The following is a 285,844-nucleotide window of genomic DNA, read 5'->3' as shown; positions in this document are numbered from 1 at the left end:
GCATTGGGCTTACCACCACTCTGTAAAAGGGCCCCTACTATAATAAAAAGGTTTTGGATACTTGTTGGTTTTTAAACACACTGCAGTGAATTGGGCAAATGAATGATGCCTATATATAGGCTGGGATTTGAAATGGTTTAGGTCGTAAGAGATCCAGTGGCCCTTATACAAATATGTCTCTGATGCCCTTTCACTTTGCAAGTTTGCATTTGTTGTATATGCCATGTTGTTTCTAATTCTTTATTTGCTTATTTCCAATCTGACGAAGAAGGGCAACCTTCGAAAGCTAATCAAGAAATGTATTAAGTTATGTCCAATAAAAAAGGTATCATCTTATTTTCTTTTCCATGTTTTATTTTGTTTGATTTCTATTGATAACCTTATTGTTTTTCAAAACCCCAAGTAATACTATTCTATTTTTTTGAATTTATTTCTTACTGAAATTACTATGTCACTGAATGTGATAGGAATACAAAAAGAAAAAGCACCAAGATCCATTCAAGCATGAGATAGTCAAGCGTCCTTTATTAGACCTAACATGGGCCTTGTTTCAGCATTAAACACCTGTGTCAGGGGTCAACAGAGTCAGTCTATTTAAGAACATGAGTAAAAAGTCTATATAATCAGCAAACCAAAACAAGTTAAAAGTATCTCATCCATGGAGAATCAAAGTGCATCATAGCGCACTAGCATCCTAGAGTTGGCGCCAACTGTATGATGCCGGTGTGCTATGATGCACTTTATTCTCTGTGGATGAGATACTTTTAACTTGTTTTGGTTTGCTGATTGTAATTTATAGTTCAATTTATCAAGTTTTTAATATACTGTTAAAACAACAAAGTTGGCCAAAGTAGTTTACAAATTAGAATTCCTAAAAGGAGATAAAAAGATAGAGGAACGCCAATGTACATAAGACAGCAAACAATCACTCCAAAAGAAAAAAAGAGGGTGCCTGATTCCTTTAAAACAAGTCTTAGCACTTCAAATAGCTGTAGTGGAAATCCTAACTTCTCGCAAAGTTGAAACAGAATGGCTAAAGGCTACTGAAAAAAAAATGTGTTTTCAACAATTGCTTAAATTTTGAAAAAGAAGCCTCTGATCTGTTGAAAAGTGGAAGATCGTTCCATGATTTCGGGGCTACAAAGAAAAAAGCTGAGCAGCATGTGGATTCATAGTGGATGGAGTGGAGTGAAGTGAAGGGAGAGTCAGGTGGTTTGCGTGTAGAGACCTGAGATTTCAGTTGGGAGTGTAAGGAATAGCCAAGGAGAAGAGATGCAGAGGTAGACCTAAACAGAGGGCTTTATGGGCAAGACACAAGGCTTTGAAAATTGATCGATAAAAAAGAGGAAGCCAGTGGAGTTTAGTCAAGAGAGGCGTGGCATGATCGTATCTATGAACGCTACATAACAGTCTGGCCGCTGAATTCTGAAGAGTCTAAAGCCTTTGAGACAAGGACTTAGAAATTCTACAATAGACAACATTGCAGTAGTCTAAAAAGTCACAATGAAAACACCACAACAAAGATAGCTGCTATCATTAAAACATAAAAATACTCCCTTAAAAAAGCGCTTATTTTAATGACGGCAGCCATCTTTGTTGTGGCATTTTCATTGTGACTTTTTAAGGTGCCTAATTTATTTTTTTTTTTTAGTCTTTTTGGATGTTTGTGCCTCCACCCAGTGTATTTCTCTAATTTTTAGAATAAGAAGCAGTTTTGTTTCTAAGTTTTATGGAACAGCTTTCTTTGGGTAAGCTATGTTGCCTTCTAGGATGTCATTATGACACATAGAGAAAGAAAATCTCTCTTAAGCTGTTTTTTTAATGTTGACAACATTTTGAACCCTGCTTTTAATGGATAAAATGTATTTTATGTGCAAGATTGTTTTTTAAAGGATTCTTAAAATATTTTTATGTATAATTGTGCTGTAAACTGCTATGATGGTAAGCACCCTTGGCGATATATCAAATAAAACCTGAACCTTGTTGCAGGTTATGGAGCAGTGGCCCCCTGGTGATAGGAGGTCCTGGTAAGTGCACTGCTTTTATCAGTTGCTGCCTTGATCTTTACATTGTTTACCGAGTGGACTTCCTAACTTCTACTGAGTGCTTTTTTAGTCTTAAGTTTACGCACAGCTCTGATATTTTTTTCATTTTTTCATTATTACAGTAATACCTTGGGTGCAGTGAATGTCTAATGCTACAAGGGTAGGTAATGTGCCTTGCCTGGTCCCTATACACATCTGGATGTTTTTAAGTGTAGTACTTTTATGCTCTTACTATATGTGATTCTGAGGTTTTATATATTTGTTCTCATCTATATATTTGATCTGAGTATAGTTTTTATGTTTCCTCACATGATTTGCATTTTATGATCTAGTATGCCATTTGTGATTTATATTTTGTAATCAGTATTTATTATGCTAACGCATATTGGATTTGAGTATGGTATTTATGTCTTTTCATATGTTTCATATTTTATTGTATTCTAACTGCTTACTAAACTAGACTGTTTCATGGAAGTTTGTATTCTATTCTTGACAAGAATTTGTCATTAATGCTTTATTTTAGATAAATGGATTTTACTTTTAAATAATTGATTAAGTTTTAGTGCAGAATTATATCCAGACACGATATGCAGCATGGTAATGCTGGGATGTGACCTGGCTGGTATATCTTCTGAGGAAAGAGCTGGTGGCACAGCAGTGCAATGCCATCAAATAATAGGATGGTCACGGAGAAGCTGTCACTGTGATGGTGACATTGACTGGAACATCCTCAGGGGGGTCTGCTGCAGACGGCTCGGATGGTGCCACAGTTGTAGTTGCTGTTTCCAAAATAGCTTCTGAAAAAAATTAAGAAATGTTATGTTACTCCCAGCTGGGTTATTACATGCTAACAAAGAGCACCCACGACAGAATTCAAACAGGTTTGGGATCCAGACGTGTAAAAGAGCCAATAACTTTTAGGCAGGTGTGTTCGTATTTAACTGCATACAAACTGCATGCTGATTATCATCCACCTCTCTCTGAGGATAATAAAAGGTACAGTTTGGGGACGGGCAATTATTTTCAGCTGCCTCTAATTCTCTCATTAGCTCTAGCTCTGCCCATGTATCCTGCTGTACCTTGCCTTTTTTAAAAATCTTTTACTCTCTATCCAGCCTCCTAGTATGCCTCTTTAATCACCTTAACAGCCCCATTCCCACCCTCTCTTATTCCCTTCAGACGTATCCCTTTTCTCTCTCTTTCCTCCTTAACATCCCCATCCTTTTCCACAACTTCTCACTCTATCTGCAGTCCTCCAGGTCATTCATACCACCTCTCAATCCCTCTCTACCCTTCAGCCCCCTTTTCTAACCCCCATCTCTAACCTCCCTCTCATACTGTACCTACACTCATACTTCCAGCCCATCTAACACAACCCCACTCTAATTGCCAAGTTTCCACTTATCCCCCAAATCTCCATTCAGTTTACGTCTCATCTCCCCATCCCCAAATTCCTACTTTGCTCCCCATGCTACCTCTGAGTCCCCATTCTCCTTTCAATCCCTGAAGTCACATTTTTGCTCTTTCTTCTCCCAACTCCCTATGCCACTGCTGTCCTCTTCATATCCTTCCAATCCCTGAATCACATTGTTTTCTCTATTCTACTTCCTACCACTGAATCCTCAAGTCCCCCATCCTCCTCTGCTCTACCCCCAATCTCAGAGTTCCCACTCTTCCTTCTCTCCTCCAAATCTCCAATTTCTGAAACAATGTTCCCTCTAATCTGTGCAGGAGTCCTCCAACCACATTCCAGTCACTGGAGGCAGGAGGTATGATGCTTCACTATTGTGTTTTCCATCACTAGAGACAGGCAGTAGGCAGATCTTCTGGAGTTCTTCTGCAGAACTTGCCTGTTCCTTGCTACTAAAAATGTAATATAAATCAGTACCTTCCTCCTGGACTGTAGATGGGGGACTCCCACATAGCTTAAAGAGAGCATTGTCCTAAATGCACATTTCATCTCTCTTCTCCTGTCTACTTCCTAAGGTGCTTGCTTCAAATGATTTCTACTGTTTCTGATTATCCTCCCTCCCGTTCATGACTCAACAAGCATTTTTATTTGTTTGACCGCTAATGCTTTAAACCAGGAGAAGACTCTTTCTGCACTCTGTGGCCTATAGGGTTCAAATGTCAACTTTTTGAAATAGGTGGAAATCTATGTCTAGGGCGAACCACGTGATTCAAACAGCCAATATTTGAATCATGCAGACCATAGGAGGGAGGGGAGAGGTGGTAGCCCTCCAAAAGTGTGCATGCTACAGACCAAACAAACTTTTATCCAGGTTGAGAAGAAGCACTCCTAGGGATGCCTATTGATTTGAGTGGAGGTATTTTCATACCTTCATAGATATATTCTACCCATATATAAAGCAGAGGCAAATGACCACAGGAAGTCTACAAACAAAATTATGTGCATACTTTAACTTTGCAAAAATGGTACAAGGCCCATGATTAGTAAGCAAGTACATTAGTAGTCTTTGTCCAATATGGAAAGCTTGAAATTGCCCCCTTAAGACATAATAAATATTGCACAATTTACTATGCATATGAAATGTATTCTTTTGTGCCTTACTCAAGAATTGGAAAACTGTGTATTTTTATAAATTTTTTTGAGAAAAGGTTCATGGCATAGACACACAAAAGTACTTAACCCAGGTTACTGAATAGGAATAGGTGAATGTTGCTTTTTTTTTTTTTATATACTGCCTGCAAGCCCAAAAGCCATTAAAGTGGTGTACGTTCAGGTACGTTAGGTATTTCCCTGTCCCCGGAGGGCTCACAAACTAAGGGCTCCTTTTAAGAAGTGGCGCTACCAATTAGCGTGCGCTGAATGTGTAGATGACCATTCAATTCCCATGGGCTTCTTCACATGCAGCAGACGCTAATCAGTAGCGCCACTTTGTAAGAGGAGCCCCAAGTTTGTACCTGAAGAAATGGAGGTTTATTTATTTATTTGTTGCATTTGTATCCCACATTTCCCACCTATTTGCAGGTTCAATGTGGCATACAATTTCCGTCATGACTTACGCCATTTCAGAGTACAGATACAATTGGCAAAATGACTTGCCCAAGATCACAAGGAACCACAGTAGGATTTGAACTGGGCTTCCCTGATTCTCAGCCTGCTGCTCTAACCATAGACTATCCTATATTTATTTTCCTGGAAAGAAGAGGATGGGTGACCCTAGAGAAGGAGAAAGGAGTCAGATTCTGCAGAAGATCGGAGACCATGGAGATGGTGGACCAATCTGTGTGGAAGCTGGCAAAGAAACCAGCTTGCCTGCCTCTAACAGAGGGAGAAAAGATCTGCTTAAGTGAAGACTTTTTCTTCTTGAATGAGTTCTGAACCTTTGAACTAGTTGATATATAACTTTTCCTGTGTCTACTTTCTCTATTGCTGAGTAAATATTTGGTTTGGGGGGATTTCACCAATAAAGGAGAGGCTTAGAAGCTTAGAAAAAACACAGTGGACATGGCTTGCCTTTTGGAGTAGAAATTATAAGGGGGGGGGGGGTTCCCAATCAGTAAATGCCTTGGGGTACTAGGTTCCCTCCAACAGGACCCCAATTGTCCCTTCAAAGTAATCCCTGTGCAGTGAACAAAAATGACTACCCAAGGGACATAATTAAGAGACACTGAAGAGATGAGGGAGGAGGGAGATCAAAGCAAAACAAAAAACACAAGTGGACCTTCAGGAAAAGGACAAAGGAAATTCTTTATTGAGTGGGTCCAACATGGTCTGTGTTTTGGTGACCAAGTGCCTACGTCAGGGGTCTAATGAAAAACATTTATTAAAAAATTAAATATCTAAATACCTAAATATCTATCTATCTATATAACAATGCATTTAAAAGACATAAATAAAAATAATACAGAAATATAAAAAACCATAATGAAGCAAGATCACGTTTGGTGAATTATAAAAAAAAACCATAAAGAGGAGGGAGATCAGACAGCTGATGTTACGACAAACACCTACAGCACCCATGAATCTAGTGTCTTTCTGCAGAGAGAGCTGGATCATAGTTTTAATTACCAGGTATAGGTTGTTCAGCCGATGCTGATGTTGCATCTGTGCTTCTCAGCCCATCTTCCACATTCGCTGAAGTTTCTGCATCTTCAGGGATGCTAATACGCTCTCGAGCCTCAGCATGGGCCCTGGAAAGGAGACAACAAGAAATGCTCAAATGTTGCATTTCTCCAGACCCTCAGCACTTGTTTGTGCCCCATCAGCAAATCACATGGGTCCACCCACAAATAAAAGTTTTATGGGCAGCACTCAGATCAAGGATTAATTTTTTAAAAGAATAACTGAGAAAAATTGCATATCAAACCTTGCAGCAATGCAGGAAATTTTGAGAAAACCAATGCAACATACTAAAATATAATACTGTGGACAAAAGAAAATACACAGAGGACGATTTTCAAAGGGGTCCTATTACAAAGCTGCGGTAAAAAATGGCTTTAGCATGCCCTTATACAGGTCATGCAAAGGCCATTTTTACTGTGGCCATAAAACCACCAAATTTTATTTTTTTCATTAGGAGCCAACTTTTCAAAATTATTGGGGGTGCTAAGCCCAGTGGAAATAACCCTTCCTTGAACACATACAAGGAATTTTCTCAATATTGGGGGTGCTCAAGCACCCACAGCACCCACAGAGTCGGCTCCTATGTGGCCATGCCTTAATGTTACAGATACAAACAAAAACAAAAAGGATCTCTTATAGAATAAATTCTGAGCAATACTGAAAAATAAGGAGGAAAAAGTCTCAGGAAGCTTCCGGTTAAAAACAGCAGGAGCAGGACTGCTTCATCATCGGCGAAAAACCCTCCTTACAACATAACAGTATATAAAAAATAACAGCTTCTTCAAAATTACCTTCACTGCCCTACACACAACCCCATATTCCCTTCCACAGTCCACACACACTCCCAAATATACTCTATATCCTCAAACACACACTCCACTTCGCAATATCTGGTATCCCAACATGCTCCTGATACCCCCCTCCAAATATATTTAATTTTCATACCACCTATACCCCCTTAAACACACCTCTAAACACCAGAAACATACTTCCACTCCAGCTCACAACTACAAACATCCATGTTGGGAAGTATTTCATGCTGCGTGTTTTCCCTACTTGGTTTACTTACGGTCTGAAGAACAGATCATGCAACCCTAGGAAAACAAGAAGAATAGACATATGAGGAGGCAGTCTGATAGTGATTATCATATACCTTCACTTAATTCTCCACTTTCTCTCTGAAAGTCTTAGGAAACAGAACCATTAAAGTCCCCTAATGCTGGAAATGTAAAGGTTTACAATCCAGTAGTTTAACATACAACACTTTCCTGGTTGGCTGCCAGTTCAAATGCAGCAACAAATTATGGGGTCCTTTCACAAAGGCGCACTGAAAAATGGCTTGCGGTAGTGTAGGCATGGGTTTTAGGCGCGCGCCGATCCATTTTTTAGCACACCTGTAAAAAAAAGGCCTTTTTTGTTTTTGCCGAAAATGGACATGCGGCAAAATAAAAATTGCCACACGTCCATTTTGGGTCTGAGACCCTGCCGCCAGCCATTGACCTAGTGGCCAAGACTCACACGGTAACCGGGTGATAATGACCTATGTGCGCCAAATGCCACTTGGTGCGCGTCCGTTATGTGTGCACAAAAATAAATATTTTTCAGGCATGCGTATCGGAATGCGTGCCAAAAATGAAATTACCGCAAGAGCTACGTGGTAGTCGGGTGGTAACTCCATTTTGGCGTGCATTAGGTGCGCGCAGACACTTACGTGGCTTAGTAAAAGGGCCCCTATAATTTTAAAAATCATAATCTTCAGTAGCTGAGTGTTTCCATATTTTGTCCACCCCTCTCACTCTGAAATAAACACACAGCTGCATTCATCTATCTGACTTCTGCTCTGCAGCATCTCCTGCTATTCTATGGTTATTATTTTTGTAAGTGTCTTTCTTGAAACAAAGAATGAACACAGACCGATTTATTTGACTTGCAATTTTGCTTATACTGCTATCCTTTTATTAAGATCCTAATTCAGTGTAAGAAAGGACCTCTTTTACAGCACAGATTTCACCACACACTACTACTACAGCTAACGACATTAAAACAGCCAGTATGGTTAAAAATCCTCATTAGCTGCTTAACGCGGGAATGAGTAGCGCGTGGCTCTGGCTGGGTCAGAGCAGAGGAGTGACCTGATGTGACATCTAGTGTGTGGGTCATTACTGTTGCACTAGCTGTCACATCTGCCAATTGCACAGCTGCACTGACTGTCCAGAGATGCCAAGTTCACTAAGAGTGTGTCATAAACATTTGAAAGCTGTCTCACTCGGGCGTAGCCAGACCTCGCAGTGGGAGGGGGCCAGAGCCCAAGGTGGGGGGCACATATTAGTCTGCTGCCCCGCTGCTGCCCTGCCACTCCCCACCCACTGCCTCAGAAATACCTTGGATGGTAGGGGTCCCCAACCCCTGCCAGCTGAAGCATTGTCCGGCGCCAGTCTCCAGCGCAGCCGCATTGCCTGCCCTGCTCTGTCTTCCCCTCGCGTCCTGCACACTCCAGGGGCCCAGCTGAAATTTGGGGGGGGGGCCCCAGGCCCCATGGCCTCACGTAGCTACACCACTGGTCTCACTATCACACTCTTTGAACCCTATGTCTCCCTACCAGTGCACTGATCTTGATCACTGCTTTCAAGAGAGCCCTTAGAGAAGTAAACCAAGTGGTCCACCAGTAAGAAGAAATCGGAGCACACCTTTCTGCTTACTGCTTCCCATTGTCCTGACCCTTTCCCTTTACTGCAAGTACCTGTGCTCTGAAACCAATGTACATACTTTTAACTACAGGGTGGAAGACAATTTTCAGCTCAAAAAAATTTACCCAAACTGCTCCTCACTTTGTCTGCATTCTTTCAGAGGCTCCAAAGAAAAGCCAATATCATCTAATGCTGCCTTGATTCATTTGCATAGCGATACTACACTTAAATCATTCTAGATTTATACCCTGGATGTACTGTCTGAAAAATGTCATTCTTTGGCCTTCAATCTCACTCCTTGGCAAGGTAAATCTCACTCTTTGGGATGGTTCACCCTTGGCATCTCTATGTCACCTTAAAAGGAGTTGGTGGATGCAGCAGCTAATCTTCCTTTCCAATCCCATCCCCAAAATGACCCCTACCAGCCAATCCCATTCCCCTGAAGATCCTCCCACCCAAAATCCCAAGTTCCCCTGTAGCCCACCCATTCTGAAAACCAATCTAGCATCAAGCTGACCCTCCTACACCCCCCCCCACACACCACCACCACCAAGAATCCCCAGGGCAGAAGCAGTCCCACTCAGCTCCCTCCCTGTCGGGTTATGGCAGCAAAATTGTGCTCACTGACTTCTAGCAGTACTCTCACAATACTACATTAGGGGTCAGCCTTCAATATAAGGGCACTTTTTTATGCTGGAGTAATTTTCATAGCTTTAGTTTACTGCACCAGGAGTTAGAGTTTAATTCTAAGCTCGTGCTAAGAAATTGTGTGCTGAAATTCAGCACATAATTTTAATTCACGCCTTATTACATGGGCCCTACAATTTTCCCTGCGTGACATGAGGGGAAAAGCAGCTGCAGGGCAGGCAATGCGGCAGAGAACAGTGCTGGAGAAAGGCTTCTGCTGGCAGGGCTTGGGGACCCACGCTAGACAGGTATGTAGAATTGCAGTGGGGGGCAGGAAGGTGGGTCAAAATGTGCCCCCTTCACTTTGCCCTCCCCTAATTTTTGTAGTCTGGCTACGTTGCGGTGACTGGGGGGGGGGGCCTGGCAGCGGCAGTCCTGCCCTGGACCTGTCTCAGATTCTCGGTGGACCTGGAGACTGCACACTCTTATCCGCAGCTAAGAAAATAACAAAATGGCCAAATGAAAATGAATGCATGAAAATTCCCATATGTGACACGGGAAACCAGACAAAATGAAAATTTTCTGGCTGCCCATCCCTACTGCTGTTGACTGTAGGACTGTATGAGAGCACAGGACTGCACCTTTAAAATCTGGCATTATAGCCAACTGCCTCCACAATCTGGGCCTGATTCCAGTTCTGAATAAAACTTACAAATGCTGCTTTTGTGAGGAGAAGAAGCTGAGACCACTTGTAGTAATTCTCAATGAACTCAGGTGTTACTCCATAAGTTCCATTTAAGGCCTAATCAGTAAACAGGGGACTCACATAGCATTGGATACTGCCATATTCAGGAAGGCAGGTTCACTGTTAATGTCGCAAAATGTGAACTATTTACAACAGTTCCCATCCTTTTCAATGGAATCCATTTACTGGTAACAGATGATTTTGCATCCAAATGCAAAACACTCCTTTATGAATAGGGTCGGAGTTCATTCAACTGTTTTAACCTTGCTAACAAGATCATCTCTGACCAGATACAGTTTATCTCAGGTGGTCTTCCTCCGATATATACTGCCTTGACTGTGGTCTCAGTTTTTGATCTCTTCAACACTCACTTGGGTTGTTCTCCCGGTTCCTGACGATGTACTGAAAGCTCAGAAGACTGGCCACAGCTGCCACTAACATGCCGGCCACAGCAGCCCCAATCACAGCCGGATATGCATTAAAGGGAGGGTCCGCTGAAAACAAGAATGCTAGGAATTAGCAAGACTTGAAAAAGTGTTCATTATGTACCAAAAGCCCACCTGTTCTCCTAACAGGCAATATCAGAAAACCAATGCAAGCAGGCACAGGTTAAAGACGATGATAGCATCTTTGCAATTATTTTGGTTGTATTTCTCTTTCTTATGCAATAGGGCTGCAAGTTAATCGCCGTTAACTCTGTGATTAATACATTAATCATGATTTTTTTTTAAAATCATGTTCCAGCATCTTCTATCTCCTCCTTCTGCTTTCTTCTGCTCCCAATCCCTGTCCTCTGTGCAATCTGGCTTCTTTCGCCATTCAACATCACTCCCCCACACACACTGGTCTACCTTAAAGGTGGTCTTCTGCTAATCCTCATCAGTGGCAGCATTGTACTATGCTGCCTGTGGCCTGGTCCAATTCTTTCTGAGATTTATTTTTGTTACATTTGTATCCCACATTTTCCCACCTATTTGCAGGCTCAATGTGGCTTACATAGTACCGTAGTGGCGTTCACCAGTTCCAGAATGAACAAATTCAGGTGTTATTGTAGTAGAATAGGTTCATGTAAGGTAGGTATATTAGGGAACTTAGGAAGGAAGAGGGAAGTTGGGATGTGTCCATTACGATTTTTGGTTTTGTTGTGTTGCAGGTGCTCAGGCTTTTATTTTGGGTCAGTGGGATATGCCTTTCTGAACAGGTTTGTTTTTAGCACTTTCCGGAAATTTAGGTGGTCGTACGTTGTTTTTATTATTTTTGGCAGTACGTTCCATAGTTGTGCGCTTAAATAGGAAAAGCTGGATGCAACTTACAGAATACATTACATTGCATGTGCTGTTGCCACATTTACGTTACCACAGTTACACCAGATCTCTGGCTGATGTAAATACAGGTGCGTAAATGTCAGGTAACAGGCCAGGGAGAAAAAGGAGATAATTTCCCTACAAAAATAGTGTGAAAAAATGAGGAGGAATAGGAAAAGGACCAATGGCCAACCAATTCACGCCCAGAGATAATATGTCCTAGTTTATTGATATTTTCAAAGAGAGAAATGTAGTTAGACTGAACACAAACCCATGTTTTGCAAAATAATGCCTGCTTTAGGAGTCTATTGGATTCATTTTCGAAAGAGAAGGGTGTCCATCTTTCGACACAAATCAGGAGATGGGCGTCCTTCTCCCAGGGTCACCCAAATCAGCATAATCGAAAGCAGATTTTGGTCGCCCTCAACTGCTTTCCGTCGCGGGGATGACCAAAGTTCATGGGGAAGTGTCAGAAGCCTAGAAAAGGCGGGACTGGGGCGTGCTTAACACATGGGTGTCCTTGGCCGATAATGGAAAAAAGAAGGGCGTCCCTGACGAACACTTAGCCGACTTTACTTGGTCCTTTGTTTTTACGACCGAGCCACAAAAATGTGCCCTAAATGACCATATGACCACCAGAGGGAATCGGGGATGACCTCCCCCTACTCCCCCAGTGGTCACTAACCCCCTCCCACCCTAAAAGAAATTTTCAAATGTTTTTTCCAGCCTCTATGCCAGCCTCAAATATCATACCCAGCTCCATGACAGCAGTATGCAAGTCCCTGGAGCAGTTTTAGTGTGTACTGCAGTGCACTTCAGGCAGGCAGACCCAGGCCCATTCCCCCCCACCTGATAAACTTGTGGTGGTAAATGTGAGCCCTCCAAAACCCACCACAAACCCACTGTACCCACATGTAGGTGCCCCCCTTCATCTCTAAGGGCTATGGTAGTGGTGTACAGTTGTGGGGAGTGGGGTTGGGGGGTCAGCACACAAGGTAAGGGAGCTATGCACCTGGGAGCTTTTTCTGAAGTCCACTGCAGTGCCCCCTAGGGTGCCCAGTTGGTGTCCTGGCATGTGAGGGGGACCAGTGCACTATGAATGCTGGCTTCTCCCATGACCAAAGGGCTTGGATTTGGTCGTTTCTGAGATGGGCGTCCTCGGTTTCCATTATCACCAAAAATCGGGGGCGACCATCTCTAAGGTCGACCTAAATGTGGAGATTTGGGTGTCCCCTACCATATTATCAAAATGAAAGATGGCCGCCCCATCTTATTTCGATAATACAGGTTTCCCCGCCCCTTCGTGGGTACATCCTGCAAGGACGCCCTCAGGAAAACTTGGGCACCCCGTTCAATTATGCCCCTTCATGTGTCTGGTAAATCTTTTTTAATGAAACCTATGCAGCTTCTGACTCTTTCTGTAGTTTTAGCGCATTCTACAGCTCCATCTATGTAAGCTTTATATGTAGCCATTTAGAACATTAGATGCTGTATAGTTTTCATTAAAAATGAATTACCAGACACATATCACCCAATATTCAGTGCTATTTAACCAGTTATTCATGAGTATTCAGTGGGAGAGAGACGGTTATCTCCTGCTGAATATTCCCGGTCAGTGTTTAGCGGATAACCGGCTATATCGTGCGATACAGCTGGCTATCTGTAAATATTAAGCACATCGTCAGCTAAGTTTGGCGGACAAATTGGGACGTCAAAATAGCAGGCCTGTCTTTGGCCGGTTTAAACTTAACCAGCCAGCGCTGAATATCGACTTGGCTGGTTAAGTTGTTTAAACCCGCCAAAAATAAAATGGATATCCAATGCCGGTCACCAGAAACAGCCTGGCATTCAATATCCGGATGCAGCGCCGAACGCAGGAGGCAGCCCAGATAACTCCTGCAGTCTGAATATCGGCCCCATAGACTCCTGAAGCAAGCATTATTTTGCCGAAACACAGGTCTGTGTCAAGTCTAATTTCATTTGCCTCTTTGCATGCATCAATAAACTTAGACACTTTACTCTGGGCTCCTTTGGTGAATTGGTTGGTCTTTGGTTCTTTCCCAGTTAGGCTAAGAATCTATAAGAGAATCTGGGTGTCCAGATGCTTTATAGAATAGGCTCTCACTGTGTGACATTAGAGTACCCAGATATAGAATTGTCCCATAAATTCATCTCAGTATTCTGAAAATAACATCAGAGAAAATCTGTGAAACATTCAGAGAGTTTTACAAAATGTTACACGCAGCAGAGACATGGTAGAAACCAAGAACATTATGGACTAAATTCTATAAATATTTATAGGATGCAAAAAAAAAATATTTACAGGATGCAAAGAACAAACCTTAAAGAAACTTCAGACCACTCAAAACACGGCAGCTAAGCTTATATTTGGAAAAACGCGATTTGAAAGTGCAAAACCCCTCTGGGAAAAATTACACTGGCTCCCAATCAAAGAACACATTGCCTTCAAAATCTGCACTCTGGTTCACAAAATCATCTACGGCGAAGCCCCTGGATACATGACAGACTTAATCCACTTACCTACCAGAAACACATCTGAATTAACGCAAACGTATCTAAATCTACACTACCCAAGCTGTAAAGGACTTAAATACAAATCTAACTACGCATCCAGCTTTTCCTACATAAGCACACAACTGTGGAACGCGCTACCAAAAGCCTTGAAAACGACGTACAACCACCTAAACTTCTGGAAAATACTAAAAACCACCCTGTTTAAAAAGGCGTACCCTACCGCCGATCCAACTTAAATGCCTGATCTCGGCTACACAAGAAAACTAAAGCACGTAATGAACATAGCACAACTCTTCAGCTCTATGATTCCTAATGTGGCTCTGCCACATGAACTTTATCCTACCATAACATCAAATTGTATTTGTTCACACTGGAGTCTGCAAATGACTCTCCGGTACTATGTAAGCCACAATGAGCCTACAAATAGGTGGGAAAATGTTGGATACAAATGTAACAAATAAATAAATACATGGCACCTAAAAAATCTTAAAGTTAGGCCCCATTTATACAATAGCACTTAGCCCCGGGAACCATGACTATTTCTAGGTGCAACCATTTACAACAACAATACCTTGGTGTAATTCCCTGCACCTAAATTAGATGTTGATCCCCTTTATTCTACAACAACGCACGTAAAGTATATTTTCTTTAGATTATCTTTTACTATTATCTATTACTATTATCATGTTACCCAAGATCCTTAAGCAATACTAAATGTATATTTTCTTATAGATTTCCACTATTCACAATGTAATGTAAACCACATTGAGCCTGCAAAGAGGTGGGAAAATGTGGGGTACAAATGCAATAAATAAATAAAATAAAGTAAAGGAATGCCCCTGATCCGTCCATGACCCTCCTATGGCTATACCACCTTTTTGGACCTGTGCATAATTTTTACACGAGTCTCAGCACCTAATTTACACGCATACCCCTGGATTCTATGTAGCGTGACTTAAGTTGCACATGCAAATCCATTCATATTCTGGATTTGTGTGCGCAACTTAATCAGTTAACAAGCCAATTAGTGCCAATAATTGCTATTTAACAAGCAATTATTGATACTAATTGACATTAATTAGAATTTAAGTGCACAACTAAGTGTATTCTATAACGTGATGCACGTAGATTCTACTACTACTACTTATCATTTCTATAGTGCTACTAGATGTATGCAGCGCTTTAAATTCTAAGTCGCATAGTTGAAAAGGGAGTGTGGCCATGAACATGGAATGAACGGGATCATGAGTGTTTCTAAAAGCAAGTAATTTAGGCATCAGCTTTTACATCAAGTTTTAGTTGGCGTAACTGCCTGTGACTAAATTTAGTCACATAGGCGGACGCTCGGCATATTTCATAAACCGTGTGGAAATTTAGGCTTATTCTATAAAGTACACCTAATGGGGGGTCCCTAAATGTAGGTGTACTTTATAGAATATGCCTAGGCATATTTCATTTTGACGCCGATTACTTGGACATAATATATAGAATCTAGTCCATAATGTCTAATTGATGCCAATTAGAACTGATAATTGATTGTTAGGGCACAATTATCAGTGCTAATTGGCTTGTTATTCAAATAAATTGCGTGTGCAAATTGGGCACACACCCAACTTTGTGTGTGCAATTTTTAGCAACTTTTATAGAATTCGTGGGTATGTGAATAATCTTTGGTTACTCACATTGTCACATCTTGAGCAAAAGAAATTAAATGCTTCAATCACTACTCAGGAAATGTTAGAGGTCATCAAGGATTCCCTTAATTTTAAGACAGCATCCAGTCAGAAGTTGGCTTGCTGTAGCTGGTCTTCTACTTTATATCAAAAAGGCGGTAAATAATATATTTGCATGCACTGTCTTCTTGGTATGCAAATCTCTCTTGTGCATTATAAATGATCTGGAAATTGGAACAACGAGTGAGGTGATTAAATTTGCAGATAACACAAAACTATTTAAAGTTGCCAAAACACATGCGGATTGTGAAAAATTGCAGGAAGACCTTAGGAAACTGAAACACTGGGCATCCAAATGGCACATGAAATTTAACGTAGACAAATGCAAAGTGATGCACATTGGGAAGAATAATCCGAATCATAGCTATCTGATGCTAGGGTCCACTTTAGGAGTTAGCACTCAAGAAAAAGACCTAGGTGTCATTGTAGACAATACATTGAAATCTTCTGCCCAGTGTGCAGCGGTGGCCAAAAAAACAAACAGGATGTTAGGAATTATTAGGAGAGGGATGCAAAATAAGACCAAAAATATTATAAAGCCTCTGTATTGTGCCATGGTGTGACCTCGCCTTGAGTATTGTGTTCAGTTCTGGTCGCTATATCTCAAAAAGCATATAGCAGAATTAGAAAAGGTTTAAAGACGAGAGACCAAAATGATAGAGAGGATGAAACTGCTCCCATATGAGGAAAGGCTAAAGAGGATAGGGCTCTTCAGCTTGGAAAAGAGATGGCTGAGGGGGGCATATGATTGAAGTCTACAAAATCCTGAGTGGTGTGGAGCACGAGCAGGTGAATCAATTTTTCACTCAAAAAGTACAAAGACCAAGGGACACGCAATGAAATTGCATGGAAATATTTTTAAAACAAAAAGAAGGAAATATTTTTTCATTCGAAGAATAGTTCAGCACTGAAACTTGTTGCCTACGGAGGATTTGCCAGGGTGTGGCTTGCCCCTCCAGGGCACCAACCTTATGGGGTTGGAGCCTTAAGACTTCTCTGACACCTGACTTCAAGAGTGCTGTAGTAGGCATCAGCTACTGTCCTACACTGAATGACAGGATGTGTCTGGAGGCCTAAGATCTTGGAGGAACAAAATTAAGTGAGATCAAGGAAAGTGCTGCGTATACAGAGCTGCTTAGTAAGCTGCTATTTTGCTGAAGCCCTTCCTTTCTGCCAGAGATCCTATGAGCAAGACAATAGCAGAGGTGTGCCACTCATGGACCTCTCTTGGCTACTATGCATTTCTGTTTCCTGCCTGCAAATGGAGAAAGAACCAACCAAAGAAATAGGAACAGAGAGGATGGCCAGAAAGGCCAGCTGGACACAGACACAGAAGCTAAGAAGAAGCAGAGGCAGAGAGAGAGAGAGAGAGGGAAGCCAGAGAAAGACATGAAGCAAAGGATTAATAGAGGGAAAAGGAGGGTGAGACAGAAGACAAATAAATACAAAGAGAAACATTGACTTTACTTTCTGTTTTGTTTTATTTTAGTTGTTCTCCCTGAGGTTTAATTCTCCTACTTTGCTGTGGGCCCCCATCACTGAGTGGTTTCAGATGATGACAGCAAGAGAAGCATCTTCACTGTTACCTGCGGTGCTCACTGTATCTGTAATATGTATAGTGGGACACTGTTAATAGTTATTTTTGTTTTTATTTGTGGCCTTTACTTTCAAATGTCATCAGCAGCAGACGCATTCTTCTTCACTGCTACTCATGAGGCTGAACAGATTGCTCTTTTTGGCACACTTTAGGGTGGCTCCTTCCTTGCTATTCCCAGACATCAGGCCTTTTGGCTATTGTTCAGGTATGGTTTTTCACGCTGTCTGTTTAGAGTATCTTTGGTTATGGTTTCTTCTTGACCCCTCTCCCCCCCATTTATGGGGTTGTCATGCCTCTCTTTCATCTGAAGCATCTTTTTTGATATGAGTTTAGATTGCTGATTCATTGTTTAATTCCTACTCCTATTGAAGGGTCATTCAATCCAAGCTCTTAGCGATCTTTGATGCGGCCAAATATCCAGGTATAGCTGCAGATTCTCACTTATTGGAGTCTAAAGGGCCCCTGATTAATAATTAATATCATGTTTTCATTTAACTTAGCAATTCCTGAATATACCAAATACCATAGAACCAGTTGCAATCTTATCCATTGTTGTCCATCTGCTTGATCTTAGATCTGTATAGCGTTGTTTCTCAGTCATGGCAATCTCATATTTTCGATACTGTACCAGCAAGTTCCACCACATATGTGCATCAACAATTGTATTTTATTTGAGTGGTTCAGAACTACCTTTAATCATAACTGATAAAAAGAAATCTAGTACAGAAGCATCTGTTTTCATTAAAACTGTGGTCAGAGCTAAAGATTTCCAGATTACTATCTTTAAGGAAGATGAAATATGGCCACGAGTTTGATCCAAACTGCATTCCAATAACCTTGAATATTTTGGCAGTCATACAAAAGATGCACTTGAATTCCTAGATTACTCTGACAAAACCAACAGAGATTGTTGTTAACTTTCCCAGTCAACACTGAGTCGATGATGCTCGATGAGCTAGGAAAAAGAGAAATTGGGTCAATGAGACAAACAGAGATTGACAATAGTTATTTAGCCAAAGCCTTTCCCAGGAATTATCCAAAATAGAACCACCCAATTCAGGTTCAGAATTTGGAAGCCAATTTAGGTGAACAGGAGAATTTAATAGTCACTGTTTCTAAATCCCATTCATTCATCTATACCTCCCAAATGCACAATGCTTGCTTAAGAGAATATTGAAGCTGTAACTAAGAGAAGTATGGATTAGTTGGAAGGTCTAACTACTTGATTCAAATGCCATATGTTTTCTCCTGCCAATGCTTCCAACTGCAGGTTGCTATCATGGTGCATAATGCTGCTTGTGAGCCACCTTGCAAACAGAATTATACCAGTAGCCTGGGAACATCGGACCTCAAAGCTGTTGCTTGATGGTTTTAGGTCACATCTTAAAAGGGCCATGGTGTTGTTCCCTCACCCCCCCCCCCCCCCAATCCCTCCCAATCAGAAACTCCCCAATCCCCAGATCCACATCTCAACCCCCTGATCAGAAGCTCCACCTTCAATCCCTCAGGGCCCACCAGCACATACCTGCTGGTCTAGCGGGTCTCTGGGACAGGAGTGATCCCCATTTGCTCTTCCCCTGTCCAGCACCTTCTGCCAATATCTGTTACTAGCAATATGGGTCATGTTTCCACAGTGGAAGTGGCTGGTGCCACAGTGATAAGAGATACTTTGGGCCTGTATAGATAGACTGAATATTGTAGAGACCAAGAACCTGAGATTTATCATTATTTCAGTCAGCTAAGGGTAGGATAAGACTTTCCCCTGTGATGTGGACTGCTTTTTTTAAGTACTTGTTTATTTCTTTAATACATTATTACTTTTGTTTCTTTATAAAATTGAAAACTTTAATAAAATATAAACTAAAAAACATAAATACTACCCCCCCCCCCCCCCCAATATTCAAAACCATTTAATCATCTAGGAACAGTGCCTGGCCAGTTAAATGTCATTTAACCGGCTACCTGGAGATATTCAGCATGGGATAACTGGCTATATCCTCTGCTGAATATTTCCAATTAGCAAAATAAACTGGATATTCAGTGATGGTCACTGGAAACGGCCTGTCATTGAATATCCGGATTGACTGCTGACTACAGGAGTTAGCCAGGCTCCCTTCCACGGTCTGATTATCGGCCCCTTAATTTTTATAATTGACCTGAACACTATAGAAGAGGACCATACCATGTACAACCAGAAATTAAGCAGAAGGTTACATAATCTGACGGTGAATCCCAGACGCTATGTTGGAAGATTAGTGCAGGTTTTAAAATAGCAGAACCACTGCTATCGTTATTCAGCCAATTTAATTGAGCCATGGTGGGTAGACAACATAATAGAACTCCAATCCCTTTCGCAAAGAAAATGTGTGTTGCAGAAATGGATAGAGGAGCAGCTCTATTAATTCTATGGTATGACAAGATGTTAGAACTCATGGAGATGGAAAGAATGATGGTAGCAATGTTGGTGTCTGTGGGTGGAAACGTAAAATTTATTCTATGAAGCACTGTGACAAAGCACAAAAAGCTTACTGAGATGGTGTACTGGTACTTTAGAAGAATGGGAAGAAGAAATAGGCATAATTGAATTGTTTGACTCATATCTACTGCACTGGCTCCCAATCAAAGAACGTATTGCTTTTAAAATCTGCACCCTGGTTCATAAAATTATCTACGGCGCAGCCCCGGGATACATGACAGACCTCATAGACTTGCCAACCAGAAATGCAACAAGATTAGCACGAACATACCTAAATCTTCACTACCCAAGCAGCAAAGGTCTCAAATACAAATTAACGTATGCATCCAGCTTTTCCTATTTAAGTGCACAACTATGGAACGCACTGCCAAAAATAATAAAAACAACGTATGACCACCTAAATTTCCAGAAAGAGCTAAAAACAAACCTGTTCAGAAAGGCATATCCCACTGACCCAACATAAAAGCCTGAGCACCTGCAACACAACAAAACCAAAAATCGTAATGGACACACCCCAACTTCCCTCTTCCTTCCTAAGTTCCCTAATATACCTACCTTACATGAACCTATTCTACTACAATAACACCTGTATTTGCTCATTCCGGAACTGGTGAACGCCACTACGGTACTATGTAAGCCACATTGAGCCTGCAAATAGGTGGGAAAATGTGGGATACAAATGTAACAAATAAAAATAAATCTCAGAAAAAAATTTCAATAATATGTGACTTAGCTTTTGTTTGCAGCTATAGACAAAGGGACTGCTGGCCGACATGCGACATTATGTTCTGAAGTGTATTTCTCCTGTGTGGCCAGCAGATGTTGGGATGCTAATGCTGAATTGGTTATGTGAAGAAACAGTGTGTTTTAAGCATGTAAAATGTATTGGATATTTTCCTGCATTATGTTGTGAAGTGTATTTCTCCTGTGTGGCCAACAGATGGTGCATGCTTATGCTTAAAGCTATTACAGAGAACAGACTTCTCTTTCTTTATTTGGCACACAGATAATAGGAAGTACTTGTAGTAATGTAACCAGTTTTTATTTGAAACTTGACTGTTCTGGAATCTGATTGAACTGGAGTTTTGAAAATTACCCAGCAAATGCTGGCTGTTGGTTCAGTCTTAGCTAGGAAGAAAGAGAGACAGATCTCTTTGCTGAAGCTTGGTGAATTATATGTCCTGATCTTCCCAGGTACTGTTTAGATGGTATATAGATGTTTAGTTTGTGTTATAATTGATCCATAATTCAGTTACCTTTTATTGTTTGCCAGGTGCACATTTTTGTCCACTGTTCCAAGTTCTGAGAATAAACACAATTGTTTGTTTGTTCTGCCTGTCTGGACTGATAAAGAACCCTGGTGGTTTGTGTGTTGGGTCTGTGAGTGCTTTCTGAGAACTGTGGGGCCACTGGGAGTGTGACTCCAGTAACCTAGAAATCACTGGGGATAATTGGAGAGCAGGAGACTTGCCCAGAGGAGGTTGTGACCTAGTCGGTGGGAGAAGGGGGCCAGTGCAGAGCACAAGCGGCAGGTGCAGATGGACCTGAGTTGTGCTGGGGATAGACCCTCTAAGTGGCCACGGGGTAACCCCAGGCGGGTGGCTAGGTGTTTTGTGACAGGTACCCTATCCTCATTGCCAATATATCATCCATAGCTTTTACACCTCCCTCCCTCAGAGTAAGCAGACAAACTAAACCTATGGGGGTAAGGGAAGGAGTTTGTGCAGTATTGTTTGCATAATACGAGGGACACTCAGCAGTCACAAATGACTGTAATTTTCAAGCTTGTTTTCTCAAGTTCTAGCAGTCTTTGCTGTATGTTATGTTTGCTGAATTGATGATGTATAGAATAAAAAAGCGTTAAAAAAAATCTAGGCCTTTAAAGGTATATAAAGGGGCTTTCTGTGCTGCAAGGATGGTCTTTTTTACTTACTAAAGAAGACTCCCAGAGAAGGTAATAGAAAGAGCAAATATGTTTTCCGAAATAAAATAAAGCTCTCATTAGGAACACTTTTTCATGATCTAGCATCAAGTTTACAAGATACATTTTCACGATCCAGCATCAAGTTTACAAGATAATTTTTTCACGATTTAGTTTTGCTTTTGTAGAGGAACATTAATGTGTATAGCTTGAAACCAAGCTCTTTTTATGATGGCTACCTTTTCTGACACTGGTGTGACCTGGTAACGTGCAGTCAGGGAGGAGAGTTTCCCCCTGTAATTGTCTATAGTGAAACAGAGTCTGTGCAGTCAAGATAAAGTAATGAAGTCTTATCTTCTTAATGGCAAAGACAGCTAACAGGGTCAGTCAACACTTTAGTAAAAGACATCACAAATCAAAAACCATTCCTAACCTCTCAGGCTAAAACAGAATACAAGGGAAATAAAAAGAGGCTTAAATGAGCCATGAATCCAGATGGATTTACAGGCATGAAAGACAGGGGAATGAGCAAAGGCTGAAAGACGGTACAGGAAGCTTTTCCTGATACAACTGATAACAGTGACGCTTTCCCCATTCTATTGTACTTCCAGTGATGTGGCCTTTTAAACATTACAGCCTGCCATCTGTGAAATTCAGATAGCAACTCTAAACCAAGAGTAACTCTTTACAGAACAGAGCTAATTCACCCTGAGTTCCTTTTGTGAAGCATGAAGATAAAATATTGCCTTCAAAATCGTCCATTTATGGGACTTATAAGTGACACCATAGCATTTGTGTTGCATAGATAGCAAGCAGTCATGATCTAAGCATTACAAATGCTACTACTTCTTATCATTTCTATAGCACTACTAGACGTACGCAGTCTAGTATGCTAGTGTTAGACAATTCGTTTTAAAATGTATCAACGCAGTTCTTTAACTAGTGGTGGCTCCGAGTGAATATTAACCCGTTAGTTCTCTTTATGCTTTTTTATTTCGTCTGCTCTCTTGTTCATTCTCCGGGGACTCCTCTAGCATGTCTGAACTACACACATAAGCTCCTCACTTGTATAGCACATAGCATAAATCCTTGAGGTTCAAACTGTAAGAGAAGCACAAGTTAAGCAGCAAAATATGAAATGCTAGGACGATAACATGGGTGAAATGTCACAAACATGAAGACAAAATATTGTCAGAGAACCCAATCAGACTATTTATCTGAAACCCTATTCCCACTATGCTGAATGAGCCCTGAAGACAGACTTTCTTTTTCTTTGATAAGATCTAGTTTCCGTTCCATAACACAAAGTTTCTTTTGTTATGTGACAGGAACTAGAACTTTTCATAGAGTATTCTGAATCATGAAGACTGATTTGCTCTCGAGGACGCTGGTGAGCTCCAACAGAAAGATACAGAAATATTTTCCACCATTTTGAGTGCCACAGGCTTGATCAAAAAGAATTTCCAAACACACCTGGATAGGTTGCCTATACATGTTACGTCTTACGAATTCCAGAGGGAAGCTCTTTTTGTCACAATGCAAATTTTACAGTTAGTGTTAACAGGGGTATAGCCAGCCATATGTGTTTAGGGGGGCCCAGGGGTGGACTGGGGGAGGGCAATTCATTCCCCTCCCCCAGCATTAAAAATAACGCCTTTGCTTGCAGGGATGCTGAAGTCTCGCCAGCGAAAGAGATTTGCTGCCAAAGCTGTCCCCAACCCCTCCTCAAGTTGCTGCAGGACAGAGGAAATCAGCAGCAAGTCCTGCAACCACTGACGCTGAGACTCCTCACGCTTGTCAGTTTGCGCAAGAACTGAGCATGCACAAGGAGTCCTGGGGTTGGTGGCTGGAAGCATGCTGCCTACTTCTCAGTCCTGCAGCAATATAAGGAGGGGGCGGAGCCATTGAATGGGTGCTGCAGTTTTGGAGGGGGCCCAGGTCCCCAAGGCCCCCCATAGCTATACCACTGAGAAACTGAGATCATACTCCACATGCCCTGGCTTAGGAGTGAGATTCTTTCTTGATTTGGCATGTGCAAAACTAACCCATTTGAAAAAATTGCCCCAAGAGAGGTTGCCTATATATAATACATCCTGTGAACTCCAGAACGAAGCTCTCTTTGGCAAGCAGCAGCAGTAAATTTAAGAGATTAGGATCATACACAACATACAGAATTCTGATTTAGGAATGAGGTTCATTACTGTCATGATATGCAGGGTTGTGATAAGTATCTGCCCTGCATATACAACGCTATCTGCTGGGTCATATCATCAAGGCCTGGTACAAGCCTAAACATCAAAAATGCTGTGGTGGTGCAACCAGAGCCCCTCCGCCCAGAACAGCATTCAATAAGCCCCTGATCTGAACACACACCACCACCACCCCCCATGAAGACCTCATCAAGATCTACCTTCCACCTACAGGAACCCTCACCCACAAGAACTCCCCTGCTGAAGTCCCCCCCCCCCCCCTTATACAAAAGAATGATCCCTAGGAGTATCATGAGATTACTATTAGAGGTTATAGGTGCCATTTTGAACCTAGTGCAGCCATGGAGTGGGGGCAGAGGAGGAACAGTCTCACCCTGGCCCTCTAAACTACCAGGGTAAGGGAGGGGTCGGGTTGTGGGGGGGGGGGGGGTCAGCTGTGGGAACCCTGGTGGAGGACAAAGCTTTGAGACTTTCTTTTAGAAGGAAAGGATAATCTTGTGAGGGTTACACTGTGGGGAGGTTTGATGGAGGTTTGAATGGGGTGGGGGTTTACCAGGGGGTCTTGTGTTTGGAGGGATTGGAGAGATTTGCCCCCTGACATGGCCACAATACCAGCTTGCTGATAGTGCAGCTGCACTTTATGCTACCTCTAGAAGTGCTGTTATGTGCAACTATGCTATTGACAGTTGTGACAGTTGGCATGTGCACCCACTCAGCTTCTCTTACCCATGTTAAGCAGGTAGCAAGGGAATCTTAACATGTGGGCTGGTTTTAGCATGCAGTGACCATTAGCGTGGGTCCGCTATCAGCTACGTGATTTAGTAAACACATCAAAAGTGTTATATGATAAAAGTGAACAGCAGTCTTTTAACCTTTACACCACTGCTTTTAGACTAATTTCTAATTTCTACAATGACCTCCCTTTTTAAAGTTAAATACTACTGACGATCCAAGATGGCGCCGAGAGCAGACATGCGTGAAGCAGCTCCTGACTCTCAATAGAAATCTATCGCTTGGGAGCAACCACGGACCCATAATGGGAAAGAGGAAAGGGAAGCCCAATATGCCTACCTCCACAGGCAGGGTGAACCCTCCTCCCACGTGGCAGACGACTTTGGAGGAGTCGGGTATGCGGGCGCCAGGAACCAGAGTGGACGCTTCGAGGGGTCCGGGAGACACATTAGACCATAGCACTGAGGGAGTGTCATAAAGTCCTCCCCCGACAACTGCACCTCCAAGACCTGGAGGAGAGGCGGTAGCAGCGAGTGAACAGAACGCCGAGTTCGGAATCGGGATCCTTGCGGCTGTGGGTGGAGACCCCGTTGCCACGTCGACGCCAGTGGGAGCAACAACCCAGGCAGGTTCTGTGAAACAGATACCTGTGTTTGAGGGAATTCAAGGCGAGCCCTCCGTGAGGACTGGAGTAATGTTGAAACCTGCGGCTGTTACAATGGATATACTTTGGGAAGTGATCCAAGGACTGAACACAAGCCTACAACAATTATCAGGTATTTTGCGGGGTGAAGTGGTGGAATTAAAACAGGCTCAAAGTGACTTTTCTGGTAAGATGCAAGAGCAGAAGACCAAAATAGAGATCTTAGAAAATGATATGAAATCAGTGAAATCTTCAACATTAACATTAATAAAAGATAGCAACTTCCAAAAACGCAAGATAGAATATTTAGAGAACCAGATAAGGAGAAATAATTTACGTTTTTTGAATTTCCCCAAGTCTCCTCTTATTCCAGGGGGGACTTTTCTTCTCAAATTTCCGTGTAAATGTATTGTTTCTTTGAATTCCACACACTATCCAGCTTATTTTCGAAAGAGAAAAACGCCTATAGTGCGACCTAAATCGGGAGATAGACATTTGTCTCGCAAAGGCGCCCAAATCAGTATAATCGAAAGCCGATTTTGGGCGTTTCCAACTGCACTCCGTCGCGGAAACGAATAAAGTTGACGGGGCGTGGTGGAGGCGGAACTGGGGCATGGTTATCAGTCGAGGAAAGATGGGCATCTTTAGCTGATAATCGAAAAAAAGGCGTTTTACCGCGATTTTGGGCCACTTTTTTTGGACCCTTTTTTTCACGAACAAGTCCCAAAAAAGTGCTCCAACTGCCCAGATGACCACTGGAGGGAATCGGGGATGACCTCTCCGGACTCCCCCAGTGGTCAATAACCCCCTCCCACCAAAAAAAAACCCACTTTAAAAACTTTTTTTCCAACTTGTATGCCAGCCTCAAATGCCGTACCAACCTCCATGACAGCAGAATGTGTTTGATCCTCTCACAGCCTTTCCCTGGGTCAGATGTGGCTCTCGGGTGCAGTACAGGGTCACATCAGCATTGCATTGTGGTGGGTGTAGGGTATTGGGCTCCATGATTTCATTAGCTTGTGTTACAGTCTCACAATGTTGGTAGTTGGTAGGCTGTTCTCCCATGGTGTTTTTCCCCCTGCCTACTGGGTCAGAGTGTGCCCTGTTGTGTTTCCTGTTGTAGTCCATGCGGTAGTGGCCATTTTTGTAAGCCAGTTTTAGTTCCCTTTCCTGTGTTATCCATGTTAGAGAACTTAGTTCTTACCTTGAATGTGGCTGAAAGAGGGCATTGTACAGCATTCTGCCAGCTCTGACCTACTGCTCATCTCAGTACCAGGGAGACTCGCTGCCAGTGGGGCACAACCTCTGATCTGCAGTTAACTGTGAGTAAAGGCGGTTATTCCAATAAAGGACATTTTCGGAGAGATTAGTCTTCAGGTGTCAACTGGTGTGCCAATGTTATATAGCAGCAACCAGTCCTAGAGGCCTGCGTGTATGCAGGTCCCTGGAGCACTTTTAGAGGGTACCACAGTGCACTTCAGCCAGGTGGCCCCAGGCCCATCCCCCCCCCCCCCCCCCCCCACCTGTAACACTTGTTCTGGTAAATGGGAGGCCTCCAAAACCCACTCTACCCACATATAGGTGACCTCTTCACCCCTAAGAGCTATGGTAGTGTTGTACATTTGTGGGTAGTGGGTTTTGGGGGAGGGGGTTGGGAGCTCAGCACCCGTGGTAAGGGAGCTATGCATGTGGGAGCTTTTTCTGAAGTCCACCGCACTGACCTAGGGTGCCCAGTTGGTGTCCTGGCATATCAGGGGGGCCAGTGTACTACGAATCGTGGCCCCTCCCATGACCAAATGGCTCGGATTAGGACATTTTTGAGCTGGGCGTTTTTAGTTTCCATTATCACTAAAAAAAACAAACGCCCAGCTCAAAAACGTCCATTTTTTTCAAAAATACGGTTCAGCCCGCCCCTTCACGGACCCGTTCTCGGAGATAAACGCCCATGGAGATAGGCGTTTCCGTTTGATTATCCCCTCCACATGTTTTTTGACCCAGGGAAGTTGATAGAATTTATTTCTTCTAAAGAATAACGTTGTAGCAGTTCTAGATCACTAGTGCTAAGTCTCAGCTGCATTACGCAGTTTCCCTCTGCTCTATAGTTTGTAATTGTTTCAATTAATGTAATTGAGATTTAAAAGTCACATTTCCTAGATCTTGGATCAATTAATTGTGGACTAAAAACTATGTGTGTTATTTTCCTATTAGGATTTAATTTCCTTTTCTCTATTTCTTTATATTCAAATTTATGTTTTATTGCATAAATGTAAATGCTAAAATTCATTTTAAAAATAAATAAATAAATAAAAAATAAAGTTAAATACTACTGCAATAGTTTCTATAATTTCTTCCCTCCAATAGTTTTGTAACAACACATAATTGGACATTATTCCCCAGATTCTGTAAAGGTAACCCAAACGAGGCGTGATCCTGAGATCTGTGCGCAAACTAATTAATGAGCCATTAAAATTCAGTTATTGGCATTGCAATTTATTTGGATTACTTATGGATCGCCTACACGCTATTCTATGAACATTGCGTGCCCAAAGTGTCTCACATGCAACCCGTAAGGGGGTGTGGCTATGGGAGGGGCATGGGCAGGGCATTCCAAAAATATAGGCACAGTGTTATAGAATTCCTGTGTTGCATGCCCGACTTGCATGCCAAGTATTCTATTCTATAAAGGGCACACGGCGCAAAGCACCCTGTATAGCATACAAATTAGTGCAGATTTTTCCAGTGCCCAATTTTGGTTATCATTTACTGAATCTGGACCTATGTTCTTAAATAGCTAACTTTAAATGTTTCAATATTCTTCTTCTCTTAACTTGTTTTGCAGGTTTTCATATCTATTTGCCATTTCTTATCTCTCTTCCTGTCTTCTTTGTTTTCTCTCCTTTATCTTCCCTGTTTTTATAGCACATACCTACAGCTTCCCATTCCTTATTAACCTCTTCTTCCTCATCCTTACTCCCCAGAATTTCATGAACTCTAGTCTCTCTCTCTCCCCCCCCCCCCCTCCTCCCTATCCAGAATCTACCTTCCTTCCTTCTTTCTCTTTCTTTCTTTTTTCTTTCCCCTCCAACCAGCATAAGAACATAAGAATAGCCATACTGGGTCAGATCAATGGTCCATCTAGTCCAGTATCCTGCTTCCAACAGTGGTCAATCCAGGTCACAAGTACCTGGCAAGAACCCAAATAGTAGCAACATTCTGTGCTACCAGTGTAGCTTCCCCTATGTCTATCTCAATAGCAGACCTTGGACTTTTCCTCCAAGAACTTGTCCAAATCTTTTTTTAACCCCAGATATGCTAACCATTGTTATCATATCCTCCGGCAATGAGCTGCAGAGCTTAACTATTATTTGAGTGAAAAATATCTCCATATTCCCCCTCTCTGTCTCCCTGTCCTTCTGTGTCCCCAAGTCCAGCACTTCATCTATCTCCCTATTGTCCTCCCGATATTGTCAAAGAGACCTTTTTACTTACAGCATGCACTAAATCACAATGCAGGTTAGTAAATCTAATCCTATGATTGCTGTTGATTAAGAGTCTATTTTCTCTCCCCTCCCCTCTCCCCCCCCCCCCCCCCCCCCCCACTAGTTCTCCCTCCTCCTTGCAGGGGTGTAGCCAGACAGCAGATTTTGGGTGGGCCTAGGCAAGAAGTGGGTGGGCACCAAATGTTCTCTCCCCCACCCACACACCAAAAACATATCTCAGCTGGTGGGAAAATGCTTCTCTCCAGTCTCCACCTTGGTAGTCTGCAGCAGGCATGCGCTGAAAACTGAGCATGCGAAGGTGCCAGTATTGTGGAGAGCAGCATTTTCATTACCATGTGCTACTGTTGGATGGGCCTGAGCCCTAAGTGGGTGGGCCCCGGCCCACCCAGGCCCACCTGTGGCTACGCCACTGCCTCTAGGGCTGACCCCAGTATTCTCCTTCCCTCATAGACCACTCACAGTTCCCTGCCTTGCACTCTAGAGTGTCGTCTACCAACTTCTCTTCCTCTTCTGAAGTCCTAGGAATGATTACAGAGATTTGCGAATTGGGTTGTGTCTGACTCAGCCTCCACCCTCCTATTTCTCTCCACATGCTGCCTCTTCTTAATATGTTTGCAGAAGGCTAGTGGATGAAGCTGGAGTGGACACAGCAGAAACAATTCCCCTGCTCTCTTCTCCAATTCCTCCCCTCGTGGAGTGGAGGAGTAGCCTATGGTTAGTGCAGCAGACTGAGATCCTGGGGAACTGGGTTCAATTCTCACTGCAGCTCCTTGTGATCCTGGGCAAGTCACAACCCTCCATTGCCCTAGGTACACAAACTTAGATTGTAAACCCACTAGAGACAGAGAAAGTACCTGCATAATCCCTAGGATTCTATATATCGTGTTACGAGATACACATGGAAATGAAAGCATATTCTATAACAACATGCATAACCTAATTGATTAACAAGCTAATCAGCACTGTTAACTGGTGTTAAAAAGCAATTATCTGCAATAATTAGAATTTACACACATTCTGTCTGAAGGACAGGAGCTAGAGCAGTAAACGAGCCAGGCTTCTGCCTGGAATTTACAGTATTTTCCTGAAGACCCAGATCCTGACCCTGCAATTTATGCAAATTTCTAGTCTTCAGGTAATGTTTTCAGCCATGGTGACCATCTATTTGTATGTCTTGCCCTCAGTTAAAGAGCTGCCTCTTCAACCTAGTTTTTCATTCCTTTTTCTCAGCCTTCGTACTTCCCATTGCTTTTCCTTCCTGTTGCTACCTCATTAGTCAATGTCACTCTTATAACTTTGTAAGAGAAATACAAAAAATAAGAAACAAAACAACATTCCAAGCTTCAAAGATGATTGTGGGCTATTATTTACTAACAAGCTAGTAAATGGCCTTTCTTACTTCAGCAACTTATTTCAGCGATTACCATTCTGCAGTGAGATACAATTCTATTATCCTACAGCATGTACATTCTATATCAGAGTAAGCATAATCCTAATATACATAGAAAGATTTCATTTTCTCATAACAATAAGTACTAAAGTCAAGAGCAGAGATGGATCATTCATATTATGCTCAGTGTTATTACCAGTTACCGTTTTAGTAAACAAATTTAGAAAGAGAACCTGATTTTGCCCAAGATCACACAGGAAGTCAGCAGCAAAGGTAGAACTAAAACTGAGATCCCATGATTTCTCCCATCTAGTAGTTCCATGCTTTCACCAACAGACTCCATTGCAATATTTTCAGCACTTTCATTTTTACTTTCTAGTTTGTTTTGCTTTGCGGGGGGGGGGGGGGGGGGGGGGGGGTTCTTGGGATAGGTCTGGAAGACTAGAAGATCTGACTTCTTAATGCAGTTGATAACACAAATGTAACCACAAAAGCAATTCTGGTGCTACCTTGACATATACATCATTACCTGGGGTTTTAACCTCTGAGGGGTAGCCAGTTGTCCTGTGGTTAACAGCAAGTATTCGGAAAGCATATAGCACAGAGGGGTTCAACCCTCCTACTTTGTGGTCCCGGATCTCTGGTTGGATGTCGGCAACGATATCCCAAGAATCTACCTTCCTTGTGCTACGAGGAGAGGACCTTTTGCTCACCCGCCGCTGCACCATGAACCCAGTCAAGTTCCCTCTGCCTTGGGTCATCCATTCCACATCAACTTCAGTCCTTTGACGACTGTACATTAGTTTGCTGATTGTGACGTTGGGAGGGTTGGGGTACTCTGTGGAAAGAAATTATATAAAAGATCATAACAACCCTTTCCTTCAAAACAATTTTCATACACTTGGTAACCATCATGGACAAAAGCTGTGAAATGAAGTCTCCAATAGCAGTTCCAGAGTGAAACCTAGATATATAGAATACGGTGACAGATAAAGCCTGCAGTGATCATAATTCCAATCTACTTATTTTCTTATTTACTCCATATAACCAACCGTTCACAGGTGGTGGGATGCAAATGCCATCATTGGTTATACGGTTCTTAGAAAAGTGGTTAAGCAGATGGTGTAAAGGATTGAGCTTAAGATGAGTCAATTAACTAGATGGGGAAATGAAATCAGAACTTCCACTCTGTAGCGATGTTACCTCTATTAGATAAATGGCTTTGGGGAAACATGGAATACAATCTATAAACACTTGTATTTCTTAAACTCCAAACCCTGGGTAATGAGTTCAGTGCAGCACAAGTAGTGGTGATTCCAACTCACAAAAGGACATGGAGGTACTGCAACATTTTAAACCACAGACTCCACAGTAAAATACACAGATAGCAGCACCAAGAAAAAAAAGTCTTAGCACAGAATTCATATGCCAGCAAAACAAGCACAGTTCATCCTCAACGGCATGTTCTACTTACTATTGAGGTTGAAATGAATGTTGAGACAAGCGGAAACTTTCTTTTTTTAAATCCCCATATTCCTTATTAGGCTTTGTCAGAAAAGATAGTTATGAAGTCAATATTTAAAAGCATATATATGATCAGCAGTGGTGCCAGAAGTATAGGTGCTTTACAAAAAATCTGGGTCTGCATAGGTAATTCTGGACATAAGGTGAATGGGGAATTATCAAGGTGTGATAAAAGGCAGTACCACAGATTACTGTCTCCCTTGCTGAAGGACTTGCAAGCCACCTTGCAAGCAGTGTTACTCCATCAGCCTGGGATCATTAGGCCACCAAGATGCAGCCCTATGCTTCCATATCAATTTGTCTGTCCATTGAGGGGAAATGAGTGAATCACCATAACTGAACAATGATGGATCAATTTTCTCAGCTGGTGCCTCCTGTTGGTGGTATCTGGTAGTAATGGAATCCACTCTGTACACATGGGTTATTATCCTTGACCCTTTGAGTGAATAGATCTCTTTCTTGAATTCATTTTGCACCCAGATCTGCACTGTATTGCTCTTCAGGGCAGAGATTGGCAGAATCCCTCATTTCACTTGTAATCTACAAAGCAGGATGTCCTTTAGTAGAAGGTCTGTCATCAGTAATCGCTTCCTCATTTCCAGAGTAAGCTCTCTAAAGAAAGTAACTGATGTCACTATTCCAGGCTGCAACTTCAATGATTTGGAGCAGCATACCACTCTGGACCCAAGTCTTTCCTCAGGGTGGTGCTGTCCCACTTTCTCACAGGCCTCACTGCACCTCTGAGCCAACTGTCCAAACAAGCTGGTGTTGGTACCCACAATATGTTACTATGGTGTTGTCTCTTCCTTTTGCAATCTCTGGTACATTCTCCTGAATCCCCATGACCTTCTCAGGGAACTGTACTTCAACAAATACATAACCTTAATATGATAGCTGGTTTCACTGAGGCCCCATATGGCTAGAAGCAGATGCCTCAGGTATGCTTCATTTCAGTTAAAGATTATGGTGAGCTGGGACCCTCCATCTAGCAGTGTTTTATCTGGGTGTCCTTTCACTTTCACTGACACCACAGGTGCTAATCCAATTACTTCTTTTGGGAGATCTGGGGCTGAGTGGTTGGTTAGCATTGCCTTGGCACTGGAGCTCTTTGCTTTGCAGGACCCCAGGTGCTTCTTCACTGGGTGCCTCAAAAGTTTCCTGGTGGCTTGCGAGGCTTAGTCTCCTTTTATGCCCCCCCCCCCCCTTCCCATTACCATATTCTGTGGCTAGGGTGTAGCCCTTTGCTGGTGGCTTCCATATTCACCATTAAACACAGAGATAGGCCTCCACACCTTGTTCTTTGCATGAAGACCAGTTGCAAGTGGTGCCTGGGTTTCTTTGAACTTCTTAAAGTTCCACAACTTCATCCTTTCAGGCTCTAACTGTCCCTAGTGAAACTGCACCTCCTTCAGAGTGGCAGCCTCCTGGCAAAGCCTGGCCACTAATATCCACAAATCCTCCTCAAGGTCCCTCTCAGTTGTTGGTTTAGACACTATGCTTCCCTGTGGTTTCAGGAAAGCTATTTTCCTTTGTAGATATTTAATAGACTCTGTTGGGCAAGCTAATTCATTTACCTTTGCAGAAGTTCTAACTGGCAGTTCAGAGACCTTTGTCATCCTTATCAAGCCAGACTTGCAGCTCCTTGTTCCTTCTCATTTCTTTCAGAATCTGTAGGGACCGGGGAAGGGGGAGGAGACAGAGAGGTTCTTCCACTGCCTTAAGTTTCAGATGTGCAATCATTTGGCACCATGTGGATCATCTCATACCAGCTGCTTCAATTGGGCTAGACCATCTTTCTGAATAACTCTCCTGAGTAGTGTTTCGAGCCTCTGGAGATCATTCTGAGATTGAAACTATAGATCAGACCCCCTTTCTGTAGTGCCAAATGTACTCTCCAGTGCTTCTAGGCACTCCTCAGGTTTGGCTTAAGAGCTTTCAGTTTTGAGGGTCACAAAAAACTCTAGGTCCAATATTTAGCTGGCGGCAGTGAACATTTTGCTCACCGTCGATGGAATTATTCCCAGATATTCAAAGCCATGACTTTGTGGGCTTCGGCTTTGAATATCTGGTTATTTTTAAGCTGGATAATACATAGTCGCTTAAGTAGATATTGAGCACTTAAGCGGCCATGGGTTAGTGCATAAAATAGGACAGACTTTTATGCGACCCATTTATGTGCTAGACCCGGCTGCTTAAGGGCTGAATATGGAAGGACAGACAGATGGACAGGCAGACATTCTCAACGTCTTTTGTATAATTCTTTCCAACTTCCATTCGGTTAGAAAGAATAGAATAACTTCCCTGTTGGCTTTTGCACCTTTTCCAAACCGAGCATAGATGTTATAATACTGCCACTCAGCCAGGGCTTAACATAATGGATTCATGCTTCATTTTATTTTCTTCTAAGAGGGAAAAAAAGAAGCTTAATAGCTTTGCTGTTCATTTGGCGACACTTATTTTAGAAACATCTCCATGTGTAAGTAGCAGCATTTACACATGTAGCTTGTAAATGACATTTCAGAAAGCCAGAGTTCCACACTACAGAGGTATTTCAAAGAGGCATGGTTTGGACATGCCTTGGAAATGGCAGAAATCCCAGGTTATATTGCTCGATAAATATATACATGTGGGAAAAATTCTCCCTGTCAGGTTTTTACATCCTCTCAGAAGCACACACAGATTTTTTAAAATGCTTATTTTGGTCAGGGCTTTTCACAAGGAATTAAAGGATAAATTCTCCGTAATTCCCCATTTTTTATTTCCACCATCAAAATTACTACTACTACTTAACATTTCTTTAGTGCTACTAGACCTATGCAGTGCTGTACACTTGAACATGTAAGAGACAGTCCCTGACAGAGCTTGCAATCTAATCAAGACAGACAAACAAGACAAATAAGGAATAAGGGAATTAAGGTGGGAATGATAAAACAGACATGGGAACTGAACAAGTGAATAGGAGTTATAAGCAGCCTCAAAAAGGTGGGCTTGCCTTTAGCCTAGATTTGAAGACGAGTGGAGCTGGAGCTTGACGTACGGATTCAGGAAGTCTATTCTAGGTGTATGGTGCAGCAAAATAAAAGGAACAGAGTCTGGAGTTGGTAGTGGAGGAGAAGGGTATAGATAAGAGAGATTTACCCGATGAAAGGAGATCCTGGGGAGGAGTGTAGGGAGAGATAAGTGTGGAGAGGTACTGAGGAGCTGCAGAGTGAATGTACTTGTAGGTCAATAAGACGAGTTTGAATTGTGTGCGGAAATGAAGAGGGAGCCAACGAAGTGATTTGAGGAGAGGGCTAATATGAGCATAGTGACACTGGTGGAATATAAGACATGCAGCAGAAATTTGAACAGGTTGAAGGGGAAAGAGATGGCTTAGTGGAAGACCTGTGAGAAGCAAGTTGCAGTAGTCTAAGTGAGAGGTTATATGAGTGTGGATAAGGGTTTTGTTAGTGTCCTCTGAGCACACACATGAAGGAAAGTAAAAATAATGGCTTTACTACTTAATTAGCTGCAGCTCTATACAAGTAAAATGGAACAGCTACACATGGCTGGCTTGCAGCTATAATCTTCAGTGCATCCTCATTTTAATGTAACTTTGCAAACTGCACTCAGGAAATAAACACAATTTGGAGGAAGTTACTTTAAATTAGTGGCATATTTAAGGTAGGTGCTTCGTGGCGTACATACCCCCTGTCAGATCCGCCCCCCCCCCCCCCTTAAAATCTTCTTGATGTGTTCACCCGGCAGCGGCAGCAGCACTCATAGGCTGCCTGCAGCCTGCTCCAAGACTTCCTCCCTCAAGGAGGAAGTACCGGAGCAGGCCGCAGGCAGCTCATGAATGCTGCTGCTGCTGCTGTTGCTGGATGAAGACGCTGAAAGGAATTTGAGGTGGGGGTGGGGTGGGGTGGGGTGGCAGTGGTGGCATGGTGGAGCGGCGTGGAGAGGGCAGTGGTGCAAGGGGGAGCAGCAGCACAGGGAGGAGCAAGGGGCAGTAGCGTAAGGGGGAGTGGCAAGGGTGGTGGCGCAGGGAGAATCGGTGGGGGTGGTGGTACAGGAGGAACTGTGAAGGACAGTGGCACAGGAGGGAGTGGAAGGGGGTGGCAGCGCAGGAGGAGTGATGCACCCCCTGTAAAAAGTTCCTGGTTACACTACTGCTTGAAATGGACTTACTTTTCACCTGCAGGCTTATGGAAAGGTTGGAACGCCCCACTGCATTGAATGCTGAGCATTTGTAGATGCCACTATCATCATTCCATGTAGTATCCCAGATGGTGAGATTGGACCAGCTACTCTCTTGCAGAATGCCATACTTCTGCGAGTCAGGCACGATGACCACATTCTTGTTATTGTACCAGAACATCTCTGAAGTCGGTTGAGCACTTTTCAGGAAGCAGCTGAGTTGTGCCGTTCCACCATCAAATAGAGACACTGAGTTTCTCTCTGTTTCAAGCCTGGGTGTTTCTGCAAGGGTCAAGATGTATGAATGAAGGTTAACAGTGCAACTTCAGGAACATGTTCATTTATCAATATTGGAATATTCCCCTAACATCTTGCCAGTACATTTTGTTTTGTACTGCTCGAGAAGGAAGCATATTCCTTGGCATCGTAATATCCTTTTGTTGGACCAGAGGTGAAGGAGCAGGGCTTTTTTTGAGGGGGTACTGAGTACCAGCACCTTTTCCTTTGTCTGCTAAAATTGACCCATGGACCCCAAGTTTTAATGAAAGGGCTCAGGTTCTACACACCAATTCTACTTTGTCATAAATCCTGTGACTGGTTGCAGGGGGCTTGGTTATTGTGGGGTGGGTCCCTCAGTGATCACTCCCCCCTTGAAGGGTGGCCTGGCATTTGAGTACCGGCACCTTTTTTCTAGAAAAAACGTGCTGTGAAGGAGTAGCCAGATTCTGAACCGCAGAAGCCAGGTCTCAAATCCTGCTTCATCCTCCATTACTGAGGGCCCATTTTACTAAGTGGCCGCTCACTAAACAGGAAGTACCACTGGATTACTGCAGCAGCCCGGCGATCATATTTATATTTTTGTAGCACCGGAGTGTACCCGGTGGTAATCGGGCTGTGCCGCCTGCTGCCCGATTACCACCGGGTTAGCGCGGGAGCCCTTTCCGCTACATCAATGGGTGGTGGTAAGGTCTCCCCCCCCCCCAAAATAGCCGTGCGGCAAATGCTTTACTTGCCACACGGCCATTTCCTGCAAGAAAGAGAGACTTCCCTTGGTAAAAGGGGTCCTTAGGGACACATTTAATAACATGTTAATTTAAGTTAAGAACATGCACCCTAATTCTATGTGGTGTGCTACAAGTTAGGTGCCAATTAGATGCTCAAACAAACTGTAGGTGCCCAAAAGGGGATAAACAGCAGTTTGTCACCTAACTGTATTAGGCTCTATTCTATAAGTGAGCACCTAAGTGCTTTAGCACCTAACTACAAAGGAGGGGTGCATGTGGCAGACATGAGTGGGTCACACACTTAAGCGCCAACCTTATAGAATACTGTAAGTTCTATGCCTAGTGCTAACACTTAGATTCTAACATTTACACCTGCCAATTATATGGTGTAAGTGTTGGCACCTAAATGCCAACTTAAGCTTCTCTCTATAACAGAATTTGGGCTGTAAGAATAGGTGCATATATGTGTATATTTTATAACAGATGTACATAAGTGCAGATTCCATCCCTGCTCCACCTGTTCTCCACCTCCAGGAACATCTATGCATATATCATGTTAAAGCTGGCACTGTTCCCACGCACCTACAATACAAATGTGTATAACCCTGGGAGATTGTATGGGCCCGATATTCAGCTAGTGGCAGGCAGCGCGTTTGCTGTCTGTTGCTGCCGTTAAACCCAGATATTCAATACTGAGCTGTATCTGGTGACCGACATCGAATATCTGGATTTATTTTGGCTGCTAAAATGTTAACTGGCTAAGCTGATATTCAGCGCTAACTGGTTAACTTTTTAGCAGTCCCAAGTTAGGCCTGCTATTTAAGCGGTCTATTTTGACCACGTAACGTGATAGTCAGTTAGGCGCTGAATATCCATGCCTAACTGGCTATGTTGCATAATATATTTTAAAAAAAATCAACCAGTCCACATATTTTGGAAGTAGAGTGATATGATAAACAGAAATCACTACTGAAACAAAATGCAAAAAGTGATTTTGTGAATGTAGAGCACTGCTAGAACATACTGCAATACCCAATAATACACAATTGCACTTATCTTTTATAAAGTGGTGCTCAATGGATAGCTGCTCTAGGCTGTGCGGTCCTTCATTTCAAGCCCTGAGCCGACGATGGCCAGCGTTTCGCTGCTTCTTCAGGGTCTCGGGCCGTGAAACAGCGCTCCTATGCAGTGTTTCAGTAGTGATTTGTGTTTATCATATCACTCTATTTCCAAAATATTTTTTTGGACCGCAGACATTAAAAGAAAATTTAGATCTGTGGCACCATAAGGTTTTTTGGCCAATGATGATGAGAAGACCATTGGGTCTGTTTAAGCTCCATGAGATTGTGTTTGATCTTGGAGCTCATTGAGGCCATTTTCCTTTAAATATAGTCATTTTCTAATATGTGGACTGGTTGATTTTTTTTTAAAAATATTTTGTGCTTCCACACCACCTGATTAGTTCTTATGTTGCATAATATCACCAGTTATCTCCTGCTGAATATCCACAGTTAGGTACTTAAATACCGGGTTACTCAATTGTCATGGATTTGATATACTGCCTTTCTGTAGTACAACCAAAGCAGTTTACATTTATTATATGCGGGTACTTTGTCCCTAAGGGGCTCACAATCTAAGCTTTTGTACCCAGGGCAATGGAAGGTTAAGTGATTTGCCCAAGATCATAAAGAGCCACAGTGGGAATTGAACTCAATTCCCAGGATCTCAGCCCACCATAACAGATTCTAGGTACCTAGGTTGTGTTACAGAATATGAACATACCCTGCCGTCTTGAGAGGCCTAAATGAGGCTCCCAGTTACAAAATTACCACCTTAGTTAATACACATATAAGTGTACAGAACATATTGGCTAGGTGTTCTTGGGGTAAGGGGTTGGGATTGAGAGGGTACTTACACACACACTTTGGATTACCAAAAACATGCAGGTAGCTTTCCACAGAAAATGTATCTGTACTACATAAATAGTAGGCTCAGAAATTTTTCCCTTTGGAAATTGATGTAAAGTCCATGGGTAAAAAATACCCAAAGACTTAACAGATGCACATGCTGTTTTGAAAGTTGCCTCAAGAAAAAAAATAACTTGTGATATTCAAATACTTTAGATTGTTTTCACTATAACTTTTTTTATGTAATAAAACAAAGTAAGAGTCTTTTGTTGTGAGAAGTACGGCAAAGTAAGATTGCCAAAATATTCGAAAGAATTGCACTGGTTAGAATCTAATATTTTGCTCGACAGTGAAGAATTTCCAGCAGCATTGGACTTGCCTTTCCAGAAATACTGTCGACTACTTTATACGGTTGTGTGACATATTTCCTTGCAATAAACGAAACCCTCATGCGAAGCAACAGAAATCCTCCCTAGGCTTTTGACCACCCCTTGATGAATACTGGTGACTAATGGGGGGGGGGGGGGGGGGGGAGAGAATTCATCAAGGTACAATAACAGAGTGCCTTACTGCACCTTAATTTCCCACAGGATTCAGCAACCTGCGGGATCCAGTCCCACGGGTTCCTGAATCCCATGTTAAGAGACTAATGCTGCAGCAAACCACCTTGAAAAAGGTGTTATTCCTGTGGCCCAGGATTTGCTGCTCAATGTTCCTGGGCAGTGAAATTTTACCTTCATTTTTAGACCCTAATGTGTTAGAATATTTGCATAGTAATAAGATGCAAAACATTCAAATGCATTACTGTGTAACCTGTGGCGACTTAAATGTTGTCATGGAAAATTAAGTTGAGCCGCATTAGGGCCTTTTAAGTTGTATTAAGAGGCTTATAATGTGACTTAAAGCCCTAATGTGGCTTGATAACTTCCCCCCATATGAGATTTTAGCCACTGCACTTCTGAAATATGAAGGACATATCATCTGCTATTGATGAAAACTGAAAGCAAGAATATATTTTTTGCAAGTGAACACTAGACCCCTGGATTTCTGCCACTTATCCCTAGAGACGGGTACTTTGGCTCCTTTCACACTTACCCAGCGTGACACGACACTCTTTTGCCTTAGCATTCAGTGGGTGGAAGGCAGTGCATGAGAAGGTCTTGCCATTATATGTGGTGTTAGATTTTAAGGCGTGAATGTGGATGGATTCTTTTGGCTTCTCTAAGGTGCTGTTCTTCCAGTCTGTCCATGAAAGTGTGATGCGGGGTTTACCGCCTTCCAGTTCACAGGTCAGCATTATTAACTCGTTCTGTTTTGTGGCGATGGCAGAACAATTTGGGCCTCCTTCTGGGACCCCTGTAAGGGGGAAAGCATAGACAAGGAAATATACTAAAAAGAAGTCTTATCAGAACACTCTTGCTGCACTACTTCTGCACTCCTCAAGATACAAGCTTGCTTAGTTCTGGGTTCTATTTTCATTTATATTTCTCCTTTTTCATGCAAGTTAATATATTATTACATTAGCTAGCCGTAAAACTGAGCACTTTATTCATGAGAGCACCCTCCTCCTCCTCCTATGAGCTCACACAGACAACAAAGGGGATTACTTACATACTGTGACCTTGCAGAAAGCATGGTTTTGCAGTACTGGATGGAAGATTTTGCAGGTGTAGGTGCTGTCATTCCGAATCTCATTGCCTTTTTCTATTTTAGTAGCATTGGAGTATGACACAATATCACTCTTCTCTTGGTTGGATTTCAGCCATTGCAGTTCTGCAAGAGGAAGTCCCCCATTCCAGGCACACCACAGTGCCATGTCCTGGTAATTATTATGAGCTACTGCTGTGCAGGTGGGATTTCCATTGGGTAGATCTGTGTGTTGAGTGGGGAGCAAACATTGTAACAACAGCCACAAGAATTAGAGGATTCTCATCGCAATAAACCTGAGGAATTAACACACATAACTCTGGTTCCAATATCATCACTACCATTTATCCACTGTTCGACCTAGAGGAAGCCTCTGCTTCCTTTTGTCTTCATTTCCCCACCTAGTCAGAAATGCAAGCACTCATGCAGCCAGATCTGTCTGGCAGGCTGCACAGGGGACCTAGAAAAAAAAGATGCGCAAACAATTTTCACACTAGTATCACACTTATGACGCTATGAAACATTTTAGTTAGGCACAGAAGGCGTGGGTGATTGAGGGGTATAAGTGCAAATCTTCTACTCAGCATGTGGATTACAAAGAAGGAAGCCAAAAAGGTTATCTTGAATAGGGTGAAATCTTTGTAGGTGATCTGCTCTATGGGTGAAATCACAGAGGGGGCTAAATGAGAGATGGCAGAGCTGCAAGACAGCATGCAGGAATTTCATTTTGAAATTGTGCACATGATTTATAATGCAAACTTTGCATTTGCTCTAATTCAGATGTAAAGTCCACCGGTACTGCAGCATGAAAGAAAGGATCCAGCGTAGACAACTAAGTCAGTACAAGAGCTTTACAGGAAAAGTTATCAATATTGGCTACGATTAAGTCCTAGTTACTAATATCCTGGGTTAACAGTAAAATAAGTTGTCTTAGCAGTAGCCCACATTGATAACTTCCCCCCTTGTTGTCTTATAAAAGCAAATTGTACTGACATGGTTGTCTATGCTGGATCTTTTTTTTTTTTTTTGGTATTGGTTTATCTGGTATGAATCCCTACCTCTCTTAAGGGTCCAAGGGTACTGAAACATGGGTATCAATTGAAATCATTTCCCTTTCATTTAGCTTTTAAAAAAAATCTTCTTCAGTTTGTTGTTTATTTTGTGTCGATTATTCAAAAATGAAATTAAAACAAAAAAGAATTAGAAAAACAAAATGGGGCCCATTCCAGGGGCCTGTACTCCCAACTTGAGAAAATAAATTGTCTTCTCCAGATCTTCATCCACACACTCCTGCATCTATGGATTTCAATGGGTGAAAGAGTAATCTCCAGCTTCTATGTCCCACTGGTACCACATTCCAAAAAAGATGCCAGTTGACCTGAGGATGGTACTATTTTACAGTATGAACCAGCAGGGCAGGAGCAAATTTAGAAGGCTTATGCCCCATTTAATTCAGTTTATTTTTTTGATATGCATTTCAAAAAGCTGCAACGTGGTTTTACATTGAAACCCAATAAAACAAGTTACAGACAGCAAGAGAAAGCAAGAAAAGAAAAGGGGGTGGAGGATAGGGATAATTGGAAGGAATTACAATTGAGAAGACCATGGGAAAGTCAAGGGTCCCTGTGAAAAAGTGTATAGGAAGTTGCTATTCTCCCTTAATAACACTCTCTCACTGGATCATCTTAAGTGGTTAAAGACTGCACTGACCAACCGATATACACTCTACAGTGGTCAGTGTTATTTTTAAACACCGACTGTCATGGGCAGAATTAACCCAGATATTCAATGTCGGGTCATGTCCGGCATTGAATATCTGAATTTAATTGTTTAGGTGCTGGCTGCTGGAGGTTATGTTCACCTAGAGAATGACACCTGGACAAAGTTTGTTCCCGTCCCCACTCCGTCTCCAGGGGTTCTGTCTCTGTCCCCACCCTGTCCCCGTAGGTTCTGTCTCTGTCCCCGCCCCATCCCCATGGTCTCTGTCCTCATCTGAAGAAGCCTCGAACACATATGATTTTGTATTTAAATCTTTTTATTAAAGTATAAAAAGGAACAATGTGCTGTGCAACTGTTGTTTATAAATCACAAATAGAAAACAATAATAACAACAAGGAACTATAATAACCCCACCACCAACACCATCAACACCACCCTCTACTCTTCCAACCTCAACAATAGTTGACTTCTACTACCCCAAGGAACCCTAATCCACCCTGTTAAAATGTCCAGGGGTACAAAATGCAACCTATTCTATATGCCCTAGAGGGGAGAAATACGTCCTATGAAGCACTGTTATGATTTTTTAATCTGTGGATGAATAAGTCATCAACAATCTCAGGATTCAGTCTAGCTCTCCTGTCTTCCAGGGTCCTTCCTGCAATAGAAAATGTCTTCTCAGAAGATGTGCTGGTAGCTGGCAATTACAGGATCCCTCATGCAAATTTTGCCAGTTGTGGCCAGCACGTCTGCTTGTTTTTCCAAAAAAATAAAAACATTATCGCCTGCATCACTCGAACATAAATAACTGTCCAGTTCATTAACAGCCTTCAAAGTAGAGAATGACATGGGGGACAAAGTTTGTCCTCATCCCCACATGCTCTGCCCCCATCCTTGCCCCACTACTCAGATATAGACACTAGATTCACTCCCATATAGGACAATTGGGTTTTCAATTTGTTGTTATTCTGTATTTGGTGAGGGACTACCTAGTCTGTAATTACAGTGTGAGGATCTCTAGTAATCTAGCTTATTTGGCTGTCAGGTAAAAGATATACTAATGTATTAATATCTTTCATAGGTTTGGTAGTGGTTGTTAGAGTTCTGACAGTTAGGGACCCTTTTACAAAGGCGTGTAAGGGCCGACGCGTATCCAGTGTGTGCAAAATCAGCATTACCACCTGGCTATCATGTGCCCCAGGTGGTAATTCTGAATTTGGTGTGCACCGAAAACATGCGGTAGAAAATATTTTCTATTTTCTACCACATGGCGCTTACCCATCGGTAAACGGCAGAGTGTGCGTGCTGCATGCCTACTGCTCAGGTAGTGCGTGAGACCATACCGCTAAGTCAATGGGTGGCGGTAAGGTCTCAGACCGAAAATGGACACGCACTGGTTTTTATTTTGATCCATGTCTATTTCCGGCTCCTTATGTTTCAACTGTTTTTATTGATAATTCCATATACTAAACATTCCAACAATTTCATAGAAAGGATCGTTTAATTAAAAAAATGACTTACATATTGTGACCAAAAATGTTCTTTTGTTTCAGTGCTTGTCTTTATCATAGGACCTCAAATGACCAATGTTTAGCATCAGAATGTTAAACAGATGTGCTGATGCTTACCTGATATACGACTTCAACTGTAATATTCATTCACTTCTTTTTGACAAACAAAAAAGCACGCATAAGTAGAGAAATACAGGCAAATTTTGCTTCAGATTTTAAAACGGATTAAAATGATTGGAAATTGTGGCTTGATCTATTATGGAAAACAGAATAATAATACCAAGCAGTTGCTGCAGAAGAATTTGAACTGAGGAAACTTTGGTAAAAATCATTCTTCTGATACCAGAATTTGATAACATACTTCCCGACTATGTTGAAGAAAATACAGAATCTTCTGGAAGAGAGAAATAACACTTTAATCAAAAATAACTCTTATTCGATATTTTGAAAGCCTGGAAAAAAGTTGCTAGCGTATAGACATAGGAGCCAACTTTTCAAAATTATTGGGGGTGCTAATTCATATAACCCCATTCCAGGACATATACAAGGAATTTTGTCAATATTGGGGGTGCTCAAGTACCCACAGCACCCACAGAGTTAGCTCCTATGCGTATAGATAAACATATATGTTATTTAAATCTATCTAGTTTTGTATTGATGTTTCTTCTTTGATGGAAGATTCAATAAAAAAAATATTTGAACACAAAGAGTAGCTCTTAATCTAATAATTGTTACAAGTTCAAATTTAGGGGCCCGTTTACTAGGCTGTGGTAAGCAATAACGTCTGCTTCCCTCAGCAAAAAAGTGCTTACCACAGGTGAACTGAGGCATCCCGCAGTAATTTTCAAATCTGTACATGCTTTCCATGCACTAAAAATGCTGGGGCAGGTTGAGGCAGAGTGTAGGTGTGTTCTGTGCTAATTGGTTAGCACAGCTCCATTGCCACATTCTAACCGAGTAGCGCATGGTTAGCGTGTGAGCTCTTACCACCTACAAACTAGGGGCCCTGTTTACTAAGGTGCATTAGCGTTTTTAGCGCGCGTGCTAACCATGTAGGTGCCTATAGGGATATTGTAGGCACATACATGGTTAATGCACCTATAATGCTGCTTAGTAAACAGGGCCCTAGGAGGCCCTTTTACTAAGCCATGCAGGCGCCTACACGCACCCAACGCATGTCAATTTGGAATTACCGCCCAACTACTGCGTGGCATGGGCGGTAATTTCATTTTTTTTTTACATGGGTTCACTACGCGCGCCTGAAAATAATTTTTATTTTCTGTCGTGGAGCGCTAACCGTGCAGTAAAAGACATCACATGCACTTAGGCCATTACTGCCCAGTTAACGCGTGAGACCTTACCGCTAAGTCAATGGGTGGCGGTAAGGTCTCAGACCCAAAATGGACACGCGCCAATTTTCATTTTGCCACATGTCCATTTTCAGCCAAAATGTTAAATAAGGCATTTTTTTACAGGTGTGCTGAAAAACGGATATGTGGACATCCAAAACATGCGCCTACACTAGCGCAGGACATTTTTCAGCACGCCTTAGTAAAAGGACCCCTAGTTGTAGTTAAGGGCTCATGCACTAATAAGAACATTAGGAGGTCCTTTTATAAAGGACCTTAGCATGAACTAAATGCTAGCGATGCCCATAGAAATATATGGGTGACTATCGTCTAGCATGTGCTTATTTTTAGCGCGCGCTAAATACGCTAGCACACCTTTGTAAAAGGACCCATTAGCGCATGGCCATTAATGCTAGAAATAGAAAAATTGTCCATTTTACCCATGCGGGAAAAACAGCCTTAACACACAGGAATGACCCACGTAAGCACCTGCCAAGGCCACCTTTTACCGCATCTTAGAGGGCCCCTTAATGAAAGGGGCACATTGTTATGGAAGCTTGTAAAGCTGATATGTTTTCCATTACGATAGACACAAGAAAAGATATTCATGTTGTGGACCAGATAAGTAAAGGTATTTGGAAAATGTTAGCAGAAATGCTTGATTGCTATAACTCAGTGCACTTCTGCAATAAGCAAATCTCTGAAGGAAACAGTTTGCCAAGTTTTGCAAGATACTGGGAAAAAATGCTTGACAATGCAACAGATAATGCTGAAAATATGCAAGGTATCTACAGTGGTGCTGCTGCTTATTTATCAAAACTTGCACCTGGCCAAATTCATATTTGGTGCTAAGCCCATGTGTTCAATCTGGTCATGATTGATGCAGCAGACGCTGTTTGCTTTGGAAGGCTTTTTTACTTTTCTGAATACTAGGCTGTTTTTCATCAACTAAATAGGCATTTGGACAAAACTTACAGAAATGTGGGAGAGGTTCGCTGCCTAAACACTAGGAAAATCTTGAGCGTGGTCAAAAGATGATCAATTGACTAAGATCTTTGGTAGACTTAATGATCCATCAAACTGCTTGTTCATAACCTTGATAACGGCAATAAAACAGACTGCACAGAGAGGGAAATGGGAAGGGACAACACTCAGAAACTCCTTATGCTCATTTCAAATTATTTTAAAATCAAGAAAGAACCTCTTCAGACGTGTGCCAGAGTTTTAGCTCCAGGCTCAAATTCTTTTTAAAACTCCCCAGAAGTGTTTTGTTAAGTTTAAAGGACAAGAATATGTGTTTTCAGATCCAGGGCATCTTTAAAATGCTGGTACTTGGCCAAGAGCAGATCCTCAATAGAACTTCAGAGGAAGGATCATTGGAAAGTTCAGGCAGCTGTTGATGATTAAGGAGGTATTCACTATGGCAATGTTGATGGGCAGATTTACTGTTTCTTTGTGTTTTTTGTAATTAGGAAAGAAGCTGCTCTCTCCTACCTATGGGGCACAGGCGTAGCTAGGTGGGGCCACAGGGGCCTGCCCCCCCCAAATTTCATCCAGGCCCCTGGCTTTGCTGGCGGGAGTCCCCAACCCCCGCCAGCCGAAGCCTTCTTCAGATCCGATCTCCGGCGCGCTGCGTTTCCTGCCCTGTGCTCTTTCTTCCTCCTGATGTCCTGCACGTTCCTTTAAGTGAAACTGAGCATGCACAGGACGTCAGCAAAAAGAAAGAGCAGGGCAGCAAACGCAGCTGCGCTGGAGACCGGCACTGAAGAAGGCTTTGGCTGGCGGGGGTTGGGGACCCCCACCAGCAAATGTATTTGCTTTTTCGGGGAGAACGATGAGACGGTGCGGGGAAGTGGCGAGGCTGCAGGGGGCATGACGGCGGGGTGGCAGACTTAAAATGTGCCCCCCACCTCGGGCTCTGGCCCCCTCCCACTGCGAGGTCTGGCTATGCCCCTGCTATGGGGCCCTATTATGAAAGGGTCGCCACGCAGCAACCCCGAACGACCGCCAGCCCAACGCAGCCACTGACGGTAGGGATGTACATTTGTTAGCATGCCTTTAAAATTTTAGTGCATTTAAAATCAATTTAACTCACATTATCCTATGAATTTATTGTGCATACAATTGATTTGCCTGCATTAAAAAGTTCTAAAGCCCATTCAAAATTTTTTTTTTATTAAACTGAATGTGTTAAACAAACTGAAAAACCCCCAGAAAACAGAAAATTTCCATAAATTCTGAAAACAACAACGTTTTGGCTTCACACATCTCTAATCTGTGTTGATCCTCCTTGTCTCACTCATTCTGTCATGGCTGCCTGCTTTATTTCCTGTCATATATGCACTCTCCTGGCCGCACACATCCTCTTCTGTGTATTCAGTACCTAATGATTGTCACGCTTTCTGCTAATTTTGCAAACTTCTATTGTACTTACAGTAAACTGTGAGGCTGATGGTGATCTGGGTGCGTGTGTTGAGGTGGGTGTTCTGTGCCAGGCAGGTGTAGCTTCCTGTCTGGGTGCGGGAGATCTTGGAGATCACATACATCTGTCCTGAGAAGATCTGAGAGTTGTTGTAGAACCACATATAATGGCTAGGAGGGTTAGATGATGCCAGGCAGGTCAAGGTCACTTCCTCTTGCTCATTGGCAGCAAAGCCGTTCTCAGTGATCGCAAATGGCTGAATGCTGATCACTGGTTCATCAGGACCATCTGGAGGGGAAAAAAATTGTTAATTAAGACATATATCCAAAATTTATTTTTTAATTTTTTGTTACATTTGTACCCCGCTCTTTCCCACTCATGGCAGGCTCAATGCAGCGGGCAATGGAGGGTTAAGTGACTTGCCCAGAGTCACAAGGAGCTGCCTGTGCCGGGAATCGAACTCAGTTCCTCAGTTCCCCAGGACCAAAGTCCACCACCCTAACCACTAGGCCACTCCTCCACTAATGACTTCTGATTGGGCCAATTTTTCTATGTAATTCATTCATAGGCTAATATCTGTTACTAAAAACTTCAGGGGTGTTCTGAGTTCTGATATGCCCTCATAATTTTTTCTCACTGAAGTCTTTCTCTTTCTGCAAACATTTACTAAGACCTCAGAAAACCACTGTACCTGGTACGTCCAGGGATCTGGTAACTTTGCTATAGGTCATGCCATTCCCCCATATCAAAACTTTGATGATAATGTCAGAGATAGTGCTGATATTCAGCACTTAAGCAGCCAGGGTTAGTGCATAAATGGGAGCGCATAAATGTCTGTCCTATCTTTGGGCCCCTTTTACAAAGCAGCAGTAAGTCCAACGCAGGCTTACCACTCGCTAAAAAGGAATTACCACTGTGCTACCGCAGCAGCTTGGCGGTAGTTCCCACCCCCAGCGAAGCGTCATATCCAGCGCTACAAAAATACATTTATTTTTGAAGCACCGGTGTGAACCCCGGAGGTAATCGGTGCAGCCTCACTTGCTGCATGACCATTTCTTTAAAAAAAAAAAGAGAAAGACCTATCTTTTACCCACTGCGAAAAAAGGGGGCTTTGGTGCACGTCAAAAACACGCACCAATGCTAGCTCAGGCCCCCTTTTGCTACAGCTTGGTAAAGGGGGCCCTTTATGCGGTAACCCATGGCCACTTAAGTGATGAATATTGACTTAAGCAACTGTGCATTAGCCAGATTAAAAAATAACTGGATATTGAAAGCCAAAGCCCACACTGTCCCAGCTTTGAATATCCAGAAATAACACCGTCAGCGATGGGCAAAACATTCACCGCCAGCAGCAGAATATTGACCCCTCTGTTTATAAATTTAGGTCTGCAATTCATTTACTTTGATTCACAAGCCTAGTGCTGAAAATCAGGGCTAAACTCCTAACTTTTTTCCCCACTCTAAATCTGCCCCTGCCTGTTGCCTCTCATTTTTTATTCTCCTAAATTTAGGAGTTTAATAAAATATTCAAAGGATTTATGCTCCTAACTTTGATAGTAATGTTCATAAATTGGCCTCTTTGAAAATTTACTTATTTTATTTTTCCAATCTTCTTGATCACAGTCTCTATTTTCTGGTTTACTGTTTTCTCATAATTCTTTTTAGTTTGCCATTGCTTTGCTGTCCTCCTGTCTTAATCCATTCCTCCTTATCTTTGGCCTCGATCTTTCCCTTTCATCTCTTTCCCCACTTCTTTCTTTTCTGTGTAGCCCCCCCCCCCCCCCCCCCATGGACTTTTCCACATCATTCCACCATACCCATCATTACCCCTCTATTTCTCTCTTCTCATCCCTGCAGTCCAGCAGCTCCCTGTTCCCTTCCCCCTCCCACCCCAATAGTTTGATATCTTCCCATTCTCCCCTCTCCCTACCCCCATCCTTCTCAGTAGTCAAGTATCTTCCCTCGCCTCATCCCCCTCAAGCATCTCCCCTCTTCCCGTCCCTCCTAAAGGTTCAGCATCTTCCCATTCTCTTCCTTACCTACCCCATCAACCCTCTGAACAGTCAGACTTTGCTCCTGTCCCTACCCTCATTTTCTCAAACAGTCAAGCATCTTCCCTCTTCCTACTCTTATCCTACCAAACAACCAAGCATCTTCTGCTGTCCCGGTGGACTGGTAGACCACATCATGCAACATTAGGAATAAACAAACTAATATTTTAACACCTTGGATAGAGTAGAGAGGCCAGAATTCAAAGGGTATAGGCTCATAATCTTGACAGTAAGCAGTGACAATCCTAGGTCACCCACCCTGGTGCAATGACACCCCCCCCCCCCCCCCCAGGTGCATTCTTAGCTGCTGAGAGCAGCCGCACGGCTCTCGGCTCTACTAGCTACCTGCTCCCTCTGCCCCGGAACAGGAATATCAGCGGATAGCCAGTTACCCACTAACCCCAGATTCTATATTGTGAGACTTAAGTTACGCACACGAATCCGGTTATATTCTGGATTTGCACGCGCAACTTAATTAGTTTAACAAGCATTTATTGACACTAATTAGCATTAGAATTTACAAAAATAGCTGTCTAAGCGTATTCTATAAAGTGATGCACATAAATTCTAAGACGCAGATCTGAAAAGGGACTTGACCATGGGAGGGGTATGAGCGGGTCATGGGTGTTACATAATATGCCTGTTCCACACGTAATTTAGGCAACAGCATTTACACCAGGTATTCACTGGTGTAAATGGACCGCAATTAAACATAGTCGCAGAAAATAGGTATTGGCTATATTCTATAAACTACAGCTGGATTTAGGCGTATTCTGTAAACCATGCCTAACCTTAGACATAGTTTATCAAATACGCCTAGGCATATTTTTTTCGGCGCCGATTTTTTAGGCAAGATATATAGAATCTGGCCCTAAGTGCTGACCAGGAATATTCAGCAGGAGATAACCGGCTACCTCCTGCTGAATATTCACAGATAGCCAATTAAGCGCTATTTTAACTGTCCAGGAGCTGTTCCTGATTGGTTAAATAGCGCTGAATATCGGGGGTGGGGTCAGCTTTTTTTGAACATCAGGCCTAGTGTTGTCAATTTACCCCTTTCTGGAGGAAAAGAATCTCCTTTTGGACCTAAATATTTGCCATTTTTCTACTTTCCCCTTACTTAGAGCTCCCTTCTTTTTGTTTTAACATTTCCTGGCTCAGTCGCTTTTCTTATTTATCAATGGTTTTGGTGTAGTCAAATTTTGTTTTCATAGGGTTTCATGGGGTCATTGCATTCTGCTTATTGCTTGACCAGAATACCTTTGAATATTTGTTTTATCATGAACTCTTAGCAGTAACTTACAAATGACATCCAGATAGACTCTGTCACTGGTCACTTCATTCACCTCATTCTTGGCCTGACAGTCATACCAGCCGGCGTGTGTTCGGTTAACTGCAGTTAGAGTAAGGATGCTGCCAGTGACTTCAGCAACAGCCACAGTTCCCTCCTGATTGGTTGTTCTGTGCCAGAAATATGCAACTGGGGCTGTGCCATTCTTCACTGTACAACTCAGTGCCACCGGTGACCCTTCCACTGGAGCAGAGTTATTTATCTGAAGTAAGGGCTTTGAAATAGGGGCTATGGAAATAAAAATAAAGGACAGAGTCAAGCTTTAGAAATACAGAAATGCAAACTATGAAACGTAGAAGCATATATAGAAATCTCATCTGTTCATGAGACCTCAGATACATCGAGCCAAATTCTTGCTAAACTTTTCTTGCAAGTGTATAATGTTGATAATGCCATTAAATCTGCTTTCTTTGCATTATCACAATTGATTCATTTCTTAAGTAATAAGGCCCTGGTAGCTGCAGCTAATGCTGGGATCCCTATGCTTTCTGGGAAAGATTCTGTGTAAGGCTGCTAATTAATAATAAGATGAGCAACTGTTCTGGCTAATTTGCCTTATTAGAGTTTTTGTTTCTTCTTAGGTTTACTCTCCTTAATACCTTGCTGTGTCCCAAAATATCGAGTTGAACGTTGCTTCAAAAATTTTTGTTTTACCTATGTTTTGTTCTGATTAAATTGATTCTGTCTACAACTCGCTTTTTTCCATTTTAAGTTTCATCTTGATATAAAGCTTTCAAACTCATAAATAAAAAGGAAAAAGAAAGACTTATAGAAAGTGACAGTGGATAAAGACATGCAGCCTATCCAGTCTTCCCATCTACACCAACTACTAAGCTCTGCAATCCTTCCCTCTCTCTCAGGGATCCTCTTTGCTTGTCCCATGCTTTCTTGAATTCAGATACTCTACTTATCTCAACCATCTCTACTGAAAGGCTGTTCCACACATCCACCACCCTTTCTCTGAAGACACTAAGCCGCCTAAGCGTCTATGTGCACCCAACGTGCGCCAAAATGGAGTTACCGCCCGGTTACCATGTGTCTTTTGCAATAATTTCATTTTTGGCATGCAGCCGATATGCGTGGCCGAAAGTAATTTTTCAGTCACACATATCGGCCAGTCACCAAGTAGCATTTGACGCACGTAGGTCATTACCGCCCAGTTACCTCATGAGACTTTACCACTAGGTCAATGGCTGGTGATAAGGTCGCAGACTGAAAATGGATGCGTGGCAATTTTGATTTCGCTGCACATCCATTTTTGGCAAAAATTTTTAAAAAGGCCTTTTTTATAGGCGTGCTGAAAAATGGATTGGCGCGCACACCCAAAACCAGCACCTACACTACCGCAAGCCATTTTTCAGCACACCTTAGTAAAAGGACCCCATATTTTCTTAAATTACAGAAAGTTTGCAAAGCTCAGCTAGTCTCCCTTGACTGGGATCAGGGGCAATGTTCCCTCTAAGCGGAGTGCGTGAGCAATCGCTCATACATTGTAGGAGCGTAGCTCACAGATTTTACATGGTCGCTCACAAAATGACTCACCCTACGATATGCGTTGCTAACACTAAATTGTTGGGTTTTAAAACTTGTTGCTCACACGAAAAACGTACGCACCTGGCCACTCCTTATGGAGAGCATTGGTCTGGGGGATCTTGAATGGGGGAGAAAGAGGAGTCCATGCGGCAGCTATCAAACAATGGCCCCTTTAAGAATGCTTCCAGGGAAAAGAATAACTCAGTTTGTGAGGCTGAACTCAAGTTGCATTATTGTTTTACCATGGGAGTTATGGCAGGTTAGTGACTCCTGCAAATTAAGCTGCAGCATAATGCAAACTTTTACCACTGCTTAGTAGCAAGCGCCCTACGAGTTAAATATTGAAAGCAATTTAAACAACCAGGAGAGGCTCCTAACCATTTAAACCACTTGTCCAGGGCTAAGCAGCAATATTTAGTGCCACTTAAACAGACAGTGCCACCGAGTATTGCCTCTATAACAACCAACCTCTAACCAGTGAGTTTTTACGGAGTGGCTATCTAGCCGGTTAGTGGTGATATTCAACTTGCATAAAGTTAGCACAGGAAAAAAAAGTTGTCCTAACTTATGCGGGGAAGGTAACTGTTCGACAGTCTGAATATCGGCTGGTGCCTGGTTACTTTTTGGGTAGCAGCTCTGGCTGCCCCCACCCCTTATAATGAAAAGCAACCCCCAGCCCAATCTTCCCTCCCACCCACCTCCGAAGATACAACAAGGTAGGTCTTCTACTTCTCAGAATGATGTTTCAAGTTTATGGGTTTATGGGTAAATTGTACTGTAAATCCTGGATTATTTTTCCAGTTATCTCGATTTTGTGATCCACATAGAACTATTTCTGGTTATTGCAGAATAGAAAAGTTGTGTAACATAACATAACAACAATTAAACTCTGGAATTCAATGCCAGACAATATGGTAAAAGCAGTTAGCTTAGTAGGGTTTTAAAAAGGTTTGGATAAGTTCCTAAAAGAAAGTTCACAAACCCATTATTAAGATGGACTTGGGAAAATTCACTCCTTATTCCTGGGATAAGCAGCATAAGATCTGTTTTACTCGTTTGGAATCTTGCCAGGTACTTGTGACCTGGCTTGACCACTGTTGGAAATAGGATACTGGGTTGATGGACCTTTAGTCTATCCAAGTACAGCAATGCGTATGTAGTTAGGACAGTATCAAAATTCAAAAAAGCATGAGACAAGCACAGAGAATCTCCAAGGGAGATGACATGATTAAGCTAAGCATCTGGTGTTGATGAGCAGACTGGATAGGCTGTATTTTTTTTTTCCTACCATCATGTTTTATGTTTCTATTAAGTTTTGACTGGACATCCAGCTGTCCAGCCAAAGGTTAACAGATCAGGAAGCCCCAAATTTTAAAGCAAACTATTTATCTGGCTGACTCCCAAAGTTAACTGGATAAATTGTTTTGAATATCAACCCCATCATTTTTACTTTGGGATTATCCCTCTTGACCTGCCATTTATTAGGTGGACAAAAATCCCAGAGCAAATTTGTTTCAAATACATTTCAGGTGCTTCACTTCACTTACCTAGGACAATCAAATTAATGTAGAAAGAATTAATTATTGCTTCCCCATCTTGCTCATAGCAAATCTGACATATGAAGCTTCCTTCAGCCGTAGTCTGTAAGTGGTCAATCACCAGGGTGCTGTTAATTAAGCTGACATCACCCACCAATGCTGCAGCCTCTTTCTGCACAAAGCCAACCACACTGCTGAAAGCAATGATTTTGGTCCTGTTAGAACCTGATTTGACAAAATTCCAAATGAAAAAAATGGGAGAAGCGATCTGACCACATTCGAGTTGCACTGAATGATCAAGGACGCCTTTCAATGTCAGCTCACTGGAATTCTCTCCATGTATAATTAGCACTTGACCTAGAAGAGAGGAAAAATACATCACCACTTATAAACTGACTTGCCCAGTCTTACCACGGTCACTGTTTATTTATTTAGATTTTGCTCACATCTTTTCAGTAGTAGCTCAAGGTCAGTTACATTCAGTTACCACTCTTCACTATTTTTAACTGAAACTTTAGGTTTAAAATTCCCAAGCCCATTGTATTTGCTTCCTTTTAAAACTCCTTGGCTTGATTGCATAGTGGATTGGAAAATTTAAGATTAAGATACTGTTTAGAACTGACTTTGAGTCTTGAATCATCACTGAGGTTTTCTTTCTCTTTTAACTGAAATTCAACAGAGTTTCCTATTTGAAAGTGCAGATGCCTAGTGATACGTTTCAACTCTATCCTCTAAATCAGGGGTTCCCAAACTATTGCTTGGGAGCATAGCTGAGTTCTCTGGCGTTCTCTGGCAGAGTGACGGTAATTAATCTGAATTATGCAAATTTATATTGGTGGTCTTGACTGACCATCAGAGGGTAGCACAGTAAGGGGGGAAGTTATCAATATGGGCTACCATTAAGACGTGCTATTTCAGCAAGCCATTTCTGGGGAAGAAGGTAGAGTGTTGGCAACAAATTTGGGGATAATTTTGTAACTATGTGTTGGCAAAAACTATGAACACAGGACTAAATTCTATCAAAAATAATGAGTGCTATCCCCCTAATTCTTTAAAAGTCGCCAAAATTGTGCCCGCAAATTTGAGTGTGCGCTCAATTTGCGCATGCAATTTAATAATAAGCTGATTAGCATTAATAGCTGGCTTTTTAACAGACAGTTATCGGCACTACATAAAGTTACTTGAACTTATATGTGTAAATTTAGGCACAGGATCCATGCCAAAATTTGTGCATGATTTGAAAAAGGGAGCTCGGAAATAGGCGCGGCATAGACGGAACAGGGGCATTTTTAAAATTAACATGCGTTGTTACAGAATAACGGAGATATGTGTCTAATATAGGCACGTACATTAGCACCACATTTCAGTTGGTGCAAATGACCGCGCCTAAAGTTAAGCATGATTCCAGGGCATAATCGCTATTCTATACATCATGGCTAACTTTAAGTGCGGCTGATTAGTGCTTTTTAATGCTGGATTGTTGTGGTGTCATATATAGAATCTAGCTGTAAGCATTATTCTATAAATGGTGCTCAAAGTCGGGCACCATTTATAGAATAACGTTTAGCGCCAGGATCCACGGCCAGTTTTAGGCACGAGAATTTATACCAACTGAAAACTGGTGTAAATCCTCTTGCCTAAATTAGGCACAGATCTGCCTTCTTCTATAAACTGCGTGCAAATTCTAGGAACTCCCCTGCCCCGCCCATGCCCCTCTCATGGTCATACCCCCTTTTTGGATCCATGCGTAAAATTTACAGGCACATTTTTTAGAGTACCGACTACAAAGATGCATGTGTAAATTCAAATTGGTGCCAATTACCACTGATAATTGTCAGCGCCCAATTATTGGTGCTAATTAGTTCATTGTTCAATTAAATAAAATAAATTAAATTAAATTACATATGCAAATTGAGCAGACACCCAAATCTGTATGTACGATTTTGAGCGACATTTATAGAATTAGAGGAATATTGTTCGCTTTGGAATTTTTTTTAAAATTTGTTTATGAAATTTTGAAAATAATCCAAGTAAAACACTTGTACAGAAATTCAGCCACCACAACATACATTACAAGGAAATTAAGATTACAAAGTAAATATATATGGTAACTAAACTAGTCCTCTAAATGAAGCTAGAGAAGAGATAATCGATAAGAAATATAAGTGGAGTGGAAATTGGAGGAGTGGCCTAGTGGTTAGAGCACCAGTCTTGCCATCTAGAGATGCTCAGTTCAAATCCCTCTGCTGCTCCTTGTGATTTTGATCAAGTCACTTAGGGGCCCTTTTACAGAGCGGTGGTAAGGCTAACGCGGGCTTACCGCTCGCTCCTTCGGGTCTGCCGCCGGCCCAAAGCAGCCGCTGGCAATAGTCCCGCCCCAAGCGAGCACCATTTCCAGGGGAAAAAGGAAAACCCCCGGAAATGGCTTCCACCGCGGTAACCCGGCGGTAATCGGGCGGTCACCGCCGGGTTAGTGCAGGAGCTCTTATCGTCTTCTCAATGGGTGGCAGTAAGGGCTCCCCGTCACATGGTCATGCGGTAAGAGTTCTCTTACCGCATGGCCATGTGTGCCGAGGCCTTTTTTACCCACTGTGGGGGGGCAGACAAAAAAAATGTCAGGAAATATTTTTTCACGGAGAGAGTGGTAGATGCTTGAAATGCCCTCCCGCGGGAGGTGGTGGAGAGGAAAACGGTAACGGAATTCAAACTTGCGTGGGATAAACATAAAGGAATCCTGTTCAGAAGAAATGGATCCTCAGGAGCTTAGCCGAGATTGGGTGGCAGAGCTGGTGGTGGGAGGTGGGGATAGTGCTGGCCAGACTTATACAGTCTGTGCCAGAGCCAGTGGTGGGAGGCGGGGCTGGTGGTTGGGAGGCGGGGATAGTGCTGGCCAGACTTGTACGGTCTGTGCCCTGAAAATGACAGTTACAAATCAAGGTAAGATATACACAAAAAGTAGCACATATGAGTTTGTCTTGTTGGGCAGACTGCAGGTCTTTTTCTGCCGTCATCTACTATGTTATTATGTATGTTCTAGAAGTGCCATCTTTTAGGGTTTAATAATTTTTTATTGATGAATGCAGATATAAAACAATTCCATGTCAATCAGTATATTTTGGCAAGAAACATTTCAAACCAATACTAATACAGTTAAACAGCTATCAACTTTGCTTCGTATTTCCCCCCTCCCCCTCCTACCTTCCCCCCCCCTCCCCTCCCCCCTTTCCATTTTACTATATTAGTAACAGTGCCATCTTTTAAAGTGATTAGATTGGAAGCGTATGGCTCTTCGATTTTCAAGGTGCTTGGTCCTAAATTGTGGCACAGTCTACCATTACAGCCTCTGAACATTGAACAATTTAGCGAATGCTACATACCTGTAGAAGGTATTCTCTGAGGACAGCAGGCTGATTGTTCTCACTGATGGGTGACGTCCACGGCAGCCCCTCCAATCGGAAACCTCACTAGCAAAGGCCTTTGCTAGTCCTCGCGCGCCCATGCGCACCGCGCATGCGCGGACGTCTTCCCGCCCGAACCGGCTCGTGTTCGTCAGTCCCATATGTAGCAAGACAAAAATAAGGGAAGACACAACTCCAAAGGGGAGGCGGGCGGGTTTGTGAGAGCAATCAGCCTGCTGTCCTCGGAGAATACCTTCTACAGGTATGTAGCATTCGCTTTCTCCGAGGACAAGCAGGCTGCTTGTTCTCACTGATGGGGTATCCCTAGCCCCCAGGCTCACTCAAAACAACATGGTCAATTGGGCCTCGCAACGGCGAGGACATAACTGAGATTGACCTCACAATTTATCCAACTAACTGAGAGTGTAGCCTGGAACAGAAAAAACATGGGCCTAGGGGGGTGGAGTTGGATTCTAAACCCCGAACAGATTCTGAAGCACTGACTGCCCAAACCGACTGTCGCGTCGGGTATCCTGCTGCAGGCAGTAATGAGATGTGAATGTGTGGACAGATGACCAGGACGCAGCTTTGCAAATCTCTTCAATAGTGGCTGACTTCAAGTGGGCTACCGACGCTGCCATGGCTCTAACATTATGAACCATGACATGACCCTCAAGAGCCAACCCAGCCTGGGCGTAAGTGAAGGAAATGCAATCTGCTAACCAATTGGATATGGTGCGTTTTCCCACAGCCACTCCCCTCCTGTTGGGATCAAAAGAAACAAACAATTGGGTGGACTGTCTGTTGGGCTGTGTCCGCTCCAGATAGAAGGCCAATGCTCTTTTGCAGTCCAATGTGTGCAGCTGACGTTCAGCAGGGCAGGAATGAGGACGGGGAAAAAATGTTGGCAAGACAATTGACCGGTTCAGATGGAACTCCGACACAACCTTTGGCAAGAACTTAGGGTGAGTGCGGAGGACTACTCTGTTATGATGAAATTTGGTGTAAGGGGCCTGGGCTACCAGGGCCTGAAGCTCACTGACTCTACGAGCTGAAGTAACTGCCACCAAGAAAATGACCTTCCAGGTCAAGTACTTCAGATGGCAGGAGTTCAGTGGCTCAAAAGGAGGTTTCATCAGCTGGGTGAGAACGACATTGAGATCCCATGACACTGTAGGAGGTTTGACGGGGGGCTTTGACAAAAGCAAACCTCTCATGAAGCGAACAACTAAAGGCTGTCCTGAGATCGGCTTACCTTCCACACGGTAATGGTATGCACTGATTGCGCTAAGGTGAACCCTTACAGAGTTGGTCTTGAGACCAGACTCAGACAAGTGCAGAAGGTATTCAAGCAGGGTCTGTGTAGGACAAGAGCGAGGATCTAGGGCCTTGCTGTCACACCAGACGGCAAACCTCCTCCATAGAAAGAAGTAACTCCTCTTAGTGGAATCTTTCCTGGAAGCAAGCAAGATGCGGGAGATTCCCTCTGACAGATCCAAAGAGGCAAAGTCTATGCTCTCAACATCCAGGCCGTGAGAGCCAGAGACTGGAGGTTGGGATGCAGAAGCGCCCTTTCGTCCTGTGTGATGAGGGTCGGAAAACACTCCAATCTCCACGGTTCTTTGGAGGATAACTCCAGAAGAAGAGGGAACCAGATCTGACGCGGCCAACAGGGAGCAATCAGAATCATGGTGCCTCGGTCTTGCTTGAGTTTCAACAAAGTCTTCCCGACCAGAGGTATGGGAGGATAAGCATACAGGAGACCCTCCCCCCAGTCCACGAGGAAGGCATCCGGTGCCAGTCTGCCGTTGGCCTGAAGCCTGGAACAGAACTGAGGGACCTTGTGGTTGGCTCGAGATGCAAAGAGATCTACCAAGGGGGTGCCCCACACCTGGAAGATCTGTCGCACTACTCGGGAGTTGAGCGACCACTCGTGAGGTTGCATAATCCTGCTCAACCTGTCGGCCAGACTGTTGTTTACGCCTGCCAGATAAGTGGCTTGGAGCACCATGCCGTGACGGCGAGCCCAGAGCCACATGCTGATGGCTTCCTGACACAGGGGGTGAGATCTGGTGCCCCCCTGCTTGTTGATGTAATACATGGCAACCTGGTTGTCTGTCTGAATTTGGATAATTTGGTGGGACAGCCAATCTCTGAAAGCCTTCAGAGCGTTCCAGACCGCTCGTAACTCCAGGAGATTGATCTGCAGATCACGTTCCTGGAGGGACCAGCTTCCCTGGGTGTGAAGCCCATCGACATGAGCTCCCCACCCCAGGAGAGACGCATCCGTAATCAGCACTTTTTGTGGCTAAGGAATTTGGAAAGGACGTCCCAGAGTCAAATTGGACCAAATCGTCCACCAATACAGGGATTTGAGAAAACTCGTGGACAGGTGGATCACGTCTTCTAGATCCCCAGCAGCCTGAAACCACTGGGAAGCTAGGGTCCATTGAGCAGATCGCATGTGAAGGCGGGCCATGGGAGTCACATGAACTGTGGAGGCCATGTGGCCCAACAATCTCAGCATCTGCCGAGCTGTGATCTGCTGGGACGCTCGTACCCGCGAGACGAGGGACAACAAGTTGTTGGCTCTCGCCTCTGGGAGATAGGCACGAGCCGTCCGAGAATCCAGCAGAGCTCCTATGAATTCTAGTCTCTGTACTGGGAGAAGATGGGACTTTGGATAATTTATCACAAACCCCAGTAGCTCCAGGAGTCGAATAGTCATCTGCATGGACTGTAGAGCTCCTGCCTCGGATGTGTTCTTTGCCAGCCAATCGTCGAGATAGGGGAACAAGTGCACTCCCAGCCTGTGAAGCGCCGCTGCTACTACAGCCAAGCACTTCATGAACACTCTGGGCGCAGAGGCGAGCCCAAAGGGTAGCACACAGTACTGGAAGTGACGTGTGCCCAGCTGAAATCGCAGATACTGTCTGTGAGCTGGCAGTATCGGGATGTGCGTGTAGGCGTCCTTCAAGTCCAGAGAGCATAGCCAGTCATTTTCCTGAATCATGGGAAGAAGGGTGCCCAGGGAAAGCATCCTGAACTTTTCTTTGACCAGATATTTGTTCAGGGCCCTTAGGTCTAGGATGGGACGCATCCCCCCTGTTTTCTTTTCCACAAGGAAGTACCTGGAATAGAATCCCAGCCCCTCTTGCCCGGATGGCACGGGCTCGACCGCATTGGCACTGAGAAGGGCGGAGAGTTCCTCTGCAAGTACCTGCTTGTGCTGGAAGCTGTAGGATTGAGCTCCCGGTGGGCAATTTGGAGGTTTGGAAACCAAATTGAGGGTGTATCCTTGCTGGACTATTTGGAGAACCCACTGGTCGGAGGTTATGAGAGGCCACCTTTCAACCTCCCCCCGACCGGCAGGTCGCCCGGCACTGACACATGGATGTCAGCTATGCTCTGCTGGAGCCAGTCAAAAGCTCGTCCCTTGCTTTTGCTGGGGAGCCGAGGGGCCTTGCTGAGGCGCACGCTGCTGACGAGAGCGAGCGCGCTGGGGCTTAGCCTGGGCCGCAGGCTGTCGGGAAGGAGGATTGTACCTACGCTTACCAGAAGAGTAGGGAACAGTCTTCCTTCCCCCATAAAAACGTCTACCTGTGGAGGTAGAAGCTGAAGGCTGCCGGCGGGAGAACTTGTCGAAAGCGGTATCCCGCTGGTGGAGCTGCTCTACCACCTGCTCGACTTTTTCTCCAAAAATGTTCTCCGCACAGCAAGGCGAGTCCGCAATCCGCTGCTGGATCCTATTCTCCAGGTCGGAGGCACGCAGCCATGAGAGTCTGCGCATCACCACACCTTGAGCAGCGGCCCTGGACGCATCAAAGGTGTCATACACCCCTCTGGCCAGGAATTTTCTGCACGCCTTCAGCTGCCTGACCACCTCCTGAAATGGCTTGGCTTGCTCAGGAGGGAGCTTGTCCACCAAGCCCGCCAACTGCCGCACATTATTCCGCATGTGTATGCTCGTGTAGAGCTGGTAAGACTGGATTTTGGCCACGAGCATAGAAGAATGGTAGGCCTTCCTCCCAAAGGAGTCCAAGGTTCTAGAGTCCTTGCCCGGGGGCGCCGAAGCATGCTCCCTAGAACTCTTAGCCTTCTTTAGGGCCAAATCCACAACTCCAGAGTCGTGAGGCAACTGAGTGCGCATCAGCTCTGGGTCCCCATGGATCCGGTACTGGGACTCGATCTTCTTGGGAATGTGGGGATTACTTAAAGGCTTGGTCCAGTTCGCCAGCAGTGTCTTTTTGAGGACATGATGCATGGGTACTGTGGACGCTTCCTTAGGTGGAGAAGGATAGTCCAGGAGCTCAAACATTTCAGCCCTGGGCTCGTCCTCCACAACCACCGGGAAGGGGATGGCCGTAGACATCTCCTGGACAAAGGCCGCAAAAGACAGACCCTCGGGAGGAGAAAGCTGCCTTTCAGGGGAGGGAGTGGGATCAGAAGGCAGGCCATCAGATTCCTCGACAGAGAAATATCTGATGTCCTCCTCCTCCTCCTCCCACGAGGCCTCACCATCGGTATCAGACACAAGTTCATGAACCTGTGTCTGTAGCCGTGCCCGGCTCGACTCCGTGGAAACACGGCCACGGTGTGAGCGTCGAGAGGTAGACTCCCTCGCCCGCACCGGCGAAGCTCCCTCCACCGACGTCGTCGGGGAGCCTTCCTGGGAGGCGACCGCAGTCGGCACCGCAAGCGGCACCGATGTCGGAGACCTCACCCCGGGCAAGGGGCCAGCCGGTGCCTCACTCGATGGTACCGGAGGCGCAAGCACCCCCGGTACCGGAGGGGAAGGGCGCAACAGCTCTCCCATGATCTCTGGAAGAACGGCCCGGAGACTCTCGTGCAGGGCGGCTGTGGAAAAAGACATGGAAGCCGATGCAGGTGTCGAAGTCAGAGTCTGTTCCGGGCGTGGAGGCTGTTCCGGGCTGTCCAAGGTGGAGCGCATCGTCACCTCCTGAACAGAGGGTGAGCGGTCCTGCCGGTGCCGATGCCTACTGGGTACCGACTCCCTCGGCGACCCGGAGCTCTCGGTACCGACTCGGGAAGGAGACCAGTGTCGATGCTTCTTTGACTTTTTCAAGCGAAGCATGTCACCGGAGCTTCCCAGTACCGACGAGGAGGACGTAGAATCCAGCCGTCGCTTCCTCGGGGCCGAGGCCGAAGAAGGTCGGTCTCGGGGGGGCTGTACCGCAGGAGCCCTCAGGGTAGGGGGAGACCCACCCGAAGGCTCACCGCCACCAGCAGGAGAATGGACAGCCCTCACCTGCACTCCAGTCGAAGCACCACCGTCCGATGACATCAGCACTAGTGGAGGTCCCGGTACCACCGACGCCGACGCAGCCTTCCGATGTCTCGGCCCCGACGATGCAGAGGGATGATGCCTCGATGCAATCGATACAGTCGCGGACGAGGGCGGAGGTCTTGACGCTGTCAACATCAACGCACTCGATACTCCCGGTGCCGATGCCGACGAAGAGCCCGAGAACAACACGTTCCACTGGGCCAATCTCGCTACCTAAGTCCTTTTCTGTAAAAGGGCGCAAAGACTACAGGCCTGCGGGCGGTGCCCAGCTCCCAGACACTGAAGACACGACACGTGCCTATCAGTGAGCGAGATTACCCGGGCGCACTGGGTGCACTTCTTGAAGCCGCTGGGAGACTTCGATGACATGGGCGGAAAAATCACGCCGGCGAAATCAAAACTCGTAATTGCGGTAAGGCACCAAAAAGAGGGGGAGAAAAAACTCGATCCGAGGCCTCAAAAGGGCCTACCCCGAAAAAGAAAGAAAACTTAACGGGGCCAAAAACTGGAAATACGGGAAGGGGAAAAAGACCGAAAGGCCCTTCTCCGAAATCCTTTTTTTTTTTTTTTTTTTAAAGCGAAAAGTCAAAAGACACGCGAGGGTCAACTTAAGGGGCGCGAACGGCGCACACACGACCGTACCGAGCATGGACAAAAGAAGACTGACAAACACAAGCCGGTTCGGGCGGGAAGACGGCCGCGCATGCGCGGTGCGCATGGGCGCGCGAGGACTAGCAAAGGCCTTTGCTAGTGAAGTTTCCGATTGGAGGGGCTGCCGTGGACGTCACCCATCAGTGAGAACAAGCAGCCTGCTTGTCCTTGGAGAAAGATTGATTCAAGAGAGAACTTAAAACTGAGTTATTCAGACAAGCTTATAATATTATTTAAGGCTCTCAGGGGCCCTTTTACTAAGCTATGGTATAAAGGGCCTGTGCTAGCGGCGAGGGCCGTTTTTACCACAAGCTGAGGCACTTTTTACCACAGCAGGTAAAAAGGCCAAAAAAAGACATAGCCACATGGTAAGATTGCTCTTACCATATCGCCATGCAGGGGGAGCACTTAGTGCCACCCATTAAGGTGGCGATAAGAGGTCCCACGCTAACCCGGTCGTAACCAGGTAGCTTGCAGTTAGGCCCGATTACCTCCGGGTAACCCCCTGTGGAAATATTGTTTTAATATTTCTGCTGCCACCGGTGCCCACATTGGGCCGGCGGTAGCTCCAGATTGGCGCATGGTAAGCCCGCGGTGGGCTTACCGCCGCTTAGCAAAAGAGCACCTCAAACATTTTGGAGCAAGTTAGTAGATTATAAGCCTACTATTGAAGAATTTAAACAGTTGGTTTAGAATTTTTATCAGAGCAACTGACAACTGTTTTACATTTTATGTTTTTATTTTGTAATTTTAATAGTGGATGCTATTTTGTAAGCCGCCTAGAACTTTGTGATTGTGTGGGCTAAAAATGTTATAAATAAATGTTGTAGCACCGGACGTGATGTCGCGCTAGGGGTGGGAAGTACCGCCGGGCTACTGCGGTAGCCCGGTGGTACTTCCTGTTTAGAAGCGGTAAGCCCGCGTTGGGCTTACTGCCAGTTAGTAAAAGGGGCCCTTAGTGCATAAATGGGACCGCATAAATGGGACCGCATTTTTATCCAGTAACCCTTGGCCACTTAAGTGGCACAGTTCTGGCTTTAACTATCTGGGAATAACGCCATCGACAGTGAGCAAAACACTCACTCCCGATGGCTGAATATTGGCCCCCGTAATGTTTTTCCCATCCATGCTCACAGACCCCTGAAATCTAGAGGTTCATGGAGCCCAGGTTAAGAACCCCTAACTTATACCATCTCTGGGATTTAAAAATGTCCTTCATTAGAGGTGCTGTTAAAGGACTTCCAGAGAGGGAGGGAACTTCATTGGTAAGAATTTGCTGGGACATTGCTTTTAAACTTGAGGAAAGGTAAACAGAGTTAAATAGGTAATTTCAGGGGCTTTATTTTAAGTTACTCTGCTCACTTAGGGACCCTTTTACAGAGTAGTGGTAAGCCCAATGAGGGCTTACCGCTCACTCTTTCGGGATTGCCGCCAGCCCAATGTGGCTGCCGAAGGTAGTTCCACGCTGAGCGTGTGCCATTTTGGGGGGGGGGGGGGAGGGAGAAAACCATGGAAATGGCTTGCACGGCAGTAACCTGGTGGTAATCAGGCATCGCTGCACGTTACACAGTTACTGCTGGGTTAGCACAAGAGTCCTTATCGCCACCTCAATGGTAAGGGCGCCTTGTCGCATGGCCATGCGGTAAGAGTTCTTTTACAGCACGGCCATGTGTGCTGGGGACTTTTTTTTACCACTGTGGTAAAAAGGGCCCTAGCGTGCGGGAAAAACGGCCCCCACTGCCATTGCAGGGCCCTTTTCCCACAGCTTGGTAAAAAAGCCCCTTAGCAAAGGAGTTTAAGGAATAGGTTTTTTGTTAAGCATATAAAGTCTCTGTGAAGGGTCCATAGGCTAGCATTTAAAGGAACTATTTTAAAGTTACCATAGTATCAGTATAAAGAACAGCTAGTAGTCAAAGGAAACCTCAGTTTAGACTTTAATTCCCTCCCTACCACCCCAACTCCCACCAACCTGGCCTGATCTCTGATTTATAGGTTCTTGAACCAATTAGGAGGCTACAAATTTAATTAGGGCCTCTCTATCAGCCAGAAATTAGCTCTTAGAAATACAGTCTACTTAGATCCATAAAAGAGTATCTACTAATAACATTAAAAAATAATAATAAAAACTAAATATTAGCATAGCCAAGCATATAACTAGCAATCTTATGGAGACTGTAGTTTACATATTCCCACTCCATTAGCAAATTAATTAAAAAATCATCAATAATAAGATGCATGCAGCAGTCCAGCAGGGAGAAAGGGGTTATCCAGTCTTTTGCACTGTCACAGTTGGTGAGACGTCATATGTGTGTACTCGGTGCAAAGAGCTCCTAGCACTCAGGGAATACTATAACTTACGTGCTAAAGTGCTGCATTTAGGTGTGCACATTTTCACCTGCTATCAACGTACCATAAGTGGGCTAACCTATATATAAGCACATAGATGCCAATTTACACTAGTATTCTTTAACAGATTCTTGGCACCTGGATACTGTTATAGAATTAGCACTCAGTGCACTGCATCTAGGTGTCTAATTACTGATGCCTAGTTTTAGAATTACCCCTTAATCCTATATTGCCTTAGAAACAAAATTAAATTATAAGTCATCCAGGATTATGAAAATGCCTATTATACCCAAATTAAACTTGCTTTGACCTACTGAGAAAGGCATGAGCTAAATCTAAATCCTTTGCAACACCATAGTCCTTAAAGGGCTCAACCTGTCCCAAAGTAATCCTAGAGCATCTTATTACCTCTCCCATATGACCCATCATCATGTAACTTCACCATAGAAAACAAACCTCAACCCCTCACTCTAGTAAATAGACTCCACTGTGCGATAACATCTTAAGTCAAGTAGTCCACTGCCTGTTGCCTGGTAGAAAAATATATATATATGCAGAGCATCAGAATGCATTTTCTCTGGAGTAAATGGAGGGATTAACAAAGAACTGGTAGTTAATAAAATTGAGCAGATCAGACTTGGAAATCTCAGTATAGTGTCATGTAGACCAAGGCCCTGATTTGTATTTTCATCATGTTTCATAATCAAAACAACACTTTTTATTTCACTTTGTTTAGATCCATTTCAAGAGTAAGGGACCCTTTTACTAAAGAGCAGTGAAATCTGGGCATAGCACTTTCTAACATGGAACATTCCCATGCACTAAGCCCAAATTTAGGGGCCCTTTTACAAAGGCCTGCCAAAAACTGGCCTACAGCCCACACCGGACCATTATTGTACTGTGTCTGGGAAAAAAAAAAGAGATTATTTTAATGGGTCGGAAAATAAAATGAAAACCAGCATGCATCCATTTTCGGCCTGAGACCTCACTGCCACCCATTGACTTAGAAGTAAGGTCTCATGCACTAACCTGGGCAGTAAGCATGCAGCGTACGCCAACTGCCGTTTACTGATGGGTAGGCACCCCACGGTAGAAAATAGAAATTATTTTCTACTGCTTGTTTTTGGCACATGCCAAATTCAGAAGTACCACCCGGGGCATTCGGTAGCTGGGCAGTAATACCAATTTGGCACACACTTGACATGCATTGGCCCTTACTCACCTTTGTAAAAGGGCATCTTACTGCAGCATACAAGTCGAGCATTTCTTTTTGCAGATTATGCACTAATGCTCACATTAGCATGCAGCACCTGCAAAAACATAATACGAGAGCTCCCACATTAACCCTGTGTTAACCAATTAGTGTGCATTAATCCTAATGCACTAGCTGGATAACATTTCCATGCCCACTCATCACCCATGGTACATCCCCTCAAAATATATTTTTTCAAAAATAGTTAATGCATGCTTAGCGCGTGTAAGCATGCAAAATGCCACAAAACACTGTACTACGTTTTGCAGTAGCCTGTTTTTCCCACACAAATACGCGTTAGGGCTTAACACTCTTTAGTAATAGGGCCCCTAGGTGAAGTAGCAGGGTCATGTTTGGGGAGGGGGTGTCTGGACTTACATCACATGTTAACTCTTTCCCTTCTTTTAAAACAATTTGCTCTGTGCATATCACTCACCATACACCAGCACTAGAAGGAGGCAGGGAATTCTTAAAAGACATTTGAGGTGTAAGGTCCTTATCAACCCATTATCCATTTCTCCATGACGCTGAAAAGAGTTGTCTGTTTTAGCCACCTGCTCCGTGGTGCTGCGTGGCACTTTGCTTCAGGATCTCTCTGTACCCAATACCTGTGCTCTTCACAGTGCTTTGCTAAGCTCTGTTTAAACTGAGAGTTGTGGGGTGACTTAAGTCTTTCATCCCATGAGATCTCATCACCAGGAATCCATCCTTCTGATCCTAAATTATTGATTCCTCTTTTTCAATCATGTTTCCTGTTACAGGCATCCTCTATCTATAATGCAGGAGCCTGTGAGATGGTCCTGTCAGGTCTCAGCTCATTTCTATGGCTAAAGCTGGCTATCATCTCATTTCTATTCTCTTCTGAATTTGAGGATATGCAAAAATTAGTCTTTCAATCAGCCATGTCTTCTTAGAAAACTGTACAGAAGAGGGTGGGGTTTGTTTGGATGGCGGGAGGTCATGGAGGATGAAAATATAAGAAAGTCAATAGAAGGGAAAACATGCCATCACAGTTGAATGACGATATTGCATAACAAAGTGACGCATATTTTCACTGATCAATTTTCACGGGTCTATTGCTGTATACAGTGTATTTACCTGTCCACCCATCTGTCAATATATTTTGAGCCTGGAAGAAATTGGTGAACTGAAAGAAAAAGAAAATCAATACATAAACAGAACCAATTCTAAGTTTCTGAAAAAAAGGGAGGAAAAACCTTATTCAGCTGGTGCAACTAACTCAATGAAGCAAACATTAAGAGCAGCTCATATGCCACTCTTATGCCATGTTTTCAGAAACTGAGCATAGGTTCTGTTTATTTACTGATTTTTTGATTCTTTTGAGTTTTTTTTCGGTTCACCAATTCCTTTCAGGTTATACCTATTTGCAATTTGGTGATTCAGATCTGGTTTGAGTTTGTCTTTGAATATATTTTGAGCTACAGAACCCCTCTCTGTAGCTAGTTTTTTTTACTTCATGCTAGCTGAAACTTTCTAGCTGTGCTGGATTAATGACACAAGCACATTCACATAAGTGACAGTCATTTTCAAAAATTTTAGTTTTACTAAAAGCAAAGTGGGTTGAATTGTAGAGCAATAAAGTTGTTGGGTAAAAATGTTAACAGTTGCATTCATTGTAGTTGCGAGTATTTTTACTTTTTACTCAAAAAGTATTATATTAGGCAATAACGTTTTTACTTTTACTGAAGTAAATTTTTTAATGTGTTCCTCACTGTACTTTTTACTTTAGTATTAAAATATACATTTATTTTTACTTTTACTTAAGTATTTTGGCCTAGTACTTCGAACAACACTGGTGGTAAAAGCAGTTGATGGCTGGGTTTAAAAAAGGTTTGAACACATTCCTGGAGGAAAAGTCTATAAACCATTATTAAAGTAGACCTGAGGACAGCCACTGCTTATCCTTGGGATTATTTAGGATGGAATCTGGCCACATTTTGGGATTCTGACAGGTACTTGTAACTTGACTAGCTCCCTGTTGGAAATAGGATACTGGGCTAGATGGTCTGACCCAGTAGGGTAACTTATGTTCTTAATGCTTGGTACTTCCACGTGAGGAAGAAGCATGTTAACAGGTTGGATTTCTCTCCCTTCCTCCCAGGAAAGCCAAAAACAAGTGTGACTGGGAGCAAGTCTAGCTGGTAGATTTATAGAAGGTACTAAGGGCCTCTTTTACAAAGCGGCTGTAAGCTCAACGCAGGCTTACTGCCCTTGCTAAAAAGGAAGTACCGCAGGGCTACTGCAGCAGTCTTGCGGTACTTCACACCCCCAGCACACCATCATATTCGGTGCTACAAAAATATATTTTTGTAGTGCTGGTGTGTACCCAGCGGTAATCGGACAGTGCTGTGCTGTGCGCTGCCTGATTACCACTGAGTAAGCACAGCCCTTACCACCACCTCTGTCTTCCTGAATTCCATCATCCAACCTTAGAGTGTGTATGGAGAGCACATTTGGAAGGTGGAGGGAGACAGGAAGGAGGTAAAGAAGAGGTTCTGTGAATGTAACAGAAACTTGTTGGATGTATTAGTATGTGTGAAAGAAGCTGAGTGTTCAATGGTTGTGTGTGTGAGAAGGAGCTGGGAGTATGAAAAACACTTTGTATATGTTTTATATTGAGTTTGTGATATGGAGTTGATGAGAGAGGGAGTGTGTAGGGATGGTTTTAACAATTTATAACTTTTTATAAACAAAAGTATGTGGGTTATGGCCTCAAAACCCAAGCAATATAAGACTGAAAATTGGCCAGGGGGTCAGGCCAGCCCTAGATTTGGGCGACTGTTGCTTGTGGATTGCAGTTAATTTTTCATGCAGGCAGCACATTATAGAACAACTTTGGCTGACAAGTTTATTTTATTGCCCTCCAATCCATGTCTTGGGGGGGGATGATGTCATGTGATTGTTCACTTCTGGAGCCACAACTTTAGGTGCCTGACTCTCGGCTCTCTCTTTGAACAATGCAGCAAGACATGGTGCATGTGTTTTCACTTTGTTATTTTTCACACACTTTTCCCCAATGATGTACTCTTGCTTGCCAAAAAACAGCTACATTATGATATTGGGTTCATTTCTTTTCCAATTATATCACACTTTGCAATGCTAATATTGAAAACTTTTGGGAGCAAATTCTACTTTCCATAGCTTGTTTGGAAATGATTAATAAATAATGATCTTGGAAATTGTTTGCAAATGTGAGTAAAACTCGCAGAGAATACTTCATAGGCATGTCTCTGGAAGAGTGGAGGGAAATTCTATAAGAAAGTACCTTTTGACATCTTTTCTATTTAAAAAAAGTAGTTGCCTACTTTTATTTATCCAATATTAGCTTAAGCCACCATAGAGCTGTTGTAAATAATGGCATACCTACCTTGGTTGCCACCCGGGGCAGAGCACCCTCTCCTCCGAGCAAGGGGGTATGCTGAGCAGGCACGTCAGTGGGTAGCCACAGGTGGGCCTGGGCCCACCCACTTAGGGTTCAAGCCCACTCAACAGTAGCACATGTTTAGTGGTAGCTGGTAGGGATCCCAAGCTCTGCCAGCTGAAGACTTCTCCCTGATGGTAACGAAAACGCTACTTTCCAAGGTACCGGCACCTGCGCATTCTCAGTTTTCAGCGCATGCCTGCTGCAGACTACTAAGATAGAGAGAAGCATTTTCTCACCAGCTGAGATATTTTTTTGGTGCCCATCCACTTCTTGCCTAGGCCCACCCAAAATCTGCTGTCTGGCTACGCCCTTGAGGCACGTACCTGCTAGCTCTACCAGTCCCCTACCCCTTCTGATGTCAACTTCCTGTTCTGGGGCAGGGGACCAACATAGCCACCAGCCACGTGACTGCTCAGCTCACCCCCTTGCTGTCTGTACCCAGGGCAGCCCACCCCCCACCACCCTGCCCTTGGTACGCTAGAGGGTATAAATGCCCATGCCTAGATTACTAAAGAACATGCACAGATTATAACATTTTATAATCCATGCATATAACTTTGCATTCCACCATTCCGCCCAAATTCCACCAATGTTAAAGCCCACCTCCAAAGTGCACGCTAGTGCATTTTGGCATGTACCTACAGAATGGCATTAACATGTGCACGAGACCACATACAGACATTTTACAACTCAGGGGGCCTGCGTTGGTGTAGGGGCGTGTATTAGATGCACGCAAGTCCATTTTCTAGCACACCTGGAAAAAAGGCCCTTTTTGCGGAAAATGGATGTGCGGCAAAATAAAAATCAGCATGCGTCCATTTTGGGCCTGAGACCTTACCACCACCCATTCACTTAGCGGTAAGGTCTCACGCATTAACTGGGTGGTAATAGTCAGTGCACGCACACTGCTGATTACTTCCCAGTTAGCACCACGCGGTAGAAAATACAAATTATTTTCTGCCACGCATTTTGGACGTGCATCAAAATTAAAACTACTGTCCGGGGCTGGGTGGTAGTTCTAATTTGATGTGCATTGTACACACATTGGCACCTATGTGTCTTAGTAAAGGGGCCCCTCAATGTCTAAACCATCAACAGGGGTAATAAGAGCTCCTTTTACTAAGCTGCACTAAAAAGTAGCCTTAACGCACCCCTGTGCGGGTCTCTCTCATGTGCTAAGGCCATTTTTAGTGCAGCAGGAAAATGGGCCAATTTTTATTTTCCGAATTAAAGGCCATGCGCCAATGTTGCCATTAGCGTGCAGCCACTAACAAATATATGTGCGTGAGCACTTACTGGCACCTATTTTGTAGGCAGTAAGGGCTCACATACTAATCCTGCACTAATTAGCACACTGTAATGCAGACATGCTAACCGATTAGCTCAGAAATGTCCCCTCTATGCCCCCTCTGTGAAAAAAAATACATTTTATGTTTTAGCGTATGGTTTGTGAGCATACATTGCAAAACTACAATGTGATGCCTCAGTGTGTCCCATAATAAACCCTTTTATGCTGCGCTAAGCAAGCGCTAGTAAATGGACCTCTAAGTGCAGGGGTTTGTTGGTATTTCAGAACATATGTAGATGTGTAAGTACTGATAAATAGATGTGTATGTCAGCAAATTTGGAAACTTGTTCATTTACATTTCCTCAATTAGGTAAAGAGCCTGCAATTATTCAGCACAATCTATTTGGGGGATTAAGGGGGTGGCCTTTTTTAATCCATCCAGGGGCAGACTGAGAATACTCTGGGCCCCCAGGCACTAAGAGTGTTCTGGGCCCCTCCCCCAGCCACCGTGTCCCCTGCCCCCCCACACCACCGCCGCCCCTACAGCCCTTACCCTCCTCCATGTCCAGCATGTTCTCCGATCTCCCCCTCTACCTTCCTCATGCCCAGCATGTCACTCCAACTCCCTTTCCCACCTTCTTCCATGCTGCTGCTGAGTGCACTACTGCTGCCTGCGGCAGCTTCACAGTTTAAAATGGCAACTACGACCTCTCATGATAGTCTCACGAGAGTTCATGGCCACCATTTTGTTCATGGCCACCATTTTAAACCTCAGAGCCGGCCCAGGACACAGGCAGCGGCGGGAAGAATCATCACTTCGTCATGGTGGCTGTAGTGTGCGGCAGCAGCAGCGGTAGGCAAGGGCAAGCGGGCAGAGCCTCTGGACCCCCCAAAGCCCCTGGGCCCTCAGTCACTAACCGGTAGCCCAAATGGTCAGTCCGTCCCTGTATCCAGTAGTGCACTACCCAAAATGAGCATTTTCCCATAACCTAGATGTGCCTGGGGAGCAGCTGTGGATCCCAAAGTTCATCTTAGCACGCACAGATGTGCATGCCTCCTCCAAAATGGGGAATACCTGTGTATTTTTGGCTCTGCCCAAAATGCACCAAAACTATAGCCCCTTGCCATTTGCACGTATTCGTGATTTACTTGTTGAAATCTGGCTTTCTAAAATTGAGCTTTGTATATGTATGCGAGATGCATGAGTAAATACCAGTATTTGCATATATAAATTGTGAATAGGATTTCTAAAATAACTGTCTAAACATAATCCGGCTGATATTCAAAGCTATTTAACCAGTTAGACATGGCCGCTGACCAGTTAAACAGCTTGTTTGCAACTAACTACCAATATTCTGTGGGATTTTTAACTAGTTATCTCTGCTGAACATTTGCAGTTAGAGCCTACCATGATACTGGCTAATTTGAGGGACTTACGAGGTTAGGCACTTATATTCAGTGCCTGACCACATAAGGTAGCTGGTTAAATCGGGCCGTATAAATAGCAGTCCTATCTTTGTCCGGTTCAACTTAACCGGTCAGGCATTGAATAATGCCTTAACCGGTTAAGTTTTAGCGGCCAGAAATAAAACTGGATATTCAATGCTGATGGCCAGATATAGCCTGGCACTCAATATCCAGGTTTAATGCCGGTGGCAAACGTTAAGGGGGTCTTTTACAAAGCAGCGGTATTCCCAACCAAGGGCGTAGCCAGACTTCGGCGGGAGGGGAGGTCCAAGGCCCGAGGTGAGGAGGTCCAGAGCCCGAGGTGAGGGGGTACATTTTAGCCCCCCCAGCCATTATCGACCCCCCCCCGCCACCTTTGATGACCCTCTCGACCCCCCCCCCCGTCCCGCCGCCAACCCTCCCCCACCATCGCCTACCTGTGCTGGCGGGGGACCTCAATCCCCGCCAGCTGAGGAGGTCCTCTTCTTCCTGCGAAGACTTCGTTCTGTTTCTGACGTCCTGCACGTTGTACGTGCAGAACTTCAGACTCACAGAAACAGAACGAAGCCTTGCAGATCAGCCAGGCTTCGTTCTGTTTCTGTGAGTCTGACATCCTGCACGTACAACATGCAGGACATCAGAAACAGAACGAAGCCTTCGCGGGAAGAGGACCTCCTCGGCTGGCGGGGATTAGGGTCCCCCACCAGCAAAGGTAGCCCACGGCAGGGGAGGGTTTGCGGCGGGAGGGGGGTCAAGAGGGTCATCGGCAGGGGGGTCCAGGGCCAAATCTACGGGGGCCCAGGCCCCAAGTAGCTACACCACTGTTCCCAATCCTCAAGGGGATAATGGTGAGACATGTACCTGGGAACCTTTATATGAAGTCCACTGCAGTGCCCCCTAGGGTGTCCCACTGCTCTGCTGGGATGTCTGTGTGGTCAGTCTACTAAGAATGCTGGTTCCCCCTACATCCCAATGACTTGATTTTGTGCCTTTTTTCACTTGGTCTTTTTTCTTTTCAAAAATGGACCAAAAAAATTAATGCACAGAGCACAAAAACATCTAGCAAGTGGCCATTTTGGGAAAAAAAGACATTTTGCTGTTTTGAAAATTGCTATATTCGCTATTCGGATTCTGGATGTTTTGATCAAAATGTCAAATGTCATAAAGAAAATGCCCCTCCGGTCATCCACTTTTCAAGTCATTGGTCCAAAATTATGGAATTCACTACCTTTGGAATTGCCCAAAATTGATTCACTTATGTTATTAGGAAACAGCTTAACACATTTGTTTCAAAAAGCCTACTTAGTTTATTTACTGTAGCGCAGAAGAATTTTATGTGATCTTGGTTGTGATGACTGGATCAAACTCTCACGTTGTCTTTTGTTTTTATGCTGTATTTTATTTTGTTTATTTGAACTATGTATGTTTTACTTGTAATCCGTCATGAACTGCAGAATGAGCAGAATATAATTTATTTTAATAAATATACAATTTTTGAAATTAGCCCCCAGTATCTTTAGCTTACTATAAAAACAGTGGGATCATCTATAATAAATAAAGCTTAATGAGAGTTAATCTACAGAAGTGTGGGTGAGGTAAGAAAACCATGTGCAAGAATGATAGATTCTGGTTTTACATGCAGGCTCAAATATGTACATCTGTTTTTAAGATAGATTTTCATCTGCAAAAAAGGGGAGGGGGCTAGGGTATGAGTAAGAGCAACTTACCTACAAAGCGAAGGCTGGAAAGAGGGTGTGTGGGAAAATTAGAAAGAAGAACTAGTTAGATACCACAGAGTTTCATATCTTAATACAGGTGAGCCCAAGACCTCACTTGTAACCTGTTGTGGGGTTTTTTTTGGTTGGTTTGGTTGGTTTTTTACTTTTATCTCTATGTAATGCTTATGTTTATGTCTATTACAACAATTTAATATACTGCCATTTCTGGGTACAAGCAATGGCAGTTTACAATTAAAAAGGAAAACAAATAACAGAAAAGAAATCCAATTAAAATAGGAGATAATACAATCACACACTCAAATTGAAGAAAAGTTAAAACATCAGCCACAGCTCAAGGATGCATTAGTCCGCAGGCCAACCAAACCCTACTGTTCAAAAACTCCGAAAGCAGACTGAAAAAAGTGGGATTTAAAAAAATATTTTTAACTTGGAGAAAGAGAGTTTTGAATGGATGCGAGAAGGCAAATTATTCCAAAGGAATGGGGATAACAAGAAAAAAAGCCGAATTACATGATTAGAAGTACACTGGTCGATATGTAAAGTGTTGGAACTTTGCATACAAATAAGAAGAAAACTGACACTCACTGATCCTTATTTTTTTTCACTGTGCGTAAGCCGATCTCTCCATAATACATAAGTTAGAGAGGTCAGCCCCTAAAGGCACAGCGTCATGTCATAAAACCTCCAGGAATAGTCAAGCAGGAGCAGTCAACCTTATTAATGCTCATTTCTACATCCAAAATATTTCACCAAATATTGTAGTTATAATGGACTGCATCCCTTTCTCTATTGTGTGAAATTAGGTTTCAGTAGGCTGTGATTCAGAGTTAATCTTCCAAAACAAGCATGGCAGCTTTGGACACAGTGAGAAGAAAGATTAAGTGTACACTGCTTAATTTATGAATGACTTGTATCATTTGCAAGGTTTAACTTTCACCCAGATGAATGTGTAATAGAAAATTACCAGCCGAAACAAGTCACATTGAAACAGGAACATCAAGTTGGTGTTGCTGTATTTTCTAAAGCTCCTAGAAAACAAACGTATAACCAAAAAACTTGCAGGATTTTAACTGAAAACTCAGATGCAACAAGACTAAAGAGCACCCTGCCAATCACAAAAAGTCTTGTGAACCAACTTCATGCAATGAGCTATTCAGCCAAATACTTTTTTTCAGAGGAAAGGGTCTCAGTAACCATCATGACACTATCAAATGCGTACGAAGGCGATGAAACAGTGTGACAAGGCGGTGGCCATAGCTCAAAGGTTGCTAGGCTGTATAGAGAGAGGTGTGACCAGCAGAAGAAAAGAGGTTTTAATGCCCCTGTATAAGTCGTTGGTGAGGCCCCACCTGAAGTAGTGTGTTTAGTTTTGGAGGCCGTATCTTGCTAAGGATGTAAAAAGAATTGAAGCGGTGCAAAGAAAAGCTACGAGAATGGTATGGGATTTGTGTTACAAGACGTATGAGAAGAGACTTGCTGACCTGAACATGTATACCCTGGAGGAAACAAGAAACAGGGGTGATATGATACAGACATTCAAATATTTGAAAGGTATTAATCCGCAAATGAACCTTTTCCGTAGATGGGAAGGTGGTAGAACTAGACATGAAATGAGATTGAAGGGGGGCAGACTCAAGTAAAATGTCAGGAAGTATTTTTTTCACAGAGAGGGTGGTGGATACTTGGAATGCCCTCCCGCGGGAGGTGGTGGAGGTGGAGATGAAAACTGTAACGGAATTCAAACATGGGATAAACATAAAGGAATCCTGTTCAGAAGGAATGGATCCTCAGAAGCTTAGCCGAGATTGGGTGGCAGAGCCAATGGTGGGAGGCGGGGCTGGTGGTTGGGCGGCAGGGCTAGTGCTGGGCAGACTTATACGGTCTGTGCCCTGAAAATGGCAGATACAAATTAAGGTAAGGTATACACAAAAAGTAGCACATATGAGTTTATCTTGTTGGGCAGACTGGATGGACTGTGCAGGTCTTTTTCTGCCGTCAAACTACTATGTTACTATGTATAACTGCACATCTAAACTTGGGTGCCATTTATAGAATTGAGGAGGTTAATGTACAACTTCTTAATGTTGGCATAACATTACAGTTTTGCTCTCCAATGAAGTAACCAAATAGTATGAATAAGCCTGATGCAAAAGATGTGTGCTAGCTTGGAAGACCTCAGCGGATGCATGTGCACACGTCTCCGTGCTAGGAGTGTGTATATCTCATCCCCAGATCAGCACTCAAGAGTTGCTCACACATCCTCCTGCACATGTGCTGAATTGCTACTTTATGTATAACGTTATCAATATTTATGCACGGAATAGCATTTCAGAAGGTTCAAAGGTTCAAACTGACTTGATATACCACCTATAAAAGAATATCAACATGGTTTACAATAAAATAAAAGATGAGTAAAGGGCAAAGGGGATATGAATACAAATCTTATAATAGTATTAAAGGGCAAGGGCTAATACTGCCACAGGAAAGAGAAGGCTCTTGCGCTAACCACGCGCTAATCAGTTACCACGCAGCGATGTAGCTGCACTAACTGATTAGCACTGGGCACGCCTACCCTCCACCCCCAAATATGCCCCCAGCACTAATTGCTAATTCTAGACTAATTGTTAATTCTAGCACTAATATGCTAATTCTAGACTCCGTTCCTTTTACCTCGCTGCACCTCACGCCTGGAATAGACTTCCCGAACCTGTGTGTCTGGCCCCATCTTTGCCCGTTTTCAAATCCAGTCTAAAAGCCCACCTCTTTAATGTTGCTTTTGACTCCTAATCACTGCTCACTACCTGTACCTTTTATCCCCAACTCGTTAATTCCCTTACCTCTTAATTGTCCTATTTAGATTGTAAGCTCTTTGAGCAGGGACTGTCTTTTTTCATGTATGCTGTACAGCGTTGCGTATGCCTTGTAGCGCTATAGAAGTGTTAAGTAGTAGTAGTAGTAGATAGTGAACACACAAGAGGAAGGAGGAAGTGAAGCAGCAAAACAGAAAAAGTGTGAGGGTCTCTCCTAGAACTACAGCCACTAATTTCTAATAATTAAAAGCAGTGACATAGCCACAGAGGGCCTGCCTCCCTCCCCCACTTTGAGCTGAGGACCCCTCCAAAATTGTGGCACCCAATGTATCGCTGATGGAGATGCTCAAGCCCTGCCAGTCAAGAAGATTTGCTGCTGGAGCCCCCTGCCTGTGCTGCCTGAGCAGCAGGAAGTCAGCGGGGTGCTCCAGTCACCCATGCCTGCACTTCCACACATGCTCGGTTCATGCAGTTAAACTGAGCGTTCGTGTAAATGCTGGCATCGGAGGCTGATTTGATTTTGATTTTAATATTTATAACCCGTCTTTGTCCAAGTCAGGTAACAAAATAACATACATAATTAAAAAGCAAGATGCCACACAGCATACAGACAAAGACAAATGCAGTGGAGCGAAAAGAAAAGTATATGCAACTCATGACAGTCCAGTCGTCAGGCACAACAGATAATTCCGCAGCATCAATTTAAAAGATGCTGGCATCGGAGGCTGGAGCAGCCTGCTTGCTTCCTTGCTCCTCAGGCAGCAAGGGCCCCGGTTTCCAGCAGAAAAGGTCTTCAGCTGACGGGGCTTGAGCATGCCCACCAGCAAAGGTATGATGGGTGGGGGGGGGGGGCAATAATAGCAGCAGGGGAGGGGGGATGGAGTCTGAGAGGAAATGCTGTACTGCAGAGCCAGATTAAGATCAACTGATGCCCTAAGCACAGCCCAACAATGGTGCCCCTCGACCCTTCCATTGCTTTAACTGTTATTAATACTCAGTAAGTGTTGAGAAAAATATCATTATTGTATGAAACAAAACATCATATATATTTATAATGAATAGAAAAACGCTGAAATTCATGTTGGATAATAGGTGTGGCAAGTGGCAGTGAAAGAGTTAAGGGCACGATAACTAGGGGATAAAACCTCTGTGGTGCCCCCCCCCCCCTTCCCTTGGTGCCCTAAGCACATGCTTATTTTGCTTAATGGTTAATCCAGGGCTGGGGTAGTGTGTGTGTGAGAGAGAGTGAAGCTAGCATCGACATCGTTGTGTTGTACCTGCTCTGTGGATAAATAAAGAACTTTCTGTTTCCAGTGTTCAAAGGTACTTTTCTCCAGTACTAACATTACTTTTAAATGATTAATGAAAGCAAATGATTGAAGGTTGAATACCTGCCTGTGTTCTATCTTCTGAGCACTGCAGCTCTGAGGCCTTTGATACCAAGCCGTCTGACAGATGACTGTTTCTGGGGAATGTTATTCCTTCATGACTTTCAAACTCCTTACAAAGCTTTAATAAGATGCTGGCTAGTGGCCATCCTGGCACAGCCACTGTTCCAATTAGGTGCCCAAACATGTGCTGAACTGTTTATTAACAGACCAACCTCTATCTAGCAGTGCAACACTCAGGCAGATTCAAGACAGCAGCATTCAAACGTTTTTGCACGGGTCAACATACAGTTTGAATTTTATCCCCCCTTATAAAAGGTAAAAGCACACACTGTTGAGAAACACAAAAAGAAGATGGAGGGCCTGTGTCTTTATTATGCAAGATGAGGACATTTTGCCATGACACATCTTCACAAACATAAGCTGGGCTCTGAGATTGTACAAGGCCATCCTCTTAATTTGATCACCGTTCCTCTGAACCATATGGCTCAATGCTTTTCTGTCTCAGTCAGCCTCTGTTATGCTGATGACCATGTGGAGAGATTAGAACTCATTGCTTTGGAAGCTGCCGGAAACTTCACTACTTGCGACTTTGGATACTGCTGAAGTCAAACCCATTATCAATTCCCATCATATTCCCAGATAACCAGGGAGAGATGGGACAGAGAGCATTTCATTATGGGTCATCAATGAATTGTCCTGCATTGTCCTGTTGGGGATACCTTCGCTTCAGGAAAATATTCTCCTTATTGATTGATGATAGGAGAATGTTTCTGTTCGCCTTCCTGTTTTTCCTTCTGTTGTAGCCTCCACCACTGAGATGCTTCTGGGCCTCTAGGCAGAACACCACTCGTTTGCTGATGTTTTCAGCTGCAAACAAGCCATGACTCTACCTTAGCATCACGAATACGACTGTGCTACTGAACTATCCCTGGGATGATGCCACCTTGTTGTTACAGTGGTGGAAATAAGTATTTGATCCCTTGCTGATTTTGTAAGTTTGCCCACTGACAAAGACCTGAGCAGCCCATAATTGAAGGGTAGGTTATTGGTAACAGTGAGAGATAGCACATCACAAATTAAATCCGGAAAATCACATTGTGGAAAGTATATGAATTTATTTGCATTCTGCAGAGGGAAATAAGTATTTAATCCCTCTGGCAAACAAGACCTAATACTTGGTGGCAAAACCCTTGTTGGCAAGCACAGCGGTCAGACGTCTTCTGTAGTTGATGATGAGGTTTGCACACATGTCAGGAGGAATTTTGGTCCACTCCTCTTTGCAGATCATCTCTAAATCATTAAGAGTTCTGGGCTGTCGCTTGGCAACTCCCAGCTTCAGCTCCCTCCATAAGTTTTCAATGGGATTAAGGTCTGGTGACTGGCTAGGCCACTCCATGACCCTAATGTGCTTCTTCCTGAGCCACTCCTTTGTTGCCTTGGCTGTATGTTTTGGGTCATTGTCGTGCTGGAAGACCCAGCCACGACCCATTTTTAAGGCCCTGGCGGAGGGAAGGAGGTTGTCACTCAGAATTGTATGGTACATGGCCCCATCCATTCTCCCATTGATGCGGTGAAGTAGTCCTGTGCCCTTAGCAGAGAAACACCCCCAAAACATAACATTTCCACCTCCATGCTTGACAGTGGGGACGGTGTTCTTTGGGTCATAGGCAGCATTTCTCTTCCTCCAAACACGGCGAGTTGAGTTCATGCCAAAGAGCTCAATTTTTGTCTCATCTGACCACAGCACCTTCTCCCAATCACTCTCGGCATCATCCAGGTGTTCACTGGCAAACTTCAGACGGGCCGTCACATGTGCCTTCCGGAGCAGGGGGACCTTGCGGGCACTGCAGGATTGCAATCCGTTATGTCGTAATGTGTTACCAATGGTTTTCGTGGTGACAGTGGTCCCAGCTGCCTTGAGATCATTGACAAGTTCCCCCCTTGTAGTTGTAGGCTGATTTCTAACCTTCCTCATGATCAAGGATACCCCACGAGGTGAGATTTTGCGTGGAGCCCCAGATCTTTGTCGATTGACAGTCATTTTGTACTTCTTCCATTTTCTTACTATGGCACCAACAGTTGTCTCCTTCTCGCCCAGCGTCTTACTGATGGTTTTGTAGCCCATTCCAGCCTTGTGCAGGTGTATGATCTTGTCCCTGACATCCTTAGACAGCTCCTTGCTCTTGGCCATTTTGTAGAGGTTAGAGTCTGACTGATTCACTGAGTCTGTGGACAGGTGTCTTTCATACAGGTGACCATTGCCGACAGCTGTCTGTCATGCAGGTAACGAGTTGATTTGGAGCATCTACCTGGTCTGTAGGGGCCAGATCTCTTACTGGTTGGTGGGGGATCAAATACTTATTTCCCTCTGCAGAATGCAAATAAATTCATATACTTTCCACAATGTGATTTTCCGGATTTAATTTGTGATGTGCTATCTCTCACTGTTACCAATAACCTACCCTTCAATTATGGGCTGCTCATGTCTTTGTCAGTGGGCAAACTTACAAAATCAGCAAGGGATCAAATACTTATTTCCACCACTGTATATGTATCCACCGCCTAAAGCTGAAAGCAAGGTCATGTGTGGCTTTATCCATCCTTCCAAATCCCCAGCTGGCAAAATTCTTTTTTGTAAAAAAGAAATATGGCTCCCTCAGGTCCTGCATCAATTATTGAGGCCTTAATAAAATTACTATTAATGGAAGGTATCCCCTGCCATTGATCTCTGAACTGTTTGACAAGGTCCAAGATGCCAAGATTTTTTTTGCAACTTCATGTGGATCAGACAGGGTGACGAGTGGAAGACTGCCATTAAAATTCAAGGACAGCCAATATGAGTATTGCCCTGGTCCTCTTCCAAGCCTTTGCCAATGATTTTTTCCAGGAATTTCTTTCACTCTATGAGGTTGGCTACGTCAAAAATATCTTGTTCTTCTTTTCTGACCTGACCACCCATAGGCAGCATGTCGGGGTAGTCCTCTCCTGTCTATGCCAGCACCAGCTGTTTGCCAAACTTGAGAAATGTGTTTAAGCATGTCTGTTTAGTAGGATACATGAAGGCAGATTTTAGAAAGAACATACAAATTTTAACAGAGCCATCCATGTCGGGAAGTGTCCATTTTCGCTAGTAATTTAGAAAAGGCTCTGCCAACATAGAGCCTTAAGTACATGCAGAAATCAATGGATGTGTATGTGCCAGCTACATGCAGTGGCCGCACCCATTTTGCAATCATTAATATCTAATATACCAACAGGTTGAACACAACAACATGCATGTGTATATGCCAGTACATACAAGTATGTGTTGGTATTTCAAAACATATATGTATATGTACCAGCACATTCATGTGTATGTCTGCCATTCTAGAAACATACACATACATCTATGTTTTTCTAAGCTGTCACAGAACCTGATATCATTTGCCAGTATTGCTTTTGGGTGAAACAAAAACATTGCGGGATTATGGGAGAGACCAGTAATCACCAGATAATGATGTTCAATATTAAGACACAAAGGGAGAGGGTTTATTCAAAAGTAAAGGTTCTAGACTTCAAAAAAACTAACTTTGACAAGATGGGGGAATACCTCAAGGAGGAGTTAGTTGGATGGGAACAGCTGAGCATAGTAGAAAAGCAATGGGCAAAACTGAAATTAACTATAAGGACAATTAACTTTTTTGTTAGGAAAGTAAACAGTTTACAGTTTATATTCTGCCTACTAACTGGGCAGATTCAACAAAAACATGCAAACTCATAAAAACAACATACATAAACATCATTAAAAAAATAAAACCAAAGTAAACATACAAATCACATAATAAAAACAAACAACAAAGGAAAAGGTGGCAAATTTGGTTCTCCAAAGTAGTAGGAAAAAGAGATTAGCCTTCATAAACTACAAGAGATCACAGAAAGAGGAAGACAGGAAGCAAGATCTGGAGAAGCTAAGAGAAGTTGGTAAAATAGTCAGGAAAACAAAGATGCAAATGAAAGAAAAAATAGCCAATATGGTTAAAGGGGGGGGGGGGGGGTCAAAATATTTTTTTAGATATGTTAGTGATAGGAGGAAGTGCAAAAGTGGTATTCTGATGCTCAAGGATGAAGGAGAGAAATATGTAGAAAATTGATAAAGATAAAGTAGAATTGCTTAACAAATATTTCTGTTCTGTGAAGGGCCGGGAGTAGGACCACAGAAGACAAGCATAAATTGAAATGAAAGTATGGAACACTTTGATCGATATTCAGAAGACTGATCTCAAAGAACTTGCTAACCTATAGGATCCATTTGAGGTTACTGAAGGAACTTAGGGAAGTTTTGGTGGTTTCACTGACTGACCTTTTCAATGCTTTAGAGTCAGGCGTGGTCCCCAGCGGACTGGAGAAAGGCAGATGTGGTCCCTCTCCACAAACGTGGAAGTAAGGAAGAGGTTGGTAACATTAGGCCAGTTAGTCTCACCTCTGTGATGAATAAATTAATGGAAACACTTCTAAAACAGATGATAGTGAGGTTTCTGGAATCCAGTGGTTTGCAGGGTCTGAGGCAGTATGGTTTTAATAGTGGTAGGTCTTGTCACACAAATCTGATTAATTTCTTTGACTGGGTGACCAGACAGTTGGATCAACTGATAACACTGAATGTGCTGTACATAATTTTAGCAAAGCCTTTGACACAGTTCTGAATAAGTGATTTATAAATAAGCTGAATACTCAGTATGGACTTCAAAAGTGGCTGACTAGGTTAGAATGTGGATGAGTGGATGGCAACAAAGGGTAGTGGCAACTGGAGTTCATTCAGAGGAAAAGGATGTTAGTTCATTTGAATTGAATAATGTTATATCTTTAAATAGATGAAGGTGTCCACGATTAATCATTACTGAGCTATTATTGATGCCGGGTATGATTGATGAATACTTTGGATGAAGAGCAGGACAGGAGAGATATGACAGAGACATTTAGGGGTCCTCTTACTAAGACACATTAACAGACTTAGCACACGCTAATGATTAGCATGTGCTAAATAATAAGACAACCTTTATATTCCAATGGGCATGCTTGCTATAATGGAAGTACCACCAGGCTACCTCAGCAGCCTGGCAATACTTCCCACCCCTACTGCACCATCATTTCCAGCGCTACAAAAATGTATTTTTTTTGTAGTGCCGGACTATACCCAGCGGTAAGGGCTCCCCCGGCCATTTCCTAAACATTAACATGTGTAATTAGTATGCAAATGTCAGCATCTAGTTTATAGAATTACTTTTAAATATATAAATGCCTTCTGAACATATATAGTGTAATGCACTTTTGGGCTCATTTTTGAAAGAGAAAAACGTCCAAAAAGTGGAATAAGTCTGCTTAATGTGGAAAAAAGTGGGGGTATAAATGTTCATAAATAAATAAATAAAGTCTGCATTTGGACGTTTTTCTTACAAAAATATCCAAATTGATATTTCAAAACCAGTTTTTAGACGTTTTTCTCTGAAGTCCGTCAGAAGTGCATTCAAATCACAAGGGGGCATGTCCGGGCGTGTTAAGGGTGGAATTTGGACATTCTTCAGGTGTAATGGAACAGAACAAAACTGTCCAAGACTAACACTAAGATGTTTTGAGCCAGGCCTGTTTTTATAACGAATAAGGCACAAAAAGGTGTCCTAAATAACCAGATGACCACTGGAGGGAATCAGGGGTGACTTCCCCTTACTCTACCAGTGGTCACTAACTCCCTCCCACCCCTCAAAAATGTGATTAAAAACATTACTTGCCAGCTTCTATGCCAACCTCAGATGTTATATGCAGGTCCCTGGAATAGTCCAGTGGTGGGTGCAGTGCACTTCAGACAGGTGGACCCAGGCCCATGCCTCTCCCAACCTTTTACACTTGTGGAGGAAACTGTGAGCCCTCTAAAACTCACCAGAAACCCACTGTACCCATATATAGGTGCCCCCTTCACCCATAAGGGCTATGGTAGTGGTGTAAAGTTGGGGGTAATGGGTTTTGGGGGGTCTCAGCAGACAAGATAAGGCAGAAATGATGAGATGTGTACCTGGGTGCAATTTTATGAAGTCCACTGCACTGCCCCCTAGAGTGCCCTATTGCTTTCTTAAAATGTCTGGAAGACCAGTCTACTAAAAATGCTGGCTCCTCCTATATCCCAATGGCTTGATTTTGTGCATTTTGCACTTGGACGTTTTTTGTTTGAAAATGGACCAAAAAACAAAACGTCCAAATCACAAAACCTTGTTCAAAATAGTATTTTTGTAAACAAAAAATAGACATTTTTCTTTTTTGAAAATAACCTTCTTCCCTATTCAGATTTTGGACGTTTTAAAGTCGGACTTAGACGTCATTTCAAAAATGCCCCTCTTTCTGTTCTATTCCAGGGTCCCAGGTGTGAAAGAGCTCATCATGATGTCCTGAGATGGGAATAATTGGACGAAACAAAACAATTCTAATTCAGTTAACCACAAATCAGAAATCGGAGGTGAACAGAATTATTTTAGGTTTAGGAGACTGGTGAAGACATGGTGATGTACAAGACATTTTTACTAAAACTATTATGTCTGGTTGATTTATATATGATTATTTGAATTTATTTTTTGGCAGTTAGTGAACATGTAGTTTTTTCTAAAATCAAAATGACGTAATTAGGTTTCATAATGGCTTAAATTGTCCATTCTTTTCTTAATTAATTGTAAACCATCCTGAGCCATTGGTAGTAGATGTGGTATATAAAAATCTTGTTGTTTTGTATTGTATGGCACTGCCTCTTTAAATGCTGTTAGTCTTAAACCCCCAATGTATTTCCTTTAGTAACAGATGGAGCCCATTTCTGCTCGTTCTCTCTTCTGAGCTATGACTGTAATTTCCAAAGCAAATCTATAACATTCTTTTGTTGTTTTATTAATTTCATTGCAAGGAGTTCAGGGAGCAAAGTCCCAGCTCATTGTCTTAACTGAAATCAGCACTTGACTGGTCCTTATTATCTGGGGCCCATTACCGTGTTTCAGCTAGCTTTCCAATTCAGCCCACACACGCTTCTTACTCTGCTTTTAATTAATAAGTTTACCAACCTCAGATATGCCGAATTATGAGACAAATACCATGGAAAACCTCCCGTACACAATGGGACAGAAGCCCTATTGCTGACTTCCTGCTGAGCTGTTTTGTTTGGTGCTGTTTCATTTTTTTCTGATGTGATGTCTTTCCATTCTGCAAAGATCTGCCTTTTCCTTTAGGTTATAATAAAGTATCTGGAGGTCAAAAGAAACCTGCAATTGGTGTCATCTTAATAACAACTATATAAACCTCTTCCTCTACCGGGCATTCTGTGTAATTAAAAAAAAAAATTTTAAGCAAAAAACCAAAATTCGTTCAAATCTGCACTACCAAAGCAGAACTAACACCCAGAACTCAAAAAGGGTTCTAGGGGTAATCCGGAAATTATAGCCCAGTAAGCCTGACATTGGTGCCGGGCAAAATAGTGGAAACTATTATAAAGAATAAAATTACAGAACATGTAGATAGACATGGTTTAATGAGACAGAATCAGCATGGGTTCAGCCGAGGGAAGTCTTGCCTCACTAATTTGCTTCATTTCTTTGAAGGCATGAATAAACATCCGGATAAAGGTGAGCTGGATGATGCAGTATATCTAGATTTTCAGAAAGCTTTTGATAAAGTTCCTCATGAGAGACTCCTGAGAAAATTAAAGTCATGGGATAGGAGGCAATGTTCTGTTGTGAATTTGGAATTGGTTATTGGACAGAAAACAGAGGGTAGGGTTAAATGGCCATTTCTCTCAATGGAGGAGGGTAAATAGTGGAGTGCCAAAGGGATTTGTACTGGGACCAGTGCTATTTAACATATTTATAAATGATCTGGAAATTGGAATGACAAGCGAGCTGATTAAATTTGCAGATGACACAAAACTATTCAAGGTTGTTAAAACACATGCGGTCTGTGAAATATTAAAGGAAGACATTAGGAAACTGGAAGACTGGACATCCAAATGATAGATGAAATTTAATGTGGACAAATGCAAGGTAATGTACATTGGAAAGAATAATCCGAATCACAGTTACCTGATGCTAAGGTCCACCTTGGGGGTCAGCGTTCAAGAAAAAGATCTAGGTGTCGTTGTAGATAATACGTTGAAATCTGCTCAGTGTGTGGCAGCAGCCAAAAAAACAAACAGGATGCTAGGAATTATTAGGAAAGGGATGGTGAATAAGACCGAAAATACTATAATGCCTTTGTTTTGCTCCATGGTGCATTCGCACCTTGAATTGTGTGTTCAGTTCTGGTCGCTGTATCTCAAAAAAGATATAGCGGAATTAGAAAAGGTTAAAAAGAAGAGTGACCAAAATGATAAAGAAGATGGAACTCCTCTCATATGAGGAAAGGCTAAAGAGGTTAGGGCTCTTCAGCTTGGAAAAGAGACAGATGAGGGGAGATATAATTGAGGTCTACAAAATCCTGTGTGGTGTAGAACGAGTAGAAGTAAATCAATATTTTACTCATTCCAAAAGTACAAAGACTAGGGGGTCACTCAAGGAAGTTGCATGGAAATATTTTTAAAACAAATAGGATATATTTTTTCACTCAACAAATAGTTAAGCTCTGGAACTCTTTGCCGGAGGATGTGGTAACAGCGGTTAGCATATCTGGGTTTAGAAAAGGTTTGGACAAATTCCTGGAGAAAAAGTCCACAGTCTGCTATTGAGACAGACATGGGAAGCAACTGCCTGCCCTGGGATTTGTAGCATGGAATGTTGCCACAATTTGGGTTTCTGCCAGGTACTTGTGACCTGGCTTGGCCACTGTTTAGAAAACAGGATACTGGGCTAGATGGACCATTGGTCTGACCAAGTATTTATTTATTTATTTGTTTGTTACATTTGTATCCCACATTTTCTTATGTAGCTGCAATCTGGTTTATGAAAAGAAGACAATGCAATTACTATAATGTGACCTAGAACACCAATATACCTTATACTGATATAGCCCCGGTCTCACCTAGATCTAGCTCTGGTCCCAGGCCCCATAAAACAGTCACTGCTCATTCACGCTTAGCACACTTGAGCCTTCCATCAAACTCCAGGTGAGCTGGGAGTGGGTCAATGGTCCGGAATAGTGATCCAGGGGTTTGGGAGACACTTTACCAGGCAGGATTACACCCAGCTCTTCAGTCCAGGAACCACTCTGTACTTCGGGAGTTTTTATAAACAAACACACCAGACATCACTGCGGAAACTCAGGCCAAAGTATCGGCCTGCTTATCCGACATTGCTGCCTGGATGTCCAACCGCCACCTGAAACTGAACATGGCCAAGACCGAGCTTATCGTCTTCCCACCAAAACCCACTTCTCCTCTTCCTCCACTCTCTATCTCAGTCGATAACACCCTCATCCTCCCCGTCTCATCTGCCTGCAACCTCGGAGTCATCTTCGACTCCTCCCTCTCCTTCTCTGCGCATATCCAGCAGATAGCCAAGACCTGTCGCTTCTTTCTCTTTAACATCAGCAAAATTCGCCCTTTCCTCTCTGAGCACACCACCCGAACTCTCGTCCACTCTCTCATTACCTCTCGCCTTGACTACTGCAACCTACTCCTCACTGGCCTCCCACTTAACCATCTATCCCCCCCTTCAATCCATTCAGAACTCTGCGGCACGTCTTATATTCCGCCAAGACCGATATGCTCATATCACCCCTCTCCTCAAGACACTTCACTGGCTTCCGATCAGGAACCGCATACAGTTCAAGCTTCTCCTTCTAACCTACAAATGCACTCAGTCTGCAGCCCCTCATTACCTCTCTACCCTCATCTCCCCTTACGTTCCCGCCCGTAACCTCCGCTCACAGGACAAATCCCTCCTCTCAGTACCCTTCTCCACCACCGCCAACTCCAGGCTCCGCCCTTTCTGCCTCGCCTCACCCTATGCTTGGAATAAACTTCCTGATCTTCTTACGCCAAGCCCCCTCCCTGCCCATCTTCAAATCCTTGCTCAAAGCCCACCTCTTCAATGTCGCCTTCGGCACCTAACCTATTCAGGAAATCTAGACTGCCCCTATTTGACTGACTGTACATTTGTCCTTTAGATTGTAAGCTCCTTGAGCAGGGACTGTCCTTCTATGTTAAACTGTACAGCGCTGCATAACCCTAGTAGCGCTTTAGAAATGTTAAGTAGTAGTAACTAACGTTTATTGAACTTGGCTGCAACAGGCACTTAACCACCTGAACTTTCCTTCAATACAATCCAAATGTTTCAACTCTCAAACAGTTTAAGTGCGAAGACTATTGATGTTTGCAGGAACCCGTATTCAGGTTCTCTCCTCCTTAGGGTGTATGTACAGGGAATCATTTTAAATCGGGGCCATTTACAAACACTTGCTCCTGTCCATGTTTATCCTGGTAGCCAGATATCAGTTTACAAGGGCTATATTTCTCCTGCTCCCAATCTCTCCTCTTCCATCAGGCACAGACCCCTTTAGGGCTGTCCTCCTTCTGCAAGTGCACCTCACTGGGTCACACCCCTGTCTTGAGCAGATGCTTTTCTGCTCTAAGTCCCGCTCCTGGATAGGACTCCCCAATCCTACCAGGGTTCTTATTCCTTCTCCAGTAATTGTGAGAATGGCAATAACTGCTCCTTAATTTCTGCCCAATTGTAAGTGGTGTTCCAGACTCTCCTTTCTCCTTCCTGGTCACTTGGCAGGGACTTGCAGACAATCAGAGTTCACTAGGTACCCTTAGTCAGAGGCAAAACCAAGGACATCTTTCCACTCAAAATCTCCTGTTTTATTATTCCTTAACTCCACCTCCTCTATCACTCTTTTCTCCAGGGGCACTTTTCCTCTGCATTATGTTTCATAAACACTCCCATGGTCTGTGCCACCTCCCATCCAGGGACTCTACACAGGGACTCACTCTCTTAGTAATCTAACACTGGGAATTTCTAACTGAAAACAGAACAATTTGAACTGCTACAGATCCCTACATAAACTTACATGCTAGCAGAAAATTTCACCACAATCACAAAAGTGAAATACAGACAGGCCCCCATCAATATAGCATAAGTGACCACAATCTAGAAATAGACAAAATGTAGACAAAATGTAGACAAAACTGGACCCCCCCCCCCAGAGAAGTCAAACTCTGCATGCAATGCAAACCCAAAGAATAGTAGCACAGCTAGGACTGAATGGGCCCTGGGCGGAAAAATTAAGATGGACATGGGAAGGAAGGGGGAGGGTGAACCAGAGATCACTAATAGAAATCTGAAGGCAAAAATGAACTGGAAACATCAAAAAGTCAACTGTCAACTCTACATATACAGCAAAACTAGAGAAATAGAAACAGAAATGCAAGATATCAGAGGTGCACATTTCTTCCACTGTGTCCAGAATTGCCTCTCTGTGCCCCTGTCCCTATGCCCCTTCCATGCCCAGGATTTGTTCTCTGCATCCCTGTTCCTCCCCAAATCCAATTTGTCCCCTCCCTCTTCCTAACACCCTCCTTGAGCCAGCCTCTTTTTCACTAACTACCCCCCCCCCCCCCACTACCCCTGGCCTCCACCTTGAACCCAGCATCTCTTCCTCCCCCTTGAAGTTCAGCATCTCCTTCTCCCCCCTCCCCCATCACAAGGCTAGCATCTCTTCCTCCTCAACCCCACTGTGGGTCTGGCATCTCTCCTCCCCCCTCCCTACCATGATTCTGGTATTTCTCCCTCCTTCTTCTCCCCACTGTGGGTCCAGCATCTCTCCCTTTCCCCTGCTCCCCCCCCCCCCTTGGTCATTTAAACCTAGGGTAGGTTGCTGGCATCAGAAGCACTACAGACAGGCCTCTTCCAGCCAACCCTGGTGTCTTCCCTCTGCCACATCCCGCCTCTTCTGATACAACTTGCTGTATGTGGGAAATGGCAGTGGGAAGACACCAGGGTTGGCTGGAAGAGGCCTGTCTGTAGTGCTTCTGATGCCAGCAACCTACCGTAGGTTTAAATGACCATGGGGGGGGGGGGGGGGGAATGCAGAGAAAAATTCTGGATCCAGTGAGGAGGGAAGAGAGAGAGAGAGAGAGAGAGAAAGAGATACTGGACCGTGAAGGAGAAAAGCAGGAAGCCAGGTGGCTATATATAAGAATAGGTGCAGCAGGAGGTGGCCTCTACTGGTGAGCAGACCTGGACTTTTTGCTGGATTTGCTCAATGGTAGCTACGCCTACACCCCTGCCAAAGAAATAGAAAATGCATTTCCTATTGCACTGTGCAAAATACAAAGACATCAGAAATGCACATTTTCCTAAGCTGACAGAGAAAATCAAAGGCTTCCCACAAAAGAATAAGCAGGAAAACTTTGTATAATTTTGGGGGGAATGATAACAGCAAAATACATTGTAGCCTGTCACCAGGTAAGAAATATATTCTAATACAAACCAGAATCAAAATGTGAAAATTGTCCTCGTTATTTTTCTCGCTGTACCCGGTAATTGTATTTTACTGTTACTACTACAGCTGTACTGAATAGTATATTTTACTATTTGGCCGAATACAAATAATGAAAAATATTATTTGGCCAAATAATGAATACGAATGATGGATACTCAATGGGCATTGAGCTTTAACATAACAAATAATAAAAGAAGCAATGTGAAATCAGAGATCAGGTATTTGTTTCAGTAGGGTTCAGCACAGTAGAGCCCTAGATTATTCGTATTTGAATTTAAATCATAGTAACATAGTAGATGACAGCAGAAAAAGACCTGCATGGTCGATCCAGTCTGCCCAACAAGATAAACTCATATGTGCCACTTTTTGTGTATACCTTACCTTGATTTGTACCTGTCTTTTTCAGGGCACAGACCGTATAAGTCTGCCCAGCACTATCCCCGCCCCTCAACCACCAGCCCCACCTCCCACCACCGGCTCTGGCACAGACCGTATAAGTCTGCCCAGCACTATCCCCGCCTCCCCCTACCAGCTCTGCCACCCAATCTCGGTTAAGCTCCAAATCACTATTTGGTTGAATACAAAAAATGTATATTCGGGGCCGAATTGAATAGAATACAAATATTCGGTACAGCCCAAGTTATTACTATTTTATAAATTGTTTGGTTTTGCTTGTTACAGAAATAGGAAATATTAACATAATTCTTATTTTAACAAAAACGAAAGAAGATACACCTTATCTATACTCCTATTTTTAGTCCACAATTTGAAGGGGAGCAAGCACAATACTCTAAGAAATATAACAATTTACAATTTTGAATTAGTAGCATGAAAGGAAACTTACAGGAATCATTTAGTCCGATTATGGTGTAGATGTTGTTAACACTTCTGAAATTGGGGATGGTGTCATTACGTTTTTGAATCTAAAAAAGATCTCAAATGATCGGGGTAAAAAAAAAACATATTTAACAGAAGACAACTTCACCACACATTTACATGGAAAATTAAGCCAAAACAGGCCTCCTAACTGGACTACCAACGAACGCAGTCCAAGAAAAGTTTTTGGCCTCTTTTGGGTCATTTTAGAGACATCAGGAAACATCCCAATCTTATAACCCAGAAAGGTCTCTTCTCTATGTCGAAAAAAATGTTTTAAGTATCCAGTCTCTGTCTGGTTTCAAAACAAAAGTCACAATAAGTGTTGCTAATTTTATACCATATCAATTATTGTCCCAATAATATTGTTTGGGACAATAATTGATATTGTATTTAAGTTCCCACACTATTATTGCAAGGTCTCTTTAAGTTGATTGAGCTAATTTTATACCAGCATTATCTTCAAGTATTTTGTGTAAGATTTAAATTTTCAAAAACAGCTTCATTTCCATCAATCACAAGCTGGTCAGTTGGATCCTTTTTATAAGGCTGGAGGTAATAAATTTTTGCAATTGGAGGAAAAGCTTGTTCTGGTATTTTTAATATTTCAAGAAAATATTTTTTAAAGGTTATTAAAGGTGCTATCGACTCCTGTCTTGGAAAATTTATTAAACATAAAGTTTTTGATCTTTGCTGATTCTCTAGAAGTTCAATTTTACTCTGTAACCATTTATTTTCTTTAATAATGTTTATTTGAATTTGTTGAAAATTTTGTATATCCTTACTATGAATTTCAATTTTTTCTTCAAAAACGGAAGTTTTCTTTTCCAAAACAGAGATCCTCTCTTGAGGTATTTGAACTTGTTTTACAAATGAGACCAATTTTTTTTTAAAAAGAAGTCTCTAGTCCCAAATAAGGCTTCCCATATCACTTCCAATGCTATAACTGAGGGTTTAGTTGGTAGAAAGGACTTACTCAGTAAAGATAGTTCAGTCGAGGAAAATCCAAAAGGTTCAGACTCCTTCCTCTCTGTTGTTAAACCAGAAGCACCGCTGCCTTGCTTTATCACACCCATGTCTACTGGGGTGATCGGCAATCTTCTGCTCAGGTCTCACCCTGCATTAGGGTGGACCAAGGCCTGTTTGGACCATGGGAAACCCTGTGCATTCCTTGCTGAGTTGCTGGCATCGGCGGTGGCCTCCTAATCTCTGGGCTGAGTGAGATGTCTACCTCAGGCTGTGGGAGCGTTTCACCTTCCACCGCTCCCGACAGCAATGAAGCTTCACAGCGTCCAGCAAGTCCTGAAGTAGTGAAATGATCCATGGGCCCCGCTTTTGGCTGAACCGGTGTTGCGGGGATTACACGCTGTCTGCCTCTTCGTTTAGGCATCTGGTAAGGAGGGAATTCTTTCAAATTATTCAAAATTAGCATCCAGGAGCAGCCTCACTGAGTTCCTTTCATGCCGCCATCTTGGTTTTGCTTTTTAACCACTACAAGCAGGTAATTTCATGAAGGCAATTTCACATGTATAAAGTCTCATATAAAATTATTCCATACACAAAAGTACATGCAATGACAAGATGAGCTGTAATTGTACATGTGTTTGGTGTAGGTATGTTCTAACACAGAGTTTGGGTGTAGGGTGAGCAGAGGCACAGTTTATGCACATACTTTATAAAAATACATGTGATACACCTGCTCTCAAACAGCTGTAAATGTACATGGATGTGTTTTACCAATGATTTCTATATAAAGACTCAAACGCTTATGTGTCTTTATCAAATAGGCTGCATATAGGTGCCTCTCCTCCTCCAAATACTTTGGCAACACATGTAAAAATGTCATGCCAACAAAGTTATTTTGAATATGAGCAGTGTGCAGTAGACATGTTTATGTTTTAACTTGATATAACACCCAATCAAAACCAGATCAAAGCAGTTTGCAGGCAATATGGTCAAACACAACAACCAGGAAAGAAACTGGGGCAATATTCAAAGCGATTTAACCACTCAGAAATGTCTCCTGGCCAGTTAAATTGCTTATTTGGGGCTAACCACTCATATGCAGCACTTAACCAGTTAGTGCTGGTGAAAATGTCCAGTAAGCACCCAACTCAAAACCAGCTATTTTTGGAGCATTCTGGCAGGCAGAGCCAGCGCTTGGCATAAACTCAAGTAGTTCCCTGGAAATTCCAGCCACTTCCAGAACAAATATATGACCTTTTTGATGTTTAGGAGTCACCACAACTGTAAAAAAGATAGATCCTTCATTGTTTGTGAAAGCTCAGGTCAGCTTCCTCTAATATAAATCTCCCAGCAGATACAAATAATTAAAACAAACTTTACTTTTTGAAATATATTCTGACAACAATAAGTGAGTGATTGAATAGAGTTAGGAGCTCTATAAATTAACATTATGTCCTGCGATTTCATATCATGTGCAGAGCACAAAATGCCTTTACAACTTGGTGTATTAAGGTTACTCAAACAAAACAAAAAGAGGTATTCTCTGCACGAGCATTAAAGTGTAACAAACCAAAAACAGGGGATAAACAGCCATAAAATTTGAAACATAAAACGTAAACCAACAAAAACCTTTTATTATACATGGAACCACAATAATCACCATTAAAGCATAGCTAATATTTTAAAAGTCAGTTTAAAAAATACATTTTTTAAACTGATTTTTAAAACTATTTTTTTTAGTTATGATTTAGCGGGTGAGGTGAATTGCTTTGTATCCCCAAAGGAGAGAAAACAAATTGCTTGTCAAGTCTTGCTCAGTATCTTTACGTGGTGATGCTACTGTATAAAATCTATATCAGATCTCAGTAAGACAATCACTACAATTCAAGTATGGCAGGAAGGAAAACAAAGCAATATTGATAATGGCAGCATGTCACTCAGGATAAAAGGGCTACGGTTGGTGATAGCGATAGTGCAGATACTGCATTAAAAGATAATATCCCTTCTGCAGATATATAGTGAACTTGATCATTGCTCCACTGTAGCAGAAGACACATTACAAAAGTTAATGAAGACGTTAAGAGGACCAACTGTGGACCCCTGCAGAGAAAGAGGAGATAATGCACTGCTACCTTTATGCCACAAACCCTATATTTAAATCAAGAGGGCACACAAAGAGACAGTTCGGTGAATATTGCTGCAAAAAAAAAAAAAAAACAACAACTGATGCAAATTTAAGATCCCTCCTTTTAAAGAGCAAAACATTATGCACATGATAACACTGTAAACCAACTGAGAGCTTCTGTAGAACACATGATCCTCTTAGTTCAAGGTCTCAACAAGAGTTATGTTATCATGAGAAGACTCCAAATGTTCAGAAAGATCTAAACTATCATCTGAAATAATGGCATCCATCCTGCCCTTCTCCTCCTCCTTCTTATTCTGTACTGGTAAATAATACATTTTAGACACTGATATATCTGGTTTAGAGAACTTCAAAACGTCCTTCACAAACATAGTCCACAAGCTATTGGTGTCATTAGCCTAGTTTTGGGGAACTTGGGCAACCTCATGTTCTTATGCCGTGTTGTGTTCTCCAAGGTCTTTACTTTGAGATCTAGCACAAGGCTAAATTTAATAAAAACCACTCAACACTTCAGTTGTTCTACTCTTTTTAAATCTATTCTCTTGCTCTTCTAACTTAAGCACAGTCTGCTGAGAGAACTCAGAAGTCTGAGAAACAAATATCTTAAGAAATTCTTCAATTCTTGATAAAGATTGCCAGAGATCTTCATGGTAATCTTCTTCCTCCCAAGGACCATAGCTCAGTCACCTGTAAGTTGGGTAACGCCTTTGGAAATGGAACTGACCCTTTAAAATTAAAGTCCAAACCTGTGCCACCTGTTCAACCACAGCGATCTTCCCAGAATCCTTTTATGCCCTCACTGACAATAGAACTCCCTGTAAAGCACTCAAAAGCAAAGGATCCAGATTTTGATGCTCATAGCCTGTCAGAGGCATAACCCTCCCTCTGCAACACTTCTGGGCAATTTCTCCAAGCAGGCCTTTGTTTGTAGCAGGGGTGAAAGGCCACCAGAACTCAGCATTACATCAAACTGACTCAGGGAAGCTACTTCTGTGCTCCTACTCATGACATTAATGGGACATCAAGGGGACCACATGAGAATCAACAGCCTCCCATTTTTCTGAGAAGAAGAACCTGCTTTAGCTTTCTCCTACCCATGTCAAAAGAGAGGGAGAAAGAAAGATCAGCCATTTTTCAAAGAAACTTTCTGTGCTGGGGCAAGTTGTTAAGCCTTTGATATGGTTATGAATGGTTATGTATATGCTGAGAGGGCTGAAGCTAGGACTCAAGTGGTTAACTGAATTGGAAATTGGTTGACTGACAGACAACAGAGGATGGTGGTAATGGAGTGCCTCAGAGATCATTTTTGGGACTGATTCTATTTAAATATCTTTGTGAGCAATTGTGTGGTGCAGAATCACAGTCACAGGGATAGCTACAACTTTCAGAGACTCTTAAAGGGTCACTCTTTTCAGTACAAACAAAACTTTTCTTGATTTTAATATACTAGCATTTTTAACCCAAGCTTACAGCAACCTCAGAGGCTTCCAAGGGAAATGGTGCATTTTAAAAATGTCCTTCTTCTGCTGGTTTGTATTACAATAGTCTTGTAAAGTAACTAGACTAATTGTTTTCAGAATGGGGCTTGTTGCACAACTTCTTCCACTACAGTAAAAAAAAAAGACTCGTCAGCCCTTTCTTGTGACAAAAGATATTTGATGTATTAATGCTCTAACTCCAAACTCTTTGCTTTCATTTATCATCTCTGAATGCACAAAAGGGGTCTGTTCAAGAATCCTTCTGCATAACCCGACAGTGATGTTTCACAGTACTCATGCATGCAATGCCAATTTAGCTGAAAAAGTGAAAGCTTTACATATCATTAAACTATTGCATGGAAAAATGAACCTTTTTGTAACTTTCCCCCTTTTATCCCTTGCCGTCTACTCAAACCACCCATATGGCATAACTACATGGCTCTGGAAACCTTCACTAGTCTAAGAGCTTGATGTGCACCTTCTCCAAGGTGCAATCTCAGTGCTGCTCGTCAGTCAGTTTGAGCCTCCACAGTCATGTCGGCCATTGTCCTTTCATCTCCCCAGGCTTAAATGCATCAGCTTTATAGCATGTACAGGTCCAGTTCACCCAGTGGATGGAGGGTCTGAGTCCAGATCTTGTGAACCATAGTGCTGTTCCCGAGTCTCAGAACCCAGAAAATGTAGTTATACTTTCTCTTTGTTCCTCTTCTTTAGATTGAAATATTAAAGAAATTCTAAAACAAACCTTCGATTTTAGAATTTTTAAAGGCAGTAATAATCCACATAATTGTCTTCCCTCCTTATGTATGTGCTCCATAATTGCTTTTATATTATAAACCGCATAGTCTCTGTATGGACAATTTGTGGTATATCAAGTGCCAAAAATATATAAAATAAAATAAATAAGAAAGGTCATTTCAGGGAAGGATCATTTCAGGATTTAATACTCATGAATGGAGAGAGTATGTCTAACAGCTGGATTATGCCCACTTGGGTGGTAGTGATCACTGCACAGTATAGTTTGATACAAGAGCTAAAATGGAATCTGGTTACACCAAACTCAAAAGTATTGGATTTCAAACATGCAGACTTAGGCAAAATGGAGATAGGCTTGAAGGAGGAGCTGGCACGGAAGGAGGGGTAAAAGGAATAGGAAGGACAGTGGGTAAACTGAAAGATGCTATAAAAAGGGTTGTGGATCTTTATGTGATGAGAGTAAGTAAAAGCAAGAAGAAAAGAAAACCAATATGCTTCTTTAAAAAGATGGCTGCAAAAATAAAGCAAAAATGTATCATTCACAAAATACAGAATACAAAAAGAGGAAAAGAAAAAAAAAAGAATATAAAACAGAGAGATGAAGAAAAAAATCAGGATAGCAAAAGCACAGGCAAAAGAAAAATGCAAGAGCTACAAAGCGTGGAGCCAAGATTGTTTTTCAGGTATATTAGTGAAAGGAGAAAGGCCAGAGGTGAAATTACAAGACTCAAGCATACTGATGGTCAATGTGTAGATAGTGAAAAGGGGAAAAGCAGAATTACTCAACAGTTCTGTTGACAAAGATACGTATGGGAATGGTATAGATACTACACCATTCACAGAAGAAAGTGCAAGGGGACAGATAACATACATCCCAGCATATTGAGGAAGCTTCAAGAGGTTTTTTGCAGGTCCTCTAAAGGATGTGCTTAACAGATTCCTGAAGACTGGAGATTTACTACAGAATTAGAAAAAGGCTGATACGATTCCTTTTCACAAAGGTAGTAGAGAAGAAGTGTGAAACTACAGACCTGAGAGCCTTACCTAGGTGGTGGAAAAAGTACTGGAGACACTCCTGGATTAGTTATCTAATCCAATGAGTTACAAGATCCAAGGCAACATGGCTTTACTAAATGTAAATTGTGCAAATGAATCTGATTGATTTCTTTGAATGCGTGGCAAAGGAACTGGATACTGTTCCTCATAGGATGCTCACTGCAGGAACCCACTAAAACTTTAGCCTGCTGCATCAGTTCAGACCCATGCCATCTACTGGAGAAATATGAGATGCTTCTTGGCAGTACTAACCTCATAGATGGACTCAATGAAGTCTTGTTCTTTGTCTCCATCTGCTGGTGAATAACACATACCCACACATCTGGATTAATCTGAGAGGATGCTATGGAACTGCAGTTTCATTCCTTCCCCCAAACACTCACATACACACACATTGTACCACCGCAAAACAGAACCAGCCAGCAACAGCAATGCAAGCTACCCTCTATCACACACACACAGGAGGGCATTCTATATATGGCACAGAGAGCTCAGTGCCTGAAAAATTGGCATGGAGTGCTATTCTACAAATAGCACCCTAGGTTGAGCGCCTTTTAGAGACTAGTGCTTAGAGCCCATTTCTGTGCCAAAAGTTGGGTGTTATTATTTATGCCAACCGAAGCCTGGTGTAAATGCTTATAATCCCAAGGGCAACTTTTAGGAACTCCCCTGCCACACCCCTTTTGAGTTACACGCTAGGGGATTTAGGTATGCGGAGTTATAGAATAAGTTGCACAAATTTCAATTATTGCCAATTAACTGCAATTAACATCAATTAATTGTGTGTGGACCTTTGATTGACGCACAATTTTGGCACTGAAATCCCAAGCCATATATAGAATCTGGGGTACACTGTCCCACCACAGAACTGACAGCAAAGGCAGCATCAATACAAGCTTCTCCCATTTTGCCATCTCTAAGGGGAGAGGTGAGCTGTTTCTGCCACTTGAACCCTAAAAGCCATTGAGCCTGTCAATCCTGTGTATCTACTAAGTCAATGTCAATATAGCTCTTATTGACTGCTAATGTCCCTATGAGGGTTCAATGCAATGTACAATTTTATTACATTATATTAGACACATCCCGTTAATACCATAAATAGTTCACAGCAGGTTACATATTAAGCATGAGTGAACCAAATGTTTAGATGTTACATATCAGTTAATAAAAAAATAATAATGCAATCAGTCACAAATTTACAATATGAAGTAATAGAATAAAAACCAGCTTCATTAGTGCTCTTATCATGATTACATCTCATGATCGATCAAACAAAAAGGTACGAAGGACTTACTTGTTAAACACCTGGATGCTTTCCCCTCCTTTTTTCTCTTCTTTCCTTTCCCACCTGTTGTGTTTCTTGCTTCCTATGTTTTTCCATCATTGTTTTCCTGTTATTTGTATTCTTGGAAATTAATAAAATATTTGGAGGAAAAAGGTTTTAACCTTTTTCTGAAACAAAAAGTAATTTTGTTCTATTCTGATACAGAGAGAAAATGAATTCCAAAAGGATACTCCCGTAACTGAAAAACTAGTGTCAGCAACTTTATAGAAAAGCACATTTCAGAAAGGAGGGCACAGTATCAATTGATTATATAAACAAAGTGAAAATTTGGACAGAGACACAGAAGCAATATTTATCAATAATTCAGAAGTACAACCATTCAAAATCTGAAAAAGCAGGCAATATGTTTTAAATAAAATTTGTTCATGGATCGGAAGCCAATAAAGTTTGGCAATATAAGAAGATATACTACTAAACTTGCTAAGTTTAAAAGACAATCTGACAGAGGTATTCTGTATTCGTTGTAATTTCCTCAAGAATTTAGAGAGTAAACCAAGGTAAAGTACATTACAATAATCTAAATATGCAAAATGAACATTTGGACCAATAAAGCAAATGCTCCTTGGTCAATATAAGATCTTAGATCTTAATAATTGTAAGTATCTCAACCCGAGTTTAGGGGCCAAATATGGCCGCTTGAAAACATAGGATATCTTTGGCCCATTTCAAGATAACTGGCTAAGTCTAAATATCTACTTAGCCAGTTATGTTGAAAAACCAGCTAAAAATAAACTGGATACTCAATGCTGGTCACTGGAAATGATCCAACATTGAATATCCGGTTTCACCACGGACTGTGGGAGTTAGCCATGCTGGATAAGGAGACGTTCATTTGTCAGTCCAGAGCAGCATTTTGTTTGAGTATTATGAAGTACATTTTGGCGGTTTCTTCTTTTTCCTGCCAAAGAAGAGTATTTTGCATAGTGGTCCCACCATACCAGTTCATACACTGGTTTTCATCTTTTATACTGAAAGGAACACTGACCTTTCTGTCTAGATGTCTTTGAGAGACTGCAGAGATTCCAGAGGCAGACCAGACGGCCGTGTTGAGTCTATAAAGTTGTACAATAAACTTCGAAAAACTAAGCATTATTTCGCTGTTTCCTGGGTGCCTACTTTTACTCATGACCTGCCCATTTAAGCATTTATTCTATAAACCACACCAAACTTTAGGTGCAGCTTATAGAAAACTGCTTATGTAGGGGGGGGGGGGGGGTTCCGCACTGATTGTTTTAGGTGCCATATATAGAGTCTAGCCCTTAGTGCTAAGCAGCCTCTATAGAATAGCGCTTAGCATGGATTCCCGCACTCAACTTTAGGAGCGAGGATTTATGCCTGCTGAAACCTGGTGTAAATGCTGGTGAGCAACCAAAGGCAGTTGGGCACATAAACTACCCTATTCTATAACACTGTGTCTAAATTTTCAGAATACCCTTGACCCTCCCATGCCCCTCCCTGGCCATGCCCCCTTTTGAGTTGCACACAAAACAATTTAGATGTGCAGTGTTATAGAATAGTGCATACGCAAATCTGCAGGTAAGTCCTAATGAGTGCCGATTAATATCAATAATTGTTAATGGCTCATTAACTAATTAGTTTGCATGCAGATCTGGAATCTGCGCCCAGATTTGGGTGACCTTTAGAGAACCCGGGGTGTACAAGTGCTTTTTCAGCCATTTGTGCTAATAGTATTCTATAAAGAAAGGCAAGTGTCTGTTTTTCTTTATAGAATAGGGTTACAATAAGTACCTTAACCAGTGCCTTTATTAGGTGCCCTATATTTATTAGATTTAATGTCTTTATGTGAAAAAAGTGCTTCACAATTAAAAAATAAAAAGTCCCAGAGTGGTAGGATGGACAGCAAACTGGGCAGGAATCAGCCTAATCTGGAAAGAAAATGGCCTTATTTTAATTCCTGATGTTTACTTGGGGTTCTGAATTGTGACTCATAAAATCCTACTGCTACCTAGATAAGACCCCAGGGCCTCTGGCTCTTCCTCCCCCAACTTCCAGTCCTTGTACAGACTGTTTTCCAAGAATGCCTGCAGATGATAAGATGGAGCTTGCTACAGAGATAGTGAACACTAAATTATGAAGATAAAGGAGATGAAACTTCCATTAGAAAATGTGCAGAAAAATATGTCAGAAATTTCAGACATAAAACAGGTGGTCTTCTCCTTTTGCAACAGAGCCCAACGTCCTTTCCTCACCCAGAGAGAAAAGCTAGCATTAATTCCATCCAGACTCTGCTTTTTGTATCCTGACTGGCATGTTGCCATGCCAGAGACATCAAATAGTCCAGCAGAGTGTTTGTTCACTGCCCATCTATTGCCAGCTATTCTGAAGGTTTGCATTCAACACTGGTGGTTAAAGAAACACAGTAGCAAAGGGAAATGTTGAAGTCCAGATCATGCCTTTGCTTGGGGTACAAGAGAAGAGCAATGAGGAAGAGCTGAATGGATGAAGGTTCTCCAGAAGGTTTTACTTAGGTGTCAGTATATGACAACTCAACTGAAATGAATCAGGGGAAGGGAGAAATGGGTTTATTTTCTCACTGACATCCATGTGGGAATCACTTTTTAACTATAGTAAGATCTTGAGACTCATAAATAAAAAAAAAAAAAAGATCATAAAAGTGTTTGAAAAAATGTATTGCTTTAGGGCTGGCCCCATTGCTTGACTACAGTCAGGTCAATATATAAGCGTCAGCAAGCGGCAAACATATCACATATACATTTTCATAAACTGTATAGATGGTATTAGGCCCTTTAAATTGCTTTATGACTGAGGCCAGGTATTCTACTAGTATGGGTTTTTCCCCCCATTGTGCTTCTCCTCTATGCTTTGGAATTCCTCTCTTCTGTTTCTCAAAATTTTTTTTTTTTGGGGGGTGGGGGGGTACAAGCTTTAACACCAGCACTTGATTACAGCAGCTCATTGTATGTGGACCTTCCAGGATATGCTTTTTGCACACTTCAATTAGTGCAGATTGCAGCAGCCCTAATTGATTTTGGTGGTGGAAAGAGGGATCACATAACTCCAATGTTGTAAACTGGTGTCAAAATAATTTCCACATATTCTATAAACTGCGCCTAAGTCTAGGTCTGGCTTATAGAATATGCCTAAGGGGTTTATAGAATACGCCTAGCGGCCATGATGGCGCCTAACACTAGGCGCTTTGTCCTGTTTGTCTCCCTCCCTCCCCTTCCCCTCTGAACTGGAGGGAAAGGGGGGAAGGGAAAGAGGTTAAAGGGCTACTGTCATTTAAAATCTTCTAATGTATGATTTTCTCATTTAGCCGTTATATATCTGTGCAGGCTGCATGCAAGGAATCTAGGTAATAAGCAGGTCAAAAGCTTGTTGGAAAAAGTGAATTTTTAATAATACTTTAATTTTGGGCAGTGAGAGCTCAGATCTAATAACAGGGGGAAGGGAATTCCATAAGCTTGGGGCCAGGAAAAATGCCGTTCACCTAGTGGTCTCATAAGGGTCCTTTTACAAAGGTGTGTAAGGGCCTACTCGCGTTCAGCATGCACCACATTACCACCAGGCTACCACGTGCCCTGGGTGGTAATTCTGAATTTGGCACATGCCAAAAACTCATAGTAGAAAATATTTCTATTTTATACTGCATGGCACTTGCCTAGTGATAAACAGCAGTGAGTGCGTGCTGCATGCCTACCGCCCGGGTAGTGTGTGAGACCTTACCGCCAAAGTCAATGGGTGGCGGTAAGGTCTGAGGCTGAAAATGGATGCTTGCTGGTTTTTATTTTGCCACACATCCATTTTCCAAACCCTTAAAAAGGCCCTTTTTCTAGGACATGGTAAAAACTAGCCTGGCGTACACCCAAAAGACACGCTCGCACTGCCTCAGGCCACTTTTTGCCACGGCTTAGTAAAAGGGCCCCATATTGAGGTGACTTTAAAGAAGGGTAAACCAAACAGTGTGCGTCAAGTGAGCGAAGGCATGCGGCTAGGAGGGTATGGAGTGGTCACAGAGGATAGGTAAGGAGAGGAGCCTTTGTGTAATACTTTTTGGTTGATGACTAGAGTCTTAAACAAGATTCTGTATTTTACAGGAAGTCAATGCACTTGCAAATAAAGGGGAGTGATATGATCATACTTCTTAGCCTAAAATAATAGATGAATTCCTCAACTTTGGAGTGTTTGCAAGCGCTTAAGTTGTGACCGAGGAAGACCAGCATAAGCAGGGTTACCATAGTCCGATCTAGTGAGAATGAAGGTGTGTAATACAGTGTGAACTGAGGAAAAATCAAGGAACTCATGAGCTGAACGGATACATCGAAGCCAGAAAAACTTTTACACACTACCTATGAAATCTGTTCTTCAAAGGAAAGGGCAAAATCTATGATAATGAAGGCAAAAAAGATAGTATTAACAAAACAGGATCATGAAAGGCGCCTAAGTTGTTCTTGCCACTTTTGGTACAGCTGTTGACCCTCTCTGTGTTTTCCACATTTGGATTTTTAAAAAAATATATCTATGTTTTTATAGTTTTAACTAGATTGTTTGCTATGTGGAGTCCCTCTCCTGTTTTAAAAATGGCATTCTTTTCCATTACATGTTTTGTGTTTTTAGATTTGTATACCGCTTTGATCTGCCAGCCAGAAAGGTAGTTTTAGAAATACTTAAACTGTTTCAGTGCCCTGTCCCCTCTTCTGGTGCAGCTCATGCCACTCTTCTTGCAGCATTTATCATCATTTATTCAGGTTTAATATACCACAATTTAATGTAGTTAATAATAGGTAAAATCAAATTAAAAGAATGAGAAATAACTCCTTAAAATGACAGGAAAGGCAGCAAACATACTGAGAACTCACAGTCAAGAACTCACAGTCAATTCATCAATCAATTCGTTATTCTGGGTTCAAAACTTCTGGACTCACTCAGACCAACAGAACAGTCATCTGCGATGGGGTGGGGCAAATCACAAGGATCACTTATTTCTCACCAACTTAATCAGCTGGAGAATGCAATCTGAAAGAAATGGCTTTTTTTTTTTTTTGCAATCATCTTTACTGGTTCACAACACAAAACAATCAAAATATTGTAAATGACAAAAACAGAAACGCAATCTTTTCAAATGCAAGGCCCACAAAGAAATGGCTTTTAAGAGCTGATCTAAATGATTCCACATGGATAGAGAGAGGTAGGGAATTCCAGAGTGATGGTACTATGAAAAAAAAAAAAGCACTGTGCTTAGTAGATTCCCAGTAAGCTTGAGAAACACCAACCTATAATCATTTATAGAGCAAAGAAAATGAGTAGGGACATAATAGGTGATGAGAGAAGATAAGTAGGTGGGAATGCCAGTATGTAATGCTCTGTGAGTAATCGCCAATATTGTGAACTTGACTCTGAATTCAACAGATAACCAATGTAAACAGAGGCATGGCATGGTCATGTCACTTGGCATGGTATAAAACATGAGCTGCCATATTTTGCAATCTCTTCAATTCGCATTTAGTGATCCCTACGTAAACCAAATTACAGTAGTCGAGGCGAGAAGTAATAAATGCATGAAGCAAAGCCTCCTTGAGGTTGTTGCCAGGCTGTAAACCACTACATATCAAATCCCACTGACATTCTTTGTGATCTTGGGCATGTCAGTTAATCTTCCATTGTCTCAGGAATAACTTAGGCCCCCTTTTATCAAGCCATATGACAATGCTGACAGATTCCATTCAAATTGAATGGGCTTTGTCTGCATTACTGCGCCATCAGCCGCTAGCGTGACTTGAACATAGGGGACCTCAGATTGTAAGCCCCCTGGGAACCAAGAAACACCTACTATACCCAACTATAACTCACCTTGAACTATGTTTGTTCACAAACTTGATATACCACTAAACAAAATCTGATTAAAGTTTACAATATTAAAAAATTCTTAAAGAGAATGGAAAAGAGTGCCACTTAATGACAGCAAAGAGTTTATAAGCAAACCCTAAAAGGAACAAAAAGAACTCGGGTAAGGTAAGGAGAGAGTAGAGCAGAGATAGGTTAGACTGCTCCCTCACAGGCTCACCAATGCAAAGGAAAGGACGGAAAATTACATTTTGGAAGGACCATAAGTCAATTCAAAAAATATGTTTTAAGATAGGACTCACCACTGGATAGGTGTGAATTAAATACTGTATTCAGTTACCCCCTAAAAATGAACTGTATCTAATACAAAACTAAACTCTTGAATTAAAGCACTACCTCTAAATGAGTTCATAGAAAAAGGAAATTTCATTTGCAGAATGAGGCCCACTACATTGAATTTGGTAAAGTGCTGCCTCAGATCATTTTCAGAGGTTGCTGGAAAGAAAGATAAGATTTCTACCATGGATGAAAATATTGGGCCATGTCCCAACACATCAACTCCTTGCCTTGAGGGTACTTGGCACTGGATAGTTGGAGGAGGCTGGAGATGGGTCAGACATGGGCTCTGTTCAAGATTTCAGTGCAAACTTTGGCATCTCCTACTGCAATCACCATGGTAACCATTAACTAACTTCTAAATAATGGCAATTAGCCCCCATTACTAGAAAAACCAAAGAAGAGTAAATAGCAACAAATGACTTGTAACTTACCGGCCATAAAATGGACATATTTTTTCTTCATTTGGTTTAAACATGTGTATATATATATATATATATATATATATATATATATACACGTGTAGATTATACTGTAATTATGACAGTCTGTAATTCACATTTGCTTTATAGTGAATACAGAGTTTCTGAAGTCTTTCCTCAAAGATAACACTCAGCATACTCTTTCTTGCCTATTTTTGTATAGTAGTGTACCTTAGGGGCAAGTATCAGCAATTGGGTTAAATAACTAATGCTAAGCAATGTAGTGCAAGGTTTCCAGCTTTCCAGAGCAGAATTCACTACCTAATCCCTGAAGAGCCTCTTGGACACTTGACTGAACAACAATCACATCACATTTGGGTTTTTTCTTTTTCACTGCCTTTTCTTTACAGCTGTCTAATAAATATTTCCTGGAGAAATTATAGACAAAAAGAAGTGATTAACTGCATTGCAGTGTATAAGGTCAGTGAAGGGAGGAATTAGATTCCATCACAGTATGTGAGGTCAACAATGAGAAGAAAACTCTATAGCAGTGTATGATGTCAATGATGTCAGTGTAGCCCCCTAGGATCTGTGATCCATTCCTGGGTACAGATTACTCTGTGGGAAGACCTGAGGTACCTGCTTCATGGGTGGCAGCACCGTCTATTTGGGTCTATCACCTGTGGTATCAAGGTTCTAGGATGGGACCAGCTAGGACTGGGAAGCTGTTGGCTCCTGGGATATCTCATACCACCACTTACTCCCACTTCTGAAAATCCACCGTTCAGTCCAGGGCTTGTTCTCAACCAAGAAAGCTTACTGAAAGTCTTCAAGCGGTCAAAATCAATATGCAGCAACAAATATGAAAAGAATAAAAACTGCAAACAGCTAGATAACCATGCTCTTTTGCCCAAGGCAGAGTATAGCAAGAATAAGCTAGATATAGGCAATAGACAATTACAGCATTAAAAATAATCAGTACACATTATAGCATAGTATATGCTACTTACAAGATCAATACACATTAAAACATCTTAATAGGCAAATAAGGTGTAAGCGAGGTGGCTCATATAGACATATAAGATAGAGTAACAGGAGTTTGATAAAAAAATAAGGGTAACTAATTTAAGGAAACATTGCATTTGAAATCAGAAAAGGTGCAGTAAAATGATTTCAGCTGGTGTAGGAGTGGATAAGCAAGTCTTGCTATAGTACATGTAGCTGGTATTAGTCCTTGGGTGTGAGATTAACTAATTAGTTGCTTCTTCCATTAAAGGCTTGAGTCCTCATGGGTAGACCACGGATGCATGATTATCAGGTCTTTTCCTACTATTTTGAGTTAAAGTCTCTTTTTATCCCACAGATAGGCAGTTACTTCCTTTTGTACAACTCCTCCTCTGCAGCTCCTCTACAGAGACCTCTTTGATTTTCTCTTCTGCAGTTCAAGACTGGCTGGCTTGGTGGAGAGGGAGTACAAGACTGACTGGTTTGATTGGGGGGGGGGGGGGGTACGGGACTGCCATCCTGGGTTTAGTAGTCAGGTGGCTCACTTATGCAGCAGCGCCCATGCTGCGCTCCAACTGTTGGGCACCGTTAGCCTCTCCTTTACTTCCTTTACCTCTGTGAAGGATGAAAACTGTTACTGGCCTCCAAAATGTGAAACTGGCTCCTCCTCTCTCTTGACTGACAGAGGACACCACTCCCCATTCCAGCACAGTCTATTTGGAGCAGGAACTCCAGAATGTTCCTTGTTTGTATTATAGAGGGCACATAATGGAGACCTGCTACATATATATTTGTGGGCCACTCATCAGTTCTTTTCTCTTTATCTGCTGATCAACCTTCACTCTTTCCGTCCCCTCAAGAGGCTTCCATTCAAACCCTTATGCCCTAGGCTGCCCATTCTACACCCCCACACTCCTCCTGAATTGGCTTAGAGCAGATGACTAACCTACTGGTTAAGCAACAGGCTAAAAAAGGCTAAAAGCCAGAGTTTGAATCCTACGTCTCCCAGTGATGCTTCTTGGGCAAATCATTTCACCATCCATTGCCTCAGGTACAAATTTAAGTCTTCTTTTACATAGGAATTGAATGGGCTTCCTCTCATTTACCAAGCAGTTTTGGAAAAAGAAGCCCTTAGAGTCTGATTTACTAATGTATTAACAGGTTTCTTTTGGTGGGGGGGGGGGGGGGAATTTTGCTCACACCTTTTTCAGTAATAACTCAAGCTATGTTACATTTAGGTATACTTGGCAATTCCCTCTCCCTGAAAGGCTCACATAATTCTTTTCATGCTACCTATTATTCATATATCACTTCTAATCTGCCCACATTAAAGCGAATGCTACATACCTGTAGAAGGTATTCTCCGAGGACAGCAGGCTGATTGTTCTCACTGATGGGTGACGTCCACGGCAGCCCCTCCAATCGGAAACTTCACTAGCAAAGTCCTTTGCTAGCCCTCGCGCGCCCGCGCGCACCGCGCATGCGCGGCCGTCTTCCCGCCCGAAACCGGCTCGAGCCGGCCAGTCCAGTATGTAGCAAGACAATACACTTCAAGGGAAGACACAACTCCAAAGGGGAGGCGGGCGGGTTTGTGAGAACAATCAGCCTGCTGTCCTCGGAGAATACCTTCTACAGGTATGTAGCATTCGCTTTCTCCGAGGACAAGCAGGCTGCTTGTTCTCACTGATGGGGTATCCCTAGCCCCCAGGCTCACTCAAAACAACAACATTGGTCAATTGGGCCTCGCAACGGCGAGGACATAACTGAGATTGACCTAAAAAATTTACCAACTAACTGAGAGTGTAGCCTGGAACAGAACAAACAGGGCCCTCGGGGGGTGGAGTTGGATCCTAAAGCCCAAACAGGTTCTGAAGAACTGACTGCCCGAACCGACTGTCACGTCGGGTATCCTGCTGCAGGCAGTAATGAGATGTGAATGTGTGGACAGATGACCACGTCGCAGCTTTGCAAATTTCCTCCATGGTGGCTGACTTCAAGTGGGCTACCGACGCTGCCATGGCTCTAACATTATGAGCCGTGACATGACCCTCAAGAGCCAGCCCAGCCTGGGCGTAAGTGAAGGAAATGCAATCTGCTAGCCAATTGGATATGGTGCGTTTCCCTACAGCCACTCCCCTCTTGTTGGGATCAAAAGAAACAAACAATTGGGCGGACTGTCTGTGGGGCTGTGTCCGCTCCAGATAGAAGGCCAATGCTCTCTTGCAGTCCAATGTGTGCAGCTGACGTTCAGCAGGGCAGGAATGAGGACGGGGAAAGAATGTTGGCAAGACAATTGACTGGTTCAGATGGAACTCCGACACAACCTTCGGCAGAAACTTAGGGTGAGTGCGGAGGACTACTCTGTTGTGATGAAATTTGGTGTAAGGGGCCTGGGCTACCAGGGCCTGAAGCTCACTGACTCTACGAGCCGAGGTAACTGCCACCAAGAAAATGACCTTCCAGGTCAAGTACTTCGGATGGCAGGAATTCAGTGGCTCGAAAGGAGGTTTCATCAGCTGGGTGAGAACGACATTGAGATCCCATGACACTGTAGGAGGCTTGACAGGGGGCTTTGACAAAAGCAAACCTCTCATGAAGCGAACAACTAAAGGCTGTCCTGAGATCGGCTTACCTTCCACTTGGTAATGGTATGCACTGATTGCACTAAGGTGAACCCTTACGGAGTTGGTCTTCAGACCAGACTCAGACAAGTGGAGAAGGTATTCAAGCAGGGTCTGTGTAGGACAAGAGCGAGGATCTAGGGCCTTGCTGTCACACCAGACGGCAAACCTCCTCCAATGAAAGAAGTAACTTCTCTTAGTGGAGTCTTTCCTGGAAGCAAGCAAGATGCGGGAGACACCCTCTGGCAGACCCAAAGAGGCAAAGTCTACGCCCTCAACATCCAGGCCGTGAGAGCCAGGGACTGGAGGTTGGGATGCAGCAGAGCCCCTTCGTCCTGCGTGATGAGGGTCGGAAAACACTCCAATCTCCACGGTTCTTCGGAGGATAACTCCAGAAGAAGAGGGAACCAGATCTGACGCGGCCAAAAGGGAGCAATCAGAATCATGGTGCCTCGGTCTTGCTTGAGTTTCAACAAAGTCTTCCCCACCAGAGGAATGGGAGGATAAGCATACAGCAGACCTTCCCCCCAATCCAGGAGGAAGGCATCCGACGCCAGTCTGCCGTGGGCCTGAAGCCTGGAACAGAACTGAGGGACCTTGTGGTTCACTTGAGATGCGAAGAGATCCACCAGGGGGGTGCCCCACGCCTGGAAGATCTGTCGCACCACACGGGAATTGAGCGACCACTCGTGAGGTTGCATAATCCTGCTCAACCTGTCGGCCAGACTGTTGTTTACGCCTGCCAGATATGTGGCTTGGAGCACCATGCCTTGACGGCGAGCCCAGAGCCACATGCTGACGGCTTCCTGACACAGGGGGCGAGATCCGGTGCCCCCCTGCTTGTTGACATAGTACATGGCAACCTGATTGTCTGTCTGAATTTGGATAATTTGGTGGGACAGCCGATCTCTGAAAGCCTTCAGAGCGTTCCAGATCGCTCGCAACTCCAGAAGATTGATCTGTAGATCGCTTTCTTGGAGGGACCACCTTCCTTGGGTGTGAAGCCCATCGACATGAGCTCCCCATCCCAGGAGAGACGCATCCGTGGTCAGCACTTTTTGAGGCTGAGGAATTTGGAAGGGACGTCCCAGAGTCAAATTGGAGCAAATCGTCCACCAATACAGGGATTCGAGAAAACTCGTGGACAGGTGGATCACGTCCTCTAGACCCCCGGCGGCCTGATACCACTGGGAGGCTAGGGTCCATTGAGCAGATCTCATGTGAAGGCGGGCCATGGGAGTCACATGAACTGTGGAAGCCATGTGGCCCAGCAATCTCAACATCTGCCGAGCTGTGATCTGCTGGGACGCTCGCACCCGCGAGACGAGGGACAACAAGTTGTTGGCCCTCGCCTCTGGGAGATAGGCGCGAGCCGTCCGAGAATCCAGCAGGGCTCCGATGAATTCGAGTTTCTGCACTGGGAGAAGATGGGACTTTGGGTAATTTATCACAAACCCCAGTAGCTCCAGGAGGCGAATAGTCATCTGCATGGACTGCAGGGCTCCTGCCTCGGATGTGTTCTTCACCAGCCAATCGTCGAGATATGGGAACACGTGCACCCCCAGCCTGCGAAGCGCCGCTGCTACCACAGCTAGGCACTTTGTGAACACCCTGGGCGCAGAGGCGAGCCCAAAGGGTAGCACACAGTACTGGAAGTGGCGTGCGCCCAGCTGAAATCGCAGATACTGTCTGTGAGCTGGCAGTATCGGGATGTGTGTGTAGGCATCCTTCAAGTCCAGAGAGCATAGCCAATCGTTTTGCTGAATCATGGGGAGAAGGGTGCCCAGGGAAAGCATCCTGAACTTTTCTTTTACGAGACATTTGTTCAGGGCCCTTAGGTCTAGGATGGGACGCATCCCCCCTGTTTTCTTTTCCACAAGGAAGTACCTGGAATAGAACCCCAGCCCTTCTTGCCCGGATGGCACGGGCTCGACCGCATTGGCGCTGAGAAGGGCGGAGAGTTCCTCTGCAAGTACCTGCTTGTGCTGGAAGCTGTAGGACTGAGCTCCCGGTGGACAATTTGGAGGTTGAGAGGCCAAATTGAGGGTGTATCCTTGCCGGACTATTTGGAGAACCCACTGATCGGAGGTTATAAGAGGCCACCTTTGGTGAAAAGCTTTCAACCTCCCTCCGACAGGCAGGTCGCCCGGCACTGACACTTGGATGTCGGCTATGCTCTGCTGGAGCCAGTCAAAAGCTCGCCCCTTGCTTTTGCTGGGGAGCCGCGGGGCCTTGCTGATTCGCACGCTGCTGACGAGAGCGAGCGCGCTGGGGCTTGGCCTGGGCCGCAGGCTGTCGGGAAGGAGGATTGTACCTACGCTTGCCAGAAGTATAGGGAACAGTCTTCCTTCCCCCGAAAAATCGTCTACCTGTAGAGGTAGAAGCTGAAGGCTGCCGGCGGGCGAACTTGTCGAATGCGGTGTCCCGCTGGTGGAGAGACTCTACCACCTGCTCGACTTTTTCGCCAAAAATGTTATCCGCACGGCAAGGCAAGTCCGTAATCCGCTGCTGGATTCTATTCTCCAGGTCGGCGGCACGCAGCCATGAGAGCCTGCGCATCACCACACCTTGAGCAGCGGCCCTGGACGCAACATCAAAAGTGTCATAAACTCCTCTGGCCAGGAATTTTCTGCACGCCTTCAGCTGCCTGACCACCTCCTGAAAAGGCTTGGCTTGCTCAGGGGGAAGAGCATCAACCAAGCCCGCCAACTGCCGCACATTATTCCGCATGTGTATGCTCGTGTAGAGCTGGTAAGACTGGATCTTGGACACGAGCATAGAGGAATGGTAGGCCTTCCTCCCAAAGGAGTCTAAGGTTCTAGCGTCCTTGCCCGGGGGCGCCGAAGCATGTTCCCTAGAACTCTTAGCCTTCTTTAGGGCCAAATCCACAACTCCAGAGTCATGAGGCAACTGAGTGCGCATCAGCTCTGGGTCCCCATGGATCCGGTACTGGGACTCGATCTTCTTGGGAATGTGGGGATTAGTTAATGGCTTGGTCCAGTTCGCAAGCAATGTCTTCTTCAGGACATGGTGCAAGGGAACAGTGGACGCTTCCTTAGGTGGAGAAGGATAGTCCAGGAGCTCAAACATTTCAGCCCTGGGCTCGTCCTCCACAACCACCGGGAAGGGGATGGCCGTAGACATCTCCCGGACAAAGGAGGCAAAAGACAGACTCTCGGGAGGAGAAAGCTGTCTCTCAGGAGAGGGAGTGGGATCAGACGGAAGACCCCCAGACTCCTCGTCAGAGAAATATCTGGGATCTTCCTCTTCCTCCCACGAGGCCTCACCCTCGGTGTCAGACACAAGTTCACGGACCTGTGTCTGCAACCTCGCCCTGCTCGACTCCGTGGAACCCCGTCCACGATGGGGGCGTCGAGAGGTAGACTCCCTCGCCCGCATCGGCGAAGCTCCCTCCGCCGACGTAGTCGGGGAGCCTTCCTGGGAGGTGGCCGCGGTCGGTACCGCACGCGGTACCGACGTCGGGGACCTCAACCTGGGCGATGGGCCAGCCGGCGCCACGCTCGACGGTACCGGTGGCGCAAGCACCGCCGGTACCGGAGGGGTAGGGCGCAACAGCTCTCCCAGAATCTCTGGGAGAACGGCCCGGAGGCTCTCGTTTAGAGCGGCTGCAGAGAAAGGCTGAGAGGTCGATGCAGGCGTCGACGTCAGTACCTGTTCCGGGCGTGGAGGCTGTTCCGGGCTGTCCAGAGCGGAGCGCATCGACACCTCCTGAACAGAGGGTGAGCGGTCCTCTCGGTGCCGATGCCTGCTGGGTGCCGAATCCCTCGGCGACCCAGAGCTCTCGGTGCCGACACGGGGAGGAGACCGGTGTCGATGCTTCTTCGATTTCTTCCGAAGCATGTCACCGGAGCTCCCCGGCACCGACGAGGAGGACGTCGAATCCATCCGTCGCTTCCTCGGGGCCGAGACTGAAGAAGGTCGATCTCGGGGGGGCTGTACCGCAGGAGCCCTCAGGGTAGGCGGAGACCCACCCGAGGGCTCACCGCCACCAGCAGGGGAATGGACAGCCCTCACCTGCACTCCACCCGATGCACCACCGTCCGACGACATCAGCAGACGAGGTCCTGGTACCACCGACGTCGATGCAGCTATCCGATGTCTCGGCGCCGATGCAGAGGCCCGATGCCTCGATGCACTCGATGCAGGGGCGGCCGAGGAAGATGGTCTGGACGCTGACGACGTCGATGCACTCGAAGATCCCGGTGCCGATGCCGACGAAGAGCCCGAGAACAACACGTTCCACTGGGCTAGTCTCGCTACCTGAGTCCGCCTTTGAAGCAGGGAACACAGACTGCAGTTCTGAGGGCGGTGCTCGGCCCCCAGACACTGAAGACACGACGAGTGTCGATCAGTGAGCGAGATAACCCGGGCGCACTGGGTGCACTTCTTGAAGCCGCTGGAAGGCTTCGATGTCATGGGCGGAAAAATCACGCCGGCGAAATCAAAAGCCGAAATGGCGAAATTTGAAGCACCAAATTTAGAGGGAGAAAAAATCTCGACCGAGGCCGAAAAGAGGCCTACCCCGACGACGAAAGAAAACTTACCGGGGCAAAAAAGCTGGAAGTACGGGGAGGATTTACACGAAACCCGGCGGGGGGTTTCCGGAGCACTTCCCGACTAGGACAAAGCTTTCCCGAAGGAAAAAAACACGTTCAAAACAAATTGGACGCGCGAGGTCGACTTTCCGGGGCTCGACACGGCGAAAACACGACCGTACCGAGTGCGGACAAAAGAAGACTGGCCGGCTCGAGCCGGTTTCGGGCGGGAAGACGGCCGCGCATGCGCGGTGCGCGCGGGCGCGCGAGGGCTAGCAAAGGACTTTGCTAGTGAAGTTTCCGATTGGAGGGGCTGCCGTGGACGTCACCCATCAGTGAGAACAAGCAGCCTGCTTGTCCTCGGAGAATAATATTTCTATTATATGGCTAGTTATGTTAAATGTTTATATTTGTTATAGTGTATCATGTTAGTCCTATTGCTAAGATTCAATGCATGGAAACAAACACAGAAAATACAAATATGCAATAAGACAAACCAAAAGGTCCTATTACAAAACTAAAATAGGACTGGATTACAAAGATCTGAAGAAACTATTTCAACTCGTAAATAAGTTATTAGACACCACCCCTATCACCACAACCAACACAGACATCCCACCCGCAGACAAACTCGCTAACTACTTTAACGAAAAATAATAAAATTACGCAGTACACTTCCTCAGCACAACACTGACATCGAAAACTTCTTCAACGACCTGGACCTAATCCCTGGTGGATGCCCAGTGGGCCATATCTGGTCATCATCTACTCTCCTCACTACTGAATCAGTTACAAAAGCGACTCATAGGTTTGCTAACGCCCACTGCAAACTGGATATATATCCCAGTCACCTACTCAAATCCGCCTCCGACCGCTTCATAGCAGACCTCACATCCCACCTAAACTTCATGCTACAACAAGGTCTCTTCCCCGAGGAATATGGTAACATCCTACTCACCCCAATACCTAAAGACACTAAGAAAAACACAAACGATCTACACAACTACCGTCCAGTTGCGTCTATCCCACTAGCAGTCAAACTGATGGAGAGCCTGGTGACCAAATAGCTTACGGAATACATGGACAAGTTCTCAATATTACACGACTCACAGTCAGAGTTCCGCCCCCACCATAGTACTGAAACTGTCCTAGTCACTCTCCTGGCCAAATTCAAGCAAGAAATAGCCACAGGTAAAAGTATACTTCTCCTCCAATTCGACATGTCGAGCGCATTAGACATGGTCAACTAAAATATACTACTAAGACTTCTTGGCCACTTCGGGATTGATGGAAATGTACTTAACTGGATAAAGGGTTTTCCTACCACCAGAACTTACCAAGTAAACTCAAACTCCACCATGGAAAGCTACCTGTGGAGTACCCCAAGGATCACCATTATCACCAATCCTCTTCAACATGATGATGATCCCACTGGCAAAGTCCCTATCTAACCAAGGCCTCAACCCGTTCATCTACGCAGATGACGTCACAATCTACATTCCCTTCAGTCATGACTTGACAGAAATAACCAATGAAATCAATGATGGCCTTAACATCATGGACTCCTGGGCAAATTCATTCCAACTGAAACTGAACACTGAAAAAACACACTGCCTCATCCTTTCATCTCAACATAACAAGTACAAACCTGCAACCACAAGCACCTCAGAACACACCCTCCCTACCTCAGACAGCCTAAAAATACTCAGCGTCACAATTGACCGCAACCTTACCCTTGAGAGCCAAGTAAACTCCGTAATAAAGAAAATGTTCTATTCAATGTGGAAACTTAAACGAATAAAACCCTTTCTTCCCGAGGGAAATTTTTTGAAACCTAATACAATCAATGGTCCTAAGCCATGCAGATTACTGCAATGGAATCTATGCAGGGTGTAAAGAACAACTCGCAAAAAAACTCCAGACGCCCAAAACACAGCTGCCAGGCTGATATTTGGTAAAACACGCTTCGAAAGTGAAAACCCCACTGAGAAAAGCTACACTGGCTCCCAATCAAAGAACGGATCATCTTCAAAATTTGCACCTTGGTCCACAAAATTATCTACAGCGTAGTCCCAGGATACATGACAGACCTCATAGATCTACCAACCAGAAACAGAATCGGATCATCACGATCATACCTAAACTTACATTACCCAACTTGCAAAAGACTTAAATACAAAACAACTTACGCATCCAGCTTCTCCTACATAAGCACACAACTATGAAATGGACTCCCAAAAGTTGTGAAAATACTCCATGACCATCTAAACTTCAGGAAATCACTAAAAACCACCCTCTTCAAAAAGGCTTACCCCACCGATCCAACATAAATCCCCACACCCAGCAACACAATATAACCAATGATCGTACAGGACAATATACAATCTTAATTCCCTTTGATCCTCATGGTGCCTTATACACACCTACCTCACTCAACCACAATATAACCTTGTATTTGTTATCAACCGACTGGCGAATGCCTTACGGTACTATGTAAGCCACATTAAGCCTGCAAATAGGTGGGAAAATGTGGGGTACAAATAAATAAGATTCAATTTGCCTTTTCAAAGTTTACCTCATTGATTGTATTTATTCTTATGTTTGAACATGTTACCATTATGTTAACAAAATTGTAAGTTTTACACCAAGCTGTACTTGCTGTATACCACTTTGGGTGAATCTCTTCAAAAATGCTGTTAATAAATAACATACTTTAGTAAATCTAGATTTTAGACTGTCAGACTTCTGAGTCATAAACCTACCAGCTATACTTAAATGTGTAACATGCCTTGAACTCAGATTTGAAAATATGAGTAATTAAGCAAAATGCCAAATATGCATAGGCCTTGGTTCCTATACAGAACCCAGCAGCAGCAGAGGCCATTATCAGCCATGAGGACATATTGATTTAATCCATAAGTTCCCAACCCTATAAAGAGGATCCTCGGTTAGGTTTTCAGAACATCCACAATGAAGATTTGCATGCACTGTCTTCATTGCATGCACATTCCCCTTATGTGTATTCATTGTGGATATCCTGAAGCCCAGCTTGGCTGAGGGTCCCCCTAGGGCAATTTTGGGAGCCACTGATCTAGTCCTTATTGGACTAACCTCTGCCTTTTCCCTGGGCTACTTTGGAGACATGAGTTTGGGAGCGAGAGGTAGGGGCTGAGGAATTAAAGGAGGGAAATGAAGAAGAGGCAGGAGGAAAGGGAACACAGTCTATAGGGGGACAGAAACCATAGAGGGAAAGTTAGATAGAAGTAGAGCATGTCTACTGCTAAGGATGCAGACGATTGGCACATTAATGTAAAGATCCTGCCAATCCCTTTAAAACTGCTGATTGCAGCTCTTTTACTTAAAACACTTGTCATAACATTTCTCAGGTATTTACCATTCTCAATTGGTAGAGTTAGCAAGTCTACAGGCCCCCTCCTGACTGTGGACCCTAAGAAGGTGCCCAATTTATCAATGCATTACTTCCTTTTTCAGATTTTTTTTTTAATTTATACATATGTTTCCTCTTTTATAACAGATAACCTATACACTTTCCTGTTATTTCCCTTGCTAGTGTCTATTCAGTACACTATCCTATATTTTTCTTGCTAGGTAAGGTGGGACTTGAACCCACAAACCCAGGCTTAAGTGCCTTACTTATTAGAGCTTTCTTTATCTATGCATACCTTTATGGACAGTGAAGTTTTCTGGCAGGAGCACATCAGTCAGGTCAAGCCTATCAAGTCAGTGGCAGGAGGAAGTCAACGACCCTTCTTCCAGCAAAATGGTGCCTGATGACCCTCCCTCATGTACTGAACCACATGGTTCAAAGCTCCACATACCATCCTAGTAGGTTACACACATTAACCTACCTTTCTTGCCCAGCCTAGTAGTACATAGACTCCAAAGTGACCGACAGCATACTCTACCCTGATCTCCTCATGCTGACCCTCATTACATTTAACACAGGAGAGGCCTTCAGTATCAGAATGTTATAAAATCTGAGATCCAGCAAGCTCAGGCATGTGTTGGATAAATTTATAATATAAGGCTGCCACCTGGTGGTAGCCTAGTATATTTCTACCGAGTGGTGTAAAACAAGTAGAAGTGAATCAATTTTTTTTTTACTCTTTCATAAAGTAGAAAGACTAAGGGACACAATGACATTACATGGAAATACTTTTAAAACAAATAGGAGGAAATATTTTTTTCACTCAATGAATAGGAAGCTCTGGAACTCTTTGCTGGAAGATGTAATAACAGCAGTTAGTGTATCTGGGTTAAAAAAAAAAGTTTAAACAAATTCCTGGAGGAAAAGTCCATAGAATGGAATGTTGCTACTATTTGGGTTTTGCTAGGTACTTGTGACCTGGATTGACCACTGTTGAAAACAAAGATACTGGACTAGAGGACCGTTGGTCTGACCTAGTATGGTTATTCTTATGTTCCAGCATGCTTCTTTTAGGACCATGGAAGACATTTTGGATTTAGTTCATGCCTTCAGTTGTAGCTCACATGCTAATACAGTAGATATTTTCCTATCCTTGAAGGGCTCACAATCTAGGTATGTACCTGGGGCAATAGAGATTTGCTCAATCACAAGGAGCTGGAGTGGGATTTGAACTTGGCTTCTCAGGCTGCTGCTCCAATTAAGCAGTTAATTCATTCCACATTATTCCTTACGGCTTGTGTGCAGGTCTCGCACAAATGAATCAGTGTAACCCTGACTTATTAATCTATGTTTGTCTATGTGTTCCATAATTTTATTCTTTATAATAGTTTCCACTATTTTGCTCGGCCCTGAAGTCAGGGCTTACCAGTCTGTAATTTCCCAGATCAGCCCAGGAACCCTTTTCAAAAATTGGCTTTTTAATGACAGGATATCACCAACAGCAGATCAGCAAATTCATGTTTGAATTTTTTCAATACCCTGGGGTGTATACCATCCCATCCAGGTGATTTATCACTCTTTAACTTGGCAATTTGGCTCAGTACATTTTCCAGGTTCACCAAGCTTTCAGTTCCTCCGCATCTTCACTCTTGAAAAATATTTCAGGTACAGACAGATCTCTTACAGCTTCTTACGTAAAGACCAAAGCAAAGAATTTATTTAATCTCTCCACTAAGGGCTTGTCCTCCCTGAGTTCCCCTTTTGCTGTTTCCTGATCTAAAAATCCAATGGATTCCCTCAAAGGCTTGCTGGTTCTGATGTATTTGAAAAAGGTGTTACACAGAGTTTTTGTCTCTACTGCAAGTTTTGCTTCAGATTCTCATTTATTTTGTTAGTCTACCTTTGTTAATACATGGAAGACACCTGCTGTGGGCTTCCACGGTGGTATTTTTAAACAACATTCATACTTGATTTAAAGTCCTAACCTTTGCAGCCATTCCTTGCATGCCACTAAGGACTAGATCTACAATAGCTCACCCTCTTGTCAGTTCTTGGACCAGCTTGAAGATGCATTTATCACATTTAGGAATTTTACCTCCCTGATGTAATATTTATCCAGTCAATTTTGGGGTAATTGGAATCACCCATTGTTATAACGTTGTCCAATTTGCCAGCTTTCCTAATTTCTGTAAACATTTTTATCTGTCCTGGCAGATGGCAGTACAACCCTACCAGTATACTCATTCCCTTGTCAGACCTGTGAGTTCTTGTACCAAGTAGAGTGCTGCTGAGCCCGGTACTCAGACCAGGTTCTGCTTGGTGGCCAAACCCCAGGTTTCACCTGCGCTGACCGCGTTCCCCAGCGGTTGAACCCCTAGGTGCAGGCGGCCTGCAGGGCTTACGAGATGGAGCAGGAAGCGGGGTGATGAACGTGATGGCCAGACAGCAGGCAAGAGAGTAATCCAGGTACAGGCAAGGTCAGGAGGCAGGCAGCAGACACAAGAGTAATCCAGGTACAGGCAAGGTCAGGAGGCAGGCAGCAGACACGAGAGTAATCCAGGTACAGGCTAAGTCAGCAACGAAGAACAAAGTAGAGGAGAAGCACATTACTGAGCAAGTAACACCTACCAAAGTAGAAGCCGAAGCTAAGGAGAGCTCAGCTGATAAAGTGCTGGCGTCTAACATCAGCAGGGAGAAGGACACAGCCATAGGACAAGAACAGGGGAAGGAGGAACCAGAAGACCAATAGGAGAGGAGCAAGGGAAGCCAGGCAGAGGAACAGCAGACCCAGGTGGGTGGAAGCAATGGCGTAGGAAGGGGGGGGCGGTGGGGCGGTCCGCCCCGGGTGCACGCCGCTGGGGGGTGTCAGCACCTCGCTGGTTCCTTGCTCTCTCTGCCCCGGAACAGGTTACTTCCTGTTCCGGGGCAGAGAGAGCAAGGAACCAGTGAGGCACCGACACCCCCCAGCGGCGTGCACTCGACGGATTGGCCCTCCCACCCCTCACCGCCTTCCAGGTATTTTCTTGCCGGGGGGGGGGGGGGGGGGGGTTGCACTGCACCCGGGGTGGGGGGTGCGCAGTGGCGACCTGCCCCGGGTGTCAGCTGCCCTCGCGACGCCACTGGGTGGAAGCAAAGCAATCAAGGAGCCTGGAAGCCACGCAGACAGACAGCAGAGCCAGGTGGATGGAAGCAAAGCAATCAAAGAGCCTGCAGCCAGAGAAGAACTACACACACTTGGGTCAGGGCTGTGCCAGTCAAGTGTGCATGTCGACGGGACACTGCGCAGCCCGAGGACACTGCTTGCGTTGAGGTAGAGGATACTACACCTTCATACATGGAATTTCTATCCACAAGAATTCCACATTGCTGTTTCATTTAGAATGTTTATTTTGTTTGACTCAATTCCCTCTAACATATAGCACAACTCCACCCCTTCAATTTGATCCACTATCATTGCAATATAATTTGTACCCTAACACAGTGTCTCATTGACTGTCCTCCTTCCACCAGATCTCTATGATGCCTATATCTACATCTTCATTTAGTGCTATATACTCCAACTCTTCAATCTTATAAGGCTTCTAAGCATTTGTATAGACAGCTTGCTGCTTTGAAGTTGACAGGAATAATCTGCCTCCTTTACTCTGTTCTCCCATTAAACACTCCTGGCTTTCTTTCACCATTATTGAAAACTCTGTTTCGGGATGCCCTAAAGATCCTGTTTCAAAGGCATCCTTCAAGGATCCGCCACCCCTCCCCAGTCTCCCATTTTAGTTTAAAAGCTGCTCTATATCCTTTTTCAATGTTAGCACCAGTAGCCTGGTTCCATCCCAATTAAGGTGGAGTTCATCCTTTTAACAGGCTCCCCTGTTCCCAGAATATAGACCAGTTCCTAACAAATCCAAATCGCTCATCCCTGCACCAATGTCTCAACTAAGCATTGAGATTTTGGCGCTCTGCCTGCCTCTTGGGTCTTGAACAAGGAGCATTTCTGAAAATGCTAATCTGGAGGATCTGGGTTTCAGCTATCTACTTAAGAGCCTAAATTTGGCTAACAGAACCTCCCAACCACATTTTCCTACGTCACTGGTACCCCCATGTACCAAGACAGCAGGTTCTGACCCAGCACTAACTAAAATTCTATCTAGGCAACACATGAGGTCCGCCACCTTCATACCAAGTGATCACGCAATCCTCATGTCCACCATCCACTCATCTATCTACATGCCTAATGATCGAATCACCAACTACAACAGCTGTCCTCACCCTTCCCCTCCTGGGCAGAAGCTCCTGGAGACACATCCTCAGTGCAGGATATTGCATCCCTGGTGGGCATGTCCTGGCTACAGGATTACTTACTACTTCACAGTGATGTTCTCCTTTTAGGAGACCTCCCTCCTCCAAGGCAGCAAAGGGGATGCCAGAGTGGAGGTGGGACTTCTCTCCAATATCACTGTAGCCCTTCTCTATGTACCTCTCTGTCTCCTTTAGCTCCTCCAAGTCTGCTACTCTAGCCTCAAGAGAAAGTGAATGATACATACCTGTAGCAGGTGTTCTCCGAGGACAGCAGGCTGATTGTTCTCACGACTGGGTGACGTCCGCGGCAGCCCCCACCAACCGGAAAAAAGCTTCGCGGGACGGTCGGCACGCAGGGCACGCCCACCGCGCATGCGCGGCCGTCTTCCCGCCCGTGCGCGACCGCTCCCGCCAGTTGAATGACTAGCAAAAGATGAAACACACAACTCCAAAGGGGAGGAGGGAGGGTAGGTGAGAACAATCAGCCTGCTGTCCTCGGAGAACACCTGCTACAGGTATGTATCATTCACTTTCTCCGAGGACAAGCAGGCTGCTTGTTCTCACGACTGGGGTATCCCTAGCTCTCAGGCTCACTCAAAACAAGAACCCAGCTCAATTGAACCTCGCAACGGCGAGGGTACAACAGAAATTGACCTACGAAGAACAACTAACTGAGAGTGCAGCCTGACCAGAATAAATTCGGGTCCTGGAGGGTGGAGTTGGATTTACACCCCAAACAGATTCTGCAGCACCGACTGCCCGAACCGACTGTCGCGTCGGGTATCCTGCTGGAGGCAGTAATGTGATGTGAATGTGTGGACAGATGACCACGTCGCAGCCTTGCAGATCTCTTCAATAGTGGCTGACTTCAAGTGGGCCACCGACGCTGCCATGGCTCTGACACTATGAGCCGTGAAATGACCCTCAAGAGTCAGCCCAGCCTGGGCGTAAGTGAAGGAAATGCAATCTGCTAGCCAATTGGAGATGGTGCGTTTCCCGACAGCGACCCCTAGCCTGTTAGGGTCGAAAGAAATAAACAATTGGGCGGATTGTCTGTTGGGCTGTGTCCGCTCCAAGTAGAAGGCCAATGCTCTCTTGCAGTCCAATGTGTGCAACTGACGTTCAGCAGGGCGGGTATGCGGCCTGGGGAAGAATGTTGGCAAGACAATTGACAGGTTAAGATGGAACTCCGACACCACCTTCGGCAGGAACTTTGGGTGGGTGCGGAGCACTACTCTGTTGTGATGAAATTTGGTATATGGAGCATGAGCTACTAGGGCTTGAAGCTCACTGACCCTACGAGCGGAAGTAACTGCCACCAAGAAAATGACCTTCCAGGTCAAGTACTTCAGATGGCAGGTATTCAGTGGCTCAAAAGGAGGTTTCATCAGCTGGGTGAGGACGACGTTGAGATCCCATGACACAGTAGGAGGCTTGATAGGGGGCTTTGACAAAAGCAAGCCTCTCATGAATCGAACGACTAAAGGCTCTCCAGAGATGGCTTTACCTTCCACACGATAATGGTAAGCACTAATCGCACTAAGGTGATTCCTTACTGAGTTGGTCTTGAGGCCAGACTCTGATAAGTGCAGAAGGTATTCAAGCAGGTTCTGTGCAGGGCAAGAACGAGGTTCTAGGGCCTTGCTCTCACACCACACGACAAACCTCCTCCACTTGAAAAAGTAACTCTTTTTAGTGGAATCCTTCCTAGAGGCAAGCAAGACCCGGGAGACACCCTCAGACAGACCCAACGCAGTGAAGTCTACGCCCTCAACATCCAGACCGTGAGAGCCAGAGACTGAAGGTTGGGGTGCAGCAACGCTCCGTCGTTCTGCGAAATGAGAGTCGGAAAACACTCCAATCTCCACGGTTCTTCTGAGGACAACTCCAGAAGAAGAGGGAACCAGATCTGACGGGGCCAAAAGGGCGCTATCAGAATCATGGTGCCGCGGTCTTGCTTGAGCTTCAGTAAGGTCTTCCCCACCAAAGGTATGGGAGGATAAGCATACAGGAGGCCGGTCCCCCAATGGAGGAGAAAGGCATCCGACGCTAGCCTGCCGTGTGCCTGAAGTCTGGAACAGAACAGAGGCAGCTTGTGGTTGGTCTGAGAGGCGAAAAGGTCCACCGAGGGGGTGCCCCACGCTCGGAAGATCTTGCGTACCACTCTGGCATGGAGCGACCACTCGTGCGGTTGCATGACTCTGCTCAGTCTGTCGGCCAGACTGTTGTTTACGCCTGCCAGGTACGTGGCTTGGAGGAGCATGCCGAACCGGCACGCCCAACGCCACATCCCGACGGCTTCCTGACACAGGGGGCGAGATCCGGTGCCCCCCTGCTTGTTGACGTAATACATTGCAACCTGATTGTCTGTCCGAATTTGGATAATTTGGCAGGACAGCCGATCTCTGAAAGCCTTCAGTGCGTTCCAGATCGCTCGGAGCTCCAGGAGGTTGATCTGCAGATCCTTTTCCTGGAGGGACCACAGACCCTGGGTGTGGAGCCCATCGACATGAGCTCCCCACCCCAGGCGAGATGCATCCGTCGTCAGCACTTTCGTGGGCTGTGGAATTTGGAATGGACGTCCCAGGGTCAAATTGGTCCGGATGGTCCACCAGAGCAGTGAAGTGCGGCAACTGGTGAAGAGGCGGATGACATCTTCTAGATTCCCGGTGGCTTGGAACCACTGGGAAGCTAGGGTCCATTGAGCAGATCTCATGTGAAGACGAGCCATGGGAGTCACATGAACTGTGGAGGCCATATGACCCAGAAGTCTCAACATCTGCCGAGCTGTGATCTGCTGAGACGCTCTGGTCTGCGAAGCCAGGGCCAAGAGATTGGTGGCCCTCGTTTCGGGAAGGTAGGCCTGAGCCGTCTGGGTATTCAGCAGCGCTCCTATGAATTCCAGAGACTGAGTTGGCTGGAGATGGGACTTTGGGTAATTTATCACAAACCCCAGCAGCTCCAGAAGTTGAATAGTGCACTGCATGGACCGGAGGGCTCCTGCCTCCGAGGTGTTCTTGACCAGCCAATAAAAAAAAAAAAAAAATACCCCTGGACAGGAACTTTCTGCACGCCTTCAGCTGCCTGACCACCTCCTGATAAGGCCTGGACTGCTCCGGCGGGAGCTTATCGACCAGGTCCGCCAGCTGTTGCACATTGGTCCGCATGTGGATGCTCATATAGAGCAGGTATGACTGGATGCGGGTCACGAGCATGGAGGATTGGTAGGCCTTCCTCCCAAACGAGTCCAGAGTGCGAGACTCCCGCCCCGGGGGCGCCGAGGCAGTATCCCTCGAACTCCGTGCTCTCTTGAGAGCAGAATCCACGACCGCAGAGTCATGGGGCAATTGGGGCCGCATTAACTCTGGGTCGGAGTGGATCCTGTACTGGGACTCTGCTTCCTTGGGAATGGTGGGGTTAGTTAACGGTCGCACCCAGTTCCGAAGCAGTGTCTCCTTGAGGACATTGTGCAGCGGCACCGTGGAGGACTCTCTAGGTGGTGATGGATAGTCGAGGACCTCGAGCATCTCGGCCCTCGGCTCTTCCACAGAGACCACGGGAAAGGGAATGCTGATAGACATATCCCGCACAAAGGAGGCAAAGGAGAGACTCTCGGGAGGTGAGAGTTTCCTCTCAGGTGAAGGCGTGGGGTCCGAGGGAAGGCCCGTAGACTCCTCTGAGGAGAAATATCTAGGGTCCTCCTCTTCCCCCCACGAGTCCTCATCCTCGGTGTCGGACATAAGCTCATGTAGCTGAGTCCTGAACCGGGCCCGGCTCGACATCGAGGCACCAGGGTCTCGGTGTCGTCGAGCGGTGGACTCCCGCGCCGGCGGGGACGGAGCTCCCTCCATCGACGTCGACGGGGACTCCACTTGCGTGGCTGTCGAGACCGGCACCGCAAGCGGCGGCGGTGTTGACTGCCCCGGCGCCGGGCTAGAGCTCGCCGGCGCCACAGTCATCGGCGCCGAGGGCGCAAGCACCCCCGGCGCCGGCACAGCCTGGCGCATCAGCCCTTCCAGGATCCCCGGAAGGATGGCTCTGAGGCACTCGTCCAGGCCCGCTGCCGGGAAAGGCGGTGGGGCCGGTAGGGGTGTCGGTGCCAGAATCTGGTGGGAGCCAGGAGACGACACCGAGGTGCCGGGACCCTGTTGCGTCGGCACCTCTATCACCGACGGGGATCTCTCCTCTCGATGGAGACGCTTCGGCGTCGACTCCTCTCCGACGTGCATCGAGGGCGACCGGTGACGGCGCTTCTTATCCTTCTTCCGATGCCCGTCACCGGCGCCGGGAGGCATGGAGGAGGAGGACGAAGATCCCCCTCGGTCTCGAGGAACCGGGTCAGACAGGGTTCGGTCCCGTGGGCCATGGGCTGAGGGAGTGACCGGGGCCGACTGCCCACGCGGCCTCTCACCTCTACCCTCACCGGCGGACCGGCGGGCCGACGGGACCTGTTCTCCTGGGGTCGATGCCATCGGTGCCGATGTCTCGGGCATCGATACCGGTACCGAAGGACCGGGCGTCGATACCGATGCCGTCGAGGTCGACGTCGAGGGGCCGGCGCAAGTTCCAAAAATACGGTCCCGTTGAACTTGCCTCGCAACCTGAGTCCGTTTCCGGAGACCGAGACACAGGGGACACGACTTGAAATTGTGCTCCGGCCCGAGGCACTGGAGGCACCAAGCGTGGGTGTCGGTCTGCGAGATGGGCCGGCCGCACCGACCACATTTTTTAAATCCACTCGGGACCTTCGAGGACATCGACGGAAAAATCGCGTCGGCGAAATTAAAGTCGTCGATGGTGGCGGAAATCACACCTCGAAAATGAAAAACGACCGAGCGGCCACCAGGCCGCAATGCAACGTCCCCGCTGGAAGCGAGGGAAAATGGGAGCGCGTGCTCCTTTTTTTTTTTTTTCGAAAAAGAAAAGAGGAGCGCGCGGCAATTAAACAAAAGAAATAAAAGAAGAAGATCGCGTAAACGCGACGGTTTTTCCGGGGCTGAAACAGAGAGAGCGGCACAGGCACGACTCTCTCCAGGCGCGGAAAAAAAGGAACTGGCGGGAGCGGTCGTGCACGGGCGGGAAGACGGCCGCGCATGCGCGGTGGGCGTGCCCTGCGTGCCGACCGTCCCGCGAAGCTTTTTTCCGGTTGGTGGGGGCTGCCGCGGACGTCACCCAGTCGTGAGAACAAGCAGCCTGCTTGTCCTCGGAGAATGTGTTCGTTCTCTAATATCTAGGAGCTCTTTGCATCGAGCACACCCATATAATCTCTCACCAACTGGGAGATAATATGTGTGACACTCAATGCAAAAGACTGAATAGCGCCCCTCTTGCTGCTAGACTGCTGTCTGCATCTTAGTATTATTAAGTTGTTTAATTAAAACTTGCTAAGGTACTAGGGATATTAGACTAATATAAAGAGCCTTAAGATTATATGGTGTATTGTGTGATTTAGTGCTTCTAAGAAAATGAAATGTAATTAAAACCCTGTAATAAAAACTCCCCTCTTGTTATCCCAATTTGAATAACTTGACTATAACATAAGACTATAAATGAAGAGATGTGATAGATGTGGGTGGGTGGAAATGACGACTGAACTGGATCCTACTGTACCTGGTAGAAGCTATCTGTTAATGCTGTAGGCTGTGCCAGAAAGTTGAAGTTTTATAACTATGGGGAAAAAGGTATGAAGACTAGTTAATAATAAAGTTTGCTTTTTTAAATTCTGTCCTTATCAATAAACCTAAAATTCCTCTTTTAAAACCCAATTTTTAAGTCACCAAAGCACAGAACAAAAGAACGTTCACTTACCCAGAGAATATCCTCTTCTCAGAACTTCTTGGAAAGAAAGTTACCCGAAACCTTTTCTCTATATATAGCTTGAGTCTAGGGGGACTGTGTCCCCTAAATACAATAGATCAGATTCTTGTCACAATTTTTTTTTGTTATCTGTTCTGTCTTTATAATAAAGTCAAGTTTACTAAGCAACTTGGGTAGACAACAGGTGGCTCCGGCAATTAACCCCTAATTACCACCACTCTACCACAAGTCTCATAACATAGCCCATGATGGCTAATATTAGATCATGGTTTTTCTACTGCATGATAATACTCTTGATAACGCGTTTACAAGCTGCCTCAAACGAATGGAACATAATCCCTATACTTATTACAGCAAGACAACACCCCTGTCACCAACTGAAGAGACCAAACTATAAAAAACAAATCAGAGAAACACCCTAACCAATACCAAAAAGATAAGCACAAATAATCGCAATGGCCACAAAATCAAAAAAGATAGAATGCACAGACCTTTACAGACTATTAAGTACACCAACATCAACACTGATACATATGTACCCATTCCTATAGAATACATAAATGCGAGATCAGCGGTTAACAAGTCATCAACTGGATTTCAGGGCTCTGTTCTTTCCTGGTTTTCTTCTTATCTCTCCCAGCGTACCTTTAGTGTATACTCTAGTGGATCCTCCTCTACTTCTATCCCACTGTCAGTTGGTGTACCTCAGGGATCCGTCCTGGGACCTCTTCTTTTCTCCATCTATACTTCTTCCCTTGGTACTCTGATCTCATCCCATGGTTTTCAGTATCATCTTTACGCTGATGACTCCCAGATCTACCTCTCCACACCAGAAATCTCAGCCAAAATCCAGGCCAAAATATCAGCCTGCCTGTCTGACATTGCTGCCTGGATGTCTCAGCGCCATCTGAAACTAAACATGACCGAGCTTCTCATCTTTCCCCCTAAACCAACCTCTCCTCCTCCCCCATTCTCTATTTCTGTGGATAACACTCTCATCCTTCCTGTCTCATCAGCTCGTAACCTTGGGGTCATTTTCGACTCCGCCTTCTCTGCACATATTCAGCAGACTGCTAAAACCTGTCGTTTCTCTCTATAATATCACCAAAGTTCGCTCTTTCCTTTCTGAGCACACTACCAGAACCCTCATCCACACTCTTATCACCTCTCGCTTAGACTATTGCAACTTGCTTCTCACAGGTCTCCCACTTAGCCATCTCTCTCCTGTTCAATCTGTTCAAAATTCTGCTGCACGACTAATATTCCGCCAGTGTCGTTATGCTCATATTAGCCCTCTCCTCAAGTCATTTCACTGGCTTCCTCTCCGTTTCCGCATACAGTTCAAACTCCTCTTATTGACCTATTCACTCTGCAGCTCCTCAGTACCTCTCCACTCATCTCTTCCTACATTCCTCCCAGGGAACTCAGTTCACTGGGTAAATCTCTTATCTGCACCCTTCTCCTCCACCGCTAACTCCAGACTCCGTTCCTTTTATCTTGCTGCACCATATGCCTGGAATAGACTTCCTGAGCCGGTACGTCAAGCTCCATCTCTGGCCGTCTTCAAAATCTAAGCTAAAAGCCCACCTTTTTGATGCAGTTTTTAACTCCTAACCCTTATTCACTTGTTCAGAACCCTTATTTTATCATCCTCACTTTAATATTCCCTTATTTCTTGTTTGTCCTGTTTGTCTGTCCTAATTAGATTGTAAGCTCTGTCGAGCAGGGACTGTCTCTTCATGTTCAAGTGTACAGCGCTGCGTATGTCTAGTAGCGCTTTAGAAATGATAAGTAGGTAGTAGTAAGTAGTAATCTATAATTAGAGACTGGATTGAAACCGAGCAATTAGGTATACTATTAATAACAGAAACGTGGCTGCAAATACAAGACAACCCAGCACTGCTTGACTTATGCCCGCTGGGCTATAAAATAACACACATCAACAGAACTAAAAAGAAAGGAGGCGGAGTCATTTTAATATACAAATCCTTCTTTACAATAGAAATCACAGCTGAACATACATCCCCTGTGATTGAAATCATGGCATGCAAAATCACAGACTCAACATTAACTGATCAATTATGAAGTATACTTTTTTACCGCCCACCTGGAAGATGGTCAATGCCCAAGATGACTTCATATCAAACATTTGCACTAACTTCTTGAATGTACCTCTTGGTGATATCAATCTACACCTAGACAAGCAATATGACGCTGACACCATGCTTCTAACAAACTTCCTAAACCAATGGAACTTCAAAATAGCACCAGTCACCTTAAGGTCACCAATTAGACATACTAGTTACAGACTCTTAACCAATAATAACCATATAATAGTGAATCATAACTGGGCAGAGGTGCCATGGTCAGACCATAACAAACTCACCTTCACACTTCAATGGAAAGAACGGCAAAAACAGAGAACCGAGGACAACACACAGTGCCCTAATCAGAGGAAAAGTGGAAGACCATAGCTTCTGGTCAACAGCAATGAATGACCAAACATAATACACAGTAACATTCACTTCATGAGAAACTGGGATAAACTAAGTGGAAACACACTAAACGAAATAGCACCACTCCAAATTAAAACTAAGAGGAAACAACAACTGCGCCCCTGGTTCAACGAGGAACAACTATTAGAGATGAAAACACTGTGCAGGAAATTGGAAAGAAAATGGTCCAAAAACAAATCAGACATTAACAAAACCACATGGAGGAAAACCCTAAGCAAGTACAAACACACCATAAAACAAGCAAATGTGGAATACTATAGTACATACATGCGTCCAGAAGAGATAAATACGAAAAATAATGAAAAATGTACTGAACACACAAGCTCTGCTAACGTCAAACAAAAAACCACCAACAGCAGACGAGCTCACACAATATTTTGAAAATAAAAAATAAAATCAAACCTAGCTGCAACATAAACACTCTCAGATTTCCTACACAAATGTGAAATCAATGACAACCACATCAAGGCAGACAGAATCTGGTCCTCCTTTAAGATACCAACAACCAGCTCAGTTAAAGTACTACTGACAAAATATGCACACGTCAACTGCCTATTAGACTGATGAACCAATCTGGTAGGTTTTCCATCATAACGCTTAACTGAAAACATAGAATACATGTTCGCGAAAGGCCATTTCCTTCTGACAAGGTTGTAACATACTCACTCCAATCCCTAAAGATGCAACCAGAAAGATCAATGAACTCATTAATTACAGGCCAGTGGCATTAATACCACTGCTGCTACTAGTTCCTCCAATGACAAAAACAATGGAGGGACTAGCAGCATGACAATTAACGGAATACTTAATGCACTACTTGGTCCTTCACAGCTCTCAATCAGGCTTCAGACCATGTTATAGCACTGACATAGTCATAACCACCCCATCACAAAATTCAGAAGAATAATAAGCCAAGGCCAGTCAATACTACTACTACAACTCAATATGTTGAGTGCCTTTGACTTAGTAGATCACACAATACTAATGACCCTGCTCGACAACAAAGGAATAACTGGAGCAGTAGCAGCCTGGTTCAACAGTTTTCTAAGAACTAGATCCTACCTTTTCAAGATGTCCAATGAATTTTAAGCCCCTTGGATCCCTGAATGTGGGGACCCTCAGGGTTCCCCAATATCACCAATATTATTCAATTGTCCTGATGGCTCCACTTGGCAAGAAACTGGAAAAAATGGGTTTAAACCCATTCATATATGCCAACGATGTCACCATCTACATATCTTTCAACAGCAGCGTCACAGAGATACTGGATAAGGCCGAAAAAAGGACATGACCTCATGGAAAACTGGGCCACAACTGTCAAACTGAACTGAGAAAAAAAAAACCTCCTGGTTTTATCCAGCCAGCACAATTCCACTATTTGACAAAACCTCATAATAGATCAACTATCATACACAATCAAAACACAATACTAGAAATCATCCTCAACAAACATCTGAACCTTGAAGATCAAGTTGCTATAATCACGTCAAAAAGCTTCAAAACACTATGGTAACTGAGAAGTATCAGAGAATATTTCCCCAGTCATTCCATCTTATAGTACAGATGCTGCTATTGTTCCAACAAGACTACTGTAATGCAGCATATGTAGGCTGCAAAGAAAACCTACTATGATCATTGCAGACCGTCCAAAACACAACAGCGAGAAAATCAAAGTATGATAGAGCAACTCAACTACTCATAATGCTACACTGGATCCAGATCAAGGCAAGACTATTTTTCAAAACCAGCACAATCATCTTCAAAATACTGTTTGGCATGTCACCGGACTACATGCTAGACATGATCAAACTATCACCAAGAAATGCAAACCTAGGAAGCAGAGGTTACCTACTTCTTCGCCTGCCCAACTGCAAGAATGTACTTTACAAGTCCACCTACATAGCAGGATTTAGCTACCTGGGCTCAAAATGGTGGAACTCAATTCCCAAAGTCATAAGAAGCATCACAAACTCCAGTTCTTGATTAGATTGTAAGCTCTGTCGAGCACGGACTGTCTCTCATATGTTCAGTGTTGCATACGTCTAGTAGTGCTATAAAATGATTAGTAGTAGTATTAGATTGGAGGAGTAGCCTTGTAGGTTAGTGCAGTGGACTTTGATCCTGGAGTACTGAGTTCGATTCCCACTGCAGCTCCTTGTGACTCTGGGCAAGTCACTTAACCCTCCATTGCCCCTGGTACAAAATAAGTACCTGAATATATATGTAAATCGCTTTGAATGTAGTTGCAAAAAAAAAAAAAAAAAAAAAAAAAAACTCAGAAAGGCGGTATATCAAGTCCCATTTCCCTTTCCCCATTATTATTTTTGTATGTTTTATTTTGTACACCACAAATATTTTAAATTTAAAAAAAAAAACACAATGTACAAGCACTATTTCCTAATAGCAAAAACACACACTGCTGGGAACTCTTCCCCTAAAACATGGTTAAAAGGATGTGCACTTGAAAAACACTTATTTTTAGTCATATTAAGAGCAATTCTATAAGTGTGCGCCAGCAGTTAGGCACCACAGGTGGGCGTATATGAATGGTACCTGAATTGCCACATGTGCATGAACTTGCCCTAAGCAATAATCTATAAGGGCACATGTTTTAAGTGGCACTATGCATATCTAAGGGAGGTGTACATGTCAACAGAGCATGGGCGTTTCTCCCACTAATAGGTACACCTTATAGAATACTGCTATAAGTGGGTGCACACACATGACAACTAGTACTCTGTAATGGAATCTGGACAGAAGGACAAAAAAGCAGATCAATCAAAAATATATAGTTTATTAAATGACAACCAAATAAACAAATCAGCTGATTTATTTGGTTGTCATTTAATAAACTATATTTTTTTGATTGCTCAGCTTTTTTTGTCCTTCCATCTTTGAGTTTGCAGATCGTTTGCCTTGCTGTTTTCATGGAATCTGGACGTCCAGATGCCATGATAGAATTGGCACTAACCGTGCTATATTTCAGAGCCAAAACTGAGTGCCAATTTATAGAACTGCCACCAGAGGGGTTAATTCTATAGCAGGGTACCTCAGTTAAATGAGCTGAGCAGGAAGGCATCTGTTTTGCTGTTATGTATAAAGACAGAAAGGGGCCCTTTCACCAAACAGCGGTAAAAAGTGGTCTTAGTGCACCTTTATGTAGGTCTTTCCTGTGCATTAAGGCCATTTATATACCTCTGGGGTAAAATGATTTCCTATTTTTTTCTATTAATGGCCATGTGCAAATTTTGCCATTAGCCCATGGCCATTAAAACAGATTAGTGCATGAGCTTTTCCTGCTACCCATTTATAGGTAATAAGGACTCACACACTAAACTGCGCTTACTAAAGTCTCCAATGACCTATTACTGGCTAAATCCAGAGGTCAATATTCCATCCTTATTCTTCTTGATCTTTCCCCTGCTTTTGACACTGTCGATCACAGCATACTCCTCGATATCCTGTCCTCACTTGGATTCCAGGGCTCTGTCCTTTCCTGGTTCTCTTCCTACCTCTCCCTCCGCACCTTTAGTGTTCACTCTGGTGGATCTTCTTCTACTTCTATCCCTCTGCCTGTCGGCGTACCTCAGGGTTCTGTTCTTGGTCCTCTCCTCTTTTCTATCTACACTTCTTCCCTTGGTTCATTAATCTCATCCCATGGCTTTTCCACCATCTCTATGCTGACGACTCCCAAATCTACCTTTCTGCCCCTGATATCTCACCTTGCATCCAAACCAAAGCTTCAGCGTGCTTGTCTGACATTGCTGTCTAGATGTCTCAACGCCACCTGAAATTAAATATGACCAAAGCCGAGCTTCTCATTCCCCCCCCCCCAAACCCACCTCCCTGCTCCCCCCATTTTCTATTTCTGTTGATGGCTCTCTCATTCTCCCCGTCTCCTCAGCTCAAAACCTTGGGGTTATCTTTGACTCTTCTCTCTCCTTCTATGCTCATATCCAGCAGATCGCCAAGACCTGTCGTTTCTTTCTTTACAACATCCGTAAAATCTGCCCCTTTCTTTCTGAGCACTCTACCAAAACCCTCATCCACACCCTTGTCACCTCTCGTTTGGACTACTGCAATCTGCTTCTTGCTGGCCTCCCACTTAGTCACCTCTCCCCTCTCCAGTCGGTTCAAAACTCTGCTGCCCGTCTCGTCTTCCGCCAGGGTCGCTTTACTCATACTACCCCTCTCCTCAAGTCGCTTCACTGCTCCCTATCCATTTTCGCATCCTGTTCAAACTTCTTCTACTAACCTATAAATGTACTCACTCTGCTGCTCCCCAGTATCTCTCCACACTTGTCCTTCCCTACACCCCTTCCCGTGCACTCCGTTCCCTGGATAAATCCTTCTTATCTGTTCCCTTCTCCGCTACTGCCAACTCCAGACTTCGCTCCTTCTGTCTTGCTGCGCCCTATGCCTGGAATAGACTTCCTGAGCCCCTATGTCTTGCCCCACCCTTGACCATCTTTAAATCTAGATTGAAAGCCCACCTCTTTAGCATTGCTTTTGACTCATAACCACTTGTATCGCCTCCACCTACCCTCCTCTCCTCTACACATTAATTGATGTTTGCTTTATTTTTTGTCTACTAGATTGTAAGCTCTTTGAGCAGGGTCTGTCTTTCTTCTATGTTTGTGCAGCACTGTGTACACTCTGTAGCGCTATAGAAATGCGAAATAGTAGTAGTAGTAGTAGTGGTTAGCACGCAGCAATTTAGCTGTGCTAACCAATTAGCATAGAACATGTCCACTCACCATCGTGAAACAATAAATATTATTCTTTAGTGCATGGGTAGCACACATATTCTGAAATTACCACAGGATGCCTCAGCGCATCCCATGGTACATTTTTTGCTGCGATGAGCACACATTATTTACTGCGGCTTTGTAAAAGGGCCCCAAAGTGTTTTATAATGTCGCAAAGGTGTCAAACACAAGTACAGCAGGAACAGCAACTACACCTGTTCAACAGCAGGTGTAAATGTTACCACATACTTTATGTATGTAAACCAAGACTCTCATAATAGCTGTGGCACAGAGCTTTTTTCTTTTTTTGATTACTTGGTAGTATTGCTCTCTCTCTCTCTGCCATAACACCTCAGGCCTGAGAATGCCTCCTGTAAAAGTATGCACTGGCCTGCACTGCCCACTTGCGTGCCTAAAACACTTTTAGGTGCAAAAACGGTTTATAAAATTACCCTCATTGAGGGAAGCCAATTTTCAGCCAGCCAATTTAATCTATAAAAGGCTCTGGAAACTGTTCTCTAGAAGGACAATTTTCAAAAGTCCTTTATCTATACAAACATACATAGTAACATAGTAGATGACGGCAGAAAAAGACCTGCATGGTTCATCTAGTCTGCCCAACAAGATAAACTCATATGTGCTACTTTTTGTGTATACTTTACCTTGATTTGTACCTGTCCTTTTCTGGGCACAGACCGTGTAAGTCTGCCCAGCACTATCCCCGCCTCCCAACCACCAGCCCCCCTTCCCACCACCGGATCTGGCACAGACCGTATAAGTCTGCCCAGCACTATCCCCGCCTCCGGCTCTGCCACCCAATATCGGCTAAGCTCCTTAGGATCCATTCCTTCTGAACAGGATTCCTTTATGTTTATCCCACGTGTGCTTGAATTCTGTTACCATTTTCATTTCCACCACCTCCCGCGGGAGGGCATTCCAAGCATCCACTACTCTCTCCGTGAAAAAATACTTCCTGACATTTTTCTTGAGTCTGCCCCCCTTCAATCTCATTTCATGTCCTCTCGTTCTACCTCCTTTGCATCCGATTATTGTATTAACCCAGATAAATGGGCTTTTTCTAAATTGTCCACTCTATAAGTGGGTAAAAGTATGTTAATTACCTAAATTTTCATGGAAACATTCTCCAAGTGGAGTTAAACTGGGGAGAAGCAACACCACACAGTTTTACTTTTTTAAAACAATGCATAATGGGGGTAATTCTGAAAAGATTACTGAAATTTAGGCGCTAAGATGCAACACACCAAGTGTGAATTCTGTATCAATAATTACATGCTAATCATCATTATAGAATATTAGCTTAAGTGGATATTTACGTGCCAACATTTAGGTGCAGCTTCTTATACCATGTCAATGGCTGGTGTAAATGACTGCAAAAAACAAAAATGGGTTCACAGTTTCAACAAAATAATACAACAACACAGAAAAAAAAGTGGAAACGGAACTTCAAGAGATCAATCCAAACACCAGGGTAAGATGCTCCCAAAACTTTATTTGGACCCTGTTTGTTTTGGGAGCATCTTACCCTGGTGTTTGAATTGATCTCTTGAAGTTCCTGTTCCACTTTTTTTCTGTGTTGGTGTAAATGACTGCAAGTAAATGTTGCAATTGCGTGAGTAACTGGCAGTATTCTAGAATCTTAGTACATAAGTGCTGGACATGCTCCTGAGCTGCCAATGCCCCTCCCACATCCATGTCCTCATGCAATTATGCCCTATAGATTTTCTGTGCTAAGTTACTAAGTAGCGTTACATGCAAAATTGCAAATCAGTGCCGATCAGCACCAATAAACTATCAGCAATTACTGGTTGTCAGTGCCAATAGCTAATTTGCCAATTAACTTATGCGCATAACTGTACTATTCTGTAACCTACACATGCAATTTTACATGCCAAGCATGAACATATGCGTGCAAGATTAAAGAATAAGGGGAATAGTATCCATAGAATAAAAAATGCGAAAATCTCTGCAGGCAAAGCGAATGCTACATACCTGTAGAAGGTATTCTCCGAGGACAGCAGGCTGATTGTTCTCACTGATGGGTGACGTCCACGGCAGCCCCTCCAATCGGAAACTTCACTAGCAAAGTCCTTTGCTAGTCCTCGCGCGCCCGCGCGCACCGCGCATGCGCGGCCGTCTTCCCGCCCGAAACCGGCTCGAGCCGGCCAGTCCAGTATGTAGCAAGACAATACTCTTAAGGGAAGACACAACTCCAAAGGGGAGGCGGGCGGGTTTGTGAGAACAATCAGCCTGCTGTCCTCGGAGAATACCTTCTACAGGTATGTAGCATTCGCTTTCTCCGAGGACAAGCAGGCTGCTTGTTCTCACTGATGGGGTATCCCTAGCCCCCAGGCTCACTCAAAACAACAACCATGGTCAATTGGGCCTCGCAACGGCGAGGACATAACAGAGATTGACCTAAAAAAATTTACAAACTAACTGAGAGTGTAGCCTGGAACAGAACAAACAGGGCCCTCGGGGGGTGGAGTTGGATCCTAAAGCCCAAACAGGTTCTGAAGAACTGACTGCCCGAACAGACTGTCGCGTCGGGTATCCTGCTGCAGGCAGTAATGGGATGTGAATGTGTGGACAGAAGCCCACGTCGCAGCTTTGCAAATTTCTTCAATGGAGGCTGACTTCAAGTGGGCTACCGACGCAGCCATGGCTCTAACATTATGAGCCGTGACATGACCCTCAAGAGCCAGCCCCGCCTGGGCGTAAGTGAAGGAAATGCAATCTGCTAGCCAATTGGATATGGTGCGTTTCCCTACAGCCACTCCCCTCCTATTGGGATCAAAAGAAACAAACAATTGGGCGGACTGTCTGTGGGGCTGCGTCCGCTCCAAGTAGAAGGCCAATGCTCTCTTGCAGTCCAATGTGTGCAGCTGACGTTCAGCAGGGCAGGAATGAGGACGGGGAAAGAATGTTGGCAAGACAATTGACTGGTTCAGATGGAACTCCGACACGACCTTTGGCAAGAACTTAGGGTGAGTGCGGAGGACTACTCTGTTATGATGAAATTTGGTGTAAGGGGCCTGGGCTACCAGGGCCTGAAGCTCACTGACTCTACGAGCTGAAGTAACTGCCACCAAGAAAATGACCTTCCAGGTCAAGTACTTCGGATGGCAGGAATTCAGTGGCTCAAACGGAGGTTTCATCAGCTGGGTGAGAACGACATTGAGATCCCATGACACTGTAGGAGGCTTGACAGGGGGCTTTGACAAAAGCAAACCTCTCATGAAGCGAACAACTAAAGGCTGTCCTGAGATCGGCTTACCTTCCACATGGTAATGGTATGCACTGATTGCACTAAGATGAACTCTTACAGAGTTGGTCTTGAGACCAGACTCAGACAAGTGCAGAAGGTATTCAAGCAGGGTCTGTGTAGGACAAGAGCGAGGATCTAGGGCCTTGCTGTCACACCAGACGGCAAACCTCCGCCAATGAAAGAAGTAACTTCTCTTAGTGGAGTCTTTCCTGGAAGCAAGCAAGATGCGGGAGACACCCTCTGGCAGACCCAAAGAGGCAAAATCTACGCCCTCAACATCCAGGCCGTGAGAGCCAGAGACTGGAGGTTGGGATGCAGAAGAGCCCCTTCGTCCTGCGTGATGAGGGTCGGAAAACACTCCAATCTCCACGGTTCTTCGGAGGATAACTCCAGAAGAAGAGGGAACCAGATCTGACGCGGCCAAAAGGGAGCAATCAGGATCATGGTGCCTCGGTCTTGCTTGAGTTTCAACAAAGTCTTCCCCACCAGGGGAATGGGAGGATAAGCATACAGCAGACCCTCCCCCCAGTCCAGGAGGAAGGCATCCGATGCCAGTCTGCCGTGGGCCTGAAGCCTGGAACAGAACTGAGGGACTTTGTGGTTCACTCGAGATGCGAAGAGATCCACCAAGGGGGTGCCCCACGCTTGGAAGATCTGGCGCACCACTTTGGAATTGAGCGACCACTCGTGAGGTTGCATAATCCTGCTCAGTCTGTCGGCCAGACTGTTGTTTACGCCTGCCAGATATGTGGCTTGGAGCACCATGCCGTTCCGGCGAGCCCAGGTCCACATGCTGACGGCTTCCTGACACAGGGGGCGAGATCCGGTGCCCCCCTGCTTGTTCACATAATACATGGCAACCTGGTTGTCTGTCTGAATTTGGATAATTTGGTGGGACAGCCGATCTCTGAAAGCCTTCAGAGCGTTCCAGATCGCTCGTAACTCCAGAAGATTGATCTGTAGATCGCGTTCTTGGAGGGACCAGCTTCCTTGGGTGTGAAGCCCATCGACATGAGCTCCCCATCCCAGGAGAGACGCATCCGTGGTCAGCACTTTTTGTGGCTGAGGAATTTGGAAGGGACGTCCCAGAGTCAAATTGGTCCAAATCGTCCACCAATACAGGGATTCGAGAAAACTCGTGGACAGGTGGATCACGTCCTCTAGTCCCCCAGCGGCCTGATACCACTGGGAGGCTAGGGTCCATTGAGCAGATCTCATGTGAAGGCGGGCCATGGGAGTCACATGAACTGTGGAGGCCATGTGGCCCAGCAATCTCAACATCTGCCGAGCTGTGATCTGCTGGGACGCCCGCACCCGGGAGACGAGGGACAACAAGTTGTTGGCCCTCGTCTCTGGGAGATAGGCGCGAGCCGTCCGAGAATCCAGCAGGGCTCCTATGAATTCGAGGTTCTGCACTGGAAGAAGATGGGACTTTGGCTAATTTATCACAAACCCCAGTAGCTCCAGAAGGCGAATAGTCATCTGCATGGACTGCAGGGCTCCTGCCTCGGATGTGTTCTTCACCAGCCAATCGTCGAGATATGGGAACACGTGCACTCCCAGCCTGCGAAGTGCCGCTGCTACCACAGCTAGGCACTTTGTGAACACCCTGGGCGCAGAGGCGAGCCCAAAGGGTAGCACACAGTACTGGAAGTGGCGGGTGCCCAACTGAAATCGCAGATACTGTCTGTGAGCTGGCAGTATCGGGATGTGTGTATAGGCATCCTTCAAGTCCAGAGAGCATAGCCAATCGTTTTGCTGAATCATGGGAAGAAGGGTGCCCAGGGAAAGCATCCTGAACTTTTCTTTTACGAGATATTTGTTCAGGGCCCTTAGGTCTAGGATGGGACGCATCCCCCCTGTTTTCTTTTCCACAAGGAAGTACCTGGAATAGAATCCCAGCCCTTCTTGCCCGGATGGCACGGGCTCGACCGCATTGGCGCTGAGAAGGGCGGAGAGTTCCTCTGCAAGTACCCTCTTGTGCTGGAAGCTGTAAGACTGAGCTCCCGGTGGACAATTTGGAGGGTTTGATGCCAAATTGAGGGTGTATCCTTGCCGGACTATTTGCAGAACCCACTGATCGGAGGTTATGAGAGGCCACCTTTGGTGAAAAGCTTTCAACCTCCCTCCGACTGGCAGGTCGCCCGGCACGGACACTTGGATGTCGGCTATGCTCTGCTGGAGCCAGTCAAAAGCTCGCCCCTTGCTTTTGCTGGGGAGCCGCGGGGCCTTGCTGAGTCGCACGCTGCTGACGAGAGCGAGCGCGCTGGGGCTTAGCCTGGGCCGCAGGCTGTCGGGAAGGAGGATTGTACCTACGCCTGCCAGAAGAGTAGGGAACAGTCTTCCTTCCCCCGAAAAATCGTCTACCTGTAGAGGTAGAAGCTGAAGGCTGCCGGCGGGCGAATTTGTCGAATGCGGTGTCCCGCTGGTGGAGAGACTCTACCACTTGTTCGACTTTTTCGCCAAAAATGTTGTCCGCACGGCAAGGCGAGTCCGCAATCCGCTGCTGGATTCTATTCTCCAGGTCGGCGGCGCGCAGCCATGAGAGCCTGCGCATCACCACACCTTGAGCAGCGGCCCTGGACGCAACATCAAAAGTGTCATAAACTCCTCTGGCCAGGAATTTTCTGCACGCCTTCAGCTGCCTGACCACCTCCTGAAAAGGCTTGGCTTGCTCAGGGGGAAGAGCATCAACCAAGCCCGCCAACTGCCGCACATTGTTCCGCATGTGCATGCTCGTGTAGAGCTGGTAAGACTGGATCTTGGACACGAGCATAGAGGAATGGTAGGCCTTCCTCCCAAAGGAGTCTAAGGTTCTAGCGTCCTTGCCCGGGGGCGCCGAAGCATGTTCCCTAGAACTCTTAGCCTTCTTTAGGGCCAAATCCACAACTCCAGAGTCGTGAGGCAACTGAGTGCGCATCAGCTCTGGGTCCCCATGGATCCGGTACTGGGACTCGATCTTCTTGGGGATGTGGGGATTACTTAATGGCTTGGTCCAGTTCGCAAGCAATGTCTTTTTCAGGACATGGTGCAAGGGAACAGTGGACGCTTCCTTAGGTGGAGAAGGATAGTCCAGGAGCTCAAACATTTCAGCCCTGGGCTCGTCCTCCACAACCACCGGGAAGGGGATGGCCGTAGACATCTCCCGGACAAAGGAAGCAAAAGACAGACTCTCGGGAGGAGAAAGCTGTCTTTCAGGAGAGGGAGTGGGATCAGAAGGAAGACCCTCCGACTCCTCGTCAGAGAAATATCGAGGATCTTCCTCTTCCTCCCACGAGGCCTCACCCTCGGTGTCAGACACAAGTTCACGAACCTGTGTCTGCAACCTCGCCCTGCTCGACTCAGTGGAGCCACGTCCACGATGGGGGCGTCGAGAGGTAGACTCCCTCGCCCGCATCGGCGAAGCTCCCTCCGCCGACGTAGTCGGGGAGCCTTCCTGGGAGGTGGCCGCGGTCGGTACCACACGCGGTACCGACGTCGGGGACCTCAACCTGGGCGATGGACCAGCCGGCGCCACGCTCGACGGTACCGGAGGCGCAAGCACCGCCGGTACCGGAGGGGTAGGGCGCAACAGCTCTCCCAGAATCTCTGGGAGAACGGCCCGGAGGCTCTCGTTTAGAGCGGCTGTAGAGAAAGGCTGTGAGGTCGATGCAGGCGTCGACGTCAGTACCTGTTCCGGGCGTGGAGGCTGTACCGGGCTGTCCAGAGCGGAGCGCATCGACACCTCCTGAACAGAGGGTGAGCGGTCCTCTCGGTGCCGATGCCTGCTGGGTGCCGAATCCCTCGGCGACCCAGAGCTCTCGGTGCCGACATGGGGAGGAGACCGGTGTCGATGCTTCTTCGATTTCTTCCGAAGCATGTCACCGGAGCTCCCCGGCACCGACGAGGAGGACGTCGAATCCATCCGTCGCTTCCTCGGGGCCGAGACTGAAGAAGGTCGATCTCGGGGGGGCTGTACCGCAGGAGCCCTCAGGGTAGGAGGAGACCCACCCGAGGGCTCACCGCCACCAGCAGGGGAATGGACAGCCCTCACCTGCACTCCACCCGATGCACCACCGTCCGACGACATCAGCAGACGAGGTCCTGGTACCACCGACGTCGATGCAGCTATCCGATGTCTCGGCACCGATGCAGAGGCCCGATGCCTCGATGCACTCGATGCAGGGGCGGCCGAGGAAGATGGTCTGGACGCTGACGACGTCGATGCACTCGAAGATCCCGGTGCCGATGCCGACGAAGAGCCCGAGAACAACACGTTCCACTGGGCTAGTCTCGCTACCTGAGTCCGCCTTTGAAGAAGGGAACACAGACTACAGTTCTGAGGGCGGTGCTCGGCCCCCAGACACTGAAGACACGACGAGTGTCGATCAGTGAGCGAGATAACCCGGACGCACTGGGTGCACTTCTTGAAGCCGCTGGAAGGCTTCGATGTCATGGGCGGAAAAATCACGCCGGCGAAATCAAAAGCCGAAATGGCGAAATTTGAAGCACCAAAATTTAGAGGGAGAAAAATTCTCGACCGAGGCCGAAAAGAGGCCTACCCCGACGACGAAAGAAAACTTACCGGGGCAAAAAGCTGGAAGTACGGGGAGGATTGACACGAAACCCAGCGGAGGGTTTCCGGAGCACTTCCCGACTTAGGCAAAGCTTTCCCGAAGGAAAAAACACGCTCAAAAATAATTTGGACGCGCGAGGTCGACTTTCCGGGGCTCGACACGGCGAAAACACGACCGTACCGAGTGCGGACAAAAGAAGACTGGCCGGCTCGAGCCGGTTTCGGGCGGGAAGACGGCCGCGCATGCGCGGTGCGCGCGGGCGCGCGAGGACTAGCAAAGGACTTTGCTAGTGAAGTTTCCGATTGGAGGGGCTGCCGTGGACGTCACCCATCAGTGAGAACAAGCAGCCTGCTTGTCCTCGGAGAATTTATTTTACCTTTCAAAATTGGTGCAAAATCTATGGATGAAAGCAGTTTTGAAAATTGCCCCCTACATGGTACAAACATACAACCTCCTGTAAAGAATGCCATTCAGATTTAGCCTGTTACGTGGAATGATAAAACCTCAAAAATTATGTCATGTTTAGAATACCCTGCTGATTATTATTAAGAAAGCTACAACATTCCAAATGACAAACTAAATATTTGTACGTGGAGCACACAAACGTTTCCAAAGTCAAATAAGATTTATTTTTGTATAAAACTTTCTCTTTCAAATGACATGAAAACCACAAGTTTAGAACTAACCTTTACAACAGGCAATTGTTATTAACCAATTCAACTTGTACACACAGTACAAAAAGAGAAAAACAAGAGAGAAGAGTTAGGAAATTAGTCCTAAAAATAGCATTACCTGATTTACCAGCTTCCAGGGCTGAATGCACTATTTCAATGATTGTTTTCATAGATTAGGTTTAACTAAATCCTTTTGCTTAGTATTTTGCTTTATTTACAAACAAATAAAGAATAAATTTATAATGAACTAATAACTAGGCAATAGATATATGTAATCAAAACTGAATACTGGCTGTTTTATTTTTCACATGATACTGATGTATCCTTTTGCACATTTCCAACATGTTCCCATTTTTTTTAAAGAAAAATAATACAGAAACATAGCTCTCTCATATCTTTGGGTTTATTGATGTTCCACCTTTCTGGATCTCTCAGTATTCAATTTTCTCAAGCTCATCAATGTCATCTGTATTCAACTGTTTAATTTTAGTATCTGGAGGAAAGAGATTAAATTTTAAATGCAATACAGTCATTAAACTACAGTACAGATGTACAAGTCAGCAAATTATACCTAAAAACCTCAGTTTCCTCAAGACTATTCTTATCTACTTACTTCCATCAGAAACAAAACAAAGAAGAGGTAGACACATGGAACACTGTTCCACTGTAGGTGCTGATTGCAAACAGAAGGGCCAATGCAAACATACTGCATTAGAGTCATGCACCAATGGCTATGCACATGACTTCTAAAGCAAATGTAATACCTACTTTTTAATTCACCATTCCAGTAAAACAAACTACATGCAAATAAGGCCTACACAAAACTTAATGTGTTATTCAGGGAAAGCTCACTAGAAGCATGTTCACAACGTTCTGCGAGTATGTCTGAGCAGAAAAGCCTATAGGCACACTTCTGCACATATGCTGAAGTGCTATTCTAGCCATAAAGGTTTTTGTAATGCCAATATTCATGTGCAGAATACCATTCCAGTACATGCACAAATGTGTGCCGATGCAATTTTTTCTGCTCAGACCAGTGCACAGAACCATCACCTCATCTTTTTTTTCCCCACTCATGCTCTTCTATATCCTTGTCCCTTTATTACAGAACTCAGTCTTCAAATAGCTTTGTCTAGAGTTTAAGGTGTCCATTAAAACTAATCCATTCTGGTCAGGCTTTTAGAGAGGGCTGATCTGTTGTCTTGAAGTGAACCAAGTACATGGCATACAGTCATGCTCCTTCTTGCTTCTTTTCTCCTTGTTTGTTTTTTTGAATACTATAACCTGCTTCGATATGACATTTGACTCCAACTGAGTCACTCTTGCAATCTCCCTAGACATTTCACAGTCTTCAACTTGATAGATCATTGCCTTCTGCTCTGCTGATTAGAAGAAATCAGTCTTCAAAAAGGTCCACTCTGAGCTGGTTTTGTTCCTTTCTTCAAGGCCATCATTTCAGAGTATCTATTACATCCACTGTATCTGCCTCGTACACCTTAGAACGTGGGGTTCCTTAAGGCTCAATTCTTTCTACTTTACTGTTCAACATATTCTTAAGTCCCTTAGCTACCTTTGTTCAATACATTTTATTATATTATGCGATGACATATTGTTACTGTTGACATTTCTCCTGTCAATCCTGACCTAGGCACTCTGCATCTGTGCCTTGATGCAATAGCCTCTTGGTGACATTCTCACCATCTGGTTCTTAATCCAGAGAAACAGTGGTGTGTTGACTCTCAGGCCAGTCTGTCCATCCCTCAATTGACATTACCCTTTTTGGGCATCCAGTAAAGCTGTAGCCTATTTCAGGTATTTAGGAGTTATCAACTCATCTAGGGGGGGGGAAAGGGGGGCTTCACAATTTTGAATCAGCTTTGTTCACCTCATAGTTACTTACTGATGCTACCATGCATACCCTTCTCCGTGCATTTTTGATTTCCCATCTGGAATATTGCAATGTGGTCTAATGCTGGTACTATCCAATTGAATCCGAAATGCTTATAGACCCTCCAAAACTCCACAATTCAGCTCCCTGGCCACGTCAGAACTTCTGGTACATAAACACTGGATTTCCTATTCAATTTCTCATTCAGTTCAGAATTTTGATCCTCACCTTTAAGGCAGTTGGGGGCCCTTTTACGAAGCGATGGTAAGCCCAACACAGGCTTACCACATGCTATTCCAGGACTAACCACCTGCCCAATGCAGCCGCCGGCAGTAGTTCCAGGTTAAGTGAGTGCCATTTCCAGGGAAAAAATAAAAACCCTGGAAATGGTTAATGTGGTGGTAACCCAGCGGTAATTGGGCTCAATGGATGGCAGTAAGTGCTCCCCACCTCATGGCCACGTGCTAAGAGTTATCTTATCGCGTGGCCTTTTTTTAGGGGGGCTTTTTACCTGCAGCTTGGTAAAAGGACCCCTATATAATGCTGCCCATCTTACCTTGCTTCTTCATTCTCAATCCTTATCTGGTGCTCCCTTCAACATCAAAAACCTGACTTGAGTCAACTAGACATAGTCCACCTAATATTTAAAACCATTTAACAGGCCAGGAACAGCTCCTGGCCCGTTAAATGGCACCTAAGTAGCTATCTGGCAACATTCCATAGGATAGCTACAAATTGAGCAATTTGGTGAAGTATTGCTTAAATTTAGGGACAATTATCTTTGAGAGTTTAGGATATGGAAGTAAAATTTATACTGATTTTGCTCTGTTAATTAGAATTTGGCACAAGAAAATGAATTTTAAAATAAACAGCAGTGACTTTGGAACACATTTGCTCGATACTGATGGCAACTAGTATTTTCATGGCTGAGAAGGATAGTTAGTTTGATTCAGAATCTGTTCTTACACTTAACGCTTAGAAATTAGCTGATTTTGGGAACATGGCTAGTACCCAAACGTTTTTTTAACTCCTGTACTGTTTGAAAGTTTGTTACATTCAGTTCAACATGAGAAATGATTTAGTCTGTATAGTAGAATTTAATCGAAGGTAAAGTTATACAATGTAGGGTGTCTTTTTAAAAATTTTCATATTTGAATAAGATTTATATATCTTTTGTTTTAGGGCTCTTTTTTTTTTTTTTTTTTAATTAACAAGAAGTCAATATTTCTTCAGGAAAAGCGTTGTTATATTGAGGCAATTTTAAAACTAATTATTTTATAATTACAATAGCATTTTTTTATTAATTATTTTTATATACCACAGTGCATTAGTGCTGGCTATCTTGAAATTAGAATACGTTTTAAACTAATTGGGCCAATGCCTTTATGATGAAACTGAACAAAGAGAAAACACAATGCCTAATCCTCTCAGCCCAACACTCTTCACTCCTCCCAACTACTTTTAGTATCCCTGAGGTCACAATCCCCATATCCAACAACCTGAAAATTCTTGAAGTGACACTAGACAAGCATCTATCACTTGAAACTCACGCAAAATCCACTACAAAGAAAATATTTAATATGATGTGGATACTGAAACGCGTTAAACCGTATCTCCCCCTGAAAACATTCTGCAGCTTGGCACAATCCACCGTATTTACCCATGTGGACTACTGAAACAGCATTTTCATAGGCTGTAAGGCCCAAATCCTGAAAAATCTCCAGACTGCCCAAAACACAGCAGCCAGACTCATTTTTGGTAAATCACAATTTACTACTACTTAACATTTCTAAAGCGCTACTAGGGTTACGTAGCACTGTACATTTTAACATGGAAGGACAGTCCCTGCTCAAGGAGCTTACAATCTAAAAGACAGGTGTACAATCTAAAGACAATCTAAACAATCTAAGGACAAGTGTACAGTCAAAAGACAAGTGTAGAGTCCATCTGATAGGGCATACTATATTTCACGAAAGGTTAGGTGCCGAAAACAGCCTTGAAGAGGTGAGTTTTAAGCAGAGACTTGAAGATGGGTAGGGAGGGGGCTTGGCATAGGGGTTGAGGAAGATTGTTCCAAGCATAGGGTGAGGCAAGGCAGAATGAGCGGAGCCTGGAGTTGGCAGTGGTGGAGAAGGGAACTGAAAGGAGGGATTTGTCCTGTGAGCGGAGGTTACGGGCGGGAACATAGGGGGAGATGAGGGTAGAGAGGTAGTGAGGAGCCGCAGACCGGGTGCATTTGTAGGTAAGGAGGAGAATCTTGAATTGTATGCGGTATCTGATCTGAAGCCAGTGAAGTGACTTGAGGAGAGGGGTGATATGAGTATATCGGTTCTGGCGGAATATAAGACGTGCGGCAGCGTTCTGAACGGATTGAAGGGGGGATAGATGGCTAAGTGGGAGGCCGGTGAGGAGTAAGTTGCAATAGTCAAGGCGAGAGGTAATGAGAGCGTGGACGAGAGTTCGTGTGGTGTGCTCAGATAGGAAAGGGCGAATTTTGCTGATGTTGAAGAGGAAGAAGCGACAGGTCTTGGCAGTCTGTTGGATATGCGCAGAGGAGAGGGAGGAATCGAAGATGACTCCGAGGTTGCGGGCAGATGGGACGGGGTGGATGAGGGTGTTATCAACTGAGATAGAGAGTGGAGGAAGAGGAGAGGTGGATTTAGGTGGAAAGACGAGGAGCTCGGTTTTGGACATGTTCAGCTTCAGGTGGCGGTTGGACATCCAGGCAGCAATGTCGGATAAGCAGGCCGATACCTTGGCCTGGGTCTCCGCGGTGATGTCTGGTGTGGAGAGATATAGCTGGGTGTCATCAGCATAAAGATAATTTGAGAGTGCATCACCCCTTCGTGAAAAGCTCCATCGGCTCCCTATTAAAGAACTAATAAACTTCAAGGTCCACCCACAAGATTATCCATGGAGAATCTCCGAGCTATGTGACCAACTTGATCGACCTACCCTCCAGTAACACTTCTGAATCCTCTCAAAATTACCTCAACCTGCACTACCCCAACTGCAAAGGACAAGTATAAATCCTTGTAGGATTCCAACTTCTCCTTCAAAGGCAGTCAACTCTGGAACACCTTACCCAGAACCATTCATTCTATTAAAGATTACCTACCCTTCAGAAAATCGCTGAAAACCCATCTATTTAAGAAAGCTCATCTTAACGACACAACCTAACCCTACGAATCCACCTATTCATCACCTAATTCTGTGACAACATCAATGACTCAGACCACGTCTCCCCCAACTTTTCCCTTTACTTACATTGACCTTTTCCCCCGATTATCTCAATCTAGCCTAAAACCAGCACCTCCTCCTACCTCCTTAACCCCCTCTTCCTTATAATATTACCTATCTACACATCCCCATTACTCTGCTACGCTTAGCCTGCTTTCTCTACATTATACTTTGTAATCCTACTACTGTGTAAGCCGCATTGAACCTGCTATGAGTGGGGAAGTGCGGGGTACAAATGTAATAAATAAATAAGATACAGGGGCTCTTTTACTAAGGACATGTTAAAATCTGGGCTTAACACATTTTAATGCAGAACGCTCCCCCATGCTAAGCCCCGATTTAACGCAGCAGCAGGTCTCTCATTAAAGTTTCCATTAGCGTAAGGAATGTGCAAAAAATTAATGCAAGAGCACTTCTATTTAGGAAACACTCCATATTAAGTCCACATTATCCAGTTAGTAGCCGCTGATCAGAACATGCTAGTTGGGCGCATCCACTCCCGTTCCCTGTCCCCTCCCATAAAAGTTTTTTAAAAGGTCTTTTATAGCAGCCTTTATCTCATGTGCTAGTTGTGCAACAGGGGGATGGGATTTGATACACTGCTTTTAAGTAGTTTACATATTATATTACTTATTTTGTACCTGGGGCAAGGCTTATCGTCCTTTAATAAAGGGGTCCTGTAGTGTTGTTACACAAGTGGATCCACACAGACTGGTTAGCTACTATTCCTTTTTATGAAATATATATACTGTATAACATTAAACATTTTTATGATATAGCTTAAACATATGTTTATTATGGTTTATATTTGTAATGTCTTAGTGGATATAAACATATAGAAGAATTAGAACAAAACCATCATTTATTTACTATAAAGCAGGGGTGGGCAACTACGGTCCTCAAAGACCACAGCCCAATCGTGTTTTCAATATTTCCACAATGAATACACATTAGATCTATTTGCATACAATTGAAGTATTATATATGAATCAATCTCATCCATATTCATTGAGGGAATCTTGAAAATCCAACTGGGCTATGCCCTTCAAGGACTGTGGATGCCCATCCCTGATATAAAGTATATGAATACTGTTTACAATGTTTGTGAGACATTATTTTGGTATATCAATGGTATATTTTTGTGATATTTATGTGTTTGATATTTTTGTTCCATTATATGATTTGTTTTTAATTTTGTATTTTAACTTTGTTTTTTTAGAATTTGTCAACCTGGATGCAGCCATCCTAGGAGAAACATGGCCATCATATTTTTTTGCTTTTAGATATAACTATTTATTTATTGCATTTGTATCCCACATTTTTCCACCTATTTGCAGGCCTTGTTTTTCTGTTTTTTTTGCCCCCTCCCCCGTCAAATGTCTCCAAGACAAATGAAGCTCCAGCCTGAGCTCCCATCCCCTCCTAGACTCAATCCCTACTTGCTCCTGCCTGTTGTGGGTCCAACTTCAAAATGGCTGCTGTATCTTCCATGGCTTCATCTGTCTTGGGGGGGGGGGGCGGGGCAGGAAGGGGGAGATCATGCAAGGACCCAGAATCCCCAATCCCCCTATCCATAGGTTACCCAGGCACCAGCCAATATTCAGACTGGTGCCCAGATAACCTATTTGGTGTCAACTTTAGCTGTTTACTTAACTGTATATCAACGGTTAGGCAGCCACAGGCGGTTTAACTGGGCAGGAGCCTCTCCTATCTGGTTAAATCGCTCTGAATATTAGGCTGTACAAGTTTACATAGTTCTGTACTTACTAAAGTGTTTTTCAATTTCACACAATAAATTCAAGCTGTGCTTCTCCACCAGGTTAACAGCAAGTCCCTTCTTTCCAAATCGTCCTGTTCTGCCAATGCGATGCAAGTAAGTCTCACAGTCTATTTTACCATCTCTGTCTACAGGAAGGTCAAAGTTGATAACAATGGAGACCTGCTCTATATCAATACCTAGGAAAAGGGAACAACCGTTAAGACTTTACACTTTTTACATTTAAAATTCATTTTCTATGAAACAGGAAGTAATACAATGTAAAAATAAGATTTGAACAGTTCAGAAGTCCCAGAAAGTTGCCTTAAGGCAATGCAGAAAGGGATGTCACGTCCTTCTATGTAGTGAATGATACATACCTGTAGCAGGTGTTCTCCGAGGACAGCAGGCTGATTGTTCTCACGACTGGGTGACGTCCGCGGCAGCCCCCACCAACCGGAAAAAGCTTCGCGGGACGGTCGGCACGCAGGGCACGCCCACCGCGCATGCGCGGCCGTCTTCCCGCCCGTGCGCGACCGCTCCCGCCAGTTGAATGACAAGCAATAAAATATGAAACACAACTCCAAAGGGGAGGAGGGAGGGTAGGTGAGAACAATCAGCCTGCTGTCCTCGGAGAACACCTGCTACAGGTATGTATCATTCACTTTCTCCGAGGACAAGCAGGCTGCTTGTTCTCACGACTGGGGTATCCCTAGCTCTCAGGCTCACTCAAAACAAGAACCCAGCTCAATTGAACCTCGCAACGGCGAGGGTACAACAGAAATTGACCTACGAAGAACAACTAACTGAGAGTGCAGCCTGACCAGAATAAATTCGGGTCCTGGAGGGTGGAGTTGGATTTACACCCCAAACAGATTCTGCAGCACCGACTGCCCGAACCGACTGTCGCGTCGGGTATCCTGCTGGAGGCAGTAATGTGATGTGAATGTGTGGACAGATGACCACGTCGCAGCCTTGCAAATCTCTTCAATAGTGGCTGACTTCAAGTGGGCCACTGACGCTGCCATGGCTCTAACACTATGAGCCGTGACATGACCCTCAAGAGCCAGCCCAGCCTGGGCGTAAGTGAAGGAAATGCAATCTGCTAGCCAATTGGAGATGGTGCGTTTCCCGACAGCGACCCCTAGCCTGTTAGGGTCGAAAGAAACAAACAATTGGGCGGACTGTCTGTGGGGCTGTGTCCGCTCCAAGTAGAAGGCCAATGCTCTCTTGCAGTCCAATGTGTGCAACTGACGTTCAGCAGGGCGGGTATGCGGCCTGGGGAAGAATGTTGGCAAGACAATTGACTGGTTAAGATGGAACTCCGATACCACCTTCGGCAGGAACTTTGGGTGGGTGCGGAGCACTACTCTGTTGTGATGAAATTTGGTATACGGAGCATGAGCTACTAGGGCTTGAAGCTCACTGACCCTACGAGCTGAAGTAACTGCCACCAAGAAAATGACCTTCCAGGTCAAGTACTTCAGATGGCAGGTATTCAGTGGCTCAAAAGGAGGTTTCATCAGCTGGGTGAGGACGACGTTGAGATCCCATGACACTGTAGGAGGCTTGATAGGGGGCTTTGACAAAAGCAAGCCTCTCATGAATCGAACGACTAAAGGCTCTCCAGAGATGGCTTTACCTTCCACACGATAATGGTAAGCACTAATCGCACTAAGGTGATTCCTTACTGAGTTGGTCTTGAGGCCAGACTCTGATAAGTGCAGAAGGTATTCAAGCAGGATCTGTGCAGGGCAAGAACGAGGTTCTAGGGCCTTGCTCTCACACCACACGACAAACCTCCTCCACTTGAAAAAGTAACTCTTTTTAGTGGAATCCTTCCTAGAGGCAAGCAAGACACGGGAGACACCCTCAGACAGACCCAACGCAGCGAAGTCTACGCCCTCAACATCCAGGCCGTGAGAGCCAGGGATTGAAGGTTGGGGTGCAGCAACGCTCCATCGTTCTGCGAGATGAGAGTCGGAAAACACTCCAATCTCCACGGTTCCTCGGAGGACAACTCCAGAAGAAGAGGGAACCAGATCTGACGGGGCCAAAAGGGCGCTATCAGAATCATGGTGCCGCGGTCTTGCTTGAGCTTCAGTAAGGTCTTCCCCACCAAAGGTATGGGAGGATAAGCATACAGGAGGCCGGTCCCCCAATGGAGGAGAAAGGCATCCGACGCTAGCCTGCCGTGTGCCTGAAGTCTGGAACAGAACAGAGGCAGCTTGTGGTTGGTCTGAGGGGCGAAAAGGTCCACCGAGGGGGTGCCCCACTCTCGGAAGATCTTGCGTACCACTCTGGCATGGAGCGACCACTCGTGCGGTTGCATGACTCTGCTCAGTCTGTCGGCCAGACTGTTGTTTACGCCTGCCAGGTACGTGGCTTGGAGGAGCATGCCGAACCGGCACGCCCAACGCCACATCCCGACGGCTTCCTGACACAGGGGGCGAGATCCGGTGCCCCCCTGTTTGTTGACGTAATACATTGCAACCTGATTGTCTGTCCGAATTTGGATAATTTGGCAGGACAGCCGATCTCTGAAAGCCTTCAGTGCGTTCCAGATCGCTCGGAGCTCCAGGAGGTTGATCTGCAGATCCTTTTCCTGGAGGGACCACAGACCCTGGGTGTGGAGCCCATCGACATGAGCTCCCCACCCCAGGCGAGATGCATCCGTCGTCAGCACTTTCGTGGGCTGTGGAATTTGGAATGGACGTCCCAGGGTCAAACTGGTCCGGATGGTCCACCAGAGCAGTGAAGTGCGGCAACTGGTGGAGAGGCGGATGACATCTTCTAGATTCCCGGTGGCTTGGAACCACTGGGAAGCTAGGGTCCATTGAGCAGATCTCATGTGAAGACGATCCATGGGAGTCACATGAACTGTGGAGGCCATATGACCCAGAAGTCTCAACATCTGCCGAGCTGTGACCTGCTGAGACGCTCTGGTCTGTGAAGCCAGGGCCAGGAGATTGGTGGCCCTCGCTTCGGGAAGGTAGGCCTGAGCCGTCTGGGTATTCAGCAGAGCTCCTATGAATTCCAGAGACTGCGTTGGCTGGAGATGGGACTTTGGGTAATTTATCACAAACCCCAGCAGCTCCAGAAGTCGAGTAGTGCACTGCATAGACCGGAGGGCTCCCGCCTCCGAGGTGCTCTTGACCAGCCAATCGTCGAGATATGGGAACACGTGCACTCCCAGCTTGCGTAGGTAGGCCGCTACCACCACGAGGCACTTGGTGAACACTCGTGGGGCAGAGGCGAGCCCAAAGGGCAGCACACAATACTGAAAATGCCGTGCGCCCAGGCGGAATCTGAGATACTGTCTGTGAGCTGGCAGTATCGGTATGTGAGTATATGCGTCCTTTAAATCCAGGGAACATAGCCAATCGTTTTTCTGAATCATGGGCAGAAGGGTGCCCAAGGAAAGCATCCTGAACTTTTCTTTTACCAGGAATTTGTTCAGGCCCCTCAGGTCTAGGATGGGGCGCATCCCCCCTGTTTTCTTTTCCACAAGGAAGTACCTGGAATAGAATCCCTGCCCTTCCTGCCCGGGTGGTACGGGCTCGACCGCATTGGCGCTGAGAAGGGCGGAGAGTTCCTCTGCAAGTACCTGCTTGTGATGGGAGCTGAAAGACTGAGCTCCCGGAGGACAATTTGGAGGCAGGGAGGCCAAATTCAGGGCGTATCCGCACCGCACTATTTGGAGAACCCACTGGTCGGAGGTTATGAGAGGCCACCTTTGGTGAAAAAATTTTAACCTCCCCCCGACCGGCAGATCGTCCGGTACGGACACTTTTAGGGCGGCTATGTTCCCGTGGATCCAGTCAAAAGCCCGTCCCCGGCTTTTGCTGTGGAGGCGCAGGGGGCTGCTTAGGCGCACGCTGTTGACGAGAACGAGCGCGCTGGGGCTGTCCCTGTGCCTGACGAGGCCTTCGGGCCGGCTGGTTGTACCTACGCTTTGCAAAAGAATAGGGTGCAGCCTGCCGGGCCCGGGAAAAACGTCCACCTGTGGAGGTGGATGCTGAAGGCGCCCGGTGGGAGAGCTTGTCGAGAGCGGTTTCCCGCTGATGCAGTTGGTCCACCATCTGCTCGACCTTCTCACCAAAAATGTTATCTCCCCGGCAAGGGACGTCGGCCAGTCTCTGCTGGGTGCGGTTGTCCAGGTCAGAGGCACGCAGCCATGAGAGCCTGCGCATCACTATACCTTGGGCCGCAGCACAAGATGCCACGTCACAGGTGTCATAGATACCCCTGGACAGGAACTTTCTGCACGCCTTCAGCTGCCTGACCACCTCCTGATAAGGCCTGGACTGCTCCGGCGGGAGCTTCTCGACCAGGTCCGCCAGTTGTTGCACATAGGTCCGCATGTGAATGCTCATATAGAGCAGGTATGACTGGATGGGGGTCACGAGCATGGAGGCTTGGTAGGCCTTCCTCCCAAACGAGTCCAGAGTGCGAGACTCCCGCCCCGGGGGCGCCGAGGCGGTATCCCTCGAACTCCGTGCCCTCTTGAGAGCAGAATCCACGACCGCTGAGTCATGGGGCAATTGTGGCCGCATTAACTCTGGGTTGGAGTGGATCCTGTACTGGGACTCTGCTTTCTTGGGAATGGTGGGGTTAGTTAATGGTCGCACCCAGTTCCGAAGCAGTGTCTCCTTGAGGACATTGTGCAGCGGCACCGTGGAGGACTCTCTAGGTGGTGATGGATAGTCGAGGACCTCGAGCATCTCGGCCCTCGGCTCTTCCACAGAGACCACGGGGAAGGGAATGCTAATAGACATATCCCGCACAAAGGAGGCAAAGGAGAGACTCTCGGGAGGTGAGAGTTTCCTCTCCGGTGAAGGCGTGGGGTCCGAGGGAAGGCCCGTAGACTCCTCTGAGGAGAAATATCTAGGGTCCTCCTCTTCCCCCCACGAGTCCTCATCCTCGGTATCGGACATAAGCTCATGTAGCTGAGTCCTGAACCGGGCCCGGCTCGACGTCGAGGCACCGAGGTCTCGGTGTCGTCGAGCGGTGGACTCCCGCGCTGGCGGGGACGGAGCTCCCTCCATCGACGTCGACGGGGACTCCACCTGCATGGCGGTCGAGACCGGCGCCGCAAGCGGCGGCGGTGTCGACGGCCCCGGCGCCGGGCTAGAGCTCACCGGCGCAACAGTCATCGGCGCCGAGGGGCACAGCCTGGCGCATCAGCTCTTCCAGGATCCCCGGAAAGATGGCTCTGAGGCACTCGTCCAGGCCCGCTGCCGGGAAAGGCGGTGGGGCCGGTAGGGGCGTCGGCGGCAGAAGCTGATGGGGGCCAGGAGACGGCACCGAGATGCCGGAACCCCGACGCGTCGGTACCTCCACCACCGACGGAGACCTCTCCTCTCGACGATGACGCTTCGGCGTCGCCTCCTCTCCGATATCCGGATGCACCGAGGGCGACCGGTGACGACGCTTCTTATCCTTCTTGCGATGCCCGTCACCGGCGCCGGAAGGCATGGAGGAGGAGGAGGTCGATCCCCCTCGGTCTCGAGGTACCGGGTCAGACAGGGTTCGGTCCCGCGGCCTACGAGCTGAGGGAGTGACCGGGGCCGATTGCCCACGCGGCCTCTCACCTCCACTCTCACCGGAGGACCGGCGGGCCGACGGGACCTGTTCTCCTGGGGTCGCTGCCATCGGTGCCGATGTCTCGGGCATCGATACCGGTACCGAAGGGCCGGGCGTCGATACCGATGCCTTCGAGGTCGACGTCGAGGGGCCGGCGCAAGTTCCAAAAAGACGGTCCCGCAGAACTTGCCTCGCAACCTGAGTCCGTTTCCGGAGACCGAGACACAGAGAACACGACTTGATATTGTGCTCCGGCCCGAGGCACTGGAGGCACCAAGCGTGGGTATCGGTCTGCGAGATCGGCCGGCCGCAGCGACCACACTTTTTAAATCCACTCGGGACCTTCGAGGACATCGACGGAAAAATCGCGTCGGCGAAGTCAAAGTCGTCAATGGTGGCTGGAATCACACCTCGAAAAAGAAACGACCGAGCGACCACTAGGCTGCAACGTGGCGTCCCCGCTAGAAGCGAGGGAAAAGGGGAGCGCGTGCTCCACACGCTCAGGTTTTTTTTTTTTTTTTGAAAAAGGAAACCGGCGGTAACCAAAAAACAAGAAGTTTTAGAAAGAAAAGCGACGATCCGCGTAAACGCGATCGAAATCCGGCGGCTGAAAACAGAGAGAGCGGCAAAGCACAACTCTCTCCAGTCGCGGAAAAAAAGGAACTGGCGGGAGCGGTCGCGCACGGGCGGGAAGACGGCCGCGCATGCGCGGTGGGCGTGCCCTGCGTGCCGACCGTCCCGCGAAGCTTTTTCCGGTTGGTGGGGGCTGCCGCGGACGTCACCCAGCCTGCTTGTCCTCGGAGAATAAATTGTACAGCGCTGCGTAACCCTAGTAGCACTTTAGAAATGTTAAGTAGTAGTAGTAGTATGTCTCAACATTCTGTATGAACACTGTCATAACACCTGTGTCTTTTTGGCAAATACCATGGCTTCTAAGTGCACAGAGAAAATACTAGTTAATTGCTTATAACAGAACTATACTCTTTGCTCTCTATTATCAGCCAAAAGTACATGTAAATACAGTAAAGTGAAAATGCTTACCTGTAAAAGATGTTCTATGAAGGCAACTAGGCATACCTATGGGTGACATACAAAACCATTTCCACTCTACAAAAATTTCTAGTCCTTTCTAGGAATTCCTAAATCTCTAGTGAGCATGTGCAACAGGTTCCAGTCAACCAGTGTCATATATTGTGACTCATTTCATATAATGAGCTCAACTCAGGGACAGAGAGATTGTGACGGGAAAGCAAATTTGTTCCCATGTAAGTTTTTTCTGAAGACAGTGAAGTTACTTACCTGCATCAGGTGTTCTCTGAAGGCAGCACTTAACCCTCCCATTGCCCCTGGTACAAAAACTTAGATAATGAGCCCACTAGGGACACAGAAAGTACCTGAATATAATGCACACAGTAGCTTTGACTGAACCACAAAAAAGGTAGTATTTCCTACTGGCCATTCCTCTCCTTCTAGCTTTCACCACTGCCTTTTCTACCTGTTTGGCCACCTTAAGATCATCACATACAATCACCCCCAAGTCCCATTCCTCTTTCGTGCACAAAAGTTCTTCACCCTCTAAACTGTACTGTTCCCTCAGGTTTCTGCAGCCCAAATGCATGATCCTGGATCTTTTAGCATTAAATGTAAGTTGCCAAATTCCAGACCATTCCTCTAGCTTCACCAAAGTCATTTCTCATGTTATCCACATCAGGGGTGTCTACCCTATTGCAGATTTTAGTAGCATCTGCAAAGAGGCAAACCTTACCAGATAGCCCTTCAGCAATATTGCTTACAAAAAGAACCGGCCCAAGTACCAAATCTTGTGGCACACCACTGGTAACATCCTTTTCTTCAGAATGAACTCCATTTACCACTACCCTCCGTCGTCTTCCACGCAACCAGTTCCTAACCCAATCACTTTAGGGCCCATACCAAGGGTACTCAGTTTATTGGTCACCTATGTCAAAGCTTTGCTAAAATCTAAATACGCCGCATCTAGCGTTCTCCTTCGATCCAACTCTTTGGTCATCCAGACAAAGAATTTAATCAGATTTGTCTGACAAGACTTCTAGTGAAACCATGTTGCCTTGGGTCCTGTAATCCATTGGCTTCCAAAAAAACTTTACCATTCTCTGTTTTAAAAGTGTTTCCATTAATTTACTTTCCACAGATGTCACTTACCGGCCTGTAGTTCCCATCCTCTTCCTTACTTCTGCTTTTGTGGAGAGGGACCACATCTACTCTTCTCCAGTCCTCAAGGACCACTCTGCTGAACCCAGTAAAAACCTTGCCCTTGGTTTTGACCGGGGAGCTGGTTGGGACTTCTGGACTCTCTGCTGTGTTGAACAAGAATGAGGTCCCTGAGTTTTCTGAGAAGACCATGAGGGTGAATGTTATCTATACCTTTGAAAGTAGTAGGATCTCTGCTGCCCTTCACTGCAATTGCTTCAAAATACAGCTACATGATTACTATGTAATGTTCACAAATTTGATCATTGCATCATACTTTTGAAAACCCTTCACTGGTTGCCAATTTAGTTTCACTCCAAATTTAAGATTCTGTGCTTATCAAATAAGGCTTAACATTCAGGTGACCCCCCCCCCCCCTTGCCTATGACATATCTAGACTGATTATTCCATACACTCCAACTAGAATTCTCCAGTCTTTAGACTTTCAACTTGTTCACCCTTCACCAACAAAAGCCCACTATGAGTCTACTAGGCACTCTGCTTTTTTTCTTTTTGTCACTGGATATTTGTAACTCTCTTCCCTCTGATATACAAAATGAACTTGCTTTTAAGAAGTTCAAATCATTGTGTAAAGCCGCGCTCTGCGGGTCTTCTTCCTCCTCAGACGAGGAGGAAGAAGATGTAGATGACTCTGAACTACTCTCACTGCTGGAATCTCTCCTTCTACTCTTTTTCTTTCCCTTCCGTTTCTTTTTCTTCCTATCTTTCTTTTCTATCACGGGGTTCGTATTACTGATAGGTGTGCTCCTGCTCCCAGTGTCATCCTCTCTTTCAGTGTGTGGGCCCTGCCACCCCGTGTTCGCTGCGCTATAATCCTCTGTACAGTCCTCCCCCTCCCCACCATTCACATAGACATTAGTATCGTATTGTGTGAGTGTACCGCTGGACGTTCCTGCAGGTTCAAAGTTCAGAGGATAATTCCAGTGATTGTTTCCTGGCATGCCTCGTAGCTCTCCCGCGCTTTTGCGCTTTGATTCTGGCTTAAGAGTGTCTGCGGACTGGCTGCCTTGGCATAGATACGGGGCATCTTGGCTGACAAGGGGGGGGGGGGGGGGGGGACCGTACCTTGGCAATGCTCCGCAACAATTGTGTTGTTGCGGGTATCCTCAGCCTGGGCCGTTTGTCGATGTTGCTGCTGTCTGATGCTGGCAGTGTCCTCCCGATGGGCCGGGGCATGTTGCCGCCTGTGCTGCGTTGCTTTGCATTTTCGGGTGTGGTGGTGTCCATCTCTGGCATTGTGGGGGGTTCGGCCAAAGCCCGGGTGAGGTAGGCCTCGATATGTCTTTAGTTTTGCTGGGCGCCTCGGCTGCTCCTGGTCTCGACTGTGCTGGCGGGATGGATATTCGGGCGTTTGCCTGGCTGCCCATCCATCGGGGAACCAGCTATGCGGCAAAAGGAGCCAAGCCGGAAGGGGAGATGGAGCGCCATATAAAAGACAGGAGAGGGCCATGCGCTTGCCTTCGCCTCCCCGAGCCCCGCTCCACAAACGATCCCCTCTCTACATAACACGGCACCTCCGAATCATGATGCTCCCTTCGTAGGCCCGACACTCGATCACTCACCGAGTCACCGCTCGCTGCTTCAAAGGACGCACGGGCGGGATCCCGCTCGCGATGTCGCCGACAAGGCCGGGTCCGTGGAGGCGCGCCACAGAGACAAGTTGCTGGCTGGTGCCGGACGCCGAAGAGGCCGTCCGAGCTCAGCCTAGGGGTTTTAAACCCCCCTTTGACACAGCCCCTCTCAGCGGGAAGCACCTGCGAGGCGGGGTCCTGACAGCGCCCCCTCGGTTGCTCCCCGCTGCTTCGGGGCAGGCAGGCCCTTCGGTGCACGGCATCATATTAAATGTCGGCTCCGTGCACCAAGGGCACCGCGCTTCACTTTTCCATGAAAAAATACTTCCCAACATTACTCCTGAGTCTAACCCCCTTCAACCTCAATTCATGTCCTCTACTTCTAGCGCCTTCCTGTCTCCAGAAAAGGTTTGTTTGCAGATTAATACCTTTCAAATACTTGAACGTCTGTATCATGTCACCCGTTTGTCCTTTCCTCCAAGGTATACATGTTCAGGTCCGCAAGTCTCTCCTCATCGGTTTGCAACGCAAATACCATACCATTTTTGTAGCTTTTCTTTTCAAGGCCTCCAAAACTGAATACAATACTCCAACTGGGGCGTGAACAACGACTTATAGAGGGGCATCAACACCTCCTTTCTTCTGCTGGTTATACCCCTCTCTATGCTGCCTAGCATCCTTCTGAACACAGCTGTCGCCTTGCCGCCTTGTTTCTTAACCTTCAGATCCTCGGACACCAACACCCCAAGGTCTCTCTCCTGAGTCAAGCTTACTAATCTCTCCCCTCCTATTCAGTATTTCTTTCGGGTTTCTGCACCCCCAGTACATCACTCTGCACTTCTTGGCATTAAATTTTAAGAAGAGTTAAGAAGATTTTGCATTTAATTTTTATCACGAGCACATGCACCTTTCAACTGGGCTCAGCTGGTCCACAGCACGGCAGCAGACAGCAGTTTCACTGTAGTGAATCCAGCCCCAAGCTAAGTACCGGTCTTTACCATCTGACATATATTTTCTATTTTCGTCTTAGTGTTATGAGAAGTGTACTACTGAACAAGACGTAGGGATGGTAGGTAGGGCTGAGTGCAATGATGTTGGGTTCTGCCTGTTCTGTAGACCAGCCTGAGCAACTGGCATTTTACTGAGCACTCATCTGTCAATATATATATATATATATATTTTAAAAAAGGTTTATAAGTTTTTTTATTTTTCAACTCACTGACACAGCATATTAAAAATCAAAAACATTTTGTGACATTCTCATAACGGTTTCTCATTTGTGAGGTTTGTTCAACATCGAAACCAGGCCTTTGAGTTACACCAGAGTTAGAGTAATTAAATTTTAACTTTCAGACCCTCAACCATTCTTCAAATGTTTGGAGATCCCTTCTTACTGTTTCTACTCCCTCCAGGGTATCCACTCTATTGGCTATCTTCGTGTCACCAAAAAGGCAAACCTTTCCTTCCAACCCTTCAGCAATCTCTCTCACAAATATATTAATCAGAATCATTCCCAGCACTGACCCCCTGAGGAACTCCACTGCTCACCTTCTTTTCCTCCAAGCGGATTCCATTTACCACCACCCTCTGCCACCTGTCGATCAACCAGTTTCCTATTCAGTTCATTACTGTTGGTCCTAAGTTCAGCCCTTTCAGCTTATTCACGAGTCTTCTGTGAGGGGCACCATATCAAAGGCTTTGCTGAAATCCAAGCAGATTATATCTATCACATGTTCTTCATCCAGTTCTTTGGTCACCCAGTCAAAGAAGTCAAGAAAATTCATTTGGCAGGATTTTCCTTTGGTAAAGCCATGTTGCCCAGGTCCTGTAACCCGTTTGTTTCTAGAAAGTTAACTATCCTTTCTTTCAGCAGCAAATCCATTATTTTTCCTACCGCCGACATGAGACCTACCGGTCTGTAGTTTCCCACTTCTGCCCTGTCTCTACTTTTGTGAAGAGAGACCACATCCGCTCATCTCCAATCTCACGGAACCTCTCCCGTCTCTAAAGATCTATTAAATAAATCTTTTAAGAGGTCCTGCCAGGACCTCTCTGAGCTCCTTCAGTATCCTGGGATGTATCCCATCTGGCCCCATAGCTTTGTCCACCTTCAGATTCTCAAGCTATTTATAAATTCTTTCTTCCATAAAAGGCGCAGTATCCACTCCATTCCCAGATACTCCCTCAGCAGCCAACTGCGGTCCTTCTCCAAGATTTTCCTCCGTGAACACCAAAGTAATTGTTTAGCACGTTCGCTTTATCCTCATCACTTTCCACATAGCCACTCTCATTATCTTTCTGACTTGCAATTCTATTCCTATCTTTTCTCCTTTTTCCAATATATCTGAAAAAGGTCGTCACCTCTTTACATCTTCAGCCATTTTTCTTCCGCTTGCGCTAGCCGTATTTCCCTCTTACCTTTTTTGCGTTAATTGATGATCTTTTCTATTATCCCCTCGTTGCGTTTCTCCCAGAGAAATAAAGAGAGTGCATAACACTGAAGAGGAGAGAAAGCAGACCAACAAAAGAGGCTGTCTACCATACACTTTGATCCAAAGATCCCTTGCGATGGTTCATGTAAATCAGTCTACCGGAACTTTTTCTATTTCCGCCACATTAGAGGCTCTTAGGGGTCAAATCTATAAGTGCACATATATTTATGTGGCACCTACTTTCCTTTATAGAATTGTGACATAACTGGGTACATACACGCATAGATATGAACACTTACAAAAGTCACAGATCTGGTGTAAATGTGTACACCTAATTTCTGGTGATAAACACAATTTCCCTTTTATGCCTTGAGGATCTAACTGTCTCGTTGACTCCTCTCATGGGCTTTCTACATCTAATATACCTGAATAAACTACTATAAGTTATTGCCTCTACAGCAAGTTTCTTTTAAAATATTTTTAGTCATCCTTATCAATGCTTTGTATCTAATTTGCCAGTGCTTATGCTGCTTCCTTTTTTCAGATCCTTTTTCCAGAAAGATATTCTTTTGGCCCTAATAGCCTCTTTCAGGTCACCTTTTAAACGTCTGTCGTATGCCCTTCTTTCCACATGGATACATTCTGGTGTGGGCTTCCAAGATGGTATTTTTAAACAACATCCATTACATTAAGGTCTTATAGCCTGCTACAAACAACACCTAACATTTGTGGCTGATCCTGTTAGCTTTTATTTTATTATTTTTTAAAATAATTTTCCTCATTTTATCAGTTACCCTTTTTGAAAGTTAAATGTTGCCAATGTACATTTCCTTTTTGTCTTCACTCCAGCGTAACTCAAATTGATGTGATCACTTTTGCCCAGCGGACCCAACACCATTACCTCTCACATCAAGTCCTGCATTCCACTAAGGACTATAGCTTAAAAACCTCCTTGTTGGTTCCTATACCATTTGCTCCAAGCAGCAGTCCTTTATTTTATCTAGGAACTAATTTCTGTTAACATTTCATCATCTATCCATTAATTCTAGCCTGGCAGAAGGTAGTATATAGCCCTATCAGTAAACAAAGTTACTCACCTATAGCTGGTGTTCTCTGCACCAGGGTTCCACTGATGACATCACTCTGCTGTCTTCAGGAAGGTTCCCCAGCATTCCTTTCCCGAAACATTTGGAAGCACCTCTGTGAGAATGCATGCATTTTCCTACCTGCTGTTGTCATGGGGGACCAAGCCTAATACTCAAGCTAATAGAATGCAACTCCAAGGGGAGGTCAGTGAGGTAGTGTGGATTGTCATTCTGCTGTCCTCAGAGAATATCTACTACTGGTGAGTAATTTCGCTTTTGCCGAGGACAAGCAGGATGCCATACACACACTGATGGGAATCCCTAACTACCAGGCTGTAAGAAAAAAAAAAGGGGGGAGTGAAGGTCTGCAGCAAGCAAGGTGTAAGAAATTGGGAGGTGTGGAGTTGGATTCTAGATCCAAATAAATTGTGAAAGACTGACCAAACCAGCTGGGTACCTGACAGGGCAGTGCATTATCCCCTTTGTTGTTTGCTTTGGCTATGGAACCCTTCGCCACAATGATCCAAAATAGGGCTGATATAAGGGGCATTCAGGGGGGAGGAATTTGGAGGGTCATGGGACAGGAGGAAAAGTCCTATTGTGGATTAAAAACTGGTTGAAGGATAGGAAACAGAGAGTGGGGTTAAATGGGCAGTATTCACAATGGAGAAGGGTAGTTAGTGGGGTTCCTCAGGGGTCTGTGCTAGGACCGCTGCTTTTTAATATATTTATAAATGATTTAGAGATGGGAGTAACTAGCGAGGTAATTAAATTTGCTGATGACACAAAGTTATTCAAAGTCGTTAACTCGCAACAGGATTGTGAACAATTACAGAAGGACCTTACGAGACTGGGAGACTGGGCGGCTAAATGGCAGATGACGTTTAATGTGAGCAAATGCAAGGTGATGCATGTGGGAAAAAAGAACCCAAATTATAGCTACGTCATGCAAGGTTCCGCGTTAGGAGTTACAGACCAAGAAAGGGATCTGGGTGTCGTCGTCGATAATACACTGAAACCTTCTGCTCAGTGTGCTGCTGCGGCTCGGAAAGCGAATAGAATGTTGGGTATTAGGAAAGGTATGGAAAACAGGTGTGAGGATGTTATAATGCCGTTATATCGCTCCATGGTGCGACCGCACCTTGAGTAGTGTGTTCAATTCTGGTCACCGCACCTCAAGAAAGATATAGTGGAATTGGAAACGGTGTAGCGAAGGGCGACTAAAATGATAGCGGGGATGGGACGACTTCCCTATGAAGAAAGACTAAGGAGGCTAGGGCTTTTCAGTTTGGAGAAGAGACAGCTGAGGGGAGACATGATAGAGGTATATAAAATAATGAGTGGAGTGGAACAGGTGGATGTGAAGGTAAAATTATGTATCATACCTGATAATTTTCTTTCCATTAATCATAGCTGATCAATCCATAGACTGGTGGGTTGTGTCCATCTACCAGCAGGTGGAGATAGAGAGCAAACTTTTGCCTCCCTATATGTGGTCATGTGCTGCCGGAAACTCCTCAGTATGTCGATATCAAAGCTCCATCCGCAGGACTCAGCACTTAGAGAATTACACCCACGAAGGGACACTCTGCCCAGCTCACCACCGCCGAAACGGGGGAGGGGAATTAACCCAGCTCATCCCCACACAAGTGGGGGAGGGGAATCCGTCCAGCTCATCCCCGCGGAGCGGGGGAGGGACACCACACCCGCCGATGCGGGGGGATCTGGCTTATCCTGCAACCGCAACCGCGGGAGGAGCTGACTGACCCTAACACCGCCGAAGCGGGAGGGGTACAAAGCTGCCCTACAGCCGCACGAAGCGGGAGGGAGTGCCGGCAGAATTTAAATCTCAATCCAGCCCCGTAAAACGGAGGGGAGAGGAATGCAGCAGCTCACTGTAACACAAACTCGTCTCAACTCTTGAAGAATCCAAGTGAAAAAACTTGAACACGAAGTCTTTCTGAAGTAACTGAAGACTAAACTTGAACCTGAAATGCAACCAAAATAAAAACAGTACAGATATCTGGGAGGGGCTATGGATTGATCAGCTATGATTAATGGAAAGAAAATTATCAGGTATGATACATAATTTTACCTTCCATATCATCAAGCTGATCAATCCATAGACTGGTGGGATGTACCGAAGCAGTACTCACCCAGGGCGGGACATTGAAATCCCTGACCTCAACACTGAAGCTCCAAACCGGGCCTCCGCCCGTGCAGCCACAGTCAAGCGGTAATGCTTGGAGAATGTATGAGCCGAAGCCCAAGTTGCCGCCTTGCATATCTCTTCCAAGGAGACGGACCCGGCCTCTGCCATCGAGGCCGCCTGAGCTCTAGTGGAGTGAGCCTTCAGCTGGATAGGCGGCACCTTCCCCGCGGCCACATAAGCCGCTGCAATGGCTTCCTTGACCCATCTTGCCACTGTAGGCTTAGCAGCCTGCAGACCCTTACGAGGACCTGCAAACAGGACAAACAGATGATCCGATTTCCGGAACTCATTGGTCACTTCCAAGTATCTGATGATGACTCGTCTCACATCCAGATATTTAAGAGCAGAGTACTCCTCTGGGTAGTCCTCCCTACGAAAGGAAGGGAGACAGAGCTGCTGATTCACATGGAAGCGAGAAACAATCTTGGGCAGGAAGGAAGGCACTGTGCGAATAGTCACTCCTGCCTCAGTGAACTGCAGAAAGGGCTCTCGACATGAGAGCGCCTGGAGCTCGGAAACTCTTCTGGCTGAAGTGATAGCCACCAAAAAGACTGCTTTCAACGTCAGGTCTTTCAGAGATGCCCTCGACAAGGGTTCAAAAGGCGGCTTCTGCAATGCTCTTAGCACCAGGTTGAGATTCCACGCAGGCACCACTGAGTGCAGAGGAGGGCGCAGGTGATTAACTCCCTTGAGAAAGCGCACCACATCTGGCTGCGAAGCCAGGGAAGCACCCTTCAGGCGGCCCCTGAAGCAAGCCAGAGCCGCTACCTGGACTTTAAGGGAACTGAGCGACAGGCCTTTCTCCAGACCTTCCTGCAGGAACGCCAACACTGAAGAAATTGGAGCAGTGAAGGGAGAAAGTGAGCCTGCTTCACACCACGCTGCAAATATACGCCAAACCCTGGCGTAAGCAGTAGAAGTAGAGCGCTTCCTCGCTCTCAGCATAGTGGCGATGACCTTGTCTGAGAAGCCCTTCTTTCTCAGACGCTGCCGCTCAATAGCCAGGCCGTAAGACCAAAGGAGGAGGGATCCTCCATCACCACGGGACCCTGATGTAACAGGCCCTGTTCCACTGGCAGCCGCAGAGGATCGTCGACTGAGAGCCTGATCAAGTCCGCATACCAGGGACGTCTGGGCCAATCCGGACCCACCAGGATTACCCTGCCGGGATGCTTTGCCACCCGGTCTAGCACCCTGCCCAACATGGGCCAGGGCGGGAACACATAGAGAAGCTCTTGAGTCGGCCACTGTTGGAGAAGAGCATCTACTCCCAGGGATCGAGGGTCCCGTCCTCTGCTGAAAAAGCGCGGCACTTGGCAATTGGCCGATGACGCCATCAGATCTAGGCTCGGCTGGCCCCAGCGCTTCGTGATGTCCAAGAACGCCTGAGCAGATAGCTGCCACTCTCCGGGCTCCAAGGTATGGCGACTGAGAAAGTCCGCCTTGACATTCATGACTCCGGCAATGTGGGCCGCTGACAGCTGCTCCAGGTTCGCTTCTGCCCACTGGCATAGATTCATAGCCTCCTTGGCTAGAGGGGCGCTCTTGGTACCTCCCTGGCGGTTGACATAGGCCACAGCCGTGGCATTGTCCGACAGGACCCGTACCGGCTTCAACACCAGTACCGGGATGAACTCCAAAAGCGCCAACCGAATGGCTCTGAGTTCCAGGAGGTTGATAGACCACTTTGCCTCTGCAGGAGACCAGAGCCCCTGCGCTGTCCTTCCCAAGCAGTGGGCTCCCCAGCCCGACAAAGAGGCATCCGTCGTGACGACAATCCACTCCGGGGTCACCAGAGGCATTCCCGCAGACAACTTGTCTGTCTACATCCACCAGCTCAGCGCCTTGCGCACTGCTGGGTCCAAGGGAAGGCGCACAGCATAATCCTCCGACATCGGAGTCCAGCGCTGCAGCAGAGATTGTTGTAGTGGTCTCATATGAGCCCTGGCCCAGGGCACTACTTCCATCGTGGCCGTCATAGAGCCCAACAGCTGCACATAGTCCCAAGCCCGAAGAGGAGAGGCTACTAGGAACTGGTCCACCTGAGCCTGAAGCTTGACAATCCGATTGTCTGGCAGGAACACTCTGCCCACTTGGGTGTCGAATCGAACTCCCAGATACTCCAGGGACTGAGTCGGGCGCAGCTGGCTTTTCTCCCAGTTGATGATCCATCCCAGGGAGCTCAAAAGAGCAACTACCCGGTCCACAGCTTTGCCGCACTCTGCATAAGAGGGGGCTCGGATCAACCAGTCGTCCAGATAAGGATGGACTTGTACTCCTTCCTTTCGCAGGAAGGCCGCGATGACCACCATTACTTTGGAAAAGGTCCGCGGAGCAGTAGCCAACCCGAACGGGAGGGCTCTGAACTGGAAGTGTCGGCCCAGGACTGCAAAACGCAGAAAGCGTTGATGAGGCCAGATGGGAATATGCAAGTACGCTTCCTTGATGTCCAAGGATGCCAGGTACTCCCCTGCCTTCACTGCCGCTATAACAGAGCGGAGAGTCTCCATGCGAAAGTGCCGCACTTTCAAGGCCCGATTGACCCCTTTGAGGTCGAGGATAGGCCGGACAGAACCTCCTTTCTTTGGTACCACAAAGTAAATGGAGTAACGCCCCTTGCCAAGCTGACTTTCTGGCACCGGAACGACCGCACCCAGGCGGATCAGATTGTCCAAAGTCTGCTGCACTGCCACAGCTTTGACCGGAGACTTGCAGGGAGAGAGTACAAACCCGTCTCTTAAGGGTCGGCAGAACTCTAGCTTGTAGCCGTCTCTGATGACTTCCAGCACCCAAGCGTCTGAAGTTATTGTGGTCCACTCGCCCAGAAACGAGGACAGCCGTCCTCCAATCTGCACTGGGGCGTGGACCAAGGCCCCGTCATTGGGTACGAGACCCTGGGGGAGGACCGGAGGGAGCACCTCCGGGACGGCGGTCTCTGCGAAAGGAATGCTGCTTGGGGGAGAAATTCCTCTTAAAGGAAGAGGGGGCAGAGGAACCCGACCTGCCCGGGCGGTACCGACGGGCTTCCTGAAACCGTCCTCTGGAGGTACCGGGACGAGTACTAGCCCGAGCCCTGACCTCTGGTAACTTCTTGCCCTTAGACGTGCCGAAATCGGTCACGATTTTGTCCAGCTCGACCCCAAAGAGCAGCTTGCCTTTAAAAGGCAATCTAGCCAGGCGGGATTTAGAGGCGTGGTCAGCAGACCAATGTTTCAGCCAAAGCCACCGCTGCGCAGAGATTGTCTGAGCCATGCCTTTAGCTGAGGCCCTCAAGACATCATACAGCAAGTCTGCCAAATAGGCTAAGCCCGATTCCAGGGCCGGCCAATCAGCCCTCAAGGAATGATCCGAGGGGGAAGCCCGCTGCACCATAGTCAGGCACGCTCTGGCCACATAGGAGCCGCAAACTGAGGCCTGCAAACTTAAAGCAGCCGCCTCAAAGGACGACCTTAAGGCCGCCTCCAATCTTCTGTCTTGGGCGTCCTTTAGGGCCGTGCCACCTTCCACCGGCAACGCCGTTTTCTTAGTCACCGCAGTGATTAAAGAATCCACGGTAGGCCACAGATAGGCCTCACGTTCACTTTCAGTCAAAGGATAGAGGCGGGACATAGCCCTAGCCACTTTAAGGCTCGCTTCAGGGACATCCCATTGAGCCGAAATTAAGGTGTGCATGGCATCATGCACGTGGAAGGTTCTAGGCGGGCGCTTCGTCCCCAGCATAATGGCAGAGCCAACAGGGGCTGAGGGAGAGACGTCCTCCGGAGAGGAAATCTTCAAAGTGTCCATGGCCTGTATCAACAGGTTGGGCAAATCCTCTGAGCTAAAAAGCCGCGCTGCAGAGGGGTCATCCGCTCCATCCGAGCGGGGATCCGTCTCCTCCAAGGAATCCGCAAAGGACCGTTGGGAGAACTCAGATACGCTGCCCTCATCTACATCGGAGGAGACAAAGTCCTCCAAGGCCTGGGAATCAACCCGAGGGCGTTTACCTCTGGGAACCTCAACCTCTTTACCAGACGAGGGAGCAGGGGCAGCGTTTTGCATAAGGAAGGCCTGATGCAGCAGCAAAACAAACTCGGGGGAGAAACCCCCCAGACTGTGCACTTCCGCAGCCTGGGCTACAGCCCTAGACGCACCCTCAACCGGCGCTCGCAAGAGCGGGGGAGAGACATGCTGCGCATCCAAAATGGCGTCCGGCGCGACACTCCGCGAAGGAGCCGCGCGGGAAGAACGGCGCTTAACTTTAGCCGCTTTTGTGCCGTCGCCCAAATTAAGGGCGTTCATGGCATTAATGTCTCCAACCTCAAGGGCGGCCCAAGAAGAAGCCGTCCGAGCCGCGTGGCCGGCCAAGATGGCGGAGGCGAGGAGCGGGAGATGGGCGTTTATGGCGGGAAAAACCGCCACGCCGGAGGAAGGACCGGGACATTCATCGGTCACGAAACTGTCACCCAACAAGGGCGAATCAGGCTTTAAGACCCCCGCATCCCCTCTAGAAGCGCTCAAGCGATCCGGGGAGCGACTCTTTGCGTCCTCGCCCTCCGACGCCATATGCCACGAGGAGAAGAATCGGGGAACCCCCTGCCCGCTATAAAAAGGTAAAAATTACCTGCTTGCCGCTCCGAGCTGTAACGACCTGGTGTCCCAGTGAGTAGCTGCAATAAACGTTTAAATAAACGTCGAAATAAACGCCTTTAAGGACGTTCAAAATTGTTTTTTGTTTTTTTTTTTTAACGGAGCCAGCGGGAGGGGGGAGAAAAGGAGGGACCTGGCACCACCAGGTTTGCACTTGCTCAAAAGAGCCCTCAACCCCAGGCACTCAACAAAACCTAAGAATTAGGCTTGGAGGCCTAGCCAGAGCTGCTGCTGTGTGTGACCACCACCTGCTGAGATAGAGAACATACTGAGGAGTTTCCGGCAGCACATGACCACATATAGGGAGGCAAAAGTTTGCTCTCTATCTCCACCTGCTGGTAGATGGACACAACCCACCAGTCTATGGATTGATCAGCTTGATGATATGGAAGTGTCTGTTCACACTTTCCAAAAATACTAGGACTAGGGGGCATGCGATGAAACTAGTGTAGTAAATTTAAAACAAAACGGAGAAAATTTTTCTTCACCCAACGTGTAATTAAACTCTGGAATTCATTGCTGGAGAACGTGGTGAAGGCGGTTAGCTTGGCAGAGTTTAAAAAGGGGTTAGACGGTTTCCTAAAGGACAAGTCCATAAGCCGCTACTAAATGGACTTAGGAAAAATCCACAATTCCAGGAATAACATGTATAGAATGTTTGTACGTTTGGGAAGCTTGCCAGGTGCCCTTGGCCTGGATTGGCCGCTGTCGTGGACAGGATGCGGGGCTCGATGGACCCTTGGTCTTTTCCCAGTGAGGCATTACTTATGTACTTATGCCTTATGACAAAGCTATTTGCTGATGATGTGCTGCTCACTTTAGGGAATCCACAGACGTTGCTGCAGGAGTGATGCGCATTCTGAAGGATTATGGGAGGGTTTCAGGATTTAAAATTAAATTGGCAAAGTCTGAACTTTTAAATTTATCTTTGGGGAGGGAAGATATTACTTGGATATAAGCCCACTATACATTTCACTAGGCTTCTGTCCTTTCATTGGGCTTCTGGGTCTAGCTGACAGCCAAGAGGGAGGAATGCTAAATAGTAGTAGTAGTAATCTTTATAGGGCTAATTACCCATCTTTGCTGTGTGTGCTTTGTGCAGATTTAGATAAGTGGGAGCACCTTCGTATTTCTTGGCTGGGTAAGGTTCATGTGGTTAAAATGATAGATATACAGTGGGGGAAATAAGTATTTGATCCCTTGCTGATTTTGTAAGTTTGCCCACTGACAAAGACATGAGCAGCCCATAATTGAAGGGTAGGTTATTGGTAACAGTGAGAGATAGCACATCACAAATTAAATCCAGAAAATCACATTGTGGAAAGTATATGAATTTATTTGCATTCTGCAGAGGGAAATAAGTATTTAATCCCTCTGGCAAACAAGACCTAATACTTGGTGGCAAAACCCTTGTTGGCAAGCACAGCGGTCAGACGTCTTCTGTAGTTGATGATAAGGTTTGCACACATGTCAGGAGGAATTTTGGTCCACTCCTCTTTGCAGATCATCTCTAAATCATTAAGAGTTCTGGGCTGTCGCTTGGCAACTCGCAGCTTCAGCTCCCTCCATAAGTTTTCAATGGGATTAAGGTCTGGTGACTGGCTAGGCCACTCCATGACCCTAATGTGCTTCTTCCTGAGCCACTCCTTTGTTGCCTTGGCTGTATGTTTTGGGTCATTGTCGTGCTGGAAGACCCAGCCACGACCCATTTTTAAGGCCCTGGCGGAGGGAAGGAGGTTGTCACTCAGAATTGTACGGTACATGGCCCCATCCATTCTCCCATTGATGCGGTGAAGTAGTCCTGTGCACTTAGCAGAGAAACACCCCCAAAACATAACATTTCCACCTCCATGCTTGACAGTGGGGACGGTGTTCTTTGGGTCATAGGCAGCATTTCTCTTCCTCCAAACACGGCGAGTTGAGTTCATGCCAAAGAGCTCAATTTTTGTCTCATCTGACCACAGCACCTTCTCCCAATCACTCTCGGCATCATCCAGGTGTTCACTGGCAAACTTCAGACGGGCCGTCACATGTGCCTTCCGGAGCAGGGGGACCTTGCGGGCACTGCAGGATTGCAATCCGTTATGTCGTAATGTGTTACCAATGGTTTTCGTGGTGACAGTGGTCCCAGCTGCCTTGAGATCATTGACAAGTTCCCCCCTTGTAGTTGTAGGCTGATTTCTAACCTTCCTCATGATCAAGGATACCCCACGAGGTGAGATTTTGCGTGGAGCCCCAGATCTTTGTCGATTGACAGTCATTTTGTACTTCTTCCATTTTCTTACTATGGCACCAACAGTTGTCTCCTTCTCGCCCAGCGTCTTACTGATGGTTTTGTAGCCCATTCCAGCCTTGTGCAGGTGTATGATCTTGTCCCTGACATCCTTAGACAGCTCCTTGCTCTTGGCCATTTTGTAGAGGTTAGAGTCTGACTGATTCACTGAGTCTGTGGACAGGTGTCTTTCATACAGGTGACCATTGCCGACAGCTGTCTGTCATGCAGGTAACGAGTTGATTTGGAGCATCTACCTGGTCTGTAGGGGCCAGATCTCTTACTGGTTGGTGGGGGATCAAATACTTATTTCCCTCTGCAGAATGCAAATAAATTCATATACTTTCCACAATGTGATTTTCCGGATTTAATTTGTGATGTGCTATCTCTCACTGTTACCAATAACCTACCCTTCAATTATGGGCTGCTCATGTCTTTGTCAGTGGGCAAACTTACAAAATCAGCAAGGGATCAAATACTTATTTCCCCCACTGTAATAGCTTGGGTAGTACTCCCTATAGTCTTAAAAGATACATTCTTCAGGCCTGTACATCATAGAGTTATTTCAATATACCTGGAGAAATAAACCACCAATGGTTCCAAGAACAGTGATGTTTCAATTTAAGGGGCAGGGTGGCATGGCAGTCCCAAATTTTAATTATTTAGCGGCTCAACTGAAATTTTTGGTAGCCTGGCAGAAAGACGTACATAAAAAGAGTTAGGTACAGATGGATCAGCAATTAATATGCTAAGGTGAATCTGTATTTATTGCTTTGTCATCCATAAAAACCGTTGAAACATAAGAGTTGGGTACAGATGGAACAGCATATGCTGGGAGCAAGGCCTTTAAGCTTGGATTCCTTGGTTATCCAAGGGAGACATACAGGCGATATATGCAAGTGGGTTAGTCCCATTATGGCCTTACCTTTAGGAATCTGGGTGTGTACTAGGAAGCGCTTTTTCCAAGCTACTCCCATTAGGGTTGTGGAGGAATCTGCATCGGGTCAGTCTGATGCACGTTATGTCACATGGACTGGTTTAGACTTGACACAGTTGGAACATTTAGTTGACGAAGGAGGGGTGGTTCCGCTCTCTGAGCAGGAAGAGGAATATGGCTTGACCATGGATGTTTTGTATCACTATAGGCAAGTGTCTGATTTTATACGCCTAAGTGTCTGATTTTATAGGCGGACGAGATGTTAGGGCTCTCACCCAGGACACTACTTTACTGGAAGGAGCTACGCAAGGGGGGGGGGGGGGGGGTGGAGGTAGAGGATGCATATCCAGATTTTACAAGCCTTACTCCAAACAGGATACACCACCTATCAAATATGTTCGGGGACAGGAGCAGGTGCTAGGGCACAATTATACTACACAGGAGTGTGAGAGAATATTTAAAAAGGTTAAAGTTTTGATAGCGAATAATATGATGAAAATGGTTATAAAGTGTTATATATGTGGTACCTCACTCCAGATCACTTGCATTCCATTTATCCATCTTCCTCTGCCCTGTGCTGGTGCAATTGTGGACTTGGGGGTACTTTTATCCATATTTAGTGGGACTGCCCCCAAGCACAGCACTACTGGATCATGTTTTTGGGTTACTTCAGGAAATTTTGGAAATACTGCTGCAGGCATACATGGGTTGTAACCTATTGAATATTAAATCTCCAGAGCTGCCGAGCAAGTATTAGAAATTTACTTTTAATATGACTGACGTCTTGCCCTGGCAGCAGTCTGGAAACAACCATAGCTTCCCTGTGTGTCAACATCTGGTCTCTAAAGTAGACTTCGTATGCTGTGTGAATAAGTTAACAGCGCTACGCAGGAATAGACTGCATTCATTTGCCAAGATTTGGTATCCACTCATTCAGTGGAGAACTGACATGACACACTTAATGCCAGGTGACTGGGATTTCCCTTGGAACTGCTGGGTGCTTTACGCGGGGTGGGGAGGGGTTGGAGCTGGGGAAGTAGTTCTTGGAAGAAGTAGCTGGGTCTTGCCTTGGGATTTGGTTGGTATTGTACGACTTTAGAAGGTATTCGCTAGCTGGTTTGTATTATGCTGTGTTATTTCCTCTGTTGTGTTTTTTTTTAGTTCAATAAAATCTTTATATAAATAAAATAAAATTTTAAAAAAGGGTTTGAACAAGTTCCTGGAAGAAAAATTCATAGTCTGTTGTCCAGGCAGATATGGGGAAGCCACTGCTTGCCCTAAGATTGGTAGCATGGAATGTCGCTACTATTTGGGTTTGTCAGGTACTTGTGAACTGGATTGGCCACTATTGAAAACAAGATGCAGGGCTAGATGGACCACTGGTCTGATCCAGTATGGCTATTCTTATGTTCATTAGTCACACACTTTTTCTTTTGTAGAACACTACAGTAGGCTAATATACAAACAATACCACAGGTACCAAAACGTTAAAATCAATAATGTACATTTAATAAGTTCACACCTCTAGCACAAACGTTTGTGGTGATCAGGACCTTCTCTTTCCCATCACGAAATCTCTGAATTACAGCGGCACGCTGTTCAACATCAAGTTCACCGCTCAATAAGGCCACCTGGTGCCCATCCTTCGCCATCTCTTGAGATAGCCATTTTGCAATTCTGCGGGTCTGGAAAAAAAATGAAAAAGCAGTTGCAAAGATGGCACCCAAATGAAACTGCTGCTCCTATTTATCTAACACTTGGAGCATGGAAGCTTCAACTTTCTGCCAGTTGTGTTTGGCTTTTACACCTACCCTTCCACAAATACTTTAAAAAAAAAATCATTAAACTTCTCCTTTGCATCAAATTGACAAAACTACACCATATTCATGTGAACATGAGGATTTGGCTTCAAGGGAAAGAAAAAAAAATTCTTGCCACAGCAAGGTCACAGAAGTGAGCAACATCAGATGATGTCAATATGAACTAGCTCTTAGAGCTCAGTAAAAACCAAGGTGAAATTTCTAGGCATAAGTGAGACCCTCCCATACAACTATTTCTGCTTAGACATCTCCTCAATCAACTGCATCTCTCTGGGAAGGTGGGTGAATTGTGCTACTGATTTATCTTGCTGTCTATGAAGAACGTCCACTACAGGTGAACAATTTCACTTTCTTGGCTAACAAGATGAGTCAGTCACACAAATGGAGAATTTCACAGCTGACGATTTACCTAATTGTGATTTGTATGATTGATCTGGTAGGGTAAGCCAGTAGATAGTTAAGTAAGCTTATAGAACTGCTTCTCCACATATACTGTGTCTCTTATATTGTTACCTAACTTTTTCAAGCCCAAAGATCACCTACATTTTCAAAACTGTTGTGCAAAATTCCATCCTCCCTGAAGCAGGATATATGGGAAAGGACTCACAGTCCAAAAGAGATGCTAGGGAAGCAATGAAAGCCCTACCACAGGCTTAAAGGACTCAAAGGAGGTGCTCAGGAGGGGAAAGAAAAGGAAATATTACGTGCAGTGTGAGAGATGCATAAAGCATGGCCTGGGACTGCAAGCCCCCTGTGAGATTTAGGTATTGCTCTCACTGTTTAGCAGTCCATTACAAATAAAAATACACTGGGGCCAATATTCAGACCACGGGAAACAGTCCAGCTAATTCCCGCCGGGCCATTTAAGGTGACCGGTGTTGAATATCTGATTTATTTATGATAAAGGGGATAGAACTCCTCTCATTTGATGAAATGCTAAAGAGGTTAGGGCTCTTCAGCTTCGAAAAGCGACAGATTAGGGGTGATATGACCGAGTCTACAAAATCCTGAGTGGTGTAGAATGAGCAGAAGCAAACTGACTTTTTACTCTTTCAAAAGTACAAAGACTACAGGACACTCAAGGAAGTTACGTGGAAACACTTAAATAGTAGGAAATATTTTTTTAACTCAACGAATAATTAAGCTCTGGAACTCTTTGCCAGAAGATGTAGTAACAGCAGTTAGTGTATCTGGGTTTAAAAAAGGTTTGTACAAGTTCCTGGAGGAAAACTCCATAGTCTGCTATTAAAAGACATGAGGAAGCCACTGCTTGCCCTGGGATTGGTAGCATCGAATGTTGCTACTATTTGGGTTTCTGCCAAGTACTTGGGACCTGGATCAGCCACTGTTGGAAACAGGATAGTAGGCTAGATGGACCATTGGTCTGACCAGTATGGCTATTCTTATGTTCTCTTAAGCCAATATTCAGCACTAGCCAGTTAAGTTTAAACTGGACTTAGACAGGCCTGCTATTTCGGTGGCCCAATTTATCCACCAAACTTAGCCGGTGTTGCACTGAATATTAGAAGATACCTGGTTATATCACACGATGAAACCAGTTAGCTGCTAAGCGCTGACCGGGAATATTCAGCAAGAGATAACCGGCTATCTCCTGCTGAGTATTTGCAGATAGCCGGTTAAGTGCTATTTAACTGGCTAGGATCTGTTCCTGGCCGGTTAAATAGCACTGAAGATCGGTGTGGTGGGGGGGTATACAGAGAAAGCTAGATAGGATAATGCCCCTAGAAAATAGTTCTATACACTTTGCCCACTGTTACTAAACTGATTATGTGGGATTTAAAGGGGGGGGGGGGTTAACTCAGCTTGAAGTAGCTTACCTGACAAAAAATTATAGCCTGAGCAATGGTAATGGTACCATATATGTTGCACAGGGCTCGATACTTCTGCTCTTTGTTCTCACATGGGTCAAAAAACTGCCTTATATTATCCAGAGTTAGCTCTTCTTTGCGTAATTTTATTATGTTAGCATCAGAGATAAGCCGATTGGCAAAAACCCAAACAGAGTCCTCAAATGTTGCTGAGAATAGGAGCATCTGACAATCCTTTGGCAGACTTCTGCAAGATAAAAAAGCAAGCACAGGAATCAGCAAAAGCTCCAACCTCACCACTACACTTACGGATATTTAAGCACTTATATTGTAACTTCTGGGGAAAGAATCTTCCATCTATTGGAAGGTTCCATACACACCAACACTGAATATTTAAAGAAGACTTACTCTCTATGCAACAGTAATCTAAGCAAACAAAATTCCATTTTTTAAAGTTTAACAGTAGAAAGTACCCTGAAATAACCATTATGCTTGCCAAGGATACCATACATTTTACTATTTTACACTTCTAACAAGATATTTGGAATTAAAACAAGTAAAATGCTGCTAATAGCATATTGCTGAAGGAAGAAGCCACATACCGACGTCTTTAATTGCCTAAACTATCTTAACTCTATATACATAAGTATATAAGTAATGCCACACTGGGAAAAGACCAAGGGTCCATCGAGCCCAGCATCCTGTCCACGACAGCGGCCAATCCAGGTCAAGGGCACCTGGCAAGCTTCCCAAACATACAAACATTCTATACATGTTATTCCTGGAATTGTGGATTTTTCCTAAGTCCATTTAGTAGTGGTTTATGGACTTGTCCTTTAGGAAACCGTCTAACCCCTTTTTAAACTCTGCCAAGCTAACCAACTTCACCACGTTCTCCGGCAACGAATTCCAGAGTTTAATTACGCGTTGGGTGAAGAAAATTTTTCTCTGATTTGTTTTAAATTTACTACACTGTAGTTTCATTGCATGCCCCCTAGTCCTAGTATTTTTTGAAAGCGTGAACAGACGCTTCACATCCACCTGTTCCACTCCACTCATTATTTTAAATACCTCTATTATGTCTCCCCTCAGCCGTCTCTTCTCCAAGCTGAAAAGCCCTAGCCTCCTTTAGTCTTTCTTCATAGGGAAGTCGTCCCACCCCCGCTATCATTTTAGTCGCCCTTTGCTGCACCTTTTCCAATTCCACTATATCTTTCTTGAGATGCGGTGACCAGAACTGAACATAATACTCAAGGTGCGGTCGCACCATGGAGCGATATAACAGCATTAGTTTCAGTGTATTATCGACGACACCCAGATCCCTTTCTTGGTCCGTTGCTCCTAACGTGGAACCTTGCATGACATAGCTATAATTCGGGTTCTTTTTTCCCATATGCATCACCTTGCACTTGCTCACATTAAACGCCATCTGCCATTTAACCGCCCAGTCTCGTAAGGTCCTTCTGTAATTTTTCACAATCCCGTCGCGAGTTAAAGACTTTGAATAACTTTGTGTCATCAGCAACTTTGTGTTTGTTTACTCCTTCAAAGAATTGAAGTAAATTGGTCAGGCAAGATTTCCCCATAGAAAAGCCGTTCAATCATACACCAAATAAAGCCTACATTTCTTCTCAATGTGTGGGAAGTCAATGTATCCGAATAAAAGGTATGGGAATATTATGGTGATACCATAAACACAGCATGATCTTACATCCATTCACCAGATCCATTATTATAAAGTAAGTAAATTGGTAGCCTTTTTTTGTTTTTTTGTTAACAGCTAACTCCCATTCTACTAACTGATGAAATGAATTGTGCTGCTTGTTCTGTCCCCCGACAGCCTTGCACTAGTTCATAACGTGATCCTGAAATGTGTGTAATGCCTTTACTGTTATTCTCATTTCTAAGGACTTTAGCTGCCACAGTCTCTCATTGCAAAGATACAGTGAATGATACATACCCGTAGCAGGTGTTCTCCGAGGACAGCAGGCTGATTGTTCTCACGACTGGGTGACGTCCGTGGCAGCCCCCACCAACCGGAAGAAGCTTCGCGGGCTGTCCGCACGCAGGGCACGCCCACCGCGCATGCGCGGCCGTCTTCCCGCCCGTGCGTGACCATTCCCGCCAGTTGAATGACAAGCAAAAATGATGAAACGCAACTCCAAAGGGGAGGAGGGAGGGTAGGTGAGAACAATCAGCCTGCTGTCCTCGGAGAACACCTGCTACAGGTATGTATCATTCACTTTCTCCGAGGACAAGCAGGCTGCTTGTTCTCACGACTGGGGTATCCCTAGCTCTCAGGCTCACTCAAAACAAGAACCCAGGTCAATTGAACCTCGCAACGGCGAGGGTACAACAGAAAATTGACCTACAAAGAACAACTAACAGTGTAGCCTGACCAGAATAAATTCGGGTCCTGGAGGGTGGAGTTGGATTTACACCCCAAACAGATTCTGCAGCATCGACTGCCCGAACCGACTGTCGCGTCGGGTATCCTGCTGGAGGCAGTAATGTGATGTGAATGTGTGGACAGATGACCACATCGCAGCCTTGCAAATCTCTTCAATCGTGGCTGACTTCAAGTGAGCCACCGACGCTGCCATGGCTCTGACACTATGAGCCGTGACATGACCCTCTAGAGTCAGCCCAGCCTGGGCATAAGTGAAGGAAATGCAATCTGCTAGCCAATTGGAGATGGTGCGTTTCCCGACAGCGACCCCTAGCCTGTTAGGGTCGAAAGAAACAAACAATTGGGCGGACTGTCTGTGGGGCTGTGTCCGCTCCAAGTAGAAGGCCAATGCTCTCTTGCAGTCCAATGTGTGCAACTGACGTTCAGCAGGGCGGGTATGCGGCCTGGGGAAGAATGTTGGCAAGACAATTGACTGGTTAAGATGGAACTCCGACACCACCTTCGGCAGGAACTTTGGGTGGGTGCGGAGCACTACTCTGTTGTGATGAAATTTAGTATAAAGGAGCATGAGCTACCAGGGCTTGAAGCTCACTGACCCTACGAGCTGAAGTAACTGCCACCAAGAAAATGACCTTCCAGGTCAAGTACTTCAGATGGCAGGTATTCAGTGGCTCAAAAGGAGGTTTCATCAGCTGGGTGAGGACGACGTTGAGATCCCATGACACTGTAGGAGGCTTGATCGGGGGCTTTGACAAAAGCAAGCCTCTCATGAATCGAACGACTAAAGGCTCTCCAGAGATGGCTTTACCTTCCACACGATAATGGTAAGCACTAATCGCACTAAGGTGATTCCTTACTGAGTTGGTCTTGAGGCCAGACTCTGATAAGTGCAGAAGGTATTCAAGCAGGTTCTGTGCAGGGCAAGAACGAGGTTCTAGGGCCTTGCTCTCACACCAGACGACAAACCTCCTCCACTTGAAAAAGTAACTCTTTTTAGTGGAATCCTTCCTAGAGGCAAGCAAGACACGGGAGACACCCTCAGACAGACCCAACGCAGTGAAGTCTACGCCCTCAACATCCAGGCCATGAGAGCCAGGGACTGAAGGTTGGGGTGCAGCAACGCTCCGTCGTTCTGCGAAATGAGAGTCGGAAAACACTCCAATCTCCACGGTTCTTCGGAGGACAACTCCAGAAGAAGAGGGAACCAGATCTGACGGGGCCAAAAGGGCGCTATCAGAATCATGGTGCCGCGGTCTTGCTTGAGCTTCAGTAAGGTCTTCCCCACCAAAGGTATGGGAGGATAAGTATACAGGAGGCCGGTCCCCCAATGGAGGAGAAAGGCATCAGACGCTAGCCTGCCGTGTGCCTGTAGTCTGGAACAGAACAGAGGCAGCTTGTGGTTGGCCTGAGAGGCGAAAAGGTCCACCGAGGGGGTGCCCCACTCTCGGAAGATCTTGCGTACCACTCTGGCATGGAGCGACCACTTGTGCGGTTGCATGACTCTGCTCAGTCTGTCGGCCAGACTGTTGTTTACGCCTGCCAGGTATGTGGCTTGGAGGAGCATGCCGAACTGGCAAGCCCAACTCCACATCCCGACGGCTTCCTGACACAAGGGGCGAGATCCGGTGCCCCCCTGCTTGTTGGTGTAATACATTGCAACCTGATTGTCTGTCCGAATTTGGATAATTTGGCAGGACAGCCGATCTCTGAAAGCCTTCAGTGCGTTCCAGATCGCTCGGAGCTCCAGGAGGTTGATCTGCAGATCCTTTTCCTGGAGGGACCACAGACCCTGGGTGTGAAGCCCATCGACATGAGCTCCCCATCCCAGGCGAGATGCATCCGTCGTCAGCACTTTCGTGGGCTGCGGAATTTGGAATGGACGTCCCAGGGTCAAATTGGTCCGAATGGTCCACCAGAGCAGTGAAGTGCGGCAACAGGTGGAGAGGCGGATGACATCTTCTAGATTCCTGGTGGCTTGAAACCACTGGGAAGCTAGGGTCCATTGAGCAGATCTCATGTGAAGACGGGCCATGGGAGTCACATGGACTGTGGAGGCCATATGACCCAGAAGTCTCAACATCTGCCGAGCTGTGACCTGCTGAGACGCTCTGGTCTGCGAAGCCAGGGACAGGAGGTTGTTGGCCCTCGCTTCGGGAAGGAAGGCCCGAGCCGTCTGGGTATTCAGCAGGGCTCCTATGAATTCCAGAGACTGTGTTAGCTGGAGATGGGACTTTGGGTAATTTATCACAAACCCCAGCAGCTCCAGGAGTTGAATAGTGCATTGCATAGACCGGAGGGCTCCCGCCTCCGAGGTGTTCTTGACCAGCCAATCGTCGAGATATGGGAACACGTGCACTCCCAGCTTGCGTAGATATGCCGCTACCACCACGAGGCACTTGGTGAACACTCGTGGGGCAGAGGCGAGCCCAAAGGGCAGCACACAATACTGAAAGTGCCGTGCGCCCAGGCGGAATCTGAGATACTGTCTGTGAGCTGGCAGTATCGGGATGCGAGTGTATGCGTCCTTTAAATCCAGGGAACATAGCCAATCGTTTTTCTGAATCATTGGCAGAAGGGTGCCCAAGGAAAGCATCCTGAACTTCTCTTTGACCAGGAATTTGTTCAGGCCTCTCATGTCTAGGATGGGACGCATCCCCTCTGTTTTCTTTTCCACAAGGAAGTACCTGGAATAGAATCCCTGCCCTTCTTGCCCGGGTGGTACGGGCTCGACCGCATTGGCGCTGAGAAGGGCGGAGAGTTCCTCTGCAAGTACCTGCTTGTGATGGGAGCTGAAGGATTGAGCTCCCGGTGGGCAATTTGGAGGCAGGGAGGCCAAATTCAGGGCGTATCCGCACCACACTATTTGGAGAACCCACTGGTCGGAGGTTATGAGAGGCCACCTTTGGTGAAAAAATTTTAACCTCCCTCCGACCGGCAGATCGTCCGGTACGGACACTTTGAGGGCGGCTATGTTCCCGTGGATCCAGTCAAAAGCCCGTCCCCGGCTTTTGCTGTGGAGGCGCAGGGGGCTGCTTAGGCGCACGCTGTTGACGAGAACGAGCGCGCTGGGGCTGTCCCTGTGCCTGACGAGGCCTTCGGGCCGGCTGTGTGTACCTACGCTTTGCAAAAGAATAGGGCACAGCCTGCCGGGCCCGGGAAAAACGTCCACCTGCTGAGGTGGATGCTGAAGGCGCCCGGTGGGAGAGCTTGTCGAGGGCGGTTTCCCGCTGATGCAGTTGGTCCACCAGCTGCTCGACCTTCTCACCAAAAATATTATCCCCCCGGCAAGGGACGTCGGCCAGTCTCTGCTGGGTGCGGTTGTCCAGGTCAGAGGCACGCAGCCATGAGAGCCTGCGCATCACTATACCTTGGGCCGCAGCACGAGATGCCACATCACAGGTGTCATAGATACCCCTGGACAGGAACTTTCTGCACGCCTTCAGCTGCCTGACCACCTCCTGATAAGGCCTGGACTGCTCCGGCGGGAGCTTGTCAACCAGGTCCGCCAGTTGCTTCACATTGTTCCGCATGTGGATGCTCGTGTAGAGCTGGTAAGATTGGATGCGGGTCACGAGCATGGAAGATTGGTAGGCCTTCCTCCCAAATGAGTCCAGAGTGCGAGACTCCCGCCCCGGGGGCGCCGAGGCGGTATCCCTCGAACTCCGTGCCCTCTTGAGAGCAGAATCCACGACCGCCGAGTCATGAGGCAATTGGGGCTGCATTAACTCTGGGTCCGAGTGAATTCTGTACTGGGACTCTGCTTTCTTGGGGATGGTGGGATTAGATAATGGTCGCATCCAGTTCCGAAGCAGTGTCTCCTTAAGGACATTGTGCAACGGCACCGTGGAGGACTCTCTAGGTGGTAATGGATAGTCGAGGACCTCGAGCATCTCAGCCCTCGGCTCATCCACAGAGACCACGGGGAAGGGAATGCAAATAGACATGTCCCTGACAAAGGAGGCAAAGGAGAGGCTCTCAGGAGGCGAGAGCTTCCTCTTTGGTGAAGGCGTGGGGTCAGAGGGAAGGCCCACAGACTCCTCTGAGGAGAAATATCTGGGGTCATCCTCTTCCCCCCACGAGGCCTCTTCCTCGGTATCGGACATAAGCTCATGCAGCTGAGTCCGCAACCGGGCCCGGCTCGACGTCGAGGCACCGAGGCCTCGGTGTCGTCGAGCGGTGGACTCCCGCGCCGGCGGGGACGAAGCTCCCTCCATCGACGTCGACGGGGACTCCACCTGCGTGGCGGTCGAGACCGGCGCCGCAAGCGGCGGCGGTGTCGAAGGCCTCGGCACCGGGCTACAGCTCGCCGGCGCCACAGTCAACGGCGCCGAGGGCGCAAGCACCCCCGGCGCCGGCACAGCCTGGCGCATCAGCCCTTCCAGGATCCCCAGAAGGATGGCTCGGAGGCACTCGTCCAGGCCCGCTGTCGGGAAAGACGGGGGGGCCGGTAGAGGCGTCGGTGCTGGAAGCTGCTCGGGTCCAGGAGACTGCACCGAAGTGCTGGGACCCTGACGCGTCGGTACCTCCACTACCGAGGGGGACCTTTCCTCTCGACGTTGACGCTTCGGCGTAGACTCCTCTCCGGCACCGAGGGCCGGGCGCACCGATGGGGACCGATGACGGTGCTTCTTCTGTTTTTTGCGGTGCCCGTCATCGGCGCCAGGTGGAACGGAGGAGGAGGTCGATCCCCCTCGATCTCGAGGAGCCGGATCAGACAGGGTTCGGTCCCGAGGGCCATGAGCAGAGGGAGTGACCGGGGCTGATTGCCCACGCGGCCTCTCACCCCTACCGTCACCGGAGGACCGGCGGGCCGACGGGACCTGTACTCCTGGGGTCGATGCCATCGGTGCCGATTTTGCGGACATCGATACCGGTACCAAGAACCGGCCGTCGATACCGATGCCGTCGAGGTCGACGTCGAGGGGCCGGCGCAAGTTCCAAAAAGACGGTCCCGAAGAACTTGCCTCGCAACCTGAGTCCGTTTCCGGAGACCAAGACACAAAGAACATGACTTGATATCGTGCTCCGGCCCGAGGCACTGGAGGCACCAAGCGTGGGTGTCGGTCTGCGAGATAGGCCGGCCGCACCGACCACACTTCTTAAATCCACTCGGGACCTTCGAGGACATCAACGGAAAAATCGCGTCGGCGAAGTTAAAGTCGTCGATGGTGGCGGTAAATCACACCTCGAAAAATAAATCGACCGCGCGGCCACAAGGCCGCAACGCGACGCCCCCGCTAGAAAACGAGGGAAAATTCAGCGCGTTCTCTTCTTTTTTTTTTTTTTTTTTTAAGAAAAAAAAAAAGATTTGAAGGCGCGCGACAACCAAACACAGAAAATAAGCGAAAATTCACGGACAACGCGACGGTTTTCCGGGGCTGACTAAGAGAGAGCGGCGACGCACGACTCTCTCCAGCGCGGAAAAGAAAAGACTGGCGGGAACGGTCGCGCACGGGCGGGAAGACGGCCGCGCATGCGCGGTGGGCGTGCCCTGCGTGCAGACCGCCCGCGAAGCTTCTTCCAGTTGGTGGGGGCTGCCGCGGACGTCACCCAGTCGTGAGAACAAGCAGCCTGCTTGTCCTCGGAGAAATGAGAAAGACAGTGTGGGTAATGTAGTTCACAGGCAGTGCAACCACACTTGCTTGGTTGTGCAAGAACTGTTACCACTGGTTGTGAGGCTGCCCAGACCTCCTTTCTCTCTGCCGAGCTTGGCTCTTTTGTCTTCCTGCTATCACTTCCTGTTCAGTCTTACTATCTCTGTCCTGAGAGGTCAGCCAGGTATGACCTTTCCCTCCTATCTCTAGGACCACCCCTTGCTACCCAATGGCAGGCTCTGTTCCCATTGGCCTCTATCTGCTCCTCCCTGAGCCTGTGTAAAGCCCCAACACCTCTTTGTCCTTTGCCACGAGGCTTTCTAATACCATCTAGCCAGAGACATAGAGCATGCATCATCCTATGCCAGATAGCTCTGTCCTGCTGAAACTCCCTGTAACGAACCTGGATTTTTACCCTGAAAATATCTCCTCCCAAATGAGATATTGCACATTCCAGTCACCCAGCTTTGGACTATTTCTACCTGTTCAACTACCTTCCCCCCCCCCCCCCTACAATACAACTGCCTCCCCTCAGATCTCCACCTCCCACAGCCTCCAGATTAAGAAGTCTCTGTATCCTGAAGCAGCATCTCTGAACATCTATCTGTGAGTAAATTATCTGTGATTTATTCAATAAAAGAGACTTCATAAAAATAACAGAGACTTTAGGTGATTGGTGTGCCAGGGTTATACTCCATGATATTGGGGCTTCTAGTTACCAACCCCCAAGAGTCATGACACTGCTCACAGCAATCTGTTAAATTAGCAGAAAATTGAAGGTTTCTAGAGGAGATTTCCTTACGTTCATTGGATTACCACAAATGCAAAACTGCCTATAGTGTTCCCTGAAGATAGTTCACACACATCAAATGAGTCTGCCACTTTCCTGGAAGAGGCCTAAAGCTGTTTCACTGCTCATGTTCCCTTGATATTGCCCCAGAGCTCCTCTTGGTTTAATGTAACAGCCATGAATGAGAGGTGTATAGCAGAATTTTGCAGGTTCTGATGGAGGCTGTCCCTCAGAAAGGAAGTGTTCAAGGTAATATATTGATTTTGACCCTCTAAAGTAAGGCGAGTAGGAAGAAACTGTGCAACAAGTATACTGCTGTCTTCAGAGAACAGCTGTTACAGATAAGCAACTTTTTTTTTTCTAAAGAACAGCAAGTTCACTGGGTGACATGCATGGAACTCTGTCTTCAACAAAGGGGAACAAGAGCTGCTAATGAGTGAAAAATAATTTGTTGGGAAAAATGTTTATTTTAGGCAAAACAGAAAAATTAACAGGAACGATAGCACAAAAATAAATCACAAAGGCTGAGGAAGGATGATGTTGAACTATCCCTAAAAAAAGGGGCTGTGGAAAATGGACAAACTGCAGTCTACAATTCCACTAAGAGACCATATCTAGACAGACAGTAGTGAATTCACATCACAGCTTTTCAAATCTTCAATAAAAGACCAGATTAGGGAAGCAACTGAATCACTGTCCACCTAAGAACAAAACCTGCACGCACATAAAATTCTATAACTGGGTGCCCACATTTTTTTTTTATATTTCAACATTTTTATTGATGATTGACAAAAATAACTACAACCAATATCAAGCAGAAACATAAATGCCACCATCAAACTTGCAAAATATAAATACAACAATAAAGTCCATCATCAATCTTTTTAACAATTTCTCCCATCCCCCCTAACCCACCCTCCTTCCCCTCTACTGTTATGTTTCAACATTTTTATTGATAACAATTCAAGAAGATTACATCTGCTTATTTAGGTGTACACAGTTCCAAGCTAAACATCTACTCCTTGAAATCAAACTAAGCTAGTCTGACAAGAGTCTTTGAACCTTAATCCTCCCCCCCCCCCCCCCCCCCCATTTATAGTGGACTGTTGTTTAAACTGATTGTTTTTTGTGTATAGTCAAGCAAAATAATACACTTATTTCCCTCAACTGTTTACCAAATTATAAACGTCATCAATACCTACTGAAACATATTCACTCTTTCAAATACATTTGTCAACCAAGAACCCCCTCTGTTCCCCCTCCCCACTATCCCCTCACTACTTCCTTCGTATGTGGCTTCTTGCCGCTGAGATGCCCCCTCACTCTCTGGATCCAGAATACTTGCTAACTCTGTCCATTCTTTTGCTTGCGGGTTATATCGCCCAAGCCTTCGGTCAGTCAGTTGTTCCAACTCCATCAGTATCTTAAGCTCGATAACCAGTTCTTCAGCGATAGACCGACAGATTGTTTCCAGTGCGCAGCTATCACAGTCTTTGCTGCCGCAATACCCATTCTCTTAATCCTGCACTCCCATTTCTGGCCCGTTTTATTGCCCCATCCCAATAGACACCATTTTGGATCTAAAGGGAATGCCTTGGTTAAAGCGAAATTTAGTTTTTAATTATGTCCTCCCAAAAAGCCCTAAGAGGAGTACCGCCCCACCATATGTGAAAATAGCTCCCTCTTTCCAACTTACACCTCCAGCACTCAGAGAGAGTAGGATACATACGCTTTATCCTATCTGGTGTATAATACCATCTGCTTAACACCTTGTAAGCAATCTCTTTGATAAGTACACAAACTGATGCTTTTTTCACCTTTATACACAGCATTTCCCATTTTGTCGTATTTATTTCCTCTTGCAAATCCCCTTCCCAGGCCCTCATAAAGGATAATTTGCCTTTCAGTTCTCCTCTCAAATATTTATAAAGTCGAGAAATGCCCCACCTCCCAGTGACCAACGTTTCCCATAAAGTCACTCCTCAAGTCTTTTCAGCTTCTTCTCTCTGGTCTCGCTCAGCTCTCAGATGGCTGGTCTTCCGGGCTTGTCTCACTTTAATCCATCCACTGCCTCTCTTGCTGGAGCCTTCTGCCGATTGGGATGCTTGTACTTGAGTCCTCAGTGGAAGGTCTGAGCATCCCAGACCCTCCAAAACTTTCCAAGCATCCTCCACCTGTTGTAGCCTCTGGGTTTTATTACCCACCGTCACCAGCAAGCCTGTTGGAAACAGCCATCGATATCTCAGGCCCTGCCTCTGCAGGTAGGATGTTACATCCTTAAACTCATGCCTCTTCTGGAGGGTCCGCTTTGCCAAATCTTGATATACCAGCACCTTTGCATTTTCCCACTTGATCTAGCCCATTGCTCAGGCTTTACGCCATATTGATTCCTTCACCTGAAAGTCATGAAAACATACTACTATGTCCCTGGGAGCCTCTTCCCTTTGTGGTCCTAGACTCCTATGTGCTCTATCAATTTGTATCTTTATTTTGTCAGGCTGTTCTTGTGTCTCTGGACCTTGTTGCAAGACAAAATTGCTGAACTCTTGCACTGTGGAAACTGCATCCTTATACTGATCTTCTTCAGGTATTCCCTTTATGCGGAGATTACAGCGCCGCGACCTGTTTTCCAGGTCTTCTATTTGCTGCTCAAAATCCACTCTCAATCTCCTGTCCGACTCACATTTTTTGTGCAATCCTCGCACCTCCGCCTTCAAGGTGTCCACACGCTCCTCCGTCTCCACCATTCTGGCGCCAATTTCCTGCACCTCTTTCCGGAGCTCCGCTACCGATGATTGTATGCCTTTCATGGTGGCTATCAGTTCATTCTTTAATTCCTTGAACCACCGCGTGAAATTGCTCTTCCCCACCTCCTCTTCGGTCCTCGGGGTCATTCTCCGACTCTGATTCCTCCAGCGCCATCTTAGCTCCTCGTGCAGATTTACCCGAGCTTGTGGGTGTCACGGATTCCTCCGGGACCGCCGCGAATCTGTATTTCGCCAGCTTCTTCTTCGCCGCCATTCTTCTTACGGAGTGTAGCGCTATGTTTAAAGAGAGTTCCTCTCACTTCTCCGGGGCTAATCTCGTACTTTTAGCTTTGCTCCCGCAGAGCTCAGCATTTAGTCCGCCATCTCTCTCCGGTGATGTCACTTCCTCCACATTTTTTTTTAATGTTTAATAATTTTTTTATTGATGATTCTGCATATAACCACAAGATTCAAAATATAACCATTAAATCTCGCAACACGTTGACAACCCTACAACTTCCAACTCAAACAGTTTGTGTTTTATACTTTTCGCCCACCCCCCTCCCATGCCTATAGTCTAATCTTATCCCATTTGAACCAATCTGCTATATTACCGCATTTGCACCTATCCCCTCCCCCCCTTTTATTCCCCTACCCCTCCCGAACTTCTTCCATACTTCTAGGATCCCCTTTACCCGAATCCCTCTCCATCTTCTACTCATCAAACTTTAACAATTACCATTTTAACTTAAGTTCGATGACTAATAGCATTGCCCTTTCAGGTGAACCCCTTCTCTCCCTATCTTTCCACCCAGACCTCTCCAGTGAAGAAGTCTACGGCCATTCCCTTCGCAGTGGTCACTGAGGATGAGCCCAGGGCAGAGATGTTCGAGGTCCTGGACTATCCTTCGCCACCTGAGTCGTCCACTGTTCCCCTTCATAATGTCCTGAAGCAGACATTGTTGGTGAACTGGACGAAACCCTTAAGTAATCCCACTATTCCCAAAAAGATTGAGTCCCAGTATCAGATCCATGGGGACCCAGAGTTAATGAAGACCCAGTTGCATCATGACTCTGGAGTTGTGGATCTGGCTCTCAAAAAAAGTCAAGAGTACTAGGGATTACGCCTCGGTGCCCCCAGGGCGGGAAGTCTAGGACTCTGGACTCTTTTGGGAGGAAGGCCTACCATTCTGCTATGCTCGTGTTCAAGATCCAGTCGTACCAGCTCTACACGAGCATCCACTTGCGGAACAATGTGAGGCAGCTGACGGACTTGGTCGATAAGCTCCCGTTGGAGCAGGCCAAGCCTTTTCAGGAGGTGGTCAGGCAGCTGAAGGCGTGTAGAAAATTCCTGTCCAGGGGTGTTTGACACTTTTGATGTGTCCAGGGCCGCTGCTCAAGGTATAGTGATGCGCAGACTCTCATGGCTACGTGCCTCTGACCTGGAGAATAGAGTCCAGCAGCGGAATGCGGATGCTTCTTGCCAGGGGGATAGCAAGTTTTGGTGAGCGGGTCGAACAGGTGGTAGAACAGCTCCACCAGTGGGACACCGCATTCGACAAACTCTCCCACCGGACGCCTTCAGCATCTACCTCTTCAGGTAGACATTTTTATGGGGGGAGGAGGAATGCTCCCTACGCTTATAATAAGCGTAGGTACAATCCACCTTCCCGCTAGCCTGCTCAGGCTAAGCCCCAGCGCACTCGTTCACATCAACAGCGTGCGCCTCAACAGGCCCCTGCAGCTCCCCAGCAAAAGCAAGGGACGGGCTTTTGACTGGCTCCAGGCGAGCATAGCCGATATAAAAATGTCCATGCCAGACAATCTGCCGGTAGGAGGGAGGTTAAAGTTTTTTCACCTAAGGTGGCCTCTTGTAACCTCCGACCGGTGGGTTCTCCAAATAGTCCGGCTAGGATACTCCCTCAATTTGATCTCCAAACCTCCAAATTGCCCACCAGGAGCTCAGTCCTTCAGCTTCCAGCACAAGCAGGTACTTGCAGAGGAACTCTCCGTCCTTCTCAGCACCAATGCGATCGAGCCCGTGCCACCGGGGCAGGGATTCTATTCCGGGTACTTCCTTGTGGAAAAGAAAACAGGGGGGATGCGTCCCATCCTAGATCTAAGGGCCATGAACAAATATCTGGTCCGAGAAAAGTTCAGGATGCTTTCCCTGGGCACCCTTCTTCCCATGATTCAGAAAAACGATAAGGATGCTTATACTCGCATCCCGATACTGCCAGCTCACAGACAGTATCTTCGATTCCGTCTGGGAACACAGCATTTTCAGTACTGTGTGCTACCATTTGGTCTCGCCTCTGCGCCCAGGGGGTTCACAAAATGCCTGGCAGTCGTGGCAGCGTCTCTACGCAGGCTGGGAGTGCATGTGTTCCCTTATCGCGACGATTGGCTGGTAAAGAACACCTCAGAGGCAGGAGCTCTACAGTCCATGCAGATGACTATTCAACTCCTGCAGCTACTAGGATTTGTGATAAATTATCCAAAGTCCCATCTTCTTCCAGTACAAAGACTCGAATTTATAGGAGCTCTGCTAGACTCCCAGACTGCTCATGCCTACCTTCCCGAGACGAGGACAGACAATCTTCTGTCACTTGTTTCCTGGGTACGAGCATCTCAGCAGATCACAGCTCAGCAGATGTTGAGATTGCTCGGCCACATGGCCTCCACAGTTCATGTGACTCCATGGCCCATCTTCACATGTGATCAGCTCAATGGACCCTAGCTTCCCAGTGGTTTCAAGCTGCGGGAAATCTAGAGGACGTGATCCAACTGTCCACGAGTTTTCTCACCTCCCCACATTGGTGGACAATTCGCTCCAACTTGACCCTGGGACGTCCCTTTCAAATTCCTCAGCCGCAAAAAGTGCCGACGACAGATGCGTCTCTCCTGGGGTGGGGAGCTCATGTCGATGGGCTTCACACTCAAGGGAGTTGGTCCCTCCAGGAAACAGGTTTTCAGATCAATCTCCTGGAGTTGCGAGCGGTCTGGAACGCGCTAAAGGCTTTCAGAGATCGGTTGTCTCATCAAATTATTCAAATTCAGAGAGACAATCAGGTTGCTATGTACTACATCAACAAGCAGGGGGCACCGGATCTCGCCCCCTGTGTCAGGAAGCCGTCAGGATGTGGCTTTGAGCTCGCCAGCACAATACATTTCTCCAAGCCACGTATCTGGCAGGCGTAAACAACAGTCTGCCCGACAGGTTGAGCAGGATAATGCAACCTCATGAGTAGTCTCTCAACTCGAGAGTAGTACGCAAGATCTTTCAAGCGTGGGGTACCCCCTTGGTAGATCTTTTTGCCACTCAGGTCAACCACAAGGTCCCTCAGTTCTGTTCCAGACTTCAGGCCCACAGCAGACTAGCGTCGGATGCCTTTCTCCTTCATTGGAGGAAGGGCCTCCTGTACGCATATCCTCCCATACCCTTGGTAGGGAAGACTTTGCTGAAACTCAAGCAGGATCGTGGAACCATGATTCTGATCGCTCCCTACTGGCCGCATCAGATCTGGTTCCCTCTTCTTCTGGAGTTGTCCTCCGAAGAACCGTGGAGATTGGAGTGTTTTCCAACCCTCATCACTCAGAACGAGGGGGCGCTTCTGCATACCAACCTCCAGTCCCTGGCTCTCAAGCCTGGACATTGACAGCGTAGACTTTGCCTCCTTGGGTCTTTCTGAGGGTGTCTCCCGAGTCTTGCTTGCTTCCAGAAAAGATTCCACGAAGAGGTTTGCCGTCTGGTGTGACAGCAAGGCCCTAAGATCCTCGTTCTTGTCCTACATAGACCCTGCTTGAATACCTTCTGCACTTATCTGAATCTGGTTCAAGACCAACTCTGTAAGGGCTCACCTTAGCGCAATTAGTGCTTTTCATTATCGTGTAGAGGGTAAGCCTATCTCGGGACAGCCTTTAGTTGTTCGCTTCATGAGAGGTTTGCTTTTGTCAAAGCCCCCTATCAAGCCTCCTACAGTGTCATGGGATCTCTGTCATTCTCACCCACCTGATAAACCTCCTTTTGAGCCACTGAATTCCTGCCATCTGAAGTACTTGACCTGGAAGGTCATTTTCTTGGTGGCAGTTACTTCAGCTCGTAGAGTCAGTGAGCTTCAAGCCTTGGTAGCTCATGCTCCTTATACTAAATTTCATCATAACATAGTCCTCCGCACTCACCTTAAGTTCTTGCCAAAGGTGGTGTCGGAGTTCCATCTGAACCAGTCAATTGTCTTGCCAACGTTCTTTCCCTGTCCTCATACCCGCCCTGCTGAACGTCAGTTGCAAAGCGAGCATTGGCCTTCTATCTGGAGCGGACAAGCCCATTCAGACAGTCCGCCCAAATGTTTGTTTCTTTTGATCCCAACAGAAGGGGAGTGTCTGTCGGGGAAACGCACCATCTCAAATTGGCTAGCAGATTGCATATCCTTCACTTACGCCCAAGCTGGGCTGACTCTGAGGGTCATGTCACGGCTCATAGTGTTAGAGCCATGGCAGCGTCAGTGGCACACTTGAAGTCAGCCACTATTGAAGAGATTTGCAACGCTGTAACGTGGTCATCTGTCCACACATTCACATCTCATTACTGCCTACAGCAGGATACCAGACGCGACTGTCGGTTCGGGCAGTCGGTGCTGCAGAATCTGTTTGGGGTTTAGAATCCAACTCCACCCCCCTAGGCCCAGTTTTATTCTGTTCCAGGCTGCACTCTCAGTTTGTTGGTTCTATTTAGGTCAATCTCAGTTATGTCCTCGCCGTTGCGAGGCCCAATTGACCACTGTTTGTTGTTTTGAGTGAGCCTGGGTGCTAGGAATACCCCAATCGTGAGAAAAGCAGCCTGCTTGTCCTCGGAGAAAGCGAAGTTACTTACCTGTAGCAGGTATTCTCCGAGGACAGCAGGCTGATTGTTCTCACAAACCTGCCCTCCTCCCCTTTGAAGTTGTGTCTTCCCTTGTCTTTTGCTTTCTACTGGACTGAGTCCGGGATTCCCTTAAACCTCAGATTATTACGGCACGAACTATTCGCCAGATCCTCCACCTGCTCCTTAAGCTGTTGTAAGTCCTGCGTATCTTCATTCACCACTTTTTGAAGTTTTTCCACATCCTACTTGCAAGTCTCCACCCCCTCCTCGACCTCTCCAACACACGTTCCCAAATCACGAATTTCAGCCCGGATCTCTCTCAGGGCATTTTGTATATCCTGTCTGACTCCTGCAAAATCAGCCTTCAGGTCCTGAAACCATTCTCCCATCTCCCGTTTCTCATTTTCACCGGATGCATGGCCCTCCTCCGCCAGCTCATCTCTAGCCCTCGCGGGACTCGCCACCACCTTTGTTCCGTTCAGCCCCTGCTGCCGCTACCAAAGTCTTTTTCCCTTGCTCTGTTGTATAACGAAACTTCTCCAACCCTCTCTTGGGTGGCATTCTTCAGGGATCCTTCCCCCTCAAGATATCTTTCCAGACCCCACTGGAGTCTCTAGGCTTCACCTGCTCGGGCCCAAGCTCCTTTAAATTTCTGCACTTAATCTGCCCTTCCAGTCCACAACCCCCCAAGTCACACAGGTCTCTTTCTGTCCGTTCCAAATCTTTTTCTCTATCTGTAGACACTTTTCTTCAGAAACTCAGTCTTTTCTACAGCAAAGAGGCCAAGAACAGCTCCATCCAATCAAACTCTCATCTGCCAACAGGCTTATTTAAGCCTCCTCGGTATCGATGCTAAAGTCCAGATAACAAACTGTGCTTCTCTCTAAATGACTGTAATTCACAGCCCCACTCACCAGCAGTGCTCCAGCCGATTGCTTCTTCCGTTCACCGGTTTTCCTCCACTCTCCGCCGGTCGCTCAAATGGGGTCCCTGCCTCCGCCCCGTACCAGGGCAAACTCCGCCAGGCCCCAACTCTCCAGCAGCACCTGACAACGGCCCCACTATGCTTCCATGGCTCACAAGTTTCTCTGCCACTACCCTCCTCTTCTCCGGTCCGCCGCACTCACCTGCCTGCAGTGACCGCTCCTTGTTGCCAAACTCGCCAGCCCCACACGCCAACCACGTGGTGGCCAGGATGCACACTCCTTCTCTTCTCCACTCCTCGATGTGGTCACCTCAATTCCTTTTTTTTAGCTGCCGATATCGCTGCCCTTAATCCCCGAAACTCTCAGCCCTCATTTCAAGTAGGCACGGGTCTCCTCCTTTTACTGCTTGGGTGAAACGCAACGGAGGGATTCTGGACACGTCCGACTACTCCGCCGCCATCTTGGATTCTCCAGTTCAGCCTTTTAATACTATCCCCAAAATCTCTCTCTGCTAGCATCCACCTCCAATTACTTTTTAAAGCTCTGAATTCATTCTTATCTTGCCTTCTCTCAAGTTGTGCTGCAAGAACTACACTCAATACAGCTGTATTCTTTCTACACGAAGTGGCTCTCAGGGTGAACCACTGTGCCCAAACTCCCATGCTGCTCTCAAAGTCTCATAACAATAGTGCAGAAGTTAATAGGAACACAGGGAACTAGAAGGGGGATGGGGAGGATAAGGTGTTAGGAGGAAGTAAAGGGGGAGGGTGCTGGTAGTAGGTAGTTATTTGAAGTAGGATGCCTGATGCACAGAACGAACAGTGCATTAGGGGGCTTGTTACCTGTTGGGTTTATAACATGAACAGAAAATATTAAGGATAATGTGGCATGTAACCATTTGTAATATGTATGTCGAAACCTTAAAACTCAAACATTAAATTAAAAATAAAAGGGACTGGAAGGAGGAAGTGACGTCATGGTGCTTGACGGCCGCTTGAGTTCTTAGCTCCTCACTCTACCCCCAGAATTTAGCTATTTTCGGCCGCTTTCAAGCGAGAAAAAGTGAGTTCCCGATAGCGGAATAGCGGTGGGAGCCATGAGTAAATCGGAGGCTGCCTCCAGAAAAGATGGTGAGTGCCATTCCACACGACAACAGGGAAAGTGCTCGCAGCGCCACGTGTCGCCGGCTGGGCCTTCGGGGTCCGACTCGGAATCGGCACTTTCCCATGCAGAACAGCTGGAACAGAGTTCCAAACATCGCGCTTCCCTCAGCCTGCCGAAAAGCTTGGAAGCGATCAGGGCAGAAATAAAATCTTCTAAAGAAGAGATCCTGGAAAGGATTGATGTCATGAGTGCCGATATCCGCGAGCTGGGAGGCAGAGTAGAAGATTTGGAGGCTCACATGGATGACCAGGGGGAGCAGCTTAATACGGCGGAGACAAGGCTTACCCAGGTGCTTGCAGCTTGCGATGATCTTCAGTATAAGATCGATGACCTGGAGAATCGCAGCCGTCGTAAGAATCTCCGTTTCAAAGGAGTTCCGGAGGCGCGAGATGGTGAAGACATTCCCGCCATTGTAAGACTTTTGTGTGGCAAGCTGGCGGGAGCTGAGCTGGATCCTAACGAAAGTACTATAGAACGAGCACATAGGGCCTTGAAAAAACAATTGGACCATCACCCTCGCGATATAATTGCCCGGTTTGCTTCATTTCCATTTAAAGAAAAAGTTTTGCAATGTGCTCGCCAGTCGGGCACAGTGGAGTATCATGATGCTCGTGTGGGGGTTTTCCAAGACCTCTCGCTTTTCACATTGGCGCAGAGACGAGTCATGAAACCAGCACTCGATATTCTAATCAAAGAGAAGATCTCATACCTTTGAGCTTTCCCCTTTGCGCTCTGCTTTACAGTTAAAGGGGCAGCATGCTGGGTGAGACATCTGGCAGAGGCCTGGAAGAAGCTACATGAAGCAGGTTTGACGCAGCTTGCTTCGCCTCCCGTGGAAATCGCATCGGACACCAGGGAGAAATTGCAACGATGGAAACATGTTTCTCGCAAAGGGAAGTGAACATTACTATCAATCTGATGTTCTTTGTTTGGTGACTTTCCTGCTAGCGAGGCTCTTTGGGTGCTCCAACACTTGGACTATTCCTATGTTTTTTTTCTTTTTTGCTTGATGCTCTCATAATATGTCTTAGAGAATATGCTTGTTGACCCTCAGGGGGAGGAATGCTGGCTTCGGCCTAACCCCTGGTAAGCCTTTTCTTGGTTGAGAGGTGCCCAGCTCTCCCACCGGTTGCCTTCTCAGGTGCCGTGGAGGACTTGCAGCTCATCTGCATATCCTCGGAGCCTTCGCCGGAGTGACTCCCAGGTCCGTTCCGATCCACTCGGGGCCTCTGCTCAAGTTCTGGGAGAAGAGGATATTTCTCTGGTGGGTGAACAAATTTTGCTTGTGCTTTCGGAGCTTGAAGATTGGGGTTTGGAGAAGGAACTGTGAGTTAGTGATAGGCTGATATCCTTAATACTTTAGCAAGTTTTAAATTACGGAAAAACTCAAAAAACACTAAGATGGAGTCAGCAGTCCAGCAGCGAGAGGGGTGCTATCCAGTCTTTTGCATTGAGTGTCACATGTATGATTATCTCCCAATTGGTGAGGTGTCATATGTGTGTGCCCGATGCAAAGAGCTCCTAGCTCTCAGAGAACGTGTCCGTTCTCTTGAGGCTAGAGTAGCAGACTTGATGGAGCTGAGGGAGACAGAGAGGTACATAGAGGAGACCTACAGGGATGTTGTAGAGAAGTCCCACCTCCAGTCAGGTAGCCCCTGTGCTACCTTGGAGGAGGGAGGTCTCCTAGAAGGAGAGCATCACCCTGGTGAAGTAGGAAGTACTCCTGTAGCCAGGACCTGCCCACCAGGGGATGTATTATCCTTTCGCACCGAGGATATATCTCCAAATGTTGCCCGGGAGGGAAAGGTTAGGACAGCTGTTGTACTTGGTGATTCGATCATTAGGCATATAGATAGCTGGGTGGCTGGTGGACGTGAGGATCGCCTGGTGACTTGCCTGCCTGGTGCGAAGGTGGCGGACCTCACGCGTCACCTAGCTAGGATTCTAGATAGTGCTGGGGAGGAGTCCGCTGTCTTGGTACATGTGGGTACCAATGACATAGGAAAATGTGGGAGAGAGGTTCTGGAAGCAAAATTTAGGCTCTTAGGTAGAAAGCTGAAATCCAGATCCTCCAGGGTAGCATTTTCTGAAATGCTACCTGTGCCACGCGCAGGGCCCAAGAGACAGGCAGAGCTCCAGAGTCTCAATGCGTGGATGAGACGATGGTGCAGGGAGGAGGGCTTTAGATTTGTTAGGAACTGGGCAACATTCTGGGGAAGGGGGAGCCTATTCCGAAAGGATGGGCTCCATCTTAACCAGAGTGGGACCAGGCTGCTGGCATCGGCGTTTAAGAAGGAGATAGAGCAGCTTTTAAACTAGAAATGGGGGGAAGGCCGACAGTCGCTCAAAAGAGCATGGTTCGGGCTAAGGTATCTTTCAAAGATATCACCATAACAGGGAAGATAGAGTATCCTGATAGTGAGGTTGCAAAAGAGATTGTAGTAGATCGGGTATCTTTAAATAACAATAAAAATCAGACAAAAGATTGCCAATTAATACTGCCAAGTACTAAGCATGATGTACTTAGGAACAACAAACATAGTTTGAAATGTCTATATGCGAATGCCAGGAGCCTAAGAAATAAGATGGGGGAGTTAGAATATATTGCACTAAATGAAAAATTAGATATAATAGGCATCTCTGAGACCTGGTGGAAGGAGGATAACCAGTGGGACACTGTCATACCGGGGTACAAATTATATCGTAGTGATAGGGTGAATCGGATTGGTGGAGGGGTAGCATTGTATATTAACGAGAGCCTTGAATCAAATAGATTGAAAATTCTGCAGGAAACAAAACACTCCTTGGAATCACTGTGGATTGAAATTCCATGTGCAAAGGGGAAAAGGATAGTGATAGGAGTGTACTACCGTCCGCCTGGCCAGGACGAACAGACGGATGCGGAAATGTTAAAGGAAATCAGGGACGCAAACAAACTGGGCAACACAATAATAATGGGGGATTTCAATTACCCGCATATAGACTGGGTTAATGTAACATCTGTACACGCAAGGGACATAAGATTTCTTGATGAAATCAAGGACAGCTTCATGGAACAGCTAGTTCAGGAGCCGACAAGAGAAGGAAAAATACTAGACTTAGTCCTTAGTGGTGCTCATGATCTAGTGCAGGGGGTAACGATACGAGGGCCGCTCGATAACAGTGATCATAATATGATCGGTTTTGATATTGGCATTGAAGGAAGTGAAACTAGGAAATCAAGTACGCTAGCGTTTAACTATAGAAAAGGTGATTACGACAAAATGAGAAAAATGGTGAAAAAAAGACTGAAAGGAGCAACTCGCAGAGTAAAAAACTTGCATCAGGCGTGGATGCTGTTTAAAAACACCATCCTGGAGGTTCAGGACAAGTATATTCCACGTATTAGAAAAAAAGGGAAAAAAGACTAAACGTCAGCCGGCGTGGCTAAACAGTAAGATAAAGGAAATCATTAGAGCCAAAAAACAATCCTTCAGAAAGTGGAGAAGAGAACCAACTGAAAGTAACAGGATAGATCATAAGGAATGCCAAGCCAAATGCAAAGCGGAGATAAGGAGGGCAAAAAAGGACTTTGAGAAGAAATTAGCGTTGGAAGCAAAAATACATAGTAAAAATTTTTTTAGATACATTAAAAGCAGGAAACCAGCCAAAGAGTCGGTTGGGCCGCTGGACGAAAATGGTGTTAAAGGGGCGATCAAGGAGGACAAAGCCGTAGCGGAGAAATTAAATGAATTCTTTGCTTCGGTCTTCACCGAGGAGGATTTGGGGGGGACACCGGTGCCGGAAAGAATATTTGAAGCGGGGGAGTCGGAGAAACTAAACAAATTCTCTGTAACCTTGGAGGATGTAATGGGTCAGTTCAGCAAGCTGAAGAGTAGTAAATCACCGAGACCTGATGGTATTCATCCCAGAGTATTAATAGAACTAAAAAATGAACTTGCGGAGCTACTGTTAGAAATATGCAATCTGTCCCTAAAATCGAGTGTAGTACCGGAAGACTGGAGGGTAGCCAATGTTACTCCGATTTTTAAGAAGGGTTCCAGAGGAGATCCGGGAAATTATAGACCGGTGAGTCTGACGTCGGTGCCGGGCAAGATGGTGGAGGCTATTATTAAGAATAAAATTGCAGAGCATATACAAAAACATGGACTGATGAGACAAAGTCAGCACGGATTTAGTGAAGGGAAGTCTTGCCTCACCAATCTAATGCATTTTTTTGAGGGGGTAAGCAAACATGTGGACAATGGGGAGCCGGTTGATATTGTATATCTGGATTTTCAGAAGGCGTTTGACAAAGTGCCGCACGAAAGACTCCTGAAGAAATTGCAGAGTCATGGAATCGGAGGTAGGGTATTATTATGGATTAAGAACTGGTTGAAAGATAGGAAGCAGAGAGTAGGATTGCGTGGCCAGTATTCTCAGTGGAGGAGGGTAGTTAGTGGGGTCCCGCAGGGGTCTGTGCTGGGTCCGTTGCTTTTTAATGTATTTATAAATGACCTAGAGATGGGAATAACTAGTGAGGTAATTAAATTCGCCGATGACACAAAATTATTCAGGGTCGTCAAGTCGCAGGAGGAATGTGAACGATTACAGGAGGACCTTGCGAGACTGGGAGAATGGGCGTGCAAGTGGCAGATGAAGTTCAATGTTGACAAGTGCAAAGTGATGCATGTGGGTAAGAGGAACCCGAATTATAGCTACGTCTTGCAAGGTTCCACGTTAGGAGTTACGGATCAAGAAAGGGATCTGGGTGTCGTCGTCGATGATACGCTGAAACCTTCTGCTCAGTGTGCTGCTGCGGCTAGGAAAGCGAATAGAATGTTGGGTGTTATTAGGAAGGGTATGGAGTCCAGGTGTGCGGATGTTATAATGCCGTTGTATCGCTCCATGGTGCGACCGCACCTGGAGTATTGTGTTCAGTACTGGTCTCCGTATCTCAAAAAAGATATAGTAGAATTGGAAAAGGTACAGCGAAGGGCGACGAAAATGATAGTGGGGATGGGACGACTTTCCTATGAAGAGAGGCTGAGAAGGCTAGGGCTTTTCAGCTTGGAGAAGAGACGGCTGAGGGGAGATATGATAGAAGTGTATAAAATAATGAGTGGAATGGATCGGGTGGATGTGAAGCGACTGTTCACGCTATCCAAAAATACTAGGACTAGAGGGCATGAGTTGAAGCTACAGTGTGGTAAATTTAAAACGAATCGGAGAAAATTTTTCTTCACCCAACGTGTAATTAGACTCTGGAATTCATTGCCGGAGAACGTGGTACGGGCGGTTAGCTTGACGGAGTTTAAAAAGGGGTTAGATAGATTCCTAAAGGACAAGTCCATAGACCGCTATTAAATGGACTTGGAAAAATTCCGCATTTTTAGGTATAACTTGTCTGGAATGTTTTTACGTTTGGGGAGCGTGCCAGGTGCCCTTGACCTGGATTGGCCACTGTCGGTGACAGGATGCTGGGCTAGATGGACCTTTGGTCTTTCCCAGTATGGCACTACTTATATACTTATGTACTTATGGGGTGAGGCGGGTTTGGGAGGGTAGACAGTAGGGGGAATGGGAGAGTGTATGTTTGGATAGTCTGTTAGGTAGGAGGGGGTTAGTGTGGAGTGAGTGGTTTTAGCATCTCGCTTGATTTTTGTGGTAGTGTGGGCCTGATGCATGGGTAATGGGGAAGATGCTGAGATTCTACGGATGTCTTAGCTTAAATGTTAGGGTTGGGGTGTGCGAGGCGGTTTGAGTGTAACGATATGCAGGGGGGAGTGGGGGGAGATTTGAGTGTGTTGTGGGGTACTGTGGCTCCTAGTTCCATTTTCCTAGGTAGGAGGACTTGCTGGGTTCTCAGCCTAGTGGTTGTGGTTAGGGGGGGTTGGGGGGGGGAGGGGAAGGGGAAGGGGGTATGGCAGAATGTGGGGAGAAGGTGGGGGGGGGGGGGGGACTCCTTTTTGCCTGAGGTTTTGTTCTGGTTGGGTCAGGGGGCTCCCACTTCTCCAGTTCCAGATGTGCCTTGCCTGGTAATGATTAGACTATACCTATGAGTAAAGCTTTAAAGTTCTTGTCTTATAATGTCAAAGGCCTTAACTCGCCCCAAAGGCGCCAAAACTTTTTTAAGGAACTGGTGCATTTGAGACCTCATGTGGTGTTCCTCCAAGAGATTCACCTGCGAAGGGACCACGAACTGTACTTGACCTCTCCTCATTACCCAACTGTTTTTTGCGCCTCTGCCTCTGATGGCTCAAAAAAAAGGGGTGTTGCGATATTGCTACATTCATCTCTGCAGGTTCAAGTGGGTAAGGTGCAGAGGGATACAGAGGGGTGATTTTTGCTTTTACCTCTTACAATCGACAATGAGGCTCTTAATTTGGTTTCTTTATATGCTCCAAACGAGGGACAGGCTGGAATTTTTCAGAAGGTAGTGGGCCGAATCACTTCTTGTCCTTCGGGCAAATTGATTGTTTTTGGGGGGGGGGGGGGGGGACGGGGGACTTTAACGCTACTTTACATCCGGACTTGGATAGATCAGGTCAGCTCTCTGTAGTAGATAGCCAAATATCCAGAGCCTTTAACCAGTTTGTGAGAGACATCGGAGTAGTTGATGTATGGCGGATCGTACACCCACGAGTTCGGGATTACTCGTTTATTTCTCATTCCCACGATACTTATTCGCGAATCAATTACTTGTTGCTGGACATTTCGTTAACTCATGCTGGATGGGAGGCGGACATTGGTATTTGTACTCTTTCGGATCACGCCCCTGTTTGGACCTGCTTGCCCTCCCTTGGGCAGGAGGACAGGGATAGGAGGTGGACCTTAAATACCACATTACTGAGGGATGAAGAGATACTTGGGGGCTATAGGCAACTTTTTAAGGAGTACATAGAGTTTAACACTAATTCAGGCCCTGCCCTGGGAGTGGTCTGGGATGCCTTGAAGGCTGTCTCCCGGGGATTTTTCCTTCAGAAGGCTAGCTCTAGGGCTAGGAAACAACAGGCTGAGGTGGCGGGGTTTTTGTCCCGTTTATCGACTCTTACTGAACAGCACAAGACATCACACTCGGTGGATACTTTATGAGAGATTCAGGGTCTTCGCTTAAAATTAGACCACATTTATTCCACCCAAATGCAATTTGTTAATGCCAAGTACCAGTGCTCACAATATGTTCAGGCCAACAAACCTAGTAGGGCTTTAGCGATCAAGTTGGCGCAGCGAAAAATTGATTGTACTATTTTGAAAGTGGGGGATGGCAGGGGTGGATATGTTACCTCCTCGGGAAAGATATGCCAGCGCTTTCAGGAGTTCTACCAAGAGCTTTACTCATCCGATATTAGTCCGTCTACGGAGGAGATGAATAACTTTCTTTCGGCCTATTCTCTTCCGCAATTATCTGTGGCTCAGCAGGAAGGTCTGGACGGTCAGGTCACTGTGGAGGAAGTATCGCGGGTTATTAAAGCTTTGCCATCAGGGAAATCACCGGGTCTCGATGGCCTGCCTAACGAATTTTATAAAACCTTTCGTGGGGAGTTGGCTCCATTGCTGACCGAGCTTCTTAATGCGGTTCTAACGGGAGAAGACTTTCCTCCTTCTATGCGGGAAGCTTGGATTGCAGTACTCCCAAAGCCTGGTAAGGACAAGACGGAATGTGCATCCTACTGCCCAATTTCTATATTAAATTCGGATGTAAAGATCTTAGCAAAGGTGCTAGCAAACCGACTAGCGAGGGTTTTGCCTTATTCAATACATCCTGACCAGGCTGGCTTTATCCCTAATACAAGCCATGGATAATGTTCGCCGTATGCTCCACCTGATCCACGTATCAAAGAAGAATAAATTGTCAGTCTGTCTGTTGGGTCTGGATGCAGAAAAGGCCTTCGACCGCGTTCATTGGCCTTTCATGCTCCAGGTTTTAGACAGGTTTGGGGTGGAGCCGGGGTTTCGAAGGTGGGTGGAGGCTCTTTATTATCTCCCGAGTGCGTGTGTTCATATAAATGGTGGCAATTCCCAGGGGTTCTCACTTTATCACGGTACTCGACAGGGGTGCCCATTGTCCCCGTTGTTGTTTGCCTTTGTTATGGAACCTCTGGCGGTTTTTATCCGTCTGGATCTCAACATAACGGGAACCGTGGTGGGACACCAGGAGTATAAACTAGCCCTTTTCGCGGACGTCGTCTTGCTCTCTTTGACGAGGCCCTTGCTTTCCCTCCCGAACCTTATGCAGAAGTTGTGTGCCTCCTCTAAGGTCTCTGGGTTTAAATTAAATCTGAGTAAATCCGAGGCCTTGGCTATTGGAATTTCGTCCCCGGTTTTAGACTCTCTAAAATCCACATTCTCTTTTCGTTGGGTTACAAAAGGACTCACATATTTGGGGGTTACCATTACTCCGATGTTAGAGGGTTTGTTTTCGGCCAATTACCCTCCTTTGTTGAAATCTATTTATAAGGATCTGGATAGGTGGGAGAATATAGATTTATCCTGGCTAGGCAGGATTGCTATGTTAAAGATGAACGTCTTGCCTAGATTATTATACATCTTTCAGGTATTACCACTGCAGATTTCTAGAGGCTATTTATCAAAGTTGCAGGATCGTTTGATTCAGTTTGTTTGGTCTAACAAACGTTCACGCTTGCATCGGGCGTTGCTGTATCGGGCTCGGAAGAAGGGAGGTTTGGGAGTCCCTAACATCCTGTGGTACTACAAGGCTGCTCAGGCGTGATCGGCCTTTGAGTGGTTTCAGGCCCACCCTCAAACGTTGTGGGTACATATGGAGCAGGTCGAGATGGGGCCTCGCTCTTTCCGCTCTTTGCTATGGCTTACCAACAGGTTTAGAGGCCTGGGTGGCGATCTGAATCCTTCAATCATGTCCACTTTCCATTATTGGGATGGACTTTTCACTAAGCCCGAGGGGATGCTTTCTCGATTCTCGCCCATAGCCAATAACCCTCTCTTTTCTCCTGGGCTTCAGTCAGGGCCTTACACACGGTGGGCTTCCCTGGGGCTGGTGTCTTGGGGTCAGCTCTTTGAGGATTGCTTGATTTCATTCGATTCTCTCAAGGACCAGTTTTCGCTTCTGCCCCAAGATATGTTTGCTTTTATACAGCTACGACATTTTCTGTCTTCTCAAGATGTCCGCTCGAAAATATTGCGAGAAGATTCTTTTCTTGAAGATCTTTGCGAAGATTCCCGGACCACCAGAGGTCTCATTACTTGTCTTCATTCTTACTTGAGTCAGCAACTTCGTCCTAGCCTACTTCATAGAGAGTGTTGGCATCAAGAGCTAGGGGTTACCTTTGACGAGGCTGATTGGTCGGCTTGGGAGAATGGTTGGGCGAGGGTGTCGATAGCTGGTCCCTTCCAGGAAAATGTGCTGAAAGTGCTTTATAGATGGTACTTGACACCTGCGAGGCTGTGCCACATGTTTTCAGATGTATCTCCCTTGTGTTGGCATGGATGTGGCCTGAAAGGAACTATGGGTCACATTTGGTGGTCCTGCCCAAAAGCTAGGGCACATTGGAAATCTATTCAATACAGACTACAACATTGGTTTTGGAGGCCTGCTAAATGGTCTCCGGAATATTTTCTTTTTCCCAAAAAACCACCGGGGCTTACCAAATCTCAGGGGTTATTGACCAGGAAGGCCATGTTGGCAGCGAGAGTGGTACTAGCAGCATATTGAAAGTCCCCAAAAGTTCCTTCAAAAGCGCGTTGGTTGAACAAGCTGTGGTACATTTGCGAGCGGGAGAGACTTCGTTCTGAGCAAAGTCGTACTGTGGCGAAGTGGGAGATCTTGTGGGAGCCCTTCCTGAAGAACTGTTCTTGTTAATAGGCATGGTGGGGAGGAGTCGGTGGGGCAGGGGACATTCCTAAAACTGTTGAAAAAGTTGAAGATACTGTTTGTTATATGGATCTTGTTGACATTTGTCACCGACCATTTTCTTCGGGCTGAGGAGAAATGTTGATGGGTTTTATGCACCGATTTTGTCCTGTGGCCTTTGCTGATGTTTGTACATTTGTCAATGTTCAATAAATTCTTCCAAAAATTAAAAAATAGAAAGGGGCTGTGGAGAAGTTTGCACACAGTACATACAGCTCATGCTCAACCAGATGGTATAACAAGCGAATGCTACATACCTGTAGAAGGTATTCTCCGAGGACAGCAGGCTGATTGTTCTCACTGATGGGGTGACGTCCACGGCAGCCCCTCCAATCGGAAACTTCACTAGCAAAGTCCTTTGCTAGCCCTCGCGCACCCGCGCGCACCGCGCATGCGCGGCCGTCTTCCCGCCCGAAACCGGCTCGAGCCGGCCAGTCCAGTATGTAGCAAGACAATACACTTCAAGGGAAGACACAACTCCAAAGGGGAGGCGGGCGGGTTTGTGAGAACAATCAGCCTGCTGTCCTCGGAGAATACCTTCTACAGGTATGTAGCATTCGCTTTCTCCGAGGACAAGCAGGCTGCTTGTTCTCACTGATGGGGTATCCCTAGCCCCCAGGCTCACTCAAAACAACAACATTGGTCAATTGGGCCTCGCAACGGCGAGGACATAACTGAGATTGACCTAAAAAATTTACCAACTAACTGAGAGTGTAGCCTGGAACAGAACAAACAGGGCCCTCGGGGGGTGGAGTTGGATCCTAAAGCCCAAACAGGTTCTGAAGAACTGACTGCCCGAACCGACTGTCACGTCGGGTATCCTGCTGCAGGCAGTAATGAGATGTGAATGTGTGGACAGATGACCACGTCGCAGCTTTGCAAATTTCCTCCATGGTGGCTGACTTCAAGTGGGCTACCGACGCTGCCATGGCTCTAACATTATGAGCCGTGACATGACCCTCAAGAGCCAGCCCAGCCTGGGCGTAAGTGAAGGAAATGCAATCTGCTAGCCAATTGGATATGGTGCGTTTCCCTACAGCCACTCCCCTCTTGTTGGGATCAAAAGAAACAAACAATTGGGCGGACTGTCTGTGGGGCTGTGTCCGCTCCAGATAGAAGGCCAATGCTCTCTTGCAGTCCAATGTGTGCAGCTGACGTTCAGCAGGGCAGGAATGAGGACGGGGAAAGAATGTTGGCAAGACAATTGACTGGTTCAGATGGAACTCCGACACAACCTTTGGCAGAAACTTAGGGTGAGTGCGGAGGACTACTCTGTTGTGATGAAATTTGGTGTAAGGGGCCTGGGCTACCAGGGCCTGAAGCTCACTGACTCTACGAGCCGAGGTAACTGCCACCAAGAAAATGACCTTCCAGGTCAAGTACTTCGGATGGCAGGAATTCAGTGGCTCGAAAGGAGGTTTCATCAGCTGGGTGAGAACGACATTGAGATCCCATGACACTGTAGGAGGCTTGACAGGGGGCTTTGACAAAAGCAAACCTCTCATGAAGCGAACAACTAAAGGCTGTCCTGAGATCGGCTTACCTTCCACTTGGTAATGGTATGCACTGATTGCACTAAGGTGAACCCTTACGGAGTTGGTCTTCAGACCAGACTCAGACAAGTGGAGAAGGTATTCAAGCAGGGTCTGTGTAGGACAAGAGCGAGGATCTAGGGCCTTGCTGTCACACCAGACGGCAAACCTCCTCCAATGAAAGAAGTAACTTCTCTTAGTGGAGTCTTTCCTGGAAGCAAGCAAGATGCGGGAGACACCCTCTGGCAGACCCAAAGAGGCAAAGTCTACGCCCTCAACATCCAGGCCGTGAGAGCCAGGGACTGGAGGTTGGGATGCAGAAGAGCCCCTTCGTCCTGCGTGATGAGGGTCGGAAAACACTCCAATCTCCACGGTTCTTCGGAGGATAACTCCAGAAGAAGAGGGAACCAGATCTGACGCGGCCAAAAGGGAGCAATCAGAATCATGGTGCCTCGGTCTTGCTTGAGTTTCAACAAAGTCTTCCCCACCAGAGGAATGGGAGGATAAGCATACAGCAGACCTTCCCCCCAATCCAGGAGGAAGGCATCCGACGCCAGTCTGCCGTGGGCCTGAAGCCTGGAACAGAACTGAGGGACCTTGTGGTTCACTTGAGATGCGAAGAGATCCACCAGGGGGGTGCCCCACGCCTGGAAGATCTGTCGCACCACACGGGAATTGAGCGACCACTCGTGAGGTTGCATAATCCTGCTCAACCTGTCGGCCAGACTGTTGTTTACGCCTGCCAGATATGTGGCTTGGAGCACCATGCCTTGACGGCGAGCCCAGAGCCACATGCTGACGGCTTCCTGACACAGGGGGCGAGATCCGGTGCCCCCCTGCTTGTTGACATAGTACATGGCAACCTGATTGTCTGTCTGAATTTGGATAATTTGGTGGGACAGCCGATCTCTGAAAGCCTTCAGAGCGTTCCAGATCGCTCGCAACTCCAGAAGATTGATCTGTAGATCGCTTTCTTGGAGGGACCACCTTCCTTGGGTGTGAAGCCCATCGACATGAGCTCCCCATCCCAGGAGAGACGCATCCGTGGTCAGCACTTTTTGAGGCTGAGGAATTTGGAAGGGACGTCCCAGAGTCAAATTGGAGCAAATCGTCCACCAATACAGGGATTCGAGAAAACTCGTGGACAGGTGGATCACGTCCTCTAGACCCCCGGCGGCCTGATACCACTGGGAGGCTAGGGTCCATTGAGCAGATCTCATGTGAAGGCGGGCCATGGGAGTCACATGAACTGTGGAAGCCATGTGGCCCAGCAATCTCAACATCTGCCGAGCTGTGATCTGCTGGGACGCTCGCACCCGCGAGACGAGGGACAACAAGTTGTTGGCCCTCGCCTCTGGGAGATAGGCGCGAGCCGTCCGAGAATCCAGCAGGGCTCCGATGAATTCGAGTTTCTGCACTGGGAGAAGATGGGACTTTGGGTAATTTATCACAAACCCCAGTAGCTCCAGGAGGCGAATAGTCATCTGCATGGACTGCAGGGCTCCTGCCTCGGATGTGTTCTTCACCAGCCAATCGTCGAGATATGGGAACACGTGCACCCCCAGCCTGCGAAGCGCCGCTGCTACCACAACTAGGCACTTTGTGAACACCCTGGGCGCAGAGGCGAGCCCAAAGGGTAGCACACAGTACTGGAAGTGGCGTGCGCCCAGCTGAAATCGCAGATACTGTCTGTGAGCTGGCAGTATCGGGATGTGTGTGTAGGCATCCTTCAAGTCCAGAGAGCATAGCCAATCGTTTTGCTGAATCATGGGGAGAAGGGTGCCCAGGGAAAGCATCCTGAACTTTTCTTTTACGAGATATTTGTTCAGGGCCCTTAGGTCTAGGATGGGACGCATCCCCCCTGTTTTCTTTTCCACAAGGAAGTACCTGGAATAGAACCCCAGCCCTTCTTGCCCGGATGGCACGGGCTCGACCGCATTGGCGCTGAGAAGGGCGGAGAGTTCCTCTGCAAGTACCTGCTTGTGCTGGAAGCTGTAGGACTGAGCTCCCGGTGGACAATTTGGAGGTTGTGAGGCCAAATTGAGGGTGTATCCTTGCCGGACTATTTGGAGAACCCACTGATCGGAGGTTATGAGAGGCCACCTTTGGTGAAAAGCTTTCAACCTCCCTCCGACAGGCAGGTCGCCCGGCACTGACACTTGGATGTCGGCTATGCTCTGCTGGAGCCAGTCAAAAGCTCGCCCCTTGCTTTTGCTGGGGAGCCGCGGGGCCTTGCTGATTCGCACGCTGCTGACGAGAGCGAGCGCGCTGGGGCTTAGCCTGGGCCGCAGGCTGTCGGGAAGGAGGATTGTACCTACGCTTGCCAGAAGTATAGGGAACAGTCTTCCTTCCCCCGAAAAATCGTCTACCTGTAGAGGTAGAAGCTGAAGGCTGCCGGCGGGCGAACTTGTCGAATGCGGTGTCCCGCTGGTGGAGAGACTCTACCACCTGCTCGACTTTTTCGCCAAAAATGTTATCCGCACGGCAAGGCGAGTCCGCAATCCGCTGCTGGATTCTATTCTCCAGGTCGGCGGCACGCAGCCATGAGAGCCTGCGCATCACCACACCTTGAGCAGCGGCCCTGGACGCAACATCAAAAGTGTCATAAACTCCTCTGGCCAGGAATTTTCTGCACGCCTTCAGCTGCCTGACCACCTCCTGAAAAGGCTTGGCTTGCTCAGGGGGAAGAGCATCAACCAAGCCCGCCAACTGCCGCACATTATTCCGCATGTGTATGCTCGTGTAGAGCTGGTAAGACTGGATCTTGGACACGAGCATAGAGGAATGGTAGGCCTTCCTCCCAAAGGAGTCTAAGGTTCTAGCGTCCTTGCCCGGGGGCGCCGAAGCATGTTCCCTAGAACTCTTAGCCTTCTTTAGGGCCAAATCCACAACTCCAGAGTCATGAGGCAACTGAGTGCGCATCAGCTCTGGGTCCCCATGGATCCGGTACTGGGACTCGATCTTCTTGGGAATGTGGGGATTAGTTAATGGCTTGGTCCAGTTCGCAAGCAATGTCTTCTTCAGGACATGGTGCAAGGGAACAGTGGACGCTTCCTTAGGTGGAGAAGGATAGTCCAGGAGCTCAAACATTTCAGCCCTGGGCTCGTCCTCCACAACCACCGGGAAGGGGATGGCCGTAGACATCTCCCGGACAAAGGAGGCAAAAGACAGACTCTCGGGAGGAGAAAGCTGTCTCTCAGGAGAGGGAGTGGGATCAGACGGAAGACCCTCAGACTCCTCGTCAGAGAAATATCTGGGATCTTCCTCTTCCTCCCACGAGGCCTCACCCTCGGTGTCAGACACAAGTTCACGGACCTGTGTCTGCAACCTCGCCCTGCTCGACTCCGTGGAACCCCGTCCACGATGGGGGCGTCGAGAGGTAGACTCCCTCGCCCGCATCGGCGAAGCTCCCTCCGCCGACGTAGTCGGGGAGCCTTCCTGGGAGGTGGCCGCGGTCGGTACCGCACGCGGTACCGACGTCGGGGACCTCAACCTGGGCGATGGGCCAGCCGGCGCCACGCTCGACGGTACCGGTGGCGCAAGCACCGCCGGTACCGGAGGGGTAGGGCGCAACAGCTCTCCCAGAATCTCTGGGAGAACGGCCCGGAGGCTCTCGTTTAGAGCGGCTGCAGAGAAAGGCTGAGAGGTCGATGCAGGCGTCGACGTCAGTACCTGTTCCGGGCGTGGAGGCTGTTCCGGGCTGTCCAGAGCGGAGCGCATCGACACCTCCTGAACAGAGGGTGAGCGGTCCTCTCGGTGCCGATGCCTGCTGGGTGCCGAATCCCTCGGCGACCCAGAGCTCTCGGTGCCGATACGGGGAGGAGACCGGTGTCGATGCTTCTTCGATTTCTTCCGAAGCATGTCACCAGAGCTCCCCGGCACCGACGAGGAGGACGTCGAATCCATCCGTCGCTTCCTCGGGGCCGAGACTGAAGAAGGTCGATCTCGGGGGGGCTGTACCGCAGGAGCCCTCAGGGTAGGAGGAGACCCACCCGAGGGCTCACCGCCACCAGCGGGGGAATGGACAGCCCTCACCTGCACTCCACCCGATGCACCACCGTCCGACGACATCAGCAGACGAGGTCCTGGTACCACCGACGTCGATGCAGCTATCCGATGTCTCGGCGCCGATGCAGAGGCCCGATGCCTCGATGCACTCGATGCAGGGGCGGCCGAGGAAGATGGTCTGGACGCTGACGACGTCGATGCACTCGAAGATCCCGGTGCCGATGCCGACGAAGAGCCCGAGAACAACACGTTCCACTGGGCTAGTCTCGCTACCTGAGTCCGCCTTTGAAGCAGGGAACACAGACTGCAGTTCTGAGGGCGGTGCTCGGCCCCCAGACACTGAAGACACGACGAGTGTCGATCAGTGAGCGAGATAACCCGGGCGCACTGGGTGCACTTCTTGAAGCCGCTGGAAGGCTTCGATGTCATGGGCGGAAAAATCACGCCGGCGAAATCAAAAGCCGAAATGGCGAAATTTGAAGCACCAAATTTAGAGGGAGAAAAAATCTCGACCGAGGCCGAAAAGAGGCCTACCCCGACGACGAAAGAAAACTTACCGGGGCAAAAAAGCTGGAAGTACGGGGAGGATTTACACGAAACCCGGCGGGGGGTTTCCGGAGCACTTCCCGACTAGGACAAAGCTTTCCCGAAGGAAAAAACACGTTCAAAACAAATTGGACGCGCGAGGTCGACTTTCCGGGGCTCGACACGGCGAAAACACGACCGTACCGAGTGCGGACAAAAGAAGACTGGCCGGCTCGAGCCGGTTTCGGGCGGGAAGACGGCCGCGCATGCGCGGTGCGCGCGGGCGCGCGAGGGCTAGCAAAGGACTTTGCTAGTGAAGTTTCCGATTGGAGGGGCTGCCCTGGACGTCACCCCATCAGTGAGAACAAGCAGCCTGCTTGTCCTCGGAGAAATATAGCTACCCCATGGTTACATTGGGGGAAGTGAAAAGGAGGGAAGACTCCACTGGTTTCTTCTGAGCTGCCTTGCTTCCTATATTCTGCAGAATGCAGGAGAAGCTCTTAATTCCATAGAGTAAATAATCTATGCAAATACTGCATTGAACAGAGTATCACCATAAATGTACTATGAAAGAGAATAATATCTTCAGACATTACCTTGTGATACGTACACTCTGGTCTGCATAACCTTGGGTGCTAATCATAACATCTGCTTCATCCAGAACGAACACTGAGATTTTCTTCAGGTCAATCAGTTGCCGTTTGAAACACCAGTCTAACATGGTCCCCGGAGTTCCAATAATAATTTGGGCCTCAAGAACAGAACCTTTAGAAACTAAGAGAAAGCTACCTGTTACTAACATGTAGCCAGAACAATAGAACCAATATGTTCTAAGTATAAACGCATTTCTACCTCTTCCCCTCTGAATGTGTTCATACAGGTTAAGTCCAGAATTGTTGCTAAATTTCCACACTATCAGCTGCTTTACTGTCATGTCCAGTCAGGGATATAAAACAATTACACTAGCTCTCATAAGGAGTGTTCAACAAGACTTTCATGTTTAAAACAAAAAAAACAAAACTTATTTACAGCTATGAAATAAAAACCAGATGAAAATGCAATATGAAAGGTGTGTGATTCACATATAAAATTAAAAACCTTTTTTGATCTATTGTTCCTTCTTAAGGTTTTATTACCAAGCTATACAAACAGAGGGCAAAACAGCATACAACCAAAGTATCCAGAAAAAAAGCAACACTGGGCCTTCAAGACTAGGACAACAGGAGTACTTTATTAACAGGTGGACCAGACACGGGCCATGTTTCGGCACCAAAAGGACACCTGCCTCAGGGGTCTGACAACAAAAACATTTTCCAGCCCTTGGCCTGGATTGGCCGCTGTCGTGGACAGGATGCTGGGCTCGATGGACCCTTGGTCTTTTCCCAGTATGGCATTACTTATGTACTTATATTGATACATATATAAACAACAATATTCAAAACAATTAGATAACCACAATGTTAAAATGGCAGCATCCTATCATATTAAAACATGGATAATTGTATAAATAAAAACATACAAAACAATTAGATAACCACAGTGTTAATATAGCAACATCCTACTATATAAATGAAGAGTGACCGACATGCCGCACATGCGCAGAACAGCGCATCACAGGTCTCTCCCAACGACGCCCCCTCCAGCGAGCCTCCCGACCACATCGCTCACAACTGCGCGAGTCAGCCGAAGGAGGGAAGACGTGATGATCGGCTTCTTTTTAAACCAGTTTTCCCCAGTTGCAGTACTAGAAGTTTAAATTGCTCACTTACTGTGTCCCCTCCTCCGAAATATCCTGTTTTCCCTCCGCTCTTTCTAACCCCCCTCGCACACCTGGCAGGCCGCCTCCTTTCCCTGGGGGCAGGGAGTGCTGCTCTTAGCACTTTTGTTCTTTTTCTTTTTTTCACGGTGTGACTCGCTCATTAACTGCTCTTCCCACCTTCCCGCACAACCGCCGCTCACTTTCACACAGACTATCAGAGTCAGACATTTCGCCTCAGTCTCTCCGGTGAGTCTTCCCACTGCATTCCCCAATCGGTCGTTTACTCCTGGGAACCGCTTTCAATCACCATCATTTGTCAGTGAGGGGTTAGTGTGGTGGTGGAGAGGGGGTGAGCTGGTGTCATCAGCGAGGAAGAGGGATAAGGGGATTCAGGTACTTAAGGTCGTACGGTTTAGATCCACGGGGTCCACTCTCTCTCTCATAGTAACATAGTAGATGACAGCAGGAAAAGACCTGCATGGTCCATCCAGTCTACCCAACAAGACAAACTCATATGTGCCACTTTTTGTGTATTGATTTGTACCTGTCTTTTTCAGGGCACAGACCGTATAAGTCTGCCCAGCACTATCCCCGCCTCCCAACCACCAGCCCCGCCTCCCACCACTGGCTCTGGCACAGACCGTATAAGTCTGCCCAGCACTATCCCCGCCTCCCACTACCGGCTCTACCACCCAATCTCAGCTAAGCTTCTGAGGATCCATTCCTTCTGAACAGGATTTCTTTATGTTTATCCCACGCATGCTTGAATTCCGTTACCGTTTTCATCTCCATCACCTTCCGCGGGAGGGCATTCCAAGCATCCACTACTCTCTCTGTGAAAAAATACTTCCTGACATTTTTTCTTGAGTCTGCCCCCCTTCAATCTCATTTCATGTCCTCTCGTTCTAGTGCCTTCGCATCTCCGGAAAATGTTCGTTTGCGGATTAATACCTTTCAAATACTTGAACATCTGTATATCACCCCCGTTTCTCCTTTCCTCCAGAGTATACATGTTCAGGTCCGCAAGTCTCTCTCCTCATACGTTTTGTAACGCAAATCCCATACCATTCTCGTAGCTTTTCTTTGCACCACTTCAATTCTTTTTACATCCTTAACAAGATACGGCCTCCAAAACTGAACACAATACTCTAGGTGGGGCCTCACCAACAACTTATACAGAGGCATCAACACCCCCTTTCTTCTGGTGGTCACACCTCTCTCTATACAACCTAACAACCTTCTAGCTATGGCCACCGCCTTGTCACACTGTTTTGTCGCCTTCAAATCCTCAGATACTATCACCCCAAGATCCCTCTCACCGCCTAACACATACGTCTCCCCATTGGATTTCTCTTCCCTAAGTGCATCACTTTGCATTTCTTCGCATTGAATTTTAAGTGCCAAACCTTCTAGCTTCCTCAGATCCTTTTTCATGTTTTCCACTCCCTCCGGGGTGTCCACTCCGTTACAGATCTTAGTATCATCCGCAAATAGGCAAATTTTACCTTCTAACCCTTCAGCAATGTCACTCACAAATATATTGAACAGAATCGGCCCCAGCACCGATCCTTAATGCACTCCACTATTCACCTTTCCCTCCTCCGAGCGAATTCCATTAACCACCACCTTCTGGCGTCTGTCAACCAGTTCCTAATCTAGTTCACCACTTCGGGTCCTATCATCAGCCCATCCAGTTTATTTAAAAACCTCCTGTGGGGAACAGTGTCAAAAGCTTTGCTGAAATCTAAGTAGATTACGTCTATAGCTCGTCCCTGATTCAAATCTCCTGTCACCCAATGAGATTCGTTTGGCACGATTTCCCTTTGGTAAAACCATGTTGTCTCGGATCTTACAACTTATTGGCTTCCAGGAAATTCACTATCCTTTCCTTCAGCATCGCTTCCATTATTTTTCCAATAACCGAAGTGAGGCTTACCAGCCTGTAGTTTCCAGATTCTTCCCTATCACCACTTTTGTGAAGAGGGACCACATCCGCCGTTCTCTCAGAAACACCCTCGCTCTCTCTCTCACACAGATGCTGACAGACGTTCTCTCTGTCTCAGAAACAGCCTCTCTCTCTCAGAGGCTCGCTCTCTCTCACACAGATGCTGACAGACGCTCTCTCTCTCTCTCTCTCAGACAGAGGCTCTGTCTCTCTGAACAATAAGTCAAACAATAACAAGGTTCAAATTCTGAAGGATCTAATGCTGTTTACACAAAGAACATAGTACATAAACCTGTACTATACACATCAACCAACATTAAGTTCAACTTTTAAATTACATTTCACAAATAAAAAATCTTTCCCGTTTTGCTATTTCATTACATACAACAGAAATTTCGCCCATTGTAACGGGCTTTACGTATCATATTAAAACATAGATAAAAAATCCATTTATCTATGTTTTAATATGATATGATGCTGCCATTTTAACACTGTGGTTATCTAATTGTTTTGTATATTGTTATTTATACATGTATCTATATGTTTTTGTCGTCAGACCCCTGAGGCAGGCGTCCTTTTGGCGCCGAAACACGGCCCGTGTCGGGTCACCTGTTAATAAAGTACTACTGTTGTCCTAGTCTTGAAGGCCCAGTGTTGCTTTTTTTCTGATTACCGAGCTAGTCATATTATTCCTTATTTTTGCACAAAGTATTGAAATTTGAAAAAAAACAAAACATGCACCTTATGCATATATCCCATTTTCAAAAATCTTTTGAAATCCATGCTTTAGTTCTACAGGCTATATTCATGCTATGTTGTCTATGCTAAAGTTTGATAATGAAGAACACCGCATTACACCTATACTTAAGATTCATAATAAAAGAAATGGCCAGAACTGGCTTTGAGAAAGTACCATTTCCTCAAGAATTAAATTTAAGAGCACAAACACTGAGTTCATAAAGTAAACAAAATCATTAACTGCCAGCTGACTTGGTTAAAAACACTTGCTAGTTCTCCTTCTTGGAATAAAGTGCTCACATCAAAAGAATCAATTAATCTACAAACATACGTCTGTTTCCTCGGACAGCATATTCCACTTTAATATTGGTGCAAAATTGTCCCATTTGTTCAACTACTTGTCCAGTCTGCAAAGCCAACTCAAATGTCGGAGACAGACAGATGCACTGTTGGAGAAAGAAAGAGTGTGACAACAAAACATATTAGGCTGACTTTTATAAAAAAAAAAAAAGAGAAAAAAAACAATACTTTAAATATGTTTTACTAATATAAATGACCATAAAAATTACACCCCATCCCACCCAGACACCGTCTCCCTGTCTGTGCCACAAGTCTGGTCCTGGAGTACCCCTTGCCTGTCAGGTTTTCAGGATATCCACAATGAATATGCATGAAAGATTTGCATATAATGGAGACAGTATATACAAATCATGTTCATGCATATTCATTGTAGATATCTAGAAAACCTGATTGGCAAGGGGTACTCCAGGACTGGACTTGGGAAACACTGCCCTAAACAAAAGAATGCTAAATGCTGCCTCTACCCCCTCCCCTACTGACTTTACAAAATTTAAGCCCTCCAGGTACTTCCCTTACTTAGGGCAAGGCAAGGTAAAGTGAAGAAACAGAAGCAATGCCAAATGGTTCCTGTATCACCAGCAACAAAATTCAAAATGATGAAGCTCAGCCATAGTTCTCGTTACCATCTTGAAATTTCTGCCAAGCACGCAAGCACAAGTCCCTCAGTCAGGTAATACGGCTAAAGAAATACCACTCTTACGGCAGGTGGGAGGGTATGTGAGAATACCTGGCCTGCTGTCCTCTGAACTTCTGCTACAGGTTAGTAACCGCTTTTTCTGAGGACAAGCAGGTCCAGTTGTATTCTCACATGTGGGAATCCCTAGCTACCAGGCTCACTGAAAACAAAAGCTTGGGACTTGAAACATCAAGGCCTCTAGTGAAACAGGGGATTTTCCTGCTGCATTATTATTTATTTGTTACATTTATACCCCACATTTTCCCAACCTATTTGCAGGCTCAATGTGGCTTACATAGTACCATAAAGGTGTTCGCCAGTCGGTTGATAACAAATACAAGGTTATGTTGTGGTCGAATGAGGTAGTTGTGTATCAGGTACCATAAAGGTCGGAGGGAGTGAAGATGGTGTGTTGTCCAGTACGATCATTGGTTATGTTGCGTTGCTCGGTGTGGGGATTTACGCTGGATCGGTGGGGTAAGCCTTTTTGAATAGGTTAGTTTTTAGTGATTTCCTGAAGTTTAGATGGTCATGGATTATTTTCACAGTTTTTGGGAGTCCATTCCATAGTTGTGCGCTTATGTATGAAAAGCTGGATGCGTTTAAGTTGTTTTGTATTTGAGTCCTTTGCAATTTGGGTAATGTTTAGTATGATCGTGATGATCCAAATCTGTTTCTGGTTGGTAGATCTATGAGGTCTATCATGTATCCTGGGACTACGCCGTAGATGATTTTGTGAACCAAGGTGCAGATTTTGAAGATGATCCGTTCTTTAATTGGGAGCCAGTGCAGCTTTTCTCGGAGGGGTTTAGCACTTTCGAAGCGTGTTTTACCAAATATCAGCCTGGCAGCTGTGTTTTGGGCGATCTGGAGTCTTTTTGTGAGTTTTTCTTTACATCCCGCATAGATTCCATTGCAGTAATCTGCGTGGCTTAAGACCATTGATTGTACAAGGTTTCCAAAAATTTCCCTCAGGAAGAAAGGTTTTATTCGTTTAAGTTTCCACATTGAATAGAACATTTTCTTTATTACGGAGTTTACTTGGCTCTCAAGGGTAAGGTTGCGGTCAATTGTGACGCTGAGTATTTTTAGGCTGTCTGAGGTAGGGAGGGTGTGTTCTGAGGTGCTTATGGTTGCAGGTTTGTACTTATGTTGAGATGAAAGGATGAGGCAGTGTGTTTTTTCAGTGTTCAGTTGGAATGAATTTGCCCAGGAGTCCACGATATTCAGGCCGTCATTGATTTCATTAGTTATTTCTGACAAGTCATGCGTGAAGGGAATGTATATTGTGACGTCATCTGCATAGATGAACGGGTTGAGGCCTCAGTTGGATAAGGACTTAGCCAGTGGGATCATCATCACGTTGAAGAGTATAGGTGATAGTGGTGATCCTTGAGGTACTCTGCAGGTGGCATTCCAAGGTGGAGATACGTTTGAGTTTGATTTTACTTGGTAAGTTCTGGTGGTTAGGAAACCCTTTATCTAGTTAAGTACATTTCCAACAATCCCGAAGTGGCTAAGGAGCCTTAGTAGTATGTTGTGGTTTACCATGTCGAATGCACTCAACATGTGGAATTGGAGGAGAAGTATACTTTTGCCTGTGGCTATTTCTTGCTTGAATTTGGCCAGGAGAGTGACTAGGACAGTTTCAGTGCTGTGGTGGGAGCGGAATCCTGCCTGTGAATTGTGTAATATTGAGAACTTGCCCATGTATTCTGTAGGCTGTTTGGTCACCAAACTCTCCATCAGTTTGACTACTAGCTGGATAAACGCCCTCATGGCTCTTCCAACGTCCAGGCATCAGACTGCAAGTCCAGCAGCGAGGCCGACGGTGCCCAAAAGCAGCTAGCCAATCCTACCTTGGAGAAGAAGGAGCGAGCATCAACAGGTACGATTCGGAAGCAAAATCCGCGACCGTAAGATAGTAGTTTAGTGGCTCCGAAGCCGCCACCTCTTTAGTTCCTCCAATAAGTTTAGGTACGGGCGCGCCGGGCTGGACGTACAGGCACGTCGGGTGCACTTGGGTGCATGTAGAGACGGAAGCGAGGCACTTAGCAAGGCCCTCCATTTTAATAGCACGAGGAGTTTCGTCGTGCGGAAGGCCGCATGGTTTGGCAGGTCTGTGCGTGCTGGGAGTAATGACATAGGAATTTAAAAAAAAAATAAGCATCATCACACCAGCACGGGCCTATCGCGGCCCGCAGAAGAAAAGGGCAGACATTGCGAGTTTGCACGAATGACTCTTGAGACGCATGCAATACAGTTAGTTCGGGTTGCTCTTTTATACTCGCGTACAGGAAAGGATAGAGGGCCGGTTACTCGAAAGCATGGGGTATTCGCGCCATCACTTTCTCTTCCGGAAGTCGATGAGAGACAGGACGTGATGACGTCGTGGGCCTGGAGGGGCGGTACTTGAACTTTAAGACCGAATATTAATAATCTCTCTCTTTCATTAAAGGGAAAATACGGTCCAGCAACGGAGACATGTAACATAAGTAAACGGATAAATGAACTTATACTCGTATAAATATAGACTGAAGAAATGAATAACAAATATTGATAATTCTTTTGTTTTCATAATATTTAGATCCCTTATCTTCGGCCTTACTACTATCCCCCCCCCCCCCCCCCCCCCCCTCACGTGCAGAATGGAAGGAGCAACTCACACGGAGCGCGCCTAAGAGAGCGAACGCATAATCAAAGTAGAACAAGAAGAACAGACCGCAGCACAACAACAGCGGGACGCACCAGCAACGAGCATAGCAAACACCAGCAATGCAGCACCAATGCCGCCGCATCTGGCGGCACCTAGCAAAGGAAAAAAGTCTAAAAAAGAAGACAAAAAAATAAGACAACCAGCCAAGCCATACATGCGACGCTTGAAGCGGGAGCAAAGAGAAAGAAGGGTCAGAAGAAGAAAACCATTGAACGAGTACCCAGACCAGCAACGGCAGGCACAGATCCCATAGAAATCGAAAAATAACAGCATGGACAATGCGATAAGTTCACCGTACCCAGTAGGGCCTGGCATGCCAGGGCAATGGCAGAATCCCACTCCAGGCCCTGGATGGACATTTCCTCACCTGTGGATGCAGAACTCTGCAGAGCAGGCAATGGAATACCAGGGGCCATCAGGACAGCAGCAGCACCTGTACCCACCTCCTTTCCCCTATCCCCAGCAGCAGCAATTATATGGGGCACGGCCGGGCTACGGGGCTGCCCCTTACCAATCACGACAGCCAGCATTCGTTAAGGGCGATACTTCACTGACACCGCCCACGATGGCCCCGGGTACCTCAGAACCTAGCTACCTGCGCCACAAACCAGCTACGGTGGGGAACGAACCAGCAACCTCCAGCGAGCAAAACAGTAGCTTCGCAGGCCACAACCAAACCCAAATGAACAAAGTGGAACTGCGAACCCTAGCGGAGAACCCAGAGTGGAGATACCCTCCACAGATAGTGACCACAGGTATGTCCAATGAGGCTCTGACACAATACAGTGCAAATGTTAATATAAACACTGGGGGGGGGGGGGGGGGGAGCGGGGTGGCCAGAAGGAGGTGGTGCAGCGAGATCAGGTGCTCGAGACTCACACACTGGAGGTGATAGTTACAGTGGGGGTCAGCTCTTGCCTGATAACATTAATGGGTCAGTGAAGGACAACGGAGAAGAGGAAAAAGAAAAGAAAAGGAAAGAAAAAAAGAGGAGTCGGAGAGAATCGAGCTCTGACAGTAGCTCCGAGTCCTCATCCTTGTCTTCCTCTTCCTCATCTGACAAGGAGGAGGAAGCACAGGGCGAAGGCAGGGCGGCTCCTCAAGCACAGGAGGAAGGCTCCCAGCCACTGGCCGTTCTGCCTCGCCTGTGGAGGATGGTCCCCAAATCCACCAGGAAAAAGATAGAGAGGAGGAAGTTTTTCGACATGTTTCAGGTACTAGAAGGAAGGAAGAGGGGCAAGAGAAGGAATAAGGGCAAGAAGGAGCAAGTAGCTGCACGGGAGAAAGGGGCGCCTAGAACCTTGTTTAATTGGTTGTGGGCGTTCCTTAGGGTGATTGACATAGCAGGCCATGCCGACCACACACAATACAGCCCTATGCTGGCTTACGCCCACAGCATAATGCAGGCGTACAGAGATTACGAGGGTTACAGACGGCTAAAATATGACGAGGAATACAGGGACAGAATGGAAGAGGACGCCACACTAGGGTGGGGGTCAAAAGACGTAGACTTGTGGCTTTCCACCATGACCAATAGGGGGACAATGATCGGCGCACAGCATAGGCCCTTTCAACAAGGAGGGTTCAACAGTGGGGGGAGATCAACAGGCTCCCAAGAGGGGATTTGTTGGCACTTCAACAGATCCGCCTGCTCCTTACCGAACTGCAAATGTAAGCATGTGTGTACCACTTGTGGAGCCCCACATCCAGCAAACAAGTGCGCCAAGAAACTCCCCAACAGGCCACCCCCCATCCCTCACAAATGTAACGCGTACAAAGCCCCCTCCCCGGTCAACCTAGACGCTATGCGGCCGTGGTTGGCACTTTACCCCCGTAGAAAAGATGCCCACACACTCGAACAAGGATTTTCCCAAGGTTTCAGAATTCCCTATTATGGCACGAGGCACAGAAGAGCAGCTAAAAACTCATCTGTGACGCAGCTGCGTGGCGAGGGTAGCGGGCCCATAAGCTAATCAACCGTTTGAAGGATTCATTGTGTCCCAGCTAGCAATCATCCCCAAGAAGGACCCAGGCAAATACAGGCTCATACATAACCTATCTTATCCGGCAGAGTATTCAGTGAATGATTTTCTCCCCACCCCCCCAAGGCGAGCGCAGTACAATACGCATCGTTCGACATGGCAGTGCAATTACTGAGGCGCGCAGGACAAGGAGCCCTCATGGCCAAGGCAGACATCGAGTCTGCTTTCCGGCTTCTACCGGTACACCCAGACAACTTCCCCATACTGGGATTTGAGTTTGAGGGTCAATACTATTACAACAAGTGCATGCCCATGGGTTGTTCAGTGTCCTGCGCCATGTTCGAATGCTTCAGCACATTCTTACACTAGGTCGTAGAGCAGGCCTCGGGGAGCAAGAATATCATTCACTACTTAGATTTCCTATTCGTGAGATCGGCGGCAACTGACGCATGCCAGTTCACATTCAACCATTTTCACATGATAGCCGAATCATTCGGTGTTCCATTAGTGAAAGAAAAAACCTGGGGGCCATGCACACGACTGCAATTCTTAGGCATAGAGCTGGATTCCCTCGACATGGTCTCTAGACTTCCCAGCGACAAAATTATTAAGCTAAAAACTCTCATAGCGGGTGCTTTGGAAAGAGAAAAAGTCACGCTGCGTGAAATGCAATCACTAGTGGGTAATCTTAACTTTGCATGCAGGGTTATCATAATGGGTAGGACATTCCTGCGCAGGTTATCCAGCTCAATGGCAGGTGTGCAAAAGCCGTTCCACCGCATTAGGATAACAAGGTCCATGAAGGACGACCTCAGGGTTTGGGAGGTGTTCTTAAGCAACTTCAACGGTAGTGTGGCTTGACGCCCCGATATCTAGCATCAACTTGCAGCTATACACGGATGCAGTGGGAGGCATCGGATTCGGGATTTACTTCCAGGGAGCCTGGTGCGCGCAAACATGGCCGCTGAGCTGGAAGGGAAGCCCCATTACGAGAAACATTACATTCTTAGAGCTATTCCCGATAATAGTGGCGGTGGCCATATGGAAAGAAAGGTTAAGCAACAGGCGAGTAGTCTTTTGGTCAGACAACAGGGCAGTAGTGGACATAACAAACAGGCAATCTGCGCGCTGCCCCTGAGTGGGCAATTTGATGCGCGAGCTAGTACTGTTGTGTTTATTCAACAATATTTTGTTACACGCAAAGCATGTCCCTGGCGCAAGTAAACCAATTGCTGACGCTCTCTCTCGTTCCAAGTGGGAAGTGTTCCGGAAATTGGCCTCGCATGCAGAGGCAGAAGGAGAGACTGTCCCCGAATACCTCTGGAGTTTCGCAACCCCGAAGCCTGGAAACTACTGAGACACTCCCTTGCGCCACGGACATGGATGACCTACAGCACTGGATACCAGAGTGTCTGCTCCTTCCTGTGCACCCAAGGGTGGAGCGGAGGTCCAGTGCCCTGTAACGCGATAGTAGAGTACATCACACACGCGAAGAACGAAGGAACATCACATGCCACAGTAGCCAGAAACTTAACAGCATTCTCATTTTTCACCTTTCACCAAGACAGCGGGGTGGGGAGACCCAAAGAATAAGTTCACAGTCAGAAAGTTACTAGAAGGGTGGCGACGAGAGTGCGGCGCTAGGCCAGATAGGAGACTGCCTATAACACACGACATGCTGTTGGGAATTTGGCACGCTTTAGCGTTCGTGTGCAAATCTCAGTCTGAAACCCGATTATTCAGGGCTGCATTCACACTGGCCTTCTTTGGGGCGATGAGGATATGTGAACTAGTAGTCCCCTCCAAGAAAGCCACAAAGAGCTACGGTCTCCTGCCTAGCAGGGTCTCCTTGTCAGGAAATACCCTCAGACTCATCATACACAGATCTAAGACAGACCAGTTGGGCAAGGGGCAGACCATCACTCTAAGTCAGGTAGAAGCGCGCCAAACTTGTCCGGTAGCAAACATCAAAGACTACCTAGCATAGAGGCCCACGGGCAGCGAAACGCTATTAGTGCACCAGGACAACTCCCCTCTGACCCTATTCCAATTCACGGCAGTACTACGCAAATGCTTACTGAAGGCAGGGCATGACCCAGGGAATTTCAGAACGCATTCGTTCCGTATCGGAGCCGCCACATGTGCAGCGTCGTTAGGCTTCCCACCAACAGCCATTAAAAAATTGGGCAGATGGAAGTCAGAGGCATACAAGGTGTACATCAGGGAAAGGCTTCCTGACCACCAGGATACCATGTAACCATATCAACCGCTATTTTCTATTCGCAGGGGGCGACCCAGGGATGAAAAGTGTATGGATTGTCGGACACTCGTTTATCAAATGGGCCACTCGCAGGGCCCGAGCGAGACCGTATGGCTCCCATTTGGGCCTGGCGCCAAGAGGCGGGCAAATACATTGGCTGGGAGTAGGAGGTATGAAATGGACTCAGTTGGTCCCATTGTTCCAGTGCCAAGCAGGTAGCATGGCCGCCCCGGCAGCCATGGTAATACATCTAGGCGGGAACGACATCGGTACTTCCCCATGCAGCGAAATGGTCCGCACTGCTAGGCGAGACCTGTCCATAATCGCCAACATGTTCCCGCATACCACCTTAATTTGGTCCGACATAATCCCTAGATAGAGCCACAAACACTGGAAGCTATGGGGCAGGCCTAGAAAAAAAGTGAATAGACAAATCGCAACATGTGTCATGGCACTGGGCAGAAAGCAGGTGACTCACGAGTGGGCTGATGAGATGTGCGAAGGGCTCTATCCGATATAGGAAATTATTTATTTAATAACAACTTACAGAACGCAATAGAAACTGTCTTTTAAGCACAACAGGCCGCAGCTTTGGGTTGGGGGTAGCCCGGGGCAAGCTTCGCTACCCCGGGCTGGTGGCGGGGTACCCAAGCCTGAAGGAGTAAGCTAAGCAGCCGGGATAGCTGTGCTTACGGTTGAGCTCCCCTGCTGTGCAGCAGGGAGCTCTGTATTTAGTCGATCAGTCTTGCTAATAGCAGCGGACTAGGTTGGCAAGTAAGCCTGAAGGTTGATTCGCTTGGGTATACCCAGGGTTATGATGTTTGTAATTAAAATAAAGCTGCGGCCAAGTTATGCCATTTAAGAAAATACTTGACTTGTGTTGTTATTTGCTATCACATACACCATTAAGCCCGAGGGATCTCGGCTGCCTATGTTAAGATGCTCAGTCATCCTCCAAAACACTGTGTCAAATCAAAGGCCAGGGTAGAAAGTAGAGAGGTTCTTGCTGTAACCAGGGGTACACTAAGACACTGAGACTAACCAAGCTGAACTTTCTCCTGCAGCTAAACATTAGAGGATACTTCAAATTCCAATGCGACATCTGGTCACAGCATGGTGGGCCCCAGCACTCCACCAGAAGCCAAAAAGCAGGGGAGCTCAGGTCCCACATCCCCAGATCTAAGACATTCCAGTTCAGGGAATCCTTTGCAAATTCTCCATCACTATAATATGTACCACTGAGATCAGGTGTGCCCCCATTCAGCTCCACAGCCAACCTGCTTCCACCGCTGCACTTCAGATTCTTCCCGTCTGTTGATATGGCATTGTTGGACATCACAAGGACTACTTTCCCCCTCTTCTGGGACTGCAGTTTGCGCATCTGTTCCACTGGCAGAAATAGAGCCACCAGCTTGGTATCAAAGACACAAACCAAGGTACTCCACGTCTTGGGAGCATTAGCTGGCTCTTGGTATAACTCATCACTCAGCCAAGGTGCTTCACCAAAAAAAAAGTCAACTTCCAAAAGGCAATTTACTTAGGTGATCTTGGAGACTGCATTGACAGCCCAATTGTTGCTGAAGCAGCAGCAGCAACCACAGCCACCATCACCAAAGATAATGAATGTGAACAGATGAGGAGGAGGTTGTAAAGTATGCCTGCTAGAAAGGCCACAAACAATTCCAGGCAGGCCCTCTCTGGGGACTCATGCACTGCTGAGTCCACCGCAAAAGGGTCTGAGACATAGCCCCCACACATGGAGGCCTGCATGCTAAGGACCAAAGAGGCAAAGGCTTGCTTGAGCAGCTGCTCTATCTGTCGTGGGCATCCTTCAACTGAACAATAGTCTTCTTGGTCACTGCCATGACCAGCGCATCAATCTTAGGGAGAAAGAACACCCTGTCCACCTCCTCTCAGGGAGAAAAATAAATCTGCAAAAAAGCTTTGTACCAAGGAGAATACCCTCTGGAACATTCCACTCAGCTAAAATCATCTGGGAAAGAACGCAATGAAGTGGAAAGGCCTTAGAAAATCCCCAGAGATCCTTTAGTATCCCCATCCAAGGCCTCTGCTTGGATGGTGCCAACATATACAGAGCTGAGGGAACAGAGTCAATAAGATGAAAAAGTTCCTTCACATGAACAGCCAGACCACCAGGGAGTCCTCCTTACTCCTCTGGAGAGAGCCTCCTTGTCCCCCCAGCCTCCCTCAGTGATCCCTCAAACTCCTCCTCATCTGAACATAGGGGATCCTCCAGTGGGAATGCAGACAGGAATAGGACCAAATCCAGGTCTGCTGATTTACTTTGGTGCCTGGGTCTCCTGACTGGGGTAGCAACTCCCACCCCACCCCATCCCACGTACTCGACTCCGCAAGGCCTTCTGGAACCATCTGAGGTAGCCTAAAACAACTGCCCCCCCCCCCCCCCCAACAGCTGCATTCTTTAGGAGGCTGGTACGGGCCCCATCTTATCTGCCCCCCCCCCCCCCGTCTTCAAGGTAGTGTGCTCTCAGTGGGCCGCATGGGACAGGCGACCTAGCAGCAAAATGGTTGTCATTCCCGCAGAAGTTGGGGAAACCATGCCAACGTGGCCAGATTAGGAAGAACCAACCTCTCGAAGGCACCCCAGGCTCAGAGTTGAAACTCACTCTGTCCCATCACAAATGGGCAAAATGAGCCAACAATACCTCAGCAACCAATTCCCCACAAATTTCAAATCACCACCTACCCAGTATCCCTGCCATGGGCAGACATGGCTGCAGCCACCTCCTCATCCAGCCTCAGTGCCTGTTGGGGAAACTGGGTTTCTCTGCTCAGACTCTGGTCCCTTACAACCCTGCTCTGCTTTTACTTTCAGCCTTTGCTTTTCTTGTTGTTTTGTTAAAATCAAATTTATTCCTCCGGCTTACAGCCAGGGAAAAAAAGTACAACTGCCCAAAATATATTTTTTTACGCATTCCTGCAGGGATGCACCAGGAAGGGAGGGGTACACCTCAAACCCCTATCCATTCACCCCTGCTTGCAGAGGTCCCCACAGGGACACCAGCCAGCACACCTTGCTCAGTGAAAAACCAGTAAAAGAATCAAACACCTCTAGGCTCAACTGGGGTAATAACTATAGATTCAACACCATAAGCTACACTAGCCAAGGAGCTTATTCCACAACTTGTCTCTTGTGTGGTCGTCTCTCAAGGAGTCAAGCCTACAAAAAGCAAACCTGCTGCACCAATCATAAGAACATTAAGAAAATAAGAATTATTGCAGTTGTCCAGGTCTTGCTGTGTCTGAATAAGTGGAGAGCTCCACAGGAAACAGGGGAGAGAAGGAAGGAATGAAGTAAATTCACAGGGCACCGGAGACAAGTATCTGAAAACGTCCAGATATTACTCTGCAGACTCATACCACCCGCAAAGCTCAACTGGGGAACAGCTGACTAACTGGACCAGGAGCAAAGCACTCAGAACCAGAGGCTGAAAAGTGAGACAATCCCACTTGCTGGAGACAGAAAATACTGAGGAGCTGGACTGGATGCCAAGAGAGAGATGTCTATCAACCAGCAGGTGGAGATAAAGAACTGAAAACTGAGATGAGACAACTATTCACTGGTTCTGGAATAGTGGAAAGCTATGTAATTACTCAGATGCAGAATATTTTGAAATTTTAGCATGAATTCTGTCATAAGTACTGACCTTGTTATGCTGGTTCCACTATTCTATCTTTATTGTTCTCTTGATCTCCCCCTACTACATACATATGCACACAAACGTACATCCAAGCACACAGCTCAGCCCCTACCTATTGCTCAAAAGCCCCTATACCAGCTCTCTCTCCTATCAACTTCCCAACAAGACCATCAGCTCTCTCAGCATTCAACTGTACCCCCACCCAGCCATGAACCCTTAGCCCCAGTTTTCTTGTCCTGCAGCCCCCAGCAAGACTCAGCTTGCTCCTCAGCCTGGCTACTTCTCTAGCTCTTGTTGTTTTATACTCCCCCCCCCCCCCCCCCCACACACACACACACACTTTCCTCTCCTAGCCAGCTACCAGTTTGTTTTTCAGGTTAGACCTTTATCAAGGCTCAATAGGAAAACTGCACCTCGGTGTTAAGCAGTCACAGAAGGAAAACTATCAGCCTGCTCCACTTTAAAGCCAGAAAGGAGCAAGGTCACTGTTAAGCTTGAGTGGAACAAACCAATTCAGTCTCCAGGGGCTCCTTAAAAGGATGTTCAGCTCTCTCACCAACTATGGAACCTCTAGAACAGTCAAATAGCAAAACGATTATACACCCACACATGTTCTGGACTGCCTCACTCTCTTCCCCCTTCAGCTCCATGGATTGATAAACTGACACTGCTAGAGCCTCCTTGTTTTGCAGCCATATATTCAACACTGCTACTCCTTCATTTCTTTTGAATTTGTGACTCACCTGGCCAGATACTAACAGTGCTGCTGCTTCTTTGCAGCTATGCTGTGAAGTTACTTCCTGATTCCAAATGCAAAATTCCCTCAGGACTAATCCCAAGATTTGGTTTAGATCCTTTGTACAGGTCAACTAGAAATAATCACCTCTCCTGCAAACTCTCATTCCATAGTGATATTCAAATCCCTCAGAACTGACTATAAAACAGAAATTAAAGAATGCTGACCACTAACAGCTCAAATCACAGCTGTCATTGAAAGATGAGTGAAAAGAAAATGTTTAAGAAATGACAAACTAGAAACTGTTATTGAAGATGTGTTATCAGAAAATGGAAGAAGGAACCGACTGAAAACAACAAGAAGCAGCATAAGGAGTGTCAAAGCAAATGCAAGGCGCAGATAAAGAAGGCCAAGAGGGATTACGAAAAAAAGATAGCATTAGAGGCAAAAAAAATATAGCAAAAAAAATTTTTCGGTATATTAAAAGCAGGAAGCCGGCAAAAGAATCAGTTGGGCTGCTGGATGACAGAGGGGCGATCAAGGAAGATAAAAGACATAGCGGAGAAATTGAATGAATTCTTTGCTTCGGTCTTCACCGAGGAAGATTTGGGTGAGATACCGGTGTCGGAAATGGTATTTCAAGCGGACGAGTCAGAGAAACTTACTAACTTCACGGTAAACCTGGAGAACGTAATGGGGCAGTTCAGCAAACCTCCTGGACCAGATGGTATTCATCCTAGAGTACTGATAGAACTGAAAAATGAGCTTGCGGAGCTACTGTTAGTGATATGCAATTTATCCTTAAAATCGAGCATGGTACCAGAAGATTGGAGGGTGGCCAATGTAACGCCGATTTTCAAAAAAAGGTTCCAGGGGAGATCCGGGAAATTATAGACTGGTGAGTCTGACGTCAGTGCCAGGGAAAATGATAATAGCCTCTATCAAAAACAAAATTACAGAGCACATCCAAGGACATGGATTACTGAGACCAAGTCAGCACGGCTTTTGTGTGGGGAAATCTTGCCTGACCAATTTGCTTTAATTCTTTGAAGGAGTAAACAAACATGTGGACAAAGGGGAGCTGGTTGATATCGTGTATCTGGATTTTCATAAGGCGTTTGACAAGGTACCTCATGAAAGGCTAAAGAGGAAATTGGAGGGTCATGGGATAGGAGGAAATGTCCTATTGTGGATTAAAAACTGGTTGAAGGATAGGAAACGGAGAGTGGAGTTAAATGGGCAGTATTCACAATGGAGAAGGGTAGTTAGTGGGGTTCCTCAGGGGTCTGTGCTAGGACCGCTTTTTAATATATTTATAAATGATTTAGAGATGGGAGTAACAAGTGAGGTAATTAAATTGGCTGATGACACAAAGTTATTCAAAGTCGTTAACTCGCGACAGGATTGTGAAAAATTACAGAAGGACCTTACGAGACTAGGCGGCTAAATGGCAGATGACGTTTAATGTGAGCAAGTGCAATGTGATGCATGTGGGAAAAAAGAACCCGAATTATAGCTACGTCATGCAAGGTAAAATTATGTCTTACCTGATAATTTTCTTTCCATTAGTCCCAACAGATCAATCCAGAGACGAGTGGGTTGTGTCCCTCTACCAGCAGGTGGAGATAGAGAGAACAGGTGGAGATAGAGAGAACTTCAGAGTTTACTATATATAGACACGTGCAGCCATCTTACTCTCAGTATTGTCGATACCAAAGCAAGTGAAAAGCCAAGCAATCCACCATCACAGTTCACTCCTGTCTCAAGAACACCTTTGCAGGCTCCTCCTCCACCGCACCAGTGGGAGAGAAAACACCTAAGTGTCAAATTGTCAACATGAGAGTAGTCCATGCTTCGTAGTTGTCCATCAGTATCCAACAATCCCTTAAGAAAGAGAGAACCTAGTGGAACAAAACAGGAACAAACACCCCTCTGGTGACTATGTACCTTAAGCCACCACACACACAATAAAGGGCGGGCCTCTGGATTGATCTGTTGGGACTAATGGAAAGAAAATCATCAGGTAAGACAATTTTACCTTCCACAGCGTTCCACAGATCAATCCAGAGACGAGTGGGATGTACAAAAGCAGTCCCCAAAGTAGGGTGGGTTCCCCAAACCGGTAAAGACTCCCAGTAAAACTTAACCGAACCCTCAAGGCGGAGAACGGGCATACCCCAACCCCCAAGAGGGCTAACGAACATCAGATGCTAATCACGATATGCCCCAGAACGTCGAACCAGAAACCACCAACGCTAGAGCAGAGCATGGTACCAGGTTCCGAAAACAGCGAAAGCCGGACATCCAAAATCTGAGGAAAGGCGGTATGCAACAAGAAGAGAGAATTTCTCCACGTCGAACCTACATAAACATCTGCAAGCCTGAACACACAGTGAAGCAGCGCAATTCAACGTAAAACTGTATACCTGTGCCCAGAAAGGAATCCAGAAGCCAAGTCACCTGAGGAACGGTGCGAGTGTCCAGGAGAAGAAAGCTGCGCTCAACTTGCAGCGATAGAGCAGCATTCAACATGCTGCAAAGAACTGCGCTGAAAAGCAGAGATGGAACAGCGCACAAATGCAGCGATGGGGCTGCGATCAACCTACAGCAAAGAAGTCGCGTACAGGGATGGAGCCGCGCTCCGCTTCCCAGACTGAAGTCGCGCTAAACATCCAGCACAGGATCCGCGCCCAACCTACAGAAATGGAGATGTGTTCAACGGAACACGCTGGTGCCGAAATCTAAATGACGCGATGGAGCCGTGCTCAACAGAGAATAGAGTCGATCCCAACCTCTATCAATAGAACGGTGCCCAACATGTGGCCAAGGAACTGCGTACAACTTACCGCAAAGAACATTGAGAAACTGCTCAACATGCCCTAAAGCAACCGTGCTCAAGATGCCGCAACGGCGGTGAACTCAACATGCAGCAACAAAGCTATGCTCAACATGTAGGAACGAAGCTGTGCTCAACCTGCATGAAAAGAGCCAAGCTCAACATGCCACAAGGAAGCTGTGCTGTGATGAACATAGAACAAAGAACACAGATGGAGATCCGGAAAACAGTCATAAAGGCACTGCCAGGTGAGACTTGGGGTTTATCCCAAGCTCCAGAGGAATATGAAAGTAACACTGAACTAACCTCCTCAAATTAAAGGAAGCAACACACAGCCACAAGGCAGAAAGGAAGAAACAACTTGCCAGGCCAAAACACAAAATGAAGCCGGCCTCTAAAAGGAAAGTGATTAAAACCAGCTAATGGAGAGAAGCCAAGCAAATCAGAACCTCCCTACGTCAAGGAGAAAAATACTGTTAAAAAAAAAAGAAGAAACAAATAGCAGGGGCTTCACCAGCAAATGCCAGGAGCACCAAAGACCCGACTCCTGAAAGGGAACTGCCCAGCAGCCGTAAAAGACTGACAGTCAAGAAACATAGACCGAGCCTGCAGCCTACACGCAGCCAGCGAGAGACCCCTTCAGTTCGAACTGACAGGAGAAGACCTCCAAATCGCAAAGGTATCGATCCCAGAAGGACTCAAGACCAGAATTAGACGCCAGAAGCGAAAATGAAAGAAACTTCGCAAGCGCTCCCTTAGACAATCTTACCTCAAGCAGACCAAGCTGGACGGCCTGAGCCAGAGCAACTGCGTCAGCTGAAGCAAGGCTCACCGGTCTGATCAGAGCAAGGCTCGACGTTCCGATCCGAGCAAAGCTAGACATTGAGATCCGTAGGCCGACCTGACAGCCTGAGTTGTAGCCAGGCCCTGGGCCGAAGAAATCTTAACAGCCTGAGCCCGTTCACCGGTCGAAGCCAGAGCAAGGACGCCAGCCTGAGCCGGGATAATATGAATTGCTTCAACCGAAGCAAGGCTCGAAGGCCCGATCCGAAACAAGACTCGGCGGCTTGAGCCGAACTCAGGCTCCACGTCCGGAGCTAAGGCCAGATTCGACGGCCTGAGCCAGAGCAAAGCTCGACAGCCTGAGCAAAGTCAGCAAACCTTGACGGCCAGAGCCACGAGCCACGGTCTAAACCATGTACCGTGCTCAGTTTTCCATGAAAATAAGTTCCCTCATCGGAAAAACTGAGCCGGAGCAAGGCTCAACGATTAGATCAAAGGAGAGGCTCGATGGCCTGCCCCCAATAGAGGCTTCACAGCCTGAGCATGATCAGTGGTTGATGATCTGCGCCAGAGTAAAGCTTAACAGCCTGAGCCGTAGCAAAGCTGAAGCAAAAACCTACTGCCGCAGCAGGAGCAAGGCCCGACGGCCTCAGCCAGAACAAAGCCCGACGGCCTCAGCTGGAGCTAGGCCTCAGCCGGCGCCAGGCCCGACGGCCTCAGTCGGAGCCAGGCCCAATGGCCTCAGCTGGGGTAAGGCCCAGCGGCCTGAGCAAGGCCCAACGGCCTGAGTCTGAGCAAGGCCCTCCATCCACATCTGGAGCAAGGCCCGACGGCCTCAGTCTGAAGAATCCTCAACAGCCTCAGACTGACAAAGACCCGGCGGCCTCAGCCGGCACAACACCCGACAGTCTCTGCCGGAAAAAGGCCCTACGGCTTCCACTGGAAACTAACAATTTCAGCTGCAACAAGGCCCAGATGGATCAAATCTATCCGCTCTCCTGCACCACTAGCATCCCCTGAAGTCGCCAACCGCACACGCTGTCCATGATGGCGGGGATGGGACGACTTCCCTATGAAGAAAGACTAAGGCTAGGGCTATACAGCTTGGAGAAGAGACGGCTGAGGGGAGACATGATAGAGGTATATAAAATAATGAGTGGAGTGGAACAGGTGGATGTGAAGTGTCTGTTCACGCTTTCCAAAAATACTAGGACTAGGGGGCATGCGATGAAACTACAGTGTAGTAAATTTAAAACAAATCGGAGAAAAGTTTTCACCACCCAACGTGTAATTAAACTCTGGAATTCGTTGCCGGAGAAAGTGGTGAAGGCGGTTAGCTTAGCAGAGTTTAAAAAGGGGTTGGACGGTTTCCTAAAGGACAAGTCCATAAACCGCTACTAAACGGACTTGGAAAACTCCAAAATTCCAGGAATAACATGTATAGAATGTTTGTACGTTTGGGAAGCTTGCCAGGTGCCCTTGGCCTGGATTGGCCGCTGTCGTGGACAGGATGCTGGGCTCGATGGACCCTTGGTCTTTTCCCAGTATGGCATTACTTATGTACTTATCAACAAGGGAGACTACAGTAGACAGGAGCAGCTCCTGAGTCCTTCAAATAGGATGACCCAATACCTCAGAATGGGAAGAAACCAAAGCCACTTGTTAACCAATGAATATAGACACAATGACACACAGACCGACAGGTCCCTTGTGCAGCCTTTCAACCCACCCCTAAGGATGGTGACGAAGAAAGCTAGCACGCACCAGAGACCTAGAATGCAGCTTGTGGAAAAATCCAGCCGCCTGAAACAGAAGAGCCCACATAGCCAGAAGGGAATTAACCAAGGACTAGAGAATCTAAGACTCATTCTCAAACACCCAGAGCCTGTGCTGAAGGAAGCCAGGAAACACATGTAAAATTATAAAGTCTACTGAAGCTGTGCTGAATCCACCTGCTGAGATAGAGAGAATACTGAGAGTAAGATGGCTGCACGTGTCTATATATAGTAAACTCTGAAGTTCTCTCTATCTCCACCTGCTGGTAGAGGGGCACAACCCACTCGTCTCTGGACTGATCTGTGGGACGCTATGGAAGGTTCCACGTTAGGAGTTACAGACCTAGAAAGGGATCTGGGTGTCATCGATAATACACTGAAACCTTCTGCTCAGTGTAGCGCTATAGAAATGCTAAATAGTAGTAGTAGTAGTAGTAGTGTGCTGCTGCGGCTAGGAAAGCGAATAGAATGTTGGGTATTATTAGGAAAGGTATGGAAAACAGGTGTGAGGATGTTATAATGCCGTTGTATCGCTCCATGGTGCGACCGCACCTTGAGTATTGTGTTCAAATCTGGTCGCCGCATCTCAAGAAAGATATAGTAGAATTGGAAAAGGTGCAGTGAAGGGCAACTAAAATGATAGCGGGGTTGGGACGACTTCCCTATGAAGAAAGGAGGCTAGGGCTTTTCAGCTTGGAGAAGAGACGGGTGAGGGGAGACATGATAGAGGTACATAAAATAATGAGTGGAATGGAACAGGTGGATGTGAAGCATCTGTTCACGCTTTCCAAAAATACTAGGACTAGGGGGCATGCGATGAAACTACAGTGTAGTAAATTTAAAACAAATTGGAGAAAATGTTTCTTCACCCAACGCATAATTAAACTCTGGAATTAGTTGCCAGAGAATGTGGTGAAGGCGGTTAGCTTTGCAGAGTTTAAAAAGGGGTTAGACGGTTTCCTAAAGGACAAGTCCATAAACCACTACTAAATGGACTTGGGAAAAATCCACAATTCCAGGAATAACATGTATAGAATGTACGTTTGGGAAGCTCGCCAGGTGCCCTTGGCATGGATTGGCCGCTGTCGTGGACAGGATGCTGGGCTCGACGGACCCTTGGTCTTTTCCCAGTGTGGCATTACTTATGTACTTTTGTACTTATATATCAGTAGCTATAGATAAAGTCTTCATGAACACTCTTTGTGAGCAATAACGCAAAAGTGTTAATTTAGTTATTTTTCTGTCTACACAAAATGGAAACATGTATTGGACTTAATTATCAGATGATAATTAACAGACCAGATGATGGTAAATAAAGACCAAATGACCCAGCCAGTCTGCTCATTATTCTGTTCTACACTTACAAAGAAAATCCCAGCTGCCAAGTGTAGAAACTTAACTGCTTTGTAAACAACTCCTTATCCAAATTAGCGCGTGTCATTTTCATCTGATTCTCTACCATCTTTTGTAGATGAATATACAAGTGCCCATAGATAATCCAGCCATCACCAAATTCTGTAACAGTCATGACCCTTCTGGATGTTGCTAGCTACCAATCTGAGTTATCAATCCATTTGTTTTCTGAGGAGCTAAGCCTGAGAAACTTAAGGAAAAATGAAAAGTCTCCAACACACTCTCTACCTGTGGAAACGTTTGGTCTGCTTTCACACGACTCAGCATTGCCAAAACAAATGCTGCTGTTTTTCCTGTCCCCGACTGGCTCTGAGCAATAAGATCTTGAGGGCTGAAAAAGAAGTTTGGAGCAAGAAGTGAGTCATCTACTGTCAGTTCAATTTGGTTTAAAAGTCAAATTGCTTCAGCTACACATTTTTACTTACGGATCTGCAAGCATCATTGGAAGGGCTTTCTCCTGAATCTTTGATGGTCTGTTAAAACCCATCTGGTAGACTCCTTGCAATAATTTGGGCTGCCTATTCAATCAAGAAATACAAATCATAACAGTATTAATTTAATTAAAGAAGAGGATTAGATCTAGTTGTGAATTCTGTGTTTGTTTTGAATTAAATTCTTTAAGTTGTTGGCGCAACTAAATTAGATGATTTGAATAAAGCACTGGAAAGTGAAATTTTGTTGATTTCCAAAGCCCGATGCAGTCTTCACAGTTATTAACCCTGGAATGAGATAATACCATGCACCAAAGGTACAACTAGGCAACAACATACTCACTGTTAGCTTTCTGAATTTGTCGACTGAGAGCCCTTGATCACCATGGCTTCCACAGGTGGGTTCTGAACTTGAGAGTTTCCCCATTCTCAATGAAATCTAACCCATACCCACTAAGATTCATTCCATTCCCACCCGTACCCACAGGAGTCAACTCTATTATTTACTTGCTCACAGCCCTATGTTTCCTCCCAACTTCAACTGCCTCCCATGGTTTTTTGGATCGTATTCACTTTTTCAACCAATAAGTGTTCCAGCTGCACCTTTGGGCATTCCAATCCTCATTCTGGTGCTCCAATTGCCTCTCAGTGCATTCCAAGCCTCTTTCTGGTCACCAGAGATTTTGACTACACTCCCGTGGAAATCCCAAGGCAACGTCTTCCATATCCATGGGAATCCCCATTCCCGTGCAGCTCTCTATTCTGAACTGGTCTGGGGAACTAAGGAAAGGAAATTAATAGATTAAATTTAAATTTCACCTCTCTCATCATCCATGCCAGACCAGCCCAGACAAATGGAATGTACCCAAGATCTACCTAGAACAGGTAAGAGAAGCCACAATAGCTCTCAAGACTCCTGTATCTAAGGTGTAGTCCCCTCCAGACCTGCATAATCATCCTTAGGCACCTAGATAAAGGGTGCAGGGGCGGCAAGGGCCCTGCCATTATCTTTTGCAAAGACAGATTCTAACTCTAATCAAGTGGGCTCACCAGCCCTCTAGCACTTGCCAACTCTTGACAGTGTGGTCTGAGGTAATCACCTCCTTAACTCCTCCTGAAATAGATGTGTTAGTGACCACAGACCCTTATCAGAGAACACATCAAAAGACCAAAGGCATATTGGAAACTCAGAAGGAACTGGGCACTAACAAGCATATCAAAGGTGACCAATAACTTTCTTTTCTACGGCTCCTTTCCTTTTGGAACCCTCTACCTCTCCCACTTCGGACTGAGCTATCCTTTAAGAAGTTTAAGATAGCACTAAAAACTTGGCTTTTAAAACAGGCTTATTCCCTGGAATAACTGTTCGGAACACCATGTGGGTTGTCACCATTCCCCTGCCTGTTCCTTCACCCCCCCCTTCCCCCAACCTCCACTCCCTACCTGACCCCCACCCCTCCTCTTTCCCCTCCTTTTTGTCTTTTTTACTAGCTTAGTTTGCTGTGAATGTCTTGATATGTCTGTTACTACTTTCTTTCCTATCAGAATTTTGTAGTTCCTTTCTATACTCTTTCTTTCAATGATTTTACTGATTGTAAGCCGCCCAGTTCTGCAAGTCAGCATGGGTGGTATAGCAAGTTTTAATAAACTACTCAGTGTTACCCTTGAGCAACAACCGTAACGCCCTTTTAAACAGTGAATGCTACTGAAACATAGCCAGTATTTCTAGAGGAAAAATAAAAAAGCGGGACGTCACTTTTTCCACAAGAACGGTACTCACAGACCCTTTTTACCACAAGAACGGTGTACTTACAGACCATTTTTAATCAAACTTGATAAATAATATAATGAAACCTACAAGGCTAGCAACCATCTAGGATACACTAGCTAGGAATATATAAACAATGTTCAAAATACTCACAGACGAAGCTGCTCAAAAGATTTCACTGAATAGAGTGGAGAGGTAGGGTCCTTCTGCAAAATTTCAACATTGTAACTGGATTCTACCAGGGACTTCCGAATCAGTTTATTCAAAAGAGAATTGGTGGCCAAATCTAGTAAGAAAGTGTAACAAGAGAATATTACTTATCCTATAAGTTAACAGTGTTCTAAAGAGCTACATATAGTCACAAAATAAGAGTCAAAAGAGTCTGCAGCGTTTCAACACAAGTAACCTTCTCTCTCATTTCAAACATCTTGCAAAGAGTGATAAGACATCCTACTTTGAACAAGGACAGTGAAGCAGGATGTAAAAGCCTTGAATATGTATCCTGGACCTAATTTACATCTATGGGAAAGGCAATTTTTAAGAGTCATTTATGCTTGGGGGGAGGGGGGGGTCTAGGGATAAAAGAAGAAAATGAGTTGAAGTATGCGGAAGGATCACAAGTGTCCGTGGTATCAGAAAGGCCATCTGTCGAACATTAAGTAACAGGTTTCATACAATGAGACAATGAATAGATGAAACTTAATGACTTTCAAAGGAGACAAGATATGTGATCGTATATAACATGTTTATTGAGAATTCAACATTTGTAGCATATATTGTGTTTTCAAATGTCATTGGTTCTTTGTTGTATTCTTTATACACTTCAATAAAAAAGATTTAAAATAAAATAAGAGTCATTTATGCTGGTAGTAATGATATCCATTTTAACCAAGTATGTCTGAAAACTGCCCACCCTTAACCCAAAAGTATATGCAAGGTTCCAAAACATGGGTAGCTTTACCCACATAAAAAATAGTGTTCCCAAAAAAGTGTGTTCAGATTGGAGAAGGAAAAATAGGGGTAAAGCCTGCTTTTTCAGATCTACAGTATATAGCTATTTCTCTATGGACAGCAGAGATTCATCCAGCCACATAGCTGATGGGATCACATGACAGCGCTGGTCAGAAATGGTTCCTTGGCTTACAAAGTTTCAACGCTTTGCATATGTGCAGGAATCCCCATTCTGTCACTTGTAACCATAACACTAGTCTCATCCGCAATAAGGAACAGTTGGAGCTTGTATTTCCTTTTTTTATTCAGTTGCTAAAACTGTTTGAACAATTTTTTCTTATTTACAGAGTTTAACTTCACTGAAAATATTTTTTACATGGTCACTATGAAGTCAGGCTTTAAGAGATGCCCAGAATAATGTCTAATCATTGACAATCACAACCACTGCATTTGATAAATAGTTTGAGAACATCAGGTGGAAACTTTCCCTCATTGTACCTGTATGTCACCTAGGGCCAGGTAAATAAGTGTACAAATTAAAAGAATATTTTGACAGAGAGCAAAATTCCCCGTTGGCCAAGCAAAAGGTTCATGACAGTGCTTTTAGCCATTTGAATGGAACTCACAAGTAAGCTATCGAGCTCTAAACATGACAAAAATAAAAATTCCAAGTCATCTAACAGAGTGGCTACAGCAGATAACACCTCCAAGCATCACTCAAGAATACAGGTTCCTGTTCCACTGTCTCAGCTTAAGAGGGTTTGATGATCACACCCCAGAGGTGAAGCAGTTACCTAACAAAAGGTAGGGATTTCTCAGCGCAGAGAAACAGCAGGGAACACCCAACAAATTGCACTGCTCCAATGACCGCACTAAGGAGGCAGGTGCAATGGAAAAGTTTGTGCTCGACATTGAGTTCTGCCTAGGTATCATCATATTTAATGTTTCCTTGAAAGTACATAATGAGTTCTGCCTATCATATTTAATGTTTCTTGAAAGTACATAAGTAATGATATCATAGTTAATGTTCTCTTGAAAGTACATAATAGACTCCCATAAGGATATTTAATGCTCTCTTGAAAGTACATAATGGACGCAGGACAGGAATTTATAGCATTATCAAATTATGAAGTAATTTGTACTAAATGGAATGACAACATGCTTAGGGCTAAGGATGATGTTTCACATGAATCTCTGGAAACCTGGCTAGCTCCTGGGGATGCATTAAGAAACTGTCACATCCTTTAACTACATGTCAGCCTTATTCACTTAAATGAGATCATGTTTATTGGTCAGTATAAAAGCTGAGAGTTAAAAGGTGGACAAACAGAGGTTTCAGCCAGGAGCAGACGTGTTGCCTAGGCCCCTTGTGCCCACTGAGACTCTCTGTTTGGCTGAATAGGAACCTCCCAGCCACTGACAGGAGATGTCTGCAACTCAAGCAGTGATGTATGATTTATGATTTACTTACTTGAATAAAGTTTATGTAATAACCTTTGACTGCCTCTATAGTCTATGTCTGACAGAGATATACTCGAAAGAACCTAAAGCAGAACTGCAGGGCTCAGCACCAATAATTATGCTGCATCCCCTTAACATAAATGCACACAATCTTTAATTAGGGTACTTTCTGCAACCAAACAAATGAAACTGCAGGAAACTGCAAAAAAGCTAAGCAAGAGAACTTCTTACAGCCCCTCTCCAATATCTTTACTACCTCAGTCTAGACCAGCATCTAGATCCCCATCACAGCCACATTCAATTATTACTGAACTGTGGCAGGAATTCCTTAGAGGAAAATGTGGAGCTAACATCAAGAATTCCTTCACCAGTGACATAGACTTCTCCAAGGAAGCATAGGAGACTATATTTTCCTCTAATATTGTCAGATCTCCTCCAGCATCACTTCCATCAGGAGAGATTACATTGAATTCAGATATTGAAAACCACATAGGATTCTGATATAACCAACAGCTCCCTAAGAGAAGATTTGGCCAACACCATTCTCTACTACACCAGAATCAAAAAGATTAGAAACAAAATACAAAGTACTACCTTTCAGGGTTACCAAAAATTAAAACCATCTTATTCAGTGGTGGTGGAGCAAGCACATCAGTTGGAGAAACTATTCCAACAGATCACTAGAAAAGTATCTTTAAGGAATTTCTTTTTCCAAAATACAGCATTAAATTCCAGAACAATACCCATCAGTTCCAAATGACCCAGTATTTACAAGACTGTATCAGAAAAAAAATGCAAGACTCTATGCCTTCCAACTCCAAAGGGGAATCAATCTCAGTTTCACCAGTTCTGCAGGATCTGGAAGAGTGCACAGAGTTTCTGATTAGATCAGCATATCATACCTACAGCACAGAGTGAAGGGGAATGGTCACAATAACATCTAGAATAATGGACTTGGTGATATTATCTGGTTCAGGGAAGACATACACAAATGGATGCAGAAGTTCCATGTAGAGGTGAAAATCTCTTTGATGACAAAAGTACAGGAAACAGTGTCTCTAAGGATGATCATTCTAGTGTTCAATCTTTGGTGGCAGATAACATCCACCATGGAAGGCCTTCTTTGCAAAGGCACCAATTCGACATTTATAGAACACCTTACTATTAATAAAAATGATTTCAACTGTATAACTATTATCAAACAACCAGGTCACAAAGGTCCCCTCAACAGTATTAACAGTATCAAAGGCAAAGGGACAAGAAGTCATAAAAGTCGCCTATCCAGCAACAGTCTAAACCAGGTCTTAGTTTTTGACTATATCCAGTTATCAGAGATACCAATAGGAGGGCAGCTCTCCCTGTTTATAAACAAGCAGAACAACATTACCACAGACAAGGAAAAATTAGATCTTACCTGAAAATTTCTTTCCATTAGTGCTTCCCACTATTCCAGAACCTGTGAGATAGCTGTGTCCATAAACCAGCAGGTGGAGAAAACCGAGCTGGCACATCTCTCTTGGCATCCAGTCCAGCTATATTATACTATAGAGGCTTTGTATACCACTTGAATCCCAAACCTTCGCTGCAGTTAACAAACCAAGAGTCTCAATAATAGATGAATAAACAAACATTTATTTATTACATTTGTATCCCACATTTTCCCCGCATAGCAGTAGGCTCAATGTGGCTTACAGGTTCCGAGAGGAGAGTACCAACTCCGGGATTATATGCAGAGTGGAAAATAGAGTAACAGTAGGTGCAAGGAAGCTGATAAGGTTCCGGAAAAGAGAATACAACTCTGGGACGAATATATAGTAGCATATAGAGAAAAGTAATCCCAATGAGGCTAAGTCTCCAGGGATGGGACTACAGTTTCTAGTGAGCAATACAGAGTAGGATAAAGGTAGAATTATAACTGGAGTGGTAAAATTCGTACAGTTTGAAGTAATAGGATTATGTGGAAGGGGTATTGTTCATTTCTTAGATCAAAAGATGTGATGCATTGTTCATGAATTAGTTCGGGTCTGCTGGGTAGGCTTTCCGGAAGAGGTGAGTCTTGAGGTCTTTTCGAAATTTTAGATGGGTGTTCGCAGTTCTAATGTTTCTAGGTAAAGCGTTTCAGAGCTGGGTGCAAATGTAGGAAAAGCTGGATGCATATGTTGATTTGTATTTTAGTCCTTTACAGTTTGGGTAATGCAGGTTTAGAAATGTTCTTGATGATTCGATGATGTTTCTAGTTGGTAAGTCGATAAGTCCGGTCATGTAGGTTGGGGCCAGACCATGGATTATTTTGTGGACCAGAGTGCAAATTTTGAAGGCTATTCGTTCCTTGATTGGTAGCCAGTGCAGTATTTCGCGTAGGGGTTTAGCACTTTTGAATCTTGTCTTTCCGAAAATGAGTCTAGCTGCCGTGTTCTGTGCGGTCTGGAGTTTCCTTAAGATCTGTTCTCTGCATCCCGCATATATGGCGTTACAGTAGTCAACATGTGATAGTACCACTGTTTGAATTATGTTACGGAAAGTTTCCCTTGGGAAGAATTGTTTGATCCGTTTGAGTTTCCACATTGCATGGAACATTTTCTTCGTGGTGGCAGAGGCTTGGCTCTCCAGGGTTAGGTTGGTGTCAATAGTAATTCCAAGGATCTTCAGTTTGTCCGATATTGGGAGAGTATGTTCTGGATTTTTTATGGATGAAGGGAGGTTTGTTTTGTGGTGAGAATAAGGCAGTGAGGTTTCTCCTTGTTGAGTTTGAATGCCGATGCCCAGGCATCCATTAAGCTTAAACTAGTCTTTATTGCAACAGTGATTTCTGTTGGATTAGAGTTGAACGGTATGTAAATGGCGACATCATCCGCATACAGAAAGGATTAAGATTATGCTTGTATAGGGCATGAGCAAGGGGGATCATCATCAGATTAAATAATATAGGTGAGAGGTGAACCCTGGGGTACTCCGCAATCGGTACTCCATGATGGTGATATGTTTGAGTTTGTTTTTACTTGATAAGATCTCATGGTTAGGAAACCATTGATCCATTTGAGTATATTCCCTCCTATGCCATCATACCAACAACTCAGTTGCTTTTAAACATCAACATTTAAGATCTAATTCAAATAGGTACGTTTTCAGAGTTTTCCTGAAGCAATAAGATAAAATGTTCATCTCCCATGGAAATCCATTTCAAACTCTTGCTCCTTGAAATGGGAAAGAACATTCATAAACATATTTAAAAACCAATATTCTAAAGGGAAGGAAAGCCAACTTGTAGGGTAAGAGAGAAATATAATGTCCCTATGAAGGAATCAAAAGCAGCACTGTAAGACTCTCTGAAGTCAGACCAAACAATGACTTAAAAACTAAACAAGTTAATTTATATAGACAAGCAGTAAGGAGAAACTCAGAACACAACCTTAAACAACTCATTAACCTAACACTAACCAAACGAGCAAACATGTGTGGACCTCTCATCTATGGACAACTTGTAGAGAACAAGAAATATGCAGGAAGAACAATGCAAGTTGACAGTTGTAAAATGACCCATTACCTCGCACCAACATTGCAGTGTGTGTCCAAGTCAACATCTAAACCTTGGATGGTCCTCTGGAATAGTGGGAGTGACCTAATTTCTCCTTCCATTAAGAAGCTTCCCACTATTCCAAAACTTGTGGAATGTTCAAAAGCAATCCCAAGAGTAAGTGGGATCCTGGCGCCACCGCTGTGAGGACCAAAGCCCAAAACTGGCCACCAAGGGTGCCGCAATGTCCACCTGTAGTGCTTGGTGCCGCCTTGCAAATATTGCCGGAGACAGTAATCTCCACACAGGATGTCGCTGTATGCCTCACAGAATGAGCCCACAAGGCGTGAGGAGCCTGTTTCCCCGCTAGCAAATAAGTTGACACGATAGACTTCAGCCATTTAGCAATTATGGGTTTGGAAGCCATGAGGTGAAGCCTCTGTTTACCAAAAAAGCATAGTGTCTGATTTGTGAAACTCATTTGTGACGTCCAGATATCTAATGAAGCGTAGAGTCCTCAAGGAAGAATACCAAGCCCCTTTGTCCTTTCTGCGAAAGGACGGACGCACCACAGACTCATCGAGATCAAATGTCAATATAACTTTCGGAATAAAGGCGGGAACCATGCACAGGGAGACCCCACCTCCAAAAAGCGAAGACAGGTATCCCAACATGAGAGCATGAAGCTCCAAAATCCTAAGAGCCAATGCAACAGCCACCAAGAACGCAGTCTTTAACATAAGAGCTTTCAAGGAGGCCTACCAAAGTGGCTCAAAAGGAGGTTTTTGAAAAGCTCAAAGGACTAAATGCCATTCTGGAAACAGCGCACGAAAGGGAGACCATAAGCACCCAGTAAGAATCAAATGATATCCAGATAAGCCGCAAGAAACAGGCCAAAGCTGCAACCTGAACTTTTAAAGAACCCAATGTCAATCCTTACTGAAAACCTGCCTTGAGAAATGTTAGGATATGTGCAATCTGAGCAGAGAAGGGAGAAACACTGTGCTAACACCAGCCCTCAAACATGCTCCACACCCTCACATATGCTATGTAAAATGGCACCTATACTCTGTGCGTGATCAGACAGATGCAGCTCCTCACTGCTAGTTGGCCCCAACAAAATGGCATCCGTTCCTGTGTTCTTGTGCATCAAACTACATACACCAGCCCTGCCGAAGAGCCAGAAGACCCTGGCATATTCAGAGGCTGAGCCAAATCCGGAGATATGCTGCTGTCGACCATTTCCTCGTTGTCCTGTGAGATTCCCAGCTTGCACACTCTGCAATGCCCAGACACTGGCTTGCGGGTCTCACAGCCGTAACACTGCCTCCCTGGGAATCAACATTCACCTCGTCACCAGTGCAGCTCAACATGTCTCAAGCAATGAGTCAGGATATCTCCCCTGCACCAAGTAGAACTTGCAGCCTTCCAAGCAGTCCCAAATCAAACTTTAGTCGGACTTACCACTACCAGCTGCTCCCCCCAAGCTCAGAGTCTCCACAAGTCTTACCACAGATGAGAGACTCAGGACTAATACTCTATCCCACGGTCTCCAGTAAACCTCTTTCCTTCTCTAAAGCCTGATGTTCTAAAAAAAAAGAGAGCTCCACAGGAAACAACGGAGAGATGAAGGGAAGGAAGCAGTGAATTCACAGGGCACCACAGACAAGGGATCTGAAGAACTCCAGATACGACTATGCAGATTCAGAGGACTCAGACTCAACTAGACCAGGAGCATATCACTCAGAAAAAAAGAGGCTGAAAAATGCGTTTGTTCATCCACCTGCTGGAGGTAGAAAACTGAGCCGAGACATGTCTCTCTTGGCATCCAGTCTAGCTTCTCAGTATTTTCTATCTCCACTCGCTTGTTGGACACACCTATTACATTAGGGCTTATATCCAACTAATACCTTTACAGTTCTTAAGCGGTTTACAAACTTTTTGTAGGGATAAAGATCGAATACTCCTCTGTGAATTACAGTAGTTGCTTTGAAGATAAGAAGAAATCTAACTACAATACATATTTTAAAGTTTTTAACTTTTTCCGGAACATGAAATAGAATTGTGTTGTGTAGGAAAATACATTCTGGTGGCTTGATTGGCAAGAGGTTTCTCGAAGAACACTAATCTCTTCTTGCCCTTGGATGAGGAGAAAATGAAGAATTTGACGGCTTCTTGTCTGCTTGATCTGGTTGAAGTAACAGAAATGTGCTAGTAGGTAGCTGGGGATCAGTTCTTCCGGTGTTTTAAAGAGGAAGCAGGCCAATTTGAAGAATACTCTCACCTCAACGGGGAGCCAGTGTAGTTTGATGTAAGAAGAGGAGACCAGGTCAAATTTTGATAGCCTGAAGATTAGTCCAATTGATGTATTTTGAATGGTTTGAAGTCTCGAGTTTTCGTGCAGCCTAGGTATATTAGATTGCAGTAGTCAAGAGATGACAGTACCAGTGCATATACCAGTCGTTCATACCAGTTGGTTTCAAAGTACTTCCAGATGGTACGGAGCTCTCTCATTAAGTAGAAACATTTTTTGGCCAGGGCGTTGACTTGCGCTTCCAGAGAAAGAGTGAAATTGATTTGAACACCTAGGAGTTTAAATGGTGGAAGAGAGACTGAAGTTCATTTGGTTGACGGCAATTGGCTTAGGGATTTAGGCTGGTTTTATGTTGCATAGAAATTTGTTTTTTCAGTATTAAGTTTTAGCCTGTGAACATGCGCCCATTTGTCTAACAAGTTGATGCACTGTTGGACCCTAGATACAGTGGTGGAAATAAGTATTTGATCCCTTGCTGATTTTGTAAGTTTGCCCACTGACAAAGACATGAGCAGCCCATAATTGAAGGGTAGGTTATTGGTAACAGTGAGAGATAGCACATCACAAATTAAATCCGGAAAATCACATTGTGGAAAGTATATGAATTTATTTGCATTCTGCAGAGGGAAATAAGTATTTAATCCCTCTGGCAAACAAGACCTAATACTTGGTGGCAAAACCCTTGTTGGCAAGCACAGCGGTCAGACGTCTTCTGTAGTTGATGATGAGGTTTGCACACATGTCAGGAGGAATTTTGGTCCACTCCTCTTTGCAGATCATCTCTAAATCATTAAGAGTTCTGGGCTGTCGCTTGGCAACTCGCAGCTTCAGCTCCCTCCATAAGTTTTCAGTGGGATTAAGGTCTGGTGACTGGCTAGGCCACTCCATGACCCTAATGTGCTTCTTCCTGAGCCACTCCTTTGTTGCCTTGGCTGTATGTTTTGGGTCATTGTCGTGCTGGAAGACCCAGCCACGACCCATTTTTAAGGCCCTGGCGGAGGGAAGGAGGTTGTCACTCAGAATTGTACGGTACATGGCCCCATCCATTCTCCCATTGATGCGGTGAAGTAGTCCTGTGCCCTTAGCAGAGAAACACCCCCAAAACATAACATTTCCACCTCCATGCTTGACAGTGGGGACGGTGTTCTTTGGGTCATAGGCAGCATTTCTCTTCCTCCAAACACGGCGAGTTGAGTTCATGCCAAAGAGCTCAATTTTTGTCTCATCTGACCACAGCACCTTCTCCCAATCACTCTCGGCATCATCCAGGTGTTCACTGGCAAACTTCAGACGGGCCGTCACATGTGCCTTCCGGAGCAGGGGGACCTTGCGGGCACTGCAGGATTGCAATCCGTTATGTCGTAATGTGTTACCAATGGTTTTCGTGGTGACAGTGGTCCCAGCTGCCTTGAGATCATTGACAAGTTCCCCCCCTTGTAGTTGTAGGCTGATTTCTAACCTTCCTCATGATCAAGGATACCCCACGAGGTGAGATTTTGCGTGGAGCCCCAGATCTTTGTCGATTGACAGTCATTTTGTACTTCTTCCATTTTCTTACTATGGCACCAACAGTTGTCTCCTTCTCGCCCAGCGTCTTACTGATGGTTTTGTAGCCCATTCCAGCCTTGTGCAGGTGTATGATCTTGTCCCTGACATCCTTAGACAGCTCCTTGCTCTTGGCCATATTGTAGAGGTTAGAGTCTGACTGATTCACTGAGTCTGTGGACAGGTGTCTTTCATACAGGTGACCATTGCCGACAGCTGTCTGTCATGCAGGTAACGAGTTGATTTGGAGCATCTACCTGGTCTGTAGGGGCCAGATCTCTTACTGGTTGGTGGGGGATCAAATACTTATTTCCCTCTGCAGAATGCAAATAAATTCATATACTTTCCACAATGTGATTTTCCGGATTTAATTTGTGATGTGCTATCTCTCACTGTTACCAATAACCTACCCTTCAATTATGGGCTGCTCATGTCTTTGTCAGTGGGCAAACTTACAAAATCAGCAAGGGATCAAATACTTATTTCCACCACTGTACGTCTATTTTGAGAATCGATTGTATGCAGATTAAATACTGAGATATCATCAGAATAGATGTAGTGGAGAAAGCCATTTTTATCTAGTAGTGAACTTAAGGATTGGAAGAGAACACTGAACAGTATTAGGGATAGGAGGGAGCCTTGGGGGACCCCCCCCCCCCCATCTGTTGCTCCAGTTTAGGGATAAGTCTGAATTTACTTTGACCCTGTATGATCTCAGCCGTTCAGGAGCAAACAAAACATACTTACTCCTAAATAACAGCTCTGACATTTACATGAGTAGGTTAAAAGATATGAAGCCCCTATTGACAAACTCTTTCCACCTTTCCTGTGTTGACCTTGTTACAACCAGAAAGATACAGATCCTTTGACCACAAAAGTAAACTTGACAATTACAAAAATAAAGTCTCATTATTGCATTTGTGACTACCTACAATGCGCCCTAAATGACTTCCTTAAGCCAACGGGCTATAGTGGCCTTAGACGCTGGACACCCGTGTCGAGGACCTGACAACAATACAAAAAGGTGATCCAAGGTCCCAAAGTCATTGACATCTGTAAATACTGCAACAGAGCCCTGTGGACATCCAAAAGATGTAACTGCCCAAAGGAATCCGGAAAATCTTCCCTAGAAAAGGAAGGAAGAAAAATGGGCTGGTTCAGGTGAAACGTTGAAACCACTTTAGGCAGGAAGGAGGGCACTGTACGTACCGTTACTCCGGGCAAGGCGACCGCACTGGAGGGTGGAGCCGCAGCATCCCTCTGAGAAATCTGGCAATGTCCGGATGAGCAGCAAGGGATAAGCCACAGACTTTCCCTCGAAAGCATGCCAATGCTGCCACTTGAACCCGCAGGGAATTGTAAGCCACGCTTTTTTGTAAGCCATCCTGCAAAAAGTCCAGCACCGGTGCGACTGTAGCCCGCGTGGGTGTGATCGCCTTTGAAACACACCACACCTCAAAACTTGCGCCAGATCTGACCATAAGCTTGCGGGCCTGCAAGAGAGTGGAAATGACCTTGTTAGAGTAGCCCTTGTCTCTCAATTGCACCCTCTCAAGAGCCAGGCCGTTAAGACCAAATCGGCAGGGATCCTCCATAGACACCGGACCTTGAACCTCGGCACCAGAGGCAAATGAATTGGAGCCTCCACCATCATCCGGCGGAGATCCGCATACCACAGACGCCTTGGCCAGTCCGGAGCGATAAGAATCACCAGTCCCTGGTATAGTCGAATCCGAAGGAGGACTCGCCCTATCAAGGGCCAAGGAGGGAACACATACAGGAGGCCTGAGGGCCAGGGTTGAGCCAGTGCATCCAACCCCGCCGAGTGAGGATCTCTCCTTCTGCTGAAAAAGCGAGGGACTTTGGCATTTGCACTTGACGCCATTAGATCCATTCCGGGTGTCCCCCATTTGGCACAAATCTGAAGAAAAACTTCTGCCAGTTCCTATTCCGCCGGGTCAATTTGATGCCTGCTGAGAAAATCGGCTTGCACGTTGCTCTGACCTGCTATGTGAGCTTCTGACAGAAGCTGAATGTGGAGCTCGGCCCAGTGGCAAATCTGAGCGGCCTCCACAGCCAGGGCCCTGCACTGAGTGCCGCCCTGACGATTTATATAGGCCACCGCTGTCGTGTTGTCTGACAGACCCTGGACAGCAAGCCCCTTCAGAGTCTTGTGGAAGGCCAAAAGAGCCTGGAATATCGCTCTCAGTTCCAAGCGATTGATGGACTACCACACAGGGTGTCCTCCGACCCTGAGCATAGCTTCCCTGGCAATGCGCTCCCCAGCCCAAAAGGCTGGCATCCGTTATCACCAGGCACCAAGAAAGAAGTACAAGCGGCATTCCTTGGCGTAGCATCCTGTCGGAGAGCCACCACTCCATACTGAGCCGAGCAGCAGGGAGCCAAGTTAGTCTGTGTTGATATTCCTGGGAAATCAGAGACCATTGTTGAAGCAGGACAATCTGCAGAGGCCTCATATGCGCTCTTGCCCATGGAACAACCTCCAAGGTGGCAGTCATCGACCCCAGCAGCTGGACAAAGTCCCAAACTCAAGAGCGAGGCATCTGCAGGAGCAGACGGACCTGATTCTGAAGCTTGCACTGCCTTTGGTCGGGGAGAAAAACAAACCCCGAGGCAGTGTCGAACCTGACCCCCAAATACTCGAGACAGAGGGGGTCAGGTGACTTTTGGGTATATTGACCAATATACCCAATATTGACCAATAGCCTAGAGTCTGCAGGACTAACCACTCTGGCTGTGATAAGATGACTTGTCTGCCGAATCCGCTCTGATGAGCCAGTTGTCGAGATAAGGGTGAACTCCGATTCCCCCTCTCGCCTGAGACAGGCAGCTACCACCACCATTACCTTGGAAAAGGTACAGGGAGCTGTGGCTAGGCAGAAAGGCAAGGCCCAAAACTGGAAATGTTGTCCTAACACTGCAAACCGGAGAAACCGCTGTTGTGGGGGCCAAATACGCTTCCTTTAGGTCCAGAGACATAAGAAACTCTCCTGGCTGCACCACCGCAATGACGGAGCGCAGGGTTTCCATGTGAAAGTGTCGCACTCTTAGGGCCTCATTGACTCTTCGTAAGTCGAGGATCGGTCTGAAAGACCCGCCTTTGAGGCACCACAAAATAAATGGAATAGCGACCGCAGCAGCGTTCGGCGGGAGGCACCGGGATCACCGATCCGAGGTACAGCAAGACTTGCAAGGTCTCCTCTACCGCTGCCCGTTTGGCAGCAGTGCCGCATCGGGACTCCACAAACAAGTCTCTCACCAGGGCACCGAATTCCAATCGGTAACCTTCTCTGATCAGGTCCAGGACCCACTGATCCGAGGTAATCTTGGTCCACTCCTCGAGAAAGAGGAAAAGCCGTCCTCCTACTGCAGGAATCAAGGAGTGGACCGGCGTCCCATCATTGTGGAGGACGCCCCTGAACTCCTGGCCGAAGTCCGGCCACTACGGAGCGTTTGTCCGAGCAAAAGGAGTTCTTCTGCTGAAAACGGCCATGAGAAAACCCAGCAGAGCACCAAGGGCGATACCTGCGAGCTTCATGGAAGCGAGGTCTGAAGAGGAGGGAAACACAGGACCCTTGGAAGGCAGCCTCGGCCTATCCTCAGGTAACTGCTGGGGCTTAAGAGTCCCCCAGGTTTTTAACAATCTTCTCTAATTCCTCTCCAAATAACAGGAGGCCCCGAAAGGGTAACCTCAACAGCCTTTGCTTAGAGGCCATGTCAGCCGCTGAAACCGCCACAGACATCTGCTTAGCCAAAGCTCTGACCAGATCATAAAGGGCTTCAGCCAAAAATGACAGGGCCGAATCCATCTGCGGGGCAACCTCAGAGAGGGGCCCCGCACCATCCGCGGACTGTTCCACTGCCTGTTGTAACCAGGAAAGACAGGCCCGGGCTGCATAGGAACTGCAAATAGACGCCCTTAAAGGCAAGGCCCGATATTTCAAAGGACCGCTTCAGCGCAGATTCAAGCCCCCGGTCCTGCATGTCTTTCAAATCGGCCCCTCCCTCTACTGGGAGAGTGGTCTTTTTAGTCACCGCCGTGACCAACGTATCCACTTTAGGCATCCTCAAAGGGGCCAAGTGCTCCTCACTCAGAGGGTAAAGCTGACCCATAGCCCTGGCCACTTTCAAAGGCCCATCGGGGTCAGACCATTGAGCTGAGATAAGCTCTTGGATGGAGTCATGCACAGGAAAGGCCCGAGTAGGCTTCTTAGTACTCGCCATCCTAAGGATTAACAGAGGAGGCATTGCCCTCAGCAGGATCATCAATCGAGAGGGCCTGCAAGGCGTCAACAATGAGAGCTGGCAGCTTGTCGTGGTGGAAAATCCGAACCGCACTGGGATCATACGAATCCAGTGGCAAACAGGCACCCTTCCTCTGGATCATCCGTCCATGAGGGCCTGCCAGATCCCTCAGACTCCCCACAGCCTGACCACGGGGAGGTGCGCCACTTTCAGACGGGGAATTTACCCATCTACGTTTAGCGTTCTTCCAACGCTCGGGGGAAGAAATAACCTCTGTAGCCAGCCCCGGGCCATCGACACCCGGAGGGGATCCAGAATGCAACGCAGTGTCAGACACTTGAGGCAGAGCTCTTTTCAGAATAAAGGCTTTATGCATTAAAAGCACAAACTCAGGGGAGAAAAACTCACCCTGACCCTCCGCCTCCGAATTAGTTGAAACGGATGTTGGAGCTCCTCTGGCAGCCTCTAAACGAGACGCTCCCCTACACTCAGACTCCTCCGCAACCGCGATGGTCAAGACATGCGGCGCTTCCAAAATGGCGCCTGCTGCCAGCTCCATCGAGCAGGAAGAATCATCGCTCGGCATGCTCGTACTAGCACGCGCGTCTAAGGAGCACGTTTTGCACAGTCCCGCTGCTGATCTCCACTTACCACAACAGGAGCAGTGCTTAACTCCCTCAGCAGCCATCGCCCGACTGGACAGAAATATAGCAATAAAATGGCAGCTTCGCACCAAAACTTACCCCGTTTGGAACGAGCTCCAGTCAAGCTGCACAGAACCAGAATCTCTGGAAAAAGCCTCAGAAATAGCAACGCTGTATAATCGCGCACTTTCTTTTCTTTTTAACGCTGTGAGGAAAGTAGGAGGCAGGCAGCAACAGAGGGACTCCGGGAGGAGGGGGGAATGGGTAAGGCAGGGGAAGGGCGAACCTATATGCCTTTAAAGTGGGCACCACCAGCCACAACACCCCTGCTCAACTGGCAAAGCACAGGAGCCACCCCAGGCAGAAATCCAGGAGCTGATCAAGCTACATCCACACCTGCTGGGAGATAGAGAAATACTGAAGGCAGTTGGGGCTAGCCATCCAAGGGTCACTGTGTTCTGTCACAGTGTTCTGTATCTCCACCTGCTGATAGGCGGATACAACTCATCAGTTAATGGATTCACCTGAAGCTGATGACAAGGAATGGCATTAAACAGAGCATGCGCTTATCCGACGTGCACTTAAATGGAGTGCACTGTACCGCTTTTCTGTGGTTTACATATTATATACAAGTACTTATTTGTACCTAGAGAAATGGAGGCTTAAGTGACTTGCCCGGAGTCACAAGGAATCGAACCCAGTTCCCCAGGTTCAAAGTCCACTGCACTAACCACTAGACTACTCCTCAAGTTCTCTGCAATGGGGATAATTATACATGTGTCAATCGTACAAAATACTAGCCCCCATCCCACTGGATTGCAATATGCACCTTTATATTGTTCATTTGTTAACAATTTAAAGTTGCTGATGAGTACAGTTGCTTAATCTAATGAAAAATACTTCGCATTTGGTGATTATTATATTAGTTTGTTAATGATCTATAAACAGACACAAGCTATTTACAAATGCATTAGGTTCAATAAAGTTTTATCTCCTATGACTTGTTTTAAATATAATTCTAAATTTTCAACAAAATACCTCTATAGAAATAAATTCCAAACACAGAAAGCAGAAATACAGATTTAAAAAAAAAAAAAAAAAAAAAAGGATTTAGGGGTGCTTTTACTAAGCTGTGTAAAGAGTGGCCTTAGTGCACCTTTATGCGAGTTTCCCCCATGCTAAGGCCATTTTTACCGTAGCAGTAAAACAGCCAAATTTGTATTTTTTCTATTAATGCCCATGTGCTAATGTTGCCATCAGCGCAAGGCCATTAAAAAAGAATTACCAAAAAGCACTTAGTTACCAACGTGTATTTTGTTGGCGGTAAGGGCTCATGTAATCTTGCACTGATTAGTGCAGAATACCTACTCTCCACCCCAATGTGGCGATGTATGTAATTTGGAACTTACCACAGGACACCTAAATGCATCCTGCAGTAAGCCATTTTAAGTTGCAGTAATCACTCGTTAGCACTTGCTGCAACTTAGTAAAAGGGCCCCTTAAATCTGAAGGTGCCAGGCTCTGCTCTTGAATCAGAAGAAAGGTGCAAACATGAAGGAACACCTATTAAAGTAAAAAAAAAAAACAAACACAATTTTACATTTGTACATCTACGGATAGTATCCGTAAGAGACGGCTGCCATGGGAACAGCAGTATGCTGTCTAATCAAAATACCATACTCATGTTTCAGCACACAGTCTATTATAAAGATGGGACTATTACATATAAAGTTTAGAGCTACCTGTCTCCTCTTCACCATCCTCACAGTCATGATAGCTGATATTTGCATCTTTAAAAAAAAGAAAAAGAAAATTAGTGCACAAGTTAGGAACACATCAATTTTTTCTTTTCCATATATAGTATTGTAATTCCTGTGACTAAGGAACAGCTACAGCTTTATGACAGAAAAAATATGTATAAATGAAATGAAATTCTTACCTGCCTTTCCTAAAGATTCACTCTTGAAGCTCTTCTGAGAATGCGAATGATCACAGAGCTGTTTAAATAACAAATGCTATCATTTGTAACCTTTTCTTATTGAAGTACTTACAATTGAAGAACTTGTAAAGAACTTGTAATACTAATAGTGTTAGGAATGCAAGACATACTTCAGTAGAAAATAGCAAAACAAACCTTTTCTTCTGGAAAACGTCAGTATACTAAGAATCCTGTTGTATCTACAGCACAGTAGTTTTTCCACTAAACAGAAGGAATGATGGGAGGGGGGCGGGAGAGATGATAAAAGTACACAATATCAAAGGAGAGGCCAAGAGGTATGGAGAAATTTAGTTATCATCTGATCATTTCCTTTCGTCCTGCTACACCGGTCCAGACATATAGGTTATGCCTCCCACCCCACTCCACCACAGCAGATTTGCCTCTGCAAAACACAAAGTACTTCCAGTGACATTATCACTGCTATAAGGAGTGGTGCAGCCTCATAACTTGCCAGTAAATACAAAGAGATCAATATTCAGCCATCGGCAATGAGTATTTCTCTCACCGCCAACAACTTTATTCCCAGATATTCAAGGCTGGGATCTGTGTGGGCTTCAGCTTTAAATATCTGGTGATTTTTAAGCCAGCTAACACATAGACACTTAGGTCAATATACATCACTTAAGCAGCCATAGGTTACTGCATACAAAAAGGACTTATGCAGTCCCATTTATGCGCTAAACCTGGCTGCTTAAGGGCTGAATATCAGCACATAAGCAACCAATTACTGACTCCATCCTTGGAACATCCCCAACATAACTGGCTTTGTTTTCAGTGCTAACCACAATATTCAGTGGCACTTAGCTGGTTAAATGCCACTGAATATTAGCAGCTAGCTCTGACCAAGTGATTTAACTGGTCAGAAGTCAGATACATCACTTTGAATATCAGGCCCAATGTCAAAGCAGAAAAATATAAGATCAAAAATGAATCCCTATAAAAGCAACAGCCTAGATTTCCACCCTGCTCGCCCCTCTTGCAAGGGCTCTAGTGTCTACAAAACGCTATCTTAAAGGAAAGCACCAATACCAGAGGAGAACGCCTCTTCCAGGCAAGGAATTCCTGGGCAGGAATCAGACTCAGTCTAGCAGGACTCTGATAGGAAATTAATAATCACATTTCTACTTCCTTATCTTACCAGACCAGTCCAAATGTACGGTAAGTACCAAACTTCACAGACCAAGGTGAAAAGAAGCCACAGCCAACCTAAGCACAGCCTCCCCAAAGGCAAAATCCTCTTGAGTCTGTATATCCAACCTGTAATGCTCAACAAAGGAATGCAGAGATGAGCATGAAGCAGCTGCCAGAGCTCTACTGTAATCTACTGAATGGCTTACAGGTCTCAGATACGAAAAGACTGCAAACATTCAAAATACGGCTATCAAACTGCTCACTAATTCTAAGAAATTTGACCACACGCCTCCCTTGTTAGGGGAGGGGCACTGGTTACCCATTAATCAGAATAACATTTAAAATTCTAACCCTCATCCACAAAGTTCACAACTCTGAATCTCCATTATATTTGCCAAGGCTGCTACCGTCCTCCCAGTAGAATCTTCTTGCTGTTCTTTAATTTCATATAAATTGGTCTTGATACCATCAGAACAAGAACTTTTAGTGTCACTGCTCCTTCCCTCTGGAATGCTCTAACTTTAGCTCTTCAGAAAGAGCATTCGTTGTAGACATTTAAAGTTGGCTTAAGAACATTCCTGTTTAACAATGTCTTTGGCTATAGTTAAACAGTATATTACTGGCCTCTTAATCTCGTGTTCTGATATTCTCTTGGTTGGGACAGGGGAAGCCTGCTGCCATTTAATCTGCGTATTTTACTTATTTTCTTTCCTGACATTGTAGTTCCTTTTCTCCCCTCTTTTCATAATTAATGTATTGTGAACCGCCCAGAAAGCCTACTGATTGCTTCATCATATGTTTAGCCTTGATATATCACCCAATCACCAACTGACCAGCAACTTATGTGTCACTTCCTTCTTTCAATGCCCATTGGTTGAGACAAGGGGAGTTTGCTGTCGCTTAATCTGCGTGTTTTACTTCTTTTCTTTCCTATTGACACTGTAGTTCCTTTTATCCCCTCTTTTTGTAATTAGTGTATTGTGAACCACCCAGAAAGCCTACTGATTGGGTGAAATATCAAAGCTAAACATGTGATGAAGCAATCACCTCCTTGATTCACCAACTGGCCAGCAACTTAGCTGCCACTTCCCTCTTTCAATTACCATTAAGCAGAACAGCTTATTTGACTTCTAGAAGGCATTAGTCACCTCCACGTACCTGACTAGACACCTAAGATTATTCAATAACCACAGAAGTTTTTTCTTCCTCCTATACGCCTTCATTGAAAAGGACGAGAAGCAGATCATCTGTTCAGATATTCAATAACCACAGAAGAAGTTTGTTCTTCCTCCCATATGCCTCTATTGAACAAGGACGAGAGGCAGATTGTCTGTTCAGACGGAGAGACCATCTTGGCAAGAAGGCGGGAACAAGATACAAGGAGAGTGACTCAGAAACAAAACAGACAGGAGTCCCTGCAATAAAGTCTGCAACTCAGAGATTTAATGAGCAGAACAAAAGCCATCAGGAAGACTACTTTCAAGGGGAGATCCTTCAATGTAGCATGCTTCAGTGGTTCAAAAGGAATGCCTGCTAAGGACCAAAGTTTCCACTGAGGAACCACCTGCCTAAGAGGGGATCAAAGATGCTCGACACCTCAAAAGGAAAAAAAATGTCTGAATACGCCAATCTGATCATGACTGTAGGCCAGAACTGTCACCTGAACTCTCAGGGAATTCAGGACCAACCTTTCTCCAAAGCATGCTGTAGAATAGCTAGAGTATTAGTTCTCCCGCATCATGTCCAGCACTGGAAGGCCCCAGTGATCCACAAAAATCTGAAATGGCTCAGGACTCTGCTCCCATTCGCCTGGTTCCAGCAACATCCTGCTGTGGAAGCTGGCCTGAGTGTCCTCACAAGAAAACAACAGGGTAATCAATCTGCAAACTCCAAGATGGAAAACAGACAAAGCAGATACGTATGTGAAAAAGTACAATATTTAATGAATAAAAATCAAAATAAAATTAACAAGCCCGACACAGGCCGTGTTTCTCCCAACTGGGCTGCATCAGGGGCTACAAAACAAACAGTTATATAACAATTAGAACAGATTTAAACAATTAGAGATAAAACAATAATTGAGTTCTCACCCCAGCTATATGGGCTGCCAAAAATCACCTGCAGGCGACTCTCCAACCATCAGAACAGGTTCATCTCTCAGCTACTTAGTATGCTTCTCATGCCCCCCTATTTATTGATATAAGCCACCACAGTCACGTTGCCCAAAAAGTCATGAACTACCACACCTTGTTAGAGGGAGAAAACTGACCGGAACCACCTGAATGGCCCCAGTTTTCAAGTTTGTTGATGATCACAGGCCTTGTGCTTCCTGTCCAAAACAATGTGCTCCGCAGATCCTCAGGATTGTATCTAGCTGCTCCAAGAATGCCTAGCCACCCGCCTGAGGCTACCCCACAGCCACTTAGAGGATCTATCCCCAGCACAGGTCTGGTCTGCCTGCACCTGCTGCTTGTGCTCTACACTAGCACCCTCCTCCCACCAACTAGGTCCCAACCGTCTCTGGGCGAGTCTCCCGCTCTCAAATTATTCCACAGTGATTTCTCGGTTACTGGGGCCACACTCCGAGTGGTCCCCCAGTTCCTAGAAAGCACCCACAGATCCAACACAGAAACCACAAGGATTCTTAGTCAGTCCAGACAAGTACGCAATAAACTAAAAATGTTTATGAAAAATTAGAATAATGAACAGAAAAGGTACAAACAGTTACAGGTAACCAAATATGTATCAATTATAAAACTAACATTTGTTTACCACCTAACTAGTACCTGGGGAGTTCAGGACACGTTATCAAATATAACTGTTCACAGGGCCTCAGCAAAGAGATTTTTCTCTCTTTTTTCCCTGGCTAAGACTGGGGAAGAAAGTCGGTACCTCTTAGATGAACTAAGCTCCTGGTCCAATCAACGCCCAGAACAACAAGTTTTCAAAAGTATACTGCATCTTACTTTCTATCTGTGTTAGACCAAAGATGAAAACAGTCATTTCTCTGTAACAGCTGTAAATATAAACATGCATCATCTGCTGGCCAAACTAGAGAAATACACTTCAAGAAATAATACAGTTTACAGGCTTAAAACCCACTGTTTCGTCACATCCCCTTTCTGAAGGTTCTCGGGGGGGGGGGGGGGGAGGACTCCCCTGTGCTAGTTCTGTCCAATACTAGGAGGAGGAAATGAACATCAAAATCCTGGGACTTAAGCAACAGCGAGATAGATGCTCTTCTCAAAAGGGGTCATGTGCACTCTCACCCAGAGCACCAGCTTTAGGATCATCATCAGAGAACCTAAAAGCTGAAGATAATACCATATTTGAGGGCTTTTCTGTGACCAAATGCTTCAAAACTGCCAAAAGCAGCTTGAAAATTCTGCCATGAGTCAGCCAGGTGTTGAAGTGTGCTCCCAAATACTCCAGCGACTATGAGACAAGAGCTTGCTTTTGGCATAATGCAATACCCATCCCAGACTCTCAAGCACTTCAAACAACCCTGTGTCCACCTTTGTCCTCCTCCGACTTGGCCTAAATGAGGAAGCCATCCAGCTCAGATGGACCAGAACGCCCTCCTTGCAAAGGAAGACCACCACCCACCATCACCTTAGAGAAATAAGGAGACCAAACTAAAGCCCAGAATTTAAAATACTTTCCCACAAAAGTAACATCAGGGTGACTACTCTATAATGGGCTATTCTATACTGGCACACATTAAGTGTAGTAATCCATATTTGTTAGGTGGCATATACATGGACAGAGCTCCCACTTACGTGTCTCCCTGCTACATTTGTATGACAGTAGTTATGCCAGATCTATAGTTGGTGTAGCTGCAAGCGTGTTAATGTTAATTATACTTGATGACCGTCCCTGGAGGAACACTCACTGGGAGAAAACGGCGATCAGGCGTCTCTCTACATCATATCTGGTCGTCATTTTCTCCCAGTCCCAGTGAGAGTTCCTCCAGGGACGGTCATCAAGTATAATCAAAATATAGAAAAGGGAAAATTAGGTTCTTACCTTGGTAATTTTCTTTCCTTTAGTCATAGCAGATGAAGCCATTACGTATGGGTTATGTCCATCAACCAGCAGGGGAGATAGAGAGCACTCAAACTTTCACAGTGCCCTCTTGGCCAGCTAGCTCCACTGCCTCTTCAGTATTTGAAGCTTCCAAAGTAGTATGGCAAACCGCAATGGGAATCACAAGAGCTTTCCTCACAGCGAACGATGGCCCATCACAAGGGCATGAACTCATAAAGGAGGGAATGCACATCCTCCTGGAGGAAATAAACTCATCCTCCTTATTGTATAAGTGGAGGGGAACACACGCGCCTCCTGGAGGGAATCACACATCCTCCCAACACACTGGAGGGAATGAACTCATCCTCCTATTCATAGAACTGGAGGGGAACACACGCGCCTCCTGGAGAGAATCAACACATCCTCCAAAAAAAACATGCTGGAGGGAATGAACACATCCTCCTAAATTTAAATTGAACATGAATCCTGAAGATTGTTTTCCAACTTTCTCCCAAGGAAGGAACTTCAGGAAATTAGAACAGAACCTGAAAAAACAGATTCACAGCATACAGACAATCATACAGGGAGGGCTCATGGCTTCATCTGCTATGACTAAAGGAAAGAAAATTACCAAGGTAAGAACCTAATTTTCCCTTCCTTGTCATCAAGCAGATGAAGCCATTACGTATGGGATGTAACAAAGCAATCCCTAGATAGGGTGGGAACAAGCCACACCACGCGCTAGCACTTGTGCACCAAAACGCGCATCCCTCCTGGCAGCCACATCCAGCCTGTAATGTCAGGCAAAGGAGAGCTTAGAAGCCCATGTTGCTGCACTGCATATCTCTTGAAGAGAGAGTGCTCCAGTTTCAGCCCAAGAGGAAGAAATCGCTCTAGTTGAATGTGCCTTAAAGGCTACAGGCGGAACCCTGCCGGCCAGCAGATAAGCTGAAAAGATAGTTTCTTTGAGCCAACGGGCAATAGTGGCTTTAGACGCTGGAGACCCTCTGCGAGAACCGGATAGCAAAACAAACAGATGATCAGAAGTCCTGAAAGAGTTAGTAACTCGCAGATACTGCAGCAGAGTCCTGCGCACATCCAAAAGGTGCAGCTGCCCAAAAGATTCTGGAAACTCTTCCTCTGAAAAAGAGGGCAAGTGAAAGGCTGAAACCACCTTAGGCATAAAGGAAGGCACGGTCCGAACCGTGACTCCGGACTCTGAAAATGGCAGAAATGGGTCTCTACAGGACAGCATCTGGAGCTCTGACACCCGTCTCGCCGAGGTAATGGCCACCAGAAAAACGGCCTTCAGTGTAAAGTCTTTCTCCGATGCTCGCCGAAGCGGCTCAAAAGGAGACGCCTGCAGGGTTTTCAAAACTAGCCCCAGGTTCCAAGCTGGACAGGGTGCTCGCACTGGAGGTCGGAGCCGAAGCACCCCTCTAAGAAACCGTGCCACATCTGGGTGAGCAGCCTTCCACCTTACCACGAAGGGAGGCCAACACTGCCACCTGCACCCGCAGGGAATTATAGGCCAAGCCTTTTTGTACACCTTCCTGCAAAAAGTCCAGAATCGGCGAGACAGGAGCCCGCATTGGAACAATGGCTCTGGAAGCACACCAAGACTCAAACAGGCCCCAAATCCTGGCTTGCGGGCTTGCAGGAGAGTGGAAATAACTTTATTGGAATAACCTTTATCCCTCAATTGCGCCCTCTCAATAGCCATGCCGTAAGACCAAAGCGGCCGGATTCCTCCATGGCTACAGGTCCGAGTCAACAGGTTCGGTACCAGAGGTAACGGCAGAGGAGCCTCCAGGAACATCTGTCGGAGGTCTGCATACCAAGGTCTCCTTGGCCAATCCGGGGCGATGAGGACCACTTCTCCTGGGTGCAGCCGAATCCGCAAGAGCAGGCGCCCTATCAAGGGCCATGGGGGAAACACATAAAGTAGACCCGGAGGCCAGGGTTGAGCCAAGGCATCCAACCCCGCCGAGCGAGGATCTCTCCGTCTGCTGAAGAAGCACGGGACTTTGGTATTGGCACTTGTCGCCATTAGATCCATCACGGGCTTGCCCCATTTGGCACAGATCTGCAGGAATACTTCGTCTGCCAGATTCCATTCTGCTGGATCGATCTGATGCCTGCTCAGATAATCGGCCTGCACATTGCTCTGACCTGCAATATGAGCTGCCGACAGACACTGAAGATGCAGCTCAGCCCAGTGGCAAATCAGTTCGGCCTGCGCGGCTAGTGCTCTGCACCTTGTTCCGCCTTGTCGATTTATATAGGCCACCGTTGTCGTGTTGTCCGACATCACTCTGACAGCCAATCCTTCCAGGGTCACTTGAAAGGCCAGAAGCGCCTGAAACACCGCTTTCAACTCTAGGCGGTTGATGGACCACTCCGACTCCTCAGGTGTCCATAGACCCTGGGCATGCTTCCCCTTGCAGTGTGAGCCCCAGCCCTTCAGGCTGGCATCTGTTACCACTAGGCACCAAACGGGGAGCGTCAGCGACATTACTCGCCGCAGCATGCTGTCCGAGAGCCACCACTCCATGCTGAGTCAGGCCGCAGGAAGCCAAGTAAGTCTGCATTGGTAATCCTGAGAAATAGGAGACCACCTCCGGAGTAGGGAATACTGTAGAGGTCTCAGGTGCGCTCTCGCCCAGGGAACCACTTCCATCGTGGCTGTCATCGATCCCAGCAGCTGGACAATGTCCCCAAGCTCGCGGGCGGGGCATCCTCAGGAGCAGACGGACCTGATTCTGAAGCTTGCACCGCCTTAGCTCGGGTAGGAACACATAGCCCGAGACTGTGTCGAACCTGGCCCCCAAAAACTCTAGAGATTGTGAAGGGGACAGGTGACTTTTGGCCATATTGACGACCCAGCCTAGAGATTGCAGTACTGAGACCACTCTGGCTGTAGCTTGTAAGCTCTCTGTTGCAGAGTCTGCTCTGATGAGCCAGTCGTCTAGGTACGGGTGAACCCTGATACCTTCTCACCTGAGAAAAGCAGCTACTACCACCATTACCTTCGAAAAGGTTCGGGGAGCTGTTTTCCCAACACCGCAAACCTCAGAACCTTCTGGTGCGGGGGCCAAATCGGTATGTGCAAGTAAGCTTCTTTCAGGTCTAGAGACATGAGAAACTCTCCTGGCTGAACCGCCGCAATGACGGAGCGCAGGGATTCCATGTGGAAATGCCGCACTCTCAGGGACTTGTTCACTTCTTTTAAGTCCAGAATAGGGCGAAAGGACCCACCTTTTCGCGGCACCACAAAGTAGATGGAGTATCGGCAGCAGCCTTGCTCAGCGGGAGGCACCGGGGTCACTGCCCCTAACTGAATCAGACCTTGTAAAGTCTCCTCCACCGCCACCCGTTTGACGGCAGAACCGCATCGGGACTCCACAAACACGTCTCTTACTGGGGCGTTGAATTCTATTCTGTATCCATCTCTGATCAGGTCCAGAACCCACTGATCTGAGGAAATCTTGGCCCACTCCTCGACAAAGAGGGAAAGCCGTCCTCCGATGACAGGCATCGAGGAGAGGGCCGGCGCACCATCAATGAGAGGGTCGCCCCTGAACTCCTGGTCTTGAGCCACCGGCTGCGGAACGCTTGTCCGAGCGAAAGGAGTTCCTCTGCTGACCACGGGCACGTGAAGTGAACCCAGCAGAACGCCCCGGGCGGTACCTTCTAGCTTCACGGAAGCGAGGTCTGTACGAGGAGTGGACCGCCTGGCCCTTAGAGGAAGGCCTCTGCCTATCTTCGGGCAAGCGCTGGGGTTTTGGATCACCCAGGCCTTTCACAATTTTCTCTAACTCCTCACCAAATAGGAGAAGTCCTTGAAAAGGCAACTTCACCAACCTTTGCTTAGAGGCCATGTCTGCTGCCCAGTGTCGTAGCCACAGACGACAGCGAGCCGCCACTGCTACTGCCATTTGTTTAGCCGAAGCTCTGACAAGGTCATAAAGGGCATCAGCCAGAAAGGACAAGGCCAACTCCATCCGCGGAGCCACATCCAAGAAGGGCTCCGCTCCATCTCCGGGCTGAGCCACTGCCTGTTGCAGCCAAGCTAGGCAGGCTCTCACAGCATAACAGCTGCATGCAGACGCCCGAACAGTGAGACCTGCAATTTCAAAGGACCGTTTCAACGCTGTTTCCAGCCTACGGTCTTGAACGTCCTTCAGGGCAACACCTCCTTCAACAGGGAGGGTAGTTCTCTTTGTCACCGCAGTGACTAGGGCATCCACTGTAGGCATTTGAAAACGAGCCATATGTCCCTCACGCAGAGGGTATAACTGCCCCATAGCCCTAGAAACTCTCAAAGGTCCCTCGGGGTCAGCCCACTGAGCCGAAACAAGCTCTAGGATGGAGTCATGCAAAGGGAAGGCCCGAGCAGCTTTCTTGGTACTAGCCATCCTGGGATTACCCGAGGAGGCCATGCCACTGTCGGGATCTTCAATCGAGAGGGCCTGTAGGGTATCTGAAATAAGCGCTGGCAGCTCATAACGGTGGAAAATCCTCACCGCGGAGGGATCATCCAGATCCTGTGGTAAATCCGCACCTGACTCTGGTTCCTCAGACCAAGAACGTCTGTCAGAGTTCTCCGAATCCTCACACCCCGACCACGGAGGGGAAAAAGGTGCACCACAATCTGAAGGGGAATTAACCCTTCTGCGCTTATCTTTAGGCCAAGCATCCGGGAAAAAAGCCTCACTGGGCAGTCCCAGGCTAGAATCCATCGGGGGGGGGCAATCAGAGGAGCCTCAGGCGACCCTTGAGGAAGGGCTCTTTTCATCATGTATGCTTTATGCAGCAAAAGCACAAAATCCGGGGAGAAAATCTCACCCTGGGCACCCAAATCCTGTCCGGTGCTAGCCACTCCTGAAATAACCTCATCTCGAGGTGCCCCACCCGGCTCAGGTCTCTCCGTGTCCATGGAGGCCGCGCCATGCGGTGTAAGCAAAATGGCGCCCGCTGCCAGCTCAGAGCGGGAAGAAACATCACTCGCCATGCTCGGGCCGGCTCCTACGCCAATACAGCACGATTTACAGAGCCCTGCTGCTGATATGCGCTTGCCACAAGTGGAACAGCGCTTTACATTGTCCGCAGCCATCGCCGAAAAACGGCGGTAAAATCCAAAATGGCGGTTCGCGCCAAAATCGCCCCGATCGCGGGCCCACCCCAGAGGAGTTGGAAAACACTCTTACCTCAAAGGATCTAGTGTACAACTACGACCCTGCTGAAAATCAGGTCAAAAACCTCTGTTCCAGCGTCTCTGCGTTTAAAAACGCGACTGGTTTTTTTTTTTTTTTTAAGCTGTGAGGAAAGCAGAGGTATTGAAGACTCCGGAGGCTCAGATGAGTGGGAAAGGCAGGGAAAGGGCAAACCTATATGCCTGCATCCACTGTTGGTGGGTAAGGACAGGGAAAGCAAGGCAATATGTCCACATCCACAGAGGTATGGGTAAGGCAGGGAAAGGGCTAACCTATGTGCCTTTAAAGTGAAGCTGCTATAGCCTCCAACACCCCGGTTAACAACTGGCAAGCCAGGAACCACCTCCCGGCAGATTTTTCTGGAGCTCGAACAAGCTGCAGCCACCCTGCTAAGGGAGATAGAGAATACTGAAGAGGCAGTGGAGCTAGCTGGCCAAGAGGGCACTGTGAAAGTTTGAGTGCTCTCTATCTCCCCTGCTGGTTGATGGACATAACCCATACGTAATGGCTTAATCTGCTTGATGACAAGGAATGACAAGTTAAAGTCACTACCCCTGAAAATGCACAACAGCGAAACACAAGTGTAGGGTGTGGCAGGAGCTTGGATATATACCTCAAGTGAGAGGAGAGAAGTAATGTGAAGGAGAGGTGACTCGAGGAGTATAATTGGAAGATAAGAAAAAAAACCCAGATAAGATATAAAAGTTAATGCATTCCTATGGAAGAAGAAACTAATATCACGTTGGAAAAGTTGTGACTTGAATTGAATGTTCATATCAAACGTAATCATAGTCGCTTGCAGTTATAACTGACAAGAGGAACAACAGAACTTAAGTAGTTGAAGATATTCAAAGCCCTTAATATCTAAAGGGAAAATAACAAAATTGCAAAGAAGTTGTTATTTAACTGATATGTTATAATCTCATCAAAATGTATATGACCAGGAAAAAAGGCCCGTTTCTGACACCAATGAAACGGGCGCAAGCAAGGTTTTCCTCGGAGTGTGTGTGTGTTTTACAGAGTGTGTGTGAGTGAGTGTGTGATACAGAAAGAGTGAATGTGTGAGTGTGTGTGACAGAGCGAGAGTGATTGTGTGCGCCAGGGGCCCCCTCCCTCCCAGTTTCAGGGTCCGCGCCCCCTCCCTCTCACCCACCCAGTTCCAGGGTCTTTCCCCCCCCCCCTCCCTCCCAGTTTCTGGGTCACCCCCCCTTCCTCCATCCATCCCAGTTTATCTGGGTGCGCCTGGCCCCCCTCCAAGTTCCAGGGTCCGGCCGCCCACCCTCCAAGTTGCAGGGGCCGCCCACCCTCCCACCCAGTTCCAGGATCGTTGCCCCCCTCTCTCCCTCCCTCCCAGTTCCAGGGTAGTTGCCCCCTCTCTTTCCCTCCCCTCCAACCACCCACCTGCAACGTTGTGAAGGTGACTCCGTGGCTTCATTGAAGTGAAGGGTTCGTAATTTTCGTCAGGTTCGTCACTCTGTAACCATCTCTGTCGGCCCCACCCTCACGCCTCTGACAGGCCCGCCGCCCTCGACGTCAAAACGTGATGATGTCGAGGGCGGGGCCGAGAGAGATGGTTACAGAGCGAAGAACCTAACGATCCTTACGAACCCTTCACTTGAAGCCACGGAGTCAGCTTCAGAACATTGAAGGTGCCTTTTATTATAGTAGAGATGATGTTGTAAGCAGAATTATTGTTGTAAGCATATAGAAGTGAGACAACAAAGTACAACGTGGTTAAGTAGTAAGGAGAGCGAGTGAGAATTGAATGAATGAGGTAAGGTTTGGAACATAGAATTTCAGAAATGTGAACAATGTAAAAAGTATTATTTTAAATATATGTTCAATAAAGCAAAACATATTATATATATAGGAAATAGTGATTACTTTGGGTAGCATACAAATATTTGTAATCAGATTGAAATTAGAGAACTCAGGAAGAATACAGAACCAAATGAGAGATAAAAGACACTAAGGGTGGTGTCAAAACTCCTGTCAACCAAAACAAAACAGCAAAGAATGTGGAAAAAAAGACCCTAAGACAGGGGACCAGGACTAAAGCAGCAGCAGCAGCAAGACTAGCCAGAAGGCCCCAAAACACTGGGTAAGCATGAACATAGTAACATTGTAGATGACAGCAGAAAAAGACCTGCACGGTCCATCTAGTCTGCCCAACAAGATCAACTCATATGTGCTACTTTTTGTGTATACCATACCTTGATTTGTACCTGTCCTCTTCAGGGCACAGACCGTATAAGTCTGCCCAGCACTATCCCCACCTCCCAACCACCCGCCCCGCCTCCCACCACCAGCTCTGCCACCCAATCTCGGCTAAGCTCCTGAGGATCCGTTCCTTCTGAACAGGATTCCAGCGGCCTTGATATCTGTTCCACAGACAAAGAAACATATTGAGATTTTTGTCTGTTCCCATACGATTTATGATGAAGACCACTGACCATTTTAGTAGAAAGCAATTCTAACAGGGTACCTCCACGCTGTATAGGCATGACTATTCTATTTATTACATTTGTATCCCACCTTTTCCCACTTATTAGTAGGCTCAAAGCGGCTTACATAGCTTCAGAGAGGTGGTTGCAGACTCCAGTGTGAACACTGTATAGGGGTACTATTACAGTGACAAATACAGTAAAGAAGTATCAGTAAATAGGTTGGGGTGATACAGGCAAAGTTTTAGGGTGTGATCATGCGTCGGGGTTGAAAACTGTCAGTTTCTTGATTAAAATGTCATATTTCATTATTCAGTATTTTTTTATGTCAGATACTGTGGGGTCTGCCTTCTTGAACAGGTGAGTTTTTAGGGGGTTTTTTTCTGAATTCTAGATGATTATTCGTAGATTTCAGGCGGTTTGGTAGAGGATTCCAGAGCTTTGTGCATATGGAAGAGAAACTTGATGCGTATGTTGATTTATACTTCAAGCTTTTACAACTTGGGAAGTGAAGAGCTAAGTACGTTCTGGCTGATTCAATTGTGTTTCTAATTGGCAAGTCGATTAGTTCAGACATATAGCTCAGAGCTAGACCATGTATTATTCTGTGAACAAAGGTACAAATCTTGAAAGCAATACATTCCTTGATTGGTCACTAATGTAGTTTTTCCCAGAGAGGTTTTGCGCTTTCAAATTTAGATTTTCTATAGATAAGCCTGGCTGCCGTATTCTGAGCAGTCTGTAGTTTCCTTAGAATTTGTTCCCTGCAACCCACATATACTCCATTGCAGTAATCGGCATATGTTAATACCATTGTTTAAATCATGTTGCAAAAAGTTACCTTCGAGAAGAACTGTTTTACCCGTTTGAGTTTCCACATTGTGTGGAACATTTTCTTTGTAATGGCTATGGCTTGGTTCTTTAGCGTTAGGTTGCTGTCAATAATAATGCCGAGGATTTTCAGGTTATCTTGAGATTGGAAGTGTGTGCTTCAGGGTATGTATGGCTGTGGGGCAGTTTGTAAAATGTTGAGATGAACGAACAAGGCAGTGTGTTTTTTCTTTATTGAGTTTTAATTTGAATATCATAGCCCAGGTATCCATTAGGCTTAGGCTGTTTTTTTTTTATTATTATATTGGTGATTTCTGAAAGGTTCGATTTGAAAGGTATGTATATTGTGACATCATCCGCATATAGAAAAGGGTTAAGGCCTTGATTGAAAAGACTTGGCTAAGGGGGTCATTATTAGGTTGAAAAGGATGGGTAAGAGAGGTGATCCCTGAGGTACTTCACAGTCGGTTTCCCAGGGTGGAGAGAGGTTGGAGTTTGGACTTTACTTGATATGACCTTGTGGTTAGGAACCCCTTGATCCATTTGAGTATATTCCCTCCAATTCCTATCCTGTCGAATATACTTAGTAGTATATTGTGGTCTACCATATTGAATGTGCTAGACATGTCGAATTGAAGTTGGAGAATGTTTTTACCTAGTGCAATTTCTTGCTTGAATTTGGCAAGGAGAGATACCAGTACAGTTTCTGTACTATGGAGGGCTCTCAAACTGGATTGTGATTCATGAAGTATTGAGAATTTGACGACATACTCCGTTGAGATGTTTGGCTATGATACTTTCCATCAATTTGGCTGTCAGTGGGATGGATGCCATAGGACAATAGTTGGTGATATCATTTGATTTCTTCTTGGTGTCTTTTGGTAATGGTGTTAAGTAAAATGTTGCTTTTGTCCTTGGGGAATAAGCCCTGTAGGAACATGTAGTTTAGATGGGATGCAAGATCTGCAATGAATTGGTCAGGTGGTGATTTCATTAAATAGTTGGGACATGCGTCGAGTTGACAATGAGCAGATGTGAGTTTTCTGGTTACCTGTGCAACTATTTCATCTGTAGTCTGGGTGAAGTGACATCTGGGTGCCCCAATTCTGTAACAGAATTTCTAACATAACTTCCAAAAACTTAAAGAAAAACCTCCTTTTCCCCACCTCTCTCCACTGGTGCTCTGCCACTTAATCTGCCACATATGTCAGTGCATGCCCCTTTGTTGCTGTTCTGTATTGTTCCTATTGCTAGTGCCACTCTATTTGCTGCTAAACAGCATAATATGCTGTCCTGTCATTTTCTTAGTTCCACTGGGCCGCAAAAAGGAAAACAAAGGAATATAAAGAAAAAAATATATGTTCTCCTTCATAGTAACATAGTAGATGACGGCAGAAAAAGACCTGCACGGTCCATCCAGTCTGCCCAACAAGATAAATTCATATGTGCTACTTTTTATTTGTACCTGTCCTCTTCAGGGCACAGACCATATAAGTCTGCCCCGCACTATCCCCGCCTCCCAACTACCAGTCCCGCCTCCCACCACCAGATCTGGCACAGACCGTATAATTCTGCCCAGCACTATCCCCACCTAAACTCGGCTAAGCTCCCAAGGATACATTCTTTCTGAACAGGATTCCTTTAAGTTTATCCCACGCATGTTTGAATTCTATTACTGTTTTCATCTCCACCACCTCCCACGGGAGGGCATTCCAAGTATCCACCACTCTCTCCGTGAAAAAGTACTTCCCGACATTTTTCCTGAGTCTGCCCCCCTTCACTTATTTCATGTCCTCTCATTCTACCGCCTTCGCATCTCCGGAAAAGATTCGTTTGCGGATTAATATCTTTCAAATATCTGAACATCTGTATCATATCACCCGTTTCTCCTTTCTTCCAGAGTATACATGTTCAGGTCCGCAAGTCTCCCCTCATACGTCTTGTAACGCAAATCCCATACCATTCTCGTAGCTTTCCTTTGCACCACTTCAATTCTTTTTACATCCTTCGCAAGATACGGCTTCCAAAACTGAACACAATACTCCATGTGGGGCCTCACCAATGACTTGTACAGGGGCATCAACACCTCCTTTCTTCTGCTGGTCACATCTCTCTCTATTCAGCCTAGCAACCTTCTCGCTACGGCCACCGCCTTGTCACACTGTTTCGTTACCTTCAGATCCTCCGATACTACCACCCCAAGATCCCTCTCCCCATCCGTACCTATCAGGCTCTCACCGCTTAACACAAAGTCTCCTGTGGATTTCTCTTCCCTAAGTGCATCACTTTGCATTTTAATTGCCAAACCTTAGACCATTCTTCAAGCTTCCGCAGATCCTTTTTCATGTTTTCCACTCCCTCCCGGGTGTCCACTCTGTTACAAATCTTAGTATCGTCTGCAAATGGGCAAACTTTACCTTCTAACCCTTCGGCAATGTCACTTACAAATATAATGAACAGAATCGGCCCCAGCACTGATCCTTGAGGCACTCCACTACTCACTTTTCCCTCCGAGCGAATTCCATTCACCACCACCTTCTGGCGTCTGTCCGTCAACCAGGTCTTAATCCAGTTCACCACTTCGGGTCCTATCTTCAGCCCATCCAGTTTATTTAAGAGCCTCCTGTGGGGAACCGTGTCAAAAGCTTTGCTGAAATCTAAGTAGATTACGTCTATAGCTCGTCCCTGATTCAATTCTCCTGACACCCAATCAAAGAATTCAATGAGATTCGTTTGGCACGATTTCCCTTTGGTAAAACCATGTTGTCTCTGATCTTGCAACTTATTGGCTTCTAGTAAATTCACTATCCTTTCCTTCAGCATCGCTTCCATTACCTTTCCAATAACCGAAGTGTTATTGGTGTTACTTTGTACCCTTTCTGTGATGCCTCAGGATCTGCTCATAAGAACAAAAGAATTACCATACTGGGACAGACCAAAGGTCCATTAAGCCCAGTATCCTGCTTCCAACAGTGGCTGATCCAGGTCACAAGTACCTGGCAAGATCTCAGAACAAAAACACATTTTATGTCACTTATCCTAGAAATAAGCAGTGGATTTTTCCAAGTCCATCTTAATAATGGCTTGTGGACTTTATTTTTTTTTTTTTAAGGAAATTATCCAAATCTAAGCTTTTACCACATTCTCCAGCAATGAATTCCATTATACGAGTGACAAAATATCTTCTCCAGTTTGTTTGCATTCCTCCTAGACCTAGTATTTTTAAGAGTAAACAAGTGATTCACGTCTACCTGTTCTACTCCACTCAGTACTACACAGATCGCCATCATATCTCCCCTCAGTCGTCTTCTCCAAGCTGAAGAGCCCTAGCCACTTTAGCCTTTCCTCATAGGGAAGTAATCCCATCTCCTTTACCATTTTTGTTGCTCTTCTCTGTACCTTTTCTTCTAGATCTTTTTTGAGATGTGGTGACCAGAATTGCACACAATACTCAGGATGTGGTCACACCATGGAGTGATATGGGAAAATTAGGTTCTTACCTTGGTAATTTTCTTTCCTTTAGTCATAGCAGATGAAGCCATTACGTATGGGTTGTGTCCATCAACCAGCAGGGGGAGATAGAGAGCACTCAACTTTTCACAGTGCCTCATGGCCAGCCAGCTCCACTGCCTCTTCAGTATTTGAAGCTTCCAAAGCAGTATGGCAAACCGCAATGGGAATAACATGAACTTTCCTCACAGCGAACGATGGCCCCTTAACAAGGGCATGAACTCAAAAGGAGGGAATGAACACATCCTCCTGGAGGGAATAAACTCGTCCTCCTTATTGTATAACTGGAGGGGATACACGCAACATCCTGGAGGGAATAAACTCATCCTCATCCTCCAAAACAAACTGGAGGGAATGAACTCATCCTCCTATAAGTGAACATGAATCCTGAAGACTGTTTTCCAACTTTCTCCCAAGGAAGGAACTTCAGGAAACAAGAACAGAATCTGAAACAAGATTCACAGCATACAGACAATCATACAGGGAGGGCTCATGGCTTCATCTGCTATGACTAAAGGAAAGAAAATTACCAAGGTAAGAACCTAATTTTCCCTTCCTTGTCATCAAGCAGATGAAGCCATTACGTATGGGATGTAACAAAGCAATCCCTATTGTATAATTATACTACAGCAAAAGGCCCTCACTGGTGTCCCTCATACGGAATACACCCCACTTTCAGCTGTTGAATTAAATAGCCTCATACTACAGCTCCCGGATATTGCACAGGGAGGTAACCGATGGTTGAAGACATTACAGGACATTACTCTGGGGACTACTCTATCAGTTGGCGATATGAAAGCGCTCCTGGGCAGAACCCCACACGCTAGTGTCACTGACATATTCACTCAATCGGGATATGCAAAGTTTGTAACAGATACCCAGTATGACGGCAACCCTTTGACAGAAATTCAGACCAAAGTATTTCAGGAAATCCGGACCATGTATCCGACCCTTAAAGACTTTTCAGTTATCACTTCCCAAAGATGGGAAATGGATTCAGAACCTATTGAGGCTTATTTACTGAGACTCCAAGACCTATATAAAGAAGAGACAGAGGAAAAATTCGACTCTGATAATGCCCTCCCAGTATTTTACCATTTACTTAAGGGTACCTTACCTACAGAGATTAGAAATAAGCTGGAAAACACAGTGGGTCTCCAATTAGAAAAATGGCCTAAAATTCGTGAACATATCCTACATCATTGTAGGAGGCTTATTAAAAGCAAACAAGATGAAGAGCAAAATCGCAAAACAATACGTACTAATCTAGACGTATTGCAGACTGAAGACCTTAAAGATAAAAAAACCTCTAAGAACTCTGACCCTAATAGCAATACTCCTGAGACCTCTCCCCCTGTTATTGTTATGTATGCTGATCAACGCTATGACAATAACGGCCGAAATCAAGGCCCACGGCCCTACCACCCAGACCGTAGAACTGATTACCCAGAAGAACGGGGTCGACGCTCTCTACCCCAGCGAGGTCCCCCAAGGGGCCCTCTTGGGGATACTAGGCGACAACGAGACTATCGTTCCCAGCCTAGCCCTGATCGCTATCCTGATGTGCTCTGTTATCGCTGCCAACAATACGGTCATTATGCTGCTGAATGTCTTCAGACACAGCCATATAGATTTAGAAAACCGCAGGTCCGTCAAAATCCCCCAGAATGCCAGTCATTCCCTTTGTGGAACCCGGATCAACGCCGTCCGCAGTGACCACTGATCTAGGGATCAATATTACCCACCCCATAATGACTAGGCGTTACCCCGAACCCGATTTGATTTTGTTGCTCTCAGTTACTTATACTACTCAGCTCCTCATATAGTATCCAGAAGCCATTTCTCTGTATATGTATTGGTGTGATGTTTCTATTTCTATTACAGGTGACATGTTTTTATTTTATATTTCTCCTGGTTTAATTTCAAGTGTATATTTATGGTACCATACAAATGACCTAACTGAGTCAGCAAGTTAATTATTTGCTTTTATGCATACCTTCCCTGGGGAGTTCTTATCAACTGCAGGGATGAGCGATCCCCAGAGGATGTTCATTTTATGTTTTTTATATGTATACCTGAACTGACTTATTTATGCCATTTTACTTTATACGGGATCCCTTTTTAATAAAAGCTGTGTATTGCACATTTTTAAAATGTTTTCTGCTTTAACTGTTATGCTGTTTAAATTGATGTGACATTCACTTCTTTAGTTTTTTTCATGAATATAAAGCCTTCATTTTTGAAATCTCTCTATGGTATGTGTGATATCTGAAGGCTTTTCATTATTTCCTTGTCTAAGAAAGAAGAAATATTTAATAACCATTATCCGTTATATGGAATAAATGCGGAGAAATGTTCCCTTGAACTGGCCATTTGGGGGATCATTTTGCGCTGATCATACAATTTGTAGTATTCTTGAACAGAGAATTGGTGAAGCTTTCGGACATGAATAAGGAAAATTATGCACTCCACTTTCTGATTCCTTTCTATTCGAAACAGGAATGGCAACTATTGCTCTTTTTGTCTCTCTGTCTTTCACTGTGAGTGATTGTGAGAAAAACTGATGTAGATTGTTTGTGTGTAATTCATGCTTTGTGTATTTAACTAACACCTTGCTTCAACTAACTCTTGCCGCATGGTGGATTTGTCTTGAAGCGATATGCTTCTTCCTACTTCTTTGTCTGATTGAAAAGGGTTACTTAAACTCTATGTGAAGGTCAATCACTAATCAAGTAACTGCACTTTTTAATGTTTTTTCTTCCATTTGTCTTTTTTGAGGAACCTTTTTCTTGCATTGCTATTTGAATATGCCTTGTTGCAATTCAGATGTATCATATTTTGTTTTATTTTTTTTTAAGCCTATTTTTGTCTTACACCCTTCAAGGTGCTTTTTTTTTAAATATTTTAATTTTTTTTTAATTTTTTCACTCTCGATGCTTTGTTTCTTACCAAGCCTCTTTCCTGGCCCCCATTTATACCCACGACCCGCCTCCTAGCATTCTGACTTCTTTCAATAACTTAACCACATAAATTGCACTACTGGTCTGTTTAAGTTTTGCCTTTCCCCAGATGGAGGAGACGACTGCTAGCAAAGAAGAGCTACCCGATAATGTATCTGATCTGAAGGCTATGTTGCAGCAAAGAATCGCTAAATTAAAAGACAGATGCACAGACCCCAACATTACCTGGTGTGAGAAACGAGACATTATTGAGCGTGAGTTTCGACAGATGCATCAATTGGTCCATGAACAAAAGAGACAGGCTCTCCACTTACTGAAGTTGCAAGAAAATTTGGCCTCTACCCTTCTTTTTGAATCATCTAACTCGTAAGTCCTGCTGGCCTCCTGCAGCTGAGGGCTCAACCCTTGGTGAATGGTAGTCATCGTAGGTGAAGATTCCATATCTATTGGCGATAAATGGCGACGCATTGCCCTCCATACATCAATAATTGAACATTTACCATCATCTCTAAATTTTAATTGTTTTTCTCTTTTGTTCCATATACTTTACCATTGTTATTTGATCATGTCTTTCTAAAAATTACCAATCTGTCTCGCACATTATGCAAGCCAGAAGTGGGGATATATTATGCAAATCCCAATTCCAAATCCCAATTCCAATTTTTTTTTATTTAATTTTAAGTTGATGGTAGAATAAAGACATGGAAAGATCCCTAATTTTAAGTTGATGGTAGAATAAAGACATGGAAAGATCCCAATTTGTACACCATAAGTACGTCTTTAAGGTCCAAATGATGTTAGATCCCCCAAGGTTGTGGCAATGACCTTTACACCTTGCAAACTACTGGACCACAAGTCTTGGGTCCATGTGAAAGATATACGTGTTTACTCAGCCATAGAACCAGATGTTACCAGCCTAACCATCTCAAGACCGGCCACTTCCCAGCCCTGTTGGATCTTCCAGAACTCCGTCCAGATTCTTCAACGCTTCCACCGCCTCAACCATGATCGATGAAAGAGAATTTAGAACTGATACTTAATTTGAGAATTACTGTTGCTGTTTATGGACATTATAGATTCATATTATGTTTTATTTTCAGTTTAGCAGCAATCCTGTCTAGATATTGAAAAGGTTTTATTTTTATTTTCCTATTCTTTCCTTTAATTGTTCTAATTGTTTTTCCACGAGTTTCCCCGTCATTTCTGTTTATGTAATTTAAATTGAAGTTGATATTGTTCAGATACAAGGGTAACATCAAACCCTAATACTGGCTAAGATATCATAATGTAGGTGTAAACTCTGTTAGTATCAACCTGTTATGCAATTGTTTAACTTTGGTGTAGGCTTACTTGAGCTGCATGTCTTTCTGTAGGTTTGACTAAGCTCCAAGTGGGGTAACGGATATATACAATGCTTCCCATACTTCCAGGTCATTATGCATATGTCAAGATCCATGCATGACCTTGGTTAATATAAATTTTCCTAGGATTGACCATTTTTGCTGTATGAGGCAACCTCATACTTGCTATCCACTTATTAGTGCTCATGATTGGATGCCAATGATGAGTACTAGTAAGGTCCAGGAATCCCGACCTGTTTAAGGATTCTGAATACCTACAACAGCCTGCAATCTGAATACTAATCACATATTTGTTGAGCCCATAACAATGCTTAATCAAAACCACTGTTCCTTCCGAGGACCACTGAGATAGATACATTAGATTATCTCCCCATGTACTATGCAACAGATACAATAGAAGTCATAGCAAGACCTGAAAGTGTTTATTAGTATGATCCACCTGAAATTGCTATTACCCGCATACCTATACTTCATGGGATTTTGTAGATGAACTCATGGTTTTGTTCCAATCATAAAACCTCTCTCACTACAGGTTTGAGTACGCCTCAAGAGGGGTAACATCAAGATTAAGCCCAAGGGTTTGGGTAATATAAAGGAAATTCCATATGCCCAAAAATATACCACCTACGAATGAAGTTTTCTGTCTGGCATAATATCTGCTAGCAATGCATAAGAGCAAAACTCCCCCTCTCGTTTGATAGCTTGCCACCTTCTGGAATGGATGATGACGAGCTTGACGAGCTTTGTGTCACCCCTCTCCAGAGGGGGTGACAAGTGGGGAATGTATAATTATACTACAGCAAAAGGCCCTCACTGGATGCCCACCGGAAGGGTGGAAGGCCAGATTTTAGGACTCAGGCTGTAAAAATACCAGCTAGGTTTAAAAATCTATGACTGGCTGAGCAAGGACTTGCATTTCCTGTAAGTTAATATGTGTCCCCGCTTGGGATCCATCCACTGGAATAGTGGTGGGTCAATTTACATACCTTAAACAGCCTAAACTGCTAAAAAGTACTGAAATGATTTAATATTTGAGAATCTGCAAAAAGCAGGTCTGAACAATGAGTCCTGATACAAACTTGGTACAATTTTTAAATCAAATATAGCATCTGTAATGAAAGATCAGATGAATAAAATGGAGCTTATTAGTTTTGGTATACAATGATACAGAGGTAATACAGAGTTCATGAGAAAGGTATGAAAAGTATTGCAGCCGGAAGATGTGAAACTGTTATCTCAACGCTTCCCAAAACATGTTGATAATTAGCAGTAGCTGAGAACGGAAGGAGGTGGGCACATCAGACAGCAGATCGCATGGGAAAGTATGATCTCAGAAAGTGAGAAAGATTAGGAGCAAGGTTTCTCACCATTCACTTCTATGGAGAGGGTTGTGTATAAAAGAGGGGAGATTTTGGCTTAGTTTGAGAGTCCTCTCCAAAGCTTCTGTCAGACGGCGAAGCCCTGTGCGGCTGAAACCAGAATCTGATGTCTGTATTTGTATCAACTTGAAGACTTGTGTTTGGGTAAGAAATAAAATGTACCTATCTATTTACACTATCTAAACCTATCTCTGTCTCTATTTTTATTGATTCTATCTTCTCTTTACCTTACATTTAGCCTACAAGGTAGATCATATACAAGTGACACTCAGTCTTTGCAGAAACTTAGACAGATGTTTAATAAGATTTATGTGGGAACATAAATGGCCCAGAGTATATCTAGATCCAGAAAAAAAACAGAAAGCAGTAGTTATGGGAATTAGTTTTCAATTACGGCTCCTAATGCCACCCCAGAATAGACCTTGTGATTGGGTGACAATGGAGGTTAGAGAAACTATACAGAACCTGATATATGAAATAAGTACCTTTAGTCCCCCGTGTGACGGAGTCAGAAAGAGGTCTATAAGAGGAGGGAATTAAAAACACTATATAAGGTGGGAACAGGTCACACCACGCGCTAGCACTTGTGCTCCAAAACGCGCATCCCTCCTAGCAGCCACATCCAGCCTGTAATGTCGGGCAAAAGAGAGCTTAGAAGCCCATGTTGCTGCACTGCATATCGCTTGATGAGAGAGTGCTCCAGTTTCAGCCCAAGAGGAAGAAATCGCTCTGGTAGAATGCGCCTTAAAGGCTACAGGCGGAGACCGGCCGGCAAGCAGATAAGCTGAAAAGATAGTTTCTTTGAGCCAGCAGGCAATAGTGGCTTTAGACGCTGGAGACCCTCTGCGAGGACCTGATAGCAAAACAAACAGATGATCATAGATCCTGAAAGAGATAGTAACTCGCAGATACTGCAGCAGAGTCCTGCGCACATCCAACAGGTGCAACTTCCCAAAAGGTTCTGGAAACTCCTCCATATCAAAGGAGGGCAAGAAAATAGGCTGGTTTAGGTGAAACGCTGAAACCACCTTAGGCATAAAGGAAGGCATGGTCCGAACCGTGACCCCTGACTGAGAATTGTAGAAAAGGGTCTCTACAGGACAGCGCCTGGAGCTCTGACACCCATCTCGCCGAGGAAATGACCACTAAAAAGACGGCCTTCAGTGTCAAATCTTTCTCTGACGCACGCCGAAGCAGTTCAAAGGGAGCCCCCTGAAGGGCCTTCAATACTAGCCCCAGGTTCCAAGCTGGACAGGGTGCTCGCACGGAAGGCCGGAAACGAAGCACCCCACTAAGAAACCGTGCCACATCTGGATGAGCAGCTAAAGACACGCCTTCAACCTTACCACGAAGGGAGGCCAACGCTGCCACTTGCACCCGCAGGGAATTATAGGCCAAGCCTATTTGTACACCATCCTGCAAAAAGTCCAGAATCGGCAAGACAGGAGCCCGCATGGGTGTGATTGCTTTTGAAGCGCACCAAGACTCAAACTGGCGCCAAATCCTGGCATAAGCCACTGAAGTGGAACGCTTGCGGGCCTGCAGGAGAGTGGAAATGACTATTTGAATAGCCTTTGTCCCTCAATTGCGCCCTCTCAATCGCCATGCCATAAGACCAAAGCGGCAGGCGTCCTCCATGGCTACCGGGCCCTGTGACAACAGGTTCGGTACCAGAGGTAAAGGAAGGGGAGCCTCCACTAGCATCTGTCGGAGGTCCGCATACCAAGGCCTCCTGGGCCAATCCGGGGCGATGAGGACCACTTCTCCTGGGTGCAGCCGAATCCACAGGAGCACGCGTCCTATCAAGAGCCACGGAGGGAACACATATAGTAGGCCCGGAGGCCAGGGCTGAGTCAAGGCATCCAACCCTGCCGAGCGAGGATCTCTCCGTCTGCTGAAGAAGCACGGGACTTTGGCATTTGAACTTGTCACCATAAGATCCATCACGGGCTTGCCCCATTTTGGCACATATTTGCAGGAATACTTTGTCTGCTAGTTCCCATTCTGCTGGATCGATCTCACACCTGCTTAGATAATCGGCTTGCACGTTGCTCTGACCTGCAATGTGAGCTGCCGACAGAAACTGAAGATGCAGCTCGGTCCAGTGGCAAATCTGTTCGGCCTGCGCGGCCAGTGCTCTGCACTGAGTGCCGCCTTGTCGATTTATGTAGGCCACCGTTGTCGTGTTGTCCGACATCACTCTGACAGCCAATCCTTCCAGGGTCACTTGAAAGGCTAGAAGCACCTGAAACACCGCTTTCAACTCCAGGCGGTTGATGGACCACTCCGACTCCTCGGGTGTCCATAGACCCTGGGCATGCTTCCCCTTGCAATGTGCGCCCCAGCCCTTCAGGCTGGCATCTGTCACTACTAGACACCAATCGGGGAGCGCCAGCGGCATTCCTCGCCGCAGCATGCTGTCTGAGAGCCACCACTCCATGCTGAGTCAGGCCGCAGGGAGCCAAGAAAGTCTGCATTGATAATCCTGAGAAACTGGAGACCATCTTTGAAGTAGGGAATACTGTAGAGGTCTCAGGTGCGCTCTTGCCCAGGGCACCACTTGAATGTGGCTGTCATCGATCCCAGCAGCTGGACAATGACCCAAGCTCGCGAGTGGGGCATCCTCAGGAGCAGACGGACCTGACTCTGAAGCTTGCACCGCCTTAGCTCGATATACATAGCCCGAGTCTGTGTCGAACCTGGCCCCCAAATATTCTAGAGATTGCGAGGGGGTCAGGTGACTTTTGGCCATATTGACGACCCAGCCTAGAGATTTAAGTACTGAGACCACTCTGGCTGTAGCTTGATAGCACTCTGTTACAGAGTCTGCTCTGATGAGCCAGTCGTCTAGGTACGGGTGAACCCTGATACCTTCTCGCCTAAGCAAAGCAGCTACTACCACCATTACCTTCGAAAAGGTTCGGGGAGCTGTGGCGAGGCCAAAAGGCAAGGCCCGAAACTGGAAATGTTTTCCCAACATCGCAAACCTCAGAAACTTCTGGTGCGGGGGCCAAATTGGTATGTGCAAGTAAGCTTCTTTCAAGTCTAGAGACGCGAGAAACTCTCCTGGCTGTACCGCAGCAATGACGGAGCGTAGGGTTTCCATGTGGAAATGCCGGAATCTCAGGGACTTGTTTAATTCTTTTAAGTCCAGAATAGGGCAAAAAGACCCACCTTTTCGCGGCACCACAAAGTAGATGGCGTATTGGCCGTAGCCGTGTTCGGCGGGAGGTACCGGGGACACGGCCCCTAACTGAATCAGACCTTCCAAAGTCTCCTCTACCGCCGCCCGTTTGGCGGCAGAACCGCATCGGGACTCCACAAACACGTCTCTTACTGGGGCGTTGAATTCTATTCTGTAGCCATCTCTGATCAGGTCCAGAACCCACTGATCTGAGGAAATATTGGCCCACTCCTCGGCAAAGAGGGAAAGACGTTCTCCGATGACAGGAAGCGAGGAGGCGGCTGGCGTACCATCATTGAGAGGGTTGCCCCTGAACTCCAGGCCTAGAGCCGGTGGCTGCGGAACGCTTGTCCAAGCGAAAGGAGTTCCTCTGCTGAAAAACGGACACGAGACGTGAACCTTCTGGGGTTTAGGATCTCCCAGGCCTTTTTTTTTTCCAACTCCTCACCAAATAGGAGAAGGCCTTGAAAGGGCAACTTCACCAACCTTTGCTTAGAGGCCATGTCCGCTGCCCAATGTCGTAGCCAAATAACACGGCGAGCCGCCACTGCTACTGCCATTTGTTTAGCCGAAGCTCTGACAATATCATAAAAGGCATCAGCCAAAAAGGACAAGGCCGACTCCAGCCGCGGAGCCACATCCGAGAAGGGCTCTGCTCCATCTCCGGGCTGTTCCACTGCCTGTTGCAACCACACCAGGCAGGCTCTAGCAGCATAACTATATGCAGACGCCCGAACAGTAAGACCTGAGGCCGCGCCATGCGGAAAATTCAAAATGGCGTCCGTTGCCAGCTCTGAGCGAGAAGAATCATCGCTCGCCATGCTCGGGCTGGCTCTTACACCTGTACAGCACGATTTACAGAGCCCTGCTGCTGATTTGCGCTTGCCACACCGGGAACAGCGCTTTACATTCTCTGCAGCCATCGCCGAAAACGGCAGGAAAATTCAAGTTTCGCTCCAAAAACACCCCGATCGCAGGCCCACCCCGGAGGAGTTAGAAAACACTCTTACCTCACCGGACCGAGTATCACAGCTCCGGTCCCATAGAAGAATCAAAGGAAAACCTCTGTTCCATTTTTTTTTTTTTTACGGTGTGAGGAAAGCAGAGGTAATAAGAACTCCGGAGGCTCAGATGAGTGGGAAAGGCAGGGAAAGGCGAACCAATGTGCCTGCATTCACTGAGTGGGAAAGGACAGGGAAAAGCAAGCTAATATGTCCACATCCACGGGGGCATGGGTAAGGCAGGGAAAGGGCAAACCTATGTGCCTTCAAAGTGAAGCTGCTATAGCCTCTAACACCCCGGCTAACAACTGGCAAGCCAGGAGCCACCCCCAGGCAGATTTTTGATGGAGCTTGAAGAAGCTGCAGCCACCCTGCTTGGGGAGATAGAGAATACTGAAGAGGCAGTAGAGCTGGCTGGCCATGAGGCACTGTGAAAAGTTGAGTGCTCTCTATCTCCCCCTGCTGGTTGATGGACACAACCCATACTAATGGCTTCATCTGCTTGATGACAAGGAATCATAGCTGCTACTTTTAAGAAATATGGTGGTAATTCTATAAGAAAATATGAACTTTAAGTGACAAAGTATGCACCCATTTTGAGATATTGTAATAATTTGTGCATGTGGCAGAATATCTTTCATAATACTTTTGATGTATCATCTTTCAAAATCAAGCAAAGAGGTTTACAATTTATTTAAAAAAAATACTATCAAAACAGAACTACAATTCAGATAGGAAATCAAAAAGTAGGAAAGTAGAGAAGAGGAAACAAGATTCCTTAATAGTAAAGGGAGAGCCAGCAACAGAATAGAGAGAAAGCAGTAGAGCCAAAGGAAAGAAAAAAAGACTTCAAAGGTATTTTGCCTGTTTTGCTTAATCAGGCATTTTTATATTTGTTATAAAGTAAAGTTTGAAGGATATATGCCGTTGCCGTAATTATATTGCAGGATCCCGTTATGTGTGTTGACATGTTTGCCATTATAGTAGACTTATGTCTGGTCAAGTATGATATGGCATAACGTAACTATAGTTAAAAATATTGGGGGGGGGGGGGGGTTCCATTAAAGTATTATGTGGTTTATGATGATGCAGAGCAGATGTTGGGCAGACTACTTAGAAATCCATCATTAAGTGCATTCTAAGGCATTATTTTGTAGTACCCCCAGAAACACTACTCATATACATAGTGCCCACCCATATTAGCTCTGGGCCCACCCAAAATGTCAGGTCTGGCTACGCCACCGCCACTGTATATGGTGTGGTGTGGTATGCTATACAAAACTCTAGATAATCTCATTTAAAGCTCAGTTTGAGTTATTTTTCCATATTCAGTTATATATTGAAAAGACAATCGTGTGTCTTTGTCCACTGGTGCTATTTAAGAACAATACACCGTCACTACCCACGCAGGTTTCAATGTATCTCTTTCCATCAAATTTCTCTTCGCTCAAGTCCTGAATTCAGTGGTGGAAGTACCAGCAATTGTTTTATTCCCATCCCAGAAAGGCCAAAATCATTATACAACTACCTAGTTTCATTCTAAGGCGGCCACCCGACCCTAAAGCGTTACAGCCCCCCACGCTCAACCACAATTCCATACATGCAGAGGAGCAACATACTACGCAGAAGCCAAAAAGAGCCCCGTTACTTTAAGATGCTGAATGTTTGGAATCTCCTTCCAGGCATGGCCTCCACCCGCACTGCTCCTCCAACGCACGGTAGACATTACTTTCAACTCTCCGGCCTCACCCCTGCGGTTCGTATGAAAACCAAGGTCACGAGCTCAGCGGTTAGACCAACGAGGATTAAATAAACAGGACAGCTGAAGTGACGTCAAAATGCTGAACCCAATGAGGTCAGGCTAAGTTTCCCCTTCGCAGCGCAGCAGCCGTGTGTCATCCCCGTTCACTCAAAACAGAGCAAGCAAAACCTATGAGCTGGTGCATCTACCTTGTCGTTCTTTATTGTTGGTAGCATTTTCATTTAATCTCACTTCTATTTTCAAACATGCTAGCTTATGCAGCATACGGATGTACAAAGAGGAAGTATAATAACGGAATACATTTTCATAGGTAGAGTAGTAATTTGTTATAAATCTTAATCCGTGGTCAGTTGGAGGGGCTGGTTACAGAGACACCCTAGCACATGTTATATTCGTGCAGAGATTTTTTTTCTCCTGGTAATGGACCAGTAAAACATAAGAATTCGGTGCTCAACATTCAGAGTTTCTATCTATTTATTTATGACATTCATATCCCACATTTAACATGTATTAGGTTGAAACCAGGGAGCATTAAAAAAAATTTTTCCTGTGCTTAGATCAAAAGAGAAAGATGGTTTGTGGGAACTTGCTCCTTCTGTTTTCAAGAATGCACTTAACATTGTTTATTACTATTATTTACTACTGGCTGATATACAGAAGTTATCCAAGACAACTTCATGCTTTGTAATATAATTTTTAATAGCATTTTCTCAGTTATTACCCAGGGCCGGTCAAACCCGGTAAGCGCCGCAGGGGGGCGCCTGCCTTCAAGGGCGCCGCTGCGGCACTGCGCCACCCTTGGTGCTTTAAATCTTTTAATTTACCTCCGTTCCAGCAGCCGCATCATTTGAAAGCCCTGCCCTGTCTCTAGCCTTCCCTCCCTTCGTGAGTTCGTTCCGCAGTCCCGCCTTCTGATGTCATTTCCTCGAGGGCGGGACTGCAGGACGAACTCACGAAGGGAGGGAAGGCTAGAGACGGGGCAAGGCTTTCAAATGACGCAGCTGCTGGAACAGAGGTAAATTAAAGATTTAAAGAACCAAGGGCGGCGGAGGATGGGGGCGATTCGGGTGAAGGAGAATCACTGGACAGGGGCAGGGTGGGATAAGAGAAAAAGGAGATGCTGGGGGGGCGGGAGGGCGTGGGCGCCGGAGGGGGGGCGCACGGGTGCCAACTCATCGTCTGCAGGGGGCGCCAGAGACCCTAGGACCGGCCCTGTTATTACCCAAATATGTTAATTATACGACCGTGTCTGCCTCATATAGTAGTTAGGATAACCTGGTCCTGGAGTTACCCAAGGCAGTCAGGTTTGTCAGGATATTGACAATGAATATTCATGAGAGAGATTTGCATACAGTGGAGGCAGTACTTGTTATGACATGCGTTGAGTCCTACTGATCTGTACATCTGTTGTGTTACTTTGGCAGGAAGAAACAGTCAGGTGAGCTTATATAACCAACTATAGACCAGTAGCATCCATTCCCTTAATAACCAAAATAACAGAAGGGATGGTATTGTGTTCAGTACTGGTCTCCGTATCTCAAAAAAGATATAGTAGAATTGGAAAAGGTACAGCGAAGGGCGACGAAAATGATAGTGGGGATGGGACGACTTTCCTATGAAGAGAGGCTGAGAAGGCTAGGGCTTTTCAGCTTGGAGAAGAGACGGCTGAGGCGAGATATGATAGAAGTGTATAAAATAATGAGTGGAATGGATCGGGTGGATGTGAAGCGACTGTTCACGCTATCCAAAAATACTAGGACTAGAGGGCATGAGTTGAAGCTACAGTGTGGTAAATTTAAAACGAATCGGAGAAAATTTTTCTTCACCCAACGTGTAATTAGACTCTGGAATTCGTTGCCGGAGAACGTGGTACGGGCGGTTAGCTTGACAGAGTTTAAAAAGGGGTTAGATAGATTCCTAAAGGACAAGTCCATAGACCGCTATTAAATGGACTTGGAAAAATTCCGCATTTTTAGGTATAACTTGTCTGGAATGTTCTTACGTTTGGGGAGCGTGCCAGGTGCCCTTGACCTGGATTGGCCACTGTCAGTGACAGGATGCTGGGCTAGATGGACCTTTGGTCTTTCCCAGTATGGCACTACTTATGTACTTAAGTACTAACCAAACAACTCACAGACTATCTAAACAAGTTCTCAATACCACACGACTCCCAGTCAGGATTTCGTTCTAATCACAGTACTGAAACAGTACTAGTTACGCTCATGACTAAATTCAAACAAACAATTGCAACCGGCAAGAATATACTACTTCTACAATTCGACATGTCAAGCGCCTTCAACATGGTTGATCATGGAATTCTACTACACATCCTTGAATACTTCGGAATCGGAGGCAACGTTCTTAATTGGTTTAAAGGATTCCTAACCA

At 45.8% G+C, this 285,844-nt stretch overlaps 2 protein-coding genes across 2 annotated transcripts; both read right to left on the bottom strand.

The window, feature by feature from the left end:
• Nucleotides 1–523: 523 nt before the first annotated feature.
• On the bottom strand, nucleotides 524–66,911 carry VSIG10L2 (V-set and immunoglobulin domain containing 10 like 2). The gene is made up of 12 exons (XM_030220463.1): nucleotides 66,896–66,911; nucleotides 53,980–54,327; nucleotides 50,852–51,127; nucleotides 47,510–47,785; nucleotides 40,461–40,721; nucleotides 39,945–40,205; nucleotides 35,930–36,220; nucleotides 30,765–31,073; nucleotides 10,566–10,688; nucleotides 7,205–7,229; nucleotides 6,082–6,203; nucleotides 524–2,842 (listed from the first exon to the last, which is right to left on the bottom strand). The coding sequence occupies exons 1-12, from the start codon at nucleotides 66,909–66,911 to the stop codon at nucleotides 2,730–2,732; spliced, it is 2,421 nt and encodes an 806-aa protein (XP_030076323.1). The 3' UTR covers nucleotides 524–2,729.
• Nucleotides 66,912–144,254: 77,343 nt separating this feature from the next.
• On the bottom strand, nucleotides 144,255–283,405 carry DDX25 (DEAD-box helicase 25). Its single transcript, XM_030220992.1, has 12 exons — nucleotides 283,343–283,405; nucleotides 254,592–254,649; nucleotides 254,395–254,442; nucleotides 238,111–238,243; nucleotides 236,184–236,276; nucleotides 235,987–236,089; nucleotides 216,870–216,984; nucleotides 212,693–212,870; nucleotides 177,675–177,912; nucleotides 175,539–175,701; nucleotides 151,054–151,242; nucleotides 144,255–144,651 (listed from the first exon to the last, which is right to left on the bottom strand). Exons 5-12 carry the CDS (start codon nucleotides 236,243–236,245, stop codon nucleotides 144,590–144,592), a joined length of 1,110 nt encoding a protein of 369 aa, XP_030076852.1. The 5' UTR covers nucleotides 236,246–236,276; nucleotides 238,111–238,243; nucleotides 254,395–254,442; nucleotides 254,592–254,649; nucleotides 283,343–283,405; the 3' UTR covers nucleotides 144,255–144,589.
• Between the last annotated feature and the right edge of the window lie 2,439 nt (nucleotides 283,406–285,844).

The sequence above is a fragment of the Microcaecilia unicolor genome, chromosome 12 (assembly GCF_901765095.1).
Source record: "Microcaecilia unicolor chromosome 12, aMicUni1.1, whole genome shotgun sequence".
Taxonomy (NCBI): Eukaryota; Metazoa; Chordata; class Amphibia; order Gymnophiona; family Siphonopidae; genus Microcaecilia; species Microcaecilia unicolor.
Note: the sequence above shows the minus strand (reverse complement) of the source record. Positions and strands in the feature narration are given on the sequence as shown.

Coding starts and splice junctions, on each gene's coding strand:
- DDX25 (XM_030220992.1), bottom strand. CDS start 236,245: ATGGGTTTTAACAGACCATCAAAGATTCAGGAGAAAGCCCTTCCAATG. Junction 216,985..235,986: donor CAGACCAAACGTTTCCACAG/GTAGAGAGTGTG, acceptor TTTCTCCAACAG/TGCATCTGTCTGTCTCCGAC. Junction 212,871..216,869: donor TGCTGTCCGAGGAAACAGAC/GTATGTTTGTAG, acceptor GCTTTCTCTTAG/TTTCTAAAGGTTCTGTTCTT.
- VSIG10L2 (XM_030220463.1), bottom strand. Junction 36,221..39,944: donor AGAGTGTCGTGTCACGCTGG/GTAAGTGTGAAA, acceptor TGACCCTTGCAG/AAACACCCAGGCTTGAAACA. Junction 6,204..7,204: donor CATGATCTGTTCTTCAGACC/GTAAGTAAACCA, acceptor TCTCCTTTCCAG/GGCCCATGCTGAGGCTCGAG.